The 288,358-nt window shown below is 40.8% G+C and overlaps 3 long non-coding RNA genes across 3 annotated transcripts; 2 read left to right on the top strand and 1 right to left on the bottom strand.

Moving 5' to 3' along the window:
* The first annotated feature begins 45,025 nt into the window (after positions 1–45,025).
* On the top strand, positions 45,026–185,186 carry LOC140704887 (uncharacterized). Its single transcript, XR_012084366.2, has 3 exons — positions 45,026–51,197; positions 52,073–52,128; positions 185,120–185,186. It is a non-coding gene; the product is annotated as an uncharacterized LOC140704887 (long non-coding RNA).
* On the bottom strand, positions 103,098–147,494 carry LOC144586973 (uncharacterized). Its single transcript, XR_013542087.1, has 2 exons — positions 146,573–147,494; positions 103,098–115,271 (listed from the first exon to the last, which is right to left on the bottom strand). It is a non-coding gene; the product is annotated as an uncharacterized LOC144586973 (long non-coding RNA).
* On the top strand, positions 172,558–179,585 carry LOC144586972 (uncharacterized). The gene is made up of 2 exons (XR_013542086.1): positions 172,558–172,658; positions 176,275–179,585. It is a non-coding gene; the product is annotated as an uncharacterized LOC144586972 (long non-coding RNA).
* Positions 185,187–288,358: the final 103,172 nt, after the last annotated feature.

Consider the following 288,358-nt stretch of genomic DNA (forward strand, 5'->3'; position numbering starts at 1 on the left):
ATTACTAGCAGAAAAAAAAAATGCAAAGCTTTACATTGCAAAGGGTAGCCTGAATGCTGATAATACAAATGGCAGAAGTCAAGATGGTCTTCAGCAGTGGTACCCAATCTTTTTAACTCCACGGACCGGTTGGGGAGGGTGGGGCACTCTACTACGCTCGTGTGCATGCGCGAAGGAGTGGGTACACACTCACATGCATGTGTGAAGGTCAGGGGGTGCTCAGGGGACACTTGCACACACTTGTGAAGAGGTGGGGGGGCACTTGCACACACAGTCGTGTGCATGCAGAAAGGGGCTGTGTGGGGGGCAGGAGTGAATGTGGGGGGGTGATCTGTCTCCAAGGTCTGGTCCAGCCAAGGCCACAGACTGGCACTGGGCCATGGACCAGGGGTTGGGGACCCCTGGTCTACAGGATACCGTCCTCTGCTCACTGTTGAAAAACAGTCCTGAAAATTGCTTTGTGTTTGGGTGATGAGTGGTTACTGATGAAAAAAAGAGATCAGCTTCTGGGATTTTCCCTTGTGCTGTGCCACTTTGTGAATGGTAGTGAAGAAAAGAAGGTAATTGGAATGTTTTTGGCACCTTCATGATATATTGGTTTTATATCTCAGTGTGGCACGGAACCTTCTCAAACCTTACATTCTTATACTATTTTTTTCCTGGATTTGTTATATATGCATGATATATTTTTTAAATGTACTTTATATGAGAAGAAAGAAAGAACACCCAATACTGATACCTAGGATTAAGTTAATTAACACCAGGATTAAGTTAATCAACACCCCATGTAGGCTTTCTGGTAGCCACAACTTTCTTTCCTTTTATTTATTTATTTATTTATTTATTTATTTATTTATTTATTTATTTATTTATTTATTTATTTATTTATTTATTTATTTATTTATTTAGCCATACCATTACCAGTGGTTTCTGGGCGGCGTACAACAATATTAAAACTTAAAAACATTGAAAACATTAAAAAGACAATATAAAATATCCTATATTAAAACGATTCTTAAAACATTAATATTAATGTTCCACTTTGTTCCATGTTGTTTTTCTTTTCTTTTTCTCTTTTTCTCTTTCTCTTTGACACCATGGTGCTCTTTTGAAAGAAATGTTTGCTTAGCAGCTTTGTTGTGTAGTGACCTTTGCTCCTGTGGTCGCAGAGCAGAAAGCCAGTAGAAGAGGGGAGGGGAAAGAAAACATCCCGGGAGCCATCTTTCTTCCCTTAGCTCTTCCCCATGAGCTCTTTGGGTGATGTTCCAGAACATGCAGTGAGAAGGGATTAAGACTCATAATAGTAGATAGAACCAAATCACACTTTTATCATTTCCTTTTTCTTCCCTGCATTTCATACAGAGCTTTGTTCCACTCTAGTAGCTGGTGGCAATGAGCTGGAGAGTGTGACCACTGAAGCTTCTCTGAGTCAAAAGGATGGCTGAGAAACTGTAATGGGAAATATATGGCATATTTAATCTAAACTCTCTGACAGAATACTAATAAAAGATCAGGCTGCAGTGGGGTAGTGCAATCTCTGAAGGCAGAAGAAGCATTTCATGGATGAGGGAGATGTCTTAAGAGCAGTGACTTTGTACCATATATATATATTTCTATTTGTAAAGTATCAACTCTACGGAAGTCTGATGGAATTAAGATCTTACATTCAATTAATAAATGAATGACTCAGCAAGCCTCACTGAAGGCAGAATAATATCATCCCAGTAAGGAAGGTTGCCTATGTTTCTCCCAGGCAAACCAGACTGGGAACTTCACCTGTAAGGGCTGCCAGGAGGCTGGAGAAGGAAAACTGGACTCTCCCAAGACCTATGGAGTCCTGGATTGTCTTCCAGAGTGCCGGAGAAGCACAAGATGATCACTCTTTCTGCTCCCTTGCCATGGGGAGCAAAATTGGCTTCACGGTAGCTCTGAGACTCTTGTGACATGTGGCATGCATTTTATTACTAATAGAAATGCCATCAGTCTGGTTAAAAAAACCTCTGACTTTTGAAAATATGTCAGCAAGACCATCAGAAATACAGACCAACCCACTGAATGACCTGGATGAAAATTCCAAATCAACAGCACCCACACATACCTTTGGTGTCCATCTTTTCTCAGTGACACTGGGAGGATCTCCATTCATTTTTAGCCACTTTTCTTATCAGCTTTTTTTACTTTCCTTTTATACGCATTCCTCTGTACTTCTCCATCTTTCCAGGTGGTTTTCTTTAAGCTTTTTCTCTAATATTTCAAGTCTTAATTTGTTGTATCTGCAAGTTGTCAAATGGGATAGATGCCATCATCATATAATCTAGTAAAATTCTTCAACCCCATTCATATATTTTGTGGTTGTGGCAGTGAAACATTTTTTTAAATTTTGAATTTTATGTTCAATTGCTAAATGCATGGGTCAAAATCCTGTTACATAAGTTACCCCTGCAGAAGGGGGAGTACCATCTCCAGGATGAACAGCATTTAAAAGTCTTCCTGTTGTCTCACAGCAACCATGGCTTCCATGAAATGAAATAGGTCACTCATGATTTAAACAAGTCATGACTGATCCATTTCATTGTGTGGAAGCCAAGACAAGAGAAAGTCTTTGATTACTATAAATCTCCCCCTTTTAAAGGCTTCATTTCACTTCTGTAGGCATAAATTATAGCACACTATTTTGGCTGTGAAGTTGGGGAGAAAAGATCAAAGAGAAAATGGAAATATACATAATGTGATTGTGAATAATACATAGAGCACATGTACGGCAATATAAGTTTTGTGTTTGTGTGTCTGAGGAGTTTGTTTGGAATTGCTGCTCTTAGACGTGAGAGTGACTCCCAGCATCAGAGTCTGGCACGATGGACCAGCTTTGATTACCTATTTGGTGGTAATGCCACCTACCAACTTTGTTACATCAGCACTTAATTAACTTAGAAAAACAGCAGGGAAGTTTTGATTCATCCCAAAAAGTGAATGACTAGCTTTTCTCTTCCCACACTGCTTTACTATTAAAACCTTTTATTAAGCACTTAATAACAGCTTCTTTTCTATGCATTTTTATGTAGCATAATGTATGAATACAACAAACATGTTGTCAAGTGTATTCATTATATGTATTTTCGCTCATTAGAAGGAAGTAATTCGATTTTCCCTTGTTTCTGCTACTATTGCCCTGTTCAGGATATTCAACATTAATGTGACTAACAGGAACTCAATCTAAGCCTTCAGTTTGTTCTGGTGCATTCTATTATATTAAACACATAAGCTAAAAGTCATTCCTCTTGCAATGATTTCATGGAATCAAAATGATCTCTAGATGAACCCAATGTGGAGTTGGTTTGGTTCACATCATTTTTGTCTAGTCCTTCCCCAAGCTGAGGATAAAAGTATGGAGGGGAAGGGAGACAGGGATTGTGTTGCTGGCGCTAGACTGAACTCCATAAGTGCCACTGGTCCTGCCCCTTTTGCATCTACAGGCTCAGTACCACATCAGCAAAAGAGCAGCTTATTCCAAATGACTCTAGTCCTGCAGATGGTATACTTCACAAGGTCCCGTCAGGATTCCTCTTGCATGAGTGCCCAAGCTATACATGAATGAATAGCTCTCCTTTTCCAAAAGTTGTGCTGAACGCATATCTATAGAAGCAACAATTTTTTTGTTTGGCAGCATGTACTGAAACACCCCAGAGAAGACAGGCATGTAAAGAGGGCAATGCCAGTGATGTAAGACAACTAATACTGTAAACAAACATCTCTATTCTGTATACAGTATATATTCTATATACAAAGAACATCTAGACTGAATGAATGCCTTTGTTATAGCTAGAGGCTACACAACATCATTTTTAGGGACGTGGTGGCGCTGCGGGTTAAACCGCAGAAGCCTGTGCTGCAGGGTCAGAAGACCAGCAGTCATAAGATCGAATCCACGTGATGGAGTGAGCTCCCGTCGCTTGTCCCAGCTCTCGCCAACCTAGCAGTTCGAAAGCATGCAAATGCAAGTAGATAAATAGGGACCACTTCGGTGGGAAGGTAACAGCGTTCTGTGTCTAAGTCGCACCGGCCATGTGACCACGGAAGATGGTCTTCGGACAAATGCTGGCTCTATGGCTTGGAAACGGGGATGAGCACCACCCCCTAGAGTTGAGCACGACTGGACAAAAAAAAATTGTCAAGGGGAACCTTTACCTTTACCTTTACACAACATCATGGCAGCTTCTCCCATGCTTATTATTCACACTGTATCAGCTGAACATGTGTGGAATGAATTCTAGTTTTCTTTTCCAAGTTGGACCGCATGTAAATCAATTTAGGCTATGAAAGTAACCAGTTCTAGTTGTAATGATGACCCTTTTAGTCTTTTTACACAGGTTAAGTTAAAAATCTTTGACATAGAAAGATATATGTTTTAAGAATGAATGCTTAAATTCGTCTAAAAACAAAATTCAACTAAAAGCTGGCATCAGCATTACTAACTATAAATTATGTAATTGGTTTGCCTTTACTAGCATGATATAACATGGATGAGAGGAAAAGGAGATCTGTACAAAAAGATACACATTTTAGCTTTTAGCTGCCAATTGGTTTTTTTTCCTTATAATTGCTTCATTAAAATAATTCAAAGTCTCTCTGAAAACCTCATCTGTTCCTCCTTAACATTTCTTTAATCAAAAATGACTTCATTTCCCTTCTGATGCCTTGCCTTGAGAATGAATTATATAATTTGGTTGGGTAATATATATATATATGGTGGTTGCCAAGGTGAATACTGGTGACAATATGCACAGAATGCTGTATGTGAATAATAACTGAGGAGTATTAAATAAATGTTATGGGAGAGATACAGAAAGGTATAGGCTAGTTAGGTGATAGCAACCAAGTTTCATTAGTGATAAACCTTTATCAGAAGGGTAACCGCTTTGCAAATGCGTCTCCAGATTTAAGGAAGAAACATTAGGGCTTTGTAATTAAATGTTTATAGTTTAAAAGTGTTTATTCTGTGTTTGTTTTAAAAACTTTAATGTAACATACATTCTTGTTAACTGATTTTTCACACGGAGCAGAACATAATATAGTAATCAATGAAAGCAAATATTTTAAGCTGGGCTTTCAAAATTGAACTGCCAGGTAGAGGGGGTGTCTGATTTTAAGCGTTTAGAGTTGATAATTGTTAGACTGAACCAATTTACAAAAAAGTGCTGCTAGCCTGTATCAGAGGAAAACTTGGAAATTCTAATGCGTCAACTAAATTTTCATTTTGATTGGAAAATCAATATATGTAACAGAACACTGAGATCTTAACAATGTTACCGAGTTGTTATTATTTAAAACAAAGATATTTTGCTAGCATTGCAAATAATAATTCTGCTACGTAAACACAATTTTGTGCCTCGTTGTATCTATTTTTCCAAGTCAGGTACTGCTCAAAAGCATTTCTCTGGAAGCCATCTAGCGTCAAACAAAACAAACACATCTGGTCTAAAATTGTGCCTGGATTCTGCCTAGGGATACTCTGCAGACACACAGGAGAATGCAGTTGCATCCCAGAGAGATGATAAAGAGGAAGATATTAACATGGAACTAGCGAAACCATAACTTTATGAAGGACAGCAATATAAATTAGGACAAGTGGCACAATGGGGATTGTACATTGATTCAACTATCAGCAGTGCCCAGGAAAACTGTACTTGCAGATAGGCTTGTTAGAGCAGCAGCATTCAATTCCTTGACATTTTAGGGCCACCGGGCAGGTCTTTTTGATGTCATAGGTGGGTCTAGTAATTATGCATGGTTGGGTATGGAAGAGTTGGGAAGGGCCTCTGTGAAGCTGCTTTTGTATATGGGTACAAAACAAATCCACATAAATGAGCCCAGAATCAAGATAAAACTCAGCAAACCAAGCAACGTTGCAACTCAGAGCCAGGAAAAGAGCAATACATACCCAGAAACCCCCTGAAGTCATTGTCATGCCTATAAAAGCTTACATCTTATATTGCATTACCTATAGCACATGTTGGAGAATTATTTCAGGCTTTGTGCCATTTTTGCTCCTTCTAGAAAGTTTACTGAAAATCCATGAAGATAGTAATATTATTAATAAAAGGTCATTATTCCTTTGTTTGTGTGAACCACAAAGGGATATGCTATCATTTCACCATTTGATTCCAAAAGCAATGTTGTAAGGTGGGTTTGGCTGAGAAATACTGACTAGTCCAAAGACAGCAAGTAAACTTTTGATTGAGGAAGGGATTTCAACCTGGATTTCTTCTTCCAAGTTCAGCACGGAAACCATTCTAGCCTCCTCATATAAATGATGCCAAGGCTGAAGTATACTTGAGGATAAACAATGGAACGGACAATTAAGGTGCTTAATTTGAAAAGTCTGAAAAATCCCAATCAATTTGCGTGGCATGAAAATCTGCATATAATGCAAACTAACAAAATAATTAGACAGTCTCATTTGTATATTTTCCATAAAGAAATCCACATTTTGCATCTTATCGAATCATCCAGCTTGCCAATCAGAGTGCCCAGGTTTAGAGAACTGTAACATTGCAATTGCTGTTTTTCTCATTTGAAGAAATCAGAGTGAAACAGTTACCAACAGATTACATAAAGTAGTCACTGAGTTGATCTCACCAAGATTCAGCTGAAAGTTGAATGTACATATACAGTGGTGCCTCGCATAGCGAGGTTAATTGGTTCCAAAAAAAACATCGCTATGGGAAAACATCGTTAAGTGAAACGTGTTTTCCCATAGAGATGCATTGAAAACCAGATAATCCATTCCAATAGGAATGGATTATCCGGTTTTCTCCCCCACTATCGGGCGCAGCCCTTTGGGAGAAGCCTCGGGGGAGGGGGGGAAGACGGCATCGGCTCCTGCCTTCTCCCCCACCACCTGGCTTCTCCCAAAGGGCTGCCCCGACTGTGCTTGCAGCAGCGGAAGAGGTGCCCGGTGGAGGAGAAGGCAGGAGCCGATCTATCATTTCTCCTCCACTGGGCACCTCCTCCGCTGCTGCAAGCAACTTCGGGGCAGCCCTTTGGGAGGAGCCGGTCTGTGGAGAAGAAAGGGAGAAGCCCATCCGATCTCCCCTCCCAACCATCGGGAGCAGCGGGAGAAGCTGCCTGGTGTGGAGGGGGGGGGAGATCGGATGGGCTTCTGCCTTTCTTCTCCACAGCCCGGCTTCCCCCAAAGGACTGCCCCGAAGTTGCTTGCAGCAGCGGAAGAAGTGCCCGGTGGAGGAGAAATGACAGATCAGCTCCTGCCTTCTCCTCCACCGGGCACCTCTTCCGCTGCTGCAAGCACAGTCGGCCATGCCTCCCACCCTTCTCAAGCCGCAGGAGGTGGGTGGTGGGTGGGAGGCATAGCCGGACTCCTTGGCAGGCACCGCGGCTCGGATCCGATCCGAGCCGCGGTGCCTGCCGAGGAGTCCGGCCATGCCTCCCACCCCCACCCCCACCTCCTGCGGCTTGAGAAGGGTGGGAGGCATGGCCGGACTCCTCGGCAGGCACCGCGGCTCTGATCCGATCTGAGCCGCGGTGCCTGCCAAGGAGTCCGGCCATGCCTCCCACCCACCCCACCTCCTGCGGCTTGAGAAGGGTGGGAGGCATGGCCGGACTCCTCGGCAGGCACCGCGGCTCAGATCGGATCGGAGCCGCGGTGCCTGCCAAGGAGTCCGGCCATGCCTCCCACCCCCACCCCACCTCCTGCGGCTTGAGAAGGGTGGGAGGCATGGCCGGACTCCTCGGCAGGCACCGTGGCTCCGATCGGATCGGAGCCGCGGTGCCTGCTGAGGAGTCCGGCCATGCCTCCCACCCTTCTCAAGACGCAGGAGGTGGGGGTGGGGGTGGGAGGCATGGCCGGACTCTTCGGCAGCCGCCGCGGCTCAGATCCGAGCCACGGTGGCTGCCAAAGAGTCCGGCCATGCCTCCCACCCTCCTCAGGCCACGGGGGGAGGGTGGTGGGATCCATCCGGATCCCCCCACCCTCTCCCCGCGGCTTGGATCCGACCCGCGGCTGGCTACCCCTTGCATGGTCGGACTCCTGAGAGTCCGACGATGGCCGGGGAAGCCGGCCGCGGGGAAGGGGAATCCCAGCGGTGGCCTTGGAAGGACCCTTCGGAAGGGTCCTTCCGAGGCCACCGCAGGCATTTTCCCCCAGCTGAGCTGCGGGAGCACTCCTTTGGAGGCTCCCGCCGCTCAGCTGGGGGAAAATGGTGCCTATGGGGAAAACATCGCAAAGCGATTTTTCCCCATAGGCAACATCGTTATACGATCGCAAAAGCGATGGCAAAAATGCCATCGCTATGCGAATTCATCATTAAACGGGGCACTTGTTGTACGAGGCACCACTTGTACATACAACTACATATAGCTACTTATATAGTGATCATTGTAAAACTAATGAAGACCTAAACCCATGGTTTCTAGACACTTTTGACAGCTATAGGGGCAGTTATAGATGAGGTCAGTCCCCCCATCACCAAGACCAAGTGAAGGTGGACCAAAAAGAGGAACACATACCAGGTCTTGCAGAATTCATAGACAGATGGCTTTTCATCTGTGCCTCTAGGTATTCTAATTACAATAATCTGAAAGATATGCAGGACTTGTTGACTTAGGTACTTGCCGTCTGCTGTCCAGGAATGAACACTTGGCAGGAAACGTCAAGGCCATGTGTTCCCTTGGACTTAGACTGGGCAGCCTTCAAATAAAGAACACCTTCAGCTAAAGACCAGTTGTTTGTAAAGCTGCTCACTTCTGAAAAATGGTATGAAGTTGTCTGCCATGCTGCATTCCTACAGTGTACTTTCCCAGGAGTACATCAGCACTTGTGAGCCCTGACCGATGTGTACAGTAGACCACATTAGCTGATAAGAGACATTAGTTGGGTGCCCATTGTGTCATCTTTCCATGCAGCATTTTAACTCATCTCCTAACTCTCCTCCTGACTCTTCTTTGGTGCAGTCCTTCATCTGTAAACTTTGGGATTTTCTAAGTGCCCTAGGAAAGGGCTGCCAGTTCAAGGGAGATAGTGGGAGGCAAAAGCAGCAAGAATGGGCATGATTCAGTGCTCTGTTGAGTGCCAATGCTTTTTAAGAACTATACTTTGCTTTCATTGCAAAACAGAAAACTAACTGTAAATGTGCCTGCTGCAGGAAATTCCAAAGCTATATGTCTGAAATTGAAGAGGAATTTTCTACTCTTCAGGCTGTATCATATTGGTCTCCAAACTCTACGAAATTAGGCAACAACGCTTACAGCACATATTATGAGCATAGTTTTGAAATACACGATATTTCATATTTTCTGATATTAATTTCACAAGGAAAAGATTGGAAAATCAGTTTGGAAAGGGGAAAAATAACAAAGGAACATGAATTATACATGAGGATAATTCCTGGTTTACAAGGAGTAACTATCACCTCTCCACAGTAGATGGATGGTGGTTATGTCTTCACCTACATGGGCCGGAATCATCCTCCCTAATTCCAAAGCACTTTTTTCCTCTCTGTAATGCCAATGTTGCTTTTTGCAGTGTTACTAAGTGGTTTTATTGCAAAAGCGGAAAGTTTTAAAAACAGCTTTGTGGACATGGCCTCACTCCCAGTTGATAGTAATATTGATGTCAACAGCTACACCCACTGTCAGCTTCAATTAGCACCTTTCTGAATCGTGTTCTTTACCTCCCACATAGTCTTTTGAAACAGAGAAAGATGGAGGCGTTTGTGAGTAAGTGGAGATAAAAGAAAGGAGTATATCATAGACTGCTCATTTTTTTAAAAAACAGCTTCATATGTGATTATATGCTTGCCCTACTTCTAACATCCTTGGTAGGGTAAGGTGCAGGGATAGGGACTTGCAACTTGAGACTCGCTGTCAAGTCACACTTAAGTCACACAACAATTCAACTTGACTTGGGGTTTCCCCCCATTGTTTGCACTTGACTTGCAACTTGGAACCATTTTTCTGAGTTGCCTGTCAAGTCCCTCTGCTCCTACCTGCGCCTGCTGCATGCTGCTGTCCTCAGAAGCAAGCAGCAGACCTGATTTCCCTTCCAGAAGCCAGGCTCACTACTTCTGGGGATGCTCAGAAGTGGCATGCTTGGCTCCTCCTTCTGGGCATGCCAGACCAGAACTAAAGATTAAAAAGGGGGGGGGGGATATTAAAGTCAAACCAGATATATCTGCATGGCTAATTTGATTATTTGCGATATATTCAAAGTTCTGGAAGTGCTCGGAAAAGTTATGCTTTTGGACTACAACTCACAGCATGCTGGCTGGAGGATCCTATAGTCCAAAATAACTAACTTTATAAAGTTCTGGTTCTGAGCAATACTTATCACACTGTTATGGTTCAACCCATAGCATTCATCTGAAGAGCTCAGCTGACTGTGGAACTCCTTCTTAAAGGAGACCTGCCTGGCACATTTATCATTGCTCTTTTGGTACCAGCCATGTTCTGTCCTGCTTAATCAGGTTCTTGGTGAATAATCTGCTGTTTTTCCTCAATTTGCTTGATTGTATTTACTTGATCTGTGGTTTGATTGTTCTGCTGCTAGTTGTTGTTATCCACTTGCAATGGCACACTTTCCAGTTTTATCAGCTGTTTTATGTTGTTGCTTTACTGATGTTTTTATGTGATCATTTTAATCTGACTTGGATACCGACCATGAGAGAAAAGTACTGTATTTGTTTAGTGTAATTAAACAGATGAATGGTTACAAGAAACAAAATTGTAACGGATCTTGGGAATATGGTGTCTCTGATACAGTATGGTGGATAGCTCAGTAATTTAGGGAGCTGGTTGTGGTGCCAGAGGTTGGGAGTTCAATTCCCCATTGTGCATCCCAGAAGTGACAGCCTGAATAGACTCAGAAAAGCCGGACAGTCCTAGGATGCCCCTAGAAGAAGGGAATGGTAAACCACTTTGGAGTATTCTCTACCTAGAAAACCCATAAATCAGAATAAGAGATGGGCACAAACTGCTGGTTTGGCAGTTTGTGCCGGTTCATCCTTTGGACAAACAGGTGTTTGCTGCTTCTGAGCCCTGCCTCCTCAAGCAGGCACCCATTCAGAGGCAGCAGCCCAGCTTCCCTGCCTTGTCTCTTCCGGGTGTTGCCTCTGAGTGGGGGCCTCCTGGAGGAGGCACGGCTTGGAAGTGCCAAAGACCTGTTTGGCCACTAAACAAACCAGCACGAACTGCCAAACCAGAGATTTGAGCCCATCTCTAGTCAGAATTGGTTTGACAGCACGCAACTGATTTTTAAAGATAAGTAGGACTAGATTCTTAAGTGGAAATATATAAAAAGTGAAACTCCCCCGTACTCTTCAGATACACAAGCAAAACCTAGAGGTTCTTTTAGTCTGAAAACGTAACTTTTCTAAACTCTTTTAAAAAACCTATTGTGACTCTTGTGTATTAACCTTTATAAGCATGTCTTTAAAAATATGCATTTTACAATGCAGTTAGAGATGTATGAATTATGAACAGCAGTGCTGGAGGCAGTATTCCCAGAACTTGGAAATCCAGTGGGTAACTAAGCATCCATCCACAAATTTATCCCTAGACTGTGGATCGAGTAGTTTATATGAAACTGTAAAGCTAAATTTCTCAAGGCTGCATACTTGGGATATTCATTCAAACTTTGATGGGCTATCTTCATTTTTACCTGTGTATTTACTTGCTGCTCTGCAGTTGATTCAGTAGCTATACTCTTAGTTAGGACCAACAATAGGATACTGGCCATGATGAAATTAATTAATACTCCAGTTTTTGATCTATTCTTAGCTTGGATGCTTTTAGTTCAGGTTTTATGTGTCTAAAAACATAAATAGGCAAACACTTCAGCAAGGATCTATATGATACCCTTAATCATCAACAAATGGTGAAAGAAAACTGAGGGGAAAATGGAATTTGGACTGAAGGTCAGTCTAGGGTAAAGCTCTAGATTGGAAAGTGAGGCAATGAGTTAGGCTTGGGAAGGGAAATCTTTCCATCAGTTGTGTCATTTCAAATGAGAAAGGGCAACACCATCAAGAATTCAGTAAAAGGAATAATTCTGTACACCCAGGGCAATGGGAAAGCTGACCCGTTTCAGCCCTAGCTTGGATGAAAAAAGACAGTCACAAGACCTTTGCATTAAAGGAAAGTGAAATATAAGGAAATGTGAAAAATGACATTATCTCTCTGGGAGAATGTATTTGATTTCACAGGGGGGAAAGTGTTGTATTTCTTATTCATGCATTTTCACTAAACCTTCAAAATGGAAAGCGGTAGAAATTGTTCGGCAGGCCCCATATGGAATTAAAATGAAAGCACTTTCATCTAACCACAAAAATGCAGGATTGCCCTTTTCTTTCAGTTTCCACATTTTGATTTGTAATTACATTTTAGTTTGCTCTGACGCAAAGAAATCTGCTAGAGCTCGCACGGTTCAACTAACTATCCCGTATTAACATTACTCTCACAACCATTCTGTGAGGTAAATTGAGTTGACTGGCCCAAAGTAACATAGCGACCTTCATGGGTGAGCAGCCATTTGAGTTTCAGTCTCCTTCAGCTAAATATAAAGCCTTCTTCACATGTTTACTTGTCTAAACATAAATGGGACATGTCTCCACCTCACTCTGTGTATGTTCAATATGTCAAGTCTGAATGGATTCTTTAATCCTTTTCAGCTAATATGGTTATAGTCTTTTGCACAATCAGAAACCCTGTCCTTTTATTTTACTGAACTGCTGCTCCTGGAAGCCTGAAAGAGATAGGTGGGTAGATTGCACCCACCACATTTCACAGTACAAATACAAACATTTAAAAACTAGATGCAAGCATCTAGTCGCTTCTGTGGGTTTTATTTTTAAATTTCACTTTCTTTATGTCTGCACCACCTCTGGAGGATCTCATAGACAGAAATTTGCTTTCCAGACTCTGAAATCCTGGCTCATTTCTAGAATAGATTTGTTAGTGTGAAGACATAGTTAAAATAATTAGAGGTAACACTATTAATGCTGTTTCTGTTTGGGAATAAATGCTACAAAATTATTGTGAAAAGAGCCCTGTTCCCTCTGGGTATTAAACAGTTACTTGTGTTTCTAATGAGTTTATTAGGAGGCTGTTTGGGGCAAGGGCCATGTATCTGCAGATGAGGAAATGGACATTTGCCAGCATGCCCCCTTATCTTAAGTCAGTATTATATCCCCTTGCTGCATGTCCTCCTCAGCAAAACCAATCTACCTGTAAGGAGTTAGCAATCCATTTGTAATGGAGTTAAACAGTGAATCAAGTATTCTGTATCAGAAGGAGAGATCCTTGATTTCAGCCCCCCCGCTCCCAATTTAAGAGACAATCCAAAGCATGTAGCTGAATGTCTGCTCATTTCATGAGGCTTGACCATGTCACAGAATCATAGAATCATAGAAAAGTAGAGTTGGAAGGGGTCTACAAGACCATTAAGTCCAACCCCAGACTCAATGCAGGAATACAATCAAAGCATATCTGCCAGGTGATTATCCAAGTTTTTCTTGAATGCCTCCAGTGTTGGAGCACTCACCAACTCCCGAGGTAACTGGTTCCACTGTTGTACTATAACAGTTAGGAAGTTTTTTTTTCTGATATTCAAATGAAATCTGGCTTCCTTTAACTTGAGCCCATTGTTGTGTGTCCTGCTCTCTGGGATGATCGAGAACCGATTTTGCCCCTCCTCTGTTTGACAGCTTTTCAAATATTTGAAAAGTGCTATCATATCACCCCTCAATCTTATTTTCTCAAGGCTAAAATGCCCAATTTTTTCAGCCTTTACTCATAAGGCTTGGTTTCCTGCCCCCTGATCATCCTTTTCACCCTCCTCTGAACCTGTTCCAATTTGTTAGCATCCCTCTTGGACACAATACTCAACTGGACACAATACTCAAGTTGAGGTCTAACCAGTGCTGAATAGAGAGGGACCAGCACCTTGTGGGATTTGAAAATTATACTTCTCTTAATGCAGCCTAAAATAGCATTTGCCTTTTTTGTAGCCACATCACACTGTTGGCTCATATTTAGCTTGTGATCTATGACAATTCCAAGATCCTTCTCGCTCGTTGTTTTGCTGAGCCAGGTATCCCCATCTTGTAACTGTGCAACTGGTTTCTTTTTCCAAGGTGCAGTACTTTACACTTATCTGTTTTGAATTTCATTTTGTTGCTTTCGTCCCAGTGCTCCAGCCTATCAAGGTCATTTTGAATTTTGTTTCTATGTTCTAGGGTATTAGCTATTCCACCAATTTGGTTTCATCTGCAAATTTGGCAAGCATTCCCTGCACCCTCTCATCCAAGTCATTGTTAAAAATATTGAAGAGCACCAGGCCCAGGACTGAGCCTCGGGGTACCCCACTTGTTACCACCTCCCAGTTAGAGAAGGACCCATTAATCATCACCCTCCGGTACGATTCTGTAGCCAATTGTGTATCCACCTGAAAGTTGATCTATCCAGCCCACACCTAGTTAGCTTGCTAATCAGGATATGATGAGGCACTTGGTCAAAAGCTTTGCTGAAGTCAAGATATACTATGTCTACAGGATTCCCTCTGTCTATCAGGGAGGTTACCTGATCAAAAAATGAGATCAAATTAGTTTGTCAGGATTTGTTCTTGACAAATCCGTGTTGGCTTCTCGTTATTACTGCATTGCTTTCTAGGTGCTTGCACAATGATCGCTTCATGATCTATTCCAGAATTTTGCCTGAGATTGATGTCAGGCTGACTGGCCTGTAGTTCCCAGGTTTCTGTTTTGCCCTTTTTGAAGATAGGGACAACATTGGCCCTCCTCTAATCCTGTGGCACCTCCCCCCATTTCCCATGATTTAAAGAAAATAATGGATAGTGGTTCTAAGAGTTCTTCAGCCAGTTTCTTCAGTACTCTCAGATGCAGTTCATCCGGCCCTGGAGATTTGAACTTGTTCAAGGTGGTAAGGTATTCCTTGACTATTTGTTTATCTATCTCCAGCTGCAATCCTGTCCCGCCCCCCCTGCACTTCCAATTTGTTTGGAAGTCCATAGTCGGTTTTAATGCAAAAAGAAGGAACGTGTATGTATGTATGTATGTATGTATGTATGTATGTATGTATGTATGTATGTATGTATGTATGTATGTATGTATGTATGTATGTATGTATGTATTTATACCACCTGTGTAACTGATAATCAAAATGAAATTAATTATGATTAGGATGTAACTTTGGGGAGAGCAGAACAGTATTAAAAAATACCTACATTTTCTTCCCCATTTCCCAGGGGACAGTTCTGCTCTAAAAGCTGCCTCTTCTAGGAAATAGAATAGGCAGTGTTACACAGCCATTGCCTAGATTTATTATGTCTCTTGCAGAATACCATGATATTCCTTCCTCTACCACAGGGACTGTTATTCTTCTGTTTCACATAGGTTTTTTTTTAAGTCTCATAGGCCATAAATAAACTTTCCCCTCACATTTCCAATATATACCTTAATGAAAAGACATGATGGAGAAACCAGAATGGATTAGGAAGAAAGAAATGTTATAGTCCCTGAAGAAAGAATTTTAAGGACAAATATCTAGTCTGAAATTTGCCAGTAATAGTCCACTAAATGCTCCCAGTAAGACAAATGCACTGGAGGAATTGATATGACTTTTAGACTTGGATCTAGATTAGAGATGGGGATATTCGTATTTGTATACAAATAAGAATATCCCTGACGCAGCTGGACCTAATGAGGGTCTGGCCCCCAGGACTGGACTGTTCACTCACATGCCTTGCCACTCATCCTGCCAATGGCACCTGGAACTCTGCTCTCTTCATGCTTGGCCGGCTGTTCAGCAGCCATGCGGGAGACTCATCATCCTACCCCCTGCCAGCCAAGCAGGAAGAGAGCAGAACTCTAGATTAAAAACAACAACAAATAAAACTAAGGTGAATATATCCAAAAGAAACTTTTGTATCAGTGTCAAGTTGTATGCACTATTTTATCTCCCACCCTTTGAAGGATGGAACATACTAAGATACCTATATTGCCTTATGTAGCTCACCCAGTCAAAGGTGCACCACATTTAGATAACTTTGGCTCTCTCAGAATGACTCTGTGGCTCATGCATACAAGCAGAGCTGAACTAGAGGAGACACTACCGGATGATGGCAAAATGCTTTTCCTCCAAAGACACATTCCTTAAAATCTACTGTGTCTGAAGAATTTACTAGCAAAAGAAGCCTGTGCTGGTCTCCCAACAGTCAGTCATTTGCTGTCAAGTCAATTCTGACTTATGGTGACACGTTTCAGGTTGTTGCAGGTAAAGAATACTTAGAAGTGGTTTACCATTCCCTTCTTTTGGGGGCTCCCTTGGAAAGTGCAGCTTGATCAATGCTACATAGGCTAACTGTTCGCCCAGGAAGCCCAGTGAGGAATCGAACTCCCAACCTTTGGCTCCACAGCCAGATACCTAAACCATTGAGCTATCCAGCCGTCTTGATCTCCTAATATCCAGAAAGAAAAAACAGCAAGCAAATTTCAGCTTGTGAAGTGGAGAAATCATATGCTGGGGTGAACAACCTTTTAAGATATATCACTTTTTAATAGGACAGTGCAATTTCTACTTTGACCCCTCGTGTTTAACAGTTCAAGGCACTGGCTGGAAGGAAGAAGCAGCCCCAAGACAAGACCACTCACACCAGTTGAGGAGAGTTCTGAGCAGGCTGTGAGATCAGGAACCTACAAGAAAGAGATCTTATATACAACTTGTGAATGTGCAAAGAGTAATGCTGTTCCTTAAAACAATTACCCTCATAATTATTGTCAATTTTTGCTGATTCTTCCAGAAATATTAAATATTGACTATGACCAATGCTAGTTTTCTTTCAGAAAATGTATATCTCCTGAGGATTCTCAAGGCTATTTACAAAAGTTTGCATCAACAACAGCAAATCCTTATACATAAATGCACAACCAAGCAGCCCTTGGCCCTCCAAGGGATGGTTGGCTTTAGAGCAGAAGTGAGAAATCTTCAGTTCTGCAAATGTTTTGGACATTAGGTCTCAAGAGGTCCAGCCAGCATGGCAAATTGTAAGAGTCTGTGAGAACTATAACTCAAAAACGGTAGCTTTCTCTATCCCAGGGCAAATGGCAGTGGAAAGAGCAGGCTGCATTTTTTTTTTATGGCTAAGGATCAACATCCTTGCAGCTGATCTGTCTCTTAATGAGATGTGAAGTCATGCAGTCTGATGCCTTGCTGTAATATTGTCCCTTTAGCTTAAGATAGCAACTATAGTGGGACCAAAGGCAATTTTTTCCTGAGGAATTCCCTACCACACCACTGAAATTCCACTGCGAACTATGGAAACTGCTTTATAATGAACATTTCCTGCTTTTAAGGGGAAATTATTGAATTCATCGGCATGGTTCCTTACTGGTGTTTAGTGGTCGAGATGGGTGGAGACAAGAGCCATCTTTTGGTTAGAATGAGCTAGCCAAATTCAGTTCTGAATTTATAATCCTTTCAGTCACAAATGTCCAAGTAGCCACAGAAATTCTGTTTTTTTTTCTTCCCCTTGGCATGTTCATTAGAGCTGCATGCCATGTTAGATGCCCAAAGGCTTCTGCAACTGTGTTCATGTAATTATTTGTGTTTAGGGCAAGCTTTATGGCAGGGGAGTACTGAGCACAATTTGTTGCCATGGTTTTGTTCCAAATTGTCTCCTGAGAAGTGATTATCAGCCAGGCAAATTAAATAGAATTATGTTCAAAGTGTTTGTGTTAAAAAAAATCTTTTGATTACATGAAAAGTGATAATCAAGTGAGTTTAACTAATCTCTTGATCTGAGAGGTAAATTTATTTTGGATCTGTAGCTTAGTGCAAGGGCTGTCTTTACTATGTGGTGTGTGTGTGTGTTTGTTGGTCTTGTGTGTTAGAAGTCTTTCTAGGTCATATATAAAAGCAATACCTAGTGCTATGCTGCCAGCTTTTGCAGTTATCTGATAATAACATTTCAAAAGTCTCACGGGTTCATGAAATATCTCAAGAAGTGCAAGTTAAAAATTTCCACAGGGAAACTCCATGGGCCTTTTGCAAGAAAATAGCAAAGAACTGTGTGACACCTCTAAGATGATCAAGTCTATTATAGTATGAATATTCATGGACTGGCCGTCCGTTTCTTCCGATGAATGGCTTAGAAGTTTTGCATGCTGTGCAGGACTACGGAATATTTGGTCAAATGCCACACATCTCCTCCTAAGCCTTAAAGAGTCCCTATGAAGGGAACAGTGCTTAAATCCTCATGTTTCCAATATCATTTATTTATGTGGCTGCCAGCATTACCAGATCAGCAGTATCCCACCCTCTGAGTGTTCAGGGCCAGACCCTGAGATCAGTGGGAGGACTTGTGATGTCAGAGAGGCTGCACAGGCAGGACTTGTGCAAGAATGAAGGCTCATGAGGCATGATACTACAGCTCCACTACTTGCCCTGTTCCAAATGGCATGCTGGGCCCAAAGTTAGCAAGCCAGAAAGCCAGGGCCAAGGCATATGAAGTAGCAAGAGGCAGCCATGTGGTGCTTGGAGGTGGATGATCATGCTGCTTGGAGCAACAAACTCACAAAGACCTTCACATAGTGCCAGAGTGAGAGCCCTGGCACTAGCTGGGAATGGCTAGAGATGGATTCCCAGGTTTTAACATGACCTTACACACCTGCCTTGATCTCCACACACGGTGCTGTACATCCAGGGCAACTAGAGAACCACAGCTATTTCTAAAACTTCAGCCAGCACTTTGAAAGCCAACAGTCCCAATGACAGTGCACATTATGCACCATATAAGCTTTCTCTAGCCTGGTGCACTCCAAGTACACTGTATCACAACTGCCATGCCCTCAGCCAAGAGAGCCAGTAACTATACTGGTTGAAGGCAATGGCACCAGAGGGCAAGGTTGACCAAAGCTGCACAGTGGATCCAGACTGCATTGTTAGTTTTGTTTGGCTATAATCTGAATTTGCTTGCCTTATCAATGAAGCAGAACAAGAGCTGAGCAAACACACCCTACAGAATCCTCTGCAAAGCTTCTAAGAGGCCCTAGTAGTGGTAACCACAGATGAATACCTTTGGTGATGTTAGGCCTTTGGATGTCATAAAAAGGATGGTAGGGCAGCAAAGTACTTGAAAATGTGTTCATGAATTGTGTCCTGACCAAGGAGGATGACGTTCATCTTCCCCATCTCCTGAGCCTCAGCCCAGTTGGACCTTTGATAGATTAATCCCAAATACAAATACAAACTGGTTCACAGGTGTAGTCCTTGCAGTAAGAATATATCTGTGCTCAAATTTTATGTATGCCTAGATACTGAGACTAAATTCGAACTGTGTGTGTGTGTGTGCACACATGGCTACTGTATTCTTAGTTCCTCCCCCCAAGTGACCAGATGGTAAGTTTAGGGATTCCAGCATTTTTGAAATGCATTTATATATAAAATTAGTGAATAATGTTTTAACCATCAGGGGTCCCAAGTTGATATACATATGTTGCCTTCTAAAGAATAAATCCAATATTAAAATCCCACAGTTATAGTGTATCTGTTCTGCTGATAGCATTTGGTGAAACACCTTCTCCTATGAAGATTTCAGGACTTTGTCACAATGATGTGGGAGGAGATACTCCATACATTTGAGCCCCAGGACTCCACTTGGGAATATAAGCAAGTGAAACCTTCAGGGAATGTGACTGTTACAGAAAATAGAGGGTGTGTGTTGACTAAATAATTAACACAATGTATCACTTGAACGTGAATTAGTTCTACTTAGTTCCCATTGAAATTGGTGGGACTTTAGTTAAGCCATGAGTTAATTAACATAAATTTCCCAATTGATTTCCATGGAACCAAAATTGAACTAATTAGGCTCTGTAATTGAATAGATTGCTCATAAGATGGTGCATTTAGGCTATATGCAACCCAACAACCTAAATCCAGTTGTTAAGTCCCAACTAGGGTAGACTTATTTATTGCCAGGTATGTTCTCAGAGCAGATATTAACTCAAATTAAAATATAGCGGAGATGCAACTATAAAGTATAGAACTAATATTGGGAAATAAAAGAAGCAAACTTGCATGGTTGAGTGGATTCTGAGATGTAGGCTACACTAAACACACACACAAACAAACAGAGAGAGAGAGAGAGCATAGATTGGGGAATCACCAATGATGGGGAAAATACTCCCACTAATAGAAAAGGGGTGACAAAGATAGCCTCTCCTTGGTCTCAGACTGTCTTGGAGCTGAGGAATGTTGAAACTCTAGCTGGATCAATGTAAGGGAATACTTGGGCAAGAATTCCAAGAGAACAGGCCAACAGAAGTCCTAGGCTAGAAGCCAGGAATTCTGGAGAGTGACATAGGCTAAGCTAAATCCTGGATTCTCAGGGATAAATCAGTGATTTCAGCTCAGTCTGCTTGGCAGGGATTAGCAGTATCAAGGTTCAGGCTGAGATAGATTCAAAAAGAAGAATCACCCCAAAATTGCAAATGTGGCAGTTGTCTGTCCTTTTATCCGATTTCAGCCAGGCTGACTAAAGGCATCTGGCTCTTGTTAATCTTGTTAATTCTTGTTAATCTTGTTAATTCTTGCCTGATCTTAGTCTTTCCTCACCTGGCTAATCCCATCTGATGGTCTGGGACAATTCAGAGGAGGAGGAAGAAGATGACAGGCAGACTCTGTTTATAAATACCATTCTAGTCTATTTGCTTTCCCAGACCATCAGACAATCCCTGTAGTACAAAAACAGAAGAAGGTTATCTAATTTATATAGTCTCTCTACAGGAGGGCTATTCTCTGAGATAACACTTTGACTGGGGTATTCATGCCTTCTGTGCGAGTTTTGACATATGGGGGCTTGACTCACTTTGAGATCAGAGGCAGTTTCTTCTCAGCCACTGTTTTTAAGCTATACTTGCCCTTAGCTTTACACGTTTTCAAGTTAAAACAGTCTGTGGCATGCACATACATGTCTTGGCAAAAATGAGACTCTGCAGGGGTGTTATACAAACCTGAGCAATCTGGTGACCTGCTGAATCAGTGAGACCTGCATAAATGTTGATGCAACAAGTTGCATTCATTGAATGATCCATTCTAGTTGTTGACTAAGAAACTGGATTTAACCCAATGTACTTAAGATGTGATAAATTCTTAGTTTTTACTTAGACATTCAAGGGCATCCAAATGTCTTTAGCGTACTTCACCCTCCTGTTTCTGGAGAAACCGTACTTTTCCCAGCGTTTAAGACAGGGCTTTTTGCTGACAGGAAAATATAGTCAAAGCAACAACAACAACAACAACAACAAAATGGCACTCGTTGCCATTATTTAATAGCTATTGACCAGTAAACAGAGTATACCAAGGATTCTGCTGCATCTATGAATTATAAAGCAGTCTGTGGCTTTTAGAGAAATAAATAAAAGTTATTTCTTGTAATAGAGTAGCAGGGATGGTGAAAAATAATTCCAAACATAAGGAAGCCAGATAAAAAGGGAAAATAAGCAGCTCTCCTAATACAAATAAGAGATTGTGTGCCATAAATTATCTAGTTGTGGATGACAGATGATTCTGGCCTCCCCACCCTCATTTTAGAAATACAGAAATTTTGCAAAACAGCTTCAAATAAGGTGATGATCTATCATTCACCATGGTTACAAGACAGAGCTGTCAGGCATGAGCCCCAGATGATACCTCAAAAGTACAAGAAGCAACATAGTTAAAATAGGAAGCACCAACAGCGCTAGTGAGCCGGAGGGATTCATCAGCAGCCTGTTGTACTGCTATCGGCTGGAAGCAAGTCACTCTTCTGAGAGGCCCTTCTTACAACGAGGAGTATAAAGAGCAGCCTGTGTGAGCTGAAAAAAGGAAATTATGTATGCTAGGAAGCAGCATGAATCTGAAACACAAGCTCCTATTTCATTGCAGTGTGAGTGACAAAATAAACCATGCCCCGATTAATCGGGTTAGGCTTCTTAAAAAGATACATCAAGGTTTTCCAAAAGATGAAACATGATTGCAGAGACCAAGTAATAACTGAGTTTCCTGTAGAAATCTGACATTTCCCCATCAATTTTGATGGGTAGAAGAACAAGCCCTTACTGGGAAAATCTTTTTGCAACCTGTATCGTGTTTTGAATTGAATTGTACTTGTCCTCTGCCTATCCTTCACTACGGTTCTTTTTTTTTTTTTCCTTATTAAAAGGAAGAAAAAGGAAAGGAAAGGTGGCCTCCATATGTAAGTGGTTCCTCACTCACAATTTATGCAAAAGTCTTACGTAAGCCCCTAACTTTGATATCATGATGCCAAAAGTTTGCCTTGTGCATATTGTTCCCATGCTGGTCTTTTCTAAAAATACAAACATGTTGCTTTCACAAATGATTACAAAAGAACACAATGTATAAGCCTGCATTAGCTGTGAAATGCATGTTCGAATAGATCACATTGATTAGATCCATCCCAATTACCAGTGGTAACAAGATGTCCCTGTAACTCTTTATTCATATGAGAGCATTGGACAATTCATAATTATGTACATATATGCAATATAGATAAAGTTCAAACAAATTTAAAAGGTTAAAATGATTAGATATTATCTCAGCCATTTCCTAGATCTTCATTAATACATGTGGTGGAACATAACCTGCGTGCACGTAATGCTTGGCTTATCCGGTGCAATATTTTGCACCATTGGGGACTCTTTTGCATGCCTCTCCCCACGGCAAACTGACAGGTGGGAGTGCCTATTGGTGTTACCCCCAAAACTTGACTGGTGGTGGGAGCAGTGAGCCTTTATAAGGCCAGCCTCCCCCAGCCTGCTGCATTCAAGGTTTGGAAGTAGTCTTCCCCCCCCCCCCGGGTGCTCCAGTGTGATGGTAGTTAGCTGCTTTGGGCTGAATAGGAATTTTGGGCCAGTCTCACCTGATTGGCGGGTTATTTTTGCCTATCCCACACTGATTAGTCATGAGGCATGATGGGCAGATCAAGGGTGGTGACTGTGTTTAAATAGGTCACACTGGTGGGTGTGGAATAGGATGTGCATATTGGTGAGTTCCCATGGGATAAATGAGGATGCTATTGTGCCCTGATAGCAGTTAAACAACGGGGATGGGGGGGGGGTGAATGGAGAGCAGGCCCTGGTTGCTACCCAGCTAAGTTCATGATGATTGGATGGCTGGTGGAGGGTATGAAGAGGGTTCCCCAGGTTTAGCTGGCCGGGGACGAGTTCTCTATCAGATAGCACAGATCTGGAGCTTAGGACTCACCTGTTGAGGGACAGGACAGGGCTAAGATGTACCCCTGTTGCCTGCCCCAGGTTCTTGCACTATATCCAGGCCACTCTGAGGAATGAGGGGGTGAACAGTTTAAATTTAATAAAGTGTGGCCCTTGTTGACCCCATAATCTGTGTCCAGTGTCTTTATTCTGGGAGTGGGCAGACAAATGCTGCATTGATTGAACTTCTCCACATTCACAGAACATTTTTCTTGTATCCATGTAGCCCTATTTTATGTGTTTATACTTGATATTCCTACTTTATTTCAAAGTCTATCTCTCAGTTGCCCAGTGGGAATCTTGTTCTGGTAGGAGACATTCTTTAGCATTCATCCGTTTAGCAAGGCATATTATTTTGGCCCCCCCAAAGCCCAGAATAAAGACGCAAGACAGATATTATGGGTCAAAACTTGGGCCACACTTTGTTGATTGTGATTCAAAATTTTGCCAATCATTTGGCAAAGGAGGTCCTGCTGTAGTGTGGAAACAGGTAAATTGTCGGGTAGCTGAATATCCCTTAATCAACAGATGGGCAAGTCCCCGCCCCCATGTTCTCACAGTCTTAAAGACAGCAGGAACCCGGCTGGCTGCAATTTGACCACCCCTGGGCCTGAAGCCATCTTTACTTGATGACTGTTGGTCTGGTAGCAGCCCAGCGCATCTTTCCCCCCAAGCACTGTAATAGCATGATCCACAGCGCTGGGAGGTCCAATGGGCTCTTAGCTTACCTGGTTTTGCAGTGGGACTCACCAGAAAATACCTGTTTTTTCCACACTACCCGCCATAGCATAGGGACTAGCCATGCTATGTCCCATGCCCGCCATTGAGCCACTTGAGCTCAACAAGCAGGCCCCTCCTTGACGTCTTTCAGGAAGACATCCAAACCGAAATCAGACAGATAGACTCCATCGTTCTGAAAAAAAATCAGACATATCCAGTTGGATCCTTTGGTGCCCAATCACCAATCCAAGGCCACTGCAGATTGCTCTGCAGACCTCATGGTTAACACCCCTGCAAGCTGTGTTAACATTGAGGAAAAACCTGGTATCTCACCACACCAATCGCGGGATGATTGTGGACCACACAATCCGCATAGCAGGGTACATGGCCTTCAACCATTTAAGGTCGTGAATTATGTCCAGAATCAATGCCTTACTGGGATGCCTGGCTAAATCGCTTCCGCTAAGGTGTACAACCAATATATCTGGTGGAGACTGGCCAAAGGCCGCCACCTGCACAGTTGGTTCCACTGCATGCCTCACAACCCTTTCCACGTAATTTGTGCTCTGGCCCCAAGGCCCAGGTTGCTCCCCCATGGGGAGGCAGCAGTATAACACTCTGTCCAGTGTACATAACTGTGGCCAATTAATGCAATATGTCTTCAGCTCACCGACCTTAAAAGACCTGTGAAGACATAACAAGACCAGGCCCCTGCCTATACGTTACATAGTGTTCTTACATATCTGTGGTAACTGGAAGATGACCAATGACCTAGCCTCTTGATCTCCTCTGAGCTATAGCCCATAGCAGCCACAGTAGAAGCTGCACCTATTCTGTATGAGTGAATACCAAATCTCATACCTTGTACACCTACTCTGTCTAACACTAAATCTATTAACTTCCAAAACTGATATTTCATCAGAGGTGATTTATCAGTACACTGAAAAAAATATCTGGGGTCCTGCCCCCTAACCTTTAGATATACCTGTGTGGCTCTAATGGGGCAGATGCTGCTTATATTACACTGTTCTAAGGTGATTTGTGTACCCTTGCCTAGCTGATCGGCCTTGGATTGCCAAATGAGGATTTGTACCTTTCCTCTTTAACCTTAACATCCTGCCATTGTAGGGCTAGCCTAGACTTATCCTCTTTTCCTGATGCAACCACTTCACTAATTCTAAGAGCCCCAAAGAACATCATCAATGACGCCGCTTCAAAAAGAACCTTCTCATAGTCATCCCTACATAAGAGCGCCCACTATTTGCAGATGTGTCCTAATAGCTGCAGTGAAATAGGGACCCTGGTGTCCTGAACCAACCTTCTATCATTTTTCTTATGCGGGAGTCCCCTGAATAATCCCTAAATCCATTGATTTTCGCATGATAGGGTAGAGCAAAAAGCCTACCTTGAATGGTTCCAGGTGCCAGTCCCTTTCTGTTTAAATGCACAATAAATTGTTGCAAATGTTCAACTGGAGCTGGCCATTCCCGCTCAAGGTTGACCATTTCCCTAAATTCCTGGACCTCTATACTCACAGCCAAATAAACCTTCCTTGTCCTCGGTGCTAGGGCCAAACCTATCACTCTTGATGTATCTTGATGCCAATTTGCTGGACCTCCGGGGGCAGCACTTCAGGAAACTCCTTGGCTCCAGGGTCTAGATCCCTGAACAGCTCAATCTGTTGGTGTGATAATGCATCACCTATCCTATTTTCCAGACCTGGTACATACTGGGCATGCACTAGTACATTCAACTGCAATGTCTGTAATGTAAATGGCCTGACCAATATCATGACCTGATCTGAATACGATGTAAACAACCACTTGATTATCGCACCAGAACCGGACCACCGAATTTGACCACTCTTTGGCCCATAGTCAAAGCGCACCCACTATCGGGAAAAATTCTAAAAATGTCAGATCCCTGGTGATACTGTTCTGATGCCACTTGTCAGGCCAGGTGCCCACACACCATCTTCCTCTGAAGTGAATCCTGAGGATCCTGCTGCATCTGAATGGACTTGGAAATGAGCTTTTAGCCCAATCTCACCACTCCAAAAGGAGATTCCATTAAATTCTGCTTAAAACTGGCTGCATACTAATAAATCTTCCTTCATTCCATGTATGACTCTAGTCCTATGCAATGGTCAATGAAGACCTTGCATGGCAGTACATAATCGCTGGAGAAAAGCTCATCATGGAGCCACTAATCTACAGGCAAAATATAAGTGCCCTATTAATTGTTGAAGCTCCCTCAGCAACACCTTCCACTTCTGTAAGAGTGTTGCTATCCTGGTCCTGAGATCCTCTAGCTTATTATCAGGAAGCCATTATGCTTGCTGTATTGTGTCCAATTCAATCGGTAGGAAAGTGAGGGACGTGGTTGGTCCCTTGGTTTTCTTCTCGGCTAAGGGTAATCCCAGCTGTCTTCCTAATGAGTGGAAGCTATTTCAGGATGAACCTACACTTTCCTCAGTTCTTTTCACCATAAAAAAGGTAGTCATCAATGTAATGGGCCGTAGATTTACAGTGCACAGTAATTCCATTCAATAAATGAGCTGAATCTCTTGAATGCAGTGCATGACACTGAACAACTCATCGCTAAGGCCCTGTCGATATAAAAAGATCCCTGAAAATAGAATCCTAACAATTCAAAGTCCCTGGGGTGCACTGGCAAAATTAGAAACACTGATTTTATATCGCATTTTGCCATTTCAGCCCCAACACCGCATTTCCTAACCATGCAACAGCATCATCAAATGAGGTTTATCGCACCGTACATAATTCTGGAGGGATAGTGTCATTGACTGGAAAAGACAAGTGATGGATTAGCCATATTTAAAGCCTTCTAAGAGGTAATTAGCATCCTCTGTACATGGGTAATGTTTTAACCAGGCTTCTAAAACTTCGACCTTAATTGGGCTGGGTCCCTTTTCCAGGCTCGCCCCTTCCATTGTTGGGCTTTTTACCACCTTGTTCTGGTGCTGGGCACCTGCTCTAAAACATGCTGAATTGGGGTGCCATGGTCTTTTAGTACAGAAGCTCTTGGAGTTATGCTCCCAACAAAGCAGGTGGAGTTGAACTGCCTACCGCTCTTGCAGGCAGGGATTTTGACCAAGAGCAACCTTCCTCTTCAAATGTCCACTGTCGAATCTGTCCCCTATGTTTAGCCTAGCGGTGGTCATGTGTTGCAGCCATAACCTGAGTAGGGGCTCATCCCAATGCATGTTGGGGTGAATTGCACTCTGCATAGGAAACGATTCATCATAAAGAAGCCATGCCTGCCCTGCAAAATCAACGTAAGCCCTGTAAATTATATCTAAATACTGGAATAAAGATTGGGCCCTCCATGGCTGAGCCTTAACTATCACGCCAGCGTAAATCAAGAATCCAGGGAGCCAATTTGCTTATGTTCTTTCTTTATCCTATGTCTTTCTTTTTCCTTCTTGTTTTCTTTATCTAAATCCTTCTTCTCTGTTTTTGTTTGATAATTCAAATAAGTCCACATATTTTCTCTTCTAAATCTTTTCTTTTGTCGCCGGGGTGAGATGATCACCCTGAGGCATCGAGTAATTCCCATATGGCAGAACGCACGATGGGACAGTATTGTAACCTGTGTTGGATACAGAAGGGTAAGGCCAAGCCCCTACACTAACGGTAGTATTAGTTTGGGCTGGCAAAGCTAAAGTAGGGTATGGCATGCCCCATCCACTGAATTGTGGAGTGGCATATGGCCATGTGGTGCTGGGAAGCCCTGCACTCTGTGCATTGAAAGGTGTATAAGGTGCATGATTGAATTGACCGCCACCAGCCCAAGGCATAGGTGCCCAGTGGAGCAGTCCACTCACCTGATGACATTGAAGCCATGCTTGGACCCTCCCCACTGTATGGTCTTTATAAATATAAACAAAATAAAATAAAGTAAATTATAAATAATAATATTAAAGAATATTGAATATATATAATAAATAGATAAATAAATTATATTAAATTAACTACAATAATAATAGTTAGGTACTAAGTAATATTTAAATAACAACAATTAAATTTAAATATCCAATTAATTGATAATCTATTTATTAAATAAATTAATTCTAATATTAATATATATAGGAAGTTAATTAAATATTCAAATTGATTGTTTAACTATTAATCATAATAGGACATAATCATTTAAGCCCAATACAATCCTGGGCTGTGCTCCAATCCCTGCAAGCCTACCTCCGGTATTGCAATGTATAACTAGCTGTGGTGGGGGGAGGTGTGTGTGCGTGCACAGCTTTGCTCCAACTGCCAAAGCCTTGTTGCCATGCCTTGCACACTTGCACCAAAAGTTATTCAAACCGAGAAGGGAGATGATGGCAGTCCAAGGGCTGGTAACTGCTAAAAAACCCCAAGTGCAGCAGCCCCGATCCTATGCTCTCACCCCCCAATGTCCTTATCTTTCTTTAGAAGGCCTGCTATAATTCATTTCTTCTTTCTTTATTATTTCTTTCTTAATTTATTTTAAAATAGTTGAACCTCTCGTGCCTAAACGCAGCCGTCGCGGGCTTGGCCACCACTGCCACCCAATTCTCCTTTGAGCCCAGTAATAAAACTCTTAATATATAAAAGGGGGTGGCCATCCCACCAATTAAATAATAAAGATAAGAAATGATAACAAGACCCTGGGAGGGAATTGATGCTACCCTCCCTTCCTTCAGCAGCTGGTCTCAGTAACGCAGCAAAGATCACCAGATTGAGCGGAGTCCTCCTTCTCTCACAAAGCCAATAAAAGGAAGAGGACGGTTACGAGGGGAATGCCCCTTAAATAACTTGGCATTCCCCCTCCACTCTTTAGAGATCTTTAGAGTCTTGTGCCCCGTGGTGGGGGCAAAGAGTGAGCCGTGCTGCCCAAAGATTTGCTCATCAACAGCTCCAGCATTTGCTCTCCCTAGGTTTAGCGTAGCCTCTTCAGGTTTTATATTTAGATCTTGAGATGTGTGTGGTAATCCTTTCCTCAATTTTAGCTGTTGTCTAAGGGTTTGGTGTCCATAGTTAAGGGAACATCTTATTATTCACATGATACTATTTCTCATGGTGCTACTCCCCTTCAAACAAATAGTGCTTTTGTATAATATGGGCTAAAGCCAAGCATACTCTTCTTCTTCACATTATTATTTTTGAAGATATTCTTGTTGACAAGCATACTCCTGTTCTTCACATTATTGTTTTTGAAGATATCCTTGTTGCCATTAAGTAACCATAATCTCCTTTTAGAAGGCATAATTCAACCACATCACCCCATTATGGCTGCGTAGTTGTGAAGATAAATGATTGTATTTATATTTAAGAAATTAGCAAGGGGGATTTTAGTGGGCTCAGCCATACATGCAATGCTAATTTCAAACCTGAAGCATACAGAAAAGGGAAGAACTAATTTGTTCCTGTTTTAAGTGGAATTCTCCCCTCCCCCCAAATCACAGTTATGAATCTAACAGGGAATGATGCATTCCTTTCATGGTGGATTTCCATCTAATATTTCCAAATTACGCCAAGAAATTAGAAAAAGCAATCCATTGCTAGTGAGCACAGTCTCACAAAAGCCATCAGTGAGCCTTCTGTGATAGTTTTCTGCCAGCCTCCAAATCTATAGATATTGCTTATATGAGCTGACCTCAAGCCACCAGTTAGTAATCCTGGATCACACCCTTATGATTCTGTATGCTATACATTCTATGTATTTCTCAGGGAAACAGTTGCTTTTACTAGCACAATGACTGACAGGACATACCATATGAGACAAGACATCACCTGTAGGTTCTCCAATGTAATTTTAATGTAATTTATGCCTTTTACAGTATGTAGGCAAAGAACAAACTTCTTGCATAAAAGATTCAGAAAACATAAGTCTGCCACCTTGACTAAAAAAGTCAGAAAACCAAGATCTAGATCAACTCTGAGCATCATGGTCTGTCTGACCACATTAGAACAGATGAAAAACTTCTGGATTTGCAGACTGGTTACCTTAACATCGTAAGGTCGGACCACAGGAGACAACACATGACATCATTCATCCGCTTTGGAATACTCTGTCTTCTAAGTTCTTTAATTGCCATCTTATTTTTACCAGAGCAAATGGGGAAGGCTGAAGCTGAAATGTTTTGTTTACATACTTATGTTTATTAGTTACATCTATAGGTATATGTGTTTATTTATTAACTGCATCCTTCAGGGATCCAGAAAAATCTTGATTAATATGCCGTTCAATTTTTATTATCTGTTTATGAGTCAAATATAACATTTGCATTTCTCCCATAAATTACAATATTATCTGTAATCCCAATGTTTTGTATTATTTTGTCAATTTTTTTCTTGAATGTAGCTTTTAAATGACGTTGCTGTTTTTGAAAGGGAATACTTAGATTTGCTGAGTTTTATGTCTTTTTTGGCACATTTTATTCACTTTGAACATCTAACATTTCTGTTATAATTTCAATAGTTAATTATTTTCATTACTTAATTATGCTGAGCTACTTATTTATTTTAATACTTGAATATATGTTCATCTGTATTCTATGTAATCAATAGTTATCCTTCCAAAAGCAATTCTTGTGACAGGTTTTGGCCAATCTTTCTCTGAATTTTAAGTACCAGAATGTGTGGATTTTAAGAAGGGATCCTTTGGGAGAGGAAGGAGTGAAAAGAAAATCAAAGATGACTAAGACACAGAAGAGATAAAATTGTGCCTCTTTGTAGACAGCTCATTGTTTTAAACATGATGTTCATCATTAAGAGCAGAATGTCAATGGAGGATTTGCACATGTGAGAAGCACAGAATATTGGCATCAAGATCCATCGGCCTGATATGAGAGCAAAATTGAGTTGGAAATGATTGGAATAATTAGCTGCAGCTGGGTTTGTGCCGAGAGTTCACAATCAAAATGGATGTCATGGGGTTTCTAAAGCAGGGGTGTGGCAAGTGACTGAAGGAATGGAATTACTTGTAATAGGCACACACTATACCAGTTGCTACTGTGGAAGAGTGCTGTAGAAGTGTGGAGAGCAACTAAGAGTTTGATTCACATTAAGGAAAAATGGGTAGCATTATAACAGAGACCATCAGGAATTTTTCTGCACCTCATGGTCTGAATCTAGAAGACAACGCATATCATTCATCATTCATTCATTTGGAGTTCTTTAAAGTTTATCTTAGTCTGAGTCTCTTAAAATTTTATTCCATCTCAATTTAAATGCAAGATTCTCTTTGGAGTGAATGAATTTTGGCTTTCGCTTTTCAATTGCTTTTAGGATTCCCTACCTTATTTAGAATACTAAAGTTGTAGAAGCCCCAAAGGAGGTTAGGCATCACGAAAAAGGAGACAGGAGAGAAAATGGAGAAACAAAATGGTTTCCAAGTGCCAAATGTGTCAGCTAGAAATGTATTTGTCTACACAGATTGAAATTTGGAAGGGAAGTTACAAATGAACTAGAAAAGATCCTTAAGAGTAAGAATGTGTCATTGGAGATGTAGACAAAAGTCATCTGCGCTGTGGTACTCCTGATTAGTATGTGAAAGGTGAAAAAAAACAAAAAACAAAATCTGGTGTGGGAAGACAGTAGTAACAGATACTGTGGACTCCCCAAGAAGACAAATCTTTGAATGGTAGAACAAATCAAGCCTGAACCGTAGAGGTAAGATGGATAAACTAAGACTCCCTGGAAAAAAGACAATTATAGGAATAGTGCAAGGCAGTAGGAAAAGAGGAAGAGTAAAGCGATAGGTCAATGCAACAGAGGAAAGGACTGTCTGTAGTTTGCAAGGCCTATGCAGGGATGCCAATGGGAAGTCATTAACTGCTTAAGTTGCCAAAAGCCAGAAGGGATTTGATGGTACACGCCATCAGCAACAGTTTCTATGTTAGTCAGTTGCAGCAAGAACACATTTAGAGGCACATTAAAGACTAGTAAGATTTACTTAGAATAAATAAATTGGCTGAAATGGGCTGCAGTCCATGAAAGCTCTTGCCAAATAAAATTTGTTAGTCATTCAGTTGCCAGAAACCCCTATTCTGCTAATTGTTATATTAACACCATCAGGTTTGATGCTTTCACCCATAGCATACGTTGTGTTTTGCATAACAAAACATTTGGTTTGTTGTGCTCTCTCTGCATTCTCTTAATTTGATCATTTTTTTCCTGTCATTCTGAACAAACCATGGAAATACTGGTTGAAGTCCTCCATTCCATCCATCTGTTCCAGTCTCTACTTCCACTAGAATATGATGAAGCAATTTGAACCTGGAACACTCAGCCATATATCTCATCTATATACTTTGCAATCTTAGTTTGATGCTCCATGACTGCAAGCAGATGGTTGTATGCTTACACGTTCATCAAACAGACTAATTTTATGAATTCTTAGCTGAGCGCAATGGGTGGTATTATTTTTGCTCCAACTTGTATGACACATTTCAAGAATCAAAAAGTAGTTCATGAACCAGCTGGCAGCAGGAAGATTAATTGTCACCAATTCATTCCCTCTCATTGTTTTAATAGCAATTAAGATGCCATCAAATTTGCATCAGAGGTTGTGGCAAAGGTAATATAAACAACAGCAAGTGAAAAGGACCCCTAAGAAGCCTATCAGCATCATTTTTCTTTTCTTTCCTTGTTTGTTTGAGGGTTTTTTTTTTTTTGCAAAGAATGAGCCTGATTGAAGTGCTATATTTTAATTGGTTATGATTAGAAAGACTTCCTTTTCTTCAGAGAGGTGTGTTTCTGTGTGTGAATGTTGTGATCTTTAATTAGAGGCATGGCCTAGAGTCACACTGTTTTATGCTTTTCTCTGGGATTAAAAAAACATAATTTAAAATGGCAACTTTAAAAACAACAGATGTAGTGCTTCAATATGCAGTTACTGTTTACTTGCTGTTACAAGTAAACTATATGTATGTGTGCGTGTGTGTATGAAGGAACAGCTTGCAAGGGCAAAGGGAAGGAGGTAGAGCTGCTCTTGCTGCTGTCGTGGTTCTCCCTTCATTTCTCTGTGACTTCAGACCTGTCCTGTAGCCATGCAAGAGAGACTGCTGCCTCAGAACGTGGCAGAAGCAGAGCAACAGGGTTGGGCAAAGTCACAGCCATATCCGTTTGTCTGAGGCAGAATCCTGAATGTATACAAGCATTCCCAAATTAGGGATGGGGAAAGTGTCAGAAACCTTCAGTTGCATCCCCCATCTCTTAATGTAAGAGTTTTGCCTAGTGGGACAGAAAGCAGTTGGGAAGAAGAGAAAGGGATTTTCCTTGGGAAGGGAAGAGTTTTTTTAAAAAAAGCAGGAAGGAAGAGATTCCTTGCATGTGGATTGATCCCTCATCAGCTCAATTGTTTGTTTGTTTGTGAAGAAGTGGAAGATTTGATGGTAGATTCTCACCATTTCATCCAGAAGCAGTGCATGGACCAACCAGGGGGAGAGCTCCCCTTCTCTAGCTACAAGTTGCCTTATGATTTCATCTGTTTTGGCCCTTGAGATGATTGGGCTGAGGTCTCATCAGAACAACATCTATGTGTTCCTCATCCAAAAGTGAAGTACATTTGGTAGGCTTGATACTGGAATATAACCAAAATCAGTTTCGACATAACTGTAAATGTTGTAGTATAGGCCCCATGGATTTAACAAAGGCATAGGCCTGGGATATTTCTGCATAGTTTAGGTAAAAAGAGAAACATTCACAAATATTATAGAGCTTCCTTTGAAAGGACTGGTTCCTACTCCAGTCCTCTGAAGATGCCGGCCACAGAGACTGGCGAAACGTCAGGAAGAACAACCTTCAGAACACGGCCAAAGAGCCCGAAAAAGCCATAACAACCAACTTCCTTTGAAACCTCGACATTTGCCCTTTCACCTTTGATCTAGCAGATAGCCCAATTCAGGAATGTGGGCAGGAGGAACCAGGTGATGATAGTCGAAACATAGACCCAGCATAGAAGCCGGAGACTGAAGGCCATACATTAGGACCCAGGAAGGATACATAAACATATCAAAAGATAAGGCAAAATGGATACACTTTCTTCCAGACATTGAGGTGCATCCCAGGCATAGGTCAAAGGGAGATAGGGCATCTTATATGCATATCTGTAAGGAACCAATAGATTAGCGAAGTTGGCATCATTGGCCAATAAGGGACTAGATCCAGAATTTGGGAGAAGATAACCAATAGAAAATTAGAACTTTATGGCTCTTTTTTTGTATTATTATAAAACATCTATACACTGTATTTTCGGGATCTTCTCTGCTTTTAGAAATCCCAGGTGGCCTTTTCTTTGCTGTTTATCAATAAAATTGGACTTTGATTCAGCTGGCTGCGTTTCACCTAATCCCTTGAAGGAGAAACTTTAGAATACAGGTTTGACTTGTAACAGGCTCAACAACCAAAGCACCATCCTCAGTACACAACACCCACGATAAAATGCAGAGGTAGATGTGTTGAAGTTCATTGAAATCTATGTGCTTTGGACCTGGATTGTGGCCAAAGTGTGGGTTGGTTGTATTTTGAACTACACATTATTGTAAACACAAGCCCCTACTGAAGATACATCTACAACTTCTGTTAATCTTTTTTTATTTTATTTAACAAGGGGTGACAAAAAGGAATAGGGGAATTGAGGTTAAACGGGAAGAGAAGAAACAATAACATACTAACGTCCATTCTATACATATTGCCATATCAATATTCCAAATTACTCTTTTTACTATTTTGTGCCTTCCAGATTTAAGTTCTCATTTCAATATATGCTCTTCATACGCTGCCTGTTGACTCAGTCCTTTTGTAGAATAAGTCCCATCTTTCTGTTGCCTTTTGTAAAGGACAGTCCTTCATCACTTCTGATAAAATGTCCATTTCCGCTGTTTCCCGTATCTTCTCTATAAGATCTTCTTGTTTCGGTACCATTGGACTTTTCCAATTTTTGGCATAGAGAATTCTGGCTGCAGTAACTATGTATATAACTATATATTCCTTTGTCTTATCTATGTTATCAGGTATCATACTCAATAAAAACAGTTCTGGGGTTAATGGCACTTTACAAAGCAATATTTGTTGCAATACAGCATGTACTCTTTTCCAATACTGTTTCGCTACTCTACATGACCACCACATATGATAATAGCTTCCCACTTGTGCTTCACATTTCCAACACACATTTGATACATCTTCGACAGTTTTTCTGGAGTCATATGCCACCTATAAAACATCTTGTATATATTCTCCTTAAAATTAGCCAATCTTGTAAGCTTTATATTATTTTGCCATATTTTCAACCATTGATCAATATCATGAGATTTGTATGGCAAGGTAAAAAACCAAGAATTAAAATTAAGGCAATGCAAGATGCTAAACAGAGGGCTGGTTTTGGTCTTCCAGATTGGGTTCTGTATTATATATCTTGTATTTTAGATTGGATAAAAGAATGGATAACTTTGGAAAATGATAGATTACTTAACTTGGAAGGACATGATTTACAATTACTGAAAAAGGAAAATCTACTACATAGAGTCTCTTTGAAATTTTTGCAACTTGTTTTTTTAAAGGTTGCATGCCTTTTTCTTTCCCTTGATTGGGTGTTTGTTAGCAGACTCCATCTAGTTCATTTTTTAAAATCCCATTTATTTTAATCCAGATGCTCTTGATGGGACAACCAAGATCACTCCCTTGTATTTTTTGTGCAGGAAGATTTTTTTTTTACATAAAGTGTGACACCATGCTTTCTATTCTTTCTTTTCATTTGGAACAGTTTATATTCTTCAATTGGAAAGGTATATTTGCAGATACTAACAACATATAATATTTTATCATATTAGAATATTATTATCATGATTGTAAATAATATTTCAGAATCAGAACCTAAGAGGTGGAAGCCATAACACTATGTTATAATATCTACAGCACAAATATGGCCATTGTTTGAAAGAAGCACTTTTACGTTTGTCTCAAACGCGTCTCTATCACATTCTCTGTGGCTGCATGAGCCACCTGCCCAACAACCTCATCAGAGGTTGGAACGTGATGGCTGAAACAGCAAAATAATAATAATAATAATAATATAATAATAATAATAATAATAATAATAATAAGAAGAAGAAGAAGAAGAAGAAGAAGAAGAAGAAGAAGAAGAAGAAGAAGAAGAAGAAGAAGAAGAAGAAGAAGAAGAAGAAGAAGAAGAAGAAGAAGAAGAAGAAGAAGAAGAAGAAGAAGAAAGGAGAGTGCAGAAAAGGCAGATTTTACAGGGAAATATGGGAAAAACAGTTGCATGTTAGGGTATTTCAGATCAAAATGAGGAGTGAGGGATTAAAACAAAGACTAGAAATAAATGCTTTAATGGGTTGAAGTGTATTTCTAGTGCACATACTGCTTCTTCTAGGGGAGGCAATATAATGAATTAATTTGTAGTGAAGAGATACTGAGAACAAACATTGGTTCTGTTCAATGTAAAGAGATGAATGAAGACTAGGGCTCAGGAAATATTGAACTACCTAGATATGAAAAATGAGCCAAGCCTATGAAATATAAATTATCTGACAAGTGAAATTGGATGGACATGTCCAACTGGTGGTGGGAGGGGGAGAGAGACTTAAAAATCTCAAAAATATGGAAAATGAAAGTATGAATTGTTGATGAGAATCTGATGAAAAATCGTAACAGCTGCCAGCCTTTCAATGAGCTGTGTATGAGTTAATAGGTTTCCTTACTGTAGAGCTAGAGTCAACATTTGGGATGTTCAGGTTCTATTAGATTTGGAGCACAATCTTCCTGAAAGTTGCCTTCAAAATGATGTTATGGGGAGGTTGAATGCAATCATATTGAACAACATCCGGAAAAACTGCCAAGGTCATTCTCTGTAGGGACAGTTTCACCCATTGTGTAGAAACTCTGGTTAATTCTCACTGAGTAGAAATAGTGGCTAAACTATTTCTCCCCCGTGACTTGAAATCAACAAAAATATCCCCACAAAACTTTCTTCTTGCAATACTGCCTTTCAACTTGTATTCACTGTTTGATTCTCTTGCTTTTTTTTTTGTCACAATGTTCCTGTAATGACATCTCCCTCACTTATTTCCTTCTTCAACTGACCCTAATGTCCTCAGACCTGTTGTTTTTGTAGATATTCTGACAAAGTTATTTTGCTGTAGGATATTTGCCTGACCTCTTTATCTGAACCTTACTTTAGTTGATGTACATGTGACAGACACTTCACTAAGCAGACACCTGCAGGCACCTTGCCTAACTCCCAAAGGGAGCAAAAGGTCATGGAATGGCCTCGGGGTCCTGAGATTTTACACGCTGTTCTGTCAGGGAGTTCTTGCCTCCCATTTTCCCTTTCTGTTTTTCCTCATTCACTTTTTAGGCACCTGAAGCTTAAGCATTTATAAAACTGTTATGGCTGCCCCTCTTTGAGTCAGAAGGGAAAAAATGTAGAATGGTGCTGACTTATCAACATTTCAGACAACCCGTCAAAATTAGGGGTGTGAAAATCTGCCCATCTCATTCTCAAGTAAAGAGATTCTGAAGTTTTCATTAGGGTTCCTATTCTTTTTGTTGTTTTAAGTCATGTCCGACTCTTCGTGACCCCAAGGACCAGAGCATGCCAGGCCCTCCTGTCTTGCACTGCCTCCCAGAGTTTGGTCAAATTCATGTTGGTCAAATTCAATGACACTGTCCAGCCATCCCATCCTCTGTTGTCCCCTTCTCCTCTTGCCTTGTTCTCTTTGCAGTCCAGGGGACTCTCAAGAGTCTCCTCCAGCACCACAATTCAAAAGCATCAATTCTTTGGCAGTCAGCCTTGTTTATGGTCCAGCTCTCACTTCCATACATCGCTCCTGGAAAAACCATAGCTTTGACTATGCAGACCTTTGTCGGCAAGGTGATGTCTCTGCTTTTTAAGATGCTGTCTAGGTTTGTCATTGCTTTCCTCCCAAAAAGCAGGTGTCTTTTAATTTTGTGGCTGCTGTCACCATCTGCAGTGATCATGGAGCCCAAGAAAGTAAAATCTATCACTGCCTCCATATCTTTCCCTTTTATTTGCAAGGAGGTGATGGGACCACTGGCCATGATCTTAGTTTTTTTGATGTTGAGCTTCAGACAATCTTTTGTGCTCTCTTCTTTCACTCTCATTAAGAAGTTCTTTAATTCCTCCTCACTTTCTGCCATCAGAGTGGAATCATCTGCATATCTGAGGCTGTTGATATTTCTTCCATCAGTCTTAATTCCGGCTTGGGAGTCATCCAGTCCAGCCTTTCGCATGATGTATTCTGCATATAAGTTAAACAAGCAGGGAGACAATACACAAACACCTGAGAGAACTTGGGCAAACTGGCTCCCAGGCTTTATGATTTATATGAGGGTTGTAGGGAAACCTCAACCATGGAGGGCTCTGTCCTGGATTCAATACTTGGATCTGATCTACAGGGCATATGTAACTTCCCAGGGAATGTGTGGCTTTTATAGGAAGAATCATTTCATATGATAGCAACAATTCATCCAAATCTATATTGGGATGAGACACAGCCTGGCCTGTGACTTCAATACATGATCGATCCTGACCAGGCCTAATGTAGGGGACAGATTTGACAGTGGGAACCTCACCAGGAAGCCTGTGCCAAATTTCTCTCCCTCTAGTAATATGGGGCAGGAGGTTCAACCCCACCTGCTCTGTTGGGGTTTCAATTCAAGAAATGCGTGCTCACACAAAGCCTGTAAATATACGCATGAGTGTACAGTGTGCGGGGGCCAGCACCCTAGCACAATGTGTTTCAGAGCATGAACACAAAGGCCAGGGAGTAAAGAGATCAGTGGTAGCAAGAAGTCAAGTAGAGGGGGTAGCTCCCCTGCAAAAGGGACCCAGCCCAATTAAGGTTGAAGTGCTGCAGTTCTGGCTGCAGGATTACTCTAGAAAGGCATATGTGGCATACCTGCTAAGAGGTTTTAAGGATGATTTCTGGATCCCAGCAGTGGGAAAATGTAAAGGTTTCTTTGCCCGGAACCTAAAGTCGGTAGTAGGGATGGAAAGCATAGTCAAAGAGAAAATTGATAAGGAAGTTAGGGAAGGAAGGGTGCTGGGTTCTTTCACACACACCTCAACAGACAGTCTATAGGTGTCCCCACTGGGGTTAGTACCCAAGAAAAATCAAGGGGAGTTTAGGCTTATACACCATTTGTCCTATCCGGAAGGGGAGTCAATAAATGATGCCATCCCTGTGGAACTGTGTACACTAAGGTACACTTTCTTTGATGTGACAATGCACATGGTGCATAGGTGCTGCATTGGAGCAGAGCTTGTAAAATGTGACATTAAATCAGCTTTTCACACCATCCCGGTCCATCCCCCTGATTTTGAATTGTTGGGCTTTCATTTCCAAGGTTTTTACTACATGGATAGAGCTTCGCTCATGGGTTCTTCCATCTACTGTGCCACGTTGTGGAGAAAGCAACTCTGGGTGATGCAAATTCATATTAGAATCTTTTTAAGAGATGGCAGATGAACTGGGATTACCGCTAGCAGAGGAAAAAACAGACGGTCCCTCCACTTCGTTGACATTTTGGGCATAGAACTCGATACACAGATGCAAGCTTGCTGGCTACCATACAAGAAAATAAGTGAGCTGAAGTTCGTCTCAGTTGTCTCTTAGATAAAAATGAAATTTCACTTAAGTAGTTGCAAGAAATAGTAGGACATCTGAATTTTGCATGTAGGGTAGTTGTGCCTGGATGCACTTTCTTAAGAAGTTTATGTGATGCCATGTGGAGGCTATCTTGCCCATTCCATAGGGCATGGGAGATAGCCAGCATGAAACAGGATTTGCAAGTGTGGACCCAGTTTCTAGAAGGGTTTAACGAAGTCTCCTTTTGGAGATCCAAGATGAACCTCAGGGCCGATTTCCAGGTCTAGACTGACACAGCTGGCTCTTTGGGCTTTGGAATTTATTTTATGAGTAGGTGGTGTGCAGAAGCATGGCCAGAAGAATGACATGAGGAAGGGCTTACCCAGGATCTAACTTTCCTGGATTATTTCCTATAGTAGGTGCATTGTGTTGTGCATGAGTAGGCCAACTCAGTCATGCGCTTTTGGTGTGACAACTTGGCAGTAGTTTACATCATAAACAACCTCACTTCACATTCTGAATGTGTGATGACCCTAGTACGTGCATTCACATTGCACACTTTGAGATTCAACGTTCTAGTTCAAGCGACACATATCCCTGGCCTTGACAACAGCTTAGCAGATGCACTATCCTGCCAACAGATTGGTTGGTTCAGGGAATTAGATCCGGGAGCCAATGAATATCCAGAGACATTCTCCCCAGGGGTTTGGCAAATTAGCAGGATGATGCAGAAAGAGCAATAGGTTTTGTATTTGCCCTGAGGACACGGAAGGGGTATGTGGCAGTGAGTACAGAATTTCAGTAATTTAGAAATTTAGTAGGTTTGGAGCTCATATGGCCCACTCCAGTCGAGCATCTGAAGCAGTTCATAATTTATCTGCACATGAAAGGGCTGACACCAGGTTCGATCCAGGGTAGGATGTCCGTGTTACCTTTTCATGCCAAAGTTCAGGGATATCAGGACCACACCTCTGACTTCCATATCTGAAAGATGATTGAGGGATGGAATAAAGAAAGGGGCTGGTTTCAAGATACAAGATACACCCATTTCCCCAGCATTGTTGGAAACCAATTGCCAACAATGGCAGTTTATTTGTAAGGATGAGTTTGAGGCAACATTATTTAGGACAGCATCGTTGCTGACATTTTTTGGGGCCCTGAGAGTGAGCAAAGTAGTGGCAATAGGAACGTGTGACGTGTCTAGAGTTGCATTACAAAGGCATGATATCAGATTAGACCATAATAACATTAGGATTCACATCCGTAGATCCAAGGCTGACCGGTGTGGCAAGGGACCTGCATTACACTAGCTCCATGCACATTAAAGAATTTATGCCAAGTAAAAAGCAGTTGAAAGCTATTTGAGCATTAGGGGAGAGGAGCAAGGATACTTTTTGTTCACAAAAATGGCACCCCAGTTATGGAAACTGAAAGACCTGGCATTGCAAAAGGTGGGAATAAGAGGTTTAAGGTTTGGCATGCATTCCTTTAGGGCTGGTGCAGCTTCAACTGCACTAGGCTATGACCCCGAGGACATTGAGGGGTTGGGACAGTGAGCTTCAAACAGTTACCATAGGATATGTACGAACCCTTCCTCACATCTAGGCAGGTGTCTGGTTCTTTTCTGTTGTTACTGGTATGACAGGCAACAAGGTGGTTACACAGCCTGATAATCGGCCATAGTTATATATTTTGGGTGGCGTGCTACATTGCAAATGGCTTGGGGACGCAATCTCGGCCTTGGAGCCAGAGCCCAGATCAAATGGAGAGGGCATAGAGGAATGCTATGGAGCCAATTTTGCAGGGCAGCTGCATTTGGCTCACAGCCTCCAGATGTTTTGCTAACACTTCTTGGAGGGAATGATTTGGCATATCCAGTGATGCAGATGCTACATCAGGTGTGTAACTAGTTGTACAGCCAATTGGATGGGCAGTCTGCTGAAAGGGAACAGCTTGTCCCACTGCCTTTCCATGCATCTTTTCCCCCCAGTAAGACTTTGACCTAAGAGTTGTGTGTCACAAAACAAATTACATGTTCTTTGCCCCAACCAGAGGAAGAAAGATTGGATTGTACTGAATGGTGGCCTTTCTATAGTACAAAGAGCTTCCACTTTCACCAATGTAAAAGGCCCGGATGTAACAGTTGTCACATACCTCCTACATACTGCAACACTGTATGTCCCCAGTACTGTATGCTTCTCCTGAAGGTACAGTGTGAAATATAGCACAATCAGCTACAGTAAGTAGAGGAGATAGGTGAAAACTAGGCCTCTCACTTTGCAGAAGTGTTATCCACAGACACAAAGCCATGGGTTGACTTAATCTCTAGTGTACCATCCAAACCTGTTTCTAAACTAAGCAGCTTCAAGGGCAGTGAAGGAGGCAAGGAAGGAAGATCTAATTCACCACAGCTGCACCTTAGGGTTAGAAAAGGTCAGTAGAAGTGAAGTAAGACATGTAGTTCACCCCATGTAGTTTCCCAGCAGACTGTGAAAGTGAGTCAGGCATCAAAATAAAACCAATTATTTTGATAGACAGGCATGAAAGTTTTTTGCCATCTTGTCAGGACCTGTTCTCTCTCTCTCTTTTAAGCAGATGTTCGATCTTTTGGGTTGATGATTATTTTTAACTGAGACCCTGGTTGACAAGTTTTTATACTTTTAGTTGCTACTTCCAGCTCTTTGCTTCTTTAGAGAACATTTATGTTTATTTTTCTACTGTTATGTTTTAGGAGGCATAGTAAGTGAAAGAGAAGAATGTAGATGCATACATCAAATAAGATCTTAATGAAGATGGATAATTAAGAGGTGCCTCTTGTCACACTTAGTCTTTTGAGTTAGTGCCCTCTTGCTTGTCTTCCATCTGTGACTTTCTATTTTTGTTAAATGTATAAACTACTTTTCTACCCATGCAAGAGATGCAATGTACAGTTTTAAAACTGTGAAAAGAAAGAAATCATATAAGAAAGCAAAGTCTGTCTTGCACATCTTAGGGAAAGTTTTGTGTTAAAGTCCAAAGTGTGCAAAAAACCAAAATCTGACAAATGTGTAAATTCATTTCAAAATCGTCAACACCAACAATATAATCCTTTTGTCTTGCAATGAAGACAAATTTCTTTGTAATGATTTCCATCTCTGTTTCAGTGCCAATCAGCCAGTCAAAGACTCTCAAGTCTTCTCACAGATCTCACCGCCCACCTTTTTATGCTCTGTGGAGTTTGCTCTTAACATCTGCATTGCCCTTCCTATTGTGAAGCTGAACACACACACACACACACACACACACACACACGAAGCAGGAAAATGTCTAACTTGATATATACATAATCAAGCCAATGTTTCTACTTTTTAATAAGGCAAGGCAACAAAACAGCAGTTTATTGTTGTTGTTTATCAATTAAGAAATCTTGTGTGTGTAATCATTTCACCCACTGCTGGAAGATGCCCCTTTGTGTCTCTGATTTCTCACTGATTGCAAGATTGGTTGATCAGTCTTTCAACAGGGCAATGGCTTGCAGGAATGGGAGAACATGTATGCAGAACATTTATCCTGTATAAATAAGATAAATGGGATACTGGCCTTTATATTTATGCACTTATTTATACAATACATATTGTAGCTGAGAGAAAATGAAAGGATAACAGGTATTTTATATATTATTTTAATTAAGAAACAACGAACATTAGTATATAAATGTAACTTACTTTCCCCTGAAAGTCTAAGCTATACAGTGAAAAGAATGTTGCAGTCCTTAAGTGATGCAAGATGTATATGTTTACTACTGGCCAGCCAGAAGATTCATTGATGCACATGGGGAACGAAGGCTAGCCCATCCGGTCCGATCACACAGATGAGCTACTGTAAGTCAAATTGCTGAAAAGCTTAATGATGGCCATAATAGAAAGATGTCAGAACACACAGTGCATTGCAGTTTGCTGCATAGAGGACTGCATAGCCACAGACCTGTCAGAGTCCCTGTGATAACTCCTGTCCACTGACAAAAGTGCCTCCAATGGGAATGTGAGCATCAGAACTGGACCATGGAGCAATGTAAAAAGGTTTCCTAGTCTGATAAATCATGTCTTCTGTATCAGGTGGATGGCGAGATCTGGGCATGTGTGCACCGGTTACCTGAGGGAGAGATGGCAGCAGGATGTACTATGCAAATATGCAGGTTAGCTGAGGCAGTGTAATGCTCTGGGCAATATTCTGCTAGGAAACCTTGGGTCTTGGCTAGAGATGGGGATATTCGTATTTATATACGAATACCCCCAGACAGGTGGAGATAATGAGGGTCTGGCTCCGTGATGATGCGCTAATGCTGTGGGGTCCGCACTGCCATCCTATCGCTTCGGAGATCGCAATCGCTGAGCCACTCCTGGCAGGAGGCAGGACAACAGCCCTCTCTGCCAGGTCGAAGAGTGGCTTGGTGATCGTGATCTCTGAAGCGATAGGACAGCAGTGTGGACCCTGCCACATTAGCACTTCGGTGAATGGACCATCTGGCCCCATGGGGTTGGACCCTCATTATATCCACCTGTGCGGGGGTATTCGTATACAAATACAAAGACCCCCATAGCAAGTCCTGAAGCTACTTTGACACATACCACTTACCTAGAGATTTTTGAAGACCACATACACGCCTTCATGGCAATGGTGTTCCCTGATGGCAGTGGCCTCTTTCAGCAGGGTAATGCACTGTGCCACACTGCAAACATTTTTCAGGAACAGTTTGAGAAACATGACAAAGTGTTCAAGCTGTTGCCAAGGCCTCCAAATTCTCCAGACCTTAATCCGATTGAGCATGTATGGGATGTGGTGGAACACCAGATCTGATCCATGGAGGCCCCACCTTGCAACTTGTAGGATGTAAAGGATCTACTGCTAATGCCTTGGTGCCAGATACCACAGGACATGTTCAGACATCTTGTAGAATCCATGCCTCAGTACATCAGAGCTGTTTTGGCTGCATGAGAGGGACCTACATAATATATAGTAGGTGGTTTTAATGTCACTGCTCAGTCTATGTGGGTTGGAAGAAAGAGAAAGTGGAAGCTATCTACCTACCTTTATGCCACAAAGTTTATGCTGTGCCACTACAGTGGTGGCCCACATAGCAACGATAATCTGTTCTGGAAAAATCGTCGCTATGTGGATTCGTCGCCATGCTGAACAAAAAAGCACATAGGAATGCATTAAAACACATTTATTTATTTTATTTTATTTTATTTTATTTATATGCCGCCCACTCTACCCAAAGGTCTCATTTAACGCATTCCTATGGGCAAAAAACTCACCTCCATACGGCCGCCATTTTCACTGCCCGGTAAGCGAGGAATGGGCGCAAAAACACTGCGGGCGGCCATTTTTTTACCCGGCGACCATTTTGGAACCGCCGATCAGCTGTTCTAAAAACATCGCTATGTGAAAATCGGTAAGCGAAACAGCTTACCGATCATCGCAAAGTGATGTTTTACCATTTAAAACATCGCAATGCGATTGCAAAAACAATCGCAAAAAACATCAGTATGCGGATTTGTCGTTAAATGGGGCGCCCGTTATGCAGGGCACCACTGTACAAACTAATGTATTTAATCTTTCACATGTAACATGAAAGATATTCAGACTGAAAGGAAAATACATTGTTGTTGTTTGCATTTAGCTGACAGAACCTTCACAAATGAGAGATTCCTTGAAGTCCCATCAAGTACCAGCCTTTCTGTTTCTCTTCTATCTTTCTTTTATTCTCTCTTTAGTTTAAATAAGGTCAGGATTATGCACATATTTTAATGCACCATCATGTTATTGATATAAAATAACATTTTCCTTAAGCACACATTTCATTTAGCAGCTATGGTGTATCTGGCATTTACACTGATTGCCAAGTGAAACAGAAATTAACATTACCTTTTGTGCTCCATTCCATGAGGTTTGTGCTTGGCTAAATTAAATGTTAGACAGGATCGACAGCTCATTTAAAACGAACATTTCCTAGCTGACATACATATTTGAGGCTAAGTTTGGAGACAACCTAATTAGTTTAAAAATATATGCAAAGCTAATAACTTGTCTGCCCCCAAAGAACTCCATACCTGGGACTCAGATGACATGGATTTAACTAGGACTTTCCTGTTTGGGGACTTATAATGAAGCAACTGGCTGTAAAATGGATTGTACAAAGTTAACATTCTACTGCTGCTTTGAAGCCTTCATTGAGTCAGAAGGGAAAGAGACTAAAATTTTCAAAAACGCTGAAGTCATGTTTTAAATTATAATGTACAATGATAAGCATATGGCAGGAAGCCTGGCTATGTTACATCTTTAATATTTGCTGCCAAGAATATTTGCTGCTTGGGTACATAACACTGAATTCTAGACAACTGCTATCATCAGCTTTGGTGGGAAAAACAGAAATAATTCCATAATACATAAGCCACCCTCCCTGAAGCCTGCACTTTCCAGATGTTTTGGACTACAATTTCCATCAGCCTCTATTGCCATGGGCAAAGATCAAGGGTGATGGTGATTGTAGTTCAAAATAGCTGGAGAATGCCAGGTTGAAGATAGATAACAAGCAATACCGCCTTAACATATATTCAATGTACAGTGGTGCCTCGCTTGACGATGTTAATTCATTCCAGCAGAATCGCTGTAGAGCGAAAACATCGTCAAGCAAAATAAAAAACCCATTGAAACTCATTGAAAACCATTCAATGCATTCCAGTGGGCTGAATACCTGCTTGTCCAGCGAAGACCCTCCATGTGGCGGCTATTTTTGGTGCCTGTAAAGTGAGGAATTCATTCTAGAAAACAGCAGGGGGCCATTTTCTTCAGCTGGTGGTCATTTTGAAACCCGACGATCAGCTGTAAAGCAAAAATTGGTTCCCGAAGTAGGGAACCGATCATTAAACAAAAAACCCCATTTAAACCATCGTTTTGCAATCACAAAAGCGATAGCAAAAAACTAATCGTACAGCGATTTCCTCGTTAAGCGAGGCAATTGTTAAGCGAGGCACCACTGTAATCCCATATGCATAGATCTGTACACTGATTGTACAAAAGCACAATTGGATAACAGCTCATTGCTACTGATGCACTGGACAGAATGAAAAACAGGAGCAGATTTGAAGGTTTATGACCACACTTTGCAGTACTTCAAATCTATGTTGCAGAAAAGTCTCTGTCTCTTGGTTGTACTAATATTTGTATAGGGAACTATAATAACTAGGAATGTGTGAAAAGCATGTGCTTCAATTTGATTCACATTATTTGTCTAATAAGTTATAACCATTTTGTTTTGAGCCAATTTGTAGCCCATCTGATTCAGTTTGTACCCTGATATTTCAGTTATTTGTACTAATATTTGTCTCAATAGGGAATAAAATAGACATAGAGAAAATAAAAAACTCTGAACTTAGTGCCATCAATTACTGCTCAACCAAGAGATACCCTTGGTTGGTGGCTTCACTGCCTCAGTGGGGTAGAGTATGTGGTTGGTGTCTTGTTTACCAGTTGCCCAGCCAGGAGTGGAAAACTCAGCAGTGGCCAGAGAATTGGAAAAGATCAGTCTACATCCCAATCCCAAAGAAGGGTAATGCCAAAGAATGCTCCAACTACCACACTATTGCACTCATTTCATGCTAGCAAGGTTATGCTCAAAATCCTACAAGGTAAGATTCAGCAGTCTGTGGACTGAGAACTCCCAGAAGTACAAGCTGGATTTCAAAGGGGCAAAGGAATTAGGGACCAAATTGCTAACATGCGCTGGATTATGGAGAGAGTTCCAGAAAAACATCTAATTTTGCTTCATTGACTAGGCAAAAGCCTTTGGCTCTGTGGAGCACAGCAAACTACGCCAAGTTCTTAAAGAAATGGGAGTGCCTCACCATCTTATCTATCTCCTGAGAAATCTATATGTGGGACAGGAAGCAACAGTTAGAACTGGATATGGAACAGCTGATTGGTTCAAAATTGGGAAGGGAGTACAACGAGGCTGTATATTGTCCCCCAGTTCATTTAACTTATATGCAGAATACATCATGCAAAAGACAGGACTGGATGAATCCCAAACCGGAATTAAGATTGCCAGAAGAAATATCCACAACCTCAGATATGCAGATGATACCACTCTGATGGCAGAAAGTGAGGAGGAATTAAAGAACCTCTTAATGCGGTTAAAAGAGGAGAGGGCAAATAATGGTCTGAAGCTCAATATAAACTAAGATCATCGACACTGGTCCCATCACCTCCTTGCAAATAGAAGGGGAAGATATGGAGGCAGGGACAGATTTTACTTTCTTAAGTTCCATGATCACTGCAGATGGTGACAATAGCCATGAAATTAAAAGACACCTGCTTCTTGGGAGGAAAGCGATGACAAACCTAAACAGCATCTTAAGATGCAGAGACATCACCTTGCCAACAAAGGTCCGCATAGTCAAAGCTATGGTTTTTCCAGTAGTGTTGTATGGAAGTGAGAGCTGGACCATAGAGAATACTGACTGCCGAAGAATTGATGCTTTTGAATTGTGGTGCTGGAGGAGACTCTTGAGAGTCCCCTGGACTGCAAAGAGAACAAACCTATCCATTTCGAAGGAAATCAACCCTGAGGGCTCACTGGAAGGACAGATCCTGAAGCTGAGGCTCCAATACTTTGGTCATCTCATGAGAAGAGAAGACTCCCTGGAAAAGCCCCTGATGTTGGGAAAAGGCAAGAAGAGAAGGGGACAACAGAGGATGAGATGGTTGGACAGTGTCACTGAAGCGACCAACATGAATTTGACCCAACTCTGGGAGTGGAAGACAGGAGGGCCTGGCATGCTCTGGTCCATGGGGTCACGAAGAGTTGAACACAACTTAACGACTAAACAACAACAGCCAGGGGTACAGACATGCATGATGGGAAAAGATTACATCAAAATGTGACAAAAATAACAACTAGCAGCAGGCATAAAAAATGAAGTACAAAATTGGGAAGATAACAGCTTAAATCCTATTCCTAATGTTAAAGCAAATGATCCCACTAAGTTCTCACACAAGAGACTTAAGCCATCATGACATATTCACACACACACACGCATTTAATTAATTAAATTCTAAACTGTAATACAAAATGATATCTGTAGCTGCTTAAAAGAAAAGAGGAAAAACAATCCTCAATATACATCCACCCTATTTAAAATGAAAGTGGTACAATAGCAACCTTTAACATACTAACACCCTTCCTTCATCCTGCAAAGAGATGAAATTGCTGCTGATCATGGAATAAGGGAATTATGCTTGTAGATCTGAGCCCTATGCAAAGGTCCAGGGCTAGGATTTTCAGGAGAGCTTGGGCTTTTCATTGGTGATTGAGCTGTCAATCTCTTTTTGCTTTGGATTTCCTGATTCTTTTCAAGTATTGCTTTTACTTTCAAAGTGAGATTTGCTTGTGCCAAGTATCCCCCCTTTCCCTCCAGTCTTTTAAACCTCTGAAGCACTGAAGCAATATTTGGTGCTTCAGAGAGCCCTGATTTGATTTGAGCACCACTTTGGGCTTCCTTCATTTGCTTTGAATCAGTTCAAAAACATATACTCCTGCTTTGCTTCACTTCTTGAATAAATTCCAAATCTAAAGCACATCTTGTGTAATAATTCTGAGGCCCACAGAAAATGTAAGGATTTCCAAAAACATCACCGAGGGATTTAGGATAATGCAAATCCTTTTTTTTCTTACCCTTCCCTCTACCAAAAATTGATTGCAACATAAATCAAAACAATTGTATATTTTATCAAAATGTAACACTGCTAAGATAACCTAGTTTATGAATACAGAGTAAGCCTACGAGGGCTTCACATAGACAAAATCCACTAAAATAAGAACAGGATTTATGAAAGCATGTATGCTTTGGTAAGGAGTAACAATCTCAGTAGGGGTTGCTTTTTCTTTTGAACATTGTGACCTGATTATTATTGGTGCATTTTGTCTGGGTGAGACTTGTAATAAAGAAAGCATAGGATGTATTGCATAATTCACTACAGAATTTTGCTTTCTTTATAAGGCTGCCCACCATATTTGAGATTAGGAACATAATTTTGCCTTATCATTTATTTCATGCAAATTAATCTTGTTTTTGTCATGTATTAAAGGCATTGTTTCAAAATGGGAGGGGGATAACATGTAATTTTTTAAAAAAATACCATTTTAAATGATAAACAAATTAAATAATACAGCTTTCAGTTTATTAATACAAAATATAAATAAAAAAATAAATCATGATGAGATAGTATAGGTTTACTGCCTAAAGCTGTGTTTTTACTTATGCAACAAGCAGATTTTAGGGTTTTAAAGGAACTGCATATGTACTTGTTAATAATGGTTTTAAAGTTCTCAATTCTTGATGTGACTCTCCAGAGCCAGTTGTTCCCATCTGAATATCCCAGACGATGGGTAGAAGATTCACACAGAGATAAAAGTTCTTTATGGAATGCTGGACCCAGCCTATGCTAGTTGTGTCATGTTCTTCAATATTTTTCTCCGCTCATTTGCTTGAAGTATCCTGAGTTACATACATTGGGATATCTGTGAAAACTATGGTTTGGATTATGAAATATCAGAGTCAGTTGATGAAGAAAGTGAAACAGAGGTTGTACCCATGTCCTGCTAATAGAATGCTCATAGGCAATTGATTGGCCACTGTGTGGAACGATTGTTGGACTAGACAGGTCTTTGGTCTAGTTTAGCATTTCTAATCTTTTTTATGTGTGCTTATGGTTGGCCAGAGAACAAATTTGACATACAAATGATTATGGCTGCAGGTACTAGAAAGCTTATTCAGATCCCCTTTAATGCTATTAATTCAATGATCTTAATTCTTTGAAAAGCTGAGATCCAGTCTAATAGTTAAAATATATTGTGCATAAATTTATATTAATTGTTTATTGAAATATTGTAAAGGTTCTATTTTCTATGTATAGTTCCTGTGTGGGACCTGTCTTCCACTATAAGAATGTCATTGAATGTTTGTCCTCTGACTTGACTTTGTCTTCATTTTGCTCAATAATTAAGTGAATTGCAGGAGTCAGCAATGATGTCTGAACAATTTAATTAAATTGTGGGAAGCACCTGTAACAATAATGCTTCTATAGACTGATTAACTGTTTATTGACTTTGTAATGCATTCATTGGCATAAAATTGTTCATTTGACAAGCATTATTTATGATTTTTGAAAAATTCTCTTTCAGCACTATCAGTAAATATAAAGAACCTGTCAGATCTTACTTATTATAGTGAGTCACACTGGAGTTGTCCCATTGAATCATCAGGGATTTGGTGACTCAATAGCAATAATCATGAGCTGTTGAGTTAATTCTGACATTGTGGTCTTTTTCAGGGTTGTCTACATTGGGAAAATTCAGAAGTGGTTTACCATTCCCTTCTTCTGGGGATACCTTGGGACTATGCAGCTTAGCCAAGGCTACACAGGCTGGAGGTACAGTGGGAAATAAAGCTTCTTCCAACCTCTGGCTCTGCAACCAGATATCTAAACCACTGAACTATCCAGTAAGTCAACTCCTCCATACTTGCTGTTGATTAAATGGGGATACTCTAGCTGCAACTAACTATGCTAAGCAACAGGGTTTCAACCACTTTTTAAAAAAAGAATGACACTTTTATTTATTTATTTATTTATTTATTTATTTATTTATTTATTTATTTATTCATTCATTCATTCATTCATTCATTCATTCATTCATTCATTCATTCATTCATTCATTCATTTGCAAAAATGAATGTTTAACATGAAGGGGAATAAATGTTCCCCCAAATACTTCCATGGTCCTTTGTGTGTGTGTGCATGTGTGTGTGCGTGTGCGTGTGCATGTGCGTGTGCGTGTGCCAATCTGCTGGCTTGATTGGCTACTGCTTTGGCCTCTATCTCTATTTCCATCTCTATCTCTTAGAGATGTACACTTACTGCAGTTCAGCAGTTTGGTGGTGATTGGCAGTTTAAGCCCACAGCCATTGTGTAGATGTTCTGGATTTCTCACCCTACTTCCTCCCACAGGTGCCCTGTTAAAAGCAACATTGCGGGCTTCCTTGCCCTGCTTCCTCCTCTGAGTGGATCATGGGAGGAGATGGGGTGCAAAATCCATGGCACCCGTGCAACATTTGAGGGCTCGATCTGCCAAACTGCCAAACCACTGAACCGTGCTTAGTATCAATCTCTAATATCCTATATATACATTTAGCTTCAAATCATTGTTCTTTTTAGCAATTGTTAGTAATATCAGTTGGCTGATCTATGTCTGTATTTATTAAGTTCACCTCCTGCTTACAGCCAGCTCCTCGCCAAATGTGTTAAACACATTTCAGATTACAATGTTAATGTCTTGCTAATCCACTACAATATTCAATCATGTTTCTCTTTTTGGCAGCACAACATGGATGGCAAACTGCTAATCCAAAGTAAAGCGTAATGCAGCTATTCAAGGTAGGGGCAAAAAAGACATTATAATATCTATGACTTCTGTTTGTACTGTTGGCTTTCAGCCAAAACACTGTTGGCCAAAATCCTGTCCTTAGCATAAGCAACATTTGGTCCATTCATCCCAGGCAAACAAAGCATCTTCACTGTAGTTCTTGGGGAAGCACATGAATGCTGGCTTGATGTGTGTGCACCCTCTGAGAAATACTGTGTGGATACCTTGATTGCCAGGGAGGAAAGAACTGAAAGTTAAGACTTGTCTTATGCTATGATCAAGATTTTGGCCATTATGATTTTGTATTTGCGAAGGCTTTCATGGCCGGGATCTAATGGTTGTTGTGGGTTTTTCGGGCTCTTTGGCCATGTTCTGAAAGTTGTTCTTCTTAACGTTTTGCAGCCTCTATGGCTGGCATCTTCAGAGGACAGCACTCTGTGCTCTGGTGTAGTTTGCTTGGGAGTGGAGTATTTATAGCTGTGAGATAGGCTTTTGTCCTTTTCTGGAGATGGGTGATTAGTGCGTCTTGTTGTGGGTGTATTGTTGTGATAAAGAGCAGAGATTATCTGTCACTGTGATTGATGGGTGTCATGCTGGTCTTTTGTGTGTAGTGATCCCTGGTCCGTGTGGCTGGATAGAGTTCGTTGACCTTTTGCACGCTGTATTTCTGAAAGCTGGGAGCCAAGTTTTGTTGAGTTTCAAACTTTCCTCTTTTTTGTTGAAGTTCTGCTGGTGCTTGTGGATTTCAGTTGCTTCCTGTGCAGTCTAACATAGTGATTGCTGGTGCATAATCAAAACACTGGTAGACCGTGCAAATCAGAACTGTGAAGCTCAGTTTCTCAGCACTGAACTCAACCATTTGAATTGGGCCCTACAGGCAAATGGCTACTCCAAAAATGAAATCACAAGAGCCATCAAACCAAGAAAACCACACCAAACTGAAGAAGAAAAACAGCCACACACAAATAAAGTATTTCTGCCATACATCAAAGGGGTCACGGACCGCATGGGGAAACTTTGGAAAAAACACAACCTACAAACAGTATTCAAGCCCACCACAAAAAAACACAAATGTTATGGTCAGCAAAGGACAGAAGGACCCCCTCACCACTGCAGGAGTATCCTGGATACCTTGCAGTTGTGGCCAGGTATATATTGGAATCACAAAACAAAGTATTATGATTTTATTTCACTGTAGCACAGTTGGTGTTAATCTTGGTTGTGCAATGCCACACATTAACAAGTCAGCATAGGCAGCAAATGTTGATGCTAACTTCTTAACTAGTGGCAATTCACTATCATGATTTAAGCTGATTGTGTTATATCAGTAGGCATATCTACCAGGATTTTGGCTACTATGTTATACATTAAGAAATATATAAAAAAGAAGGTAGAGAGATAAGCCCTCAAATGAGCAGGTAATATCTTGAACAAACTCATTCAAACTCTTTAGGACATTAATGATCATAAGAAGAACTTTAAACAGGACTTAGAAAAATTAGAGAGCCAATATAACTGAGACAGTATTGGTCTAATAGGTTTGGAGTTCTTGACCTCCAAAAGAATTCTTGTGGGTGCTTTCTGTATCAGCTGAACTTTTTAAACTGCCTTTAAAGGCAGCCTGTTGTACAGCAGGTTGTTGTAGTCTGGCGTGGATGTGTCCAGAGCACATCACCAGAGACAAAACTGAGTATACCATACACATCATGAATCTGAGGGCTTTTTTGTTAATTAATTATTATGCTGTGAAACTCTTTATGAAACCACAAGACCTTTTTTCCTAAGAATATATTCACCAGAAAGTTATTCTGATTCACAGAAAAATGGAGTGCAGGAATCCTAGTTAAAGTACATCTGATAGATTATTGTCTAAGGGTTTCTTGAATGTCTGTGGTGTTGGAGCACTCATCATCTCCTGATTCAATTGATAAATTGTTTTTTGGGGGTGTATAATTTCATACCTGTTTCCATGTCTCCACGGCTCATATTAGTCTAGTTAGTTATTTATGTCCAAATACATGTCTATTAACATGCCACTGCTCAGTCTTAACTGCTCACTTCTTCATTTCCATCTACCCACCCCCTTAAATGATGAATCTGAATCTGATGAAGACAGTCCTCTTCGGAAACTGAGGATGAACTATTACACAATTCCATACTATGAGGTGAATACATCAATCCACTCAGTAAGACTGTCTGCAGTTTACAATTCATGAGAAGATTTATCAGCTTGTACTCTGTAATTTCCATCATGCTAAACATCAAGAAATTGTATCTTTAATATACATATTATTCTCAAAGAAAAAGAAAAACAGCCTAAATGAAAGTACCTATGTAAGAATGTGTTGAAATAGAAGAGACTAGCATGATTTGTGCTCAGAGGAATTAGAGATGAGCAACATGATCCTAAGCCATAGATACATAAACTGTAGGGGCCAGGATTGTGCCTAATCCTGGCCCCTATGGTTTATGTGCCTGAAGAAATTCCTTTCTTTCCACAGAATTGTCCTCTTATGATCTTAATGCCCTGCCAAGAGAAAAGGCGAAATTAGGGCAGAAAAGGGTGAACAAAGGAGGAGCCAAGTTATGCCTGATGTAAACCTTCTCTAGTTGTAAGACCCAACCAAACGATGGCATGTCAAGAATAACCATAGATAATTAGTAGCATTACTTGGCTGGGGAGGGGAATTGGACTCACAGCTTCTGATTCTCGCATGGTCCTTGGCCATCTTGGCCAGTTAGGACTGCATTGCCAATGTGCCTTCGTAGTTTATTCTGCATGTGCTAGAAGAAAAATGATAGTCAGACACATTGACTCAGTTCAGAATGGATTGATTTTCTATGCATAGAAAGGTTGAAAATCCAGTAACTACTATTTTTGTTTTGATTTTTCTGGACTGCACATTTACAAGCAGTACATCTGCGCTACATGAGCGCTCCAATTTCATCTATATTAAAAAATACTCTAATAGTGAATTAGACCTGAATTTGCAAATACAGTCGTGCCCCGCTTAATGATTACCCCGTATAACGACGAATACACTTCACGACGATGTTTTTGCAATCGCAATTGTGATCGCAAAACGATGTTTTAATGGGGTTTTTTCGCTTTGCGATGATCGGTTCCCTGCTTCAGGAACTGATCCTTTGCATGACGACGATCAAAACAGCTGATTGTCAGGTTTTCAAAATGGCCACCAGCTGCTCAAAATGGCTCCCCACTGTTTTTAGGAGGCATTTTTTTGCACTACAGGCACTGAAAATGGCCGACCTTATGGAGGATCTTCGCTAGACAAGCAGGTACTCAGCTCATTGGAACGCTTGAATGGTTTTCAATGCATTTAAATGGGCTTTTAAAAATTTTGCTTGATGATGTTTTCGCTCTACAGCGATTTCGCTGGAACGAATTAACGTCATCAAGTGAGGCACCACTGTATGCTATTCCACATTACCACTGATTTGTCTCTAATATATTTGAAAAAATGCCTTACATTTTAAGGTATGGTGTAACTTAGGATCAGTGTACTAGTGTGTATGTAGAGGACCTATGGCCCTATAAGAGAATGAAAACCAATGCCTGATTGTAGAACTAGAGTTTTATGATCTATTAAAGAATTTTCAGTGGGAATATAAGGGAAAATGTATTTTAATGTAAATTAACTGAAAAATCATAAGGGAATTGAATATGCAATTGCTTTCTTGTTCATATCTTATATAATGTGAGAAACGTTTCTTATTCAAATATCATTTAACATAGTAACAGTTTAATTAGCTATCATTTAACATTAATAAGGTCAGAATTTTTAACAGCAAATGTCTAATTAACTATCAAGGCTTCCATAGAAATATATTTTCAACTCATGCATCTGCTTAAACCTTACATAGTTATTACTCCCAATGAGTGATCTCAGGTATTTCACAACTATATATGTATATGGAACTTATGTAATGAAAAAAACCACTTTCAAGTGGAGAGCATCCATTTTTTAAAAAAAATAAGAATTTATATAAACCCACAAATTTCTTCATATGTGGTATGGAAAAAATCTGAGTTTAAATACATTAGAAAATCAGATTTGCAGATCCAGGCCAAAGGTTTTGAGTACTTCACTGTTTTAAAAATGCAGATTTTAACTCTCTCTCCCCCCCCCCCCAATATAGTCCAAGTTGAGCCCTTCTCCTGGTGGGTGTTCTGGCCAGAGCTATGCCCCCCCTCTTGCTTTGCTCACAGTTTCTAGTCTGAAGTCCGAAGAGAAAAAATAGCTATTCAGGTATGGAGGCTGCATAGCAGGGACAAACCTTGTTTCTGTGTAGACAGCCTACATATGTGTAGCAACTCTTCAGACTCCTTGTGTGTTTATGTGTGTTTTGTCACACATGTGATGTGTAAAAAGGACTTCTTTTTCTCATGGTAGGAACATCGTACTCTGAGATTCATATTGAAGTTTCGAAAGTTACTTTGAACATTTATAAGCTACAGTTGTACTTATAAGCCTCCCAAATAGATTTTTACCATTAAAAATTATACAATTTTAATAATATAAAGGTTGGAATCCAGTTGGTATTTATTATACCATGTAATTCTAGTGATGTCATCAGTAATGGCCATGTTGCAACTGATTCCCGTCCTCCCTCTCACCAGATTAAGGGATGCCTAGGCATCCCTGTTATCCTGGGAAGGTTACAGGAGCCACAGAACACAGCAGGGAAGGATTTAAAGCCAGAAAATTGCTTTCCCTCTCCTTTTTTTGAAAGGTTTTGTAGAGCTTTCGAAATGCCAGAAAACGTAAATAAATGGGGAAGCATGAAACAAATGACTCAAAACATGTTTTTACCTTTACATGCAAAACAAAAATATTGGTACATGAAAAATATTAAAATGAATCCACAGTGGAAAAAGTACCACTCCTCAAAAGAACCCAGAATAGAAGAAATGATAATTTTTTGGCCATACACCTCCCTATTTAAAAGCCTTAAATGGACCACCTCTCTTGTTCTTCACCTGCTTGGAGCTGCTAAAATCTTAAGAAGGAAAACCACCTGTGGATACAAGTATCTGAGGAAGCCAGCTTGATGGATATGTGAAAAAAAGATTTTCTCCCATGCTGCCTTCAGACAGTGGGGCAGACAATCAGGTACCACTTTCACTGACCTTTAAAACTTCCCTGTTTTATGCAAGAATTTCCAGTGGTTCTGTTGTTTTAAATTATTTTTATGCCATTTGTTACTTCCTATGAGCATTGTTTTTAATGAAAATGCTGAATGAAAGAAATAACAAACAAACAAACAACCCACTAACAATTCTGCAAAAATTGGAATCCACTTATTACACCATGAACTCTGAATACTTTTGTTCTGTTTGCCACAATTATCACCAACATGAATTGCTGTCACTATTGGTGACCCACTGATAAAGCAACAAAGGCCAACTATAAAGCGGTAAAGCTGAAATCTTACACTCTGTTATCTGAGAGTCATTTTCCCTAAACTCAGCAAATGGACATGTATGGGATTGCACTGCAAAATACTGGAGTATTTCAATATCTATTTTGAACATTGGGACAGCATGCCGCTAATTAAGTTGAGCCTAATCATTTGGTACTGCTGTTTGCTGGAGTAGCTTCTGATACTCTCAGAATATCTCACAGTAGCTCCAGAGCTGCTGTAGTAACCGCAACATTTGTATAGAGGTTGAGTCAAATAATTGCAAACAAGCGTGAATGCTCTTTTTAACATATTCAACACATGGGACAGTAGAGGCAGAGTCATGGAGTAGCTGCCCAGAAGCTTGTATTTAATGTTTAAATGACTGAATGTCCTTACATTATTTCCGATGTTACCGACTAAAAACAAATGCAAATATCAGCCCAAATTGCATTGCCTGAAATGCGTCTAGTTTTTATGAGTTTCTTGCATGAAAGTCAGATAAAATATTAATATTAAAAAGGACTGGAAGAAAGGCAAAAAAAAAAAAGAAAATGGAAAATAGCATATTTTCAAACTAAACTTCTGTCTCTAAAAGAATATGTAAAGTTGTCTGGAGAACCTTGTAACATTCACACTAGCAATTATGACTGTTTTCTGACTATCCACAAACTTAGTAAACTATAACTAACGTAGGCCCATTGAATCAGTGGTGATTTGGTGACTCAATTGCTGGACAAGTTCCACTGCTTCAGTGGGCCTACTCTAGTTGTGATTCACTACTGGATTTCATCAAGTATTTCTGAAATGAAAGATAGGAATTGCTCACTGACATTTTTGAAAAATGTAAGAATACATGTACATTTTAGGGTTATCATTAAACCTTGACAAAGAAATAATAGAATCATAGACTTGTACAGCTATAGGAGGCTCCAAGGATAACTGAGTCTAACCCTCTACCAAAGTAGGGCTTCCACAATGAAAATATCTTTAGCAGATGGCCCTCCAATTATTTTTGGAAATCTCAAGTGAAGGCGATGCCACCACTTTCCAAAATAATCTGTTCCATTGACAATTGGCTTTACTGTCAGGAAGTTCTTCATTAGTTGAAATCTCTTTTGTTGAAATTTGAACACATTAGTTTGCATTGTACCCTACAGAACACTAGAAAAGAAGCTTGTTCCAGCTTTCATGTGACAACCCTTCAAATATTTGAAGGTGTCTATTATATCACTTCACAGTTGTCTCTGCTTCAGACTTAATATACCCCATTGGTTTCCAGGCCATTTACTATCCTGATTGTGGTCTTCTAGAAAAGTTCCTTCTTAATCTGGGGTACCCAGAACTCGGCACAGTATTCCAGGTGAGGACTCACTAAAGGAAAATAGAGTGATACTATTATTTCTCTTGATCTAGGCATTATAATTATATTGATGCAGAGATGCATTGCATCAGCTGTTTTCACAGCCATATCATGCTGTTGACTCCTGTTTAGCTTGTGATCTGCTAAGAAGCCTAACACTTTTCACATGTTTTACTGCCAAGTCAAGTGTAACCCATCCTGTATTTGCATACCTGATCTTTTTTCCTGCCTAATGTAGAATTTTCCAATTTTCACTGTTGAAACTTTTTTTGGCCCAGTTGTTCAATCTGTTAATCTTGGATCTTCATTCAGTTTTCTGAAATGTTAGCCAGTGCTCCCAACTGGGTTCTCTTTGCTAATTTGATGAGCATCTCCTCTGCCCCTTCATCTGCATCATTTAAAAATAGGTTGAACAACACTGGATCCAGAAAAGAAATCTGTGCCACCCCATTTGTCACTTCTCTTTGGATGAGAAATCATTAATGTGCATTCTGACCCATCAGCCACCTACAAATGCACCTTACAGTAGATTTATCTAGCCTGCATTTTACAGTCTTGGCCACAAAAATATCAGGGAGGTATCTGTCAAAAATTTTGCTGAAATCAAGATATACTGCATAGAGCATTCCTGGGATCTATCAACCTTCTAACAGTATATTTTAAAAGAAGATATAAGATTAGTTTGGCATAAGGGCATCTTATTAATCACCACATTCTTTTCTGAGTGTTCCAGGCTAACTCTTGAATGCTAGTAACTTTCTTGGCATCAGTGTTAAGGTGAGTAGTTGATAGTTGCCAGGATCCTCCTTTTTCACTGTTTTGAAGGGCAAAAGTTGACCATATCCATTTTTCAGAGGCCTAATTCTCCAAGATTATAGATGGAGGCTCTGAGGTTGCAACTGCAAGTTCCTTTAGTATCATCACATGCAGTTTGTCCTGCCCTGAAGACCTTTTTTCATCTGAAGTATCTATGCATTCCTATATTCTTTATTTCTCTTGAGCAGCAACTGTCTCACTACCTCCTTCATTTACACTTGGATTTTTTTTTTAATCCTGTTTTCCTTTTGGGTAGAAGTTGAACAGTTCTGCTTACTCTCTGCCACCCCCTAGCATTTCTCCATCCTCTCGACACAGCAAATGTAATGTTTCCTTGTCCTTCTTCATGCTCTTAACATAGCTGGGGGAAACAAACCTACTTTTTCAATTATTTTAACATGTTTTGCAAGTTTGAACTTATTCTGAGCTTTAACTCTCCTGACCTTCTCCCAGCAGATATTGGCTGCATGTTAGTTCTCTCCTTTAGTGCTTTTTCTCACCTTCCATATTCTATATATATGCTCCTTTTAAAACTTAGATCATCTGAAACTTTATTGTGCAGCCACCAAGGTTTATTTAGACAAGTCCCACTGTTCCTTCTGATAAGAGTTGTTTGTGATTTGTACACCTTCATTATTTCATTGTTAAGAAACTTTCATTTATCATGACCTCAGCTAAAACTGTGCTCACGACCTGGGATTCAAATCCCAGGTAGCCGGCTCAAGGTTGACTCAGCCTTCCATCCTCCCGAGGTCGGTAAAATGAGTACCCAGCTTGCTGGGGGGGCAATGTGTACCCTGTATAAAATTGTAAACCGCCCGGAGAGTGCTTGTAGCACTATGGGGCGGTATATAAGTCCAATAAATAAATAAATAAATAAATAAATAAATAAATTCTGTTCTCTCTGAGTATTTCTGACCATAGAAACTCACCGAACACATCCTGAAGCTTACTGAGACCAGTTTCCTTGAAGTCTAAAATGCATGTTGGACTTCACTCATCTTTCTATTTCTTCACTATAAGTTAGCATGATGTCACTTTATTTATATAAAAATGGGGGATTATTGTGGCCAATGGGATCATGGCATCAAAAAATATATAATAAAGCAGGGAAGATGATGGGGATGGCAGGTGTCAATAAACAAAAGGGGGGAATGGAACAATTCTAAGACCTGACAGGATCCTTCTAAAAGAAAAAAATGTGCCCTGTGTGAATGGAAAGATCACTAAAGTATAAAATAAAATAGATCATACTAAAGACAACAACCATTTAAGTGTGAATCAGATCACTCCAATTTCCTCTGTCTGGTCGTGCATTTAGTTGTTGCTGCTAGTGGCAATCAAATTGCTTCTGATTCATCATCACCCTAATAGGGTTTTCACATAATGTGTTATGTATGAGGAGTGTTCCAGCAAGCATTGCCACATCCCCATGAATTTCTATGTTTAGTTTTAGGCATCCTTCAGTCTCGAGAGACTATGGTAATGTGCTCTGAATAGAGGACTTAACAGCATCTAGTGTGGCTGAGAAGGCCAATTCGAGAGTGACAATCCCTTCCACACTGAAGGCAAATACAATCTGTCTCCCTGTCCATCTCCCTGATTTTGTTGGTTTCGGGACTGCCTCTTTGCTTCGGCCTGCTGGACAAGGGTCTCTTCGGCTTTTACCCTAAACCCCATGCACCCCAGACCGTGGCAAGGCAGCACCTTACTGACTGGGGACTTCCCAGCTTAAGGCAGGCGGTAGATGCCTAGTGAGGAACAATGACGTCTCTCACCATTGGAAGTAGCCCCTGGTGTCATGCTCTATGCCAATCGAGAAAAGACTTATAACTGGTAACTGCTACTTCCCATGTTATTTCAATGCAGTATGCAAAGCTGGAGTGTCCTCTCCAGAGCATGAAGCCTGAGTAAAAAAATATGGAGGACAGGCTGTTACCCAAGCAGCAAATCCCCCCCTCCATGTTGCTGAAATAGTCCAATGGAAAGGCAAGAGCTGATACAACTGGTTCCAGCAACGTCACAGGAGTTGCCAGAATGACACAAACTCCCTCCGGGACTCCGGCTCCGGATTTTGCCTCGAAGCTAATTCCTGAAGCCCTTTCCATCAGTGGATATAGCCACAAGGCAGTGGAGGTTTGAAATTGGAGTTTTTCTTCTCCTAGATGGGCTGCCTTCCAAGGTTGACGAGCCCCACCTACTCAGGAATTTCTTTGGCTGAGCAGGGAAACAGGTCTTGAGTTCTAATCCATCACTCCATCCATTCTACCACATTGGCTCACACATTCATTTGGTTAGCTATCCTGTAAAACTTATATCTACTCTTCATTGCATAGAATCAGTCATAGAATCATAGAACAATTTAATTGGAAGCGACCTATAAGGCCACTGAGTCCAACCCCCTGCTCAGTGCAAGAATTCACAGGAGAATGTTCACAGAGAAGTATAGAATAAAACCAATAGGAATGCTCATTGATCATACATGAACACATCTATCTAGTCAATGGCTTGCTGAAAAACAATTATTTCACTGGTCATTAAAAAATGGTACTAGCCAAACCTCCAGTGGGAGAATATTCTATGGGACAGGGAAATGGTTTCATGTTCCTAACGTCTTAAATTTCCCTGACTATTGATAGTGCATTCCTGTGCATATCCAAATGTAAACCCCCCACAAAGTTCAGTGAAGCATGCTCCATGCATTCTTGTTTTTACTTTCCCATGAGTAAGCCCATAGAAGTTGGGTGTGAGTGGGTTTACAGATATGTATAGGATTGTATTGTAAAGCAATCAACAACTTTAAATCTGATTTGTAGCTGTTCCACCTGATGGAAATTAAAGGAATTCTTGTAAGGCACATTTTATGGAGAAAATAGGCTTGGCTTAGTGAATATTTCAGGAGTAGCACATCTGGACAATACTGAGAATTCAAATCAGTTGCCTGTTGTGATGTACTATATATACAAAGTCTAAAAGAGCCCACTGAGAAGGCAACAAACTCCCTGTTAATCATAAATGAGCAAATAAAAGAAAATATTAAATGATGCCTTTCAAGACGAATAAGGGTGCATTGCTTGGCTAGAATTTTCATGCAGATATGTAATTGGATTTCTATTCCAAACAAATGAGATATGCTAAAATGAATCATGAGGTCATAATGATAGCAATATTCTTGTAAAGAAAATACGGTCAGAAGGAAACAGAATTGATATTGCAGAGAGGTGATAGGTATGGAGACAGAATTTTTTAGACATTCATCTTAGACATATCTCTTTTTAAGATATGCTCAGGTTAGAGTCCAGTGTATTTCTTAGCATGCAATTAGGTTTTATGCTGAGTAATAACTCCAACGACTTTCATACTCTTGTTAGTTGCTCCTAATAAATATATTGCCCACCTCTGAAAGTAGAATTCTGGAATTTAAATGGGGGGGCTGCTGAAATGGAACCACTGAACAAAAGTTGGAGATGATTCAAAGTATGGGTCGGCACAATTTCACTTTCCAGAGGTTGCTGGTTTGCAACTCCCAGCATTTTTACGATTGGATATGCTAACTAGCATGGTAAATGTTACAGTCAACATCTGAAGGGCACAGAAGTTGCATTCTGAAATGCTTCTTGGAACCTGAGGCAAGAAGAAACACTGCCATTGCATGCTGATTAATATTGGTGAAGTCCAGATTTGATTATACATAAAACATTTAATATAAACATGCCCAGAAAAATATATGCACACAACAGAGTGTAGATTTTCATTCTCATGCATAGGCTAGTTCACATCTTTCCATGATACAGGGTTGTGTCCACTAGCTGTACCTCAGTGTGTCCATCTCAGTATGTGTACAAAGTCTGTAAGCAAACAGAATTTAGTTGAGATTTGTAGCTTGTAGAATAATGGAGGCTACATGTATGCCACATTCTTAGCTATTTTGGTACAGTCTCCCCAAATATCATCTACTTCATAATAGTCAGATCTCAATGAACTGATGTTCAAATTGATAGTGTGACAATATCACAATATCACATGGCCAACTGGATAGTGATGTCACAAAGCCATTTCAGTTTTCATGTCCTTCAAACTTCCAAATGAAACACATTTCACAAAGATTGGGATTTTCCTTGTGAAACCACTCTGTTTTAACATAGCTGCAACTGTATCTTGGCCAGGCTATGTGCCATCTCTGAATGCAGGGGGTTTGCATATCTTTCAGTGATTAAAATACTGTCATGATCCAGAAGATTCATATTATGCCCTGGGGCACAACAGTGAGGAAAGATACAGTGGGGTCTCGACTTACGAACATTCTACATACGAACTTTTCGACTTATGAACCCACCTGATAGGAAATTACATACTCAACATATGAACTTCCCTCGAGTTACAAACAGGAAAAAGTGCCCCCTCCTGTTACATACAGCACTGATGTTACCTGTCTGTCATGGGTTTGGAGGGAAAGTTCCATCCTATGGGGAGTGGAAGGCGGGACATCAGGAGGAGGGGCTGTACTGTATATATATGTGATGCCTGTGTGGTGAGAGACACACACTGAGAGACACTGAGAGACACTGGGATGTGACGAAGCAGCAGCTGGGAAGAAGAAGCTGTTGTGGGAGTCTGTGTGTCAGACAGGGTACTACTGTGTGTCAGAGTACCAACCTGATAGGTTCAGGTGTCTGTTGGTTAGCCAGAACTGATAGGTTCAGGGTCTGTGCTTCAAGTTAAGGGTTCTGGGTGAACCAAACTGTATGCTTGTATGAGTGAGAATAAGCCACGTTACTTTATCTTGTTCACCTGATTGTTTTATTTTGCCTGTGTGTATTTAAAATAAACCTTATTTTTTTTATTGTTTAAAAATCCATCCCTGGTCTGTGTGACTTCTTACAGGGAATGGTTGGTGGCAGCTTAGTGTAACTGTGTGACATATCCCAGTAGGTCTGGGTTTGTCACATTGATTGGTGTCCAGCGTGTGGGATACGACTGGTCCAGTTGTCCAGCGGTCCAGCAAAGCCTTGGCAGGTGTGCCCAGAGCAAGGGGGGTCTAGTCAGGGACAGTCTGAGGCGCGTAGGTAATCTTCTAGGTGTACCTCACGGGGAGGTGCGCTAGTAGAAGAACGTGCCAACTGGGGAGACTTAGATTAAGGTGCTCTGAGGCAGCCTAGTTTTGGCGGGAAAAAGCTGAGGCAAAACTGCGTAGCAACAGCGAGCTAGCTTGCCAGCTGAGAGGCCCAGCAGAGGGGGGTAGGCTCTGACTCGATACTGTTGCAAGTTAGTGCTGAAGAACAGCAGCAATCTCTAGGGAGAGCTGGTTCTGAGGCAAAAAGGAAAAAAGTGGTCGTTTTATTTTGAGGCTTGACTTTTTAAAGCAGCCTGTTCTGAGGGGGGATTATGCCCTTGACTCGAAGCCAGATGGCCGAAATGAGTGAAGTGAAAGACCCCCAGATTGACCAAGGTTCTGAGGATGAATTTGGCTCAGTGCAGGGTGACAGCACAGGAGAGCAGAACCCAGAACTTAGAAAATTGCTCATAGCCCAACAGCATGAACTGAGGATGAGGCAATTTGAAATGGAGGAAAGGGAAAGAGAAGAAAGGGAAAGGGAGAAACAGCGGCAATTTGAAATACAGAGAATTGAATTGGAATTGCAGAGAGAGAAAATGGCGTTTGAATTAAAAAAATTGGAACTGATGAATCAGAACAATAATAATAATAGGGATTCTGAGGGAGGCCAACTGTCTAAAGCTGACCTGAAGAAATTCCCTGTGTACCACAAGGGAGATTGTCCTGAGGTGTTCTTTTCCTTAGTGGAAAGAGCGTTTGTGGACTTCTCAGTGAGGGAAACTGAGAAGATGACCATCATGCGATCTTTAATCAGTGGTAGCCTGGCTGAGGTTTATGCCGAGATGCCTGAGGAACTAATGAAAGATTTTGCAGAGTTTAAAAAACTGGTGTTTGCCAGACATGGGATAAATGCGGAGCAGCTGAGACAAAGATTCAGGTCCCTCACCAAGAAACCAGAGCAAACTTTTACCCAAGTGGGGGCCCAATTGGTGAGGCTGCTTGAGAAATGGCTATCGCAGGAGGGGACAGAGACCTATGAGCAGCTTAAAGACTTGATAGCACTGGAACAGTTCTATTCAGTCCTGCATGGGGAATTGAAATTCCAGGTGAGGGAAAGGAAACCGAAATCTGTGGCAGCAGCCGCAGAGATCGCAGATTTTATTTCCCAAATAAGAAAGCCCTTGGGTGAGGGGAAATCTGTAGGTAAACCCAAAGAAACCTACAGCAAGTACTCTCAGGGACCAGGGAAGAGCCAGCAAGGGGGAGGGGCCCATGGTGAAGGGAAGCCCTCAGACATGAAACTAAGACCTCAGATTTTGGAGGGAAAACCAAAACAAGATGAGAGAGAATCAAAATACACCAGAAAATGCTATTTCTGTCAGGGAAAGGGTCATCTAATCTCAGAGTGTGAGAAATTAAAGCAGCTAAAAGGAATGGTGCCTCAGGAGTCTAGTGGGACCAAGCCAAAAGCTGTGTTCTGTGTCCAGAAGGAGCAAAGCTCAGTGTCACTGAGGGAGCCGGTTGCCATGGCTACTCAGTCTAGAACAGCTACCTCTGCTGATCAGGCTGAGGAAAATGGTCCTCTTGTGGAGGTAAAGCGCTGCTTGCTGGTGAAAACAGATTCTCAGTTGTTTGAGACAGCCGGGGTGGACGTAGGAATACTTGACCGTCAGTATAGGGGGCTGCGGGACACTTGTTCCCAGGTAACCCTGTGCCATCCAGATATTATTCCTAGGGAGTATATAATCCCAAATGAGAGCATGAAGGTGGCAGGGATTGAGGGGCAGGTAATCTCTCTGCCAGTAGCAGAGGTACCTGTCAACTTTCAAGGCTGGAGGGGAGCTTGGCGGCTAGCGATTTCATCGACTCTGCCAGCAGCCGTGCTCGTGGGAAATGACCTGGCTGAACATGTGAAACGGGTGCTAGTGATTACACGCTCACAAGCCACCACAGGGACAGTTCAGGGGGGTAATGATGAGCCAGAGACGGAAGCCGAGGGGGGTTCAGAAGCTGTGGTGGAAACCTTAACCACAGACAGCAGATTTGGACAGGAGCAAAAGGCAGACGCCACTCTCCAAAAGTGTTTTGAACAGGTGACTGACACCCAGCTAACACCTGAAACCCCAGTGAGATTTCTGGAGAAAAAGGGGATTTTATATAGAGAGACCCTGAGGAATATCTCAAAAGGGGGAGATGGGATCAGAAGTCAGCTGGTGGTACCTGAAAAGTATCGCCCCATGATCTTACAAAGGGGTCACTCTGACATGTCTGCTGCACACTTAAGGGTGAAAGGGCCCCTTGATTTGATCAAACAAAATTGGGAGCAGATCACCCAGGATGACCCACAAGACGTTGTGACTTACATAGACACCTTGATGAATGACCTAAGGAGAAATCTAGAGCTGGCAGCAGAAAACCTGCAAGCTCAGAAGGTCAGACAGAAAACATGGTATGACCACAAAGCTAGAGAGAGGCACTTTGACCCAGGGGAGGAAGTGCTTTGGCTTAGGCCCTGCAGAGAGAATAAACTGCAGCTCAAATGGGCAGGACCATATAGGGTCATTTCTAAGATGTCAGACCTGAACTACCTAATAGAGCAGGAGGAGAACCAAGCAAGGAGGGTGGTTCATGTGAATGCCCTAAAACCCTACTACAGAGGGGAACAGAGGGTTTTATTCGCGATAAAAGCAGCTGAGAGTGAGGAAGCGGAATTACCCTTCTGGGAGGGTAGAGGGGAAGTAAAATACAACCCAGAGGAGGTAAAGATCAGTCCTGCACTCACCCAAGACCAGCAGCAAGAACTAAAAATGCTGCTTAGTAAATATCAACAGGTGTTTTCCAACAAGCCGGGGATAGTGAAGGGAGTGATGCATCGGATCCACACAGGGGATGCACCCCCGCAGGCAGTATCCCCATACCGAGTAACGGGACCCTATAGGGACAAGGTGCGGAAGGAGCTGGACGAAATGCTGAGGGAGAACATAATCGTCCCCTCTTCTAGTCCTTGGTCCTCTCCGATAGTCCTTGTGGACAAGCCTGATGGGAGCATTAGGTTTTGTGTCGATTACAGGAAATTAAACCGTGTAACCACTCCTGATGCCTACCCAATGCCCAGGCTAGACAACCTGATTGAAACCATAGGGGGTTGTCGGTTCATCTCATCATTGGACCTGGTAAAGGGATATTGGCAATTAAGAATTGATCCCAGGGATCAAGAAAAGACTGCCTTTTGCAGCCCTTTTGGTCTCTATGAGTTTCGAGTCCTGAGCTTTGGTCTCAGAAATGCACCAGCCACATTCCAAAGGCTGATGGACCAGACCTTGGCAGGGCTCAGTGACTTTACAGTGGCCTACATTGACGACATAGGGATCTTCAGTAATACCTGGGAAGATCACCTGATACACCTGGGGTTAGTGCTGCAGAGGTTAAGTGCAGCAGGGCTAACAGTAAAGGCCAGCAAGTGTCAGCTGGGTAGCCCAGAAATAAAATACTTGGGTCACATGGTAGGGGGAGGAGTGATAAAACCCCTGGAGGCCAAAATAGAAGCTGTTCGTGATTGGCCTAGACCCAACACCAAGAAAAAAGTCAAATCATTTCTTGGGTTGGTGGGCTACTACAGAAAGTTCATCCCGAGGTTTAGCGAGATTGCGGCTCCGCTGACCGATCTGACGAGGAAGAAGGCTGATGACCGCATCCCGTGGACCAGCGACTGTGAGGAGGCGTTCCAGAGGTTGAAGGAGGCGTTAATCAACTATCCTGTCCTGCGTGCTCCAGACTTCGACCGGGAGTTCATCATCTACACCGATGCGTCTAACAGCGGGGTAGGAGCAGTTCTGTGCCAGGAGGATGAGAATGGTGACCAGCATCCAGTGTCCTACCTGAGTAGGAAACTTCAAAAAGGTGAGAGACATTTGGCAACCGTGGAGAAGGAGTGTTTGGCAATAGTCTACGCGATCCAGAAGGCCAAGCCTTACATCTGGGGAAGATATTTTATTCTGTGTACTGACCATTCACCATTGCAATGGTTAAAGACAATGAAAACCCACAATAGCAAACTTATGAGGTGGGCTTTAAACCTACAGGACTATGACTTTGAAGTGAAGGTGGTCAGAGGGTCAGTGAACTGTGTTGCTGACGCCTTATCAAGAAGACCTGAAGAATGAAGACGGCGAAAGAACATGGACTATGTGTATATAATGATGACAAAAAGTAAAATGTACCTGTTTTTGAATTGGTTTGTATGAATAAAGGTAAATTGATGTAATGTAGATGGTAAATGTTTAAATGCCTATTTGCTATGGTTTAACTTAGAATGTAAGTATAAGTATAGTATGGTATGTATAACTGTTGTTGTGTATTTTACCCAGGTTGTTTTTTGGTGAAAAGCACGTTAGCTTTCCCCCTACAAAACAACTTATAAAGAGGGGAGGTGTTACATACAGCACTGATGTTACCTGTCTGTCATGGGTTTGGAGGGAAAGTTCCATCCTATGGGGAGTGGAAGGCGGGACATCAGGAGGAGGGGCTGTACTGTATATATATGTGATGCCTGTGTGGTGAGAGACACACACTGAGAGACACTGAGAGACACTGGGATGTGACGAAGCAGCAGCTGGGAAGAAGAAGCTGTTGTGGGAGTCTGTGTGTCAGACAGGGTACTACTGTGTGTCAGAGTACCAACCTGATAGGTTCAGGTGTCTGTTGGTTAGCCAGAACTGATAGGTTCAGGGTCTGTGCTTCAAGTTAAGGGTTCTGGGTGAACCAAACTGTATGCTTGTATGAGTGAGAATAAGCCACGTTACTTTATCTTGTTCACCTGATTGTTTTATTTTGCCTGTGTGTATTTAAAATAAACCTTATTCTTTTTATTGTTTAAAAATCCATCCCTGGTCTGTGTGACTTCTTACAGGGAATGGTTGGTGGCAGCTTAGTGTAACTGTGTGACATATCCCAGTAGGTCTGGGTTTGTCACACCTCCCTCCCCTTAGAAGCTTCTGGAGGGGAAAAAAAGGTCAGAAACTTAAAAATAAATAAAAGAAAGTCACTTACCAGGCCTTGGTAGCCCCCAAACTGCAGGAAAAAGAGCAGCAAACAGATAAAAGCTGACACCCAGAAGGGAGCCTGGCAGCCATTTTGTGCTTTTCTCTGCTCCTGTCCCCTCCTCTCCCTGCCTAACAGCTGATTGGCTGGCTCTGAAGAGGCTTGGGGAGGCTTGATCAGCATCTAAAAAGCCTGCCTGTGTGTCTTTGTGCTGAAAAAATCAGCACAACATGCTTTAAAACATGCTTTAAAATTGGCTTCGTTTAAAAAAACAAGATTTCAAAAGTGCTTTTAAAACTGTTCTCTGCCTCCCCCCTCCTTTCCTGAACTTTTCTTGACCTAAGAAAAAAAGGAAAAATATCCCCCTTTAGTGGCAGAAGGCGGAATAGCAGCTTCCCATTAGTTTCCCATTAGTTTCTATGGACGGAAAAGAGCATATACAGATTAAATGGTTTTCAATGCATTCCTATGGGAAATGCAGATTCGACATACGAACTTTTCGACCTTCCAATATGGATTAAGTTCGTAAGTCGAGAACCTCCTGTAATAAAAAGACACTCTGGGAGGAACCTACCATGTGCTTCCGAACATTCATTGCAGCATGGTTTGGATTTAATGGTCTTCTGACACTGTATTTTTGAGATACTAAGCAATACAGCAAAATACTCAAGAATGACTCAGAGTTAATAACTGTGGTGCTGGTGAAGTAAGATTTTCATAAATAAGCCAATATTTTGTTTGTCACAGTAGAATGGGGTTCTGCAGGTTAGACACATTTCAAAGGTGGATTTTCATGCTGTAACACAAGCAATAGAACTTTTACAGGGTAAAAAACTTATTTAAAGGCACAGATTATATTAAAGATGCATGGAATGCATCTATGATACTGTGCAGCAAAGCAAATCAACATTCTACAGGGCAGTTCAAAAATGGGGACGACCCAAACAAATATTATAACCTAAACTGAGCTTCAGACCAGCACCAAATTTGACACATGTGTAGCAAACAGTATTGTCTTAGTCTTCACCAAATTTGGGGAAATTAGGATAAATAGTTTTTGAGCTACAATTTTTAAAATGTGGAGCTGTTTCCCCTCCCCCATTCAAATTTGGGTGACCCCAAAATAAATCACATAAATTGAAAAGACCGATATTGATTATCTTGAGAGAGAATGATTGGCCCACCTGCTTTTTTATTTGAAAGGAATCCAGGTTGCAGGGGCTGAAATATTTATCCTTAAAAAAGGCTTTGAAATGAGAAAAAAAGGGACTTTGTCATAACACCTAGCATATACAGTACAGAAGAGCAAGAACTTGATGTAATGATACATTGTATCAATTCATTATTTTTGTTTCCATTTTTAAGTATTTATTTAAGAACAGGGATGGAGAATACAGAAAATGAGGGGGGAATAGGGGAAAGGGAAAAATGGTTTGGGGGATAGGAGAACATAAAATATACCATCATACGTTTAATTCATATTACAAATACAAATCAACTTTTTGCTTTTTCATCGTTTGATTACCCTCCTGCTTTTATCTTATCATTTAATTCTAGTTTTATTCTATGTTACTCCAACACTGTCTGGTAACTGCTGCCATTTATACCATACATCCCATCGTTCAGTTTTCTTTTGAATTAAACGGTCTTTCAGCCCATCTGACAGAATTTCCATTTTTTTCACTTCCCATATTTTCACCATAAGATTCTCTGGTTTCAGTATCTCTGCTTCCTTGAGATTTTTGACATAATGCTTTTTAATTTTGGAAGCTGCATAGGTCACTGGGTAACTCTCTATCCCATTTATGTTACCTGGAGTCATGCCTCATACAGACAGTTCTAAAGTTTGTACATCTTCATTTAAGTTTTGTTTGACATCTACTGTCCCCTCTTCCATCCCTTTCATAAAATCTTCTATTTTGCTAAGATTTTCATTCACTTGCTGAAACCCTATTATTATTATCCTTCGCATATTAATCTGCCATTCCTTTTCTATTTCTTGTACCACTGTTCCAAAACTTTGGGATTGCACAGAGCCAGTCTCCATTTGTTCTCCTGAATTTCTGGAGTCCATCTCAGGCTTTGGGGTTTGTATAGACAGTACTATACCCTTATCTGCAATAATCACCCCTTAAATATCCTTCTACTGTTTCCACAATTTTATCAACAATCCAAACCCCTCATCATAAACCTCCCCTTAGATCTCCCTCCAATCTTTATCCAAATATTATAATGTAAGATTAACTTTTAACCCAGCAAATACAGAGTCAAATAGAACCGTGGCACAATTTTTTTCCTTCTTCTCCTGAGTTCAGCAAGCTCTATTATCAGACTCACACGCAGTCCGCAATCCGACAGACAAAACAACAATCACCAAGTCTCAAACTGTCCAGTAGTTGTCTTTGAAGCCCGTCTTGCAATCTTCATTAACCCCTTGATACTGCTTAGTCCAGTCGACCACGTCAGCTCCCTTCTTCTCCCGAGAACCACCAAATTCTATTATTTACAGTTCACAAAATCCAGGGAAAGGCGAAGAGAAACGTGTCCCAGCCAAACTGCATTCACCACACTCAAGTCTCTTAAATCCAGTCAGATGGTGTTACTATCTGGGATTCTTTTCCAGAAACATAAGATTTATTTTTCCGACTCACTCTCTCGGCTTTGGAATCAGCCTGGTGTTTTAAGAGTTCATTTGGAGAAGCTTTAGTTTTGCTTTGAGTCAGACTGATAAGATAAACTCACTGCTGCTTTCCTTCTTTCAGCCAAAGATTTTCTTTCTTATTTTCAGCTTAATGAGGCTGTTTCAAAAATCAGAGGCTTTGGCTTTCTTACTTGTTATATATTATTAGTTTATGTTGATTGCTCTCCTCTCCCCCGGTAAAGGGTTCCTCACGGCTCAGTGCCAAAGATGGTGCCTGCTCCAGTCCGTGCATGGTGATTTCTTCAGAGTTAAGAAGTCTGGGTCTGCCTCCCATTCTTCTCCTTCTGCCGCTCGCCATGTGCTTCAGAGAGACTTCTCCTAGACTCTCCTTCGATCCCTATTTCAAATGGGGGATCCCGGACCGGACAGTTCCAGTTTTTCCAGAGAAAAAAGTTACTGGCAGTGCTGCAACAAAGTTACTGGCAGTGCCGCAACAAAGCCCCGCCTCCTCACATTGTATCAATTCATTATTGGGGTAGGGAGATACTTGGAGATCTACAGAGCAACTAAATATCACAGCTTTTCTTTAAAAAGAAAACAAACGAGTTTGCTTTAGAGTAATGGAGTGACAATCCTCCAGAAAGGGGGATGTTTTGCCATGGATCTTAGAGGAATAAGCATACAATTCTGTAAAGTATACTCAAAGTATTTCATCTTAACTTAGAAAAACAGATAGCTAGTGTTTTGTACATTCAGTAAACATTCTCAGAATTTCTGAGATCCAATATTCTCCTCACTTAAGTTTCCAAAAGAGAAATCAACTCCAATCTGAACTTCCGACCTTGTCAATCAGAACCTAATTGAGAATGGAGGAAAAATATCTGAGTCATGGAAAGAAGCCCACATATCTCTAATACATAAATCAGGAACGGAAAGGAACAAAATTAAGAACTACAGACCAATTTCCCTACTAAATGTGGATTATAATATCTTTGCATTGATTTTAGCTAAAAGACTGGAAAAGGTCCTGACCTTGATGATAAATAAGGACAAGATGGAAACTGGCCTCAAATATAAGAACAGTATTAGATGTTTTGGAATATTATGAAGCTCATCTAGAAAAGTAAATGATGCCAGTCTTTTTAGATGCAGAGAAAGCCTTTGATAATGTGAATTGGGACTTTATGCTGAACCAATTAAAGCCGATGGGCCTTCAAGGAAACTTATTTCAGGCTGTAGAGTCAATCTATTTGCAAGAAAAAGCAAGAGTCAAGGTGAATGGCAAAATCTCGGAGGAGATCCAAGTCGAACAAGGCACAAGACATGAATGTCCCTTATCACCTTTCCTTTTTATTTTAACACTAGAAATACTAAATAGACAAATAAGGCAAAATCCCAAAATTAGGGGTTTGAAAATAAAGGGAGAAGAATATAAACTACAAGCTTATGCTGATGATCTGGTACTAATGCTAGAAAACCTGGAGGAATCGATTAGAGAATTAATCTCTAAAATTGAAGATTTTGGTGCAGTGTCAGGCCTTAAAGTGAATTACAAAAAAACTAAATTTCTGATAAAAAAATATAACACAAGAATAAACAAGAAAACTAGAATTAGAAACTGGCTTTGAACATTCAACAAAAATTAAATATTTGGGAGTGTATATCTAAAAAAAACCCCAAGTAATTTGATGAAAGACAATAATCTCCTAATGCTCAAAGAAATACAAGAAAATTTGGAAAATCTGGGCAAACTGCAATTTCCAATATTGAGTAGAATTGCAACTAAATAAAAATAAATAAATAAATAAATAAACTATGAAGATGAACATATTGCCAAGCCTTTTGTTCCTGTTCCAAAAGTTGCCAATATTGTTAAACTACGAGTATTTTAAGCACATAGACACTGTGTTCACTAGGTTTATATGGCAAGCAAGAAAATTGAGAATAAAACTCAAAGCACTACAGGACTTAAAAGAAAGAGGTGGAATGGGTCTACCAAATTGTCTATTATACTACAAGGCCTGCTCACTGAACTGGATAAAGGAGTGGATTACTTTGGAGGATCTAAGACTCTTAAAAGTGGAAGGGCATGAATTAAGATTAGGCTGGTATGCATATATACTGTATGATACAGCAAAGTTAAAGAGCAAACTCACTTCTCTGATCACATTGTAAGGAGAGCTTATACCAGCTTTGGCAAAAATTCCAAGGACAAATATACAAAAAATCCCAATATGGGTAGCACCTCTGGAAGTTATTACTCAACCTTCTTTGATCTCAAAAGAAATGAGATATATGTATAAAGAACTTCTAACAAAAGATCAACAAGTAAAAAATACAGGAGCTGAAGGAAATGGGTCTACCAATGGATTGGTGCTCAATGCTGCAAGGTTTAAGAAAGATAAAAAATGGGTTTTTATGAGGGGAAGGTTCAGGTGGATGACTTATGGATTTATATCAGTGATAAAATTATACAAAACATTGATACTTTTTTGTTAGAGTATAATATAGAATACAAAAGGATGAAAGCAGTGATTATTAAATGGGCACAAAATGTTGGTTATAATATAGATATAGATGATTGGACACAAATGTGGAATGATAACTATAAGTGGATTAAGCCAGTAAATTTGGGAGAAAATGCCTTAAAGATGTTTAATAGATGGCATCTTACACCTGTAAAATTGGCAAAAATGGCACCAGGGGCTAGCAACTCCTGTTGGAAGTGTGTTAAGCAACCTGGAACTTTTTTTTCATATGCGGTGGACATGTGATAAAATAAAAAGATTTGGTACATGGATATTACACAAGAAATTATACAACAGAAAATACCCTTTAAACCAGAAATGTTTTCTACTGAACATAATGCCAGAAATTGTTGGGGGGGGGAATTAAGTACATGGTGATACACATATTTACAGTGGCAAGGCTGATTTGGGCTCAAAAATGGAAAAATCGGGAGAACCTGAAGGTTGAGGAGCTGATTAAAAATTTATTGTATATCTCGGAAATTGATAGCCTTTCAGAAGCGCTACGTGAGAATCTGAGAGCAGATGTTAAAGAAAGCTGGAAAATGTTCTATGATTGGGCCCAGAAACAAGTATGAGCAGAAAGTATAGCATCTGTTATGGATATTAGTATTGTGACAGAGGCATAGAGTCAAGATTATACTGTATTATTGTAACCAAGAGGTTATATATGTTTGTTTTATCGTGGACAAGTCCACTTTTTTTTTAATATGAGCTTTTATGCACAAAAAAGGGAGAACCTAATTAGCTGACTTTTTAACTCCTTCCTAACCAAACAGGTTTATGGGTAACATGCTTGCAAGGAGATTCTTTGTCTGGTTTTAAAAATGCAGATACAAAAATATATTAAAACATTTTTTAAAAAATACAGATACAGTGGACCCCTTACTTATGGAATTAATCTGTATTGGAATGGTGGTTGCAGGTTGAAAAGTCTGTAGGTTGAGTCTCCATTGACTTACAATGCATTGAAAACCAATTCATCCGTAACCGGCCATTTTTGTTCCGTTTTTGTTCCATTTTGGTTTTTTTCTGGTCTGTAAGTTGATTCTCCGGCTGCAAGGTGAACCAAAATTTTGCAGCCAGAGAAGTCTGTAACTCAAAAAGTCTGTAAGTCGAGCCGTCCGTAAGTCGAGGGTCCACTGTACTGAAAATGTGTTAAAATATATTTTAATAAGAATACAGAATACAGTGGGGTCTCGACTTATGAACGGCTCGACATACGAACGTTTCGACTTATGAACCGCTCTCATAGGAATATATGGAGTTGACTTACGAACTTAGATTCGAGTTACGAACTCTTTCCCCCCCCCCGCTTTTTTTAAAGCGAAGTCATCTTAGGTTAAAAGGAAAAAAGAAAAATATCCCCCTCTAGTGGCAGAAGGCGGAATAGCAGCTTCCCATTAGTTTCTATGGACGAAAAGAGCAGATACGGATTAAATGGTTTTCAATGCATTCCTATGGGAAATGCAGATTCGACATACGAACTTTTCGACCTGAGAACTGCCTTCCAATACGGATTAAGTTCGTAAGTCGAGACCCCACTGTATTCAGAAACTTGTTTGCTTAAGCTGTGAAATTCCTTCTTCTTCTTCTTCTTCTTCTTCTTCTTCTTCTTCTTCTTCTTCTTCTTCTTCTTCTTCTTCTTCTTCTTCTTCTTCTTCTTCTTCTTCTTCTTCTTCTTCTTCTTGTCACTATACAAGTATTTGGTAATTTGGAAAAAAAGTTCCAAAGATGTTATATGCTATTAAGTCACTTTTAATGTGTGGAGGCTATATGAGGTAATGACCTCCAAAATGTCCCATCAATAACAGCTTTGGTCAGATCTTGTAAACCAATAGCATCTCATGTTAGGCATTGTCTCTTCCCATTGGTCCCCATTGGAGTGCTCATCATCACCTCCTGAGGTAATTGGTTCCATTATTCTACTGCTCTAGGAGTTCAGAGGTTTTTGCTGATATTCAGCTTAAATCTGGCTTACTGTAGTTTGAGCTCATTATTATGTGTCCTGCTTTCTGGGATTATAGAGAACAGATCCTGCCCCTCTTCTGTATGAGTACCTTTCAAGTAGTTGAAAGGTGCTATAATATCTCCCCCGCCCCGTCTTCTTTTCTCAAGGCCAAGTTTGTTGGGAACTACAGAAGAACATAACCCACAGACTACCAGAATTGGTTCCAAACCACCTCAAATCTTCATGTTTTTTTTTCTCACCCTTTCTTTTGAATCAAACAAAAGACAAAACAACTTTTATATTGTGGTATTTTAAAAGAAAAAAAACTGGATGCTGATATATTATTTCATCATTTTCCCCCCATTTTTGCTCCTGCCTCTGGCCTTCCAACCTCCCCTCTCTTTTGGGTACTCGCAACACTACAGCGCTTCTCTGCCAACAGATGTTGAAAATTTGCATCTAAACAAAAATGTTTAAACTGCTAAAAGAAAGGGGAAAAAAACAGCATTGCAAAGCAGGCTTTTAAAAGTTCTAATGCTTCTCTATAGGGAAAGTGACATTATAGGGAGTGGGTTTCTTTTCAAAAACAAGACATTGAACAAAATACTGTTGTGTGTACACTTCCATTCATTTTACTACTGCCTCTCATCGACCACTAAGGCTCCTGACTCCCAGCAGGGATGCTTGGATGGCCAGCAGTGTGGGCTCTTTTGTGTCAGAATCTGACGGAGAACAGCTGGAGAGGGAGATTAGTTTAGTACTGAACATTCCCAACACCAAACAGATAGCTTTTGAAAACATCTGCCAATGTATCATGCTTGGGTATTTCCAGGGATTTGAGCTTCTCAGGATGAGGTGCCCTCCTCTCTTTTTCGGCAGCCTTTAGAAAGAAGGGACTCAGGAGAGGGAATTTTACAACTGTGCAGTGGTTTTGTTCAGAATATTAGCATACTATTACATTGCCCTAAAATATCGAATAAAATACAGAATTTATCAAGCAACATCTTCTTCTACAGAGAGACGGTCTGTTCTTAAACACTGCAAAGCAAAGCAGGAATGGGTTTGACAATTGTCTGGAGGTGGGATAATTTGCGTCTTATCAGACTTTGACCTTGTCTTGATGTGCAGAAAGTGGCAGAAGAATGTTTTCTTGTCAAGAAAGCCAACATTATCTTATCCTGGTACCTTCACAATGAGCTGCTTTTAAAGATGCAGCTATAGGAGGTGGTTATAATGTTGGCAGACCTGGCAGATAGAGGTTTGCCCATCTGCAGCCCATCCATGATGAGGGAAGTTGTCTCTTTGTTTTTAACACTGTCTGCTGTTAAGTTGTCGGCGGCACAGAGATTCAGTGGAAAGAAGATCCACCAACAGCCTTACTGTGAGGACAGTAGTGGGAAGGGACAAAGTATGGCATCGTCCAATTCCTGCCTTGGCTGCCAAGAGCATCCCATACCTCCCCTCCTCTGCCCTGAAGTGTTAATTAAATAGGATCAGTCCAGGAAGTGAGGTGGGGCTATTGCCATCTTGCTTGGAGCAGCAGCTGTGCTCTGCCTCGTAAAGGGCCTGCAAATATGCTCAGCCTGGCTATTCAAAGGCAAAGAAGTGGGGTTGGAACAGTTCAAAGTAATAAGGGCAGGAAAGCACTGAATAAAGGTCATTCCATCTTTTACAAGCTGAGTCACACAGGAGATGGAAATTGTTGCCTACAGTCTAGAAACATATAGTCCCTATATTTCTCTGTGTTTCTAGGCTGCAGGCAAGCAGTTTAGCTATGTAAATAGGATATCTGCATTTCAGGCAGTTCCTCAGCTCAACATAGAGCTGCTAATCAGTGCCAGAAGTCTGCCTTAGAGTTAGTAAAAATAATGAGATGAAATGCTTTTTAGTATATATGCAATATTTTCAAGAGTTTGGACCACTGACTGTGGGAAGTAAAAACTAATGAAGCTGCAAGTAGAGATCAGCAGCAATACTCATAATGGAATATGTATGACAGTATGGGCCCTCCCTCTTTATCCACTGTCCCAGCTACTTGGGGAGAATCTCCCAAAAAGCTTCTCTGAACAGCTCAGTTTTAAGGGCTCTTAAAATATACCAGTGGAGGGCACGTGCTGTAACTCCTGTGGGAGAGTGTTCCACAAAAAAAAGGCACCACTGTAGAGAAAAAACACTTTCTGGTTCCTGATTTCCAAGCTTCTATGGGTATCAATAGCCACAGGTGTGAGGACTGACTCATATGAGCAGCTGAACTTGGCAGAAGACGTTCAGACAAGTACCCAAAGTGTTTAGGGCTTCCTATGTTAGAATCAAAACTTTAAATCTGCCACACAAGAAGCCAGAAAGCAATGTAGGCGGACCAGAGTTGGGATGATATGGTTGAATTTCCTCAACCTACCAACCCAATCCGGACATCACATTCTGGACCTCCTGAAGCTTCTGTACCAAGTTCAAGGGAAGTCCCATGTAGAGTGCATTACAGTAGTCACTTTTTGAGACTGCCAGTGCAATTCTAACGGGCAAAATCCTTTGCACCAGCATAAGCTTTTTATCTAAAGTAATTACAAGCTTCCTAACCCCCTCCATTTAGATTCTTAGGTTCTGTGGGTCTCCATTTTGCACTGAGCGTGCCTTTGAGGACCCTAGGAATGGAAAGGGAGCCTTTGATAATAAAATATCACTGTTGGATTGCCACCACTGGGATTCAGACCATAGGTCACAATATTTTACCATTAAAGTTTCCCTTCCCCTACCCAAGGACTCTGAAGGGCAAACGGAAGCCCCAGGGAGACTCAGAGCCTAATAGGAGCTGGATGGGAACCTTTTAATTACTTTAAATGTAATACTTCTAGCACCTGATTTGTATTATACCATGCAAATTCACTCCAACATAATTTTGTCCATTTGTCACATAGCCACCATATACTCATGGCTATTCAAATGTTTTCAAGCCATCTCTCACAAAAACGAGTTGTGAAGATTATTTTTTTAGCAACACTTTTATAAAGGAGATTATTTATTGATCCCATAGTTTTATCTTTCTGTCATCTTCTGAAAGCTTGAAATTAGAGATGGGGATTTTCTTATTCATATACGAATACTGCACCACGGACAGAGATAATGCGGGTCCGCCCCCCTGGGTCCAGACTGTCCACTCACCATTCCACTGCTGCTGTGGGCTTCACGCTCCCTTCCTATCACTCCAGAGCTCACTGTGAATTAGCCACTCTTCAACCTGGCAGAGAGGCTCATCATCCCACCTCCTGCCAGGAGTGGCTAATCCACCGTGAGCTCCAGAGCCATAGGAAGGGAGCGCGGCTCCCGTAGCAGCAGCAGAATGGTGAGTGGACTGTCTGGCCCCAGGGGGCCAGACCCTTGTTATCTCCACCTATTAGGGGGGTATTTATATTCAAATACGAATACTTCCATCTTTACTTGAAATCTCTGCTTGTGCCTTTTACCACAGTGAGTAAATTAGAGTAGCAACCATGGGAAGAAAACAGTGGCTTTCTAGCACCTCTTCCTCATGTGGGCCTAGTTTAGTGGCCTACAGTTGATCCTGGATTGTTTCCCCTGCTGGAAACTCTAAGCAGCACACAAACACTATATAGAAGGTGGTGCAGATTTGTAACTAATTGTTTGAAGTATCCTGATGTTCACTTCTTGAACCTAACTTCTTCCCCAGGTAATCAGCATAATTCCACTAGTCATGCCAAACTCTATCTAACTCTAATACATCATGTGTGGTTTGGAAGAGCTGAAATGAAACATAGGTTGTACAGTGGTGCCTCGCATTGCAACGTTAATTCGTTCCTGTGAAATCGCTGCTAAACGAAAACGTCGCAATGTGAAAATAAAAAGCCCATAGAAATGCATGAAAACGCAAGTAATGCATTCCTATGGGCTTCAAACTCACAGTTCAGCAAAGATCCTCCATAGCGCGGCCATTTTTGCTGCCTGTTAAGCAAGGAATCTGTCCCAGAAAACAGCAGGAAGCCATTTTGAAACCACCGACCAGCTGATAAAAAAGCATTGCTTTACGATTATCGGTTCCCCAAGCAGGGAACCGATCATGGCAAAGCACCTCCAGCCAGCCAGCCAGCCCCGGACGACACCCGGCCTCCTTGGCGGGGCTGTCCCGGGGTGCAGACAGGTAGGCTGGAGGGTCTTTCTCCAGCAAGCGAGGGCTCGGAGACAGCCACCCGGGGCAGGAAGGGGCGTGCCACCCACCCACCGACCACCAGACAGACAGCCCGGGATGACGCCCGGCCTCATTGGACAGTGAGCGCCGGGAGGAGGGCTCGGAGGCAGGAAGCCGCCCGGGTGGCAAGGGGCACGCCACCCATCCACCGAGTGCCAGCCAACCCTGGATGCCTGGTCTCCTTGGTGGGGCACAGACGGGGCGAGGAGGGGGTCTCTGGCCGCTGCCGGGTGGGTGCCTCCTCCTTTGCAGCGCCTCCCACCACAACGACTCTCTGGCTCGGTGCCCCAGGGGTGCGCACAGGGATCGGGGCCAGGTCCTTCGCCCCTCCTTCCCTCCCTCCTCCCGAGACACCAATCCGGAGCACCCCCGCTTCCCCTCTCCTGCCGTCCCATATTTATGCAGGAGCTCTGGGGGAGTAGCGTGCGGTGCCAATCAGCTGTTTAAAAAGCATTGCTTTGCCATGTTCGGTTCCCCAAGCAGGGAACCGATCATCGCAAAGCGAAATTCCCCCATAGGCAAAGCGATCACAAAATCTTCATTGCAAAGCGATTTCATCGTTATACGAAGCAATCACTATGCGAGGCACCACTGTATAATGTTAGCCTCTACTAACAGCAGATTTGCAGCATAATTTTATCCACAGTTACATAAACCTAACTGGTGCAACTGATTCGTATCTGGAAGAAGGAACTCTTTTTGAATATAAGGGGCTTATTCCTAGGCAACTGGAAGATCTTTTTTTAAAAATTTAACTGATGGAAGAATTGAGTTCCCCTCTTAAGTTTGTTCACTTAGTGTGCTTGTGTTTTGAGTCAAGAGACAGAATGAGCAATGATCTGAAATTCCTTATTTGTATATTTATGTGGTGTATAGTGGTACTTTTTAAATTATTCTTTATTTATCTATTTTTTGCAATAGACCAGAGCTTTTCTTTTCATTGGGAGAAGCATTATCTAACAAGGCAGCAACCTCAAAGTTTTTCATAAAAAAGATTAATCTTTATTTTCACAACATAAATATTTTAAACTGAGCACTACAACTATATATGGCAAATGCATCTGTAATCGGCTGATAAAGCTTTATAGGGCAAAATGGCCATATATTTGCATCTGTTAAAATGAATTATTGAAAATAGTTTCTATCAGTCTTGAGTACCCTGGATACAAGAGGCAGTGACTAAACAGTTACTTGGTGAAATTATTTTCTTCATTTCTCTGATATTAGTGCTGAACACGGTGAACAGCATAAGTAAATTTATATTGCTATTGTCTGGACATGTACTCTACTGTGAATAAAAGGGAACATTGCATTTTCGGGCTCGTATTATCTTGAAAATCTTCATAGACATTGAATTCCCTCAAAGTAGTTACAAAGAAGGACAAAGTAGAACAGATGTCATATATTTGAGGAAATAACCCTTTAGAACAACTGCAAAACCATCCAAGTTTACTCTTAGTGGAAATATGGTGATGAAAGACCAACAAGGATTTAGTATTTCAATGCCTTTTTTTAACATGGGGTTTTTATGTTGAAACAAAGTTGGAAATGCAGACAACAAGGAAGAACAAGAGACTCACTAATGAAGGATAATGTGTTTTTTTCTTCAGAAATGCATTATGGTTTTTAGAATTGTATTAGAAAATATTATATATAAGGGCATCATATATTTGGTGGAGGTTCCAAGATTTCCCTCAGAATTCATTTCCAAGTATTTCTCAGCTTGAAAATGATGGAACACTTAGTTTTCCTTTTGATTTCTAAGTTTTCTAGAATCTCCACTTTTAGCTTGAGGCCAAGGGTAGTTTTAATTGCCCCAGCTTCCTTTCTGAACTGTCATTTTCTCCAGGCGGTGTTCCACTTTCTAGATTTCCAGTCTCTCCTCATGTCAGAAATCTCTCACATATTCTTCAAGAGGAGCCAAAGATTACTTTATACACAGAGCACCAGGTCCTCCCACAAAAAGGAAAATGGCTAGCATTAATGATGTGTAACCATTGACCTACACATAGAATGCCAACAGAGCCATAACTACATTTTCAGTGCTCATGTGCCAGAGGTAAGAATGTAAAATAGTGCTGTCTTATATTTTTATAGTTGTTATTTTAGTTATAAGCTTTATGCAGTTGTTTCTACCTGGATAAGCTTACCAAACTTAGGAATGGCTAGCCCCTTCCATTTCTGTCACTGCTTTCTACACATGGAAAACATGGGTTCTTGCTTAGATGTATTGCCTACATGTGAGCAAGAACATCTTCCCTGCAGACATGAAGCAGAGAAAGTGTGATGAATTTACCCAGATAGGAAACAAATGAACAGAACACACCTGAGGCAAATGCCTCACTTGCCAACTTACCAGTATTTTGACTTACCCATGGTGTGACTCTGAATCATTGCTAAGTAAAAATAAAAGAAATGCTCCATGATGAGTGTTCCTGATAATGGTTCAGACTTTGGAGGCAAAGGCAGATAACATGGCTCTCCAGATGTTGTTTGACTACAATTCCTATCAGTCCCAGCCAGTAAAGCCAATGGTGAGAGATTATGGAATTTGTAGTCCAACAACATCTAGAGAGCCACAAGTTCTTAATCCCTGGCTATCAGGGATCAAGTATTAATACAGCAGATTTGGAGAGCAAAAATTTATTGATTGATTGATTTGATTTGTATCCCGCCCATCTGACCTATGAGACCACTCTGAATGCATACAGTGAATGTACATATACTCTTAACTAATGGTTGTTATTTATTTATTCACTCATTTATTTAAAATTTTATGCCACCCATATAATGGCTAGGCCAGTACTCTTGACAATGCAAATGGCAGCAGTCAAGATAGTCTACAGAATATCCTCTTCTGTTCACTACAATTGACACTTGTTGAAAAACAGCCTTTACAGTTGCTTTGGATTTGGGTGAGAAGTGCTTAACTGCTGAAAAAAGGAGTCAGCTTCTGGGATTTTCCCTTGCATGGTGTCACTTTGTAAATGGTAGTGAGCGAAAGAGGATGTCATGTAGACAACTGGTTCTTAACCTTTGTTACTCACATGTTTTTGGACTGCAACTCCCAGAAGCCTTCACCATCAACTCTGCTGGCTAGGGTTTCTGGGAATTGCAGTTCAAAAACATCTAAGTAACAAAGGTTAAGAACCACTGTTGTAGACCATCTTGAATGCTGTCAGAATTCAAGCTGCCCTTTGCTATACAAAGCTGCACATCCTTTTTTCCTGCTGGCAATGGAGGCACAATATTGTGCAGCAGTCTATTCCCTGTTGTTTTTTTATTTGTGGCTACAGAAGCACAATATTCCAAATTCATAAGCCAAAGGTTCGTGGTTTTTTTTTTAAGAATTGCATAATCCCTGGTCTTTGGCCACAGCTCTCAAAACACATGTTGAGAAGTAATGCCTGACTGCTAAAGCGATTATTGTCAGGTAACTGGTCTGAAGATGAGTTAAAATGTAAGAGTCGATCCATATTCATTTGGTGACTGTTTTTGCAAATTGTTGTTGTATAGTAGTTAAGTCATGTCTGACTCTTCGTGACCCCATGGACCAGAGCACGTCAGGTCCTCCTGTCTTCCACTGCTTCCCGAAGTTCAGTCAAATTCATGTTGATAGCTTTGATGACACTGTCCAACCATCTCGTCCTCTGTCGTCCCCTTCTCCTCCTGCCTTCACTCTTTCCCAACATGAGGGATTTTTCCAGGGAGTCTTCTCTTCTCATGAATGGCCAAAGTACTGGAGCCTCAGCTTCAGGATCTGTCCTTCCAGTGAGCACTCAGAGTTGATTTCCTTTAGAATGGATAGGCTTGTTCTCCCTGCAGTCCAGGGGACTCTCAAGAGTCTCCTCCAGCACCACAATTCAAAAGCATCAATTCTTCTTTATGGTCCAGTTCTCACTTCCATACATCACTAAAAAACCATATCTTTGACTATGCAGACCTTTGTTGGCAAGGTCATGTCTCTGCTTTTTATGATGCTTTTTAGGTTTGTTATCGCTTTCCTTCCAAAAAGCAGGTGTCTTTTAATTTCATGGCTGCTGTCACCATCTGCAGTGATCATGGAGCCCAAACCAATCTTCCAGACTGTAGTATTTTCTTTCCTTGCTGGTCTTGTGCCCCAGAGCTCTGTACTGTCTCATCTGTGCAAGAAATCCTACCCTAACTGATCATTGTCTACTGAGCTACATATTTGTTCATTGAACTGCTGTCATTACCATGGATTTCTTCATGCTAATGAGAGCAAACCATAGCCTCTGACTGTATTATAAAGCTCAGTGGTTTAAGTCTCTGGCTGCAGAACCAAAAATTGGGAGTTCAGTCCCCCACTGTGCCTCCTTGCCAGAGGCTGGACTCGATGATACATAACTTCCTTTCCAGCTCTCCGGTTCTAAGATTCTTATTCAGTGGAACCATGTATAATGACTTCCATCAGGAAACAAATAAGTGGAGAAAGAGAAAGAAAATAAATTATACATAAGGCATCCTCCACCCCTATTCTGTACTATGTTCCTATTCCACATGCATATGCTTGGAGTTTAGATAAGGGCAACAATAGAACTGTTTGTGCACATCCACAAAGATGTTGATGGATGACGCCTGGTTCTTGTCTTGTCTTTTTTTAAAAGAAGTTTTACATTTTTTGACCTGAAAGGTAGAGATCAGGCCTGACTCACCCTGTATCCTTTAGGGGACATTCCAGCTGCTCCATCACTGAGTCCATAACATTATTTGTGTTTGAGGGGAGAGAGGTCCAGTACAAAAAAAACACAAAAAAACACACAACCAGATGAATGGGGGAAACAAAAACATTGTGATGGTGTTTGTGTTTGTGTTACTCAGTACCCTAATTGTGTGACCTATGCATTCGAAGTATACACAACAATCATCGTTCCACAATCATATAAGTATGCACTCAATCCTAATTGTGTGAAAACATTTTGGCAAAGTTTCATAAATTAAGCTTAATGTAGGAAATAGAAGAATGCAAGAAGGCTACCTAAACAGTGATATGAGCTGTTGTGGATTTTTCGGGCTCTTTGGCTGTGTTCTGAAGGCTGTTCTTTCTAACATTTTGCCAGTCTCTGTGGCCGGCATCTTCAGAGGACAGGAGTAGCACTCTGTGCACGAAAACCTTCATAAATACAGTGATATGAGCCTTTCTCATTACCCTACAACTCTATGAAATGGCTGGTAGAGCAGCTGCAAGGGGATAGAGGTAACTGCAGTCTATGTCCTCCCTAGTGCTTCACTGCTGCTATATTACTTTATCCCTCCTTCCCATCTTATTAACTGTGTCAAATGATGGTGCTGCTCCACCCCCTGAGTGAACAGCAGCTCTCTAATTCACACTACACTGTAGTCACTCTCCAGTCACACAAATACCCCTGATGTGGCCCATTTTTGCACATTTGCCTAAGACAGCGTGTGCTGCTAGGTTTTTTTTTTTCTTATGCAGGACTGAGAGATGAGTTCTGGAAAAAGTAAAAAATGTTGGTAGCTCACTGAATGTGATTGCATTATTTCCCTTCCTCGCCTTTTCATTTTTCAGCTCTGTGTGGTGTATTTTCCTCCTAAAAGAGATTTGTTAAAATATAGCATTTGATCATCATCGGTAGCATGACTTATATGCAAAGTCAGGCTATATCATAGCAGGGAATGTAATTACATTTGTGGCACACTGTAATAACACAGCTATCGTATGACAGATCACAGTCAATTTCACAATGCTTCTTGATAACACAATTTTCCCTCTATCATAAAATGGAGTTGAGGAGCATCAGATTCCCTCTTGCCAACCAACTGAGGTCACCAGACAGGTATTCCAGTTCAGACTTCATAATAATTCATACTCTGCTTATTGTAACATATAACCAATTACCTTGTTATCAAAGGGGGAAAGTATATGCCCACCGCTATAATCAAAGAGGAAATGAGTTTTGTGTTGGATGACAGCATTGGAAGCACACATGGCAGTTGTGATGCTTTGTGTCAGGCGAATTTGATACCTTGCCATTGAAAGGGAAAGTTGCCTTTAGTTATTCTAAAAATATTCACAGGTGTAAGCAGAGTATCATCTAAGCTAATAAAAGAAAAACCAGTCAAGTCTACTGTGTTTCATAGGACAGCTATAAAGCCTGATGTTAAGGATCCTATGAAAAGCAAAACCCCGAAAAAGCAACATAATAAGAAAGGAGAGAAATCCTATCAAGTCCCTAAACTCAGATCTGGACATCAGCATTCTGCCAGCAGACAAAGCAACGCCACAGTAATCATGCAAACAGAAGAATACAAGGACAAAATCAGGGAACTTCCAGATCCCACCACCTACAGAACACTGAAACGGGAACCAACCAACAAAATAAAAAAACAAACATGCTGATCAGGAGTTCCTCCCCGCACCCCAACATCCTTCAATAAATCTGCAAGACAGAAGCTCTCCCATCAAGACTGTATGGACTCCCCAAAATCCACAAAGATTCAATCCCACTCAGACCCATTGCAAGTGCCATTGGCTTCCTGACATATGAATTAGAAAAATACCTAGCCACCGTCCTACAGACCCACACTGGACCAACCTCATCCTACATCAAAGACTCAGGTGATTTCATATACAAGATCAGCACCCTAAAACTCAACCCCAGGGACAGACTGATGTAGTATCCCTTTTTACCAAGGTACCAATAAAGGACACTCTGACATTCATCCAGCAGTTCTTTCCAGAAGACATCGAGGCCCCTTTCCAACACTGCCTAACAACCATCTATTTTCAGTGGGATAATGAGTTCTATGAACAGACGGATGGAGTGGCCATGGGGAACCCCCTCAGCCCATTTATAGCAAACTTCTACAAGGAACATTTTGAAAAACAGGCCCTGGCTTTGGCACTCTTCGCACCCACAGTCTGTTTCCAATATGTGGATGACACTTTTGCAATTTGGAACCACGGTGAAGAAAAACTGAAGAATTTCTAAACCATCTCAACAGCATCCACCCAAATATACAATTCACCGTGGAAAAAGAAATAGATGGCCAACTCCCTTTCTTAGATGTCATCATCGTCGTTTAGTCATGTCCAACTCTTCGTGAACCCATGGACCAGAGCACGCCAGGCCCTCCAATCTTCCACTGCCTCCCGGAGTTGTGTCAGATTCATGTTGGTTGCTTCGGTGACACTGTCCAACCATCTCATCCTCTGTCATCCCCTTCTCCTATTGCCTTCCCACTTTCCTAACATCAAGGTCTTTTCCAAGGAAAAGATGTCATGTCATGGTCATAACCAAAACTGACCTCTTATTGGGACACAAGGTCTACAGAAAACCCACCCACACAGACTGGTATCTACACAAAAACTCCAACCACCATGCACACCAAAAAATAGTCATAATTAAAACACTGGTAGACCATGCAAATCGGAACTGTGAAGCTCAATTTCTCAGCATTGAACTCAACCATCTGAATTGGGCCCTACAGGCAAATGGCTACTCCAAAAATGAAATCACAAGACCATCAAACCAAGAAAACAACACCAAACTGAAGAAGAAAAACAGCCACACACAAATAAAGTATTTCTGCCATACATCCAAGGGGTCATGGACCGCATGGGGTAACTGTTGAAAAAACAAAACCTACAAACAGTATTCAATCCCACCACAAAAATACAACAAATGTTACGGTCAGCAAAGGACAAAAGGGACTCCCTCATCACTGCAGGAGTATACCGGATACCTTGAAGTTGTGGCCAGGTATATATTGGAACCAGAAAACACAGCATCCACACCAGAATCAAAGAACATGAGAGACACTGCAGACTAAAACAACCAGAAAAATCAGCAGTAGCTGAACATGCCCTAAAACAAGCTGGACATGAAATTCTATATCAAAATACTGAAGTACTGGACAACACCAACAATCATTATGTTAGACTGAACAGAGAAGCCATTGAAACCCACAAACACCAGCAGAGCTTCAACAAAAAAGAAGAAAGTTTAGTAGTCAACAAAGCTTGGCTCCCAGCACTGAAAAATACAGCCTGTAAAAGGTCAACAAACTCTACCCAGCCACAAGGACCAGTGATCACTGCACACAAAGGACCGGCTAACGACACCCATCAATCACAGTGACAGATAATCTTTCCCTCTTATCACAACAATACACCCACAATAAAAAACATGCTGATCAGCACAAACATCCATCTGCTGAAAAGGACAAAAGCTGATGCCACAGTTATAAATACTCAATTATCCAAACAAACTGCACCAGAGCACAGATAGAGTTCTGACTCCTGTCCTCTGAAGATGCCAGTCACAGAGACTGGAGAAACGTTAGGAAGAACAACCTTCAGAACATGGCCAAGGAGCCCCAACAACCATGAACTTAATTAGTTTGCATCTAATGTTTCAAAAAGAAAAAGACCAATTTAGACAGTAGTCCCCAGACATTGCTCTGCAGAAGTCATGCCTAAAGCTGATCTAGTATGAGAAAAGACATTAAAGAAATTGTCATTCCACTCCTTCCTTTTCCTTTTCCTTTCCTTTTTTCCTTATTCTTATTCTTTCTTTTTCATTTTTGGTCAGCTTCAGGCTTCACCTCTATCTTGAAATGTACCATTAGTATCCATTATTTTTATTGTATTTTATTGTGTATTGTGTTTATACCCAGTTTTTCTCCACCATGGAATTCAGGGTGACATGTAGAGGGTTCCCAAGCAATTTTCTTTACAGGTCAAGGATAAACAATATGTGAACCCTGGGCTGTATACACCCCTGGCAGTTTTTGCATCCCCCAGAACCCCCATCTGCTGCTGCAATCAAATAAACTCACACTATTGAAATAGGCTTCTCGAAAGAAGATGCCCTGGGTAATTTGTGCCTTCCTTACCCTTCTGCCTTCCAGGCAGAAAAGGAAGGAGAAATTCTTCACCATCCACCATGGGGGATCCATAGTAGAGGAGAGTGATATAGTATTATCCTGAACCACAGAGAGGTGCCACAGCTGCCCTCAACAGCTCCTGCAGTGGCTGGAACCCCTGTGGCTGCCACAAAATGTTGGCAATTGCAGTCCAAACCAGCAATGGGTGGAAGAATGAGGGCATTCCCCAGTGCCATATTTCTTATCTGAGCATTGACATGTTACAGAGCTTTATAGCTTTAGCAAGGCTGTTGCATCATGTTGCCTGCTCATGGACATCCATCACTTCATTGAACTCCAAGCACTTCATTTTGTGTATCATTCTTTGTGCCCTGAAAAACTTATCTGGGTCAATGGGTGGTGCCTTCTCCATTCCCTGTACCATGACTCTGACACCAAATAATTCCAATAAAGGAGTGTGCATTGTTTCCAGAACATAGATTTCAAACAGATAGTCAACAGACAATTCCAACTGAGATTTCTCCATTATAATCCATTTCACTTGCCCCACTTCCTGGGTTAATAGCACTGGGATGTGTGTCACTGGAATCCTTCTCACAGGTGTGCTCCACAAGACCTTCAAGCTGGAGGCCCAAAGTAGTGATGGCCAGTATACATGCAATGAAGCAGGGTCCTTGGTTCCTATGTGTTCCCTTCTTTACCCCTGGGTGGGTTGGAGGGGCTGGCTGTTTCTGCTGAAGCCTCCTCGGGCCCTCTTTTTGTCACATTCTCCAAGAGCATTGGAGCTGTGTAGGCTCTGCCACTCTGGCCCCTGTTTCAAATCACTGCCCTCATCTCTCCCTGCCCCAATAGCTAGGATGGTATGTCAGTTCAGGATATTTCTCCCCCTTATCCTTGAGCACCCTCAACTTGATCAAGGCCCCAGTCTACTGATCTTCCATGAGCACATAATCCCATTTCCCCTCTCATTCTGGGGCATCTTCCATGTGGTAGTCTTCCTCTATGTTCTATTGAGCATCATTCCAAGCTCCTTCTCCCTCCCAGTTGGAGGGCTCTCTCTTCTCTTCCTCTCCAACTAGTTTCTCCTCCTCCTCTACTAGGGCTCCTTTTATATCCTCGATATTCAACCCTTCCCCACTGTTGCCCCCATTCTTTAGGGTGATCTCTTTTCCCTGTTCCCTTGCTATCTGGACTAGCCCACATCCTTGCCGTATCTCTATCTCAGTTTGGGTGTGTGCAACATGAGCTGTACCCTCCTCCTGCTCAGTAGTGCTCAGAGTCGCCACAGTTTCTCGGACCCTGGGTACAGCATGAGTCTTGATGGCTCATGTGACCCCTCACATTATGATCAGTATGGGAAACCGTTTTGTTTACTTATCTTGAGACTCATTCAAAAACAAGCCAAAAATTGTTAGCCATGTCAACATTTCATTCTTTGAATCATGTATTTTTATAGATTAATCGTGAAGTGTAGTTAATTTTTGTGCTTTTTCTGTATCTAAATGACAGCACTCATACAGTAAGTTAGTCACATACTTTTCTCTTCTCCCTTGTTGCTAATCACAGTTTCCTATCACTGGAACTTCAAAAGAGAGAGCTAATTAGCTTTCCTTCCCACTAATCCAGTTCTCCTGTGAGAAAACCCCAAAAGTGTTTCTGCCTGCTGGAGCAAGTCTAGACATATCTCTCCGTATTAGACCAAACAGCCAGGTTCATATATTTATGTGTCCGTGTTCGAAAGGTCTGTTGATTTTCTTATGTTTAAAAATGTGTGTAGAATTCAAACTTATAGCTGTTGGTTGTGCATGTTTATATATATTTTTTGAAAAACATATTTTTGCCATGAAAGTGAGAACTGCTGATAAATACTGTGTAAGTTTAGGTCATGTTTTAAATCATGCAATGACATACAGTATGGGAACTACCAAGTATGAAAGTTTGGCATTGTATCTTCTGCCAGCCTACTCACTCTATTGGGTGAGTTGGCTGGCAGAAGGCACAGGTTTTTTTCTCTCTCTTTTTATATATTCTTGGTTGTTATTCTGATAATCTTATACATTACCCTATATCATGGACCTATGTCGTAGTCTATTCATTCTTCACTTAAAAACAATGACACAAATTCCTATTAACATTGTAACCAATGTTATGTCACAGTGTCTATTCTGATAATTATAATAATATTTCTGGCTTGTATACATTTTCCTGTAGCAATACACCATTATATATTTGTCAGTTTTTAAGGGGCCACAAGAGTCTTTATTATTTTTTTCTGGAATGAAGTACAATAGCTACTCTTCTAGAAATGACACACCCTGGAATCCATCACACCACTCTGATCATGATGGCGGTGGTCATTTTTTAGATATTAAAAAATTATCCTCCTATACCAAGATCCTTAAAGTCTTTGCCAAGTCAAAAGGAATCTTTAGAGAGCGTCAGAACATAACTAGGAGGCAATGGATAGAAAACTTGTAATTAAAGAGTTAAAATCCATGGCTGATGATACCATTAACCTTTACATGTGGAATTGTGCAACAGGATTTTGACCATTGCTCTCCATTTCTACACTATTAGGGCATATTCTTCTACTCTTTGGTCTTTTCTAGGAGTGTTTCACCCCCCCCCCCATGGCACTGCCTGGTTTGCTGATGGTATGTTGATAGTAGGTTTGAAAGATATTGATCATTGTGTCAATCTGATGATGTCATTTGACTCAGATGTTAGATGAGGTTCACACTCTAGATATCTAGAGCTCTCATCAGTCTCACCTAGCATAGCTAATAGAAAAGTATTAAAGGTAAAGTTTCCCCATGACAATTAAGTCCAGTCTTGTCTGACTCTAGGGACCGGTGCTCACCCATGTAAACCAAAGAGCTGATGTTTGTCCATAGACACTTCCTGTGGTCATGTAGCCGGCATGACTAGACACAGAACCTCATTACCTTCCCACTGAGATAGTACCTATTCATCTCCTAGCATTTGCATACTTTTGAACCGATAGATTGGCAGGAACTGGGACAAGCAATAGGAGCTCACCCTGTTGTGCAGATTCGAACTACCAGCCTTTCAATCAACAAGCCCAGTGGCTCAGTGGTTTAACCTGCAGCGCCACCCTCTTCCCTTGGTAAAGTATTACAGGGAACATAATCCAAACATCTCCGTAGACAAAGACTTCCCATCCCTCTTCTAGACTCAGTTCCCTCAAGTTAATACAGATTCCATTTTTAAAAAATCAGTCAGTGTTCCCTAGTGAGTCCAAGATTAGGTTTAGGGAAACTCACCCATCTTCTTGTAATCTCATAGAAATGAAGCGGGTATTCTGAAAGATATTTCCTTAAGTTACCTCGTTTCTTCAAACTGAAGAAGTCTCTGGTGACAATTCCTGCTCTGAACTGGGAATGGATTTCTCTGCCAGTTCTGCTTTCTTTCACATGTTTAGTTTTGAACTCTCAGATTTGTTACCTTCTGCTGTCTTTGAATTTGAATGACAAATGTGGGGCTTAGATGACCCTTTATAAATAGATTTTAAAAGTTCTTATTCGAAAAGAATTTATGATGTTCTTATTTTAAAAGAACTTACCATATTTTTCCATGTATAAGATACTACTTTTTCCTAAAATCATTGCATTAAAAATTGAGGGGTGTCTTTTACATGGAAGTAAGCTGAGATAACTGAGGAGAGAACAAAACGGCACATACCTTGCCTCTGTAAACAGGCTTCCTTCAATCACAAGGCTCAGCTTCATACAGTCAGGAGAGTTTCGGTAGCTTCCTCCAATCATGAGCCTTATTGGACTGATGTCAGCTGATGCTGAACAAACCAATTAGAACACACCTCCTTGGAGGAGGAGCCTGTAGGCTCAAATTCAACAGAGACTCAAAATGTCCACCGTTCTGAGCCCAGAGGCTGCATCCTCAAAGCTAAGTTTTCTTAATTTTGGGGTTAGAAAAGTGGGGGGGGGAGGAGAGGGTGTCTTATAAATGGGAGCTTATTATAAATGGAAAAATACACTCCATTCTTATTAAAACAACAACAGCCCAAACAAATGGCATTGCCAAAGAAAATTAAACTTTAAGAATGAATGGTCAAGGATGGAAATGCAGCATCTCTCTCCTACAAGAAGCATTTATCAATCAATGCATACAATGATGATGTTCATATTCTGGAGAGGGGAGAAACCTCACTATGCCACAATTTTGCCATGGTAAAGGTCACATGATGGGCAGCTCATCCTGTATCATTATCTAGGTCTCAGTGAACAAGAAAGGCTGCAACTTCAAGAGGATTGGAAAGCACCACAGTGACAAGATATCTCATTGCCACCCATCTTAGAATCAGCTTGACTGAAATTGAGCCTAGCCTTCCAGGTATTCTAATCACCCTTTTGGCTCAGCAGGCCCTTAGAAATAAGGCACTCCATCCTAGCAAATGAATTTGCAGAAAGCACAAATGTGGGCTGTTCATACAGACCTGTCCAGAATGTGCAGATATGTGATTTGTGTGTGTGTTTTAAAGTTTTCACAACTAGATGGCCCAGTTATCCCAGCCTATCAGTCTAGATTGTGCTAAATACTTTGAGGGGATGTATGTCCCTTGGAATGGTCCTTGCATCCACATGCAAGGATCGACCATATTGCATCTCAAGCAGCCTTGTTCATCATGACATGGACCAATCTTCTTTCCCTTTAAAACCCTTTCAAAACATCACTGATAGACTGTGTCAATTAGCAACAATTAAAAAGAAATTCCACTCTCTTTTCCTTCACAGGAAAGAGAGAAGGAAGCTTCAGCAAAGGGACAGCCATCCAGCTGCTTTGGTTTGTTTGCAGTGATGATGCACGTTGGGAGTGAACAAATATGGAGTGATCCTCCCAGATCAGTAGCCCCTGACGGGGACCTAAAAGGCTGCAAGGAGGCCTCTGTCAGGGGTGGGCTGATTTGCGATGGCATGTACTGTACACTGTGTGGTTGCTGTGAAAAGCAGTGAACCAGCCCATCCTCAACACGGACCAAACCATGGGACAAATACCCATCTAATCACACCCACGTTTAGGCCTTAATTTAAACCACTTTCTCTACCCACACTCTAACAGCTCCCTTGGTTCAACTCTATTTTCACTAACAATGCTAGTTCTTACTCTGCCTTCACAATGTAACATCACCTTATAATGAATAAGGAGGTGAGAGAAATAAGTGTTGCCTTCACATGAAGAGCAGAGGAAACAGGGACCCAGGTCTCTCCATTGCACTTGCCAGACGTTCTTCATACTCAAAAGACCTTTAGCATTTGTCTCTTTTAAAACATGCCTTTTTTGTGTTCTAACCTTTTCCTCTTTTCCCCATTTTGTTCCCTATCCACCACTAGATGGAGGACCAGACAGTGTTTTCCTTGGCACTTTTCTTTTTAATGACATCTCCGATTATGTCTGCAGAACTCATAAAAATGCCTCAAAGATTTTGTGTAGCCCGCCTTTGCACTATATATTCTTAAATGTTTTATATTTTTCCAGAATATGAGCTGCATTCACTCATTTCATTCAAGTTGTTGTGCCTTCTGTGAGGAAAGGAAGCAGGCTAATCTCATGCCTTCAGTGACAGTCTATATGTGGAAGATGGCAATTTAAAAAGAATCTTTTACGAAGACCCTACACAATTTGGAACATGGATTTTTAAAGTAAATGGGGATTTTTTTTGAGAATCATAGCAGTTGCCTTGATACCCTCATTTTCTGTGGAGAGTGACAGGAGTGAGAATAATGGGGCAGGGCAGTGTACTGCATTTCCTTGTCTGTTGAGTAAACTCTGCCAGAAGATAAAGTGAACTCTACCTGAAAGTCAAATTGTAGGGTATATGAAAACCTGTTTATAAATCTTCAAAGCTGCTTGGGATTGCTGTTGAATCATTCAGGCCCATTTGTAGTCCAGAGCATCAAGTACATGAATGAGTGTACTGTATACCTATCTACAAAACGTAGGGTGGGCAAAGCATGTGTGTATGTGGTAAGGCATGATTTGGAGCAGAACAGCAATAGTTTAAGCACTCTTCCTGGTGGTTTTCTTTCCTCCCTGTCATTTGAATTTGTCAGCTCAGAACTATTTTTCCATACACAAAGAAGTTAGTAGTATCTAAAAACAGACACATTACTTATTTATTTATTTATTTATTTATTTATTTATTTATTTATTTATTTATTTATTTATTTATTTATTTATTTACTTACTTACTTACTTACTTACTTACTTACTTACTTACTTACTTACTTACTTACTTATTATACTACCTCATTAGTGTGATGCACTATTCTGGGTGATTTACTACCATACATAAAACATGTGGTAATAAACAGCCAATAAACAACAACAAATTAAAATAATGTTTTCTAATTGAGCTTTCTGCTTGAAATACTTGGAATTCAGACCTAGTTGTTTTAGAGGGTTATTACAGCTAAACAATATCTTCTGAACACTGTCTTTTCCTAGTTTGTTGAACAAACAAAGCTGGACCATTCCAAAATACACAAATATTTAAGTGGTCCAAATCCTTTTGCTTAGTGTAGTAAATCAAACTAGAATGGGTCCATTGAATCAATTGTCATTTAGTGAGTCTCCTCCTCTGTAAGTTCCATTGGTTCAAATTGGTCCACTCTGTGACTTACTATGCTAAAGTAAGTCACAATTAGAGTAGACCTATTTGAGCCAATTGAACCTGTGGAGGAGCTGAGTCACTAAATTGCCCATTGTTTCAATAGGCCCACTCTAGTGCAATTTGCTATTGCAATCAACAAAATTTTGGCCAATGCTCTCCAATCAGATTTACATGTACTAGCTTATTTGGTTGCCTACAGCAAGTCAGAATCTCTTCTAGAGGAGCAGGCATGGAAACGTTATCTAAACTTTGGCTTTTCATTCAGATGAGTAATGGGGCTAACTAGTAATGTTGTTTTTGTAGATTATGGATTATATACTGATAACCCAGTTCCCTGTATGTTTTAAAGCCACATCAAGCTATTGAGCATTGCTATTAAAAGTTTTAGATGGCTCCGAACAAAGATATCTGAAGGAGTATTTATTGAATTTGCCCAGGCAGTGTGATAATGAATGTCTTGCTCCAAGTCTTACCAACTTCTGAGGTGATAAGTGGTAATAGATGCAGAGCCTTCTTAGTTGTGGTGCCTCACAACTTTGGAATGCCATTCCAAGAGCAGCAGTTTCTTCTAACTTCCACCTTTGGCTTCTTTCAGTTCTCAGCTTACAATTTCCCCCCCTTCAATGTTTTCCTAATTATTCTTTTTATCTGATTTTATTGGATGTATGGCAGTTTAGAAAGTCGTTTCTTGACCCAAAATCCCTCAGCCAGTGTGGCCACTGGACAATGAACCCCCCCCCCAATTAACTTCTTCCAAGTTTTAATGTTTCAACTCTGCAATTAATTTTGTTTTCTGATATTTTTACCATAGGAAGTTGGGGAGAGCCAAATAAATAACAAGCAAAGCACAGCTTGGAGCATATCTAGATATGGTTCTAAAATAGTTTTGTCACTAACTCAGTGGATCTTGCCATCACTACTAGTATTGCTGAACTTCAGAGAGGTGAAATGAAGCATATGTGGGTGTCTGTAAAATATACATTTTCAGGGATGGTTCAAGTTGGCACCACATGAATGAACATGATATTGAGCCATCTGTGAGAGGATTCAACATTTTTTTTCCTTTGCCCTCAGGCAGATTGGTTGGTTAAGAACCAAAGCATTGCATATTCACTGAGGATTTTTTATTTTTATTTCTTTAAAATAACATGCAGCAAGAAGAGGCATTTTATAATCAGAGTAGACAAGGGAGAACAAAGAATCTGGAAAGCACAGGTAGATGCTTTGAATGAATCTTTGGTAAGAAAATGTAATTCCTTTCCATTTTTGTTATTTACTGCCTCCACAGAGGGTGAATTTGGATGCTGTTCCAGTGTTGATAAGCAAGCTAACACTGGGTTTTAATTAGGACTATTGCACAGAATCCACTTGCTGTCTTCAGTCCAACGTTTAACTAGGGTAAATAACACCTCCCTACCGTGTTAGCCTATTAACTTTTCTTTTCTTTTCTGTATGTTTATTAGGAACCGATTACACAGTTCATATAAAGCATGTTGTCATGAGCCCAGCAGGTTCATTCAAATGATGTAAGATTGCTTTTTAATTCAATATGCTTAGCACACAGCAGAAATAATGTTAAGCAATAAAAAAAGGATAGAACTAGAAGCAGATGTGCTACTATAAGAGAGTGTGGATGGCACCTTCTCCCTCACTTCAGGTCCTCTTACTAGGCCCCAATGGATGATAGGTACTGTCCTCAAAATATGTTTGTTATTCACATGTGCTATCTTTCCACCCATGTCTGGTTGTGGTTCATAGTGGGAGAGAAAACAATAAGGGAATAGGAAAATATTTTAAAAGACACTTCAAGACCAAGGTTCAAATTGCTATAAATCAGTTGTTTGTTTGTTTGTTTGTTTGTTTATTACCCCACCATTCTCCTTAAAAAGGACCCAAGCTGACAACATTTAAAGCTAAAACCAGTAAGTATACAAGTACTAAAAAGTGTCAAGCAAACACCACACTGAAATGTGGTTAACAAAAACAACACCAAAAACATGTTCAAAACAATAAGGGCCAACAATCCATTTAAACAACCCACTTGGGCAGCCAGTCACTAAAAGAAAGCTTGCCTGAAAAGAAAGGTCTTCACCTACTTGCTGAAGGACAGCAAAAATGAGTGCAACCTGGCCTCTTGTGGAAGAGGGTTCCAAAGTCTGGGAGCAGCCATAGACAAGGCCCTCTCTTGTGTCCTCATTAATGCATTTGGTTACTTTAGTATCAGGCATCTGACTGTCTTTACACAAGTATACAAACATGGACAAATCAGTGGCATTTGTGCAATTAAAGGGTATATACATGGCAGAACAAAGAGCCACTGTTCTCTCCCAGGGTGGAGGAATACCACAAGGATCTAGCATATCCTATTAAGTAATAACCCTTTTCCCTAAAGCCAAAGATCTAATTTGTCACTCCAACCACTGAGGGGTGAGGTTCAGACTGGGATCACCATATGATATTGCATATTCCCTTGTGTCTATCATGACAGCCATTTCTAAGAGATGTAGATCAAAGAGGAAGACTTGTGTGGCTACTTAGACCAGTGGTTCTTAACCTTGGGTTACTCAGGTGTTTTTGGACTGCAACTCCCAGATGCCTTCACCAAAAGCTGTGCTGGCTAGGGTTTCTGGGGGTTGCAGTTCAAAACCACCTGAGTAACCGAAGGTTAAGAACCACTGACTTAGACGACCTTTTTGCATTCTGGAATATTCTTCCGTTTTCTTTATACTTTCATTCAGCTTAATTTACTAACCTTCACTGAAATATTGTAATACCTGGATTATATATTACTAGGATGAGTGTGGTTGGGCTCTGAGTCAACAGGTCACATAGTTAGGATGCTGGGTAACCCCCACCTCAGTCATAGCTATTTCTATTTCTTCTCTCATGGGATGTTTTAAAATTAACCAGAGATCTTGAAATGTGTAGATGATGTCACAGTGAGTCAAAATGTCTCATAGTGGTTATGGGGTAGAGAAATCATCCCTGATTTACATGGTTCACATATTCAGATACAGAGTCTGTTGAGTGTTTTCTACACACTTCTTTTTGTTAGAGAGAACCTAAACATCTGGTAACTCATTCCACACAAATATATCTGGGTGGACTTATTCATGCTTTACATTTTTGTAAACTTCTGCTAGATATTATTTTCCGGCTTTTCATGCAGAGTACAGCCAGGGTAAAATGATCCGGTTGCTGCATTATTGAATGTTTGAGAGAGGGTGAACTTTCTGAGGTCTTTCAAGGTTGACGCGTATCTCCTTCTATGGGAAAGAAATATGGTCGTACTATACCAGTAGACATTTTAGTGCCCTGAGAGTTTCTCAGTTCCTCTGCTTACTCCTTGCTGCTGACAACACTGTTTTGACATATATTTTATGCAGTTCAGGGGCAAGAAATCATTGGCTGTCTAGATGCTTTGGACTTTTAACTCCCAGAAGTCCTAGCCAGTATGGCCAATAGAAAGGGTTTATGGGAGTTTTAATGCCAACATCTGCTGGGCTCAAGGTTATGCAGCCTAGTGTAATTCATCATGGGTGGAGAGGGGGTTTGTAACTTCAGTGTTTTTGATCTATCCTGTCCAAACATCTTCACTCTAAGACACAATCAACAGCTTCTCCTCAGAAGTAAATATTGCAGGCACAATATATATGCATACCTGCCTTTGTACTGACTATTTTCCCATGTTCCCAGTTGTAGCCTATCAGTGCATGAATACACAGTTCTACTCAAATGGAAACTTCAGAAGGACATGACTGAGAGAATTGTTTCACTTTGCTGATGATCTGGGATGGTAGCAAATGAATGGAGAGAAATTACTGTGGGTTGCCTTTAAAAAGAATCAACCTAATGTGCACCTTTTGAACTAGTACACAATCAAGGACACAATTATCTTTCGTTATTCAGCCCTGTGGATTTAGCATTGCAGCTCTCCAAAACATCCATGTAACGTGTCATCGAAGCTACCAACATGAATTTGACCAAACTCCAGGAGGCAGTGGAAGACAGGAGGGCTTGGCGTGCTTTGGTCCATGGGGTCATGAAGAGTCGGACATGACTTAATGACTAAATAACAACATAGAAGGTAGCACACCACAATGTATAAGTTGGAGAAACAGTGTAGAAAAGGACATGAATGTATGGAAATTGATGAGAGAAAGCATTCAATTGCAAACAATATCTAATATTTATGAAAATGTGCACACAAATATACACAGTTTCATGTATAACTTCTTTTTTAAAAATAGCTGCCAATTGAGGAACAAGTCTACTTCCTCAAATCAAGAAAACTCACATTAAAATATAGTCCTTACAATGCCACAATGTTTTGTCTTATTTATTTTCTAATTTTTCTTTTGTTTGGGGCAGATATGCTAGCAGAGATTAATATAGCTAGCTCTTGATCATCCAAGAATGCAAAACACATAGTAATAGGCTCAAGCTACATAAAGTCAGATCTAGGCTGAATATCAGGAAAAACATCTTAACTGTGAGAGCAGTACAACAATGGAAACAATTACCTTGGGAGGTAGTGAGTGCTCCATTTCTAGGCATTCAAGAGAAAATTGGACAACCAAGTGTCAAATTTATTTATTTATTTATTTATTTATTTATTTTATATCCCGCCTATCTAGTCAACTCAGGACTACTCTAGGCGGCTAACAATCAACAAATAATAAACATAAACATATATAAAACAAAATAGATAATAAAAACCTTACAAAGATAGAAAACCAGAGGAGAGGGGCAAAGGAGGAACATCACGGATTGTCTGGTGGGAAGGCCTGCAGGAACATCCATGTCTTCAATTGGTTCTTAAAGATACCCAGCGAGGGAGCTCCGCGAATCCCAGGAGGCAGCTTGTTCCAGAGGCGAGGAGCCACCACCGAGAAGGTCCAATTTCTTGTCTTCTCCTTCCGGGCCTCCCTCGGTGTTAGGCTCCTCAGCCTCACCTCCTGGCTCGCACGAGTGACACGGGTAAATCTTGGTGGGAGTAGGCGTTCTGCCAGATATCGAGGCCCTAAACCGTTTAGGGCTTTATACGTAAGCATCAACACTTTGAAGTCGATGCGGAATCGGATGGGCAGCCAATGCAATGCGGCTAGAGTGGGTGAAATATGTTGGAATTTTTTCACTCCACTGAGTAATCTGGCCACTGCATTCTGCACCACCTGTAGTTTCCACAGCAACCTCAAAGGAAGCCCCCCGTAGAGCGCATTACAGTGCATGTACCAAGGTAGTGAGTGCCCCCACATCAAGGTAGGGCCGCAGCTGGGCAATCCGCCTGAGATGAAAAAAGGCGGTGCGGGCCACCGACGCCACCTGTGATTCCATGGTGAGCGCCGGGTCCAGATGGATCCCCAAGCTGCGGACCCCATCCCTGGCGGGCAGAGTCCCCCCTCAAAAGAGAGGGAGTTTCCCAAATCCCCAACTGTGGGAGGACCCACCCTCAGTACCTCCGTCTTGTCCGGGTTCAGCCTCAGCCCGTTCTCCTGCATCCATTTCAGTACGGCCTCCAGGCAGCACTGAAGGCACAGAATGGTATCTCCTGCGGTTGTCAAAAAGGAGATGTAGAGCTGAGTGTCATCCGTGTACTGATGACACAAGGCTCCACACCCCCTGATGACCCCACCCAGCGGCCTCATATAGATGTTAAATAGCATTGGGGAGATAATCAACCCCTGTGGAACCCCACAATTGAGGCTCCACGGGGCCGAGACACTCTCCCCAAGCTGCACTCTCTGGGGACGGTCCTCCAAGAAGGAACGGAGCCAGGCCAATGCCAGGCCACCTATTCCCAACTCGGAGAGCCTCCCCAGGAGGATACCGTGGTCAATGGTATCGAAGGCTGCTGAGATGTCAAGGAGGACCAGCAGGGACACTTTGCCCCTGTCAGCCTCCCTCAGTAGGTCATCACACAGGCCGACCAATGCCGTTTCTGTGCCATGGCGCGGCCTGAAGCCCAACTGAAATGGATCCAGGGCATCTGTTTCATCAAGGAGCGACTGAAGCTGATCGGCCACCACCCTCTCAACCACCTTGCTTAAGAAAGAAACGTTGGCAACGGGTCTATAGTTGCCAATTTCATCCGCCGCCAAGCTAGGTTTCTTCCTAATGGGCCTAATGAGTGTGTCCTTCAGGGCGGATGGAAACCTGCCCTCAAGGAGAGACCCATTAATTATTACCGTGGCCCATTCCGTTGTTAAAGGCCTGGCTGCTTTGATTAGCCAGGCCGGGCAAGGGTCCAAAGAGGAGGTGGTGGCACGGCAGCGATCAATCGCCCTGGCGACAGAGTCGGGCGTGACAAATATTCTTTGATTTAGATTCCTGCATTGAGCGGGGGGTTGGACTTGATGCCTTATAAGCCCCTTCCAGCTCAATTATTCTATGATTCTAAAATGTGAAATGGGAGCTAAACAAATCTGTGCTTGCCGAAATAAAAACACAAATGCAAAAGGCAACATGAAACATCAGCTCCATCAACTTCTACAAGCATACAAGAAAATTTTGAATAATTTTTCAGTAACTCAGTACAGTACTAAAAAAAATTTAAACCTCTCCAGCACTAAACCAGAATCTCACAGGAAGGAAAACCTAAGTTATAGAAAACTTGATGCCCATATGTTGTGTGGCATATTAAGAATATAAGTTATACCTACCTTACATAGATTGATTTTATTTCAAATTGGTTTGACTGCAGTCCTTTGTGATTTACCTGGCAAAACACATGCTGCAAATCTGTCATGCCTTTTTTAAAAAAATTCTGGGAATTGTAACTTTGTAATTTAGGGTGCTGAAAAATATCTGGTAGCGTTTTCTAGTCCCACTTTCCTATCCCATATCACTGGGAATGAGGAATGTGATGAACAGATGCCCTGCACATAGCACAAACCTTTCTACAACCTGAGATAGGATTAGTACATAAGATCAAAGATGAAGAGTGCATCCTCTTGTAAAAGATTTGATAACCATTATTATAGGCTTGCAGTTTTCTCCTGAAATGAAAAAGAGGTTTTTGTAGCCTGGAGTCTGCCAAGAGGTAAAACCTAGGCAACCTAGCGTATCATATCCAGCGGATGCGTAAGCTTCAAATGGTGCAGAATGCCACAGCCAGACTACTTACTGGAACGAGAAAATACCAGCATATCTCTCCCATTCTGGCTGCCTTGCACTGGCTGCCCATTAGTTTCTGCATTGATTTCAAAGTGTTAATGATGGCATACAAAGCCCTAAATGGGTTAGGACCTCAATACCTAGCAGAACGCCTTCGCCCACCTAGATCTACTCGAGTCACTCGCTATAGCCAGGAAAGACAGCTGAGGGGCCTAACGCCGAGAGAGGCCCGGAAAGAAAGAACAAGAAACCAGACCTTCTCGGCAGTGGCCCCTTGACTTTGGAATAGCTTGCCATCAGAGATCTGCCTGGCACCCTCGCTGGGTGTCTATAAGAGCCAATTAAAGACTTGGCACTTTAGGCAGGCCTTCCCTCCTGTCAATACCTGACTCTTACTTTTACTTAGTTTTTTGTTCTATTTTTCATCTTGATTAACATTAATATTGTTGATTTAAATTATTGTTTTAACTGTTTTTATGTATGATTTTCATGTGAGCCGCCCTGAGTAGATGCAGTCTAGAAGGGCGAGGTAAAAATCTAATAATAAATAAAATAAATAATATAAATATCTTCATCTATTTTTTCAAACTCTTTGGAAGCATCTTAAAATGATATATGAATCCAATGATATGAATACTTTATATATACTTTATATCCGAGACAATGTAGCTAGAAACATGGTCAATGATGTTTTCCATAGATACAGCAGTATATTATTCACTCCCAAATCAACATACAGTGGTGCCTCAACTTACGAACTTAATTGGTTCCAGAACTCCAGTCATAACTTGAAATGGTTGTAAGTCGAAGCACCATTTCCCATAGGAATGCATTGAAATGCAATTAATCCATTCCAGCCGAAGGAAAAAAATCACAAAAAAACCACTGTAAGACCATTGGGAATGTAATTAATCCGTTCCAGCCAAAGGGTGGGGGGGCCAAACCATGCAAGACCCTTTGGAAATGAAAAAAAAAGAAAAAAGAAAGAGAAAAAGAAAAAAGAAAAAGAAAGAACAGAAAAAAGAAAAAAGAAAAAAAAAGAAAAGAAAAGCAGAAAGCAAAGAAAATGGGCAAGACCCGTTGGAAATGGGGAAAAAGCAAAGCAGAAAGCAAACAAATCGTGCAAGACCCATTGAAAATGGGGGAAAAGCAAAGCAGAAAGGAAACAAACCCCACAGGACCCATCGGAAATGGGGAAAAAAACCCAAAAGCAAACAAACCCTGCAAAACCCATCAGAAATGGAAAAAAACCCAAAAAGCAAACAAACCCCGCAAGACCCATCACAGCATAGAAACATAATCCCACCACCCAGCCCAAAACCACGCTGCAAAACACACCCAGAACAGTTTTTAAAAAGTAGAAAGCAACACCTTATCTTACCAGGCAGTCCGAAGTCTCCTCCGATCATACACTCTCTAACCACTGGGGCGAAATAGCTACAAAGAAGCCTCTTTGCTACCAACAGTTAGCTATTTGAACTCCCCACCTTTTTTTGGTTATAGCTTGAGGCTCCAGCTGCAAGTCGAAGCAAAATTTCACAGCCAGAGCTGGTCGTAACTCAAAATGGTCATGTGTCGGGACGTTTGTATGTCGAGGCGCCACTGTACCTCCTGAACTTTTGAATATTATGTTTCAGTTTCTGTTTTGTATGGATTTATGGCTGGGTGCAAGTATGATGTAACCAGCTAGTTCAAAATGAATTAATTCTGAATGTTCTAGAAGAATGTTGAGACAAGGAATAGATTTAGATGTGATGTGACACATAATAATGGGCTCATGTCTCAGGAAGCCAGATTTAGACTGAATATCAGGAAAAAGTCTTAACCGTTATCGCTGTATCACAATGGAACCAATTGCCTCAGAAAGGGGTGAGCACTCCAAAGCTGGAGGCATTCACGAGAAAACTGGACATCCGTCAGATCTAATTTGATTTGGATTCCTGCATTGAGCAGGGGTTTAGACTAAATGGTCTTATAGGCCCCTTCCAACTCAATTATTCTATGATGGGGAAATATGATTGAACTTAATTTGCCATCCCATCCATTCCTTGTCTGAACAGAAGAGATGGGTACCCTGAAAACAGCTGGTCTTTTCTGATTTCCAAAGCTTAGTGCCCCATTTTCTAACCAAAAGTCTTTGAGATTTTAGTGAAAAGGGAATCCATAACCAGGCCAAATAAAAATGCATGGTAGACAGTATCAGAGTCAGGAAACAAACATTCTAAGGTGAGGCCGCAGTCAGTCCATAAATCACTTATTGGGTCAAAGATCCAAACATGGAGCAGACAAGGGCATTGAAAGGACAAAATCAACGAATAAAATGTATGGATTGTTGATCACACTGTATTTTTTACTTGTGTGAGTTTTTTTCTTCTTCTTAAGCATCAAGCTAAGGATTTCACGGCATGGAGCAAGTGCTAAGGTGCTTCCAAAATGTTACCTTTAAGAATATAAAACAAAACAAAAACAGAAACCAGAAAAACAAACAGTGAGCTTTCAATGATAAATCATCATCAGCCATGTGAATCGGGACATGGATAGCAGCATATAAATGAGAAATACAAGAACTTGATGCACGCCTTGAAGATGAAGATTAATCATCAAAAGCTCGCTGTTTTTTTCTATTTCTTTTCTTTTTTCCTTTTTAAAATATATTCTTAATAGTTGATTAAAGATATTACTTGGCCCTGTATTTCTATTGTTTCCAGGACCATGAGGCCTTTTCCTGATTTTTCTAAAATGTTAGATGCCTCCTGGAACAGACAAAACTGACAGAAACATACTTGGTCATGTCTGTGGGGAATTTATTGAGCAAGGAACACTGAGAGCTAGTTACAAGGCAGGTGAAGGACAAAAGATGTTCTCAGCACTGAACTGGACTTTGAGCCATGTGCTTATCTGGCTGTGATGTGGGCTATGCCCTTTCACAGCTGGAGCTTCTCAGCTCTCTGAATCACGGCCAGCCTTAAAGCTGAACATTTCATTTGAGAGTGTTCAGCAATACAGGGAATACCACATTTGTCTTGGACTGGAAGGCCATTGCTCTCTGGAGTCTCCCCACATTTGAAGGGATTGGGCCCTCTCTGCAAAGGCCAGTTTTTTTTTCTGTAATCTCATGTGTCTTTGGGGAGGTTATGCCAGCTGGGGCCTGAGCCTTTCTTCTGTTTTGATTCCTCCAGTCAAGGTATGCCATACTGGCTTACATCATCCCTGGGAAACTCTGCCAGCTACTAAAGCATGACACTAAACCAAGTCTGTCCTGTTGATTATCTGAAAGGGAGAACACCAAGGACTACCAGGGATCTCCAGACAGGGCAGGAAAAATTGTGCCTGAAAACCTCGGACTGCAGCAGAGTTGACAATACTGGGCTAAGTGTGCCAACATTGACTCAATGTCAGGGAGCTTCTTATTTTTCTATCCTCAAGATATATTGGGAGCCTGATATGCTGTAAAAGTTTACATGTTGCTCTTGATATTTCATCTGTAACATCTGAAACAGGGGCAACTTATGGAGAAAGGCATCATCTCCCAATGCTGGTTTTATATGCACATCTCTAAGTACAGTATACAAAGCCATGAGAATTTTCCCTGTGAATATTAAGCGAAGTATGAGAGTAGCTTTGTGATTTATATGTCTTCTCCCCCCTACTTCACTGTAGTATCTGAAGCCAAATTCAAATTCACACTCACATTCAGCTGGTTAATGTTATTTGAAACCACGGGATCTGATGTTTTACACGGTTTGACATGAAGTCATCTGCTGGATTGGAGACCATTAATATTTTGAACATTTATCCTGCTGTGGCTTTTAACCAGGGAACATGAGCTGATTGCAAGTACGGATTGAAGTACAGGGATAAAAATGATTACTGTCATACAAAACTATCCTGAAAATGTATCACAGGTATTTATTCATTAGGGACTCAATGTTTCAGGCAAAATGTCACATTTAATGACAATCAATGAAATACACTATTCTTTTCTCAACAAAAAGAAACTAATTTGATTTTTTTTCTTTGTCGTTACTATTTACAAGGGCAAGGATATGATTTGATGCACATATTGATCTTCGGGGGATCTAAAAGAGGACAGCTGCTACAGACCCCCCCCCCAGTAACTTTTTCTTCAGAGTAGAAGAATACCAGTTTTGTATGAGAGCAGCATTGTGTGCCTATGTAGTGGGTATGGATGGATGGCATGCCAGTGGAATAGGAAGTTGAATGATTGAAAATTTGTTGGTTAGTTTGGTTAGACAGTTTTTGGGAAGAATCTGGCCTGTATGATGGTTGAGATCAGAATCAATTAGAAAGTTAGTTTTAAAAGAAGGAATCTGTCTAAGAATCACTCAAAAATATGTACTAGAAATTATTAAGAGAAATCTATTTAGAGAGCTAAGCATGTGTGTCAGAATGTTTGAGAGTTTGTAAAGAATTTATTTTGACCTTTAAATAAAGAGAACATATTTTTATATCTTACTGTTGTTTTGACTGCCATCCTTCATATCCTAGAGCCTACCTTACCTGTGGTTCCTTTTAATGAGGGACCACAGGTAACAGATATAAAACTTCCATTTGTTTATTTAAATCTGTTTATTTAAATTGAAGTCTCCTAGTTATTTATTTTACCTGTGACTAAGGAGGAGCAAAGCTGACCATAAACAGGTAATAGTATCCCAACATCACACAAAGCTATATCCTTCCAGCAGGAACAAAGTGCTTAATTTAAAATAGAAAAATAGGAACAAAGTGCTTTATATAAAATGGAAAAATAATTTCACAAACTACTGAAGAATCTGAGGTACTAGCTTAGGTCTAGGAGGCTTTCGCTGGGACAGAATAAAAGGGACAACATTAAAATAGTTGGCTCTGTTTTGGGAGAGTGGTTATTATTTCAGTTTAATAATTTCCCTAGTGGCACAAAGGAATGGTGGCTAAGTTTAAGATGTTAAAAGGTAAAATGTACCAAGGAAGTTCCTTGTTGTGACCCACCTCAGATTTGTGGCCTGTTAGTGTAAAAATTAGTGAATAAGGTTATCATCCCCTCACCAGGGTGGAAAAACTGTGACAGGACCGAGTGAGATCCTGGATTTGGTAATAGGAGCATTTAGCCAGCAGATCACATAATTACTCTTTGGATATCTTTAAAATCCATAGTTGCTCTTGATGAGAATGCTCCTAACATGTTCCTGTCCTTCCTCATCACCTCACTCAGCCCCTAAAAGGACATCAGAACCTCTCTTGTTCTCAGAATATAAATCCAGCCTTTGAACTATCAGTCTTAGTAATGTTTGGTTAAAAGAACCCAGTTTCCTAAATAATACTTTAAAATTAACTTCTTACAAACTGTACAGCATTATTAACCACAATTTGGCTGTTTCTAAATCCCCTTCACAGATTTCTGCCTTGTCATGGTGAAGGGGCTTGAGTAAAGCAGAGAAGCTATGGGCTATGCCGTGCAGGCACACCCAAGACGGACAGTTCATAGTGGAGAGTTTGGACTAAACGCGATCCACCTGAAGCAGGAACTGGCAAGCCACTCCAGTATCTTTGCCAATAAAAAAACCCATGTACAGAAACAAAAGGCTAAAAGATACGATGCTGTAAGATGAGCACCTCAGGTCAGAAGGCGTCCAACATGCTATGGAGGAAGAGCGGAGGACAAGTACAAGTAGCTCCAGAGCTAATGAAGTGGCTGGGCCAAAGCTGAAAGGACGCTCAGCTGTGGACGTGCCTGGAAGTGAAAGGAAAGTCCAATGCTGCAAAGGAACCTGGAATGTAAAATCTATGAACCTTGGTAAGCTGGCTGTGGTCACACAGAAGATGGCAAGAATAAACATTGACATCCTGAACGTCAGTGAATTAAAATGGACGGGAATGGGTGAATTCAATTCAGACGATTATCATATTATACTACTGTGGGCAAGAATCCAGTAGAAGAAATAGAGTGGCCCTCATAGTCAACAAAAGAGTGAGAAAAGCTGTACTGGGATACAATCACAAAAACAACAGAATGATGTCAATACGAATCCAAGGCAGACCTTTCAACATCACAGTAATCCAAGTTTATGCACCAACCACCCATGCTGAAGAGGCTGAAATTGACCAATTCTATGAAGACTTACAACACCTTCTAGAACTGATACCAAATAAAGATGTTCTTCTCATTATAGGGGACTGGAAAGCTAAAGTAGGGAGTCAAGAGATAAACGGAACAAGAGGAAAGTTTGGCCTTTGAGTTCAAAATGAAGCAGGGCAAAGGCTAATAAAGTTTTGTCAAGAGAACAAGCTGGTCATCACAAACACTCTTTTCCAACAACACAAGAGGTGACTCTACACATGGAAATCACCAGATGGGCAATATCTAAATCAGATTAATTATGTTCCCTGCAGCCAAAGATGGAGAAGTTCCATACAGTTAGCAAAAACAAGACCTGGAGCTGATTGTGGCTCTGATCATCAGCTTCTCATAGCAAAATTCAAGCTTAAACTGAAGAAAGTAGGAAAAACCACTGGGCTAGTCAGGTATAATCTAAATCAAAACCCTTATGAATACACAGTGGAAGTGAAGAACAGATTTAAGGAACTTGATTTGGTGTACAGAGTGCCTGAAGAACTTTGGATGGAGGCTCGTAACATTATACAGGAGCCAGCAACAAAAACCATCCCAAAGAAAAGCAAGAAAACAAAGTGGCTGTCCAACAAGTCCTTACAAATAGCAGAGAAGAGAAGGGAAACAAAATGCAAGGGAGATAGGGAAAGTAAGAGAAAATTGAATGCAGACTTCCAAAGAATAGTGAGGAGAGACAAGAGGGCCTTCTTAAATGAACAGTGCAAAAATATGACAAGACTGTATATTCTCTCCCTGCTTATTTAACTTATATGCAGGATGCATCATGCGAAAGGCTGGACTGGATGAATCCCAAGGCGGAATTAAGATTGCCGGAAGAAATATCAACAACCTCAGATATGTAGATGATACCACTCTGATAGCAGAAAGTGAGGAGGAATTAAATAACCTCTTAATGAGGGTGAAAGAGGAGAGTGCCAAAAATGGTCTGAAGCTCAACATCAAAAAAAAAAAAAACTAAGATCATGGCCACTGCTCCCATCACCTCCTGGCAAATAGAAGGGGAATAAATGGAGGCAGTGACAGAGTTTACTTTCTTGGGCTCCATGATCACTGCAGATGGTAACAGCATCTACGAAATTAAAAGACTCCTGCTTCTTGGGAGGAAAGCGATGACAAACCTTGGCAGCATCTTAAAAAGCAGAGACATCACCTTGCCAACAAAAGTCCATATAATCAAAGTTATGGTTTTCCCTGTAGTGATGTACAGAAGTGAGAGCTGGACCATAAAGAAAGCTGACCGCCAAAGAATTGATGCTTTTGAATTGTGGTGCTGGAAGAGGCTCTTGAGAGTCCCCTGGACTGCAAGGAGAACAAACCTATCAATTCTAAAGGAAATCAAGCCTGAGTGCTCACTGGAAGGACAGATCCTGAAGCTGAGGCTCCAATACTTTGGTCATCTGATGAGAAGAGAAGACTCCCTGGAAAAGACACTGATGTTAAGAAAGTATAAAGGCAGGAGGAGAAGGGGACGACAGAGGACCAGATGGTTGGACAGTGTCATCAAAGCTACCAACATGAATTTAACCCAACTCCGGGGGGGGCAGTGGAAGACAGGAGGGCCTGGCGTGCTCTGGTCCATGGGGTCACAAAGAATTGGACATGACTAAACGACTAAACAACAACAACAATATGAGTAAATAGTATAGGATTTGCTGTGGAAGTAAAACAGATGCATTTGAAATTTAAAAAAACTGATCACATGCTACCAGGCTCTTTTTGCTTTGGAAGCAAAGTTTTTTCTCTGGTTACTGGGGACTTCTACTTTTTCACATCAGAGCAATATGGACCGTGCTTACCCTGAGTGATTAGTTGTTTTGTTCTTCAAAACGACCAGTGGGACGGGGACTGTAGGTGATATTCTGGTGATATATTAAGCTAGACGTGATATTTTGGGCACTGTAACACTTACCCAATGATTTTTCTACCTAGTCACCCTGAAAAACTGTTACGAAATAGAAACAACTCTATTGAACTACAGCAGACTACTGTGTTTCTATGGAATGAGTCTATGTGTTTGTACATTATGAAGAACTTTGGAAAAATGTCTCTTTTTTTTCAAACACCATGCAAACCTTTAAACAGCCCAGTGGCTTTATAACGAAGTAGAAATGGGCATGAACCATGCTATGGCAGTTTGGCTGGATGGTCATGGCTCCTGCACAGGTGTTCTATGGGCACCATGCACTTCCTTTCTCTACCTTCTCAGGTGATCACCCAGGCACTGGCAGAAACTTGGGCCTCCCTTCCCCTCTTTATTCTCTGAGTGGCCAATTGCCTGAGGAGGTGGGGCACAGAAGCCTGCACTGCTGGTGGTGACTGGGTGATCACCCAGGACGCAGGGGAGGGAAGCACATGACACCTATGGAAAAAGAAGGTTGAGAGGGGACATGATAGCCATGTTTAAATATTTGAAATGATGTCATGTTGAGAAGGGGACAGGTTTGTTTTCCAGGCCTCCAGAGACTAGGACACGGAGCAATGGTTTCAAACTACAGGAAAAGAGATTCCGTCTGAACATTCCTGATGGTCAGAGCTGTCCGGCAGTGGAATAGGCTGCCTCGAAGGGTAGTGGAGTGTCCTTCTTTGGAGGTTTTTAAGCAGAGGCTGGATGGCCATATGTTGGGAGTACTTTGATGGATGTTCCTGCACAGCAGGGGGTTGGCCTCAGTGGTCTCTTCCAGCCCTATGACTCTATGGCCTGTATGGGTGTTTCTGCCAAACTTGGCGGAACTGCCAAAGTACGGTTCATACCCATCAATACAATGAACTATAAAAGGAGAGCCAGGGATTGGCAGAGGACAAGATCAAAGGAAGGCTGGCTATAGTGTGACTCTGATTGAGGGACCAGTGTGTACACTGGGACTGAAACAGTCCACAGCCTCTGTGTGATCACCTAATCTGAACAGAAGTGTGAAATCAGCTGCAAATCAAGCTCCAGCAATTCACCACCCCTGTCTGGCTAGATGAAACAGCAAGCCATAATTACTTGAAAATGAAACCAAACATTTCCACATTCCTTGTGGCGATGCTGAAGGAAGAGATGAGAGGACAAACTTGGGGGAGGAGTTTTTTTTTTTTTTTTTTTTTTAAGATTACAGCTCCACTGCTGTGTGATTCTGAAAACTATAGTAAGCAAAAATAAAATTTTGCTGTCCAAAAGTAAAATTTTGCTGTCACCAGAGTGCTGTCTTCTGAAGATGCCGGCCATAGGGACTGGTGAAACATTAGGAATAACAACCTTCAGAACACGGCCAAAGAGCCCGAAAAACCCACAACAACCATTAGATCCCAGCCATGAAAGCCTTCGCGAATACATCAAAAGTAAAATTCCAAGCTCTGGGAAGGAATGGGGTTTATCATCTTTATCACCTGTGTTTTATTATGCTAGTAAAGCATTAACAGGGTTGTTGAAATATGATGACCTTGTAGACAGAGTTATATAAACTGTATTCAAATTGTGTAACAAAAGATAAATTTTGTATATGCATGCTATTATATTTATAGTACACCTTCTGTGATGCTAGAGTACAACATGACCCCAAAACAGAAGTGAATGCTTTTGCCTTATATTGCCAGATTTAACAGTCGAGGTGAGAAGATACTAATTACTATGGATCATTTTCAAAACTGCAACATGTTGAAAAACAGAGATGATGATACATTATTGCATTTTCTCATTTACTTCATGAGGACAAAACAAGCCAGGATTTACATCTCTAGATTACATCTTGTGTTATTTTTATTAGTTGTCTACGTTATTTGGAAGCTGCCTAGAGTGGTTGTATAGACCAGATGGGCAGGATACAAACAAACAAACAAACAAACAAACAAACAAACAAACAAACAAACAAACAAACAAACAAACAAACAAACAAACAAACAAACAAACAAACAAACAAACAAACAAACAAACAAACAAACAAACAATTATATTGAAGGATTAGCTTTCAAGGTAAAATATGGAATTTTACCCTCAGGACTGATAAAAACTTTGAAACTCCATTGGTCTATATATTGTATTGTATTGTCCAAAAACTGTGGGAATATCCCACATCCAACAGGAAGAAAACAAAAAATTAAGAATGACCTAATGTGTAATATTGATAGATATGTAAAATTTATAGCCCACCTTTCTACAAAAATGGCTATCAAGGTGGCTAGCAGCAATAAAATACAGTTAGAAGAAGAAACAAAATAAAAGCAAATTATTTAAATCAGGCAATAAAGCAGTAAAACGAAATAAAGAACTATAGTATGCCCAATGGCACAATCAAAATGTGCCCTCCAACTCATTACTTAGTGCAACTAATCATGGCAAATTACACAGACTTTATGCCAACACTACTTGGATTCAGACCAATATTTATGATAACCATTTATAGCCACTTTTTGCATTTCAGAACAATAGCCAGTTATTTTGCGCACAAGACATCTGTAAGATAGATCAGGCTGAAAGAAGGAGGTTGAGCCAAGGTTACCCGGTGAGTTTCACAGCTCAGTAGTAATTTGAACTTTGATCTGCCAAAGCCTACTCAAACACTCTCTAACCACTTAAAAAAGCTTGAAATAAAAACACTAAAACATTTAAACAGATTTTAATGTGCTCCCCATCAAATGAATCAATAAGAAAACCCAACTGCAATTAACTCTAAAATACTTGGGCTTTAGGATGGGTGTGAACATCATCCAAGAAAATGGGTACAGTGGTGCCTCGCTAGACGATGATAATCCGTTCCACTGAAATCGCTGTTTAGCAAAATCATTGTCTAGGGAAAAGCATTTCCCCATTGGAATGCACTGAAACCTGTTTAATGCATTCCAATGGGGAAGAATCGTCATTGTCTAGAGAAGACTGGCCATAGGAAAACCGCTTTGCAAACCGCCAATCAGCTGTTTAAATCACTGTCTTGTGAAGTTTAGGTCCCGAAAAGACCTTTTTTTGCAAGCGTGGAGGGAGCAGTCAAAATCGTCGTCTAGCAAAAATTGGTTTGCGAAGCAGGGACCAAACATTGTTCAGCGAAATTCCCCCATAGGAATCACTGTTTTGCGAATCACTATAGCAATCGCAAAAAGTCAATGTCTAGCGAAAAAACTGTCATGCGGGGTTACTGTCTAGCGAGGCACCACTGTACTTGCTTTATGGTACAAAATTGTGGTGCTTTCTCTTTCTTGTGCTGAAACAAATGAATAAATGGCTGTGACTTTTACCTCCTTCCTTTATTGAGCCATTCCATCTCATGTTAGATCTTTCTTGTTTCTCACTACCTCCAATGTTTCCTAGCATTCTTGGATTTTTCAGGGAGTCTGCTCTTCTTATGCCTTTTCAATGTAGTCATTTTAGATTCTAGAGCAAATTCAGCTTGATTGCCTAGAACACAATTTTTTTTTTTATTTCTGGCATTCTATCATATCGATAAAGCTATATTCTGATGCCACATTTTGAATGGGTCTTTTCCCTCCACCCCGCCCCAGTCATTTTCTTCATTGTAGAGCTTTCACATCACCACCTCATAATCAGGGCTACCACAGAATGGAAGGTCTTGGCCTCAGCCATGAAATATTTTTCTGTTGTCATAGTTTTTATCTTTTTAATGTTGCATAGAAATCCTGATTTTGCACTTTCTTCTTTAACTTTCTTTTGTAGTTGCTTTAAGCCCTCATTATTTTCTACCAGTAGAACACGGTCATTTGCATATCTTAAATTACTGATGTTTTCTCCATCAATTTTTACTCTTCAACTTGAATTTATTCTTGAACAATATTTTGTTCTATACAAAATACCTTGTTCCTGCTTACTGCCAAACATGGTTTGTTGCCGAGTCAAGTCACCTTTAATATGGCCAAAGACCAATAACCAAAGGCATAAATAAAACAAACTTCAAAATGCTACATTCTCCTGTATAAAAAGCATATGTGTAAGAGTTACAAATATTCTAACAGAAGTGATAAATACTGCTGCTCAGGTTTGCCTCAATCAACATGTGACAAATTAGCTAGCTTTTTTGTTTTGTAATTGGTCATCTGGAATGTAGCACAAATCTGTTCCCATGTGTGGTGTCTCAGGCAGGTAGCAATTAAAGATCTGTCAAAACAAGTAAAAAAAGAGAGGAAATACACATGTTCTGACATGTCATCTGATTCGCAGTTCAGGGGTCCAAATGCACTGTCATTCAAGAGGAAGAAAAGATCATTTCTGGTTTCTGTTTGAAAAGAATTTTTTGTTGCTTAGTTTCCTTGAAAAAAGAAAGGAGTAGTAGATGGTGAGTGGGTATCGAGTCCTATGGTGGGAGTACAACAAGGAAGGTCATGACCCTTCCATACACCTTAGCTGATTGGTTGAAAGTCACTGAGCAGCATCTGGATTGGGTGTTTGTGTGTGCAGGGTTCACATGTGAAGGGTCATATATTTTGGATGGGTACTGGCCTCACTCAACACTAGCATGTAGATTCTCTCCTGTCACATTCTCCTGAGGAAATCTAGGCTTTCCTCATCCTTACCGTACAGAGCCACAGGCTTCTTATTCTATTCAGACTGTGCAGATTTAATTTAATTTTTTAAATTTTAATTCTTGATTTACAGTCCTTAGACCTATCATACAGAGAAGTGGACAGCCCAGTTCCACACAGTCTCTGTAATATGTAAAAACATCAAACATAGACATAAAACAAACAAGTCTAGCCGCCTAGAGTGGTCCTATGTGATTCAGATAGGCGGGACATAAAATAAATAAATAAATAAAAAATAAAAACAAACAAGTGTACAAGCAATTCGAAACCCTCCATACCAGGAGCCAAGTATGAGGAGATTTCTGAAACTTGAGAATCTCCCAACAGAGACTGTGCAGATTGACAAAAGCCACTTGTCCCCATGCCATTAAGGCAATATAAGAAAAGATCATGGCTAACCTCTAGCCAGGCAGCTAGAGGTTGTAAAACTGGAGACGCTTATGTATGTGTAATGATATAGGATTGCTTTTATAAGCAGATACATCAGCTGTCACCCTTCTTAGTAAAACACAGTTGTATGTGTACCAGAATAAAATGTTCTTTCTCATTTGTCATGCATATTTCAGTATAGCTAACTGAAACACTATAAGTAAATATGTTATGATTCACTATTGAGTTTTGCAGAGGGAAGGGAAGAACTGACTCTGGCTGTTTGTTAAAGGGTATAGGATTCACAGAGACATTTATTAATAAAACAAGTTAGTATTAGTGTTACATTATACAATCTCAATTTCCCTCGCAATAAATTTGAACTCATACATATTTTTAATTGTCAGTAGGGGGCATCATGCAGCAATGCACTATCCAACCATGAAAACCATTTCAATTTGAGGTTTTCTTCTATTTCCATTTAGTTCCCGCCCCCCCTTAAAAATGCTTTTTCTTTTCTTTCTTTTTTAACTCAAAGGATTCTGGGTCAAGTCTATGGTACACTGAATATATCAGCTAAAAGCTAATTTATTTTAAAGCTGAGGGTCTTTGGAGAATATAGATTGCAACTTTGTGTTAACAGCCTTATAAAATAAATGCATGAAAAATTATTTTTAAAAATTAATTACTTGTCATTCTAGTCCTAAAGCCAAAATGTAGTTAGATACTGGTATAGTTACATGTTTTAAAAGTAACTGTGCCATTTCTCATAAAGGTAATAAAATACCTACTTCCTAGATACAAAATCACACAGTGATCTGAATGTTCTGGCCTGCAGTCAAAACATGCTTTCTTTCTATTTTCATTGTCTCAGCATAGACAGCAGAGCGCAAGATAGAACCATGAGGTGCAGCATGAGGCAGTATATGAAACATGTAATATTCATTCTCTACTACGTAGTAAGGCCTCTGTAACTATAAATGTAATTTAATATGGAGGATCATCCCATAGAGATGTAAATCTTTGCTTGTCTCATCCTTGCAGGAAAGGACGAGGAACAGCATTTTTGTTCTGTGGCAAAGGAAAACAGTGTCTGCTGCCATGGTCTTGCTGACTTGAGAGTTTTGTGCAAATTACAGAACTTGTGCAAAACAGTATCAGTTTGTTCTTTGTCTCATAGTCTTTCAAACATCTGAAGCACCAGATGAGGAGTTTTTTTTTGCCATTGAGCAACCACCTTTTACTTCTGTGCTTGCTGCAGCTCTCCCCCCCCCTTTTGTATGTGTGCATGATTTGTCTAGTATAGGGCACTAATTTTAGCATAGGATAACTGAAATCTTGTACATGCCTGACTACACGGGCATTTGTCATGCTGTCTGGTCTGCTTTGGGGCCAGGGTGGTTCTCACCTTTGGCTGTCAAACAGATGATATAAGTGCCAATACAAATCAACCCAGAACCAGAGTGTTCCTCCAATTCACACCTTTTGGCTCCCTGTCAGATTCCCTGTTATCAGTTGGTAATCATTAAAAAGAAAAGACTCCCTTCCTGTCCAAAGGTGAGAGACAAGGAAAATTTAAATGAATTCTTCCCATTTCTCAAGATGGCTCAGCAGCAGCTTTAAGAATCTTAAGAAATGGGAAGGTTTCCCTTCAGATCTTTCTTGCCACTCACCTTTGGAGGGGAAAAGATTTAGTGAGTCATCTTTGTACTCTGGAGATCATGCCATCCCTGGAGAAAACGTTCATGGGATATGTGGGGAGTAGAAAGAAAACTCAGGTCAACCTATGGAAGAGGGAGATGACCTGGGCGGTTGACACGATTGCGCCTAAGCGCCCTCTCCCTGCTTGCGGAGCCCAGACAGCTCCTTGGTATACTTCTGAACTGCGGGCGATGAAGCGAGAGGGGAGACGGCTGGAGTGCAGGTAGAGGAAATCCCACTGGGAGTCCGATCGAACACGACTTAGAGCCCATTATTGGGCCTATTTCGTGGCAATATTTTGTGGCAAAATGGCAATATTTCTCCAGCTGTATTGCTTCCTCAGAATGTTCTCCAGCAGAGCTGTTTCGGGTGGTCCAGGATCTTCTTCAACCAGGAAATCTGGGGGAGGTTCTGGACTGCTCGTCAGCTCACTATGATGAGTTAGCTATTCATTTTGAGGGGGAAATCGCTCAGATTCGCAGTGGGTTGGACTCCACCATTACTGCAAAATCGGAAGTTGTGTCCAGTGTGCCGTGCTTAGGTCAAATATTAATGGATGAGTTTCAATTGTTGAGACCTGAAGATGTGGACAGGGTGCTTGGATCTGTCCGTTCTACCACCATCTGCTCGACCCTTGCCCATCTTGGCTAATTGGAAGATCTGCCAGGGGGGTTCGCACTTGGGTCCATGAGGCCGTGAACTCCTCTTTGAGAGAGGGAGTGGTCCCTACCACCTTCAAAGAGGCGGTAATTCGACCACTCCTTAAAAAACCTAACCTGGACCCAAGGCTGGTGGTTAACTACCGACCAGTGGTGAACCTCCCATATTTGGGCAAAGTGTTGGAGCGGGTTGTGGCTGGGCAACTCCAGGCACTGCTGGATGAAACAGATTTTCTTGATCCATTTCAATTGGGTTTCAGGCCAGGTTTTGGTACGGAGACTGCCTTGGTCACCCTGTATAATGACCTTTGCCAGGAGAGAGACGGGGGAGTGTGACCCTGTTGATACTCCTGGACCTCTCAGTGGCTTTCGACACCATCGACCATGGTGTCCTTCTGGATAGGCTGGCTGGGTTGGGAGTTGGGGGCACTGTTTTATGGTGGCTCTGCTCCTTCCTGGATAACCGTGTCCAGAGGGTGGTGCTGGGGTACAGTTGCTCTGTCCCTTGGTATTTATGTCATGGGATTCCTCAGGGCTCAATACTGTCCCCCATGCTGTTTAACGTCTACATGAAACCACCAGGAGAGGTCATCAGGAGGTTTGGGCTGAGGAGTCAGCAATATGCTGACAACACTCAGCTCTACCTCTCGTTTTCCACCAATCTAGGTGAGGCGGTTTCTGTGCTGAACTCGTGTCTGGACCTGATGGACTGGATGAGGGTTAATAAATTGAAACTCAATCCAGACAAGAAGGAAGTGCTGTTAGTGGGTGCATCGCCGGACAGGTTGGAGGGCCATTTTCCTGCCCTGAATGGGGTTACACTACCCCTAAGGGACAGGGTCCACAGTCTGGGGATGCTCCTGGACCCCAGTCTAACCCTGGAAGCCCAGGTGGACTCGATGGCCAGGGGCGCCTTCTGCAGAATTTGTACCAGATACAGCCCTACCTGGAAGAGCGGAATCTCATGACAGTTACACACACACTGGTAACATCTTGTATAGATTATTGCAATGCGCTCTATGTGGGGATGCCTTTGAAGATGGTCTGGCGACTGCAACTGGTCCAGAATCGAGCTGTGCGGCTGGCGAGTGGTGGGGCCGCTAGAGAACACATCAAGCCGATTTTGTTCAAGTTACATTCATTACCAGTTGCTGCCCGGGCCCAATTCAAAGTGCTTGTTTTGAGGAATAAAGCCCTAAACGGCTTGGGCCCTGGATACTTGAAGGGCCGCCTCCTTCCATATGAGCCTACCCAGCAGTTAAGATCTAGCCAGGGGGCCCTTTTGAAAGAGCTGTCCCTTAAGGAGATAAGAGGGATGGCTTGTAGACAAAGGGCCTTTTCAGCAGCTGCCCCCAGACTATGGAATGCCCTCCCGACTGAGATTTGTCCGGCACCGACTTTGATGACATTTTGGCGCCAGGTCAAAACCTTCCTGTTCCAGAAGGCTTTTAATTGAAATGACATCAACTGTGGGTCCTGGTGGCAGTTTTAATTGTATTTTAATTTATTCTAATCATATTATTTTCAATTGAATTTTAATTGTTGTGAGTCGCCCAGAGACCTTTGGGTAGTGTGGGCGGCATATAAGTTAAATAAATAAATAAATAAATAAATAAATAAATAAATAAATAAATAAATAAATAAATAAATAAATAAATGAGAAAGCTGCCCCATTCAGCAGCAGAAGTCTTCAGTACCCTATTCGACCCTTTTCACCATAGGTGAAAAGCAAAAAACCCTTAATCAAAGGGTGGAAAGCAGTGTTGTCCTCTGGCCTTCACCAAGCTGAATACCACTGACCTGTCATGCAGGAAAAAATAAAAACACAGAAGGTCTAGAAATCATGGCCAGATGTGTAGACTAGGCTCCTCTGTTAAAAGTACATTTCAAAATGGGGGCTGCAACTTCAGGTCAGTTTGGTTTGCATATTTGGCCATGATTTCTGGAACTTTTATGTTTCTTTTGTACCATCCACAGCTCAGTGGTGTCCAGTCTGATAAAGACCTGTATGAGGTCAAAAGCTACCTTATATCTATCTTTTTATAGTGGTGGGTAATACGTTTATCTGACCACTCATAAAGACTGTATCTAAGCAAAACCAACTGAGAAGAAATCAAGAAATGTTCACCTCCCAATTCATTTTGGTAAAACAGAGCAGATTCTGAGAATACACTGCATACAATGGAGTGGTTATTCATATCTGCAGGTATCAAGCTCTGGAACTTCGATGTGACTACAAAACACATCACATAATTGCTGCCTTTGATCAATATGATGATTTCCCACATGGTGCACACTGCAGTTGTGCAGTTGTTGTAGGCTGCTGAGAAAGATTCTGGCACTGTTGTTCACAATTCTCCTGTGCATGTTGAAATTTTATCAATTGGCTGTAGCAATATAATGGAAAGCTTGGTGTCATCATATCTCAAAGGAAACATCCAAAGATTGAAGGTATGTGTGTGATGCTCTTAGCATTAGAAAAGTGAAACAAAATTAGCATGTTTTCTATGTATAATTCAACAGGCATTGTAAGTGTTTCTCCAACCTTGCAGCTTTTTGTTGTTTATCATACTCAGGATTGTTAGGAAACAAAACAGGAGAAAAAGGGAAGGAATTCTGAGGAGATTCTCATTTGCATGCAGTCCTTCCACTTCCTATTCATTTCTGCTCCTAGCTCTTTTCTTGTTCTCCTGCTGTATATTTTCACTGAGCCCAGACAGTCATATTGATTTTTGAAAAGTGATATATGCTGAGATAGGGATATAAAGGAGAAAGAGTGTGCATACATGGATTAAGCACAGCAGCCGATGGCCATTATTAGATGACCAGGAAGAAAAGTTCATATTCTGAATATTTTAACCTTTCAAATATCCATTCCAGAAACTATGTTCTTCTGATTTCTAAACTCAGCATTAATTATGGGTTTGCCTAAAGGTGACCTGAAGGTATAGCTGTAGTCTTATCCTAAACTTATGAAGGTTTATTTCTAGAAATTCTTGATGGCCAAATAATTCTTCGAAGTAAGCAAGAGAAGTCTATGCAACCTAATCTTCCAAAGAATTTATTAATCCAATAGAGTGAATTTAAAGGAAGATATGAGATCCCATCAGAAGTTTTCAATCACTGGCAGAGGAAGATCATGATCACATATTCAGACATCAAATTCCCTCTTGTCTACACCACTAAATTTCCCCATAATTTGGAGGGAAGTACTGAAGAATGGGAATGTTCCCTGATATTGGGAATGTTCCCTGATGTTGGGAAAGTGTGAAGGCAAGAGGAGAAGGGGACGACAGAGGATGAGATGGTTGGACAGTGTCATTGAAGTATCCAACCTGAATTTAACCCAACTCCAGGTGGCAGTGGAAGACAGGAGGGCCTGGCGTGCTCTGGTCCATGGGGTCATGAAGAGTCAGACATGACTTAACGACTAAACAACAACAACTGAAGAGTGTTTGCCAGAACATACCAAGAACCTTTGTGGCTGAATGACAGGGGCTGCTTCAGGGGGGTGTAGTGAGAAGGGGGAGGAAGAGAGATGGACTTTGCCCATTGGTAGTTCTAGCATCCAATTTCTTTTTAGCCTTCCAAATTCCTAATACCATCAACACAGAATTTTGAAAGAGGTTATCCCAAATTGCCATGTTGTCTTAGTGAAACAGCCTCTTTTTGAAAACAATTCCATGGTTCTATTGAGATGGAACATTTCTAAATCCATTTTCTATTCCCTTCTATAGGTATTATTTTAAAGATGAAATTTATATGATTGGTACTCAGATTGAAAGATGTGTCCCCTCAGACAAGCACATGGCTGTGAAATTTTCGTGAAGAATTTTTTTGGGGATCCTTTGTAATTGTGATGCCAGGTAGCTAATCCTAACTCGTGACATAGTGGCTAAATTGCCATACTGCAACCAAGACTCTGAATGACCTGAATTTGATCCAAATAGGCTCAGATAGAAAGCTCAAGGTTGACTCAGCCTTTCATCCTTCTTATGACGGTAAAATAAGTACCAGCTGGACATATGAACAGAATCCATTCTATAACTTTGAAAGCCAAATGTGATAATTTTAATATAAAATAGTCAAATAACTCTAGTTGGGATTATATAGGCAGCTAACAGACACAAAAGTCTTTTATGTAACGATATGTTTAAGTACAGATAATATATGATAATGTATAGCATGATATATTCCCTGTTATCCCGAGTTTTATATATATATATATATATATACCGAGTTTTTTATATATATTTAGTTTACAATTTAATTATGCAGGCTACACATTGGCCCCCACAGTGAGCTGGTAATTTTATTTTATTTTTTAATTATATATAAGCAGCACACTTTGCTTTTGTGTTACTAGGTTCTAATTGGAAAACATATAGTATTTTTCATCTAATTTTAAATTTGTAAATGTATTCACATACCAAGCAGTTCAGACTTTATATCATTGTGTTATATGTCATCCAATTGATTGAAATGGTGACCTCTAAAACATCCTGTCATTAATCTGTTGCTGAATCTATCTATCTATCTATCTATCTATCTATCTATCTATCTATCTATCTATCTATCTATCTATCTATCTATCTATCTATCTATCTATCTATCTATCTATCTATCTATCTATCTATCTATCTATCTATCTATCTATCTATCTGTAGCAGGCCACTCTCAAGCCTCTACCCATCCAGGCCTATAAGAGTGCCCACTACTTCTCACTAAAAAATCTTGCTGCCACCAACCTATCCTTATAATCAAAAGGACAAGGGTTTCTTTCAAACAAATACAAGGTTTATTGATTACAAGAAATAAAAAGGGTAAATCACAGGTGTAAAATCAATTAGTCAGTCACTGTTTTAAGACACTAGCTCCCACAGACTTTTCCCTCACTGACAGGCTCTTTCTCACTCTCAATCACTCTCTTTAATCACTCATCTCTCAAACTCTGATCTCTCCAAACTCCTCACACACACCTTATATAACCCAGCTCTATCTATCTATCTATCTATCTATCTATCTATCTATCTATCTATCTATCTATCTATCTATCTATCTATCTATCTATCTATCTATCTATCTATCTATCTATCTATCTATCTATCTATCTATCTATCTATCTATCTATCTAGTAATTGTATGTTGCCATTGCAACAAAGGCCCAATCCTGTTGCATTCTCTGATAAAAAAAGATATGCACCTAAATGCTTGCTAATTATCAACTTAGTGGCACTTAATGATTATTGCATTATGCAATACTTTAATCCAGTATACCATGCAGAAGAGCAGTGAATGACTTTTAAAGGTCCATGGGAGACTTTTGGCTTTTTTCTTTAATCTCACCCTTATGCTAGAAAAGAAAATGAGCCAACAATGGCAAATAATGCCCTTCAAAAGCTAGAGGAGGCTGATTTGTCATTTAAAGGCTCCCGGGGCCTCTTTCAGGCCTGAAATAGCTTTTCTTAGAAAGAGAGCAAAAATAAAACCATGCTTAGAAAATCTGTGACTTTAGAGTCCCTTTGTTTATGACAGATTGTGAATTCTCTTCCTATATGGCTCTGTTTAATTGCTCATTGTTCAAATGTCAAGCACATTCAAATATACAATGTGTGAAGGCTTGAACTGGGTAAGGGAATGGGGCCAGCTGTGTTTCCCTGTGGGTGTTAGTACAAACTCCTTTCCTGTGCCTGACCTTGCAGCATTGAGTGACAAAATCTGAAGGGCTTCCACTCGAGTTCATTTGAATGCAATTAAAACACTCCACACTGTCAAGGATCCTGCTCGATCAGTCCCCCAGTTCTGCAGAAGACTATATTTGCATCAAACAGAACCAACTGCAGACTTTCACGCTCAATGATCATTCAATCAATTGCCTAGGAAACACTAGAGGGGGGGGGGGACCTAGCAAAAATTTTGTATAGGATTGTATAGGCAGCCACAGAGCTCCATGTTTGTGCTTTGGGAGTAGCTGCTTATAGGAGCCACACCCTGAGCAGCTCAGCTGGTGGTTTTAGTTTTTCAGCATTTCCCCCCGTTTATGCTAATTCTCCAGTCCACCTCAAGATAAGGAACAAGCTGTCTCAAGTTCCTTCTCATGAACCACTCATTTAATTCCTCCCCCCCCAAAAAAGTGGACTTATCTGGGGGACTTTTGTGGGGGCTATAACTTGGGCATCCCAAATACTATCTTTGCCAAACATGGAGGGGTGGGAAGGAGAGTCAGATGAAGACTTCTTGTGGGTTTGGCATCTCTAACTCATGCAGGGGGTCTTCTACCACTCCCAGAAGTCCTGAATTGCACAAACCACAAAACTGTTCATTTAGTTGGAAAGTTTGAGAAAGCTTGTGGTTCATGGTTTGTGAATAGTGATAAACCATGAACCATCATGAACCACTATTTTTCCACTTCTAGCCAATCATTAGTTATCTGAAGGTGGCATTTTCACTAACAATTTACTCTGCTTATTGCCTTAGATACAGTTCCTTTAGATCAGTGGTCCCCAACCTTGGTCCTCCAGATGTTCCTGGACTACAACTCCCAGAAGCCTTCACCACCACATCTGCTGGCCAGGATTTCTGGGAGTTGAAGTCCAAGAACAGCTGGAGGCCCAAGGTTGGAGACCACTGCTTTAGATTGTAAAAATGCTATAGGACTACATGGTACGCCATTCTTTGATATGTGATTGGAGTTCAGTGACTTCTTATTTTCACAGGATGGGATCCTCTTACTCCACCCACATGCCACCATCATAATCCTACCCCATAGTTCTGTATGATTTCTGGCTTGCCACCACACAGACAGAGATAGAACTGTATACAAAACTGTACTTGATCCTTCCTCACACAAGCTCTGAAAATATTGATGGAATGAACCATTGTTTAAGCAGATCAAAAGAATAGGATTCTGGTTGCTGAGCTTTATTTTCCTGTAGTCTTCTTTTCCTTGTTTTCTTAATGGTTTTTCAACTTTATAATTTTTATCATTTCTTTCTTCTTTAATATGTAACTTTTTGTATATGTATAGAGATTTCTGGTATATGTTTTTAGTGAAATTCAGACATGAGCATAATAACTGAATGTGAGAATTTTAAAAAGAGTCAATAGTCGTCAGCTTGTTTATTAGATTAAAGCTATAGCTCATTACGAAGAGCAAAACCATATATTTTTTTAAAGGCTTGTGAAAGTTCAAGAAATTAAAGAAGTGCTAACTAGGGAAGTGATATGTTAAAAAAAGAGAAGAATATGAGTTTGGAAAAAAAATCAGATTTCTGCTTAGGAGGCAGAAATCTCAGGTTGATTTTCAGCTCTTGTATCAGCTTATAATATTGCCAAGGTACAACAATTGTTTAAAGAGATTTTCACCCCATTTTATGGACATTTTTGCAGATAAAGCAGTCCCACATTTGGCAAGTCCTTACTCAAATGTTACATTCTTTATATCATATACTGTACGTACGGATTTGCACTATAATGAAATGACATGAAACTTCTTCTAGATTTAAAGAGTATTCTAGAATATACTAGGCAATATTCCCATGACATCATGTTCACAGATATTGGAGATGGATATGTTTGTTAGAGTTTTAGCATGTAGCCTGTCAAGCCAGGTCAAAATACTACTATGAATTCAAAAGCAGATAGTGTCAAGAAACGTTAACATCTGTCCTTGCAAAGGAGAATGAGGAGCTACAACATTTTTGTCTTCACTGGAGGGTTGATGAGGAGTTCTCACATTGACAAGGACAATATTTTGTGGAAATTCTGTCGATTTCTGCGAAAAATGACATGTTGCATAGTACTTACAATTCTGTGAATTATAGGAAATGAAAATCTGATGTTTTGCTTAAGAATCTGAAGCACAGAGTGGTTTGTTCATCTCTACTTTAACAAATCATCCAGTCTTTTTGTGCCTGGTACATGCACAAAGGAGAGATTTGTGTTTCAAAAAGAATAGACATGAGAAATTTTGCAGGAAATTTTTTTCCTGAGGGAGAAAAAGAGAATCCTTTGTCTCACTATTGGCTGGAGATGATAAATCATTCAGAGCTTCAGTATTCTTCTCTGTGGTGCCTCACATCGAGACAATCTAAACCAATCAGAATGAGAAATTTAGTAAAATTTATTTTCGTTCCTCCCTGGGTAGATTATTTAACTGGATTTACTCAAGAACAGTTCACCCCTTTCATTGCCCCCCCAACCCCGGAATAAAACGCGAGACAATAATATGGGTTTAAAATATGGGCCACACTTTATTAATCGTACAATCATATACCAAGACTTTATTCTGAAGGAGGGGCCTGCTGTAGTGCGGAAACATTTAAAGGGATTAACATAAGGGCGAGTCCCCGGCCCCCAGGCTCCCGTGACCATAAAGGATAGCAGGGACCTGGCCGGCCGCTAACCCAACACCCCCAGACCTTTATCCCCCTTTGTTTGAGGGTTGTTAGTCTGGAGTGGCCCAGCGCAACTTTCCGCCACAGGCACTGTAATCGCACGATCCGCAGTGCCGGGCGGTAGGATGTACTGTTGGCTTACTTGAACTTACTGCGGGACCCACCGTAGATGCCTATTTTTTCCGCACTACCCGCCACAGCATAGGGACTAGCCTGGCTATGTCCCATGCCCGCCACAGAGCCCTGTGAGCTCAGCAAGCAGCCCCCCCCCCCGTATATCCTCTAAAAATACCTCCAGGCCCTCATCCGATAGATGCACGCCGTCACTCCGGAACAGTTGTGACCTCTCGGCTTGAATCCTGCGGTGCCCTATCACAGATCCAATACCGTTGCAGACGCCTCTGCATACCTCCCTGTTGACGCCCCGCCGGGCCCTGTTCACTGCGGCACTCCTCACAGAGCCTCACCAGGCTATCCAAGGTATAATTGTAGACCATATGATACGCATCATCGGGTATGTTGCCTTCAATCTCTTAAGGTCACGCAGAATGTCCAGTATTAATGCCTTGCCAGGCAGCCGGGGCAAGTCGTTGCCTCCCAAATGTATTAGCAAAAGGTCAGGAGGGCAGTGACCAAACGCCGTGACTCTGCACAGTTGACCCCACTGCATGCCACGCAGCCCCTTCCATGTAATGGTAGCCCTTGCTCCTAGCCCCAGGTTGGTTCCCCAAGGAGATGCTGCTGCATAGCGCTCTGCCCAGTATATATAGCTATGCCCGATGATCAAGATCTGCTTCCGTGTACTTGCGCTTGAGCCACCTGTAAAAACATCAGTCAGGCCCCCCGCCTACACCGTAGGCAAGGTCCTAATATATCTTTTATAACAGGAAGAGGACCACCGCCCTAATCGCTTGATGTCCTGCGTGCTGTAGCCCATGGCTGCTGCAGTGGATGCCGCTCCAGTTCTGAATGAATGCGTGCCAAACCTAGCACCCATAATACCAACCGCCTGTAGGGCTAAACCTGTCAGCTTCCAGAACTGGTATTTTGTTAATGGAGATTTATCGGCATGCTGGAAAAAATAACCCGGCTCGCTTCCTCTATATTCCAAGTAGGCTTTAATGGCTCTGACTGGGCATATGCTCTTGGTTGAGCATTGCCCTAAAACTAACTGCCTGCCTTTCCCCCTTTGATCGGCTTTAGATCTTCTAACCAACAGCTCCACCCTTGCTCCCTGCACTTTCACATCCTCCCACTGTAGGGCTACCCTAGCCCTGTCCGCCTTACCCTGAGCCACCAATTCACTGATCCACAGGGCACCGAAAAAGGCTATGAGAGATGCAGCATGGAATAACCTTATTTCATACTCATCCCTGCACAATGCCCTCCAGTGCGTGCACATACGCTCCAGGATGCTAGGTGATATGGGTGCCCTAGTGTCCTGTGTCCTGCCCCTCTCCTTGGACCACCCCTCCAACATCTTCCTAATTCGAAAATCGCCAGTGGTATCCCTATAGCCATTGCTTTTCACCTGAAACGCTACGGCTGACAGCTTACCCTGTATAGTGGACGGTGCTAGCCCCTTCTTATACAGGTATACCATGAACTGCTGCAGGTGTTCCACCGGGACCGGCCAAGCCTGATCCAGATGCGCCATCCTTCTAAATTGCATGAACTCCGTACTCACTGCGGAGTAGCCCTTCCTTGTCCTTTCTGCAAGGGCCAGCCCTATTGCTGTGGATGCGACGTCACGCCAATCTGCCAGACCTCCGGGGGAAGAACGTCTGGCGTCTCCCTGGCTTCTGGAGCCAGTTCCCTGAACCGATCGATCTGTTGACGTGACAAGGCATCAGCTATGCTGTTGTCTACCCCGGGGACGTGTCTAGCGTGCACCACTATATTGAACTGCAATGCCCTGAGTGTGAAGGCCCTCACCAATTTCATAACCCGCTCCGACTGTGCTGTCTGGTTGTTTATGATGTGCACAACCGCCAGGTTGTCGCACCAAAAGCGTACTACAGAATTTGTCCATTCTTCCGCCCATAGCCATAGCGCTCCTACAATTGGGAAGAATTCTAGGAAGGTTAGGTCCCTTGTAATGCCGCTCCGCTGCCATGCTTGTGGCCATGGGCCTGAGCACCATTTGCCTTGGCAAAAGATGCCAAATCCCAATGACCCTGCGGCATCCGAGTGCACCTGGAAATTTGCCTTCAGATTTATCTCGGACCTCCAGAAGGAGACCCCATTGAACGATTTGAGAAATTGGCTCCATACCTGGAGGTCCTCCCTCATGCCCTGCATTACCCTGGTCCTGTGACTCGGTCGCTTGAGTCCCCTCATAGCTGTGCATAGGCGCTTGAGGAATGCTCGGCCCGGTGCTACAACCTTGCAAGCAAAGTTCAAATGTCCAACCATTTCCTGCAGGTCTCTAAGGGAAGCTTTCCTTTTGTGCAATAGAGCTTCAACTCGGGCCCTCAGGTCAGTCAACTTGTCCCGGGGTAACCTCGATGTTTGCTGCACCATATCAAGCTCTATACCCAGGAAGGTTAAAGATGTCGCCGGACCCTCTGTCTTATCCTCCGCTAGGGGCAACCCTAATTCTTTGGCTAATGCTTGGAATGTATGGAGTATGACACCGCATCTGCCTGTGCCTCCCTTTCCACAGAAAAGGAAGTCATCGAGGTAATGCATTGTTGAATTGCTTCTCACCATGCGCCTAAGTCTCCACTCAATAAAAGTGCTGAACTTCTCAAATGCGGCACATGACACTGAGCATCCCATGGGTAGGGCCCTGTCCACAAAAAATGCGCCACCAAAATGGAAGCCTAGCAAGTTGAAGTCCTGAGGGTGAACTGGCAGCAGCCTGAAGGCCGATTTAATGTCACATTTTGCCAGTTCAGCCCCTACACCACATTTCCTGATCATTCTCACTGCATCGTCGAAGGAGGTGTACCTGACCGTGCATAATTCCTGGGGAATAGCATCGTTCACCGATGCCCCCTCCGGGAAGGACAGGTGATGAATTAACCGGAATTCCCCTGGGACCTTCTTGGGCACTATACCTAGTGGTGAAACCCTAAGGTTCTCCATAGGCAGTTTTGAGAAGGGGCCGAGGACCCTGCCCTCCTTTACTTCCTTGTCATTTTTTGTTGTACTATGTCTTCCATGCCTAGCACTGATCGGAGGTTCCGGGCCATGAAAGCCTTGCGTTCCCCTTTTGCCGGTATTCTAAACCCATATTTAAAACCCTCCAATAAATATTTAGCATCTTCATGGCGAGGGTAAAGCCTCAGCCATTCCTCCAAGACCTGGACTTTAATTGGGCTGGGCCCCTTTTCCATTGCTCCCACTGCCGTTGTTAGGCTTCCTGGGGCCCCCTGTGTTCCTGTTCTGTCTCTGGGCCCCCGCCCTAAAGCAGGAGGAGTTTGCATGTTGCCCTCCACAGGTGAGACACTCGTGCCTGAACTTACAGGGCTTCTTGTTACAGAAGCCCCTGGCGTTAAATTGAAAGCAAGGCAGGCGGGGTTGAACCACCTGCCCCGCGCCTGTGCGGGTAGCTTGTGGGCCTAACGCTCTCCTATTGAGATGCCCACTATCAAAACGGTCCCCAGTGTTGGGCCTAGAAGGGGCCATATGCTGCAGCCAGAGCCCTGGTTGTGGTTCGTCCCACCGCAGGTTTGGTTGGATGGCACTCCTCATGCGGAATGCCTGATCATATTGTAACCAAGCCTGCCCTGCGAAGTCTGTGTAAGCCCTATATATGATGTCTAAATACTGGAAGAGGGCCTGCGCCCTCCACGGCTGAGCATTTACAATAACCCCAGCGTAAATTAAAAACCCAGGGAGCCAATTAGCCCAAGTTCTCTCCGGCTTTTTCCTCCTCCTCTCCTTATCCTTCTCATCCTCCCCATCTAGGTCCTTCTTTTCCACTTCCCTATTAAGCAATTCAAAGACATCTATGTACTTTCTTTTCAAATTTTTTCTTTAGTTGCCGGGCTCAAATGGTCGCCCAAAGGCGTCGAATAGTCCCCGTAAGGCAGCGCAGCAATAGGCACGGTGTTATAGCCCGTGTTGGGTACCGATGGGTAAGACCAGGCCCCTGAGCCAGTTACAACCGCAGGCTGAGCCTGCGCGGGAGGAGCCCCGGAAGGACCGCCCCACCCCGTGAGATGCGGAGCGGCATAAGGCCAGGGAGTATTGGGTAAACCCGCGCCCATCGAGATGTAGGGGGCGGTCGCTGCATATGTTCCTGGTGCACCCGCGGGCCAGGGCCATGCTGTGGGAGGCGTTTGGGCGACTGACCCGGTTGCATACTCACTGTATGATGTCGACGGTCCGCCCGGTTCCTCATAATGCTGTGGGGCTTCGTAGCTAACCTCCTCGATCTCCTCCTGTTCCTCCTGGCTTACAGATACCTGTTCCGAGTCCTCCCTGGGTACCGGCCTCTGTTCAACAATCCGGCGCCTCTTTGCGGCCACCACTGCACCATCCTCATCCTGGCTCGCAGCAGCATCCATGCCCTGTGTGGACTCAATAGCAGCACATCTCTGTGTTAGCTCGCGAGCCATGACCCTTAGCCTAGTTCTCCTGTGGCTTTTGGATTCCCTAGCCGACCTACGCACCCCACGTGGTTGAGTGGGCTGCTTGCCCAGTGTTTGAGCCTCCAAGGCCTCAATTTTATTCTGCAGTTTTTGCCAGACCGGCCATGATTCCTCATCCGAAGAGGAATGTGGCGGTGACGCGTGGGTTACCTGCCTCCTCTGAGCCGGCTGCTTCCCTTTCTTGTTTCCAACCCCTTTTCGTGGTGCCATTTTGCAAGGTAACTGTGCTACAACCGGGGCCGCTACCCTGATTCTTTCTCTCTTCCCCCTTTTATTTTTATTTTATTTATTATATATATATATATATATATATATTAAACAAGACTGCATAAAAATCCTGGCACAATAGAGCACTCTACAACAAGCAGCAAGGTGCTAATTCACAGGAATTGATTTTAGCCAAGCACCCTTGCCCTAGACCTTAAGAATGAAAGGGAGTAACCCTTAGGTCCACCAACCACCTCAGTGTGATTTTTTTTAATTAAGTTTTTGCTAATAGGGGAAAATTGATTGTGATAAAAATTTATTCAATTAAAATTTTCAACTTAGGGTTTCCTCTTTAACCAGCCAATTAAATCATCTCATATATATTTATATACGACTAATCAAATGCATATGAATTAAATGAAGATAAAGTTGATTGTAGCGAAAATTTATTGAATTAATATTCTCAATTTAGGCTTTACTATTTAACCAGCCAATAAATTCATCTATTTATATATTTATGTACGACTAAATTTAATGTATATGAAATCGAATGTAAGTAAAGTTGATTGCAGTTAAAGTTTATTCAAATAATATTTGCAGTTCAGGCTTTACTAATTAACCAGCCAATTAATTCATTTATTCATATAATTATATATGGCTAATTAAATGTAGATAAAGATAAATGTAGATAAAGTTAAGTGCAATAAAATTTATTCAAATACACACTTTTCAATTCAGACTTTAATACTTAACAGGCCAATTAATTCGTCTATGTATATATTTATATCCTACTAGTTAATTGCAAAATTAATTCAGCAATTCTTGGCATTCAATCAATGCAATGTAATTTACTTGATATGGAGCTACTCTGGGGTATTCCCCCTCCCAGCTAGCTGACCCGGTCTTACGCGGGTCCCTCAGCACCTCACTAGTAGCCAAAAACAACAACCGCTGCGATGGGTAGGCAAGTGGGCGGGGCCCAAAAAATGGCGGGAAATTCAAAATCAGAACGCTCCGAGCTTACAGGCAAGCTGAGGGATCCCCTAAAAAACAGCAGCTCATGCAAGAAGGACGCTTGGAAAAGTAAAGTACTGCCCTGCCTCTGTGCCCCTGCTCGCGAGCAAGCCGGAGCTGCCACGTGGCCAAAAACAATGGGCAAAAGGGGGCGAATCCGCCGCTGCAGCAAGGGAGAGCAAGCGAGGGGGAAGCTGAAGAACCGCCCTACCCGCCGGGTGTAATGAAGGAGAAGCCGCTGGTGCTGCCCGCTACCCAAACAGGGCTACTCGCGCAATGGGGGCGGGAAAAGAGCTCTGCCGCTTGGCTAGGGGTGAACTCGGGACGGAAGTGTACCGAGCAGCGCGGAAGCAGCAGGAGCAGGCACCTAAACCTGGTCCCTAGGAAGCAAAGTCCCCTTGAAAACCCCCAGCACAGCCCGGCTCCAACAAAACAGGAGATGCCGCCTCAGCAGAGGGGAAGGGAAAGGGGGAAGGTTGCAAGGCAAGGCAGGGAAAGGAAAGGGTGCTCTATTAAGGTATCCCGGAAGAGTGGGGGGAATCCAAGATGGCGCGGCACCGCGAGGCAGCTGGAGGCAGCCGGCTAGCGCCGCGGACAGAAAGCAATGCAAGAAAACACAACAGGTAAGAGGGACAGCCCCGCCGCGATAAGACCACCTCCCGTGCCCTTGAGGTGAACCCAAATCAAAAAGGAACTCAGCCAAAGTAGGAGGCTGTTGCCTCTACCGCTCGTCGTCGCAATGTGCGATGTTCTTGCCTTCCCCTGATCCCCTATTCTCAAGCTGGACCCGGTAATGAAGCAACTCTCTTTCCTGCACTGGTGCCCGAAAAGAAGAGGGCGTTCCGGAAGGGGAAGGCCCCTTAAATACCAGGGCTTTTCCCTCCCACCTGGAAGTCACGTTGGCCCATCCCACGATATCCCGGGTGGGGGGCAAGGCCAGCCTCGCTGTTCGAGGTCATGGACCCACCAGCGGCTGGATCATACAGTGCAACAGCATAGGTTTTTCTCCCTGGAAATAATATATGGCTCTGGTTTTATTTACTCATCTAAGATGTTTACTGGCTGTTCCGTGGAAGGAAGGAAGGTAAGAGCCTTCCTCTCTCACTGAATCCTTGCTCAAGAAACAAAACTTCCACTTGAGGATGCTTACATATTTTAGTTACCTTTTGGTCTCAGTGTTTTCACTTGTTCTGTGGTTCCATCCCTTAGTTTATTTGCTTATTCTTACAGATGGACAACCTGGATATGTTGTTTCTAGGACCCTCCAGACTGCCCCTGCCAATACAGTTCTGGCATAAAGGCTTTCCTCTATTAATATTCCTCCAGATGTTTAGTGAAACATCTCCCTTTATGGTTCCTGTAAAACACTTAAATGTTCATTGTACTTCTCCTGTTTCTGTTTGACAGTTCTAAATGGTCATGCACTGCTTCCATCATTCTCCAGTGATGTAGTGGGTGATCTTGAAATGTGGGCAGTCAGCATAATAACCCCATAGCAATATGGTCCCAAAGTGCAAGATGTATTGACCCATATCAGCAAGCCATTTCTACCATTTTTCATCTCTACCACCAGCATAAGCTGCATAAATCTGGTCTGAGATTCCCATTAAGGGTCCAGTCACCCCCAAATACTTCTCATTGCTTTTCACTACAACAGAGATTGCTCAGAGTAATATACTATTGCTGAGACAATTTATGCTCCTCCTCTCCCCCCCCCCCAGCTACTGCGAAGACTGCAGCTCTCAGGGAGAACTGGGAAATCTGAAGTGTGCAACAGATGATGTTACCATCCCAGCTAAGCAAAAAGACACAGAGCTTTCACCCTGTGATCCCTGATGCCACTACATCAATGTCAGTCCCAAGTGGTGATAAAAATCCCTTCCAGATAGACTGGATGCTTTATTTGCTTTCTGGTCATTATATCTGGACTTATATTTTGTCTCTTGCTTTTTGTTTGTCTGTTTAAGATCCCTTTGGTCTTATTAAACAATCCTACTTTCCCCTTCCAAAGTTTCATAAACATGAGTTTTCTGAAAGTATCAATTCACTTAAATTAACATTCATAGTCTGTATCTTTTCCCCAAACATTTCATCCTGTTTATCTATCTCATGAAGCCTTGTTTTTCCCTTGTCAGGATTCTTATTTATGCAGCAGCCCAGTCTGTCCTTTTTAGGACAAACTCCCTTTATATGCAGCGTCTCAAAGATTCTCATTGAGAAGTTGGTTGAGCACTGATACCATTAAGCATTACCCTTGTCCAATGTGAATGGATACTTTATATGGGTGTGCCTGTGAAGAGGCAGATTAACTAGTGCTCGGAGCAGGAATCTAAAGGACATATGGCATGATTTTATATGAGCTTGCCTGTGAAAGGGACGATTTATTGGCAGATTGACCAGAAGACTGAGGAGGGTTAGGTAATGAATGGGTTGCTGCTTCCTAAATGGGGGCCTATGGAAGAGTAGCTGCAATTGATGATGATGATGATGGGTAAGGGTGACAGTGCTGATGACTGATGAGTAGGAATGGAAGCCAAGCTCTTTGAGGAATGGTTGAGGGAGATGGATGTGTTTAGAAAAGGACAGAGGATTAAGAGCTGATATGATAGCTACTTCAAATATTTGAAGGACTGTCATGTGGAAGATGGAGCAAGTTTATTTTCTGTTGCCCTGTAGAGTAGTACCTTGATCGTAACATTATAAGAAAGGAGATTTTAGGTACCGATACAGAAGAATTTCCTGGTGTCAAGAAGTTCTTTCAGAGTTTAATGGACTACCCTGGAAGATGGGAGACCTCCTTCATTGAAGGAGGTTGGAATAATCTTTTCTTAGGAGTGCTTTAGCTATGAATACTCTACATTGGCAAAGATCTAGGCTACGTAACCTCGGGTTCCTTCCAAGCCTGTAATTCTATTTAAATGATGGATAGAAACCTTGTATGAGTCAATTTTTGTAAAGAATTGTGTAAGTTTCATGTTTTCAATATGTTTGCAATGGAAAGAACTTGAGATTTTGAAAAGCTGAAGGTGGGAGAAAACTAAAATAATAGATTTATCCCTTTGACTTCAGGCTTAAGTATTTAACTCTTAAATGTCTGGGTCAGAATCCCTAAGTAAGATAGTCCACTCAGTGCAGAAGGTAGATAGAACACAATCTTCTATTTGCACGCAATAGCCGAACCTACTGATTCCATGCAGGTACGTGGTTCAATTTATTTTGAATAATAATTTACATGAATTCGCACGTTCCTTCATTAAATGGGATGGGGGAAAATGAGGCTTGCAAAATATAAATGTGGAAAATGGAATCACTGGAAGGTTTCCTCTTGAGTCAATCCCTTTTCACTGATGAGTGAAGGGAAGATGACAGTTCCTCCTTTCTCCTCCACACAATTCCTAAGGGCTCAAGCTGACTCAGCTGGTATACTCTGTTAAAAGGACTTCCATGTGTTAGCTCACATGCAAGTCCAGAAGTTATTGGTGATTACTAGCTCCACAAAAGAAAGTGTGCGGCTGCTGAGGCAGCTTCCAGCAGTAAACAGAAATAGTGATGGCAACTGTTACAAAGGTTTGGGGTAGGGATATGAAGAATATTCCTTAAATTCCTTGCTAATTATGGTTGACATCTCTAAGAGATACGTGGTACCTTCCCCCACCCCCAGTTTCCTTGCAAGGGGCCTTCCCCCCCCCATTACAAGGCAGGTTGATTCTTAATAAAGATGTAAACAACCTGTACAAGGCTTTGAACTGGCACACACCCATGACACACAGCAGCATTCATGTCTGATTGCTTGACTGCACTGTTGTTCCATTGTTTTAACGCTCTATTTTGTGCAACAGCCATCCTTGCAGAAGCAATGACTGGTGCAAGAATGTCATGGAATCTCAGGCATTTCTTGGAGGCAAGGAGAAGAATGATGCAGTTCCCCATCTTTTGCCTGTGAGGAGGAGAAACATGAGGATTTAGTGCAGAGTAAGCTTCTTCCTCCTTTAGAAGTCCTCTGGAAATTCCTCCAGGCATTTGCTCCAGGGCAATCCACTGCTGTAGATTGCCCTCTTAGGACATGCCATATAGTGTGGCATGTGGGCTTTAAGAACAGACTGAACATGTCTTTTTTCCGACCTTTGTGATCAATCTGGGAATAAAGGCTTTCTTAACATGAACCAAGGCAGCCCTAGAAATCATGGTACTGGGACAGAATAAATAAGCAGTTTATCACTAAATCATATAACCATCCAGTTGGCTTCCATTAGAAGTCATTCTATAAGGTTTTAAGAATAAACAATTCCCCTCCACCTGCAATTTGTTATTCCCCTTCTTCGCATAGACCAGATGGGTGGGATAAAAATCAAATAAATAAATAAATAAATAAAAATTCTGTTTTTCATGTATTTTGTACCTTTGTTACTCTGCCTCATTGATTAGCATCATCACTGAAATAAAATTTATCTACCTGATCGTAGAGGTAACAGGAATGTGTAATATTACATTAATCTAGATTATAAAATAAGATTTTTTTTCCAAATCAAATACAAATCATGGGAAATATTGAAAACCAAAATATTAAAAGCTATCTTCAATATCAAGTGTTTAAAATAACTTTCCTTGGCTGAGCCTATTAATCCCATGGAAAATGGGATTTATGAGAGGTTTTGTGGAGGAAGAATTATAGCTCGGTAGTGAATACTAATAATGATTTATTTATTTCATATTCTTCATTCCTCCCAAATGATTAAACATCAAAAAGAGTTGATAGCACAAAGAGACAGTCATTTTAGAACTACAGAGTTGGAAGGGAACCTATGAGTCCAGCCCCTGTCAAGGAGGCACAGTGGGGAATCGAACTCTCAACCTTAGGCTCCAAAGCCAAAGACCTAAGTCACTGACCTATCCAGCAATAATATCAATACCAAAATATAATTGTGTCATCATATAAAAACCATCACTAAATTACAATGGTGCCCTGCTTGACGATTACCTCGTTATACAACAAAATCGCTTCATGATGATATTTTTGCGATCGCTATTGTGATCGCAAAACAATGTTTCAAAGGGCTTTTTTCACTTGGCAATGATTAGTTCCCTGCTTCGGGAACCAATTTTTTGCTTAACGACGATCAGAAAACAGCTGATTGTTGGGTTTCAAATGGCCACCCACTGTGCAAAATGGCTCCCTGCTGTGTTTAGGAGGGCTTTTTCACTTTACAGGCACCCGAAAATGGCCACCCTATGGAGGATTTTCACTGGACGATGAGGTATTTCACCCATTAGAACGCATTAACTGGTTTTTAATGCTTTCTAATGGGTTTTTTACTTTCACTTGATGACGATTTCGTTGTACAGCGATTTTGCTGAATGGATTATCGTCATCAAGCGAGGCACCACTGTACAATGATTCATAAGAATTTCAAAGCTGTTAAAAATCAATCTATTGCCATAAGTCCATCTGAACAGAAAAGTTTTTGCCTTCTGGTGGAAGAGCAACAGAGAGGCAGCCAACCTCACTTCCTTTGGAAAGTTGTTCCACGGCTTCCACCATAAGGATTCAATTCTCACAATATCTGGGATATTACATTCTTACTAAAAATCATCTGAGCTGGTAAAACTGGGAAGTCCTTCTGCTTGAGATATTTTAAAGCTCATGCAAGTTTGAACATACAGTATTGAGCTGGATAGTCCTTTGATTTGACTTTGCCTAAAGCTGTTTCACGTCTTCACATGGTTATAGCATAATATATGTTGTGAGGAAAGCCTAGGAGACCAAATAACCTCACTTTGGTCTCCCTGAAAAGAAATCCCAAGGTTGTAGATGTGTTGCATATAGAAAGGATAATCAGAATCAAGGTTTGGAGGACCAACTTTGTTTTTCATTACAGCCCCAAGATCCACCAGCTGGGATCAGATATAAAACAGAAGTTCAGGAAAGCAGACAGAGGAAGGATGAACCGAGTCTCTTTCAACAAACACTGTCCCCAGGACTTTGTTTTCAAGATCAGAAATGGATCTTGCACAAAAATCCTTTCCCTCTCAAATTTACAACTCCTCTCCTGTTGTATGTTGATTTTAGCAGCTAAATATAAGATGGTAATTCTGGACAGAACAGATGGATGGAGAGACTTCTGGAACTGCAGGTTGTTGAGGTGGATCGTTGGCAGATGAACAAGGGGGAAAGGAGTGGTGTTGCAATGTTTTCTAACACATCTGAAACACGGACACTATTGTGCAGCTGTTGTTCAACAGGGCAAAATGCACATTGCCATTTCTGCAGTAATTTAGGGTAAGGTTTGTTCATGGGGTGGCAATGCCATAGTGTGGATTCCCAGCACCTGGATCAAGTATTGTGCTCCCTAACCCATGGACCTGTCACTTCTGTTTTCCACAAAACTCCTTCCTCCCCCCCTCTGTTTCCAATAGAGTGTCCTGAAGGCACCTTCCTCCTCCTCTTTCCCCCATCTTCTCCTGGCTCCTCCCCACCTACTTCTTGCTGGGCTTGGCCAGGGCACGGAGGGAGGTCCACAAAAGGGGGGCTGTTGAGCTGACACTGATGCCTCCTGAAGCGACCACATGGCCACTCTGAGCTCCCATCACCGGCCCAGCAGAAAGATGCTGCCAGCCAGGCCGAACACTGCCAGCAGTCTGATAGCAGCCAGAAAGGGACACAGCAGTGCCCAGGGCCCTGGTGCCCTCAGCCCAGTCCGCACGGCTCTAGAAGCCCAGTAGCAGCTGCACCTCCTCCACTGGTCCTGGGAGGACAATCAGATGGAAGCTACCAGCTTGCTGTCCTCAGTGGGGCGGTCTACCTTCGTTGCTCAGTGCCACACTGAGCTAGGCTGGGGGTGGCTGACTTGCCATGTCTGCCAGACAGCCTTGGCAAGCAGGGAGGTGGAGGGCAGTGGCAGGAGGGAGAAAGGGCAAATGGATGAGGCCACTCAGGCCAGCCCAGTGGCAAGACAGACCACAGGGTGCACAAAAGGGCAGCAGTTGTACCTCCTAAAATCTTGCAGCCCAGGACTATCACCCCTTTGCCCCCCGCACTATACCACTGGGGGTTGATCTACACTGATGATTAGACATGTGTGGAGAAATGACTAGACATGAACACTGGCTAAATCTATACAACACAGGAGTTGTTTATTAGCTCTGTGTTCTTTTGGTTCCCTATTTAGATCAACAGTCAGCGGACAGAATAGGGGTGATTTACTTCATTCTCTGTCTGGTGCTACTCTGTCTTTCATAGTAGAAAAACAATTTAACCAAAGATACATCAACTGCCTTTGTTGTCATCATGGGGCTTTGCCTTCAGTTCATAGCACATGATGACACTGAATATATAGAGGCAGATTGGACTCATTTGATGTTGTTTCAAAATAGCGCTCAGCGGCTGAGGGAAAAACAGGCTGCGGCTCATGTTTTCCTTTGATATGCAACAGAAATATTATTATGGATGGCTTTTTATAAACAGAATAGTTTGAGCAGAAATGGCCAGTTTTGAAAAGAATATTTTAGAAGGATATATTATCTGTAGATTACCATGTGAAAGAAATAAAAAAAATGCATCCACTCCCTGGCACATACACAGGGACACACTATCACAGTGTTATTAAACTCCCAAGACACTTCTTTAAATGTAAAGAATGAAGTCAATGGCTGAAAGCCAGTTGTGGAACTTAGTGGCCTTGACTATGGTGGGTTTTTTATTTCAAAAATTCCAGTCCTTTTCTCTGGTTCTGAGGCTTCCTTGGGATCTTGATTGTAAAGGGACCCATTCTGCTGGCAATTTTCAGAAATTGAAGGCTTCCACTCATTCCATGGCCCCAAGGCTTCCCCACAACCAAAGAAATCCAAAAGGCGCCTTGAGAAATTTGCGATGGTGGTGGCTGGGGAAGGGTGAATCAATTTATTTTTTAATTTAACAAAAAGATTGCTGGGGCTGAGGATGCCAACTCACATGGTGTGAGTTCTGCCATTGGATTTCAGACAGCATTAAACTACCTGTGCTATAGTTCGAATGGTATTTGGGTTAATGACAGGGCGGGTTGCAGAGAGAGCTAGAAGTGTATGTAGTGAGAGTCCAACATTTCAGAGGCATTGCTTTAAGTCGTCATTCTCAGCAGTTCATCCTTTTATCGTTTCCAGTTAAGATCATGAGGATTTAACCTGACTTTTAATGCTTGAGTTAAGATTGAAAGGCAGAAACTATTTGTAGTTCCCCATGTGCTCTTTCCAGAATGGATGTATGCAGAATACAGGAAGAACTGTTTGGCAGATATTATCCATGCTAGCTGTGTGGGAAGCTTCAGTGGTCATAGACCTTCCATGTATTCTCTCCTGATCTACAGAACTCATATAAGGAAATTACTTCAGATGACAGTTAAAAGAGGATCTCAGAGCATGAAAATAACTACTTACAAAGTACGTATTATATGTACTTAGCTTTTTTTCAGAATAATGTTTTTACTCCATTACATTAAGAAGGATAATATCCTTAATGAAGGATAATTGGTAACTGAAATATAGTTGGTGACTGATAATTGGTAACTGAAATTTACCAATTTCAGTAACTGAGTAACTGAAATTTAGGTGCTTTTGTAGTTACAGGTCTGTGATCTCACAAAATGCTTAAGGAGGGATATAGTTCAAGTGCTGGCAGGCTGATGTTATGCCTTGTGCTACTGCATTCAAATCTGTGCTTTAATAGTAAATAAATAAAGCTGTTAAAAGTAATTGAATATTTGGTAGTGAAAGTAGGTAAAGTAATAGCAGAACAGCAAAGCATGCAGCTTATATACTGCCGCATAGCACGTGAAGCATTCTCTGGGCGATTTACAATTTAATTATGCAGGCTACACATTACCCATCACCACTGAGCTGGGTACTCAGTTTACCAACTTTGGAAGGATGGAGGGCTGAGTCAACCCTGAGCTAGCTGCCTGAATCCACTGGGAATGAACTTAGACCATGAGCAGTGTTTTGACTGAACTGCTGCAGTTTAGCCACAAGGTTCTTAAAAGAGTTAAACAATTTAGCTGGGGTGCTGGATGCCCATCCCTCAAGATGTATTTTCTATGGGCAGCTTGTTGTAGGTGTTCAGCCATTTTACACATGCAATTTTTCATCAGTTGGATTTCGACTATTATCTAATGTTATTACCAATCAGATAGTGGCTTTTTTTCTACTGCTGGCTCCACTTTGAGTATTTGATTATGCAACCAGCTGTGCAACTAATTTCACAATCACTGAGACACTGGGCATGTGACATAAAAGCTACCATAGGAGGGAAAAAACTTGCACAACTGTCTATATATAGAGACATATAGACATATAGACATATAGACACACACACACACACACACACACACACACACACACACACACATATTGTTTTGGCCTGATATACTTTACAAAATTCTACCCAACAAGGCAGAACCTATCATAGCTTTGCGCCATTGCACAATCACACAATTTATACAGAAACCCCTGTCACAAATGCAAAATCTCTTGCTAAGAATATCCGCTATGCCACAGTGCTCTCCTGCCGTGGTGGGGACGCTTTGCCCTCCCGCTTGGAAAGTGGGGTCACACAGGTGACACTGCTTTCAGAGGAGAGAGAGGACGGAGCTTTCAAAAAGGCTCCATTTCCCTGGTTCAGCCTCTTTTGCTGGTTGAGCCAGCAAAGGTGTATGCTGTGTGGCCTTGCAAGATCGCAGTTTCGCTTTCTCAAAAGCAGCTGCTATTCCCTGGAGGTGACCTTTTATTGTGATCTGAAGGATTAAGTCACTTTCATCTTTATTTCTTTTACTTTAATTCTTTTACTTTGCTTGTGCTTACTGTATTTGAATTCTTTAGAGCTTGCTTTGTGGGCTCAAGGCGGTGTGTGGTTGGTTTTTCCCCTCCACGGGCTTTGCAGCCGGGGGGTGGGGGAGGATTGGCTTGCTTCATTGGTGGTTCTGTTCTGTGTTTTCCTGGGGCTTGTTGCTGTTTTATAAATTACAGTGGTGCCCCGCTTGACAACGATAATCCGTTCCAGCAAAATCACTGTAGAATGAAATCTTCGTCAAGCGAAAGTAAAAAGCCCATTGAAATGCATTGAAAACCACTCAGTCCGTTCCAATGGGCGAAATACCTCATTGTAAAGCGAAGTTCCTCCATAGGACGGCCATTTTCCAGTGCCTGTAAAGCGAGGAAACAGCGGGGAGCCATTTTGAAACAGCGGGTGGCCATTTTGAAACCCGACAATCAGCTGTTTTGATCGTCGTAAAGTGAAAAATCAGCTCCCAAAGCAGGGAACTGATCATCGTCAAGTGGATTTTCTCCATCTAAACACTGTTTTGCAATGGCAATAGCGATCGCAAAATACTCATGGTGAAGCGATTTTGTCGTCTACGGGGGTAAGTGTCTAGCGGGGCACCACTGTACGTTATATGTAGTTTTTTAAAGGGTGATTTAAAAATCACCTAGAGTAGACGAGTCACCCAGATAGGCGGGGTATAAATCAAATTAATAATAATAATAATAATAATAATAATAATAATAATAATAATAATAATAATAATAATAATAATAATAATAATAATAATAATAATAATAATAATAATAATAATAATAATAATGATGATGATGATGATGATGATGATGATGATGATGATGATGATGATGATGATGATGATGATGATGATGATTTAAGTGTGGTGATTAGGAGTGATTTCCATTTTGGGAATTGTTTAATTGTGATTTCACAGGCTGTGGTTGGTGGTTTAACTCTGCATCCCCCCACGCTGAATCCCAGCCCCTATATCCCCCAGGTTTCTAGCTCAGTTGAGTCAAGTTGGTCATCTTGTAGGTTTAAGACATATATTCATTCCCTCCCCCAATAGAAGTGATGTTGTTTTTTCTTTTTCAGAACCCAGGGTTCCTTCTTCACGGCTGCGAGTGGCTGTTTATGGTCACAGCTATATTCACTGGGCAGTGAAGCATGCCATGCAGTTTGGATGGGGGAGTAATTTAGGTCTGGGGGCTTCAGCTGCCCTTGAATGGAAGGGTGAAAGGGGCATGCTGTGGCACAAGCTCATGGAGCTTGCAGTACTGAGTTTCAGGCTCACACCCCCAATAATTTTTTTTTTGTTCATTTGGGTGGTAACGATCTGACGAAATGAATTGGCAAGTCTTTGATCTTGCAGGTCATCCAGGACCTCCAGGTATTGAAGGATACGTTTCCTTCAATGAAGCTGATTTGGTCCACTATGATCCCACGGAGGGCTTGACGAGCTGACTGCAAGCCTGGCAGGATAGACAGGGCACGGCGTGGTGTGAATCAAGAAGTTAGCCATGCAGTGAGAACGGGGTTGGGGTCTGTGATCTCACATCCTGAGGTTATGAGTCGCCAGCCCAAATTATATCGGGGTGATGGTGTTCATTTATCGGATTTGGGCATGGGCCTCTTTCTTAAGGACCTACAAGGGGTCCTTAGAGCCAATATTTTTGGTTTGGGTGATGGGTTTGGGGCATATAAATAGCCCCTAGCCATGGCGGGTAGTGCAATGGAAAAAGTAGGGGTGAGTTCATGTTGGCACAGGGTTGCCAAAATTAGGACATCTCGCTGGCAGGTCGAGCCTATGGACTAGCAAGTGAGAGTTGGCTTATATGGAAGGACCTCCCCACCAGCTGCCCATTTAGGGTCACACGGCTAGATGGGAAGAGTTGGTTGGGGGTACCATTTCATAGAGCAACTCAAGGTGTGCTGTTCCGTGGACAGCACAATTCAGTAATAGGAGCTCGCTCTGCTCTAGGAAGTGTCCGGAGAGCTAGGATTATCTGGACATAAAAGGAACTCAGACTACGGTAGGCCCCCTTGTATTTTGGGGGATACAATTTAAAAAGTTAATAAAGTTGTGGCCCAAGTTTTAATCCAACAATCTGTGTCTCACCTCGTTATTTCCGGGCTGGGAGGGCAATGACAGAGAAAATCTTGCTGTCTCATAGGCAAAAAGAATAAGTTTGACAAGAGAGGATTTACATCCTAATGTGCAAATAATTTGAAAAGTTGCACAACTAATTTGAAATGTTCAGTATGCAATGGAGTGGAATCTAGAGAATCAAGATACACAAATGAGATTCTTTATATATGATACTTTCTTAAATGCTATGATTTGTTTAGAATTATCTTTTTGGCTAATCTAATTGTTATGCCATCGTCCATTTTCCTGCCTCCATATTGTTGCCTTCAGCTAGTGAGAATGAAGTAGATACATCAGTTAGATCACATGGCAATTCTTTGCTTTGACTTGCTGCTTGCTATATCATTCTTTTTCTTCACATGATAACAGTTATAAAATTTAAGAGTATCCATCAGGGCTGAAAACTGATCCTTTTGGGTTCAAGTATCACTTTGGTAAGCACTCTTATCTGCACAACTGCAGGGTATTTTAGCATTGGAGGAAAAGTCATATTTTCAGTGTGATGGATGTGTGGCTCATTAAAGCAGAGAGAGAGAGAGAGAGAGAGAGAGAGAGAGAGTTATTTGTACAGCTCTGTCATTAATTTCTAGCAGCCATAGTTCTGTGTTATCCAATATTCTGCAACTGCATGTAGAGTGGGGGCTTTTAACACTTTATATACATGATTGATGTTACACAAACATGCTTGTGTAGGTGAATCAACAGCTGTTAGGCAACAAAATGAGATAACCATTTATTCTATATACCCAGCAGTTGTCAAGCAATATTAATATCCCTAAGTCAGTAAAAGAGAGCAAAACAACTTTAACAAGGTCCATGATAAACAGATGGCAAAAGTAATGGAGTCAATCTTGTATTGACTTAACCACTTTCATCCTATTCCTCTTGTCTTCTCCCTTGGGATAGACTTTTATTGGAAAGCATGTTGATAACACAACCTCCTTCTTAATAGCTACAGCAGTCAAACTGTCGACACTAAATGACCATGTGGTTTTCTACAAATTCACCTTATGTGAATATGTCTGAACATGATGACAATGGAATATTGCCGGAAATTGAGATATTTCCAGTAACTGCTGTGGTGTCTTAATGTGGCTAAAATAATAATAATAAAGAGATGTATTCCTGGTATAGCAGGGGAAAGGGATGATACAAAAAACAATCGTATTTCCTAAGTTACAAAATATGTGAAGTAAGATTCTGCAAAGATATAAACTACACTGTATAGGCTTATAGAATGCTTAATATTGAAAATGATTACCTGGAGGTCTCAATGTGTCTCCTTTATGCCCATTTTTATCCAACATTCATATCGCCAAGTTAAAGATTTTTTTCTTCGTGTTTCTTATTCTGCAGCTAATCATTACTCTACGTAGTTTCTATGGACGGAAAAGAGCAGATACGGATTAAATGGTTTTCAATGCATTCCTATGGGAAATGCAGATTCAACATAAGAACGTTTCAACTTGAGAACCACCTTCCAATAAAGATTAAGTTCTTAAGTAGAGACCCCACTGTATATCCCAAAATAAGTGCTATAGTATTTCTGTAAAGCTACAGTATATACCACTTGTTTCCATTTTCTCTGTTTTGTGTCTCTATTAGTGAATGGCACAAAACACTTCCAAGCTGACTGTCCAATTATGTTTTGTGACTATTATGAGGATGTGAATCATTTGTTACATAACAGACACAAGAAAGATTCCTGATTTGTGTAATGCAAAAGCAAAGCGTGCTGCTTATATACCGCCCCATAGTGCTTCAAGCACTCTCTGGGCGGTTTACAATTTAATTATGCAGGCTACACATTGCCCCCCCCCCCAGCGAGCTGGGTACTCATTTTACCGACCTTGGAAGGATAGAAGGCTGAGTCAACCTTGAGCCGGCTACCTGGGATTTGAACCCCAGGTCGTGAGCACAGTTTTAGCTGCAGTACAGTGGTTTAACCACTGCGCCACGAGGCTCAATGCACAAGTCACCCTTCCTGATTTTATAAAAAAATAGAATGGTGTATAATATGGTCTTCCTTGTTCGATACAAAAGTCATTGAAGAACACATTTGTCTTGACTTATGTACTATGGAATGGGAAAAATCCAACATGTTGAAACAAATCATCTTTATTGTTTACACATTGGCACAGATATTTAATAGCAGAACAATTTAATGATCACACCATTTCATCTCACCCTCATTACATATATATTATATAAAGATCTTTATTGATCCCTAATAGGGCCATTATTGTGCAAATTGACAGCAGATAACAATAACAAATGATGCAGTAGACCTTTGTTTAGAAGAGGATTTGCAGATTCCTCCTAATTGGCTCAAAACATCTAGGCAATATGAAGTCAAAAGAATTGTTATTTCCAGCTAATTGTTGCATTTTTTTTAAAAAAAGGATTTCTTTGTGCTGCAGCGAAGCATTTCATGTTCATACCACAGGGCAGCGTGATATTATACAATTTTTTCCCCTCTGTCTATTGGAAATGACAAAACTGTAACCGTACCCTGAATTGAAAAAAGAGAACAGCTATTTCAAAATCATAGGATCCAATTTTGTCAGGCTGGTTCCGGAAAATCAGCCTGTGGAGACCCAGACAAAGAAAGATCTTCTTGCGTGATGATAGCACTGCTGATGATACTGAATAGTTGATGGATTTTGCTGCTGGTTTCACATGTAACTGATTGCATCCTACTTTGGGACAAAAAAACAAGGTGCCTCCCCCATAAAAAATATATAGTGAAAAAGCAAAACAGTGAGGAATGAGCCGTGTGGTCAGTATCTACATACCTGCTTAGGAATTAAACAATTTTACGCACGCCAAAACTGTTCCAAAATAGCTGAAAACCATGTATAACAGAATACCATATGCAAATTGCACAGAATATAGAAATTCAGCCAGTGTGAAACAATTACAGCATAGTTAGTTCGGGCCGATTGTTTTAATAAAAACGGGACAGTGTTTCTCAGGCTATACGTTCTTTCCATTTTAACTTTGTTTTGTTATTTGTTGGCACGTTGGCTCTCCAATTTTCCTTACCAGTTGGCAACCATAAGTGGGGCTGACTGTGAGATGAGCACCGTCATCTCAGCAGAGACTGGCGAAGTGGTCTCTGCAAAAAGACAAAAGACAAATCTTGCATTCTAAAGAGACAAAGTTGCTTATTTTAGTATGAAGAAAGAAACCAGGGATTCTATATGACTTTATAGTACAGTGGTGCCTCGCATAACGAGCACACCATTTAACGATGAATCCGCATAGCGATCTATTTTTTGGGATTGCTAATGCGCTCGCATTGTGATGTTTTAATAGCCTAAACATCGCATTGCGATGATCGGTAAGCGTTTCGCTTACCGATCTTCGCATTGTGATGTTTGCGGAACAGCTGATCGGCAGTTCCAAAATGGCCGCCGGGTGCCCAAAATGGCTGCCACAACCATTTTTGCGCGATTTCCTCACTCACTGAGGCGGCGAAAATGGTGGCGCTATGGAGGATCTTCGCATAACGGTGAGTTTTCACCCCATAGGAACACATTAAATGAAGTTTAATGCATTTCTATGGGGTTCCCCCCCCCACATTGCGATGTTTCCGGATAGCGATGATTAATCCGGAACGGATTAACGTTGCTATGTGGGGCACCACTGTATATTGCAATGTTGGAAGGAAGGAAGGAAGGAAGGAAGGAAGGAAGGAAGGAAGGAAGGAAGGAAGGAAGGAAGGAAGGAAGGAAGGATTCTTTACTTCCTGTAATCTGTTGGACAAACAATAGGTTACATATTCTTTAAATAAAATATAGGAACAAGAACTCCTGTGTGGCAAATAATAAGAGCATATAACTTATATTTATATTTTCCAACAGATGATAAATCAACATATATGACAATTTTGACTTCAAACTGGGTGGCAATTTTATTCCTTTTTCCTCCCTATTTCCTCCTGAGGTGCATCATAGACTTGTACATTGCTAGTGTCAATGCTGGATTTATGGAAGCACTGTGTCTTGCCATAATTCCATGAAATTCATGCTTTTTATCTGCTTTTGGAGCACAGAGATCTCTAGAAAGTGTTTATTTTCTGTAAAAAAAAAACTGTGATAGATGGATGGGCATACCAGCTGTGACTTATGACACTCTAAGAAAGGGGAGGGGGACTTAGTGGCTGAAATCCAGTAGTACGTTGCAACTAGACCCACTGAAGCAGTGGAACTTACAGAGGACTTAACTCAAAAAATCTCCATAGTTTCAATGGGCCTACTCTAGCTGCAACTTTCTACTGAATTTCAACAGCTGCTTCTAGTCAGTAGGTCCGTGTGTGTGTGTTTGTGTATATGTGTGTTTGTGTGTATGATTGGTTATTTACAAGTCATTTTATAGTATGAAATTCTTTTTAGAGGAGTTAGAAATGGTGATGAACTACCAAAATGGTGGTTTATCTTAGTTTGTCATTCATTAAGGTGGACAAACCACAAATTTACTAATATTTTACAAACAAACAATGAATTGGTTTGTCACTGCTTGTTTTTCTTTTTAAAACAGTCCATGGATATCTTAAAAAGAAACTGAGCTCCCTTGCCCCCCCAGCTTTCCCCTTCCCACTGTCCTATCACCTCCCTACCTCATCCTGCAGTTGCCTCTTCTGCTGTCGCTGCCACCTCTGCCACCACCTCTAACCTGCCGCCTCCTCTGCTGTTGCCATCTTTGCAAACAGCAGTGGTGGCTTCTGTTCTGGCAGGCCAGTCTTCTCTCTATGCCTGTGGGGATGAATAAAAAACAGGTAAATATTTGTCTCTTCGTATTCATCAGGGTCTCCAGAACGGATGAACACAAAGGGACGAATATGCAATGAACCAGCAATTTTCTGCAAAACCATGATTCATTTTTTATGTCTAGTAAACATCTCTTTTTTAAAAAACTACTGTATCGTATCTATAATTATCAGTGATTGATTATTCTCATTCCCATTCTGAGACATTGTATTGTGTTAAGGTATCAGTAAATATTACTTTTCACTGTGCCACTAATTTTAAGAGGTGTGAACCTTCAGTTTGGTAAAGTGTTCTTGTTAAGTGTGTGGGGGAATCATACACCTATTGCTCAATAGCTGAAATCCTGTTGCTTATAGTAGGTCCACTGAATTAATGGCAATTTGGTGCACCAACATCTCTGTAAGTTCCATGGATTCAAATGGACTAGCTCTAGTTATGACTAGGGATGGGCACATATTACCAGCTTGGCAGTTTGGCATGGTTCGTTTGGCAGCTGAATCGTTGAGGAGGTGGTGCAGGGCACTGCCGTTCATTAGAAATGAACCATCTCTAATGCCCATCTCTTGTTATGACTTACTAATGCTATAAAGTAAGCCACAACTAGAGTAGGACTGTTTGAATCAATGCAATTTATAGGATAGCTGATTCACTATATCCTCATAGATTCCATGGGCCTATTGTAGTGAGACCTTATGCTAAGGAACAGGATTTCAGCCTATGAATGAATTTCTGCCTTTTAATTGGACAAAGCATCAGCTTTATTAATGTGCTTTTAATAACTCATGTTCATCTCTCAAGTAACTTTATAAAACTTCCACTTCCCAAATCATATATTTCTTTTCTTAGATAAAAAATGCAAGACCTTGACGCTTCACTCACGAATATTTTGCAAGTACATTAGTTCATTACAGCCTGTTTTCTGAATTAGGTATCATCACTTTAGAATTCTCCAGATTGTTATCTTGTTGAGAGAGACAAGAGAAGAATTTTAAAACCTGGATGGATTTATTTTACCAGATACAATCATCAGCACTGGGGTTGCTAAGATAACTCTCTCTCTCTCTGTGTGTATATATACAGTTTCGTGTTACATCTTTTATTTACATGTATGCTGATGGCATTGTCTTGCAGCTATCTGATAAGAATGCTAAAAAGATTAACACTATTCTTCATCGTCTGCTTGTGAAAGCGACAAACTGACTTCATGAAAATCAACCAACATTCAATTTAGATAAGACTGTTGGATTATTGTTGACTTCGCAGGCTCTATCGAGGATGAAGGTTTCCAAATTAATGAAGACAGGACGAACAATCATGCAGTAGGTTCTATGGAACATGTTTAAAAGATTATACGTGGCAATTTTTCATGTAAACATATCACTGCTATATTACAAAAATGAATGGATGATGTAGCCATTTTGATCACATTTCATAGCAATGTGTATTCTATTTCACACTATGGAAGTAGAATCTTCACTTTCTGAAAACTGGTAGTCAATCTTGATTGTGCACCAAATGCCAATTTAAACAAAACTTTTGCACCCACAAATTCTTCACTTAGGTGACGTGTGTAATGCATGAGCACTTGACTTAAGCAATATCATGATAAGAGGTCTCACAGAATTCACTACCCCCATAGATGATGTTAAAATCATCCAGCATTATCAAATGCTATTTACCGCCTTTGTCTGAGAGCAATATAGCATCTACATTCTCCTCTTATGGGCGTGCTCTCTCTAGATTAATCTAGATTATATGCTAAAATGATGAGAAAGAAAAAAAACATTTGTTTGAGCGTATATCTTGCACAATTTAGCAATCTAATGGCATAAAAATAGTCGTTCCAAATGGGTATAATCATTTTCATGGAATAAATTTAGCACCTAAAGCCACTGATCTGTCTGTAAGGATGAACAGCCTAGATTGAGAGGAAAATTGGTTTCACAGATCCTAAATCAGTCAAAATTAAGGAGAGTCTTAAAACAGATACAAAATGAAAAAGTGAAGGAAGGAGGAAAAGTGAGGAAAAGAGATTAATATAAATTTGGTGGTGGATGTTTTGACACATTTGAATTATATTTTATGAGGACTACCATTTGCAATTTCAATTCATTATTTCTATCAGGTTTACCCGCTACTAAGCTCCTTTTTTGTGGGGTGATAAAACTCTGGAAAATCACTTTCAGAAATGCTGCTATGTACACATCAGGGTGGATTTAATTCTGCAACTCTAGCTATCCATCATTCTGCTTTTCTAATCTTCCAAGCAGTTAGATGAAGGCACTCAAAATAAACTTAGGCAAGACAAATCAAATTAGAGCTCTCATATTTATGCCCACTTATAAGAAGCACGGCTTAAATTCTGCTGAGCCCCCAAATTAAAAAAGAATGCCTCCTTTGACCATTGTAGCGACAAAGAACGAATGAAGGGCATATACTATTAGGTAAACTTTGATCCACATGCATAATATGTATCAGCAACCTAGGTTAATGAATATGAGACCTTATTTGCTTTGATAGCAAGCATGGATTAACAAAGGCCTTCTCACATGCTTGCACTTTTTAAATTTGTATGAGCTGTTAAGATGATTTGAGTTACAAGAAAATGTATGTCAACTAATATCCAATGGTTGTCCTACAATCAGTTTCAGCTCTAGCCATGCAAAAACATCCTTATGATCAGATCAGATCAAGTTTAATACGGTCATAGACCAATATCCAGATGTACAAATAAATGTACAAAAACAGTAAAACTCATATATAAAAACATATACAAAGTTAAAAAAACAGTCCTTTTAACTCATCTTTATCAGTTTTTCCACTCTGGGAGAAAAGAAATTGTGTGTATGTTTGTGGAGGGATTTCACCAACTTTCTTTTTTTTTAAAAGGAACATTTCCAAAAGTTTCTTGGTTAGTGGGACTCGCCATTAGCAGTGGCTGCGGCACAGCTTTGCTCTTTTTCCCAAAACAAAAATTAATTATGTTTTTATTTGTTTATTACACAGCCACTGCAGGCAGCAATAATAGAAGCTGTTCTGGTAACTTGATGACACTTTTACTTCCCACCCAGTGCCCTCTATCTTGTATCCTTCTGGGGCATTGTGGTGGTGGCACTGGTGGTGGTGGTACTGAAAACAGCAGGGAGATGGTTTCCCCTCCAAAACAGCTGAGATATTTGGGTACTTAAACTGCAAAGAAGTCTGGACATGAAATCTTATTTCAAAATACAGATGTACTAGACAACACCAGCAATCATTATGTTAGACTACACAGGGAAGCCAAATCCACAAACATCAGCACAGCTTCAACAAAAAAGAAGAAAGTCTAAAACTCAATAAAGCCTGGTTCCCAACACTGAAAAATACAGCCTTCAAAAAGGTCAACAAACTCTACCCAGCCGCAAGGACCAGTGACCACTGCACACAATAGACTAGCTAATGACACCCATCAATCACAGTGACAGATCATATCCCTTTATCACAACAATGCACCCATAAAAAAAACCACCCTGATCATCATAATCACCCAATCTTCTGAAAAGGACAAAAAGCTGATCGCACAGCTACAGATACTCAACTATCCCACACACTACACCAGAACACAGACAGAGTTCTAACTCCTGTCCTCTGAAGATGCCAGCCACAGAAACTGGTGAAACATTAGGAAGAAAAACCTTTTGAACACAGCCAAACAGCCTGAAAAACCTACAACAACCATCAGATCCCGGCCATGAAAGCCTTTGAGAATACAAGCCTGCTATTTCTAGGGAAATAAGAAATGGAAACCTCCTGAGATACATCTCAGGAAAAATGTCTTCTAAAAAATCATGACTCATCACTCACATTCTTCAGGATTCCTCAAGTTTTCCCAAGGCCTCCCAAATGTTCCATTGTGAGGGATCTTTGTGAATCCATTTGTCTCTACTGTTAGAACTCCTTCCCTGTAAGCTCTGTAACAGGTACAAAAGGAGAGTAGGCTGTGTTCAGCACCAGGAAAAAGGTCAAGCTAGTGTTGTGCCAGGGTTATCCTCAGTTTCCCAAAAGTTTTATTTCCCCCCCCAAAAATTTTCATGTAGATACTATTCTAACTCATTCTCAGGAACATTTGTGATTTATCCATTTGTTTTTCTTTCTTTCTGTCAACATACATCTTTATTATTCTGCAGCTTTCCTGCTACTCATTCTTTCTGATCTGAAAAATCACTGCAAGAAGTGACCTTGTAATATCTCCCCCTGGCCTTGAATTGAGGGATGAGAGGCTGGGGTAGGGGATTCCCTTTGGAAACCACAGAGCTGATTGTACAAGGACAGAAGGGACAAGCAAGCATATTTAGTGGCCACCTCACAAGTAAGTTAAGCACAAGAACCCTGAAAACCATCCCTGAGAATCTCTATGACATTTCTCCTCCTTTGAAATGCTTTTGAAATGGGACAACTATTCTGTCATACGGAATGAGAATGAAAATTATCATGGGAGCAATTCTCGACATAGTAATAATATTTGTGTGCTGTCAAGTCAGCTGTCTTATAACAACCCTTTTCAGGGCTTTCTAGGAAGAGAATACTCAGAAGTGGCTTAGCATTCCCTTCTTGTGGGGTCGTCCTGGGACTGCACAGCTTGCCCAAGGCCACACAGGCTGGTTCTTCTTGCAGTGAGGAATTGAACTCCAAACCTCTGGCTCCATAGCCAGATACCCAACTTACTGAGTATCCCTAACTTGATTATCTCTCGGTGTATTTGGTTGGACCAGATGCACCCGCCATCTCCGTGCTTAATGCATGGGCTTTTTCTTGTACAAAATATGCCTTTCCACTCCCAAACCTCCACAACAATTTAGCTGTATCATAATTTAATGCAGAAATGGGCACCAGTTCTGGATTCTGCACATTTAACATGGATTGCAGAACTGGAAAAGAGTCTGACTCCACCTTAAAGCACTGCAAATTTATCCAGCCACGAACTGAATCTGGCAGGAGCATATTTGTTCATTGAGCCTATCTTTCTGTCCCAACAAATCCAGAAATAAGATAACAATTCTGAAGCAATCTGGAGGTGTGAGGATCTTGTAGTCCAGAAAGGATAGTTGCCCATCTGCCTTGTTCACTGACTGGAGACCTTCTTTTGCAATCTACAATTCAATGTTTCCACAATGAACCAAACAATGCACTAGCATTCAATTACAAAATACCACATTCAGTGAAATAACATAAACACCCCCCTAATGCTACAAGTAGACTTATGCTCTAGATAGTCAGAACATGGTACTAGATTTTTACATAGAGCTTTTCTGTTATGGAGCCCCAGCTGGGTGAATCAGCAAACAATAACACCTGTCATGCAACTTCAGCTAGAAAGAATGTGATGCTACCCAATCTCAGAAACAATGACATCATAATTACAAGAGGAGATGATATGATAATGAACAATGTAGACAACACCCAGGAGGCTGAATGATGACTCTCTGAAATAAAATTTTACAGACCCTGTTAAGAAAACCACAACCAAAGCAAATAATTCAGTCAAATATTGTATCAACACATCATTGTAACAGCTATTGAGGGTTGGAAATAAAAATTAAATACTAAACAAAACAATTTTAAAAAGTAAAACTGAAAGGCTAAATGTCTACCAAAACAGAGTGTTTTTGTTTTGTTTTGTTTTGTTTTTGCTCTCTATATATATCAAAAGAGGATACCAGGCAGATCTCTCTTGGGATATCATTCCAGAGACATGGGCCCACTGTTGAGAAGGTTTTTTTCTTAAGGAGCCATCCATGGTGCATACCATCCTGGGCAACAACTTCCAGAGACAATCTTATGAAGATCACCTTAATAATTGGACAGAAATATATAGGAGACCCTTGCCCGGCCTGGCTAATCAAAGCAGCCAGGCCGAAAACAACTGAATGGGCCACAGCTATAATAAATGGGTCTTTCCTTGAGGGCAGATTTCCATCTGCCCTCAAGGAGACACTCATTAGGCCCATACGAAAGAAATCTAATTTGGCGGCGGACGAAATTGGCAATTATAGGCCCGTCGCCAATATTTCTTTCATGAGCAAAGTGGTGGAGAGGGTGGTGGCAGACCAGCTTCAGGCGCTCTTGGATGAAACAGATGCACTGGACCCATTCCAGTCGGGCTTCAGGCCGCGCCACGGGACAGAGACGGCATTGGTCGCCCTGTATGATGACCTCCTGAGGGAGGCCGACAGGGGCAAACTGTCTCTGTTGGTCCTCCTCGATATTTCGGCGGCCTTTGATACCGTCGACCACGGTATCCTCCTGGGGAGGCTCTCCGAGTTGGGAATCGGTGGCCAGGCGTTAGCCTGGCTCCGTTCCTTCCTGGAGGACCGTCCCCAGAGAGTTCAGCTTGGGGAGAGGGTCTCGGCCCCGTGGAGCTCCAATTGTGGGGTTCCACAGGGTTCGATTATCTCCCCAATGTTATTTAACATCTATATGAGGCCACTAGCGGGGGTCATCAGGAGGTGTGGAGCGAGGTGTCACCAGTACGCTGATGACACTCAGCTCTATATCTCCTTTTTGCCAACTGCAGGTGATGCCGTCCTGACCCTTCAGCGCTGCCTGGAGACTATACTGGAATGGATGCAGGAAAATGGTCTACGGCTGAACCCGGACAAGACGGAAGTCCTGAGGGTGGGGCCCCCCGTGGTTGGTGGCCTGGTTGGCCCTCTCTCTTTTGGGGGGGCGGCCTTGGCCCCGGCGAGTGGGGTCCGCAGCTTGGGCATACACTTGGACCCGACGCTCACCATGGAAACACAGGTGACGTCGGTTGTCCGCTCCGCCTATTTCCATCTTTGGCGGATTGCCCGGCTGCGGCCCTACCTCGACACGGGGGCCCTCACTACCTTAGTACACGCACTCGTAATCTCAAGATTAGATCACTGCAACGCGCTCTACGTGGGGCTACCTTTGAGGCTGATACGGAAACTTCAGATGGTGCAGAATGCAGCAGCCAGACTTCTCACCGGTGGGAGAAAATACCATCATATTTCTCCCATTCTGGCTAGACTGCATTGGCTGCCCATTTGTTTCCGTATCGACTTCAAAGTCTTAATGCTCACTTATAAGGCCCTAAACGGTTTGGGACCTCGATACTTGGCGGAACGCCTTCACCCACCAAGTTCTACCCGAACCACCCGCGCGAGCCTGGAGGTGAGGCTGAGGGGCCTGACGCCGAGGGAGGCCCGGAGAGAGAAGACAAGAAACCGGGCCTTCTCGGCGGTGGCTCCTCGCCTTTGGAACAATCTCCCTCCTGAGATTCGCGCGGCCCCTTCGCTGGGCACATTTAAAACTCAATTAAAAACTTGGCTTTATATCAAGGCCTTCCCTCCTGCCAGCGTTTAATTTAATTTAATTTACTTTTCTCTTCTTTTTTAGTTATTATTTATGATTCATTATGTTTTGCTAATTGACATTTGATACTTTTGGTTTATGCTGTTATAATTTGTATATTTTATGTTAGCCGCTCAGAGTGGTACTGACCTACCAGATGGGCGGGATACAAATCAAATAAATAAATAAATAAATAAATAAATAAAATGGTCCTTGAGATAGATTGGTACATGGAGTAACATTGAGGGCCCAGCTGGCACAACACTGGGCTATAACTATACTTGAATAAACAAGCACAATGACTTCCCATTTAAAAATACTGTCAGTGGTTCCCTCTGTATGCTCCTTCTTTAGCATTCAGAAAGGGTTTAACATTCTGAGCTTCTTGATGCTAAGGCTGCAGTAGCTGAAAAATGTTTATTTTAGAAATTCTTTAAATACCTGCTTTTCCAATATGTTATGCAGTTTATAGCGTTATGACAGGCCATGAATAAAGGCATTAACCACATTTTGGGAAAGGTTTTTTCCCCTCCCTTCCTGTTCCCATTAAAGCACTTTTCATAATGATGAGAAATTATATAATAAACATAAGAGCACCAAGTTGTTTCACTCCAAATCAGTGCTTTATGGTGGGAAGGATAACTTCAGAGAAATATTGCTGCTAGAGAAAATGCCAGTGAAGTAAAATTAATACCAGGTTTCAGAAAGTAAAAGGAGAAGTGGAAGAAATACTTAAATTTTCAAAATGGTGTATATACATGGATTTTGACTACGCAGAAGATGGAAGGGGGTACATGTTTAGCAGGGCTCTAACTATCAGTTCTGGCAAGCGGCTTGGTCTCCCACCCACCCCTGCCCCTCTGACACAGGCATCACCCCTCTTCCCCCATGAAAAAGGAGGAGGAGAATATTGGGTTCCTCCAAGCAAGAAATAGCAAATTGATCATTTTTTAAAAAAGTGAACAGGGCGAAGAGTTGTTTCAGTTTATTTTCCAAAAACATGCCAGTAGATATATGTAACAGGCAACCCTGACCTCACGTGTCCGTCACAGCTGGGCAGTGAATCATCAGCCAATGGGGTGACGGAGGGTGGGGCTGAAGAGGGAGGAGTTGGAAGAAAAAGGGGTGTGAAGAGGGCGTGAGAGATCAGATCAGGAGTGTGTGAGAGAGAAAGAGCTTGTTTAGAGGCCTGTGTGCCTAAGTGGTCAGTGAGGGAAGTCTGTGATTGATTAAATAAGATACAGTGATTGACATCTTGATTAGCTAATTGTGATTTACATATTTTATTTTGTGATTTCAACAAACCTGTTTTGTTTTGAAGGAAACCTTTGTCCTTCTTAAATAGTCATTACAATTGGTGGCAGCGAGTGTGAAGTGGTGTGGTGGGCATTCTGAGAGGCCTGAGTTGGGGGTGACATCAGAGTGGCCTGCTACGCCACAATATACCTCTAGATTTTTGTTGCCTTCTAAATGCTGGTGCCTTGAGAGAAAGATCCAGTTGCTCTGTCCTAGTTACAGCCTTGTGGTTTAGTTAACTTTTTAACAGTTCTTCTAAATGATCTCACCTGTGAATAGTACAACTGTGCCCTGAGGATTTTAGATGTTCCTTTTGACCTAATCCTGCTTTGGAAGACTTGAATTGGAACGGTCAGGAGCAGATCTCCGTTATAATGCAGGGCAGCCTTCCTAGGCATGATTCTCTTCAGGCGTCTTGGTCTTCCAAACATTTCCAGTCAGCCTAACTAATGGCTGTGCTGACTGAGAATGGTGAGAATTGATGGAGTCCAACAGGACAGCAGACAGGGGAAGAGAAATAAAGGTTTTACAAATGTTAGCTTAAACCAGTGGTTCTTAACCTTGGGTTACTCAGGTGTTTTTGAACTGCAACACCCAGAAACCCCAGCCAGCACAGCTGGTGGTGAAGACTTCTGGGAGTTGCAGTCCAAAAACACCTGAGTAATCCAAGGTTAAGAACCACCGGCTTAAACCATAGTTCTGCTTCAGGGACAGTGTGGGATTGGAATTTGGACTACTAGCTATACAGCAACCTACTGAGCTATACAGCAAGCTGGACTAAAAGTCAAGTGTGTTATAAAAATATGCAGTGTGTTCATCTGTGTATTATTGTGTACTGTGCATATTGAATTGTGTTTTTTGTGGTTTGTGGATTATGTTGTGTGCTTTGTCATTTTTGTATGCTTCTTAGAAATATTTGGCTCTAATTGTTTTATAAATTTGTTTATGCATACAAGTAAACAAAAAAAAACAAGTAAAGCAAAGGAAGCACAAAAATAACTGCTGGCTCCTCATACTGGTCAGAATCCTGACCCAGTGGTCTCATAGTTAACAAAGATGTGGATAGTGTGTCATGGTGTGCCATGAAAGGCAAGCCAGATGTGTACATAAAACATGGACAACTCCTGTCAAAATGCAATAAAATGCCCTTTAGAAGTAACTTTTGGAAGTAGCAGTAGAAAATGGCGCCAACAAAGTAACTTCAGTTGTACTGATTACATTGTTTTTCAAATGTAACTTTCCTCCAAAATAACTAATGAGAAATAACTACATTATTTGTAACTTCTTATTTCTAAATTCTGGATTAGTCATCTTGCTGGGGTGATACATTAAAAAGCTTCCTATTTAGGAATTGATATAGAACCTGCTGTGCATCTGAGAAAGCAGATTGCCATCCAGGAAATATCTTGCTAAAACAAATCTGTAAGTTTAAAGGTGGCACAAGACTTTTCTTCTTCTTTGGTTATGCAGTTCTAAAAATATATATATTTGAGGTTTGATGTCACTGCTAATATCCAATGGCACCCTTGGAGAGATATTTTGTAGCCACAGTGAAAAGCCACTGAACATCACATTGTCTGTTACTCCTGATAGCCCCTTTCATTTCCTGTGAGAATATTACTCTTTAAAATAAATTCAGAAACTAACATTAATAAAGATCATCCAGCCACATTTTGGCTTTCTTCCCATGACTTTAATGGAAACTCTGGAAACACTACCGAATCTATTCTCCAAATTCCTCTTTTAAGATCTCTAAATGCATGTCTCCTTCCTTCTTTGCTTGTAAAAATAACATTTACAGTTGAGAAGCTAATGAAGTGAGTAAATAAATTCAGCATCCAATCTTCATCTAAAAAAAAAAAAACTGCAGAGCAAGGAAGAAAGAGAAGCTAAAAGTGAATTATTTGCTGTATACAGTCCTTGCTCCGACACTGAAAAGTTTCTTTGCTGAAGGGGTGGGTGGGATGAATGAGGCAGGAGTGCTGTTTATGACTTTTGAAATAGTCATGTTAATTATTGATCAGGCTCTTCAGAGTCACATTTCTAAATGCAGTATATTACTTCCTTAAAGGTTATTAGCCCCAAAATGTGAAAATATAAAGAGTGACCTCCAGTTGTCCCCTCATTGTCTCCTGATATGAGCATGGACTCCTTCTCACCCATGGAAACCTACCAGAATTCACTCTGTAAGGTTGGAGAGCCCATGGATGTAATTTTGAGGGCAACCCAAGAAGAGATGGAAGAAGAGGATCAGGCCCAAATTGTGTGAGTAAAATTTATTCATGTGACATTTGATACAACTATCAAATGTTAATATTTCCTTCCCTCCCCATCCTCCAGCAGTGCAAAACATTCAAAAGGATATTTTTTCTTTCCTCTCCTAGTGAAAACTATAAAAGTCTCTTGGAATGATCTTTGGAATATCTTAGGCAAAGAACGAATTCTTTGGGGATGGATCTGCCAGCAGCAACAACAAAAAATTGCAGCAATGTGTGTAATTTAAGCACATACCTGAGCAGTTGCACACCCAGTTGTACACTTGGTACGGTGCCAAGGTAACAAAAAAACAAGGACACTACCATCTGCAAAACAGAAAACTCAGCATGAATAGTTTTCCTCTACCAATGCTACACTAGATTTCGGCATTTATTCTGTTTTTTGTGCACTTTAATAATGCATGGTATCACGCATAAAGCACACAGTTTACTCTCTGTTCAGATTAACTTTTGTTTATGAATATTAAAATATTCATTCATTTTTCTGCTGTGACCTGAGAGACCCCTTCAATTTACCAGTTGCAGCACATGCCAGAAAGCTGTCCTTTGAGATAAAATAATCAAATGCTTTGGAATTTGTGTAGCAATTCAGCAACCAGGCAGACAACTAGACCTTATGACACCCCCTCTTTTTAACTGCAATATGACTTTGAATAAGACTTAGGTCTTTTTTCAGTATGAAATACAGTTGGCCTCTATAGCAAGAGGACTAAAGTCAACTTTTCTGTTTATCCTCATGAGGCCTTCTTCTTATGAGTGTCATACTAGTCCACTTCCCTGCATAGGCAGCCTGCTGTGCAGAAACCAATGCTGCTGCATTAGTAATCATATAATTCTGTATTTTTCCAACAAAGAGGTAAGTTCAAGATATTAGCGAATGAACTAGCACTAGGGAAATCTTGAGAAAATATTTGATAGCTTCCAGATAAGGAGTGTTCTCTGTATGTTTAATCAAAGCAAAGCTAATTTCAGTGGTGGATTCTGTTTGCCTAACTTGCTTCAAAAATTAATGCTAATGTAGTTCCCCTGTGGTATCACTATGGTAAATTGTGAATCTAGACCTCTATGTTCAGATATAGATAAGCAGCACAGTTCAAGGTATCAGGAATTCTTGACCCCTTCCAAGAGCCATCTATATACAGTGGTGCCTCGCATAATGAGCACACCGTTTAACGACGAATCCACATAGCGATCTATTTTTTGCAATCGCTAATGCGATCGCATTGCGATGTTTTGAATGGGAACATTTCGCTTACCGATCTTCACATTGCAATGTTTTTAGAACAGCTGATCAGCGGTTCCAAAATGGCCACCGGCTGCCCAAAATGGCCACCACAAGCATTTTCGTGCGGTTTCCTCACTTACCAAAGTGGCGAAAATGGTGGCGCTATGGAGGATCTTTGCTGAACTGTGAGTTTTCACCCCATAGGAACACATTAAACGAAGTTTAATGCGTTCCTATGGGGTTTTTAGTTCCATTTAGCGACGATTCCGGATAGCAATGATTAATCCGGAACGGATTAACATCGCTATGAGGGGCACCATTGTATAAATATCTGATTGGCTACACTGACCCACTGATATCAGTCGTGGAATTAGTTCTGTCCTTACTTCAAGCCACAACTCTGGTCATGCATTCCCCTTAAATATATGGAATGATACAAATCAGTGACTTAACATCCTCTGCAGGAGACTAGTGTCATTTCACTTCAACTTATCTGAAAGGAACTCCATACATGCTCAGAAGCCAAGAAGTCTATGAAAGCAAGTAAAATACAATAGCAAAATTTCACCTTTTTAGTTTGGTGAAGTCTACAAGTGGTTTTCTTGTCTCTCTCTCTTTTCTTCCCCTCTTTTTTTTTAAAAAAATGCAGTGTAAATCACACATGCTCAGGCTAAAGTAAATCTGTTCGTCTTGAAGTGTGCACTAGACTTTGGTTGTTTATTTGGTTATAAATGCTGAAACAGATTAACGTGGTCACTACTTTGAAACTTGGAACAATTAAAGGCTGTGTTCTTACTTCATCTAAGTCTTTTGGAACTGTTCAACATTACTTCAGTAAAATATAGAACATCTTTCTTTTCAAGAATAAATGAAATCACTCAGAACAACTGGTTTCAGTGGAAGACTACATTTCTATGCCTGTGGAAAAGCCCAGTGAGCATCAGTATTCAAGGGTAGCTGACAAGGCCCCTCAACTGATGCCTGACTTCACTTAATTCATAGTTGGTAGCTGCTGTTTAAATTCCACAGAATACTTTGGAGTGACACTGTACTGTTACCTATAGTTGCAAGTATCAGCATCTTCCTATTTCTGTGGCACTTCTCTTTTCTTTGTCATAGCCAGGTTTGCATAAGTAAGTCCACCAATGTCAGAGGGATCTCCTTAGAGGAACTGTGCTGAGAGGCTCTGTCAAACTCATTGTTTGGAGAAATTCCACCAGAACTTCCATAACTGTCATCCCAAGATTAACCTTCGCCTGGACCAATCTACACATCAGATGCACTTTCTAGATGTCACTGCGAAGCTAGAAAATGGACATCTTAGCACCACTGACCAATATACGTAGTTGCATGCCCCCAGACATTTTGAAAACTACAAATACCCACCCAGTGTGCTTAAGGAACAAATTAACCTGGTAAGATGAATACCTAGTTGCACCCTACTGCAAGACAGATCCAGAAGAGAAAATGACCAAACACTCTTAATTGTCACTGTCAACCACAGCTGAGACCAGTCAGAAACATCATAGAAGAATCATGTTGCCAGCCTTGTTTCTGATGTTGTGTGTGATGATGTCTTTTAAACTTTGTCCTCCAGGTTAATCAAGGATTCTGATCATCCATCCCAGACTTTGGAATAAAATTTCCAGAATCCCTCAGTCCTCCTGACTAGTCGCCATAGTGGCTGAAGAATTCTGGAATCACAGTCCTACAAAGTACCATGAGATGAACATGAACCAGAAAAATGACAAATCAGGGTGGTTCATGGCTCTCTATGAACTATGAACCACCCCCAAACACTGGAAAAAAATGAGCCAATTTGTGGTTCGTTTTTCCAGTTCATGACTGGGAAGCAGGGGAAGCTAATGCCTCCCCCCTCTCGATTGATACGTGTGCACATGCACAGAGTCATCAGGCCTGGCTCCTGGAAGGGAAGGCGGGCCATTGTCTTTGAAGATGGTGGTGGCAGAGGAGGAAGAGGAGGAGGCAGGACCAGGGAGGCGATGGTGGCACAGGAAAGGGGGAGGGGATATCCGTTTGGGGAAGCAAAATGAAGTGCTGAGTGGAAAAAAAAGTTTGGTGCTTGTTTTGTTTCAACAAAATGGCTTACACGAACCAAACCATGAACCAGCCCAGTTCATATTTTCCTTAGTTCGTAGTTTGGTTTGTGCCCATCTCTAATCAACACTTGACAGGGGCTGCAGTCATTATAGTTCATTTCCACATCAAAGCCTAAGTCTTGTAATGGTAAAACATATCTGACATGGCAGAACCATGATATCATTTCCTACAGTTTTTATTCTGTTGCAGGACAGGGGCACCAAGATCTGGGTTTACAGGAAGCAGAAATAGAGGTGATTTTTTTTTTTAAAAAAAATGCTTCCTCTCCCCAGAACCTCCACCCCTTGCTTCTGCCAGCTACTAATTCTCAGGAGGAAAAATAGATGTTGCACCATTATTGTTCTAAAAATATTTCAGTGAGAGATCACTTAGTATAGGAAAAAGGTACCATCTTCTCCACTTCTCTGGTCTAAGCAAAGCCCTTCTGCTCCTCTCATGTTTAGTGAGAATTTCATTATGGATGTGGAGGAATGCCCATGTCACTCCTGACTATCATAGCTGAAGCTCACATGCAAGAGCCTATGAGAAGACAGGAGGGGCGGAGTCAAGGAGACAGTTAGACAGAGGGAGGTAGTTAGAGAGGAGAATTGGAGGGAGTTAAAAAGAGAATTTGAAAGTTGGAGAGTTACAGAGAATGAGAGGAGATAAATGGAATAAGAAAGCTAAATAGATAGCCAGACAATATTAGAGTTGGTGAATGTGAATAAGTAATTACAACACCTGAATAAGCAAATATAAGAAATCTAATGAGTGATCCTAAACAATAATAAAAAAAATCTGTGATTTAAAAACCAAAAGATAAATAAACAAGTTATATTGGTGGCACGTGTCTGATGCATATATGGTGCAGTGTGGATGAGAGATCCACTGGTGGTAGCAGAAGGAAGAGTAAATGTATCCAGAGAGTGAACCTGTGTTTGGGGGAAACAAACAGGGAACACTGGGTGGAACATCACAATGGATTTCCTGTATTGTGATTGCTTGCATAGCAACCCACCAATCCTGTAGGCATCCTTTGGTCTTGAGAGACTATGGTAACATGCTCTGTGCAGAGGTCTTGGAACAGCGTCTAGTGTGGCTGAGAAGGCCAATTCGAGAGTGACAATCCCTTCCACACTGAAGACAAATACAATCTGTCCCCTGTCCAGCTCCCTGATTTTGCTGGTTTCAGGACTGCCTATTTGCCTCGGCCTGCTGGACAAGGGTCTCTTCAAATTGGGAAAGGCCGTGCTGCACTGCCTGCCTCCAGGTTGAACGCTCAGATGTTAAGGTTTCCTATCTTTTGAGGCCCATTCCTAAAGTTTTCAGATCCCGCTTACAGATATCCTTGTATCGCAGGTGTGGTCTCCCATTGGGGTGCTTTCCCTGCACTAATTCTCCATACATGAGATCTTTTGGAATCCCAAAACCCACCAAAGATAGACAGATGCATTATCTGAATCCAGATCCATTGCTTCGTAACATTTTATTAATTGCTTCTATAGTCATAATTCATCACAGTAGAAATAATCTGAGCCAGGTAGCCAGACTGAGAATGATAATTAATGTTAGAGGGGATTGTTCCCAAAAACCCAGCTGCTTCTCAGTCAGTCTTCATCTGTTCTTAAATGCTATAGCATGGCCTCTGGCATACAGCCCAAAGGCTAGCTAGAGGAGGCAAGATACGGCGAAGGGCAAACAGAACATAATTGTGCAACTACAGATAACAATGAAGTTGTTTATAATTCGTTCTGTATATTTTCTCTAGAATTTTAGAAATGGAATAATTATTGTACAGTACTTGGTCAGCCAGGGCTATTTTGGCTACTTTCAGAAGAACAAGTAATTCTACTATTCTAATGTCTGCATCTCATCATTCCTAGTGTTTGAAATGTACTTGTAATATGCAATTAGCTTTACTTACAGTTAAGAAAAAAGTGTTTAGCTACCTTTATTTTTTCTATTTTAAAAAGTAACTCTTTACATTTTCTGTAAGTCTGTATGTAAGGTATATCCTGTACCTTAGATTACTTTCTCTGAAGAAACCATAATAGATACTTTAACTATAGTGACTACTTATTGTTATTTAAGAAAAAATTCATATTTGATGCTACAAGCCAAGACTCTGGTACAAAACACATGAGATAACTTGCCGAAAAGAAGATTGCTCCTGCTTAAAGAGCTCCTGCTTTAATCTAGTGGCTTTCACAACTCATATGCAATAAGACTGATCATGCACAAGTTGTGCAAGCCCCAGGTTCAAAGCAGAAAAACTTTATTTACCAGCAATTTCCACCTTCTATCTTCACCTCCTTCATGCCAATATAATTTACACAAGAGAATTTTGGCCAAGTTTTCTTTGTAGCCTTAGGCAAAGTGCACAGTCCCAGGACACATTTAGAAGGAGTTGTTGTTGTTGTTGTTGTTGTTGTTGTTGTTGTTGTTGTTGTTGTTGTTGTTGTTGTTGTTGTTGTTGTTGTTATATTTGTTGTTGTTGTTGTTGTTGTTGTTGTTGTTGATTCATGAAAACTCCCATCCATTTGTTAATGCTAACACCATGCAAAAAAGTTGTCATTATCTTGAAGAAACTGCAATGTCTCAATAAGAAAATGTGCAAGTATTCATGACATCTCTATTCTGCTGTTGCAGAATTTGGGCATGAGAAGGGAAAATTCTAGACACTCAATTCATCCAAACAGACTTTAGAATTTATTCGCGAAGGCTTTCACAGCCAGGATCTAATGGTTGTTGTGGGTTTTTCAGGCTCTTTGGCTGTGTTCTGAAGGTTTAGAATTAATGGACCCATCATCCATTGCTGAATAAAAAAGTTAAATTAGTACAGATCAATAAATGTTCAGAGCACTAGGAACCTGTAATCCATTTCATATTTCTTTACAGGCTGCCTCAAAAATTTTCCTGTCTTCCCTCTCCCCACCATTTTTTTACCTTTTGCCATGACCTCAATTACAATTAAGAGGACAGTCATTGTAAATACTTGATGGAACAACTGCCTTTGGTGTAAACATCAAATGTTTTCGTCTTCTTTCCCAAGCACATATGGAAACCCAATAGGTATATATTGGCTGATAAGAATTAGCTAAAGTTAGCCTCCAAAGCACTAACTTTAAGGTGGCAGATGATATTCAGTGTTTTGTGAAAAGTGAAGATTGGAGAGTTTAATAGAAAGAGGCATTCATGCAATAAATGAAGATGTTAGGAAAACCTAGCTTCCGCTGAAGTTATTATTCACCTGAGTGGTTTCCTCATCTCAGATCAATGGATACACCCTCAGACTGAGCACCATTTAAGTATTATAGATAAAATGCATGTTTAAGGTTTTACGAAATGTCCATGACCGTCCTATTCACTTCCTATCATTCCCTAGAGGTCTCCCTCAGTTGCCTAACAAAGTATAAGAAACTGGTAGGCATTTGAAAAGGTCATTGGATTCATTGCATTGGAAGTGCCATCTGAGGCCTTGAGAGTATATTCCTCAAAGATGGGCAGATAGTTACTGCCTATCAGTCACTGCTTGGATGCCTATGTTTTTTAAATGGGAAGAGTTTATCTTCTGAAATGCATTTAAGGGTCTTAACCGCAGAGTAGATACTAATTCACAGGATTGATCTGGACAACCTGACTGACCATTTCCTCTGTTTGCTGGCTCTCACCATCTTGTAGAAAGCCATGGCTACTGAAATCCTGTGGCATGGCTGCCATTCTGACGTTGCTGGCATGGATTCTGCTTTCTGTACAATGTCTGTGACCTGTAAGTTTTGAATGTCTGTGTTTTCCAGCATGAAGCAAAGAGAAGTCAGTGTGAGAGAACTACACAATGAATATTGCCTTCGTACTAGGTTGTATGGGAATAACTCTAGCCAGTTGGCTCAACTGAATTCCAAAAGCAAAATTTAACATGTGTGCACTCTGAGTTCCACTGCTTTACTAAAATAAGTCTCTCTTTTTCATACCTTGAGCAGTTATCTAGTAGAATTACATAAACTACTTGCATTCAAGATGGAAGCTTGTAACATCACTACTGAACAAATGTAAACTATTTAGTAGCCTGTCATGAAAGCCTGATAGATTTCTTAAACTGAGTATTTTCCTAGTTTAGCAGGCAGCCATTACTGTCCATAATAAAAACAATATCTTTAAAACACTTTTGAATTGTACAGCAAAATGTATTCATCTAAGTCTCAAAGGAATTCTGTGTGGTCAAATGGATGGCTAGGAAACATTTTAATTGAGCATATAAATACATACAAAGAAACAGACATTAATGGGCCGGGAGAAGCCATAAAGCAGTCCAAAAGTTAATTATCTGAAGTGTATGGTTACAAGAGAGCTTTAAAATGCTTTTTAAAACAACAACTCTATTTCTGATATATTATGGGCCATCCACCCATATCCTATAAAAACTATTTCCTGCCACTGCTATCATGGGCGTTGAATAAGTCTACATTTTCAATTAGCATCCCTGTTTCTGAAAGATATATATAATGTTAATGAGATTGATCTGATGTTACCTACTGGATTTTTTCATAGTGGGATGATGTAAGATGAGGGCCATACAGCTTTGGGTGCTGCAGCGAACTATATCAATGTTTTGAATATGTATATGTGTCTTACTTGATCACAGGAAGGCTAATTTAAAAATATGGAAGATAGCAAGCAATGAAAGTTGAGACCTTGCAAGTGGTCTGTGGAAACTGAAATAAAATGGAGTCTCATGGATATTTGCATGTGTTGGAGATGCTGAGTTGTGGTGTTTGATTGGCTTTCACTGCTTCTATTGCCTCTTTCATAAATATTCATCTTAACATTATTTTGCCTGATCTCATCAGCTTCCAAAAACAATCCCTCTCTGCAGTGCAGGCTTTCCCTGCAGCTAAAACCGATCTGGAATGATTGTTTCAAACTGGGCACTGCTGTTACTTCCCTCTATGAACTGCTCTCTCCCACCATGTCATCCCATCATGGGAGGCAGACCTATTTAAGAGAGGTGAAAAGGCACTTTTTCATACTTTTCTTTCTCCCTTTTCCTTAAGATTAAAGAGAACAAAGCAAACAAAATCAAACACAAAAACAAAGTGTGCTGCTTCAATGGGAGCCATAAATCAGATTTTTTTCCCTTCAGAAACCAAATGCTCTTCCATCTAATGTTTCCTACTAATTTCTGAACTGTGCCACAATGTGATTATTTCCAGGATATGGGGCTGGGGAGTGGAAAGGTATGGAATATGTCTCCTAGTTCATTCTTTTTTTCCCCCCTTGTTTGGTAGCTATAATCTCTAGAATTGAAGATATAGCAGTATAATGCAGGCTTCTGAGAGCTTTTCAAGGAAATAAAGTTTATTTATGCTAGTGCAATCTTTTTATGGATATCGGTGTTCCCAGCACTCTTTGAAAGTGACATAAGAAGTCAAGAGACTCCAAAAAGTAAAGTGTTGGTGGTGATGGGGAAAGCAAACAGAAGATAGAGATTAAGAAATCTAAACAGGTATAAAGATTGGCCAGTTGCACCAACATCCGGAGAAAATTAATCTTCCTGCAGTCCTGTATGATTCCCAGTGTAGTGTAGTGAATAGAATGCCTTGCTCTTGGCGGGGGGGGGTGCCTAATGGCTGTGCAGGTGGGGCAGATTTGCTTACCTTCCCTGGATGGGGAGACAAGCAGCCTGGAAGAACCATATAAGGTGACCCTGCCCTTGCTCAGGCCTCTGCTGAAGGTGTGGCAACCCACCTGCCTGCCCTCAGGTGTCAGTGCGAGCCTAGCTGGTCACTTTGAGGTTGGATAGGAATTTTGGCTCCATATCACCTGATTGGCATATTGAAAAAAGGGGTGCTAGTAATTTTGACCTACCTCATACTGAGGGCCCTATGGGGCAAAGATGGGCTGATCAGGGGTGGTGTTCCAGTTAAATACGTCACACTGGTGGGTAGTGCCGATGGTGAATGGAGTAGTGATAAGTTCCAGAGGTTACTTCTGATGTATATTGCTACCAACATCTTGGTGTTGAAGATTTTGAGATTCTGTTGTTGGACTGACATGATGCACGAGTGGCCACCGTGGCCACTGGCAGTCTAAAGTTGTGAGACTTGGATGGCTGCTGGTGGTGAGTGTTAGCTGTCCAGAAACTGGCTGTCAACATGACAGCACAAACCTGGGGTTTGTAACTCACCAAATGTGACAGGATTGGGGTAAACTACTATCCCTGGTGCGTACCTAAGGATCTGTGCTACAGCTGGCCCCTCTGCAGAACTGGGTGAAATTAAAACCCTAATGAGTTAATGAAGTGTGGCCCTAGTTAAACCCATCATTTTTTTTTTTGTCTCTTTAGTTTGGGGGATAGGCAGGCAATGACAGACTAGGACTCTGGAGAACAGGTATTGAATCTCCCTTTGACCATGGAAACTCACTGGAGGACTGGAACTGGCAAAATCACTGCTTAAACATCTCACTTACCTTGAAAGCCCTATTAGGATCGTTATAAGTTGCTTCTGTCTTGATGGCACAAAACACACACATCTGTTGACCTGCTCATACTTAAGACTACTGGAATGTGTTAACGGGGGAATGCCTTTAAAACTGTTTAGAGGCTCCACTTGATGCAGAATGGAACCACTTGTTTTTTAATGGGGCTAGGAGGTTAAAACAGATAACACTGACCCTGTACCATCAGTACTGGCTTGCAGTACATTTCCAGGCCCTGTTAAAAGAGCTGGTTGTCACATTTAAAACTCGAAATGTGAATCTGACTCCAGGTTGGAATCTGGTTATTTCAAAAAATGACCTATACCCATACAAATCAGCTTCAACCATTACATTTAGCCTCATTCATATTCCTTCTAAGAAATGGGTGTTTTGTGACTCTCACCCCCTACGGTAGGTTTTTTGTTTTTTTTTTTTTTGCATGAACATCTCTCCCTCATGAAAACCATGTTTGAAAACACTGACAACACTCTCAAAATTTTGAATGTGCTCGCTAAGACAAATACTGAGGATTTTTATTTTATTCTTGGTTCATGTGAGGTAAAAAGTTAATGAAAAACCTGCTGTGAATTTACACCAGCATAAGTATAATAGTAGTGGCAGATTCCCACTAATTAATGAGTTGCCTCTTGCATTCCTAGTTGCAAGTTAGTCTCCTGACTTGGTGTGCATCTAGGAATGCAAGCAGCAACTTATTAATTGGGGGCAATTCACCACAGCAATTTATGCTGATGTAAATCCACAATAAGATTCCAATGAATATAAAAATAATACATCTTGGTTTATTAATGCTGTGATCCCCCACCTATGCTTAGCCTTTCTATATGCTTAGCCTTTCTATATATGTGTAAAAGACATCATATATTGCAAACTTTCAATGACGTTCTTTCAAATAAATAAAACCTTTGGTAATGCTCACATCCCTGCAGCTTTCATCCTTCAGAGAACACAGTGTGTGGGGGGGGGAAACAATGTTTAGTTTTCTGAATTATGAAGATATATCTAAAATAAAACCTGTGTACAGGCATGAAGAAAACAGATTATGAGTAGAGGCACACTTTTATTCTTACACTCTCATATAATCTGCACTTGTTTCCCTTGGTTGTGAAATGTAGTGTTAAAAAGGGGGTGGGTAGGGGCATGACTATTAAAATATCAAGGGCATATGCTATGGCAGAGATTGTACACATTGTATACATTACAAAAGTTATGTTTTTGCCATCATCGCAGTCAATGGATTAGCTCTAGCACTGGGGTTGGGCCATGTGTTGTTCACTTCTCTGCTGTGGCAACAAGTGCATATTGCTATCAACCTAGAGATGAACCATTCTTCAGTTTGCCTCTGTGGCGGCAGAAATCTTTTGCCCCTGTTTGTTGCTAGTATGCTAAACAAAGGCAGTGAGTTTTCATCCAGAATGTAATTAGAGGTCCTCACCTGCTAATGTGAAAGCTTTTCTATTTGTATTTCTTAGAACTATAGTCACTATTAATTTATCATTGCCTGGAGCAAGAATTCTCAACTGCTGATTACTATTATGAAAGGAAATAGAAGGAATGCTTATTTTAGTTGTTATTGATCCATACAAACAGAAAATAATTACTAGAGGCAAAGGTTGATTAAGCGAGAAAATAATACCACATGCCAGAAGATGCAGAGAAACCCAGAGGAGCAAAAACTGAGATTTACAATACTGCTGCTCAAGCTGTATCCTGAAGATGAAAAGTGGGAGGAGCCTTCTAAATATTCTCTGTTTGTGAATGAAAACATCTGAATAATTTGAGAAGCCTTGGCTGCTGCTGCTGCAAAAAAATATGATGTTAGCTGGCATGGTAAGATACAGCAGAGGAAACTTTTGTGGGCTGTGCTAATCTATATACCCTTTCAGACATTACAAGAAACTAAGAGAAGCAGTTATTAGTCACATTACTGGGTGATCATTTTTCAGATATGGGTGTGAAAAACACCTAATTTTTAATGTGTTGCATTCCCTCCTGTATTCCCGCCCTGCCCTTTGCTCATATCAAGTTGAAATAAATAATCTCCACTCCCCCCCCTTCAGTTTGGAAATTCATAGGTATTTTCCATAGCCATTTTCTCTCACGTACAGTTATTTAAACATTTATTTCCAAATGTGTATACTTTTGTCCCTATTTTCCCTGTTAGTTGATGAATACCATCTTGCCTCCAATTATATGCTTTTTAAGCAGTTAATATTCTTTAAAGGTATGAATGATTTTATGAGCTTGAAATGTATGATAAGCCTCATAAATGTGTAGATTTCTGAAGAAGGGTTCACTTGGTGTCTCAATGATTCTCAGGAGGTGCAAAATAAGTAATGTTGGCAAGAATCTCAGAAACACTGAAATATTTTTATTTATTTATTTAAAATATTTTACCTCACATTTCTTCTTACAAAAACCAAGGTGACCCACATAATTACAAACACAATAATAAAGGCTGAAAACAGCAAATTATTCAAATATTAAAGAATAATTAATGACATTATATTTAAAATGTTAGGTAAAAGCATTAACCCCTTCCCCCAAAAACAGATTTAGAAACAACAAAATATAAACCATCCTGTTCATTGTCTCCTAGACAGTCAGCCACTAAGGAAAAACCTGCCTGAAGAGAAAGGGTTTCTTGTGGAAGGACTGCAAAGATGGGGCTAACCTAGCCTCCTGTGGGAGGGGGTTCCAGAGTTTGGGAGCAGAAACAGAGGAAGCCCTCTTCCATGTCTCCACCAAGTGCATCTTTTCTACCTGTAGTTTCAAGATGGCAGCTTGGTGTCAGGAAGGCAATTTCTTCAAGAACAACATTCACATTTAATTCCCATGCTAATTCTTGCTTGCCTAATTAGCAGGAAAAAAATCACATTAAATACCATCTCCCTTCTGCATAAACTTTTTCCTCAACGTTAGACTATAGCACTAGGCAAATAATTTATAGGGAAATACGTCAACTAGACAAGTCCTAAATAGCTTGGATCTAGTGTGGCATATAACCACCACCACCACCACCACTACCACCTTGTTTATAACTGGAAAATCTTATAATACAGGTTGGTAAAACATTCTGTTTGCTCTGCCATTGGAACACAACTTCACTTAATGTTTCCCTCTTGCCTTAATGTTACAGAAAATTCCGTAGTTGTAACACTTTTGCCTCCTCAGACTTCAGTCACACCCTTGAAAGTGAACAGAAACACCTTTTAATAATTTGATGGCAGTAAAATAACTCCAGAAGATTAACCAAATGGCTTTATTACACAACTGCTGTTGGGTGAAAATGTGTTCAATGATCTGCTAATCCTCCACTGCTTTTAGAAAATGTTCATGTCGTGAAGTTCTTAGTATGAAGACAGTGTATCTGCACATCCTTAAACATTTCAAATATTTCCCCAGACATAAAAGAAAAAGAGTATAGCTGCAGTACGTTTAAGCCTGTGGTTTAAGTTAGTTTCCCATTAAAAAGAATTAACCTCCAGTCACAATAAATGTACATCTTTCAAACTATTTGATATGTGCCTCTGTTTAAAACTATGTGGCATGCTGTTTTACCAAGGTAATTATTTTTAAAAGCACTATCTTTTTACATAACTAGAATATTCGGATCCTACGCATGCTATGAAAAAGTCAGTTACATTCCTTTTAATTGTTGTGTATTAGGACCATGATCATATTCATATGTATGTTCACCAGGGGGTGAAGCCCATGGAACACAATGGCTGAAAGCCATTAGTAAATTGCAACTAGATTAGAGCCGTTGAATCACCAGAGATTTGGTGAGTTAGTACATAAGTTCCTTTGATTCCATGGACTTCCTTTAATTGCAACTTACTACTGGACTTTTGGGGTACCCAGTATGTTGTAGTGGATAGACTAGGACTCAGGACACAATTCCCCAGCTCTGTCATGGAAATTCACTGGGAGAGGTGAAACTGGTAAAACATCTATTTAAATACACTTACCTTGAAAACACTATTAGGATTGTTATAAGTCAATTTTGACTTGACAGCATATGAAAACAACAACTGGATATTAGCTTCTAGGCCATACTTTTGATTAAGTATTACATTCAATGCAAATAAAATGATGTTAATTTACACTTTGCCATTCTTCCAACAAATAGCACCAAAGTGCTAACAGTGCTAAATACAAATAATTACAGATAAAACAGTTAAACAACTTTAAAATTTTGAAAACACAGAAACCATGGACCTGACACATTGAAATGTTTGCCACAATGATCAAGAGGATGGCATCTCAGTTCAATTGGCCAGGATAACAGAGTGTTTCCATTCCAGTCTTTCTTATCAGGTCATGTTCAGGAGGTTATCTATATATATAAACATACCTTTATATTGGTGCTCTCTCTCTCTCCAGAGAGAGAGAGAGAGAGAGAGAGAGAGCATATCATCTGCATGTTTATGGCATCACACTCCAAAGATCCAGATGAGTCAAAGAAAGCAATCAGCACCCTTGACTGTTGCCTGAGCTAGATCATGGGATAGATGATGATGAACAGGCTGAGATTCCCTAGGTGTGGCTTTCCACTCATTAGTGGAAAGCTACATCTAGGGAATAGAATTAGAATTGTTTGGGGTGGAATTTCCCTTCCCAAAGAAGATCAGAGTTATTACTTGGGATGATCTTGGATTTTGTTCTATTCCTGGATCCTCAGAATGTGGCATTGACAGGAATTATATTTCAACAATGATCATCATAAAATGCCAGCTGTAGCTATTGTTGAGTCAATGGAAGAAGCAAATGGAAAGAAACAAAGATGGGGAAGGCTTAATACAGTAGAAATATGTGGAAGAAATGTACTTACAGTGTGGGTGAAGCTTCATTTTCAACATGTAGAATGGGGTGGGCAATTTCAACAAGATCATGGCCAATTTTCCCCCTTTATTTATTTATTTATTTATTTATTTATTTATTTATTTATTTATTTATTTATTTATTTATTTATTTATTTATTTATATCCCGCCTATCTGCATTCATCAATGGGGTACACACATATCTCCCCCATACTGTTTCGGAATTCGTGACATGTCAGTCATTTACTACTGGCAATATAAAGTCTTTCATTCCAACAACACACGATCATCTAGAATGTTGCTATCCTCCAGGCCTTCATTATTTTTGCTATGTGCCATCATGTCACCCTTGATTTATGGCAACCCCATGAGTGAACATTTTTTTAATTTTTAATTTTATTAGATTTATACCCCACCCATCTAGACAAATAGTCTACTCTGGGCAGCATTACAAAATTTAAAAACAATAGAATACATTTCCAAAATGTCGTATTATCAACATCCCTGCTCAGTTCCTATAAATCTAAGTGTACGATTCCTTTAGGGAGCCAATCCATCTCATATTTGGTCTTCCTTTTTTCCTGCTGCCTTCAACCTTTCTCAATATTATTGTCTTTTCCAGAGAACCCTGCTGTGACGGACAGGTCAGGGACCACTCCTGTCCATCGCAATGGAACCCTGATTCAAGAGCCAATAGCTGGACAGAAAAGGCGGAACTGGGGATATATAAGAGAATGGATGACAGTTAAAGATCAGTTAGAGTCTGAGTTGAGAGTTAGAGAAATGAGTTAGGAGTTAGAGAGGACTTCAGTCAGGGATCAGTTAGAGTTTCAGTCAGGACCAGTCTTGTGTTAGTGAAGAGTGATAGAGAGACAGAGAAAGAAATGATTAAGAAAAGAAATGAATAAATACTTGTATTAACATGATTCTGCATAAGCAAATATAAATGTTACTAAAGCACAGTTGATTGATTAAATGAAATAAGTCCATCCATGATTTACTTTATATAATTTACTTATGAACACTTTAATAAACTTAGTTTGATTGAATAACACTGATTTAAGAATCATATTTGATAGAGGGAGGAGAAATCCTCTGGTGGCGGCGGAAAGGGTTGAAAACAAGTGTCATTCCCTAAAGTGAACCTGGGTTGTGTAGAGAAATAAACCGGGGAACTTAGGGTGTGTCACACCTGCCTTCTCATGTTGTGCCCAAAGTAGGACAACCTCAGTTTCAACATTTTTGTCTCCAGAGATAGTTCAGGCTCGAGTTGATCCAGGCCTTCATCTGTGGCATAATTCAATTCTTTGAAGAAATCATTGGTAATTCCTGGTGGTCTGGAGAGGGTTGTAACACTGGATGAGTATGTAAGGAGGAAGAGAAGAGTCTCACATAATTGGATGCTGTCAGAGGCTTTGCTCTACATATGAAGATCCACATAGCAAGTGAAAGATTATTCTTTCTCTTTTATGATTACACTCACCTGTGAAAAGATCTAAAAGTTATACCCAATTTTACAACACTAAGGTCAAAAGTACAAAAAGTTCAATTTTTATACACAAACTACAGGGAACCGTGAGTGATGATCACTGCAAACTATCAGGAGAAAACTGAGAAGGCAGCTGTGCTGAAACGTTTCATCTGTACTTTGGTAAATAGGAAGCATTCCACAAACCTTTAAGACATATTCATTGCTAAAATAGCAACTTGTAACTCATTCCTCTCAGTGGCCAGTGTCACAAACCACTTTACTCTTTTTTTAAAAAAAAAAGCTCACCGAATTTGATAGAAGAGCTCTGATTTAAATAATTTGTGAACAGCAACCGTGGAAATGTGTATCATCCTGATCTGGGTATTAGGGCATCCTCCACATAGTTGTAGAATTTTTCATTATCTTTATGGTATCCCCCAAAAGCATATTTTCAGGATCCAATTACCTTTTTTTTTCTAAAAAAAACAAAAAACACCAACTAAAAGTTACCTTTGCAGAATATGAGATTAAGAACCAAGAGTGGTTTCTGAAGTCTAATAGAGTGCAAGCTTCAGTATGAAGGGAAACAGTAGCTGAAGGCCACTGCTTACTGTTCACCATGCAAATCCCCTTTGGGAGTAGCTTAGTAACTTCATAACATTTTAAGAGTCTATAGCGGTTGGTTTCTTTAAATCATAATAATGCCTTTCAAGCTAAATACATTTAGTAAGTTCAACACAGTGTCACATACGTCTGTCATTCACTTTAATGCTTCTCTTACATTCTCTGTTGCTAGCAACTTTGTTTAGCCTTTAAGGGGAAATGTGGAAAATCTTGCAGATTATTTTTTTCAAATTAGGTTTTGAGGTGAATTCACACAGGCTGTTTTTCTCCCTTCAATGTAATGACCACAAGACAACCCTTATTTTTTTAACAGCTGTTGCACACAGGATAAATCGTCCAAACAAATAATGTTCTATGTGAAGACAGTCAGAGAACTCAAAGGTGAAAGCCAGTGACAGGTTAAACTGAGGGCTGGGCTGTTTCTTCCCCAAATGTTGCAGATGTGTGCCACTCCCAGACTATGATCCATCTGTGGTGGAAGGGAAACAAGCTAGGCATCCAGGTATCTTCTGACTTGGTATATGGACACAATATCCTAGCAATCATCAAATTGTACCCATATGACAGAGGAAGAATAGGGTCAGAATTATTCAATATTAGCAGAGCTAACTATGGTAGTTCTGGGTTCACACACCTTTACTACAACATATATAACCAACTATAACCAGAAATGAAGGCTAGGTGAATAAATGCCAACCATTTTGTAACACTGTGTGATGGTCTCTGATCATTATTTGTGGTGGAGAAAAGGCAAGCATTGCCACCAAACCCTAAGGCACTCTATCAGACTTACGTTGGTACTTGTTCTCAGGGAAGCTGTATAGCTTGGCTCCAGGTTATCTGCAGGATCATGCCTCCCTATTGTGGCACTGCCTGGTCTTAACTTCTGTGGGGGAGGTCTTTCCTTCCTTCCCACCACCCTTACAGTCACATAGCTCAGTGGTTTAGGCATCTAGCTGTGGAGCCAGAGGCTGGGAGTTCAGTTCCCCACTATGCCTCTTTGATAGGAGCTGGACTTGATGATCCATAGGGTCCCTTCCACCTCTGCAATTCTAGGATAATGATGATTTGGTAAAGGCACTGTAGGACTCTCTACCAAGGGAAACTGGGTTGACACCCTTTCTACTGTGAAGGCAGGTATTTGACCATTGACTGGATATTGAGAAAGCATCTTTTAATGAGGAGTGCTGTCCTTTTTCTCCTGATGTGCCTTGATGTTGTTTTAATACAGTACATTTTAAATGTGAACATTTAGTTTGGTATAGACAACCTGTGGCCCTGACCTTAATTTCTGGACTTCTCTGTAAGCAAATAGTTTCTTCTGGTTCATTGGAGCATGGGGGGGGGGGAGCGAGAGAAGGTGCTTCTCATTCCTGTCCCACCCCATGCTGGCTTTGGTTCTACCTGCTGCTGGCCCCAAAATATTAACCCAAAGGTTAACTGTTTTGGAGAAAAAGTAATTTGCTGTTGCATTCAATGAATGGACAGCTTTTAGATTGAATTGTTCTATTTACTTTTTATTGAAATACAATGGTACTTTGGTGTGTAGAACTTACCAGCTGCTAATAACCTCTATTTTGTTACCTGGCAAACTTCATGGCTTTATTCCAAGTCTCAGTATAAGAACTGGCTGCATTTCTGTCCTGTTCAAAGTGGTGCACATGACTCTCCTCTGCACTGTATCCTCACAACAACTCTATGAAAAGGGTCAGGCTAAGAAAACAAAAAAAAAGAATGGACCAAAGTCTTGTAGTGAATTTAAAGAGTGAGTTAGGATTTGAATGCAAATCTCCAGAATCTGAGTCCAACATTCTAACCACTGCCCCACCCACTTCCCAGATGGCTTGGCCAATGTGTCCTGTCACCACAGACCAAAAATGTGTTTCCTTATTCCATGAGTAATCCAAGATGGTGCTTGTGCCTGCATCTCATTGACAGGTTTGACTTCCTCAGGGAATTGTGTAATGCACGTATAACATTGATCCTGTTAACTGACCTATTGGCATGATTTTGTCTTATATTTGAAATGTTTTAGTGAAGTGCAACTGAGTTAATGTAATGATGTGTTGTAAATGTGTCTATGGTTACTATATACAATGCACAGAGGAAACTAAAATATACAAATAAGTTGTCTACAACTATGACCACACCCCACTGATTGAATTCTCCATCTGCTCAAGCTATGGAATTCATTCACATAATCAATGAATGAGAATAGCCCTATTTAGGCATTAGAGAATCAACAACGGAGCAATTAGCACAGTTTCCCTCCATTGCAGTTTCCCACAAGTATTCGCTAATAAGTCTGAAGAGGAGAAGTTCCTGCTCTTTCCAACCATCCATATGGGCAAGAACCTGGGATTCTGTGGTTTTTGTTGCATGGATGGTCTCTACATGAGTAAAGACTCTCGCCTCCTCAGACTCTTCAAAGGATGTGTGTGATAGCAACAACAGGCTAGCTTGAGCGGCTCCCCTTCAAACTATAATTTTCTAATGCCTGAACAGGGCTAATGGTTTTATCTGGTGATGGAGTTCTGAATCTCAAATCCAACTGTAGTTAGGTAGAATTCCAAAACACCGTGGCTTTTGATTTCTCTAATCAGAAAATCATATTTTAATTACAATTGCTGTTTATTTAACTCTGAAAAGTTATTAGTACACACCCTGCGCTGAAGTTCAGGAGGCTATTAATCATCTTTCCAGCAAATCTGATGGAAGAATAACCTTCGTATGAAAGCCCTTCACCACCAGCTATTAATTGATTATGGAGAGCTGTTTAAAATGTATGAGGCATTTGGGGATTCTGGATGTGTGTCAAAATAACACCACGTCGGGAAAAGGTCATCCTAAATAACTCATGATTTGAACAATCAAAATATTGTAGCCACAAGCATAAGACATTCATTTTTGATCTTTCATACAATATAATACACCCAAAAGCCAGTTCATTGTTTCTGTCAGACTCTAGTCCTTCCATCATTTTTGAGGTGGAATTTTAACATAAGCCGAGAACTGACAGAATGTTGGTGTTTCATCACTTTCTCAAATACTTCTTTTCCTGATATTATTACTTACCTTATTGGGCTAGGTTCAGTATGTCAGGGGAAGCGGGGGAGGGAGAGAGAGAGAGAGAGAGAGAGAGAGAGAGAGAGAGAGAGAGAGAGAGAGAGAAATCCTGGATATGAGTCTATTTGATTATATTTACATAGCTGCCTTTAGAAGCATCAGGCATGACTACTTGCATTGTGTACATAATCCCAGACAATAAAATAACAATGGCAGATTGGAAAGGAAAAACATATCATTTGGAACTGCAAGCAGCTATTATGTGCATTTGTGAGGGTCACTTATGGTATAAAGCTAGTTAACTGCCCTGAATGCCAGCATGGGTACAAATAGGAGCCACTTGGCTGAGGAGTGTGACTTACACATTATAGTCTCAGTTAGTTGGGCGCTCATGCCAACAGCTTATCAACTAATGACATCAATCCCCACATATCTCATCTATGCACATTAAGATGAACTGCAAGATTATTTTCTTACTCTGCCAGAATTTGAGGTACTTTGTGGCTATGTTACCAAGAGGAATGAATGAGAGTGAGAACAGTTTTTTCTACAGCATTGCTGCTCAGAGACTATTGGCAATGGCGCAGCTAAAAAAAAAAATCTTGTAAATAAATTTCACCAACTGCACAAACAATGTTTAAATGCTAATAATACAGCATGATGGTGGCTGCTGCTTTGTTACCTGGACTTTTAAGGATTAGAAGCATTAGAGGGTTTGTTTGCTTCTTTTTAAACAGCCGGTGTTTAGAAATTTTGATAAGGGGAAAAAACAAAACACAACATAAAGTTCCTTGTCATGCTCTCACCTGGAGACTTGAAAATCCCTCAGTGAGTAAAGACAGCCTAAACGAAAAAATGAAGAATGTAATACCGCTGGTTGCCTTCTGCTGGCTATTTCAGATATTTCTGAAAGAGGATTTACATAGAAAAATGCACTGTACACATTTTTCATCTGCTTCTTCTCCACCATACCAGCTGGCACAGCTGGCCTAGAGCAGTCAAAGCTTCTCAAACCTTCCTCTATTAACAGAGGGTCTTTTAAGTCGCTTTGCCCCACCTGTCCTGCTTAGGATGCAGGTTGGGTAGCAGAAGTGCACATCTTCCCTAGAAAATAGTCATGCCTCTCTATTTATCTCAGTAGGAGCTTGCTTCCGTGTTCATCTCCAAATAACTACACAAGCTCATGAAGACTTCCATACATGAAATAGTTGTTTGTCATTATCATCATCAAGGCTTGAGGCATTTTAAAGTCTAAATAGGCTTATTAGCACTAGCTTTCATCTACTTCAGCCCATTTCAGAATACAAGAGAGGTCCATAAAAATTTCCTTGGGGAGGGTATTGTTATCCTCCTCTTCTTCATTTGCTGCATTGCTAGTCTACCACTTGTGTTGCTTACAAGGTGGATTCAAATACATCAGTACAATGCAACCTAAACATTGACATGTAAAATAGCAGTAAAATCAAATAGTGACATAATAACACTGACAAGATGTTCTTAAGTATAATGAAATCACCTGCATGCTGTCCAGAGTTTTAATTTTTAAAAATTTCTGCTCCCCTGCCCAAAAAAGGTTCCATGCGAAATATAACAGAGCAGGACCTAATTGGTGGTGCCCAACCAGCTGCAGGGATTCTTGGAGGATACAGATAGTCTATATCCATTTCAATTGGGTCAGGCTGCATCATGGAACTAAAAAGGCCCTGGCCACCCTGCAAGAGGATCTTCTGAGGGAGGCAGACAGGAGGAATATAACCTGCTGGTCCTCCTGGATCTTTCTGCAGCCTTTGATACCATTGACCACAATATCATTCTGAGATGGCTATTGAGTTTAGAACATTGGGTTTTTTTTTACTCCCCCCCCCCCATTTTTGGTGGTTACATTCCTTCCTTGAGGGCCAGTCTCAGATGGTATGGCTGTCCTCCCCTTGGGACCTTCGTCATGGGACCTCTGAGGGATTGTCTGTCTCCCCAATGCTTTTTAATATGAATATGACATCTCTGGGAGAGATCATGCAGAGATCTGGAATTCGTTGCCATCAATATGTGGATGACACACAGATCTATCTCTTCTTCTTTTTCTTTTCATCTGCAGGTGATGCTGTGCAAGTTCTTGAGTGCTGCATGACCTCAGTAATGGGCTAGATGAAAATGAATCCAGATAAGACAGAGATCCTAATGTTGGGCAGATTGCTGGACCAATGAGAAGGAAATTTACCCAGTCTGAATGGGGTTATACTCCCTCTAGGATGCTTTTGTGTCAGATCCTTAAGTGGATGCCCTACTTCCCCAGGAGTCCCACAGAGATCTACAGACTTCCTGCACAAAGACAGCGTATGTTCATCATAGCTGGCATTGAAAGGGTTAATCCCAATATGAAACCAGACAACCATAGACAAGAAACTCACCTGGGTATAAAAGTATAGGTTTCTTCTTTGCTGCAACAACTCCAGGCAATTTCAGCTTGTCTTTAAACAATATATTGGAATAATACTTATTTTTTCTTCTCCAACTTCAAAACATTACGCATTATTTATACTTTCTGGCAAAAACTGCTACACTATGAATGAGATACTTCTGCCATGCTATCTTATCACTACATTTATTCTTAGACAAGATGGTTGTTGTGGAAAGCAATAGGTTGCTTTAAAATACAATAAAATCACATCATACTTCTAGAAGCACTTTCATTTTTAAGGCAAACCTTCTATAATTTCATAATCATTTTTTAAAACATCTTGAACTGATAGGGTTCCAAACCTTAACATTTGGACCCAACTCCCTCTATGGAGGCACATATATGTGCTATGGCCAAGAGTGCCTTTTATCAACTTCAGTTGATTGTCCAGCTGCACCCCTGCCTGGATAAGAAACACCTCACAATGGTGGTTCACACATTGGTAAATCTGTAAAATAGACTAACTATAATGCTCTCTATGTAGGATCGCCCTTGAATTTGGAACAGAAACTCATCAGGTCCAAAAAGTGGCTGCCAGACTGATTACAGGTACCAGCAGATATGAACACATGTCCCCAGTCTTGACATGTCTTAATTAGCTCTCTGTTAGTTTCTGTGCTCAGTTCAACGTGCTGGTTAGGATCTATAGAGCCCTTAACAGTTTAGGACTTCAATGCTTGTCAGAATGTCTCTCCCACAAAATAGCTAACTCTCCCACCTGCTCCTCACAATCCTTGATGCTAAAAAACTATGACACCAAGTAGGCCAAAAGAATTAGTACCAGGATCCATGCTTTCTTGACCATGGTCCCTTCCCTCTGGAATAAGCCTTCTACAGAAGTTCATTAGCCACCATCCCTCTGTTTTCAGGAAGTTAAATTAAAACTGAAATTTATAAAGCTGCCTTTTACTAGTATTTTAATATTGACCTGTGATGTTCATATTTGTATTAAAGGTGCTTAATTCATTTAAATGAATGTTTTATCAATTCAGCTAGAGACAGGGTTTATTTATTTATTTATTTATTTATTTATTTATTTATTTATTTATTTATTTATTTATTTATTTATTTATTTATTTATTTATTTATTCTGTGAGTTTCTTTGTATGACTGTAAATTATGTTTTAATGGGTCATGAATCACTCAGAGAGTACTCACATTGATGGGACAGTATAGAGGCCTAAAAAATAATAAATAAGTAGATTGGTCCCTACTAATTACCAGTCTAACCATTTTCACTAGTGGACAAGAAAACATAAATACCAACAAAAGCTGTCAACTCACAGACCTACCGCACTCATTGTAACGGTGGGCACAAGTCTAGTACTATATTTCTTTAATGTACGAGTGGTTAACCTTCAGCCCATGGGCCACATGGAGCCCCAGGGGCCAAAAGGCGACCCCCAGTACATTTGGCCTACTCTAGCACATCCTAAAGTTTTGTACAGGGATGCATTCCCTTCTAGTGAATGAGTCTCACTTACAGTACGTAGTTGCTCTTTGTGCATACTGAGGCAGGAGTGGCTCATGGACCAAGCAAAGCTCTCCATCAGAATGAAAATGTACAATCCAGATTATGTTAGCTGCAATTAAATCAGTGGGAACAGAGAAAATGCTTACAAAACTACATGCTTTTGATTTCCATCAGACTGAAATGCACCCGCTAGGGCTGGTTTTTGCCTGTACCCGAAGTGTACCTTGTCTGAATAAAATCAGATAGCATCACTCTTACAAAACTCAAATTACAAGTTCACAATGCAAATGAACAAAGCCATACCCCTTCAGCAGGTGAAGCAAAGCTCCTATTATTTCTTTGAAGAAACATTGAGAATGTCTCTTCCATTACAGAGGCCGTATCCCTAAATGTCCTAGGAAAAGCAAGCAGAAGCGATCAGCAAGTATCAAGTTACCCAGGTAATAACCAATAAGCCTTATTTTTTTGACATTGATAAAGAAACAACCCTGCTCTTATTTGTTTTCTTACTTTCCCCCTCCTGAATTTTTCAGCAATCTTCTGGATTTTAGGGTCCCTCTAGGACTGTCTGACATCAGAGTACCACACCTGAAATTAGATTTGTATGAGTCTTAATGTAATACTCATGGCAAAACATTAGCCTTAATCTAATTGCACTGTCTGGAGTGTACATGAGCAGTGTTTCTCTTTAATGATATGTCCTGGGTACCACAGACGTTTCTCAAACTTTCCATGTGTCTGGATGAGTAAAGGAATAAAACCTTGTCTTTCTTTAGAGTCTTTGTCTAAAGTTGCATGCTCCATATTCTACATTCCCTTGAGTGAATCATGTTTTATTTTTAATTAACTTTCTAAAATAGTAACTGCTGAACTAATTGAAAGCATATGTTGTGAATATGTTCACTATTCTCTCACAGAAATTTACTGCCTAGAAATAAGATGGAAACATCTATGGTCTAATTGGAATGGTAAATGTCCTGATTTAACCCTCCCGGCCTTTTTGGGCTGACTTTACATCCCGGATTAACAATATTAACTGATGCTAGTTCCCCACTTCGTGGAACAAACTGCCCATTGAGGTGTATCAGGCTCTGTCCCTCCCAATATTCAAGTCATTACTGAAGACAAAGTTATGCTGTGTAAGGCAGCCTTTAAGAACATCATATCCTAAAATGATGCAAATTTTAACATTTAAACTTTAGGTTTTCTGTAGATTACTGCACTTGAGTTGATTTTAGCACCATATGTTATTATGTGAATGAAATGGGTGGTTGTTTTTAGGGTTTTGCTTGGTAGAACACTACCCAGAGTAGTGTGGATTCACTAACTGGGTGGTATATTTAACAAACAAACGAGTAAATAAATAAATATTATTTTGACCTCAAAGAACCAGTTTCAAAGTCTCATCCAACCATGAAGTTTTCTGGGTGTCTGGGACCAGTCAGTAACCATCTTTTCAGGTTTATTTATTTATTTAAAATATTTTTACCCTACCTTTCTCCTTAAAAAGGATCCAAGGTGGATTACAACATTAAAAGAAAGCATTTAGCTTAGCAATGGTGAGTATACAACAGTGGCTTACATCATTAAACAACAATCTTTAAAGCTAAGGACAATGAGTATAAAAAGGCAGCTTACATAATATTAAAGCCAAAACAATAAATATACAAATACTAAAATTTATTTATTTATTTATTTATTTATTTATTTATTTATTTATTTATTTATATCCCACCTATCTGGTCGGTTAAGACCACGGTTAAGACCACTAAAACATAACAATCCATTAAAAGTCACGCATGTAGTCAGCCATGTAGACAGTCACTCATGCAGGCAATCATTGAAAGAAAGCTTGCCTGAAGAGAAAGGTCTACCAAAGACAGGGCTAGTCTGGCCTCCTGTGGGAGGGAGTTCCAAAGTCTGGGAGCAACAACAGAGAAGGCTCTCTCCTGTGTCCCCATCAAATACACCTGATTATCTGCTATCTGGAAGAGCATCCAACCAGACCATTATTTTGCTCCTAGATATCTTGATGTTCTTTTGGATCATATGTTGACCTATAGGAAACATTGCCTAAATACAAAGCAATAGATCTCTGCAATGAATAATATTCTTTGAATACTATTGGGAATAAGTAGCCACAAACACTAAGAACGACAGGCTTGGCCTATGCTAATCTGCAGAAAAATTCACCAGCCCAGTTCAATCCATGCAAAGCAGATAGATGTAGCACTCACTGAAAGCTGTAAAAGTGTAACTTGATGCATGAAGCCAACTCCTATTGAAAAAAAATCCATTACCTTGCAGGCATTGCTCCTAGGGACATAAAGAGGAAGGTATCAGGTAATAGTAATAGTAAGCGCCACTGAAGAAAATATGAAACTTCTAGCAGACTACCCATGCATGGTTTTGCAACTGTTGTGTGTGTTTTTGGCCTGCCCAAAAGAGATCTTTTAAATGTGGTAACCGATGTACACAGATTTGCCTTGAACTAAAGGCCAACAGGTGTTTCATATATTTTTCTCACAGCTGTCACACAGCTAACAAATATATTACAGCCTTCTTGGACAACACACATCTATAACTTCATTTCCTAGGGATTTCTAGATGGTTCTGCATCAAAGGACTTTTTCTCCTGTGGTATAATCAGATTGTTTTATCTGCACATGTGAACATTCTTTTCTTGTCTCCCCATTCAATAATATTACTTGAATCTCCTCAGCAAATTATACTGCCCACATAGGCAGCAAGTCTTGGAAAATAAATTATGCACACAGCCTTTTCCATTTCACACGATGTTTTTTTTTTCTGTCCTCAAATGTGAGTTGAGCTGTACAGCTCTTTGTTCACCTGACAAATTCTATTTTTAAGATAAATCTGTATTCTGATTGCACCGAACCAATTACGACAGCATTGTTTTAAAATAATGCAATGAAAAAAGTATTCAGAATGAATGATCAAGAGAAAAGATGCTGCTGAAAACAACAATCCTCAAGTTAAATGAACAAAGACCATCTGGAAGGGCTTGTGTTGTCTGTGGCTTAAGCTAGGAGGTGGAAAAATAACTAATCCAGCCACCTGACACTTCTGAGGAAACTGGCTATCATGCAGCTGCCACCTTCTGTATTGTCAGTGTTGCACGTCAGAATGGCAGGCTTGTTTTCAAACCAGAAGCCACACATTTCAGATATCTTTCAGGATAAGAGGGAATCATGTCCCTAGATAATGTGACATGCAAAGAAACACACACACCAGTTGGAAGACTTTGCTTTCAAATTGATGCAGCCGGGCTGGATGGAAAGGGGAGGAAGTGAGCAAGTCCTCTATCTTGGACTATGTATTTCTGCTTGTTCATTCAGTTTTTCTAAATAACAGATCTAGAATAAAGATGCAAAAAACAGAAAAATGTAAAGAAAAAATGGGGGGAGGTGAATCTGGGGTATTGTGTGATTGCAGGGTGACCACAGAGTGGAGCAGAGAGTTGCTGGTACCTCACAGGTCGTAACAATATTCACTTCAAACATATATTGAGAGAGGAGCAGCTCTCTGGCTTCCATGGGCTGCAAACAAGATTTTAATTTTAGGTACCATCACTTTTCTAAAATTTTCATAATAATTCCCAATCCATCCATTCTTGGTGTCTATCTTACTTTTAATTTATTATTTCCTCTATCTCTTCTTTTGTTTACCATTTTATCATGCCTCTATCAAATTATTGAAGTCTCGTCACCACAATTTCCTCTATGTATTCTTTAATTTTTCTGAATATACTCCCTGCACTATTTAACTTTTTAACAAACATCCTGGAAGGTCTTTAATTTATCTCTCACCTGATTACACAATATCATTTTATCATTTTAAACTGCTCCAATAAGGTATTTAGCTTTTTAACTTGCATGGCTCTGGCCCATTTCTCGAATTTTTATTACTAAACTTGAAATAATCTCTTTCAACGTTATTACATTTCTCTGAATTGTTTCCATTTCAACATTCTCTAATTCTTTTCTTTGTGCCACTATATCAACAAAATGTTATTCTTATCTATCACATATTTTCCTACCAACAACCTTATTGCCCTCCCAGGCCCCGAAATGAAAACGCAAGACAGTAATATGGATTAAAATACGGGCCACACTTTATTAATTCAATTCTGATTATAGATATCATTATTATCATAAAATGAGGGGGCCTGCAGTAGTGCGGAGAAAGAAACGCAGGGCATCCACGATACCCTAATCAGCCATTGGGCGAGTCCCAGGCCCCAGGTTCCATCTGTCTTGACAACATCAAGAACCCTGGTAGGCTATGTTAAACACCCCAGACCTCGAGTCATCTTATTTGATGACTGTCGGTCCGAAAGTGGCCCAGCGCATCTCCCACTGCCGGCCCTGTAATCGCACGATCCGCAGAGCCGGGAGGTCTGATGCGCTGTTGGCTTAGCATAATTATCAAAGGGACACACTGAGACAACAAGTTTTTCCCTGCACTACCCGCCAGTGTGACCGAGAATACCACCCATCAAATGCCAACAACCCTTCTCCAGTGTGGGATAGGTGAAAAATCCCTCCATCCATTAGCCAATCAGGATAGAGGTCAAACATTCCTATCCAGCCCCATAAGGCGACCCCCAAAGCACACTAGAAAGAGGGTGGGCGGGTGGGTGCCCGAAAGAGAAGGAGGGCAATCAATTGGCTAGCGTCCACTTTAAGTAAACGCCCTTGACACGTGGCCCGTGCTGTCCCACAACTTCACGGCGCCAAGGAGGGCAACAGCTGGATCCGCAGATCAAGGGCTTTCCTCTCACCCTTCCTGTGTCCAGAAGGGCCTTTTTATTATGTTTTTCTCATTTAAGATTAGATCATCACTGTCATCATCTTAGAACTGCAGAACTGGAAGGGACCCTATGGATCATCAAGTCCAGCCCCTGTCAAGGAGGCACAGTGAGGACTCAAACCCCAAATCTCTGGCTCTGCAGCCAGGTGCCTGCACCACTGAGCTATCTAGCAGTTCCCTTACACTAATTTGTTTAATCACTGCTATCATAGAGTCCAGTACATTACTCTGGTTGCAGCCTTCCCTGTCATTTGTTTTTCATATTCCATGTTTCCTTTTTCTATTTTATCTTTTTTTACCCTGTAAAACACTAGTATATAATCTCCTTCTTTTAACTTCTCTGAAATCATGTTTAATTTTAATATCCATACTTACTAAAGGATGATTGTTGCTTGTATTAATGCAACCCCAGTTTTAACTACTCTTAAAAATCAAACTGTTAGATACAAATATATAATCTATTCTGAAGCAACACTTATGAATAGAAGAGAAGAACATGTAAGCCTTTTCTTGTCCTTTCATGATTTTCCAAATATCTTTCAAATCAATCTTTCTTATCATTCTCTTTAAAATTGTAACTTTATTAATTTTCTCATTTTAATAGGGGTACACATCCCTTTCCCCAATCCTTTCCCGTGGAAGTCCTAATAATAGGTCCTGATGGTGGGTGGGTGGCCTTGATGTCAGTGGTTGGGGAACTCCCTTTCTTTTGGGGGGTGACTCTCACCACAAAGAATTTGGTTTGCAATCTGGGGGTCAATCTTGACCCGGCGCTTACCATGGAGACCCAGGTAGTATCCATCTTCGGTGGATTGCTGAGCTGTGTTCCTATTTTGATATGGGGGCTCTCACCACTCTGGTTCATGTGCTTGTATTCTCGAGATTTGACTACTGTAATGTGTTCTATGTGGGGCTACCTTTGAAATTGATGCAGAAGCTTCAAATGGTGCAGAATGCAGTGGTTAGACTTTTTACTGGGGTGAGAAACATCAACATATCTCCCGTACTGTGGCTGCCCTGCATTGGCTGCCTGTTTCCGCATTGATTTCAAAGTACTAATTATGACATATAAAGCCCTAAAGGGTTTAGGACCTTGATATCTGGTAGAACTCCTCCTCCCACCTAGATCTACCTGAATCACTCGCTTTAGTCAAGATGGGTGGCTGAGGGGCCTAACGCCGAGGGAGACCCGAAGAGAAAGAACAAGAAAATGGGTCTTCTTGGCAGTGGTCCCTCACCTCTGGAACAGTTTCCCCCCTGAAATTTGTCTGGCTCCCTCGCTGGGGATTTTTAAGAGCCAACTCAAGACCTGGCTCTTTAGCAGGCCTTCCCTCCTGTCCATATCTAATTTATTTGCTATCTTCAATTGTACTGATGTTGTTGTTTTATTTTTTATTATTCTTGAGTGTTGTTAGCTGCCCAGAGTAGACTTTGATCTAGATGGATGGGATATTAATTAATTAATTAATACTACCTACTTGTTAATAAATAGTTCTTTATATTTATATTCTCCATGACATTTACCTAATGTCAAACCAATCTCAGTAGTGTCCATATTATATTTTCTTTAAATCTTCTTCACAATGTCTAAATTAACTCTTCTTTCCAACACTTTAAACCTCTTTTTATAGCATATGTTATTCCTGTCAAGTAGTCCAAGGAAAAACCAATGTCAGACTTAACATATATCATCTTTACATCCTCTAATATCAATAAGACTTGACCATGCATTTTAGGCTCACTAATATAATAAAGCTGAGCTGCGTCTCCACTGAAAAACACATCACACTCCTCCTAACACTGCACTTGTAGGTAGGATGAGCTCCATGTTTGAGACTGGGAAATACATGTATGATACAATGAATCATGTGTATGATTCATTGTACGTATGTGAGCAGACTACTGCTTATGACAGAGCTATTAAGGTAGAAGCCTTAGATTACTCTTTCCATCCTTTATAAAAACATGGGCGAATTTGGCAGTCTTAATGGTTCTATTAAAATGAAATTATTTCATACCAAAATTATAATTGCTAATATATGCAACCAAAGTCTGTTCAAATTTACTGTGCATAATTTTCCCCTCGCAAGATAGTTAAGCTCACAATTTGCCAGACTTGTGACTAGCTCAGTTGGGGAGCAACCAATTTGGAATGGCCAGTTTTATAACTATAGGGGTGCAAATTGATTTGAGTAGTGGTCCCCGGAAGAAGCACAGGTGATTTGTATGTGTGTGTGTGTGTGTGTGTGTTTAGGAATGGATTGTAGATTTAGTGTGCACTACCCATCAATTACAACTATGTGACATATTTATTGTTCATTAATTGTTTTGTTGCTTATTGTAGGAGAATGGTTTACTCAAACTGTATTACAGTATTAATTACTACAATTGATCTTCTGTGGCTTTACATTCCAGGAAGCAGTAGCATACTGTTAGCACAAATTATGTTTCAGAAATACTGTTCCTCCCTCTTTGTCCATGACTTATTTACATGAAGTATTGCAAATACATTGCCTTGTAGTTATGTCTCTGTGGTGTAATGGATTTTTAGTTGGAAGACAAACAGTGAGTAGGTATCTAATACTCACCAAGCTGGCAGGCACATCAATGCAAGATATAATGAAGAACAATATTGCTTGGTATTAAATGGCTACCTTTGTTCCGGTTCTGTTCTGCTTTTCTTGCAGTCAAGGCATATATGCCAGCCAGCTGAAAGTGGAACGCTTGCCAAGGAAGCAAGGCAAATGTCTTTGAAAAGGACTTGCATTTTGAGTCAAAAGAATAACCCATTAGTATGGATTATAAAAAGTAGGAAGCTTATCTATTTTAAAGCATCAAGGCAACATTTGGGAAGCACTGGAAATAACTGCAGAAAGGACAGATAAACTCTCTCTGAACTAGTCGTCAAAAATACCCAGCTGCTTCTACAAATGAGAGCCCCCCCCCCCAAAAAAAAGACTCAGACAAATATTTCTTATGAAAAGCTCCAAATTGTAGGCTTCACAAACCTGTTGCTCTCAGTAATCATGCTCTATCACCTGCTGGACAGCTCAGTAGTTTAGACATATGGCTGAGGAGTCAGAGGTTGGGGGTTTGATTCCCCACGGTGCCTCCTTACCAGGGGCTGGACTTATTGATCCAGGGTCCCTTCCAGCTCTGCAGTTTTTGTGTGAAGGAGAGTGAAGAACGTCTCCAGGGAAGAGTTCTAGTACTGGCGAGGGCATTGCTCCAAAGCTGCACAACCAAGACTTTCAAGTATTCCACAAAATCACAAATTCAGGGATTTTTAGGAGGGAACCAGAGCAGATTACCATAAATTATATCAAATTGCTGTAATTAGGTATACTCAGTATGGATCAAAGCAAGTGAAACGTTGCATGGAATTGGCTTCACATAGTTCCTTAGACATACATTGAGGTATACTGAAATAAACTGGAGTTTTAAAATGTTTTTTCAGTTAGCAGCACACATTCCTTTCTTGAGCATCTTTTTGCTATATGTATGAAGATACGTGTACTTTTTTCAGCAATGATAATCTTGCTGACATCAATGGAATTATCTATAATGCATGAGACTATGTGCATGGTTAACCTGTTGAGAAAAGGCTGCAGTATATGTGGAGCTTTGCATGTGTGGAACTTCTGATCATGCCAACTGAATTGATCTGTACCTGCTAAAAAACAGAATGAAACTTGTTTGTAATAAGTGGGCTTGAAAAGGACACTGTCTGATTCATAAAAAGATCCTGTATTAATTTTTTTCCATACCTTATATGTTGTATTTTTTTTGCAATTGACATCTTCCATGACTTTTAGAGCTTGAGAAGTATTTTTACTGCAGTTGTAAACAGTTTTTGTGAGCTTCCATTATAGTATACAAAATACCTTTATGATGTAGAGGGGAGTGATTTTACAGCACACATATTGGTTATTGTGCTGTAAATATCAGTACAACTTGTAGTTGGCTTGTGTTTTTCACTAGTTATAATTTTTTTAGGTGGTCTTTACAATAGATTGTGAAATTGAAAAAAAGCAAGTTTCCCCCCCTCTGCAGAGCACTGTAAAAAACAAAACTCAAGTCATCATTTCTCCTATTTTTATTTCAGAAGTTTTGAACCAAACTTTCTGCCTTTTTAAACTCAGTATTGGCCAACCCTTCATAGGTAGAGATGAGGGTATTTATATACAAATACAAATATCCCTGCACAGCTGGACTTAATGAGGGCCAGCCCCTATGGCCAGCCTGTCCATTCATGCATCTGTCAGCAGTGGCAGCCTCACTTATCCTTCTAATAACTCCTGTAGCTCTGTTCTCCTTCTGATCACCTGGCCACTCCAGGCAGTGGGAGGGAGGACGAATCTCCCTGCATGGCTGCTGAGTCGCTAGCTGAGCAGGAAGAGAGTGGCGCTCCTGGAACAATTGGAAGGATGAGCAAGGCTGTCACCACCAGCAGACATGTGAGTAGATGGGCTGGCCGCAGGGGTCAATCCCTCGTTAATTCTAGCTGCATGAGAATATTCATATTTGTATACGAATACCCCCTCTATCTTCGTAGGATATGAAGTTATGCAACTTTGGTCTTATTTAAACCAGTAGGGTTTAGAGCTTATAAAGGCTACTGATTCCAATCAGGATTATATCCTGAGTGTTTTATCTTTCTAAATGCTATAAATTATACCTATGATTTTACTTTTAGCTGTGCTATGAACCAAAATGGTGGTGGAGAGAGATGGTCTCCAGTCTGGATCATGAACTACAGAAGCTCCAAGTTGCTCCCCCCCCTCTTGTGGTTGATGAGAGGCCATCCCAGGAGCCAAAGCAGTTTTACTTTTCTCCTGTCCCCCCCCCCCCATCAGTGTTCCCTGTTACACAAAGCATTCTACCTGTGTTCAAGGGAACACAAATAGAAGCACCTCACAGACTTCCTTATTTATACAAAATGGTCAGGGATGTCAGAGCTGGTGTGCATAAACCTGTCCTGCTTATATGAATTTCTGTGGTCCTTCAAACAGTCTGTCACTAAGTCATTTATGGCTTTAATGGTAAAAACAAGCACTTTGAATTGTGCTAGTAATTGACCCGTAGCCACAGTGAAGCTATTATAACAAGAAATTACTAGAGTCTCTGTAACCATCTCTGGTGAGAAATGTATCTACACTATCTTGAACCTACTGACATTTCTGAATGCTTTACAAAGAGAGCACCACGTAGACTGATCTGAATGGGATATAACTAAAGCATGTGTCATTTTGGCTAGATCAGATATTTCAAGGTGTTTTCAAGGTGTTTTCATAGCTGGCACACTAGTTTTAACTGTGCAAATGTACTCACAGCTACCGCCAAGATCTGGGTATGCAGGCTTAAGGATGAATCCAGGAGCACACCCCAGCTGTGAATATAGGTTTTAAGAAGGAGTGGAACTATATTTAACACAGGCTGGATCTCTACTCCCTAATCTGCTTTTTGGACTGGCCAGGACCACCCCATCTTATTTGAATTAAACTTCAGTATATATTAAATTCAGAAAAAAACATCTGCTTCATTGACTACACAAAAGCCTTTGACTGTGTGGACCACAGTAAACTATGGCAAGTCCTTAAAGAAATGGGAGTGCCTGATCACCTTATCTACCACCTGAGAAACCTATACGTGGAATAGGAAGCAACAGTTAGAACTGGATATGGAACAACTGATTGGTTCAAATTTGGGAAATCAGTACGACAAGACTATATATTGTCTCCCTGCTTATTTACCTTAATTGCAGAATACATTGTGCGAAAGGCAGGACTGGATGAATCCCAAGCCGGAATTAAGATTGCCAGAAGAAATATCAACAACCTCAGATACGCAGATAATACCACTCTGATGGCAGAAAGTGAAGAGGAATTAAGGAACCTCTTAATGAGGGTAAAAGAGGAGAGTACAAAAAATGGTCTGAAGCTCAACATTAAAGAAACTAAGATTATGGCCACTGGTCCCATCACCTCCTGGGAAATAGAAGGGGAAGATATGGAGGCAGGGACAGATTCTACTTTCTTGGGCTCCATGATCACTGCAGATGGTGACAACAGCCATGAAATTAAAAGATGCCTGCTTCTTGGAAGGAAAGCAATAAGAAACATAGACAGCATCTTAAAAAGCAGAGACATTACCTTGCCAACAAAGGTCCGCATAGTCAAAGCTATGGTTTTTTCCAGTAGTGTTGTATGGAAGTGAGAGCTGGACCATAAAGAAGGCTGACTGACAAAGAATTGATGCTTTTCAATTGTGGTGCTGGAAGAGACTCTTGAGAGTCCCCTGTACTGCAAAGAGATCAAACCTATCCATTCTGAAGGAAATCAACCCTCAGTGCTCACTGGAAGGACAGATCCTGAAGCTGTGGCTCCAGTCCTTTGGCCATCTCATGAGAAGACAACTCTCCCTGGAAAAGACACTGATGTTGGGAAAGAATGAAGGCAAGAGGAGAAGGTGACAACAGAGGACAAGATGGTTTTTCAGTGTCATCGAAGCTACCAAGATGAAGCTGAATTTCTCATCACTGAACTCAACCATCTGAATTGGGCCCTACAGGCAAATGGCTACTCCAAAAATGAAATCACAAGAGCCATCAAACCAAGAAAACAACACCAAACTGAAAAGAAAAAACAGCCACCCACTAATGAAGCATATCTGCCATACATCAAAGAGGTCACAGACTGCATGAAGAAACATTTGAAAAAACACAACCTACAAACAGTATTCAAGGCCACCACAAAAATACAACAAATGTTACGGTCAGCAAAGGACAAAACGGACCCCCTCACCACTGCAGGATTATACCAGATACCTTGCTGTTGTGGCCGGGTATATATTGGAGCCACAAAACACAGCATCCACACCAGAATCAAAGAACATGAGAGACACTGCAGACTAAAACAACAAGAAAAATCGGCAGTAGATGAACATGCCCTGAAACAAGCTGGACATGAAATTCTATATCAAAATACTGAAGTACTGGACAACAGCAGCAAACATTATGTTAGACTGAACAGGGAAGCCATTGAAATCCACAAACACCAGGAGAGCTTCAACAAAAAAGAAGAAAGTTTAAAACTCAATAAAGCCTGGCTCCCAGTACTGAAAAATACAGCTTGCAAAAGGTCAGTGATTTCTACCCAGCTACAAGGACCGATGATCACTGCACACAAAAGACCAGCTAATGACACCCATCAATCACAGTGACAGATAATCTCTCCCTATTATCACAACAATACACCCTCAACAAAAAACATGCTGATCACCACAATCACCCATCTAAAAAGGACAAAAGATGATCCCGTAGCTATAAATACTCAACTATCCAAACAAACAGCACGAGAGCACAGACAGAGTTCTGACTCCTGTCCTCTGAAGATGCCGGCCACAGAGACTTTGAAATGTTAGGAAGAACAACCTTCAGAACACAGTCAAAGAGCCAGGAAAAAAACCACAACAACTACCAACATGAATTTGACCAATCTCCAGGAGGCAGTGGAAGACAAGAGGGCCTGGTGTGCTCTGATCCATGGGGTCACGAAGAGTCCGACATGACTTAATGACTAAACAACAACAACAAATGGCTATTAATGGTAACTTCTATGGGCATTCAGCATTGATAATTGGATTTGTGATTTACAATAAAGTTTTTGTGTAATAATATGAGAACTTGGCCCCATCCTGAAGAGTTGTAATGCTTATCTCATTAAAATGCTTCCCCACAGAACAAAATATTGCAGCAGTGCAGTAATTGCAGCCTCAATTATCTTCATTACATTGAAAGGTATTTTGCATAAATTGTTTTATTCTCGGTATTACATATTATCGCACATCACTAACAAAAGCTGGGTTGTTTAATTTCCCGTTTCCCACTCACCTGTGACTGATTACTAGAAGCACGTTGCATGATCATACATTATGCATTTTGCAAATTTTTCCATCGTTTTGTCTCCCAATCCCAGATGCAAATTATATTTTAAGCACATGACTGTTAACTAATACTGCGCAGTTTCCTTATAGATAAACCAAATCAGAACAGAAGTGACAGTTTTCTTCATAAAATTGTCTAGTTGTAAACAAGAAGCAGTAGGGAAAAGAAGCCATGGACAGAATCATATGACAGCTTCACTCAAGGTGGCAACGGATAACAAGAGCCTGTTTTTAAAGTGAATTAATTACTGACCGAGTTTCAGAAAAGTTTTGTTAAAAGCTGGAAAGGTAACAGAATATATTCTCTATCAACAGAACATCTCAAATTGCAAGGATACTTAGCAGATAGCAATAGCCATACCACTATTGATTTCTGAAACAAACAAAGTAGAAAGAAGTTCAATAATGGGACAGAACATGGTTTTACTGAAGTTGTTATTCAATACAATAAAGAGTGATGTCCTTAAAGTCTTTAATCTCACATAAATCTGCTGACAGTTGGAAAGCATTGTTTGATTTCTGTCAGAGGAATAGTTCTTCTATACCAGCCCAATAGTAAGGTATGCCAGTTGCCGTGGTGGTTTTGATGCTTTATATTAGCATTATTGAAGTCTTTGTTTGCCTCATATATAGCTCTCATGCTTTTCCTTGACTTGCTCTCAAACGTCAGGGATTTCTGCTTGTTAAGGCCCTGTGGATGTTATCAGTCATGCCAGTAGTTATTCTTAAGGAACCATGACCCCTCTTTTCATTTTCCTTTATTTGTTCTCTTTGATTCTCTAGTTTCCCTTTGTTTTTGTTTGGCTGAATGTTTCCACCATACTTAACAAGCTCATATATATCCTTTTTTTCCCATTGTACAACTGACTAATGTCTTTGCTACCTTCCTTTTTCTTTGATCTCATGCCTTTTAATGCGCCATTGCTGTCCATTTCGGTGGCCTCTAGGTTATGCTTCTTTTGTAGATAATGCAAAAAATAATATCATGGCTGATATTGTCTCTTATACAACCACAGCATCATTTGCCCGTGAAAAATAAATAAATAAATGAAGGGACATATGCTGCTATTATAGTTTTTGCCATTTTTTCATTTTGTACAGAAAAAAAACATTTGAGGTACAGGGTGTATCCAACAATATTTTAGAGTCCTCATTAAAAAGAAAGGCTAAAAGCAATTGCTGTTCTCAACTAGAATAGCCCCATTGAATTAATGGCATTTACAGAAATCTTAAAAAAAAATCCATCCCTATTTTGCCCATTTTACTTACAGGAAGTGGGTTCAGTTAATATTTTTTGTCCCCTTACCAATGGTTGCTCTGAGATCACCATTAAAGAATATTATTTTGATGGTGAACACATATACTGTCTCTATATAATGGTACTCTGGGGAATTGTAGAAAATGTAAATGTTAATCCATCTCTTTAGTGGCAATCAGAGAAATGTAACTACTAGAAATTCCACAAATAAGCCCACTGGGACAGAGGCAACGATGCAGGAGGGAACATACTACAGGGCCATATGCCAGTGTGTTGTATTGCTCCCCAAGCCCCGAAAATGAAGACGCGAAACAACCATTATTGGATTTAAATATGGGCCACACTTTATTAACCAAATTAGCTTGTTTGATTAAACCAATACCAAACTTGAGGGGGCCTGCGGTAGTGCGGGGAAATAACGCCAAATCCTTCCTTATAAGTCAATGGGCGAGTCCCAGACCCCAGGTTCCCGCTGTCCCACGACAGGAGGAACCTATAAGGCCTTCACTAACCCCCCGGACCTCCAGCCATCGCATTTGATAACCTTTTGGTCCGTAAGGGGTCAAGCGTCTCAGTCACCTTCGGCCCTGTGACCGCACGATCCTCAGTGCCGTCAGGACTGGAGCGCTGTTTATTTTATGTAAATTACTAAAGGGAGACACCGTGACAATCAGTTATTCCCGCACTACCCGCCAACACATGAGGACTAGCCTTGTCTATGTCCCATGTACCCACTAGGAACACCGAGTTCCACCAGCAGGCCCCCTCTGATATCCTCCAAAAAGATGTCCAGACCTGCATCAGACAGGTGTACACCATCCTTACGAAAATGTTCCAAATTGGATACTTGGATTCTGTGATGATTAATCACAGACCCGAGGCTGCATTTGCTGACGCCTCTACAAATTTCCTTATTGACCCGGCGACTAGCCTTATAAACCTTAAACATATCACGCGCCCCACGCCAAATTAATCGCGGTATGATTGATGACCAAACTATCCGCATGGCTGGGTATAGTGTGTGCAGTCTGCACAGGTCCCTTAAAATATCCAATATCAAAGCCTTTCCTGGCAATCGGGGCAGATCATTGCCCCCCAGATGCACCACCAAGATGTCTGGAGGTGTATTACCAAAAGCGGCCACTCTTCCAAATTGTACCCATTGCATGCCACGCATGCCCTTCCAACGAATGGATGCACGGGCGCCAAGCCCTAAGTCGCTTCCCCAACTGGAAGATGCAGCATAACGTGCTGCCCAAAATACATAACTATGGCCAACAATCAAGACGTTCTTCCGGACCTCCAGCATCTCTCCATCTGAAAAACAAAAATGACATCTGCCTACACGTTAGGTAGTTGCCTGATGTATTTCTTAAAGCATTTAGAAGACCAACGACCTAATCTCTTAATTTTTCCAGCATCGTAACCCAATGCGGCTGCCGTTGAGGCAGCCCCTATTCTAAATGAATGTGTACAAAACCTCATATTCCTGATCCCTATGGTTTCCAGTGCCATGTCAGTTAACGACCAAAATTGGTACTTAGTAAGAGGAGTGCCATCCTTGTGCTGAAAGAAATAGCCCCTATCCGTCCCCCGCAGAATCCCAAAGTCCCTTATAGCCTTTACTGGACATATTTTAACTAAGCTACACTGGCCCAAAATAACCATACTCCCGCACCCATACTGATCGGTTTTGGAGCTTCCCAACCTAACCCTCACCGGGCCATCCCATACCGTCACGTCTTCCAGCTGCAACGCTCTCCGGGAACCATCCTTCTTGCCCAAAGCTACCAGCTCGCTGATTCGCATGGCACCAAAAAAGGCCAATAACGCAGCCGCCCGAAACAGCGATTCCTCATACCCGTCCTTACAGATCACTCCCCAACACTCACACAGGCGAATAAGAATTGCCGGAGATATGGGAGTCCTGTCATCCTTCCTCTTTCCCTTTTCCCTTGACCATCCTTCGATCATCTTTTTAATTCTAAAATCACTTGATGAATCCCTGATACCATTCGCCTTAGCATAAAAGCTCAAGGCCGCCAGCTTACCTCTTATGGTGCCTGGCGTCAAACCCCTCCAGTGCAATTCTACTATAAACTGCTGTATGTGTTCTACCGGAGCAGGCCATGACTGTTCTAATTGCCTCAACCTCCGAAATTCTGAGAACTCAATACTTGTCGCTCTATATTTCCTATTTGTTCTCGGGGCCAATGCCATACCTATCGCTCTTGTCGCTTCATCCCGCCAATCCGCCATACCTCTAACGGAAGAGCCTCTGACAGATCCTTGGCTTCCGGTGCCAATTCCCGGAAACGCTGGATCTGTTGACGCGAAAGAGCATCAGCTATCCTGTTATCAACGCCCGGAACATGTCGGGCGTGCACCACAATATTGAATCGCAATGCCCTTAACGTGAATGCCCTAACCAAATTCATGACCCTATCTGATCTCGATGTCAAATTGTTGACAATATATACCACCGCCTGATTATCACACCAGAAATGAACCACCGTGTTAGCCCATTCCTCAGCCCAGAGCCACAGGGCTCCCACAATCGGGAAAAATTCCAAAAATGTCAAATCCCTAGTGACACCCCACCTATGCCATTCTTCCGGCCAAGTTCCTGCACACCATCTGCCTCGGTAATAAATACCGAACCCCAGAGCGCCAGCCGCATCCGAATTTACTTGGACTTCCGCCTTTAGTCTGATTTCCGACCTCCAGAAAGAAACCCCATTAAACTGATCAAAAAACTGCTCCCAAACCTTAAGATCCTCTCGCATCCCTTTTGTAACCCTCGCCTTGTGAAACGGCCTCCGCAATCCTGACATGGCACTGCAAAGCCGCCGTACAAAGGCTCTCCCAGGGGCTACCACTTTACAAGCAAAATTCAAATGGCCAACTACCTCCTGCAACTCCTTCAGGGTTATCTTCTTTTTCTGCCGTAAACTAGCAATCCCCTTCCTAATATTTAACAGTTTATCCTGGGGCAGCCTAGAAGTCTGCTGAACTGTGTCCACCTCTATCCCCAAAAACGTCAATCTAGTAGCTGGCCCTTCCGTCTTTTCTTCTGCTAACGGTAAACCTAACTCGCCCGACAATTCCCTAAACGTGTCCAACAACCTTTGACATCCCCCGGAGTTCGCCCTACCACAAAACAGGAAATCGTCCAGATAATGAGCTGTGTCATTACATCCAGCCCTCTGCCTAATCCACCATTCAATAAACGTGCTGAACTTTTCAAAGGTTGAACATGAAACAGAACACCCCATAGGAAGGGCTCTATCTATATAATATTGGCCCTGAAAATGAAATCCCAACAAACTAAAATCCTCCGGATGCACTGGAAGAATCCGAAAAGCAGATTTCACGTCCGCCTTAGCGAGTTCAGTACCCACTCCACAGTCTCTAACCATTCTTACCGCCTCGTCAAATGACGTATAGCGGACTGAGCATAACTCCTCTGGGATAGCATCATTTACCGACTCCCCCTCCGGGAAGGATAAATGGTGTATCAACCTAAATTCTCCCGGAGCCTTCTTAGGCATGATCCCCAATGGCGACACCCTCAAATTAACTAAGGGTGGCTCCTTAAACGGCCCCAGCACCCTACCTTCCTTGACCTCCTTACTAATTTTCTCCTTCGCTACTGCCTCCAAACCTTGCAAAGACTTCAGGTTTCGTGCCATAAATGCCTTCCTAACACCCGCTGCGGGAATCCTAAAACCAAACTTAAAACCCAAATACAAGTACATTGCATCCTCCTTATTGGGATATGCCGCCAAACCCGCCTGTAACACTTCAATTCTGATTGGCGTGGGACCCCTTTCCCGGAGTTCCACCCCCTCCATCGGGTTTCCTCTGCGCTCCCCCTGTCTTGTTCTGACGTTGACCCCCTGCTTTAAAACAGTTGCTTCGTGGGTGTCTTCCCCCACATCCGATACACTCATGGCGAAACCTACACTGGGCTTTATTACAGGATCCCTTATTATTAAATTCAAAGCAAGGCAGGCAGGGTTGAACCGCCTGTCCCGCCCCCTGGCGGGCACCGGCACTACTCGAATACTTTATATTCAAATGCCCACAATCAAATCTATCACCCAGGTTAGTTTTAGCCGGCGACATATGCTGCAACCAGAGTCCTGGGTGTGTCTCATCCCAACGTAACTCAGGTCTAATCGCACTTCGCATTCTGAAAGCCTCATCGTAACGCAACCATGCCTGGCCCTCAAACTCAGCCTTCGCTCTACGCATAATATCAAAATATTGAAACAAGGCCGATGCCTTCCAAGGCTGCATTTTTACCAACACACCTGCGTATATGGTGAAACCCGTAACCCAATTGGTCCAATTCCTGTCTGGCCTCTTACGCCTATGCTTCTCCTTTAACTTCTCATCATCCTTATCGATTTCCTTGACTTCAAATTCCCGGTTAAGCAATTCATAAAAATCAATGAAATCGCCTCTCCAAATCTTCTCCTTAACAGCTGACGTCAAATGATCTCCCAGTGGCGTACTGTAATCCGTGTACGGAATAGATGTTATTGGGACCGTGTTGTACCCTGTATTCGGCACCGATGGGTGCTGCTGTAGAACCGCCATCTTACCTTCATCCGCCGGTGTATTATGTAAAGGGGACTGCACAGGCATACCCCATCCAAACCATTGCGGCCCCATAGGGGGCCAGAAACTGCCCGGCCATGTCATGCCCGGTGTTGTATACGTGTTAGGTGTTGCGCCTGCCTGTAGTGAGCCTCCCATCCATGGCCATTGTGTAGCCTGACTAATTGTCTTGTGTGAGGCCTCATACTCACCCGCCACTCTCGTTGACTCACCTGAAGCAGCGACGGCCCCTCTCCCGCTGTAGGGAAGCTCCTCATAAGGGTCCTGTTCGTAAGACGTTCCTTCTCCTGGATCCAGACCGCCTGGAGCCTCGGTCCTTCGTTCTCGCCTGCCAGCCCTGACAGGCGCTGTTTCAAAATCCTGCTCCATTTCCAGCCCGTCAGGATTCCGCCCCTGCTCAGGATCAAGTGCATCGAAACGCCTCATTAGATCCATAGTCATAGCTCTTATTTCAGCCCTACGGCGTCCCCTTGACTCCCTAACAGAACGGCGTGGTGTAACCTCATTGCCCCCAGAAACCTGCCCCTCAGAATTCCTGGCCTCCAAACTCGCCATTTTTGCTTGCAATTCTTTCAGCATCGCCCATGATTCCTCATCAGACGACGACTGAGGCGGGGACAATTGAGGAACAGCTCGTTTCTTAGCCCTACTCTTTCCTTTTTTAGTGCCACCCCCCTTTTTTGGCGGCATTATGAACGTTCTCCCAAGCCAGACCCTAATCGGCCTTTCCCACTCTCTTTGTTTATTAGCTACTTACCTACTGTATAACTACTGACAAGCCAACTTTACCAATTACCTCAATCCAACCGACCTCTATCCCCTTCGCTCACTCCTCTATTCCCCTCTCTCTTTCCTGTTTTTTTTTGAATACCCTCTTCAGATACTTATTTATTCCTTTAATAACTCCTTCCTTCTTATTTATTTTTCACCCTCCTCCTATTACCTACTCTAAGAATTCGCTCTTTTTTATTTATAATGATTTTTATTTCTATATAATCTTCTTTTTTCTTTTTTTTTTTTGAAAGTGAAACCTTCACCCAAAATGGCCACCGTGATCCCACCATGCGGCTCTCCCAAGGGCAACAAAATGGCCACCAAGAGAAAACCCTCTGCCCTTCCCAAAAGCGAAACCTGGACACACTACCCGTCCTCCAGAAAAAACAGAACCAATTGAACTTATGTAACTGGGCACCTCGCGACGTGACCAGGCCACCTCCTAAAGCACGCCTATAATTGTATTTGGCCGCCCTTCACAACCCAATTCGTGCACTCGCGCGGGGGTGGGTGGGTGGGTAAGGGACGGGGCGACAAGGCTCCCCCTTAACCTTCCAGCCCGAACTGGGCCAAGCCGTGTCCACACAGTCACCCCCCAAACACTACCCCTCCACCGTGCGGGAGTGGTCCCCGGCTCTCAGCCTCCAGGCCTCGATCCCTGTTTCCCTGCGGCCGCAGCACCGCCGCCAAACCAGCGGGGACAAAAAACCGCCGATCAGCTGATAGGCGGGAGGTCGGAGCCGTGCCGTCCCCCTAAGGGGAGAATCGGCTGCCACACGGCCTCCGAGGGACTGCCCGACTCCAGTCCAAACGCCCCCTATCCGCCCTCTACGATCGGCTTCCCTCCGCAACCCTACCGGTAACGGAGGGGAGGCCAGCCGATCAACCTCCGACGGACACACCAAATGGTGGGCGGGGGCAACACCCGACACCCGCTCCCCGTCGCCTACCGCCGCTCTTCTACCCCCTCACAGACGCACCCCACACTCACACACCCACACATTCACATACCCACACACACACAGCGCTCCCAAACGCCCCTTCACCCTCAGGGAGGGAGCTCAAAAGCCACCACTCCCCCAAACCCAAGCTCCAGCGACGCTCTCTCTCGTCCACTGCCAAAAGCGAAAGGGCCCAGACTGAGCTACGCAGCTCCCTTAAATTGCCTGAGATCTCGCTCCAAACCTCGCGAGACCCAGGCTGCCCGCGTCATCGTCGGGGCTGAGGGAGCAAACAACGCGCGGGGCTCCATGGCGCGCACGCGCCACTCGCGCGCGCTGGCTATTCCTGGTGGATATCACTCTTCTTATTCTTATTCATTTGCTTGAAGTGGTTACTCCCTATCAATGTTTTATTGCTAAATCTGGAAGTACAGGTGCTCATTGTGACAGTCCACTCAACCTCCTTGCCCCATAAAAGAATAATCAAAACATAGCTTCTTGGTTGCCAACTTATCATCATGACAAGCCTCTGACATGGTTTGGGTTGAGATGGGGTGACTCATCCAAGGGCACTGATGTGAACATCCCAGTTCAATACCTCTCACCTCCACACTAACCACACCACTGCCATGGATCTTAATTCTATTTTCTGCTCCTATGGTTCAACTTGCAAATTCATAGCCTGTGTTATGCTGTTTCTCTGCCGAATTTCCTACCTCCTGTATCCTGAAAATTGGTTAAATCCTAATCATTAGGTATAATACTCTTAGCAACAAACAGAAATCAGCGTTGAAACTAATTCCATGAGTTTACAAAAATAAAAAAGTTGAGGTCTGCAGTACTACTAGATTCTGTTAGGAACATTTGAACATGTAAGAAGAATGATTCAAAAGTCCATGATTACCGGTAGTTAGGGATTTTTTTTCTAAAGCAACAAATAATAGTTACTTTGTGCCCCATAAAAGTCTAAAATAAATTGCCTCAGACAGGATCTTTTTCATCTCTTCCACTTGTGCAATGACTGTATTGCGTTTGCCCAAGGAGCTGTCCAGTGCTTCCTTGTGTGAGCATAAGTCACATTGCAACATCAAGGCAAAGATCATGGTAGGGTCTGCAGATACAGCATCACATTCCATCTGACATCAGGGGGATATTGATGTTGTCATGGTCCATCCAATGACTTAGGACACAATGGAATTTCCCCCTCCTTTTCCATCCCTTGTATTCTCCTCCATCCTCCTGAATTTGTTCTGGGGAGTTCCGAAACTCTCCAAAGCACTTCTTTGGATGGGTTGCATGGGGTTACATGCAGAAGGGGAAACCCATTCTGTTCTCGGTGTCTGCTCCTTTGGCGGATATAGCACAGTGTTTTAACAATCAAGGCCAAAGATAGAGAACACTTTCTGAAGGAATAGTATTAACCTTTTGATACCACTTTTCCTTAGCTTGATGAAATCTTAATGATTGTCAAATATTTATATTAAAAGAAGTCTACCAAGCTCTTCTCAAACACAGTATTCAGTTTGTTGAGAAAGTTATCATCCCTGTTTTAAAATAGGAACTGCCAAAGGTTGATACTTGGGGGCTAATATGATCACAGGAGACTATGGGAACCATTCTTCTAACTAGACTGCCTAATCTGCCCTATGAAAATTACTGAGAATAAAAAATTCTGAATGTCAGGGATTTACGGCTGAATTAAATATAACCATTTAAGTTAAAGAAAAAGTGTTGGCTTGTATCCAAAGTAATCTTGCTCTATTAAAAAAAGGCACTCAGCTTTTGCAAAGATCTACCACACCTTCCATTTTCCTCTCATTACCTCATCCCATTACATCCCATTCACTCCACTGCAGAGTCCTTCTGCACTCAGGAACAGCTTTCAGGGAGAAGTGTAAGGCTTGCAGGGGGCAGATTGATACTGACTGAATTAAATCTTAGTTTCCACTAGAGCGGGCCAACCGAAATCAATGGAATATCTGTTAATTCTAACTAAGTTCAATGGGATTATGCTATTATGGATGAATGTTGGATTTAGTATAATAAAAGATAACAGGGATGGTATGGGAATGTAGTTAAATGGCATCTGTTCATATAGGAACAGAGAAGGAGCAGAAGACAAATGGCTCAGGCAGATGGGGACTCTATCCAAGAGAAACTGACAGAACACATTTCTGTGGCAATTGCAGATACATTCATACATAGTTATTCAAGGCAGCAGTTGAGAGTGTTGTGCTAAAACCTGCAGCCAAGACTAATTATGCAAATGGACCTCAGGCCACAGTGTCAATTATGTAGCACTCTGAGAATCACTTTGCATATGTATGTATGTATGTATGTATGTATGTATGTATGTATGTATGTATGTATGTATGTTTGTTTATTTATTTATTTATTTATTTATTTATTTATTTATTTATTTATTTATTTATTTATTTATTTATTTATTTATTTATTTATTTGAAATATTTTATCCTACCTTTCTCCAAATAGTAAGGCACAACAATCCATTTAGAAACATAAGCAACACCAAAACACATTCAAAGCAGCAAGGTACAGAGATCCACTTAAAACTGCACTCAAGTGGTCAGTCAATCCAGGGAAAGTGTGCCTGAAGAGAAAGGTCTTCGCTCGCTTGCAGAAGAACAGCAAAGATGTGGCCAGTCTGGTCTCCTGTGGGAGGGAGTTCCAAAGCCTGGAATCAACAACAGAGAAGGCACTCTCCTGTGTCTTATGTGCTGTCGAGTCAGAAGCAACCTATAGTGACCCTAATAGGGCTTTCAAGGCCATATTTAAGGAGTGGCTTTACCAGTTCCACACTTCCATGGCTGAGAGGAGATTTTAACCATAGCCAGATGATTCCTAGTTAGAGATGGGGGTATTCATATAAGAATATGAATATCCTCACACAAGTGGTGATAATGAGGGTCCAGCCCAATGGGGCCAGACGGTCCACTCACTGATTCACCACTGCTGCGGGTGCCACAATTCTTCCAAGGGCTCTGCAGATCACAATCGGCTAGTCACTCCTGGCAGGAGGCAGGAGGACAAGCCTCACTGCAAGGTTGAAGAGTGGCTTGCAGATCGTGATCTGCAGAGCCCTTGGAAGATTCACAGCATTCGTGGCAGCAGTGGATCAGTGAGTGGCTCATATGGCCCCATGGGGCTGGACCCTCATTATCACCTTCTGTGTGGGGATATTCATATACGAATACCCCCATCTCTATTCCTAGTCCAAAATTCTATCCCCTACACCACACTGGGTATTTGCATCTATTATAAGCACAGTAAAATCAGGTTTCTGCTTTTGCTAATCTGCAGGATAGTAATTAATTCCTTCCTGATAATCCAATATTTTTCTTCCCATTCAACCTTATTTCATTTTTAGTGCTGTCAGAGATGGTAGGCAAATGTGCAGCAAAGAGTGACAAAGTGCTGAGAAGAGCATTTTTGAAAGATGTTACCCAATAATTTAAAGGTATATTAAATTCTTCTAACATTAATAGAAATTACACATGTTCACTGCTGAGAAGCAGATGCAGCAGTGATGGGCCAGAGGAATACATTAAGGAGGACATGTTGGGAACAAAATATTAGTAACTTCAAAAATGAGCTGTTGCAGTCATTTAACCTGTGGCACACAGAACATTTCTAGCTTTATTTCCAGTGCCTCAGGAATGAAAGACTGAAACCACAATATTAAAAAAAAATCAAAGAGAAGACCTGGTTTGTTTTATTCTATTTAAAGATACCTGTATATGATATTATATATTTTACCATATGGGCTGTGTGACTGCATGTTTGATAACCACATATTAACACACAATAAATAAGCTGGTAATGGAAAAACCTCATGTGCAAAGCAATCAGACAATGGCTTTTCCCCACTTTGAACATTTGGGCAGGCAACCAGTGGTGCAACCAACTTTACAATCATGGAGACATTGGGCATGTGACATAAAAGCTGTTATAGGAGAGGAAAATCTTGTGCAACTGTCCATATATGATCACAGAAGTAAACAGGATTTTGGCCAATGACCTTGGCCCTACTGCTCTTATTTCTGAAGTCAAAGTCTCCTAGGAACTGGATGCTCCTTATGCTGAATTCGACTGCAGAGCGCCCTCACTCATCTTGTCTGTTCTGAACAGCAGGTGCCCAAAGCCTACAGAAGTTTGTTTTTCAACCAGAGTTTTCAGAGATTGATTCTTCTACCTCCTGCATGACAAAGCTACAAGCAAGTGGAATGTCAACATTCTCCTCACCTCCCCATTCCAACTGAGAATTGATGGAAGCCAACAATTGGAATATTGGGGTATAGTGAATGATGGCTGCTGCAGAAGCATGATGCAATTTTTTTAAAGAGAAAATACTGCATCTCCCACTCTTTATTACTGGTAGGGGGAAAGAAGAACCTCAAGAAAATGTTTCCAGAGAATACAAACCTTGCCCCCCCCTTCTTTTTCAGAGTTATACTGTCCCACCACTAGCCTTTGAAGGCCTTTGCCTTCAACATCCTTTAGGTGACCCTAGATGATATATGTTTGGATCATCTGAGATTTAAAAAAAGAAAATCCCACTATGTTTTCAGGCGAGTCATCCTAAGCTTTTATCCTGAAACACTAATTAGAAAGATAAAGATAGATGGACAGCTTCAGATTGAGATCCACTGAGAAATGTACCACGTTATCTGAGGGACCAGCTTCTTCTGTATTGCTTGGCCTGTTTTCTATCTTTGGTGGTGAGAACTGCTTACTGTACTGCTGACTGCTGAAGTTTCATCATGGCGTAGTACAAAGATTGCCTTCTCTTCTGGGATGCACACCATATGAAATTAACTCCAATGAGATCAAGACAAGCGGCCAGGCTTCCAAGGCAGGGTGTCGGATCAGAGCAGGCAGGTGGACTTCTAAGCTGGTATTTGTGCAGAACCTGGACATGTCCATGAAAGCTCACATTAAAACAAAGCAGTTAGTCTTTAAGATGTCACAACATTAGTGTCTTCTTTGTTCTTCTTCTTCTTTTATTTTCAGCCTGATATTCTAACACAGGCTAAAACATCTACAGTACCTCTTCTAACATTACAGCATAGTCCATTAACCCTAGTGTTTGTTAGTAATGATAACGATACAGTTTGCTCTCTTGCTGTCTCCTCACTATTTTATTGTTTTACTGCGTTGTGTGAGTTTTTATATTAACACACTATTGGCGACTTTGGGATCTTTGGAATGAAAAGCCATATAAAATTGTCTCATAAATAAATACAACTCTGAAAAATATGCTTCCATTCCTCAGGAAAAACGTTGTGTCTTTCCAACACCCTTAGGCCTAAAATATATTTCTCTCCATGGATGAAATATATTCTTTGGTCGGTGTGGGGGCTCTGTGAGATCAAGAACTCAACGAGTAGACGTTGTTTAGAGGGGCGGGGTAAAAATCGAATGAATAAATAAGTAAGTAAGTAAGTAAGTAAGTAAGTAAGGAAGTAAGGAAGTAAGTAAGTAAGTAAGTAAATAAATAAATAAATAAATAAATAAATAAATAAATAAATAAATAAAATATATACTCTGTAACTCTTTTTCCTTTCTCTTGCTTATTTTCAAATACTATTTCCTTAATTTTGCTAAATACTCATGTCTCTCCACACATCCCCTCATGCACTCTCATGAATTTTGCTAGCAGTAATAACAGGAACATCGTCCAAAGTCACAGGCAGCTTTATGTTTTTGGGCAGTGACAGAGTATTATCGTTCTCCACAGACTTCTGAGAAGGGTTGGCAGGAACATGTAACACAATGGCTTCTGCCTGCAGGAGGAGAAGACAGATACCGCAACTGCTTTCTTTCATGGTGGGGTGGCAAATGTGGTGGCTTGGAAACACATGGAATGCTTTCAAAATGGTCATGAAGGGCCACACGTCTGAGAATATTGCCTGCTCCTGATCTGATAGAACATGGAGTGTCCTGCCAGTGAAACAATCTATAGAAGCCATCTGAAGGTGAGTTTGTCTAAGGTACCTTTATGAGGTACTCGTATATTGCACACCCCAGTTACCTGGCAGAAAAAAAAAGGGGTATGCTTTTTAACAGAGAAAACATATAAAAATATGGCTTTGAGGCTAGTAGTAGTAATTGATGCAGTACTATGAAGAGTCAGAAATGTCTTGCCACCAAGATTTATATATTGTGGCTTCACAAGGTATCTACTTGAACTTTAACACTTTCTTTCTCCATGGCTTATTATGGTAATGGTACCTTAATGGCTGACAAGACAATTGAACTCTCAATTGTTTCCCATCTTGTGATGTACATTTGAGGGTATTGCATTGCCAGCTTTTAATGATGCCGGCTAATGATGTCTGCTAACATCTCTTTCTTTTTCCAGTTGTAGAATCCTTGGGATGGCAACATTTTTAATGTCTAATTATGCTAGTTAAGCCGGCTCTGCCTCTCTTTTGTCACAATAATGGAATTTTTCCATGGCTAATGATGCCAGATAAATCTAAACTGAATCTAACTTCCTTATTTTTTTTTTTAAAAAGTATTTTGTAACACTTAAAAGGCTTTTTTCTTTCCTCTTTCCTCTCACTTCGAGAAGAGATTTTTTATTAACTTGGTTGCAGACATTTGAGGGACACAAAGAGCGCAGGCCAGGCAAAATGTTGTGCTGTTATGTATGCAAATGCACAAATCTAAGAAGATTAATGCATGTTTAGCTAGCTATTTAAAGCTTCTCTGATACTCTGGGAGATTCTTGAACCTGAGCCTCTCCTAAATCCATGAAAGTACTGCTATTATTTAAGATAACTGGAGGCTCCTGAAATGTATTGCTTAACTTCAGATCAAAGAGGTTGGGACAGGCACTTCCGTTAATTCTCCTGAAATTTGCTCAACACTTTTAGTTATGTCTTGAAATAGATGTGAGTATTAGGCTTTAGGGATCTATTTTTGTTCAGTGCACTGGGAAAGTGGGATAGATTTTAAAAAATGACTCAGTGTGTGTTTGCTTTTACTTCTTTACCTTAAATTTTATAGAAGCGATTTCAGAAGCAGCCATTACAGCAAACAGAAACCTGTCAGAGGTTCTTATGTAATGATCTGTTTGCCTATCTTCTTTGTTATATTTATTCAGCTCAGTTTCTAAGGTTTCCAGTCCCCATCTAGCTGCAAAGCTCAAAAGAGTGGGTAATTCCTACTACTTCCTAGCCTGTCAATTGCACCTTTCGAGAGTAAGCTGCAGAATTCTTTGAAAGAAGGCTTGCTTAGAAATCTGAAACCCAGGCAGAGCTCTAACTACTGATTTTGTTGCTTCATTGTCCTATTGGTTAAGATTGGGTCCTGTGAGTCTGGCTTATTTAGGGAAAAGTTGGAAGAAACAGGGAGGAACCTGTGGATTGAAACAGCTGTACTGATTGCACACTGAGACAGACTGCTTGGTCTTTCTTTCAGCTGGAAGAAGACCAGTTGGAGGCAGTAGGGGCACTTAGTACAAATACCTTCATGGCCCTCCAGCAGCAATTGTTTGCAGCCCCAGTCACCCTGCCCTAGCCAGAGCTCTGAACTTATATGTAAAACATAGCAGAGAGCTTGGTATAGGGATGTCTAAGGCCTATACCCGGACTTTCACCCCATGTAAACGGCATGGTTTATTCCATTTGTGGAGTGAGACAGCATCCAGTGGAATTTTCTTGCAGAAGGAAAGCGATGGAATGTCAATATTCTCCATTTCCTATTTCTTCAGTTAACCCAGAACCCTATCTTAAATGCAGTTCTGGAGGGTGTCCTGACTTCCTGGAACAGTTTGACAAATGCCTTTAGGTTTGCAGAGGGAAGGGAGAAGTAGGGAAAGTTGCCACTTGGCCCCAACTATTAGTGCCTGTAGAACTCCTGTGAAAACTGGTCAGAATCCTATCATGGTTTGCATTTTTTGTTTCCTCTGTTAAGAGTAGGGATGAAACCAAGTCAAACCACAATGTGAGCTTTTCCATATCTCTGCTTGTGGGAAAACAGAACATTACAAGTTTTATGATGGATGGAATCCTGTTCTATAATGTACACTGTGTAAGGCTGATGATGTCATTAGCTATGGCGGTTTTTCAGAATTTTTTTAAAAAATCTGATTCCCCCATCAAAAGTTCCTGTAGGATCCCTTTGATTATGGGGAAGCTGTTGGGGGTTTCAGGATGGGATACAAATCTTTAATTTCAGAAAATCACCACTTGTAGTAAAATCAGCCTGGCAAAACAGAAGTGCAGTCTTTAGCTCCTTTCAATGTTTGTAATCCTGCTCTCACTTAAATAACCATAAAAAAAAGAAAACCTAAAATCCCATAAGCAGGCAAGAAGACTTTTGTTAAGATCAGCCATCAATCCACAAAGATATACAAAATGTGTTCTCCAGAATTGCTGATTACTGTAGGTGAGATGATACGAAATTGGGGAGTGTATGGAAAAAAACATGGAAGCCTAAACTATTTTGATGAGCTGTAAGCCATTGAGGTCTATAACTAAGTTCCTTCTCAAGCTGAAGACGCTACCTTCTCAGCAGTAATAGCAGCCACTCAGGCACCTGCAGTCTATGGGGTTTACTACTGAGCAATAAAGAACAGGATTTTCATGTCACACTCAAATCAACTGGCTCTAAGATTACAGTCTAAGCATACAACATACAACATTTAAAGGCATATAACAAACCAATGCTGCTGCTGCTTCTTCTTCTTCTTCTTCTTCTTCTTCTTCTTCTTAATCTTCTTCTTCTTCTTCTTCTTCTTCTTCTTCTTCTTCTTCTTATTCTTATTCTTATTCTTATTATTATTTTATTTTATTTTATTTTATTTTATTTTATTTTTTTATTTTATTATTTTATTATTATTATTCCAGGGACTGGAGGTTGAATAGAGAGGTAGAACTGAAGAATTAAACCTTCTCTCCAACACTCTGATCCAGGATTCTATGTGCCTACTCCAGAGCAAACTAGGATCATTAGGGCAACACATGCATTCTGAACCCCCTTTCCCGAAAAGTTTCAAGTTGACTCACTGCTTTACCATTGAGTCTTTTTGCCACAGTGCTGGCACCTCAGGATACTCCCCTTACCTTCTTTCCAGCCTCCCACTGATTAACTTCTCTATCTGCATATAATTTACCGTGGTGTACAAATTGGGCAACATTCGGTTAGCACAGAGGTGAATCAAATCTAGAAACTCCCAATGAGACACAAATGATTTCAATCAATATATAATTTACTAGAGAATTACAGATTGGCATCCACCACTGTGACTGTGTTCATAAAAGTGGCTTCCACAGACATAATTGTGAAGGAAGCAATCCTACCTCCTTCCTGCATTCCTCCACTAAAGCAATAAACACCTGCTGAGAAGCTCCTGAAGCAGTGCTTTGACACCCAAGAGAGCTTCAGAGGGATCCAAATGAAAATCCTGATGCTCCTCTGATCATCCTGTTAGATTTAGGTCTTGGGGTCTTGAGAAACAATTTAGTTCTGTGATTGTTAAGAGGGTCCCATCATGTCCCATGTTGTTATATTAAAGAAAGTATCATTTGTTTCAATAAACAAGCACTGAACAAGATGCTGCCCATCTGGATCATAAGCTGGGCTCATACAAATTCATATCCTTTGTTTTTTATTTACATTCTGTTAAAAAGAAAAGCAACCAATGTATTTGTGAAGGCTTTCATGGCTGGGATCTAATGGTTGTTGTGGGTTTTTCAGGGCCTTTAGCCATGTTCTGAAGTTTGTTCTTCCTAACGTTTCGCCAGTCTCTGTGGCCGGCATCTTCAGATGTGCACAGAGTGCTGTCCTCTGAAGATGCCGGCCACAGAGACTGGCAAAATGTTAGGAAGAACAAACTTCAGAACATGGCCAAAGAGCCCAAAAAAACCCACAACAACCAAAAGCAACCAACTTTCCTCTTTTGTATAAGTAATAAAAAAGATTGCTAGAATGGTACCAACTCATCCTGCTTTTCCCTCTATAACGTAGGGATTCCAACAAAATACTAAAAAAGAGGAGTAAAGTTCAAGATAAGAGTAGCATCCTGCTAAGACAAACTTATTTTAATTCCTGCTGAAGTGTATAAAAGAACTGACTTGTTTTTGTAACTAACTTCTGAAGCAGCTCTAAGAAACTCTATTCTATGCATATTATAATTCAAAGTCTAGATATTTTAAAGCTTAACTAGTATATTGCTTACATTTCAATCAATATTTTTTTTCCCGTCAAAGCCTTTCATAAAAGGTGAAATTCATTAAAGATTTATATTGAAGGAGATTTGGCACATGTTTGATATGTAATTATATGTATAATTAATCAGCAATTGTGTCTAGGTTTGAAATGCTATGAAGTTTTCTGCTGCAATAAAAACAAGTCTTGAATTAAGACAATTATGTTCTCACTCATGTTCCAGTCTATGTTTTTAAATTAATGCAAATTGATATGTAGTATTTAAGATGGTTTGATCTTTGATTCTTATGTTTTGCTGGCAAAAGATGAAGTATCTAGAAAATGGGATGAATAGTTTATTCATATTTTGTTGCAAAAATAGCTAAATACCATTTGATATAGCTCTTTGCTTTATTTTATCTTACATTTATTTATTTTTTTGAAAAAAAAACCCTGCCTATTTCAGGTAGAGTTAAGGCTATCTTCCATTAACTTAAACTCCAGAAATCCAAATTTAATGCCTTAACAGATGTGGACCCATGATTGGTATGAATGTTGTGTGATGTTAAGTTGTACCCTCAAACTTTCCTTTATACAGTGCTATATCAGAGTAGCCAAGCAGATTATTAATATGCCTTTTGTTAGGATATCAAGGTTTTGTTGTTTTATTAAATATAAAATATTCATATACATCTCTTAACAACAAATTCATGTACTGTAATTGTCTCAGTAGAAGTGGGATCAGCACTTTCTCAAATGTAACCCCAGATTCTGTAAGTAAAGTTCTAATGCATCTTCCTTACATCCTTATGCTAATTAAATAATTACGTGCCACTGACTGCTATACAGTTACTTTGTATTTTTGTGCAAGAGTTGTGCATACCCCAGATAGGGAAAATGAACTTTTTGAATAGTTATTTTCTACTGCTGGTGGTACTACTACAGGATGTAGTTGCTGTTATGTGCTATTACATTGCTTCCAACCTATGGGGACCTCAACAGCCCTTCTCAGTGTCTGTAAAATCAAGCTTGTGGCTTGCTTTAGGGAGTTAATCTGAATTGGTCTTCCTCTTTTTGTGCTACCTTCCACCTTTCCCAGCATAATTGTTTTCTCTAGAAAATCCTTCTCATGATGTGTTCAAAGTCTTCTCATGATGTGCTCAAAGTAGGACATCCTCAATTTCATATTTTTTGCCTCCAGAGATAATTCAGACTTGATTTGCTCTAAGACTCACTTGTTTGTCTTTCTGGCATTCCAGGGTATCTGCAAAGCATTCCTCTAGCACCATATTTCAAAAGAATAATTTATTTTCCTGTCACTTTTCTTTACCATCCAGCATACATAGTAACTGGAACTACAAGAATATAGATGGTCCTCATCTTGATCTCCATTGGCACATCCTTGCACTTGATTATCTTTTCTAATTCCTTCATTGCTGCTCTTCCTAGTGTTCTTCTGATTTCTTGGCTTCAGTCTCTATTGGATTGATGATTAAACAAATGTATACAAAATCTTTCCCTATTTCATTGTCAACATTAATGTTTTGCAGTTCTTCTGTAGTCATTACTTTGGTGTTCTTAATATTCAACTGTTGTCTTGCTTTGGCACTTTCTTCTTTTACTTTCACTAAAAATAATTTCAAATCATTGCTACTTTCTGCCAGTACAATACAGTGGACCCTCGACTGACGGAATTAATCCGTATTGGAACGGTGGCTGCAGGTCGAAAAGTCTGTAGGTCGAGGCTCCATTGACCTGCAATGCATTGAAAACCGATTAATCCGTAACTGGCCATTTTTGTTCCATTTTTTTTTCCCAGTCTGTAGGTCGATTCTCCGGCTGCAAGTCGAACCTAAATTTTGCAGCCAGAGAAGTCTGTAACTCGAAAAGTCTGTAAGTGGAGCCGTAAGTCGAGGGTCCACTGTAGTGTCATCTGCATATCTTAAATTATTGATGTTTCTTCCACCAGTTTTCACTTCTCTTTCATCTGAATCTAATCTAGCTTTCCATATTATATGCTCTACATACAGATTGAATGAGTAAGGGGATAAAATGCACCCTTGTCTGACACCTTTGCCTATAGGAAGCCATTCTGTTTCTCCATATTCTGTCCTAACAGCACAATACAAGACACTGGCCATCAAATTGTTTTTGACTTATACTAACTCTTCAGAGAGTTGCATAGATCTAAAACACTTAGAAGTGGGTTTCTGGTCTCTCCTCTAGATTACCCTTTGGGACTATGCAACTTGTCCAAAGCCACACAGGCTGGTTCTCTTACCCAGAAGTGCAGTAGAGCACTGAACTCCTGACCCTTAGTGCTGCAGCCAGCTATTGATCCTTTAAAAAAATATTCTAGAGTACTTTTTGGTGAAGCTATAGCAAGTTTTTGACAGCCTTCCCCGTTAATTGGTGTCTCAGTTTTTGTCCATTTCTTGCATGTTTGTCTGCTTATTCATAGTACTGGAATAATTAACTGCCTTTTTTTACAAAACCGCTTTTATGAAACTGCCATAAAGACCTGTGATTGCCCATTAACCTTTGTAGCTCCTTCTTAAAGCAATGATTAAAATGAGCATAATTGTTTATGGTACTGTAAAGTGAAATTTTTAAACATTTAGGATGAGATGAAAGAAGTGAACTCTTAGGACATGAAAGGGTACAGTGTGGAGAAAGCCAATTAGGTATCATATAACTCTAGAAGAATAATGATGAATGAGAAAAGACAATGCAGGTGAGAATGTGAATGGGACTCATGGGGAGACCTTTCCTTCACTCTTTGTTTATCATAATTACAGTGCATTTGTTATGATTTCCCCAGAAAGAGTCAAGCAATAGTAGTTTGTACTGAGAATTCTCTATTGGAGCTTTTTACATAGCTCCTCTCAAAGATCTATAGCTTCCAGAGTTCCTTAGTACATAAGAAATCTACATGGCTCCCCCTCCCCTAAGCATCTGAAAGCAGTATGAAAGAGGGATCGCCAGCCTCTAAGAATTGGCAATGTGAAGCCCTCCAAGGCTACTTGCCCATCTCTACCCAGGACCCATCTTTAGGATCCTCTTTAAACTCCTAAAAGTTTGGCTTAGATTCTTTGTGCTTTCAGCCCTGTTACACCTCACTTTTTTCTGAGACACTCATCATTTAACATCTACATGGCAAGAATGTACATTTAGTCCTATCTATACTAAGAATAGTGGTAGTTTCAGAATATGATTAGTGCTGATGGGAGAGAATTGGAATGATTTCAGTTTGATTCTGAAAAAAAAACATATCTCAAATTCTAAATCCTTTCACATTTCTGGTGGAAGCAACTTGAGGTTTTAAACATTTAAATATGGGAGAAAGTGAAAATGATAGATTTTCATTCCCATAACCAAGAAAGGTACAGGTTGCTCTGCCCATGTGTGTGTGTGTGTGTCGGGGGGGGGGGAGAGAACAAATGCCTGAAATGACAGGAGCTGAAAGCCTCAGGAAAATTGTCCCAATTCTCCTTATGGAGCAGGCGTAGGTGGTGTAACGTGGTGGTGTAACATTGTTGAAAAAGACATACCAAGATTTTCTAGAAACCATTTCAGTGATTGTTCAAAACGTTTTACACTGGGGATTTTGTGCTTCCCATGCTCTGTTAAAACACCTCTTTAACCTCAACACTTTAAACAGAATATTTATCATTAAGGGCTACTATAATGCCACAGCAAACCTCTCTAGTGTGCTTTAAACAGGCTGTATTTCTATCTTCTAATTCTGACAATAAAGAAAATACCACCTGAGCTTCAATACCTTGGTGTGTCATCAGTGCCTGGAGACATTTGATGGAATTACAGCCCTGTTATGTACAGTTGGAGGCACATTATTCTTTCTATCAAGACAGGAACATATTTTGTGAATATATATTTTTCAGCTTTCATGTATTTTGTGAAAACAAATATGATCTTTTCAGTCTTGCTTTATACACAAGTGACATAAGAAATCTCTCAGCCATCAAGACTAGGAATAAGAAAATCTCTAAACCCATACTGATGTAATATTTTAAAGTGATTTTTCCATTAACCCACTCCTTGCTAGTGACCCTCTTTATTTTGTCCTTGCTTGTATGCCTTCCAAGAAAAGGCTATTACCTATCTCCATAAAGTCATGCTCTGAGGGGCAATACATAACAATAGCAAACTAAAGAGTCTTAAAGAGTGTTATCATCACAGATGAGATCTAAATGAGAGGTCAACTTAGAGAATGTATGGTAATTGCAGGACTATAAAGAAGTGCTCTTATATTTTCTGTCCAGTCTCTAAGCCATATATAATCAATATGAGTGTGTTCTATCTAGCCAAAGGGCCTTCTCTGAAGCAGAATTAAGCCAGTGGGCTGCAATCAATTTCATAACCTACATGTTATGCAGTACAGTGCTGCATATTGTCCAAATGCCACATATCGTGACACTCCCAGAAGGATAAGGAATGAAAAAAGTGTGGCCAAACCTTCCATGTGTATATGTGACTGGTTTAAATAGAAACACCTAGAAACATCATCATGGTGATAGCATCAGAATTCTTAAAAATAGCTAATCTGAATTCTAGTATGATCATGATGATGGTGGTGTCATATCTGTCCTGCTATTCTACCCACAGAGTATTCAATTCTTTAACAAAAACCAAAAATGGTGAATGCCGGAATATAATTACTACCTCGTTCCTTTATATTTTATCATGATCCTATTCTCTGTCACTGCTCCCAGACTATGGAATCCAGACGCAGGCTGGCCCCATCCTAGCTGCCCTTCCACAAGCAGGTGAAGACCTTTCTTTTTAGGCAGGCCTTTCCTTAGTGACTGGCTGAGAGGGTTTTCTTTCTAACTGATTGTTGTGCTCTGCTGTTTTTAAATATGTTTTAACTATTTATTTTATTTACCATTTTAAATATAATGCTTGTTTTTAGCTTTTAAATATTGTCTTTTTAATTATGTATGCCACCTAGGGTCCTTTGAAGGAGGAAAATGGAGTATGTATAAACAAACAAACAAACAAGTAAGTAAAATGGATCAAGGCGGATTCCATGGCATATCCATGGGGGGTTTATTTCTAAACTGTCCACATTCCAGATTAAAAGTGCACAGCTTGAATGGTCAAAGCCAGGAACCTCACCATGTTTATGAATATATATTGCTATGTACAAAATATCAGTGATTCTGTTCTGATTGCTCTTGAAAAAGAAATAGAGGAGATATTACATTTTTTCCCCAAAGGAATAAGGAAGATTGGAAGTCCTTTCTAGAAAGTCTTATTTGGTGGAGAAACAGCACGTATCCTGAGCCCATCTTCTGATATAAAGATAAATTGACCTCCCTATTCCAGAGCCATAGACTATTACAACTGACTCCTGGAAGAGCAAAAATCCATCTGTTTATGTTACTGTGACTCACTTGAGAAATTAGCGTTTGGTGCACTGCATCTGCCAAGCAACATTTGGACAGAAGGTCTGGGATTGTTCTTAGCAAATCTGAATTTAACAGATTTACACTGGCAATTTTTTTTCTTTTTTACGTGGCATAATATAAATATTAATTATTCCATAAATAAATTGCACAGTAATAGTAGGAGTAGCAATAAAAATAATACAGAGGAAAGAAATGTAAAAATGATGGTTGTATAACTGAAGGAATATTAATACAATGTATGTTCCAACCCAGTAGATAATTCTTGGTATCTGAAGAATCGAAAATGTTTGGCAGAGATTCAAAGTATAGATTACCATTTCATTTCTACAGACGATTTTTACTGGTGACTGATATCTTGCTAGTAACATGTAGTACAAAGAAGTGAGATACGATGCTCTCATGTTTGTGCTTTTCCACAATCTCAAGAGGCCAGCAAATAAGCACAGTGTGTGAATGGTAGCATGGTACATTGGTAAATCGCAGCTTGAATTCTTTTTCAAAAAATAACAAAAGTAGTGTTCAAAGAATTAAATATATGAGAAGAGGGGAGTGGGTTCATGCCACCTAACCATGCCTCTTCTATGATAAGATACGCTGCCACATGTGTGATAGTAGTCACACTTTCAGCTACTTATGAAGCAGTTTATGTAGGTCCCAAGGAGCGCAGTGATACTCCATAAGAAAGAGAATTCTGGGTAACTGGAATGTGTGATCTTCTTGGCTTCCTGAATGTATCCTCACAATAAACCTGTCAGATGAGGAAGAATGATTGCACAAGTTCACCCAGTGAGTTTCATATTCAGACAGGAATTGAACCTGGATTTCCTAAGTTCAATTCCAACATTAGCTCTATTAAGGCTGTAATAATGGCAGAAGATGGGGGTGCACACACCTGTTCCATTTCTCATACTTGTCTGACTTGGAATTAAGGCAAACCTTCATGTGTTCAATGCTGAGGTGATTGTGTGTTCAGCTGAACCTCCCCTTGATCTTTTTGTTTGTTCTATTATTGTTGTTGTTATTATTATTAGTAGTAGTTTTATTTATATGCTGCATTTCTCTCAACAAAGGACCCACAGTAGCTCATGACATTAAAATTCACACAATTAAAAACACAATAAGTTAAATATTAAAATACAAATTAAACAATTTAATTTAAAATAAAATTAAAAGATTAAAACATGAAAAGATGAAAAAGATTAAAATGATCTGCTAAAATGGGGTTCAGAGATTCAGTTATAATTGTTAAAAGCTTGCCTGAAGAGATGAGTCTTTTTTTGAAAGGATAAAAGGGAAGGGGCCATCCTGATCACCTGAGAGAAAGCGTTACAAGTTCAATGTACTTAGAAGCATCTCTGGAGACCTTCACAGAGAATAGACAAAACTCAGCCTTACTTTTGGATGGGGTGAAGAGCAGAATATATGTGTATCTTCATGTTATCAGCACACATTTAGCTGACCACACCCCCAAGCTTAACACCTAGGCCTACCATAACCACACTGAGTCTTCACATTGACTCTGAATGTTTAGGTAGCTACAAGAACAAGGCTCCATATGAACCTAACCAGCAATTAAGATCTAGCCAGGGGGCCCTCCTGAAAGAGCCATCCCTCAAGGAGGTAAGAGGGACAGCTTGTAGACAAAGGGCCTTTTCGACTTTGATGACATTTTGGCGCCAGGTCAAAACCTTCCTGTTCCAGAAGGCTTTTAATTGAAATAACATCAACTGTGGGTCCTGATGGCAATTTTTAGAGTATCTATCTTAATTGTATTTTAATCATTTTATCTTTTATTGTATTTTAATTGAATTTTATTTGTTATAAGCTGCCCAGAGACCTTTGGGTAGAGTGGGTGGCATATAAGTTAAATAAATAAAATATAAAACTACTGGCTATGTGGGCATGATGTTTTGCAGGAATATGAGGCCATTTCCTGGCATTTTGAATTGTGGTTACAGAAAACCCTACATTCATAAACTGGAGGTTTTCTGAAGAAATGAACAAACTTAATTATTCTGTCAACTGTAGAACTTGCTGCACATCATGAGTATAGAATGTTGTGAAAATCTAGTACTATACCTTGGCAGAAAGAATTTCTCACAGGTTGTCAATCTACTACCTTTCACAAACACTCAGTTGAATTGTGGGAAAGAATTCAATTGTTAAACAGAATCCCTCTTTTCTGACAGCTGTGAACTTTTATTTCTTACTTTTGCATTAACCGAGAGTCAAGACAGATCTGTTGTAGGCAGCCAACAGACATTAGTCTTTCCATTATTTTCATAACTCACAGTCTTTTATATGAAATACAAAGTTCAATGACATCTATTCACTTTATGTGTGTAGAACAAAAAAACTGAGAATATTGCTCTGGTACACGCTTAATGTGTCACAGTTGTGACTAATACGTATGACTCATTGAGTTATATGGTCTCGCTTCAAAAGTTGATACGCAATGAATACTAATAACATCTTTAAACAAAATTCTTTTAATGGTTTTATCTTGGGGGAAAAAATACAAACTTGCATGCATCTCCTTTAATGCTGGGTGTAGGTGAAGAGCATGCCCTGTTTCTTTCTATTCTCCAGGTGCTACCTGCTACTATCTTAACTATATAATTTTTTTTCATTCCTCAGAGTTCTTGAGATCACTCCATATGTTCCTTTGCATATGATGCTCGTATCAATTCTGAAAATCCTGTATTCTTAAAATACGCCACCCACCTAGTTTTAACGGACTGCTGTGCAGTCTTTACTGTCTTTGACTGAAATCTGTAGCGCAGTAAACTGTCAGTACTGCGACATTGATGTAAGCACTGAAGAGGGAGACAGGGAAGGATAGGCATATGATTCATGTTAACAGCCTCCTTTTGTAGAAATGTCCTATAATGCTTCATCTGTAAGGAAAACTGCTTGTCCGCAACATCACTAGAATAATTTTAGATGGTTTAATAGGGTCTAATAACAGTAGGTGTCATCCTGCTCTGTATTTACCCACCAATGGAGCTCCACCTGTGGAAGTTAGAATGGGCAGAGTAATTCTATATCTCCGCAGTACTTAATGCACATGACCAAGCATGCAACTTGCACCTCATTCTGTAACTGCAGCAACTTTTGTAGTTTCAGCTGGGGGCACATAACTATTCAGTAGGATATTAGTGATTATTTCTTCTAATAAACAAAGTCCTATAAATTAGTAAATTAAATAAAAGCAAACAGCACAGTTTCAATACTGAAAATCCAGTGATTTTTTTTCTTTATAGATTGTGGGGCCCAACAACGGTACTACTTACTTAAAATATTTTTATCCTACCTTTTTCCTTCAGAGAAACCTAAGACAGCTTACATCTTTGAAATACAGTATTTAAAGCAAACAGTGAGTATATAATACTAAAAGGATCAAATGATGGTGGTGCCTTGCTTAACAATGATAATCCGTTCCAGGAAAATCGCAGTTAAGCAAAAACATCGTAAAGCAAAAATAAAAACCCCATTGAAACGCATTGAAACCCGTTCAGTGCATTCCAATGGGGTAAAAACTCACCGTCCAGCGAAGATCCTCCATACGTGGCCAATTGCAATAGCAAAAAGATTGTCGTTAAGTGGTTTCATCGTAATGCGGGGCAATCGTAAAGCGAGGCACCACTGTACTAGAAAACATAAGCAATACCAAAGCACATTCAATGCTGTAAGGTATAACAATCCATTTAAAATCCCACTCAGCCAGTCACTCAGGGAATGCATCTCTGAAGAGAAAAGTCATCTGCTTGTGGAAGGACAGCAAAGACGGGGCCAGACTACAAACTGCTATCAGGGCTTGCATAAGGCATTTTTGCATGTTTTTCTTCCGGTGGCCCTTTTAATAGAGGATTTCTTTTCACCACAACAACCTACAGGATTTTCAAAAATCTCTACATCTAAGTTTACAGCAATAACAAGGATTAGTGTCAAGTCGCTGAAAAGTACATCAGCCATATTACTGCAGTTGGATGAGAGTATGATGATTTCTAGAGTGATTTTAATTTGCAGTATACTTTTCATTAAGGAGGGCATAAACATAAACCTCCTTGAAATGCATTGGATAGTTCTGGACCATAAAGAAAGCTGACCGCCGAAGAATTGATGCCTTTGAATTGTGGTGCTGGAGGAGACTCTTGAGAGTTCCCTGGACTGCAAAGAGAACAAACCTATCAATTCTAAAGGAAATCAACCCCAAGTGCTCATTGGAAGGACAGATCCTGAAGCTGAGGCTCCAGTACTTTGGCCATCTCATGAGAAGAAAAGAGTCCTTGGAAAAAACCCTGATGTTGGGAAAGTGTGAAGGCAAGAGGAGAAGGGGACGACCGAGGATGAGATGGTTGGACAGTGTCATCGAAGCAACCAACATGAATTTGACACAACTCCGGGAGGCGGTGGAAGATAGGAGGGCCTGGCGTGCTCTGGTCCATGGGGTCACGAAGAGTCGGACACGGCTAAACGACTGAACAAACAAACAAATCCATCTTCACACATTAGTCTAAGTCATAGAATCTAAGAGATGTGGAATCAAATAATCTCATATACAGATACACAAAGGTCCAATTTCCCAAGGATCCCTAATCCAGGATAAACATTTTGTCTGTTGCACCACAACATTTTAAAAACAGCAACACTATCATCTTTACTAAACCTTCTTGTAATGTAAATACTTTTTTCTGACTGAAGAAACCCATTTCATTTCCATGCCTAAAATAATTTTGCATTTGTCTGTCTGTTCTGTGCTGTCAAGTCAGAACTGTCTTACACCAACCCTAATAGGGCTTTTAAGGTAAATAAGATACAGTATTTAAGGCCTTAGTCTGTCACTCTATCCACTACATAGCACACCGGGAAATGAGCTTTACATTTACATCCTGAAAAAAATAAGCCATTCAGCCCTACTTTGTTCCTTTCACTTCTTGAGGCGATCCCAGAACAAGAACTTCTTCAGAGAGGCAACAGCCCAATACCTGTGAATTGGTCTTTCAAGCTAAAAGGAATCTGCAATTGTTATTTTTCATCTTCTCTGCACACAGTGACTTCTATCATGGCAAACTAGAACAGCCAACTACATTCACTTTGGGAATCCCAGCATTAGGAGCTTCAAGTAATCGGCCCAGAGAAATGCATGTGCATCTATGAGAATCATGTACAAGACTTTTGAAGCATAAACGATGGAATGGAAGCCACTGAATGGCTTTGAACCTGCAAATACTTTAATGTGTGTGGACTGTAGATCGATGTATACGTAGAACTGAGTTTTGTCTGCTTTTCCCTAACAAGCAGCCCCACACTGCCCCCATTCCTCACCTCCACTTTGCTGCTTCATAAAAATGCTTTTGAGTGGTTCCAAAAGTTGATGAAATGGTAGCAGTGGAGAAGGCATAGGCTACTGAGCCATGGTGGCTGTGAAGAAGGATCAAACCTCTATGACGCATACAGATCTAATCAAGCACTTCTCAGGAATTTGTTCAAAATGTTATATATGAGCTCAGTTAGCTCCTGCCAAATTAATATCTGATTGCCGTCTGCAAGTTAAAAATAACGAAGATACATCTCTCTGTTTTATGATTCCTGACAAGTGGTAGCCTTAGGGAGGTTGGTTCAGGTTATTTTGGCTTTTCCAATTATTATGATTGACTACAAGATTCATTTTGTATGAATAATATACTACTGTTTAAAAAAAGTAAGACTTGCGGGAAACTATAGATGTAGCATTGTTCTCTCAATGCAGAAAGGTAATGGGCTAATTTTATTTTAGGTGATAATGGCTTTCATAATTTATATACAGTTTCCTGATCATGTTTTCTTTAGATAAAAGGAACTGGAGGATAACAGGAATTCTTGAATTTTAGGTCTCCGTCCTTTTCATTATGAAAAAGAAATAGTTTGCATAGGACTGTCTTGTGACTAAATTCACCTTTCCTTGAGACCACCAGGCTGTGATTGCATGGAGGAAGTGACCATGCAAATTGTGCTACCCATGTGGATCTTGTATGTTGTTGTCAAGTGTCCTTGTGCACAAGTACCTACGAAAGCATATGCCTGAATGCAGTGGTTCCCAAACTTGAGTTCCCAGATGTTCTCCCAGAAGCCCTCCCAGAAGCCTTCACCATTAATTATGCTGGCAAGAATTTACGGGAGTTATAGTCTAAGAACATCTGGGAACCCAAGGTTGGTTTAATGAGTACTCACAGTGTTCTTTGTCCTTGAGGTACCAATACACCATTGTGTGGAAAAGGGGGCAACAACTGAGAGATGGTTTGCTCCTACCTATGACCAAATCCCTCCCCCAGCATCTTCAAAATCTGCCACAACATTTGCAAAAGCACTGTGGAGTCTTTTTAAAAAAGCTGTCTTAACTTTGTATTTTCTGCAAAATTCAGTTTTCTGTGAAAAATACAGTGTTTATGGAACAAAAATAAGAAAAAAGGGCACAAGAATTGTCAGGATCTCACCCAATAGAAAGGCTGTTTCTTCAGTCTCTGCCCAACTAAGAGCACAGAGGTTGGTGCTCAACGCACTTGTACCCTTCTAAGGACACTCTGACCCAAATCCTTTTCTGAATCCATGGCAATATTTTTGTGTCTCCAGACCTCTGGGGGGGGGGGAAAGGAAAGCATTTCTGCAATGAGGAAAAATGAAAAGCTGTGGCTTTAGGAGAGTTTGCACAGTAGAATCAAAATTATTTCTGACAGAATTATTTGCCCACCTCCAGCCTAGACAACAGCAGAAAAAGAGAAGCAGGAGGTAGTTCTTGCAAACTTTGGTAGTGACATCACTGCACCAAGAAGAAAAGAGAAACTAAAGTGGAGGGAAGAAAAACCACTAAAAATCTATACAGAAGGGCACATATTCATCTCTGCACATGAGCATGTGCATGCACACACATACGGTCTTAATAATTGTGGTTTTTTTTAAGTTGGTAAGTGAGAAACTTCAAGAAAGCAAAACCCAGGGAATATGCTAGAACAACAAAAGGCCTTCACTTTCGCATATACAAACAAACAAGCCAGCAAATTAGGAGAGTGGCTAGTATAGTCCAGAGGCGTCACTCAGACATTCTGCAACTGGACTATGCAGAAGAGGTCTTGGGCTGCACTGTCAGTCTTCCCTTCCCCTCCTGCCATTTGCTTCACTCTCCACACTCCTACATTTTGTTCTGGAAAGTCCCTCAACTTTACAGTACAGATCATTGGGAGATCATTGGGAGATCACAGGGAGCTATATGCAGAAGGGGCAATCCATTCCATTCTCAGTGTTTGCTCCTTTGAGGATATAGTGCAGGACTTAACAATCAAGATAAAAAATGTAGGAGTCCTTCTGAAGGAATGGTATTAACCTTTTAATACCACTTTTCTTTAGCATGATGAAATCTTAATGGTTGTGAAATATTTATATTCAACAAAATCTACGAAGCTATTACCAGTTCTTCCCCCAAAAAATACATCTTCAGTTTTCTGAGAAACTGATAAAATGGAAATTGTCAGAGATTGATCCTTAGGGGCTAAAATGATCACAGCAAAATATTGAACTTTTTTTGGGGAAAAAAGTTTCAGTCCATGAACACCAGATTCTACACGAGAGGTCTCCTCTTTGCTTGTTTCACCATTCACCTTGGAAGCACATTATCTCAATTTTGATTGGGAAAATATCAAAAGTTTATTGGAGCAAAAATAGTGCTTGCATATCAAATACAAATTACCAAGCTGCTGGATGGAATGGACAAGCTGGCTGACTTTGAGTTTCAGCAGCATCAAAAAGTCATAGTTCTAATAATACTTCTAATAATCCTAATAGGTAAGCCACTGCTACGTTCACCCGTGCCCCTGTTTCTTTCTCTCACAAACCAAGGGTTCACACTGGTGACGTTCCCTCCAGCATTGAACTACTCTTGCTAAAGGAGGCTCTTGATCTTGGCTCTCTGCTCTCTCTTTTACTGAGATTGCTATGGCAACCATTTCAACTGCCTCTGTGGCAGCTCCCTTCTGCTGTATACAGTATATCTTCTTTGGATGAATAGAATTTCCCCCTCCTTTTTGCTGACCAACATCTCTATTCTTGGTGGTCTGGCACTGAGACAAAAAATGTCCTTTCTCCCCACACACATAGCAGGTTCTAGGGACTCTGGGTTCAGAATATGGGGACTTGTCACTCTTTCCTTTAAAGCTCTTATATTTCTGTTGACTCAGATCTGAGGGCTTGCCTTTAAAATGGCTTCCAGTACCTTGATTATTTCTGAGGTAATTTCTAGGTCCTTTTCTCCTGTCACCCCACACTTTCCTGCCAATTTTTACTTCAGAGAATCTGAGGTTCCTTATCTCATTTATAGAATTAGCAGTTTCACTTGCCTCCTGTACATTTTTAGGCTTTTGGTCTCTCACTAAATATCTTAGTTCACCTGGTAGAACAGAATAAAATTGCTCCAGCCCTATTACATTTTTCATTTGTTCTAGAGATGTGACATTGTCTTACTCCATCCATTTCTCCGAGCATTGAACTAATTTTGCCCCTAATTGGGAGTACAATTCATCAGGCTTTTCGGTCAGGGCGTGAAATTTTTGCCACAGGTGCTCTGCATTAATGCCATATCACGAATAAATCATTTTTCTGTAAGCCTCAAAGTCTCTGGCTTCATCTAGGGGCATTTGTGAATATAAATCAGCTAAATCCCCACTTATTAGCGATCTTAGTAGAATCATTTGTTCCTCCCCTTTTACGTTAAAGTCCCAGCAAGCTCACTCAAAGGAAATAAAAAAGGCTTCTGGGCAGTCACTTTTTCTATACTGGGGACATTTCTTGAGATCTATTTTTACATTCCCCTCATTAGCATTAGCACTATTTTGAGCCATCAATTCTAATTTTTTCATTTCTATTTGAAATTCCATCTCCCATTGTCTTTCCTCAGCTCTAGCTTTTTCTCTCTCCATTTCAAATATAATTCTTTTTGTCTGGCCTCTTGCTCAGCTTTGGCTTTTTCTCTAATTTCTAATTACTTGAGCTCTAGCTCTTTAGCTTTTTCTTCAGCCCTAGATTTCATCTCTCTGTAGTTCTTTCTTTGATCTCTAATTCTTCAAATTCTTGTTGTAACCTCCATCTTTCAAATTCTTGAGAGATTAGATCTCTTTCTCTCCCTGAGGCAACCTCATGAGTCTCCTCCTGTTCTACAGGTATTTCACAGGGACACCATTTTCCTCCACTTCATGAGGTAAATCTCCAGGATCAGTTACCTCCATTACTATCTTTTTTTACTTCTTTTAGGAGGCATATTTGTGTGTATTCATTTGGATAAGCTGGTTTATTTTGCAGAGATAGTCAAGCCTCTGTTTAAAATACTTAAATTCCTTTCTAAGTTACTCTGTAGCTCTCCCTTGGGAGCTAAGGATTGATACACTGTTTCTTCTGGCACCCCGCCAGCCATGCTGTTCTTTGGTCTGAGACAATCTATTTTCTTGCCTCCAGATACAAAACTATTTCAGAATTTATATTTTCCAAGCCTCTGTTTGTTCCTGTCACCTCAGACCTGTTTCTGGCCCTGGCTTCCGCTTTTGTCCACCAGCGCTCCCTTCTTAGAGCCTTGGATCTAAAGCTAGCCCACTGGTCTATTCAAATCTTGAGGTAAACTTCAAACAGAAATTTTCCCTCACAGTCTTTCTCTATCTTTAGTCCCCCAAGATCTGCATTCCAGAGCCCTGTTACTAAGCTTTTCCACAAAAGCTCTAGCGAGTCACCCACACCTTCACGACAAACCTCTCTCTTCTTTACTCAGAAAAATTAGCATTTTACTTTGGTTTTACTGGACTCTGTTAGAATCCCACCACTCGTCACCACTTGTTATGTTCACCCATGCCCCTGTTTCTTTCTCTCATAAACCAAGGGTTCACACTGGTGATGTACCCTCTTGCTTTTGCTGCCACCAGTGGATTTCTTTATCCACGCTGTAAAGACTTTAGTCTGTCACTGGCTGCCAACAACAGAACTTGTTTATGAAAGGGTATTTTAGGGTAATTCAGAATCGCAGATGTTCTTTATTCATTTCATAGAATCACAATCATTGAATTAATCATATATTCTGCCACACATTCGATCACCTCCTGTTTTATTTATTCACTTTAACCAGTTTATCTTTATTAGTTACATTTCTCAGGCTTTCTCTGACTATATCTCTCTGCAAACCTCTCTCCTTCTCTTCTCACTCTCTCTCTCTAACTGCCTCAGCTGACTCTCTGCCTCCGCCCCTCCTGTCCTCTCATAGGCTATGCAAATGAGCTTCAGCTATGAGTGACAGGGGTGATGTGGGGCATCCAGCACAGCCACCTTATGTCAAGGAGTCATATAGCAACTGTACTGGACCCAAGAAAAGACCAAGTTCTTTGAAAAAACCCAAACAAACCTAACAACTCTGCACCTGGGCACGTCAGCTTGGACAATCAGCCTCAGGATCTAGGCTTGTGAATTGCCTTCAAAATAGTTCTTGGCAAATGGCTTATAAGCACTTTATAATTACTTTGTTTGCTGTGCAAATTGACACATCTCATACTGGGTGTCTCAAATGGTATACCATGCTCAGAATCAAGTGTGTGTGTTTGTGTGTCTGTCTGTCTCTCTATGTGTTTTAAAACTGTTTTGCAAAACACAAACCACTGTAACACTAAGGCATGATTTAATCCTGCCTACTAACAGACGGGTAGAGGACAGTTTTAGCTTCTTATCTTGGTGTATTACATCCAGCTCCAGATGGGATTAGGAAGCTAAAATACCATCCAGGTGGTTTCTGTATTTTCCTTCTGACAGTGAAGGTTTATGGCTAAGGATAGTCTCTTGCCTTTGCTTTCTTTTCTTTTCCTTTAGAAAAATATATATATATGGATTGTCTTCCTTAATGCTGTGATAACTTCAAGCTTTCATAACAGGCAGCTTCCACAGTGTCTTTGAATTTCCTATTTATTTTGGACACTTCATAAATTGTGTATGCTGTACTGTAAAGATTCATAGAAAACCTATTTCATCTCTGGATGTCACACATCTCAGCATTACTGAGCTATTATTAAATATATTTAATTTAGCGTTTTATATATTGATTTTCACTTTCTCTTCTTTCTCCGAGTTTGACGTTGATATAGTGCTAGACAATATTAACCTATTGGTTCCCCAACCCACCCTTTTAAATCTTCACTCCCAAGATACTGCTGAAATCACAATCAGGTACATGATGAAATAGGTTTTATATCTGAGACTAAGAAGATAAATTGAGAGTAGATATGCAACTTAAGTAAATAAAGTGATTGTATGAGCAGTCATTTTCTCATTCATATAAGCTATTTATTATGAGACTGATCTCAGGCATAGAAGTATTCAAGGGAGTGCCTTCCCTTAACAGAAAGAAAAGAAACGATAGCTTGCTGAAAAATGAATGGATGGCAGTCGAAGGAAAACAAACTTTCTCTGAACTTAATGGAACTCAGTGATATTGGGAAATATAAATACATTTATCCACTCAGAATTTCTTTTGCTTTCTAAATTAGTTTTAAAGATTGATTCTTCATGAATGCATTTTTCATTGTCACGCACCTCTTGCATGTTAAGGCAGGTTCCCTGAGGAGATGAAAATATTCTCTAGGGCACAATAGGCAAAGTCACCTGTATAGGTTTTAAGAAAAGCAACTCATCTAATCACAGCTGGTGGGATAAAGGACCTGTGAAAATCCCAGTAGGAAACTGTTTTTGGTGTTGTTGTTGTTTTAACTTTTTCTCTGTAGTGTTATCCTTCCAGCTAGTATGCTTGTAATGTAATTCGAGATACTAATGAAATTATATCCCCTTTTAAAATAAAGTGGAATGGTTTAGAGAATAGGACAATTATATACTTCCTAAATGTAGGAGTCACAGTGTTTAACTGCTTTAGAACACAGGCTTTGGCTCTCTCTGAAGAAGTGGATAGCAACCAATATATAGATTGTGCCCAATTGTGTGGACACCAGTAATTATGTTCTGCTGAATAGTAGAATAATAAATAATTTTAAATAATGAAGAGCTTATACGAATAAGAAAGTGACTACCCTTGTCATTATGTTATTTACTTAAATAATGTATATGTCTGAAAAAGTGCATTGTAATCCATGAAATCTTACACTGACATAAATATTTTATTCTTAAAAGTATTTTTTTGTTTGTTTGGGGGTGTTGCTAATGATTCTGCAACCATCACTTGATGCTTTTTGATGCAGCAGGAGGTTTGACACATGACATCCAGCCCATATACAGCCCAGCCCTGTTTGGATGTTAGAGCTTGTAAATGTGTTGAGCTAGGGAAGATGCACTCCAGTCCTGTCTATCCATCTTGCAATGTTGTTGAAAACTGTCTGAAAAGCAGCTCTCACCACATTCAAATTAACATGATTACAGAGGTCCATAAGACTTGACACACTGATAAGGCAAGACTTCTGTTCACACAGATTTCTGCAACTACATTCTCTTGAGTGCAGTTGTAGTTCCTTTTCAGACTGGTTTTCAAAACATGGGGAAGTTTGGAATAAAAGGGGGCATGGATGGAGTGTACACACCTGGCACCCTCTTTGTGCTTAGCTTATATCGTGCCTGAGTTTGTGTGCCGATTGTTAATCTGGAAATCTTGTTCAGCTGTTCTCTTGCTTGCATGTAAGGCTAAATGTGTGGTGAGAACATACATAAGGCCACCCCAAAATACTCCCATCAGCATCTACTAGATGTTCACATCTCAAGCCTGAAGGTTATCAGAGGGATTTGTTATCATATTCAGCCATGATTTACACAGCTCCTGAGAAATCCCAATAAGTCCCTGATCATAAGACAAATATAATTATTTTTAAAAGAAAATGTGGTGAAAATATTGTGGAAACATCAGTGGAATACCAGAAGAGTATGAAACAACTTTTGCAACTTGCACGGCACACTATAGATTTTGTTAGGTCTGCAGAAGTATTACTTGTTGCAATATTTATTTCCCGAGACTTCCACCCCACCCCTAATGATCTTCGGATTTGGGGTGGTAGTTTTACGCTTCTCTCATCTCTGGAAGGTTACTGAATCCAAAGTACTTTCTCAGGCAGGCAAGCAGGGAAGGAATTATTTCATTGGTCTGTTTCCTAGATAGATCAATTTGTAGTAAATTCTTTCCCATCTTTTTTCTTTTTTCTTTTTTGCTCGCTTCATCATAAGCTGGCTGTGAGAGAGATGACGTTGATATGCAGCACAACCACCTTTAAGATCTTTTTGATTCGGCGGTGTGCTCAGAGCTACTTTCGGTATTATGAATTAACACATAAATTATTAATGGAGGGAGAGCAGTTAGCAGGATAAGGCCTACCAGCCTTTTTTAAAATACTAAAAACTAGTACCTGCGCTTCCCTTTTTCTTTCCCACTTCCAGTCTTCTTTCCTTTGCTTTTGTGCTTCTCTCCCCCCCTCCCCATGTTCTGAGTAAATAATGAGCTACTGTTGATATTTATAAGGTGCTTTGAAGTCTTTTTGGCCAATTTTTTTTTTTAAAAAAATAAAGCTGATTTTGAAATCAAGAAGGTCAAATACAAGATGGGTAAGCTCCCTAAAGGAACCCACAGGCTTACAAAAATTTAAAAGAGCTGAGCAGGCCTGTTGAGGACAGAACCTTTTAGAGATTCATAGAACCTTTTAGAGATTCACATTCATAGGGTTGCCATCAGCCGGAGGTAATTTGGTGCCATGAAACAACGACATTAGTGTTTACTTCTGAGTAGATATGCATAGAATTTTAAAAAATCCAACATTTGCAGTAAATGTTCCTAATTTATATATGAAAAAGTAGATTTGATTGCACAGTGTTTTTAAAACCTTTTTTGTCCTAATGCTTACCATCATATTTCCTAGTACTTTTATTCCCATCTTCTTGAAGTTCTTTTTTGTACTGAACACTGAGAATGATCTGTAAAATGAAAGGTTGCTGGGAGAGAAATATTATCTGCAGGAATAGAATTCTTAGCTATAATTAGTCAAATACCTAGTTTATTTATTTTTAAAAATCAGGTAACTGCCAAGACGTAAGAGATGCAGCCTTTGGCCCCTGTGTTTAGGGGCCTCTTGGCCAATTTGGCTCAGGGGTGGCTCTTTCTATGCTTCATGTTCCCTTCCTAGTAGAGATCCTTCTGCCTGGCCGCTCTAAGCACATCTGCTCTCCCTTCTTGTTATTATTAAGCTTCTCCTCTTTGCCCACAATCTTCCACCTAGAACCAAGCCTTTTTCTGTTCTGTTTCCTTGTTTCCTATCTATGAACCACCCAATGCACACTCTTCTTCTCTCCCTCCCTCTGTTCCAGACCTAAATTACCCATCCATGTCTTTCTTCTGCTACTCTTCAGTCTTGTGTCAGGTAGGTACAATGTTGTTTCTTCCCTGACAAGAGTGTTAGCCTCAGGATATTATGCTTGATCCCTATTTGTTAAGGAGTGACTTTTTCCAGTTTAATATATTCCTCCTAAGGTCTGGGAGTTTTAGAATGAGTGAAGTAGCATTGCACTTAATGTAAGCAGCGAAGGTAAAAGACAGGTAGCCGGGTAAGACTGAGTAATTTGGTTTCCCTCAGTTTTCTGTAAGTGACTACTTATAGACTGCTACTCTTAGGTCACTTCATCTCGGATCCCCTTTCTTAAAGGAAATAGTTTTAATTTCTTTTTTTCTCCTTTAGCTCCAGTAGAAGGCTGCCCTTAGGGGTATCTCAGTGTTGGTCTTCAATGCATTTAAACATATGGAAGTCAACTAAGGGGATTGTGTACTTAGGACTGGACAATACTGCAAGATATCACTGGTTAAATTAAGTTGTTAAATTGGGGGGAGGGTGCAAGCTGCAATACTTATCTCTTAAGAGCCAGAGAGCAAACATATTTCTGATCTCTCATGTACTTTGCAGTGACCTCTCTCTCTCCATTTGTGTGTTTGCTCTGAGAACATTCTATTTACTTGCCACTGCCAAACTTAGACAAATGGTGCTCTATTAGGAGGGAAAATGGCTGCAGCTCTTCCTTCATTATCCAGACTGCACTAGGGTTGTGATGAGAAGGAGCAGCCTTTCCTCCCCTAAAATTCTCACTCACACAGAGATTCAAGCAAATATATAATAGACTTCCAAGCAACATATCACATTATAGGAATTCCCCCATCCTCATAAAACACTGCTCACTTCATATTATCTCTGCCTTACCTCCTTCAAGGGAACTGAAGTAAGAAAAGTCCATTTCGTGCATGCACCAATCTGCTTCCCCCCTAATAAGCCACCCACACCCAGGAAAGCCCCCTCTTGCAGTTCCTTTGATGCTATGTAATTTTCACCCCCCACCCCATCTGCACCCTCCCACTACCAAGGGACACCAAGCAGGGAAAATCACAGAACCTGACTCTTTTTTTCTTCACTTAACCTCTTCTCTCCCAAACACAAAGTAATGGCCAAAGCTGTTTTTCAACAAATTCTCTTGGTATCTATTGGTTGCAGCCACAACGAAATCCAAATGCTTAGAGGACATGGTAGTGAACACAAGAAGATATTTAAACCATCTTGACTGTTGATGTGGGTGTTGTCAACATTCAGGCTGCTCTTTGCTATGTAAAACTTGACATCCTTTTTCCTGCTGGCCCACAGGCATGACATTTTGCAGCAACACTGGACCATTTCCTTGCATGGTGAATCATGGATACAGAAGCTCTTCACCCTAATCTAGAAATATCCCACATTCATCAACCAGATTTCTTTGGAAAAATGAATTAAAATAAATATATATACTGTATTAGGTGCAGCAACAATAGCTGAAATCCAATAGTACGTCACAACTAGAGTAGGCCTGTTGAATCAGTGGGGATTTAGTGTGTCTGTAAGTTCCATTGATTTCATAGGCCTACTCTAAGTGGTGAATTAGCACTGGATTTCAGCCATGATAATAGTAAAGACCAGCAAGACAATATATACAGATAGTGGCATTATAATGTGAAACCATGAAATTAAACCACCTTCGGAAGACATAATGGTGAAATTTATAATCAGCTACCCAGACAGAAATGCCATCCAGAATAAAAAAACTGGGTTTTGGCAAGGAATGAGGCTGAGATAAGCTTTCTTGAACAAATAGCCTGCAGAGAGGATGCCTCTACCAGGAAGAGTCTACATTGCTGTGTGCCTCCAAGCAAGGGGGGGGGGGGAACTTAGGGACAACAGATCAGAAAATGTCCTCAAGGGCAAAGATCATGATAAATTGTGGTCAAGAAAAAACATATTGATTTTAATTTGGTGAAATCCATCGATAATGTATGCTACATAGGATCAATGGAATTCATCCAGCTGAAGGCGACATAATATAATATCCATAATATTACACAAAAGTTGTTGATTTGTTTTGTTTATTGCATGATCATTGTGCTAACCATCATTGCTCAGAACAATTATTGACATCGAGAGACAGACAAACTTTGCACCAGGCAGCAATTGAGCTTCACACTGGTTAAAAGCCACCTGATGTGGATATTCAAGATCCAGAACACAATCGCAAGCATAATGTGTTCTTGTTTTCTTCATTTCTCATCTGCACCGGGGAAAATTTTCATTCTGTTCCTCATCTCCAAACAAGCGTGGAGATGGGAGGGGTGAATGCCCTGTCAGAAAAAGAAGAAATTCCATTGCACCTTGGGGTTTTAAAACATGTTTTATTTTCATGAGTTACGATGACTTTTGCATTCCTCATTAGTATCTGAATGAAACAGAGCCACAGGTCAGGAAATGGGTCAGCCTAATGAGGGAATAAAACTTGTAGTTCACCACAAGATCTAATGCATTTTCTTTGTGCAGTGGGTGTTGTAACTTATGCCTTATTTATGCTGAGTGTTTTTCCCTTGCGAAATAGAGGTTGAAATGGAAAGCACAGGGGTTTCTTTTCAATTCTGTTTCCCATTTGCTCAACTTGCTTACTGCTAATCTAATTTTAAAGGAAGGAGCTAATGTGAACCAGAACATTTCTGAGCCAGCGATCTGTCCCATCCAGATTCTTATTCCATCCATTCCGATTTTAAAGAAAAAATGACTATAAAAGTAACACTAAATATGACCCTGTTTCATGGCAGCTGACTGAGTACCAATCAGCATGCTCACCCCTGTACAAAATGATGAATGCAATCCTGGTTTTCAAGAGGTTAGAGCAAAATACAGCTTTGAGCTGAACCACATAATTGAGAGCATTCCTTTGTCAGAAGCTTGTTCTGCTAGAAAGAAGTCTTCCAAGATGGGACTTTAAGAGCCTTGTTAAGTGTATCCTTTCATCAAACTGCTCTATATTTCACTCTTAGTGTCTTATAGATGTTTTCAGTTCCATACATTGATATCAGTTAATGCCCATCAAGAAAACCCATAGCCAGGATATTTGAAATTGGCACTTTCAGTTTGAATGGCCTATACTTGTGAAGGTAGCTTTTACAATAATAGAGGAGATATCGTTTTCCATAGCAACAATCATATTATATAGAAATCTTTAGTGAAATTGTGAGGCACTCCCTCTTCCATCCCTTGCTCAATAAATGAGGACATGGGTGCCTGAAATGAGGTTTATTAAAATGGGGACAGGGGAATCAACTATATCTTCTTGGAAGTGATCCAGGCTAGTTTCAGGCACTGCCCACTTATCTGGTCTCAAGTCTCTAGGTTTTGAGTCAGGTCCACTCCAGTTAACCCAACTGGGAGGAGTTTCTGTGCAGTCCTCTTTAAGGTCACCCTTATCGTGCTGCTGCTATTTCACAACAGGGAGGGTTTATATGACCACAGTGAGAGCAGCAGTAGTGGTCTCTGGCTCCTGCTTTCCCTTTAATCTCTGCTTGCTGACCCTAGTAGGCTTCCTGCTGCTTTACCAGCGTCATGCCTGGGTTGCCGTAGGCTCTCTAGGAGTTCCCTGCTGGGCTCTGTGGTGATGATATCTCCTCTTGCATTTGTTCCAATAGGAAGGAGGGAAAATAAGATGTAGATTGAGGTCCCTGCCCTTCTGGTTCATCGGCATTTGGAGCTCAATCAACACCTTGGTCCAGGGATCTTCCCATTCAGTGGGTAGCTCTGGGTGCTGAGGAAGCTCTATATCTAAATGGTAGTCATCCTCCTCCAGGTTCTCTATGGCATCTGCCCAAGATTCTTCCCCTTTCTCTTCCTCCACAACTATAATGAGGAGCAAGTCTTCAGTCTGCACCTCTTGGTTGATCTTTCCCTGGGCTTCTACCTTCCTTGCATTCCTCTATCTCCAGTCAATCATTTATACTTCACATGTCCCAGGAGTTTTACCTTCCCCCAAGGTCCTGACCCACCCCTTCCAGGGTCCTTGTCTGGATTCTCTTTTCCTGGTGGCCAGGTCTTCTTTCCATCAGCCAACAACATGTTTCCCAGGTCTCCTGGGGAGCTCACAGTATGGAGTTTGTTGGGTCCCAGAAGAAGCTGACACAGCCTGCTGAAAGCCGCAGCTGTGCCACTGTCTCCATTCTCATCAAGAGGTTTTAAGGTCAACTACCTTCAATTTTATTACAATTGGTTGGTGAGACATGGTGAAAGAAACCATCAGGCACTATAATTACTTCCTATTTCATAGAAGGAAATGAAATAATTCTTAAATAAAATAGACTAGCCACCCATTCTATCCTCCATGCCCACAACAGGTAAATTGAGTCTCATTACTTCTTTACAGAAGACCTGCAGACTCTAATCACAATAAAGAGGTAAAATTCAAAGTAATCTAAATTTCTTCCTCTTCCCATCATTCACTGAATTCAAATAGCCCCGCCAGTCAGCTGATCAGGGATTCCAGAATTGGTGAAGGTCATGCCCAAGTGACAGCAGTGGTGAGGGGAAACCAAGGCAGCAGAGATGGTGGCAGAAGAGAAGCCATGGTGATGATGGTGGTAGTAGAGATGGTGGCTATGGTGGCACTGAATGGGAGGCCAAGGCAGTGGCAGTAGTGGTGGTGGCAGTGGTGGTGGGGAGGCCAGGAACACTTTCCTTGGGGAGCTGATTTTGGGAGGCTATAACTCAGATGCCTCAATCTTTGCTAACCTTGGAGGGTTGGGGAGGAGAGTCAACTGAAGACTTGCTGCCACTATTGCATCTCTAGCTTACATGAGGACCATTCTACTGTTGGAAGTCACAAACTGCATGAACCACAAAGTGTACGAATCATCAAAACCAATAATAGTTTGGTGTTTCTTTCTAAGCAGTCATGTTTCCCCAATGCACCCAGAAGCAAACCGTGAAATGGTTCAATTCATAAGGTTTTTTGCTTTGTAGTTCCTTTTGTACCCATCTCTAGTCATGAGTCACTAAGGCTTCACATTTTCAAATATGTACATTTCTTTTCTAAGACCATGCAAATAAACCTGCACACACATACAAATGCCTCATTCCAGAACACACTGCATTTTAGTTGTGGAAAACAGTTAACCATTACCAAAATACTGAAAACAGGTTTCATACGAATTTAGTCCTATGGCCTCAAAAATTATGGTGCAGTTTGTGAGAGTTTACAAGTGAGATCCTAAACAGCTCTTTAAAAAAGAAAACTTGGTCTTGATTGTTTCCTTTATTTATTTCAGCAAATGGCTGTGTTATTTCCAGTTCCGCTGAACTTCAGATCCTGAGGGTGCTTTGTTGCCATGGAAATATGATTACTATAAGAAGATGCTAGATAAGGGACAACTGTGCAGGAATCTGTCTCAATGGTGCATCCTATTTGTCTACCCAGATCTCCCTACTAGTTCTGGAACGCCAACTGTTTTTGATAACTCCAAAAGGCTACAACTGTGAAGGTGTCCAATTGCTAGGCCTGCAATTATAAGATTATATAGGTTGTTTGACAGCTGGAGAATAAGCAAAGTTTATTCCAAAACAATATGCAATGGCAAATCACCCAACACACTTTTTTACAGTAGTCACAAAGGAATAAACATTTAACTTGATATTACAGTTAACTTGATATTTTAAAGAGGCACAATTGCAGAAATATTCTCATCAAAGAGTTAGAATTCTCAAGATTTTCAAAGTGTTAGCCATATTTGGGTTCTGTAGCTTCTCACTGACTCCTGATTCTTTGTACTTTCAGAACAAGCTTTTTGAAAACATTCAGAACATTATATTGGCGAAGGCTTTCACGGCCGGGATCTAATGGTTGTTTTGGGTTTTTCAGGCTCTTTGGCCATGTTCTGAAGGTTGTTCTGAAGGTTGTTCTTCCTAACGTTTCACCAGTCTCTGTGGCCGGCATCTTACTTACTTACTTACTTACTTACTTACTTACTTACTTACTTACTTACTTACTTACTTACTTACTTACTTACTTACTTACTTACTTACTTACTTACTTACTTACTTACTTACTTACTTACTTTGCCCATCTAGTGGCCACTACACTGGGCAGCTTCCAAGAAAGTAACATAAATATGTAGGCATAATTGAAATAACAACATATATAAGCAAACCCCATCCTGAAACTCCTTGGTCTAAAAGCTCAAGATGGTGAACCATGGGATTGTCACAAAATTGCCTCAAAATTAGGATTAAAGGGGGATGAGGTTTTCAAAGGCCTGGGTAGAGAGTCAGGTTTTAATTTGCTTCCAGAAGCTTAAAAGGTTGGGGGCCAGTTGCACCTTTGCAGAAAGGGAGTTCCAAAGCTAGCTGGCCACTACTGAGAAGACCAAGTTTCTAATTGATGACTTTCATGCCTCCTTTGGAGGGCCACACACAACATCAAAGATTGTGAGGAGTGGGTAGGACAGGAAGATGACCTGAGAGAGAGGCACTGTGATAGATAATGAGATCCTAAACCATAAAGAGCTTTATAAGTGAACATCAACACCTTGAATTTGGCCTGGAATCATAATGGCAGCCAATGCAGGTGGGTCAAGATAGGTGAAATATGGTAAAATTTATATGTATCCATAACCAACTTGGCCACTGTGTTTTGCCCTTGCTGCAGCTTCCAAACTGTCTTCAAGGGCAGCCCAACATAGAGAGCATTGCAATTGTCAATCCTCAACTTTACCAATGCATGAACCAGTGTTATTAGGGACCTCCTGTTGAGAAAGAGGAAAGCATGCAATGTGCCTCAGATGGAAAAGGCAGATTTGACAAAGACCAAGATCTGATTCTCCATCAAGGGCTGGGTCCAAAAGCACACTCAAATTGCAGACCTGATCCTTCATGGGTAGTGTGACCCCATCAAGATCACTTAATAAAACCCATAAAGGTAAAGGTAAAGGTTCTCCTTGACAATTTTTGTCCAGTCATGTTCGACTCTAGGGGGCGGTGCTCATCCCCATTTCCAAGCCATAGAACCAGCGTTTTGTCCGAAGACAATCTTCCATGGTCACATGGCCAGTGCGACTTAGACACGGAACGCTGTTACCTTCCCACCGAAGTGGTCCCTATTTATCTACTGCATTTGCATGCTTTCGAACTGCTAGGTTGGCGGGAGCTGGGACAAAGTGACGGGAGATCACTCCATCACGTGGATTTGATCTTACGACTGCTGGTCTTCTGACCCTGCAGCACACAAAGGCTTCTGTGGTTTAGCCCGCAGCGCCACCACGTCCCTAATAAAACCCATAACTAATCACAATTCCCTCTTAACAATAGAATCTCTCTCTTGTCAGGATTCAACTTCAAACTATTAGCCCTTGTCCAGACCATAACCAAAGCCAGGATGTGTCACTGGACACCAAGACCAAGATCATCCACATCCTTTTATTGATGATTACCATGTATGAGTATGAAAGCTGGATAGTTAAGAAACCTGACAGGAAAAAATGATTTGTTTGAAATGTGGTGTGGATGAGAGGTTTGAAGAAGTGGGTCCTAGATGAAATCAACCATGAAATACTGTATATCTGGAGACAAAAATGTTGAAATTCAGTCTGTCCTATTTTGGGCACATCATAAAAAGGCAGGATTCCCTGGAGAAGACAATAATGCTGGGAAAGGTTGAAGGCAGTAGGAAAACAGGAAGATCAAATACAAGAGGGGCTGACTCCCTAAAGATAGTGACAAACTTGAGTTTGCAAGAGCTGAGCAGGGCAGTTGAAGACTGGACATTTTGGAGATTGCTCATTCATAGGGTCACCATAAGTTGAGATGACTTGATGCCATATAATGAGAACAACAGGATAAATCTCAAGGATCATTGAGTCTACCCCCTGATAAAGCAAGATGTCTTCAACAACATCCCAGATAGATGACAATTTCAATTCTCGTTGAAAAACCTCCAAAGAAAGAGAACCCACAATGGTTCACAGCATCCCATTTTATAATCCATCACCTCTTATTGTCAGAAAGCTTCCTGTAAGTAATGACCTCTTTATTAACAATGAGCTAGAAAACACCGTTTTTACAAAATGCTTGCTTATTAAGATGACATTAGCAAAGTACACTGATTTATACTGAACCCATTAGTTGTGCTCCTTAGCAGCAAAACAGTACTTTTATGCTGTGGCAGTTTCACGGGGCCCATCATTGAATCCTGCTGAGGTATCAGCCTGTAGAATACCAGTGTGGGATAATGTTTATAGTTTGTTCTCAGCTCCTCTGCAATGTTTTGCTTTAAAATTCAAAGCAGAGTATTGACTCAGAATGGCATTTAAAAAAATCCTTGCAGTGTAAACAACACAAAAAGCTATGACTTCTAGGTATGTACATAGCCAATTATGAACTATTGCTTATCTGGATTAGGCACTGGTATCACTTTTGAAAAACGAAGACACTCTGCTATTTTTTGTCTGAGCTGTTATAATAGAAACATCATTTCTGCAGTTCTGACTTAAAACTTTTCGATTTGTACAGCTTAGATTACTCTGAACAACACTGTAAGCATTTATTTCTGTCTAGAAAATCTTTGCACTTTCCCCTAAAATGTGCTTATTTGCTGGAATAATATTTCAGGAAACAAACATGCTGCTCCTGACAGCTTTCATGTATCTGCAAAACACATTAACTGCCTTCCTCAGTTGCCGAATTCCAGCTTTCACTGTCAAGTATGCTGAGAGCAGCATCGCTGCATTGTTTTTGTAAAGATGATCCATCACATGCAGATGGAGATTTAATTTGGCATCTCTTTAAAAAGTGAAAGCTCGTGGGGGAAAATAAAGTAAGTGGGCAAAATTAGACCCAATAAATAAACCTAATTTTGACTTTCACTGAAATAATTTTGCAGAGCCATCCATCCCAAATTTAACTTCATAAATATATACAGAATATCACAGAAGTGAGTACACCCCCTTACATTTCATAAATATTTTAGTATATCTTTTCATGTGACAACACTGGAAAAAATGACACTTGGCTACAATGTAAAGCAGCGAGTATACCGCTTGTGTAACAGTATAAATGTGCTGTCCCCTCAAAATAACACACACAGAGCCATTAATGTCTAAACCGCCAGCAGCAAAAGTGAGTACACCCCTAAGTGACAATGTCCAAATTGGACCCAAGTAGCCATTTTCCCTCCCTGATGTCATGAGACCAATTAGTGTCACAAGTCTCAGGTGTCCAAATTGGGCACAAAGTGTCAATATTAGGTCTGACCACCATTATTTTCCAGCACTGCCTTAACCCTCTTGGACATAGAGTTCACCAGAGCTTCACAGGTTGCCACTGGAGTCCTCTTCTACTCCTCCATGATGACATCACAGAGTTGATGGATGTTAAAGACCTTGCACACCTCCACCTTCCATTTCAGGATGCCCCACAGGTGCTCAATAGGGTTTAGGTCTGGAGACATGCTTGGACAGTTCATCACCTTTACCCTCAACTTCTTTAGCAAGGCAGTGGTTGTTTTGGAGGTGTGTTTGGGGTCATTCTCATGTTGGAATACTGCCCTGCGGCCCAGTCTCCAAAGGGAGGGGATCATGCTCTGCTTCAGTATGTCACAGTATATGCTGGCATTCATGGTTCCCTCAATGGACTGTTGCTCCCTAGTGCCAGCAGCACTCATGCAGGCCCAGACCATGACACTACCATCACCGTGCTTGACTGTAGGCACAACACACTTGTCTTTGTACTCCTCACCTGGTTGCCGCCACACACGCTTGATACCATCTGAACCAAATGTTTATCTTGGTCTCATCAGACCACAGGATATGGTTCCAGAAATTCATGTCCTTAGTCTGCTTGTCTGCAGCAAAATATGTGCAGGCTTTCTTGTGCATCATCTTCAGAAGAGGTTGCCTTCTGGGATGACAGCCCTGGAGACCAATTTGATGCAGTGTGCGGTGTATGGTCTGAGCATTGACAGGCTGACCCCCCCACCCCACCCCTTCAACCTCTGCAGCAATGCTGGTAGCACTCATACATCTATTTCCCAAAGCCAAGGTATGGATATGACACTGAGCACAGGCACTCAACTTCTTTGGTCGACCATGGTGAGGCCTGTTCTGAGTGGAACCTGTCCTGTTTAACCACTGTATGGTTTTGGCCACTGTGCTGCAGCTCAGTTTCAGGGTTTTAGCAATCTTCTTATAGCCTAGCCCATCTTTATGTAGAGCAACAATCCATTTTTTCAGGTCCTCAGAGAGTTCATTACCATGAGGTGCCAGTGACCAGTCTGACAGATTGAGAGTAATAACACCTGCTCCCCCTTCACACCTTAAATTTGTGACACTAACGGGTCTCATGACACCAGGGAGGGAAAACGGCTACTTAGACATTGTCACTTAGGAGTGTGCTCACTTTTGCTGCCAGCGGTTTAGACATTAATGGTTGTGTGTTGTGTTATTTCGAGGGGACAGCACATTTACACTGTTGTACAAACTGTATTCTCTCTGCTTTACATTGTAGCCAAGTGTCATTTCTTCCAGTGTTGTCACATGAAAAGATATACTGAAATATTTATGAAATGTGAGAGGGTGTACTCACTTCTGTGATATACTGTAAGTGGTACCAATGAAAATATAATTATTGTTCTATTCATGTCAAATCTTGCTAAAGAAAAATTGACAATTGATACCTATGAAAATGCAGTTACTGCTGTATTCAAATTTTGCTTTCAAATGAAAGGGTTCTTGCCATTTTTTCATATCTGCATGATGATATTGACATCACACTGCTCAGCATTACACATATTAAATACTCATTTTTTACTTGCTCAGTCCTACCCTCACTTTAGTGCAAAAGACGTAACTTCCCCACAGTGTGAATCCTTACTCTTGAGATTCTGTGTGGTAAAAAGCCAGTTGGTGACCTACTACCATGAAAATATTTAGGACAATACTTCTCAGCTATATATCATTATGTTATACTTAGCCAGTCGATTGGAAAGAGGGCACGGAAGGATTTCATTGGGTGGCATCTCAGGGAATTGCTGTGCTTCTGCAGATCTCCAGACACTGAGGCTCACCTCGGGGCAAGTAGACTGAGAGAGGAAATAGTTTGATGAGGCAGGGTGGCTTGAAATCCAAGGAACCTATCCATCATTCATTCCCATATTGTTTAAAAGCCCATTATGAACATATACACATGTTTGCTTCGAATGGGACAGCAGGCTAAATTGCAAGCACTTGCTACCCTTCTCCTCAACCCCTTCTTTCTGTTCCTTGATTTCTGGTGGAAAGATATTTGTCACCAGGCAGGGAGTGAAGCACAACACCGCAGCTCAAGAAATCACTGACAGTGGCAACAGCAATCTCACAGATTTTGAAATAAGGGTCTGTACTCCACTGCTTTGGAGCAGTATGGTTAAAGAGTTAATTTTCTTCAGTCTAAATCTCCACTTCCCAAGGCACATTTTCTTTTTTTCCCTTTTCTTATAAAGCATATTAGTAGTTAACAGGAAATAGATTGATACATTACATAGAAAAATAAGTATTGCATTCAAATATAGAGAGGGGAACTATGCAACCTGGAAGAAGGCACTCCATTACATTTCCTGTTCTTCAAAATGGCATTGAACACATCTGTATTTCCTATCTGTAGTCTGTCTTCCTAGCTCCCCTTTAAGTACCCATCTTCATTTTCTTAATATAAGAATTATATTCATAATGGATGGAATGCATTTCACCACACTAAGTAAAAGAAGTTGTCATTTTGAGTCATTACTTCTAAAATTTCTCCAGTAATTTTGTTGTGGCTGTGTTCCTGCCACCACCACCACCACCACCACCACCACAATACCATAGAGTGACAGTAGAGGGCACTGTGAAAGAAGGAAAATGGTGGCCAAGCTGCGAACACAGTGACTGCTGTTGCCTCCTGCAATTGCAGTGCAAAACCACATAAATTCTTAGCAGAAATAGAACAAAACTTTGTGACAACAGCTGGTAATAGTGAAATACTGTGGAGAATTTTCCTTCCCTTCCAGAAATTTAATGGAATCATCATCGTCTTAGAACTGCAGAGCTGGAAGGGGCCCTATGGATCATTAAGTTCAGCCCATATCAAGGAGGCACAGTGGGGAATTGAACTCTCAGCTTCTGGCTCCATAGCCAGATAACTAAACCACTGAGCCATCCAGCATTGTCTCCCCAGTTTCTCTGCCCACAAATAGGATGGAAAATTTTCAAAAGCCATTTGTGCACAGCTATAGTTGAAGTCCACTAAGTAATTTTTCCAGTCACTGTGAATAAATAGGCATTACGACTATCATCTCCATTGCTTTCAACGGGTCTTAGATAGCCAAATTACTTCTTCTGCTCTCAGTTATGTTGAACTTGATTTGTAACTTCATTCTGCTACCAGGACAGCACTACTGATTTGTTCTAAAATCTGGAATCTTCAATGTGCTTACAAGGGAGAGGTCAGCACTGCCCTCATCTTTTGTTGCTTTGCTGACCAAGCAGTGACAGGTTTGATGAGAAGATGTCCTTCTAGGCTCTACATGGAAGCAAGAACCCCAAAGTCTGTCTTGCTCATGCCAGCAGGGCCCTTCTCTTCATACAAGCCGATAGTTGTATGAGCAGACCAATGAGGGAAAGGGGTGGTACCATCCTCTCTGCTGTAATCATGTTGATGATTCCAGATCTCTTAATACCTGGATAGGATCTATTTGTCTGGTGTCTCCAGGGGACAAAGTGCAGAGAAAATATTCCAGAGTTGGCCCATCAGGAAGACTGTGTTGATTTTGTATGGAAAGGAGCACAGTTGGGACTAGATTAAACATTTCTCAATGAATGGCACCTTCCAGTGCTAACAGTTAACCAGCTACAGCTGAACTCAAATGCTGAAGCAATGAGAATTTCATATACATTTATGTAGCAACTGAACAACCATATACTTATTGAAAACTCTGAGGGATATTTCACTTTCATGTAAACATTTTTCTACATTCATGCACACATTTCACAAAATGTTGTGTGATATCATCTGAGCTTCAGACAAGGAGATATATTTTACCTAATAGGTCTTCTTAGGCGTGCTTCAGTCTTGAAAGACCATGGTAACACGCTCTGTATGAGTGTCCTCTCCAGAGCACGAAGCCTGGGTAGAATAATATGGAGGATAGGCTTTTACCCAAGCAGCAAATCCCCCCTCTCCACATCACTGAAATAGTCCAATGGAAAGGCAAGAGCGAATACAACTGGTTCTAGTGACGTTGCAGGAGTTGGCAGAACAACACGAACTGCCTCCAGGACTCAGGCTCCAGATTTTGCCTTGAGGTTTACTCCTGAAGCCTTTTCCATTAGTAGATATAGCCACAAGGCAGTGGAGGTTAGAAATCAGAGTTTTCCTTCTCCTAGATGAGCTGCCTTCCAAGGCTGACGAGCCCCACCTACCCGGTCCAGGTGGATCGCATTTAGTCAGAACTCTCCACTATGACCTGTCCATCTCGGGTGTCCCTGCATGGCATAGGCATGAATTGCTCAAGCCCCTTCGCCACAACAAGGCAGCAATCCATGAAGGGGACCTAATAGGTATGGAAAGGAATTTTTGAGGACTGTCCTTCCCTGCAGAAATATCCATTTTGCTCTTTTTGAGAACTGGCAACAGAACAGAGTGCTTCCTATCCTGGAAAACTATTCATTTTCAATGTGTTCAATGCATTTTGGAGAGGAAAAGGATACAGAAGAAAAAAGACCAAGCATGTTTTAGAAAGGTGCAGAACTAAAAATGCATATATTTTTTAAAAAATATGCAGAAGTACGCTTGCCAATGAAAAAGTCACAAAAATTATATACCATTGAAAATTATATACAACCTGGACACATTTTGAAAGAAAAATCACCGACAGATCTGCACGTATTTTCATGAACAGAAGGGGGAAAGCCAGTTACAAAAAAAGGCCTGTGCAATTCAGAGTAAGGCAGCAAAACTAAGGCTGATGGGTTTTCAGACTACTTTTATGCATTACAAATTTTCAAATTAGTACAGTATTACTTTTTTACCTCATATTGTGTATGTGTGTGTGTGTGTGTGTGTGTGTGTGTGTGTGTGTGTGTGTGTGTGTGTGTGTGTGTGTGTGCACTATGCACTGTATACAATACTCAGTGTGGGGAAATGGATGCAGCAATGGACTAGGAGACCTACTTTCAAACCACATTCAGCCACGGAAACCACGGAGGCGGGCTGGTAAGATGTTCTCTAAATATTTCACCTACCTTGCAAACCCTATTAGGATCACTTTGAATTGATTCCAACTCGACATCGCATAACACGCAATGTATGGCGTTTGTTTCAAAAAGTACAGCTTCAACATACCCACAGCTGAGAATCTTAATGTTGCTCTTAATGCACTGCAGATGTGAACAGAAATAAAGAGGTGAGGCACTAGACTTGGTTAAACTAGGGCCACTTCCCTGAATTTGTTTGACTTGTCAGCTGATAACAAGACTTTCAATGTGGGACATTTCCCTAATTAAAAGGTCTAAACTTGCCAATGTAGGGCAAATGCCCCCACCCCCGAAGCAGAGGCCAGACATGGTTGCTGGCTCCATTTAAGCCACACTCTTGAGATGTGGAGGATAGTCACTCTCAGCATCTTCCTCGTTAAGACCTCACAACAACTCAAGGCTGATGACTAACCACAAAAGCCAATCATATTCCATACTTGGCTACCACAGTCCTGGAGGACAGGCCTCAGGGAATGCCAGTCACCTCCAAAAGGTACCTTTGAGAGCACCCCACCATGCCCTTACCTGGCAATGTGACACTTTCTATTTCTTCTGGGCCCAGTGAGGGTCACCCAAGCCTCTACAAATCTGTCGAGGTGACATTTCAAACCAAGGAATCTGCACTCCCAGCCCAAAGTCACAGATCAAATGAAAATTGCCCCAAACATAGATAATATGGAACTTTCTTTGAACAGCTCCCAATCATTGCCCTCCAACTGCAAAAGGAGAATGTGTGTTGGGAGGGAGGGGGGCTACTGAAACAAGTTGGAAAATAGTGGGCAAGAGACAACTCCAAGCCATGCCCCACCAGCCAAGGCAATGAAAGGCCATCCAGCAACTCAGCCTCAGCAGGTTGCTAAAGACAGACACGGCAGCAAGGGCTGTGGCCCAGAAGATCATGTTATGGTCACAAAAATAAGCACCAGGCTCCAATCCCAACCTGTCTTGGCACTCATCAAGGAAACAAAAGAATTACAAGGATCTGTAACAAGAAACCTGTAGAATCAGTTACTGATTATACCCAAGCAGGGGCCAGGTATTATTGCCCCTCTCCCAGAAACCTAGGGATCCAATGCCAGTCATTGAAACTACAAAGATATGAAGGAATGGCTACCAAAGGAAAATAAGCCCAGGGCTAAGTTTCCCAAGGCCTCCATGAAGACAAGATTAATACTTAGGCAGGGCATACCAAAACAGATACACAAAAGGGTAAATGGAGAGGTAGTTTGCCAATAGATGGGACCTTTAAGCAGGACCCCTTGCCTCACTGGTCGGTCTGGGAGTGCAAATGTCAGCAGACTGATTTTAGCGGCAAGTGAATGAATTCCACAAGCCTCTCAGTTGTCCCTTGACTCATGATTCACAAATTTAGTATCACAACAAATGCACCTATTTAGAAAGGCACTATTTATCATCAGCTAGTTTTTTATTTGGCTTGGATGTCCACCTTGGCTCCTTAACATCATCAGGTCCTTTCATGAGGAAATAAGGGGCTCTGTAGTTTTTGATGGCTCAACATCAGATCCCTTTGACATCCGAAGTGGAGTGAAACAGGGCTGTGTCCTCGCACCGACCCTCTTTGGGATCTTTTTTGCTGTCATGCTGAAGCACACTTTTGGAACCACAACAGAAGATGTCTATCTTGAGACTAGATCAGACTGAAAGCTCTTTAATCTCTCTAGATTGAGAGCAAAGACCATAGTCCAGCTGAAATGCATGCGGGAATTCCTCTTCACTGGTGATGCAGCTGTTGTTGCCCATTCTGCTGAAGAGCTCCAACAACTTATGAATCATTTTAGCAAGGTCTGCCAAGATTTTGGATTAACAATCAACCTGAAAAGAAAACACAAGTCATGAACCAGGGCATAGACTCACCTCCGTTTATTACCATCTCTACACAAGAACTGGAGGTTGTTCATGACTTTGTATACCTTGGCTCAATGATCTCTGACATTCTCTCCCTAGATGTCGAGATGGATAAATGCTACCATGCTCTCTAGACTCACAAAGAGAGTATGGCTTAATAAAAAGCTGACGGCATATACCAAGATCCAGGTCTATACAGCCTGTGTCCTGAGTACACTCATGTACTGCAGTGAGTTCTGGAATCTTTGTGCACAGCAGGAGAGAAAGCTGAACATGTTCCATATGCGTACTCTCTGACACATTTTTGGTATCACCTGGCAGGACAAAGTTCCAAATAGAGTACTCCTAGAATGAGCTGGAATTTTTAGCATGTATACATTACTGGAACAGGCAGTGCAGTACAGCCTCTCCCAATTTAAAGAGACATTTGTTCAGCAGGCCAAGGCAAAGAGGCAGTCCCGAAACCAGAAAAATCAGGGAGCTGGACAGGGGACAGATCATATTTGTCTTCAATCTGGAAGTGATTGTCACTCTCAAATTGGCCTTCTCAGCCACACTAGACGCTATTCCAAGACCTCTATTCAGAGCACGTTACCATTGTTTCTTGAGACTGAAGGATGCCTACATAGTTTTTTATTCTCAACTGTCATTTTGTAGATTGGTAAAATGACAGCTTCCATTATAAAGGAGTGTTAACACCTAAAGATCCACTTCAGGGTCCTGCCAATCTATAAATAACTAAGTACATGCATGTGAGCAATATAGTTGACTCCATGAAGTTTCCTATGACAACAGGTTTTTAAAGACAGAGACAGTGAATGGTAACAGTGTTGCACAAACTACTAAGGGTTGTCACAGAGATGAATAGAAACCTAAATTTGCCAAGATCTTCTGTCTTCATGACAAGACTTTTAGTCAACGATTACTCCTTCAGTGGCTATTTTAATAATTAAATCAAATTCCCAGATGCTGACAATCATGGAGATATTCTCAAACCTGTTGTCATATTTTCTTAATTGTTCTATGAAGGCATTCACTTTTTCATTGTTAATGAAGGTGACAACATTTCACAATATTGGATTATCCTTTGACATGTTCTTGGGGTGACTAGCTTTGGGGCTCAATTAAGAGAGTAATTTACCTCATAGCTGGTAAAAGCCATAATTGGCTTTCCATCAAAAAGGAAGCAGGGGAGGGGAAACCCATATAAAGTCCATAGTTAAGAGAATAGCTGAGAACCAGTTTGCCTATATGTTTGGATTAGTAAGATTATTGAGAGAGAGAAAAACTCAAGCTAAGTCCCTATTAAACTTGAATTATTTATTCTTTCATCATAAACTGCCTGTTATAACTGCTAGCAATACCTGCCTAGGCAATCAGATACTCTCAGGATTTGGATGGGCTCTGGCTGTTCCTTGGTTTGGACTCTTTACTGAGAATATGTTTCCTGGACCACATGCACTTTTGTGTGTTCCACAGCTTATCAGTCCTGATTTTTGGCTTGTCCTTCTTCTCTAATACTTGCTTGTTCCTTAATTTCCACACCAGCTTCCTCCTGGTTGTTCCTTGGCTCTGACCCTAATACCATTTATGTATGTATGTATGTATGTATGTATGTATGTATGTATGTATGTATGTATGTATGTATGTATGTATGTATGTATCTATCTATCTATCTATCTATCTATCTATCTATCTATCTATCTATCTATCTATCTATCTATCTATCTATCTATCTATCTATCTATCTATCTATCTATCTATCTATCTATCTATCTATCTATCTATCTATACCCCACCCCTCTAGACAGAGTCTACTCGTGGCGGCTTAAAAGAAGAATAAAACATTATAAAATACAATCAAATAAAAACCATCAAAGTATATGTAAATCAATGACATAATTATATCAACAAATTAGAAGATAAAGATGGAAAAAAACTAAAGAAAAAAGAAAATCAGTTGTTGACTGGAGGGAAGGCCTGCCTGAAAAGCCAGGTCTTTAAATCACCCTTTCAAAACACCCAGTGAGGGTGACAGGGTGATTCCCGTCGGCAAGGTGTTCCATAGTCGAGGGGCCACTGCCGAGAAGGCCCGGTTTCTTATTCTTTCTTTCCGGGCCTCTCTCGGCGTTAGGCCCCTCAGTCGTCTTTCCTGGCTAAAACGATTTGGCTGTGATTATCATTTTTTGACCGTTGCCTGTGGCTCAAAACTACCACCCACAAAATTGTCTTATCCTTAGTGAAATAGTCAGTCTACATTGTACTGCAGTGTGGGATTTGATGGCTGGCATTGAAGCCAAGCACAAAAGTTAATGACAGACATTGTCTAAAGTGTATGAGAATAAGGCAACCATGAAAGATGGTAGAAGCAGGACTGGCTTCCTCACTTGGGCATCTATTGCCCCTGTCTCCCCTGCAATTGTTGCTGGTGCTCAGCACCACTTATCTCCTCTCAGGAGATGCCAGTCACTCAGCCCTTTCCTCCAGATGCCCTTCTTTGGAGGTGCTAGTATTGTCCAGAAGGGAGCTGAATGAGTGAGTGATGACGAAGAGTGGAATTTGTTTTTTTTCCACTGAAATACCTAGTCATTTTTTGCTTTGACTGTATTTTTGTGTTTTCAATCTAGAATATGAGAAGGAACATGTAAGGTTATCATTGACCAATTATAGAACACTTCCCAACTATATAAATAAATCGGTACAGATTTCCCTTGGCTGGAATTTCTTTACCTGTTTTCCTAAGTGCAGAAAATATGTCTTTCACACTGTTTTTTTTCTTTAGCACGAAAGGCCAGCTAAGCTGATGTATTGGTATTAGAAGTCAGTTATTATTATTCGTGTTTCCCTCCATTACTGTTCAGACAGTTTCTGATTATAGACGGAGTGCATTTCATGAAGTGAAATAAAATACATGTTTTAGAAATACAAAAGGCTAAGAGAAATAAAGCCATGGTTGCAGCTTTTAAAGTCTACTTAGCATATTGAGGCTTTCCTTTAAACTAGCATCAACAACTCCTGATTTTTCTCCTGTATGCTCTGTCAGGGTTATGTTAAAACCCTTGACAAGCATGAACAATGAAAGGCCAAATCCAAGTGGAAATGTGTTTGATGAACAAGCCTTTCCACCTTATATAGATAGCACAGGAATATATTGCAGCTTTTCTGGGAAGAATGGGCATAAGGCCCAACTCTATTACTCATGAGGAGTCCAGAATGAGAAGGGGGGGGAGATTGGTTTGCTACCAAGGATAAGATGGATCTCTCTCTTGTTCTCATACATACATAACACATCAACTCTTCAAAATATGTTATCCTGATAATAGAAATACTGCATACTGTGGGAGAGCAATTTCACATCTCTGAAAGAGAGAGGTTCCCAAAAGAAACTAAACAGACAGGGAGATATAATAATTGTATATAATTTTATCTGGTAATGGCCCCAAACCCTTTTAGTCATGCCTTAGAGTCCAATGTCAATAATGCAACTTTTGGAGGTGAACTGCCACAAGTTAAGAAGTCAGACTCCATATTCCTTGTTAACAGATTGAATTACATGACTTAACACACACACACGAGATTATCTCCATACTGACTTTGTGGCAATTTACTGCTGAAAGCTTAATGGCATTTGTGTCATATTGGCACAAAATGACAAAAGTATCTTGGCCACTGTTGCTGCTTTTACTTGTATTTAGAGAGGTGAACCATGAACTAGAAAGAAAGAAAACCGAACTGGGATGGTTCTGTTACCAGCCAATTTTGGGTTTCGGTTTTCCGGCAAGGAATCAGGCGAGAGAGCAACGGTTGAACAAAAGGTCCAAATTTTATTTTGAATAGCAAAGAGCATAAAGGTCAGATGGGACTTCCCTTAAGGCAGGGAAAACCCTGATCATATAAAGTACATACATTTTATGATACAAAGAGTAATAAAATGCTACAATTCTATTGGTCATTTGTACCCCAATTTTGGATCCAGTCCCTCATTGGGTAAATGATGCCAACTAAGCTAATCTATTGGTTATACGTAAATATGCATATTGTGCCCCCAGCTTTCCTTAACCTGTACCCAAGATGCACCTGGAAGTCTGGAGACAAGAGTATCTATTTCCTCTTACCTATTGGTATGTTTATGTGTTTTCTTCCTGGGCACTTGTGAATGTTACAACAATTCTTGCTAGCTTCTTCCTACAGGCATTCCAATGGCAGGCCATCTCGTACATCAAAAGGTAGCTGAGTGAAGGAAAAGAGTTACATTGTTATTCTATATCAGCCGTAAATACTTTTGGGCTAGGTGTGAATGTTTCAGGGTTAGATCTTCCTGAGGTCTGTGTCTTTTCTTCACCATGTCAGTTCTAAAATGTAGTTTCATTTTTACCCGGTATCAGTTCTGCTCGTGGTTCAGTTTGGGGATCCTATTTTGCCAAAATGAAATGAAGTGCTGAACTTTTTCCCCTTGGCACTTCATTTTGCTTCAGCAAAACAGGATGCCCACTCCTCTCCCTTCCCTTGCTCCATTGCCTCTCTGCCTTGTATTGAAATCACCATTGCCTTCTCTGCTACCATCACGACCATCATGAGAGGCAGCAGTCCCGTCTCCTTGCAGGGAAGCTGGGCTTTCTGCCTGTGTACATGCACCTGCCGCACACTTTTTTTGCCGCTCAGCAGACAGGTGAGTCCATGCACACAGGTAACATCCCCCCCCGCATGAACCCAAAAACGAACTACAAACCGATTCATTGGGGGGGGGGATTTGTGATAATTCATGGTTTGTGGGTAGCCATAAACCACAAACGATCACAAACCACCGGTTTTCTGGTTCATGCCCAACTCTGCTTTGTAATTGTTCTTAGTACCGTTTTCATTTTGGATGGGTTGTTTCTTATATAATTTAATCTGGTAATGGCTCAAACCCATTATTTCGTACAACATCCCAAGAGGGCTCCAGCCTGAAAGGAAGCCTAAAATGATTGCTAAAGGAAACTAACAAGTTTATGCATTCCTAAATAACATACCCAGTGCTGAATTTGGCTGAGTGGGAAATCATTGTAATCCCTGTTTAGCCATAAGACTCACTAGCTGAACTTTGGCAAGTCAGCATAAACTATTTCAGAAGGTCTGAGAAGAGAAGTATTTTGTGCACCATAGAGTTTTATGGCAAATAAGAAATCATAACAAACTAATGCTAATGGTGGTTAGGATTATAAGGGCGCAGGCCTTATCTGGACCAGCACCAAGCTCTCCTAGAGATATACCATTGCCTGCCCAACCTGAATAAGAAGACAAGGCACAGGTGATTTGCCTGTGTCTGTCCTGTGAGTAATCAGTGTGGGATAGGAAAAAAAATAGCCACACACCTTTTGTTCAATATGCCAATCAGGTGATACAAGCCAAAAATTCCTATCTAGTCCTGAAGGAACCATTTACACTCACACTGGACTCACAGGACAGATGGGTGGGTCACTTCTCATCAAAAAGGCCCTGTTGGAGGCTGGGCTCACCTTTTATAGGCCCTTGAGCCTGCATTCATCAGGGAAGATTCTGGCAGCCAATAGGTGCCTGAGTAGCCTGTCTCTCCACCTGTGTGGGTGGGCACAAAATCCCCTGCCCACACAGCTGTTAGGCACATGCATAAAAAAGCACCATATCACCACCACCATGCTGGTGTTGCTGCCCCGCAAAAAAACAGCAGTATGAGGAGAGGGAGGGAGGGAGGGAGGAGGCAGTGGTGGCAGCACCAGCAATTATTTGCCCTTAATCATTAGGATTCCCTTAGAGTCAGATATTATTCAAATAACAATTGAATCAGCAGCTATGCTATGGAGGCAGCAATTTAGTGAAGCACATATCCAGCTTCATTTTTGGTGAGAGGATGAATGTGGTGCCTCCACTGAGCCTCGGCTCATGACTGCCCAACTCTGGATCTCATCCTTACTTATCTTTTTGTATTAATAGCCACAGTGATATGTGGTATGACTCATTTTAACTGTTTTCGTACAACATTCATTTTATGGCAAGATGGACAAGAGTATAACAAATTCTAGCCTCAAGATGACAATGCTTGGTTTCATTGACCTGCCTGTCAGGCCAAGTAAGAACTACATGTGGCTTGTTATGCTGCTGGTAAACAAAATTTCTCCCCTTCCTATTACTTGCTGTCTGTAAGTTTAGATTATTGCAACACTACAGTACTTCCAAAATCCAATTTGATGTCATTATTACCATTAGTAAAGTGGCTGTCCTTCATGGTGATGTGTTTGTCACCAAAACTGGGGAACAAACACCAAGTCCTCTGGGACTGAAAGCCCAGCCTTCAAGTGAACATGGATTTTACCTCTCCCTCAGGATTCCTGCAGATGGAGACAGCAGCCACAAAATTAAAAGATGCCTGCTTCTTGGGGGGAAAGCAATGACAAACCTTGACAGCATCTTAAAAAGCAGAGACATCACCTTGCCAACAAAAGTCTGCATAGTCAAAGCTATGGTTTTCCCTGTAGTGATGTATGGAAGTGAGAACTGGACCATAAAGAAAGCTGACCACCGAAGAATTGATGCTTTTGAATTGTGGTGCTGGAGGAGGCTCTTGAGAATCCCCTGGACTGCAAAGAGAACAAACCTATCAATTCTAAAGGAAATCAATCCTGAGTGCTCACTGGAAGGACAGATCCTGAAGCTGAGGCTCCAATACTTTGGGCATCTCATGAGAAGAGAAGACTCCTTGGAAAAGACCTTGATGTTAGGAAAGTGTGAGAGCAAGAGGAGAAGGGGATGACAGAGGATGAGATGGTTGGACAGTGTCATCGAAGCAACCAACATGAATTTGACACAAATCTGGGAGGCAGTGGAAGATAGGAGAGCCTGGCATGCTCTGGTCCATGGGGTCATGAAGAGTCGGACACGACTAAATGACTAAACACACACAGGATTCCTATATGCTGTACACAGCAAACTGAGGGCACGAGAACTGAGATATTTCGAGCAAGGCTAGTGTCTCCCTCCTTTGTAACACATGCATATTCAGGGCAAAAACCCTGCATAAGACTAATGTGTCTGCTACCAAACCAGCACTATTTATTAGTGTCAGAGACAGACCATATTTACAATTTTAGGAAAAAATACTGTGGAAAGCTCTCTGGGCTAGATTTTGGGAACAGTGTTGTTGTTGTTTATTTTATTTTATTATTCTGCTCACTTGATGTCTCAAGACTTGCTCTGTGATTTTCCTGCAAGCCCAATAAAAATATAAGCAAATGGCTTAGTGCATTCCTCAGAGCCAGAACTCTGTAGCTGCACTGGACTGTTTTTTTTTTTTCTGGTATCCTTGGCAGTACATATGTGGTGTTTGCTACTCATCAAATGTGCCTGGTACTGATGTGTTGGAGTCACAAAATGAGCAGGTTGATAGTTTATGTAGTCACAAGTAATTAGAATAGCAAATAGTCTTAGGGAATAGAAGTTAAAGAAGTCAGCCACACACAAGGATGTCTGCCAGCAGTGCTCCTGATGGGCGACTAGAAGAAGAGGAAGATGACTTCCCTGTCCCCAGGAGGACTGTGTTTATTAACCTTACAAGCTCACAGATAGTTGACAATATACAGAGTTCAGATAAGACAATGGTTACATAATGCCATTATGATTGGCCCAATGAAAGGCAAGTAAGCAAGCTCTCTATCACCTATGAGAAAGAAGAAGAATGGGTAGCAGCTCCTCCCAGAAGCAGCTGTGGCGTCATCCAGGAGAGTTTGCTCTACTACTATAGAATAAGTCAACAGCTTAGCAACTTTGGGGAGGGGCATTCCCCCACAATGGTGGGCACAAACCATGGTTCAGAGTCAGCAGTGTGGCTTCCCAGCCCTGCCTCCTCTGGTGGGCTCTCACTCAGAGGCAGCAATGTGGTTTCTCAGCCCTTCCTCCTCCGATGGGCATCCTCTCAGAGGCAATGGGCTGGCTTCTCAGAAGAACTGCTGCCTCCAAGTGGGCATCCACCAGAGAAGGCAGGGCTGCCCACAAAACAGCTGTGAGGCTAGAGGGCCAAACCAGCACCAACCACTGAACCAGAAGATTGTGCCCATTTCTAGTGCCAAGTGAAGCTCATGTTTTGCCAGTGGAAAGAGATCGTACCCCAGTCTTGAAAAAATAAATGGTCTGTATACCAAAGAGTATAGATTTAATCCTTGGCACATCCAAACAAACTGGTTCCTCTCACAACACAATCCTTTGTACAAACTGGTTCCACATCACATCATGGGAAAATAAAATAGGTCAATAGCATATGAATCCTCCTACCAAAAATTTGGACAAAGAGCACAAATTTTTATTTGCTTGTTTTTATAACTTGCCTTTCTCTTTTGCCAGAGTCTGTGCATGCATGGTGTGGTGTCAAAGTGTCTCTGTGCTTGTGCACACATCTCTGCCTGTCTGTTGTTTACACAAACATGTGCCTATTAGTGAAAGTAAGAGAAAACTCCATCAAGAAAATTGTGTCATTGATGAAATGCATACAAAATGAGACAGCAAAATTTACAAAAATCCAAATAATATTTTATGAAATCCTTGAAAGAATCTTAAGGCTTGCAAACAGAACTTAAGACTGGAATAGTGAGAAACAAAAGCCTTATTCCACTGTTATAAACTACTGAGGTAGAAAGGGGAGCATTCTAGCATCTCTCCCTTGGCTGTCACTTCCTTCACCCTCCAGCCTTTGATGTGTAGCAGGTCTGAAGGAGAACAGCATCCACCATGCATGGGAGCGCTCCACAAGAGTTAGGATAAGGAGAAATCCAAGTTCTGACTCACATGGATAGTGAGACAGATAGTAGAGCCCTGTACCTTCAGATCTCCATGCTTTTCCTGAAGCAGTATGATGCCTGTACAACTGACAGAGATCCTTTCTTGCTCATTGTGTTTTATTTGACACACTGTTTTGTTCACGTACCAGAGAATGATCTGTGCTGAGAGAGGAAAATGTTGGAATGACCAGGTTTTTTTTCCACTAGAGTGGTCAAGTAGACCAGATAGGCGGGGTATAAATAAATAAATAAATAAATAAATAAATAAATAAATAAATAAATAAATAAACAAAGAAACAAAGAAACAAAGAAACAAAGAAACAAAGAAACAAACAAATAATGATGGGGAAAGTGAGGAGATGCTATTTTTTCCTTCTTTGCTGTGATTTTTAACAAATCTTCAGTTGAATAACAGTTACTGTAGCGAACGTCTCATTTAGCTGACATAGGAATAAAATGATTTACCTGTTTAATTTGTTTAAATTACTAGAATAATAATGCTTTTGGAGTAATGTTCTTTACTGTTCCGTATTGCTAAATCAGTCAGGAACAACCCACTTCACAGTTCAGAGTTTTCTTTTTAATTTAAGGTTCCTCTCACAACACAATCCTTTGTATATGCACCATTCACATCACCAGAAATTCCACAGCAACATGAATGGGCATGGGCAAACATAGCCATATATTCTGTTCCTCCTTACATGCAAAATGGCAGTGGTCAATGGTAATAGAAAGACATTGCAATCATGTGAAAAAATGTGATTTGTGTGATTAATCAATATCCCCAAGAAGCTTATAAGATGCAACGGAAAGCAGTGTGGTTTCAATGCCTATTCCATCAATATAGGGTCAAAGGCATCCAAAGTAGATCCAAACTTGCAGTGTTGGAAGAAGGTTCCAGGAATCATTGGTCAGAAGTCGAAATGTCATACACAAAGGGCAGTAGAAAACAGACTTATTCAAGCAGAGGCAACCGCAAACACCACCACCACAACAACCACCACCACAACCATCACTACTACCATAACAACATTTCAGTGCCCCCATAGTTCTTGAGGCATTGGGAACAATGGCATGTAATTTTACAAAATATTGTAACTGGTTGCTGGTCTCTGGAATAACACCATCAGAGAGGCAAAAATGGCAAAATTAAGAACAGCATACCTATTATACCGATACATAACTGATATTTAGGTTTGGGGTTAAAGCTTGTATCTGTTATATAATACTGACTGATATTACTATCATCATCATCATCATCATCATCATCATCATTATTATTATTATTATTATTATTATTGTTGTTGTTGTTGTTGTTGTTGTTGTTGTTGTTGTTGTTGTTGTTGTTACTACTACTACTACTACTACTACTATTATTACTGTTGTTGTTGTTGTTATTGAAAAACACCAGGCACAGTCAACATTATAAAAATATTGACTGGTATTATATAACAGATACAAGTTTTAACCAAAAACCTAAGTATGTGTTAAATATCGGTGCAATATGCATGCTGTTCCAAATATTGCCTTATTTTTACAGCTCTGATGGTGTGATATCTGAGATCTACAACTGTTTATAGTACTGTGTGAAATTTCTTGATCTTGTTCCCAAAGCCCCAATGACTACGGGGACCACCGAAGTCTGTTTCTTCCAGAGGCAAGATGTTTCGATTGCCAGGTCTCTGTACTTCGTTAGTTTTTCAAGTTCTTTATTTTTTTATTCTTTATTCTGTTAGTTATAAATTTTGGTGGATTTGTGGGGGATGGGACTATTTTGTTTCGTAGTGGTTGCGAGTTGTACTGCTGCCTGCTTTGAGAGCAGACTTATTCTCTGTTATCTTGCCTTTGCATTTTTTGAAAAGGTTTTCTGAGTTCTTTAGGGTTTGGGGACTAACTAGTGCCAGAAAATACAAAAAAAGAAAACACAAAATGAAGTGACACAAATGAGGCAGTGCCTTTCATGTAAAATTGACAAGTGCACAAAAAGTCATGAAAACAAAAGAGGCACCTCAAAAGAACTCAAAATGAAAGAAATCCAAAAATGTTCGGCATGTTTTCGCCATGCACATTCCTAGAAGTGCCATTGTACAGCCAAGAGAAAGAAATAATAACTTTTGCCTCAGCTATCCAGTGTTGGGTAACTTATGAAACAAAGAATGGAAAATAGGCCCCCTGTACCTTTAATGCATGGATGGGTAAAATGGCCTTGGGCAACATGTAAACATTGAAACCTCTTTTTCTGGCTCCCAGCTTTCTTGATTTGCCTCATTTTTATGGACAGAAAAAGGGGGGGAAAGCATAATCATTTTTCTATTCCAAGTGGAAATTAACCTTGAGTGGCAAATTAACTCTTAAAGAGGACATACCCTCTCTCCCCATACCATTTAGCACTGCAAAAGACAAACTTTTCAAAGCTGGAAATGGATTTTTAATTGTTTCCAGTTTCATGCTTTGCTCTTTTTGGGGGTTTTCTCTGAGACACCAAGATGGTTTTAAAGGCAAAAAATTGTCCCCTGGGCCCACTGAAGTTGTCTGCCTCTGCTTTAATAGTTATGTAGAAGGAAAGCTTCATCAAGTGTAACTTATCATGCAATGCATCTGCTGAAACTTCATCTTCCATACGAGAACCACAAGAACCCTGTATTCCATTTCTGACAGTGACCCTGTTACCATAAGGAGTACAAACAGACAAAGCAGATGCCATAGCTTTAATTATTGTTAAGTCCTTTATGTATTACAAACCTAGACTCTTCTCCTAGTCACTGTTGAACAAAACTTAATTCAACCTTAAGTTGACTTTGGTTGGGGTGGTACAGTGAAAAAAACCGTAGGGGAGTTCTGTCTTTAATCGTCGTTGTTTAGTCTTTTAGTTGTGTCCGACTCTTCGTGACCCCATGGACCAGAGCATGCCAGGCCCTCCTATCTTCCACTGCCTCCCGGAGTTGTGTCAATATCATGTTGGTTGCTTCGCAGACACTGTCCAGCCATCTCATCTTCTGTCGTCCCCTTCTCCTCTTGCCATCACACTTTCCTAACATCAAGGTCTTTTCCAAGGAGTCTTCTCTTCTCATGAGATGGCCAAAGTATTGAAGCCTTAGCTTCACAATCTGTCCTTCCAATGAGCACTAAGGGTTGATTTCCTTTAGAATTGATAGGTTTGTTATCCTTGCATTCTAGGGGACTCTCAAGAGCCTCCTCCAGCACCACAATTCAAAGGCATCAATTCTTCGGCGGTCTGCTTTCTTTATGGTCCAGCTCTCACTTCCATACATCACGACAGGAAAAACCATAGCTTTGACTATTTGGACTTTTGTTAGCAAGGTGATGTCTCTGCTTTTAAAGATGCTGTCAAGGTTTGTCACTGCTTTCCTCCCAAGAAGCAGGTGTCTTTTAATTTCATGGCTGCTGTCTCCATCTGCAGTGATCATGGAGCCCAAGAAAGTAAAATCTGTCACTGCCTCCATATCTTCCCCTTTTATTTGCCAGGACGTGATGGGACCAGTGGCCATTATCTTAGGTTTTTTTGATGTTGAGTTTCAGGCCGTTTTTTGCACTCTCCTCTTTCACCCTCATTACAAGGTTCTTTAATTCCTCCTCACTTTCTGCCATCAGAGTCATATCATCTGCATGTTGGAGGTTGTTGATATTTTTTCCTGCAATCTTAATTCCAGCTTGGGATTCCTCCAGTCCAGCCTTCCGCATGATGTATTCTGCATATAAGTTAAATAAGCTGGGGGACAATGTATAGCCTTGTCGTACTGCTTTCCCAACTATTCTTTAATAGTTCTGCTAAAGAGGCAATGGCTTCATCTCAGAAATTCTGTTTGGAAATCTCCACATACTAGCACATTACTATTTGGTTTCAGCCAAACCACAGAAATAGATCAGGATCTAGAAAGCTTCATATATAGTGAAAGGGTCTGCTCTAGCCTACTCTTCTCTACAAAGAAGACTTTGTTACGAAGGGAAATGTAAACTCCATGTAGTACAATTATCATGACATCTGCTACAGTTCATTCTCAACATCTGAATGCACTCTGAAGTGCCTAAAGTGCTGTTAACTTATTTCCCTCAATGTATTATTCAAAAAATCTGATACTGTGCACCACATGTCTGTGACAATTTGTCCTCAAATGTTTTGTAACAATTTTTTCTCAATGACTCAAACATTTGTTCTACAGTGTCTGTTGCTCTTTCAGTAAGTTGGGGTATTTTCAGACAGAGGTTTTTTTTCATGCTAGCAGTTAGAAAGCACCATGCTATATGTTTGCCTTTTCCTTATCAATACATATTCTGCAATAAAGAAGATGTCAGAATAAACAGCTGGAAAACAAAGGAAGGATGACAAATGGACAATGACCATATGTTAAGACCCCATAAAATATGGGGAATTGGGCAAGGAGTGGTGTGATGAAAGCTTTACCTAAAATCATTCTTGGTCTCCCCCCACCTCCTTCAGAAAATGAAACTCCACCAACTACAAAGGGAGAACAATAAAGATAATGAGTTGCATCTAATGGAGAAAAATGAAATTAAACTAGTCTATTGTCATTGAAAGATTAATGTGAGCTGTCACTTTCCTGGCTTCATTTCTAGCCAGGTGATGTTTTCAATAATTAGTCTGCCCCATCACATTCTGAATATGGGGTTAAAGTACAGTCTCGGAGCAAACGACTGTTGGCCTCAAGCCTAGGAATAACGGAAAAGATGACAGGTAACTAGGCAATGCTCTTCCATTGCTTTGTAGACATGAATGTTTTCAAGTCACATTTTAGTGCCCTTGTCAGTTCTTGAAAAAAAAACTGTGGTATGTTCACCATCTAGAGGAATTCTAATATGGCCTCATTAAAAGGTGGATATGTATTACCTAAAGAAAAGTTATATTTTGACATAATCAGAGTGCTTTTCATTCTCCAGAATTTCTGTTTAAAATAGCAAAGGCATTTGCTGCATTTGCATTTTGATTCAGTTCAGCCCCTGCTTCCCTTAAGACCTACTAAATAGCCATGGGAAATTATTAGGCAATAGCAGTAGGTCATCCAATGCTGCAGCTGAAGCTTGGTTATCTGCATCATGTGTCCAATAGGGCAGCTTGTAACAAATTTTCCAGTCTCTTTGAGAAGCACAACTGATCATCAAGTCCAGCCCGTCAAGGAGGCACAGTGGGGAACTGGAATCTCAAGTTCCAAAACCACAGAGCTATCCAGCAGTCTACACTTTTGTCATGAATAAATGCTTAATTTATTTAAAACCATTTTTAGTAGATAATATGCATCACACATACATATCTAAATGCTAAGTCTTGGTGGCGCTGGCTGGATAGCTTACTGGTTTTGATATTACAACTCCCCACTGTGCTGGCTGGGAAAACACCCAACTTCTGTAGACTTGGGCAAGCTGCACAGTCCCAGGACACCCCAGAAGAAGAGAATGGAAAGCCACTTCTGAGTACTCAATACCTAGAAAATGCTAGAAAGAAATGCCATAAATCAGAATCAACTTGGTGGCACACAATTATTAAAGTCTTGGTAGACATTTTAGAACTGTCATGGATTTTTACATCTCGGTGTCTGAAAGGGACCCTGAATGTAGTTTTCCAAATGCCAGTTTAAATATTTAACAGCAATCATAATTATGAATGGCAGTAAACCATGATAAAAAAAAATTAAACACACCCAGGATTTCAGAACTATGTGTTGCAACAAAATGTTAACTACTTTTTTTTTGCCTCTAAAGGTTCTTCACCTACAGAAGGAAACAGGAAATTGTGAACTCTGTATTGTCTCCTTTGTTCATGTCCACTTTATAAGATCATTTCCACTCAATTATTTTCTTGTGCTATTGTTCAGCTATTTGCTATTTCTCGCCTTCTACTAATTCAGTGTTAGCCACTGACCATGTATACCTCTGTGTTTTTCTACAAACTAAGCTGTTTTAATACAACGGACATAAATAATTCTTATAGTTTAAGTGATTCAGCAATACTATAGGTTATTGGAAAAAGCATTAAAATATTTTACCTCTTGTGCTTTGGTGCAAACTTATAAATCATTACTCATCCAGTGCTTTCATTATTCATCTTTCAGAGTATGAAACTGCATCCAAGATACTCCTTTTATTAGAACATGTAAATCACACACACATAAAACAGTAATATTTCACTGTGTTCTTTGACTATTTGTGTTCATTTATCTCAGTGATGATTTGATTTTAACCTGTTTCTCCAAATATTGCCTAATCCTATCCATGTTTACCCAGAAGTAAATCCCATTTTAATCAGTGGAATTACTGATTACAGTGAGGACTCTGTTCAGAAACATAGGGTTGCAACTTTTATTGATTATCTAGTATTATTCATTACAGCAACCCACTGATCCATGGATCAGATCAAGCCTGCAGGATATTTCTCTATGTGTTGCAGGTTTCCTCTTTCGAGCCCTGCTTGATGTACTCAGGCCTGCTCACTTCTTAGCCCTTCTGTTCATACTTCTGAATGTGCAGACCTGCATTCTCTTCTATTCCTCCGCAACAACCCAGGTGTTACCATAAGAGCTAGAATGAAAGAGAATAATAGAGAGGGTGTTGGAATACAGCTGGCACAGTGAGTTGAAAGGCTTTGTTATATGAACACAGAGCACAGTGGCTCTAGGGACTATATTCCACAGAGGTTGTACACTGAAAAAAAATGGTTGTATGGAGCCAAAGAAAGGGAAGGGACAACCAGAGGTTCTGCTTCACTACCTAGAATGATGGAAAAGAGAAGCAGGGGAAAGCTGTCCTCTTCTACTCTGGTGGAGAGGGAGGCTGGGAAAGAGAGAATTATAGATAGAATGTATGAATGGATGTGTGTGTGTTTATGTATGCACATGAAAGAGAAAGAGAGAAAGATTGAGAAAGGGAGAGAGAGAGAGGATATGAGAGGCATGAAAGAGAACGAGAAAATTGTGGCACGACTGTATTTTTAATTTAAAATTATTGCCACCCACACACTGTGTAAGACAACGAAGAGAGATTGGCCCAAGCTCTGACCCTACCCACAGTGTTGTTTCTTGTGTATCCATATTATTATTATTATTATTATTATTATTATTATTATTATTATTATTATTATTATTATTATTATTATTATTATTATTATTATTGTTATTGTTGTTGTTGTTGTTGTTGTTGTTGTTGTTGTTGTTGTTGTTGTTGTTGTTGTTGTTGTTGTTGTTGTTATTATTATAAAAGCCCTTGTCTCATCTGACTCTTCTGCAATTGTTATAGTATTCTCTGAAAGTGTACATAAGAAATTAGTTAACAAGCACTGCCTTTTGTCTGGCGGCCAACAATTGTGAAAACAAGGAGATTCTTCACTTCTTAAATATCCAAAGGACCTCAAGGCATAGCTTGAATTTAAATATGTTTTTTTAAAAAATCAGAAGAGAACGTCTATCAGTTGAAGTTGATGATAAATAATGCCTGAGTGATTTTAGCTGGATGTGATAAAACATCTAAAAGCTTTCTCCCATTTGAGAAAATAGGCACAGTGGCACACTGAATCCAATGTAGTAGGTTCCTCATACAATCTAGACATGTCAGCTAGAGTACTCACATTAACAGATACATTTACAGTAACCAAGACAGATTAATCCTACAACATCATCAAACTTTATGGGAAGCCCATGGCCTTTACTAATTAGGTTGTGTAGGTCAATTCAACAGCATGTTTTCTTGCCCAAATCTAATGTGGACCACCAGCAGTATATTGGACTTTCCAAATGCTTAATAATCAATCCCCCTGTTACTTAGATTCTCAGAAGGCAGTTAGGCTTATTAAGGTTTTTTAGCTATGGATAATTCACCACATGTTTATATGCATTGATATTGACCTGGTAGCTCAGAAGTTGTGCAGTCTAATTTAACCTTCCACTGTTGGCACAAATTTCCATGTCAAATCATGATTATTGATTTTCAACCTTGCAAAAATGAAAATATCAAGCAAATGTCTAAGACGCACTGGCCAAAATCCTGTTGCTTTGTTATGTATGCAGAAAGCTAAAGGAGATTCTATCGGGTAATTAACAAGTCACCACTGGGATTCTTGGGAGGGGGGGTGCATGCCCACTGGCTTAGTATGCCTTCAATAACTGCCTCCTAGTATCAACCAAATGCCTTTTGCTTTCCACCATGTGTAACAAACCAATAAGATTTCAGCCACTGTCCAAATTTAAATTTTATATTTTCAATTGACAATGTCTGCATCATATGCAAATGGGTCCAATGGCATTATAAAATATAAAACATAGCTCATGCAAGCTACAAAAGTACCTCTGATGCCATGAGTTATTAAAGAACTGTGCAACTTGCATCTTTCTTCACTTATAATTCATTACCTCAGTCACTCTGGGCCACATAGCCTGTAGATTTGCAATGAAGGCTTCATTCAAGAACTCTTTACAGCCAGTGGATTTTCAGCTAGTGGATTCTTTTAAAATAATATAAATTACAGCACATGCGTATATTAGAAAGATGGCAGTCCATAGCCTTAGTGCAGACCTATTCTCTGGACCAAGGAACTTCAAGCACAATTTGGTATGCCAAATTGAATTATGTATCATGGCAGGAGAGTTATTTTTAAAAAAAAAAAAAATCACATATTGCCAATGCAAAGAATAAATTAAGAACCAGGCAATGAGACTGCCTGTATATGAAAGGGTATGGAAAATGTAGAATTTCCAAGATAATTTTAAAATGATAAATGGCAATTGCAGGATGCTCTTATAGTATGCACAATAAATAAGTAAAAAAAACTGTGTGCCATCACAACTGTACATATTTGTAGCTCAGTTCAACCATTCAGAAGGTGGGTATATTTGTTTAAATCCCAGATGCAGAAGAAGGAGTCAGATTAAACCTACTATGCTCTGTTCCATAACCAAAGATTAGAATCAGGGTAGGTGATGGTAGATATCTGAAAGTGATGGTAGATATCTGAAACTCAGGTGCACCTTCATTATGATAAGGCAGCCAAATTATTTTGCTTTTATCTATCTTTCACCTTAATTTTCAGTAACAAGACTTAAACAGAAAATGGGCTATAGTAGTATTTGTGGATGCTGGAAACTGCAGTTTTGGACAGCCATGTCCATGAGCAGACAACCTACCTATGGTGACTGGGATATCCTTGGAGATTCCATCTTCTGAATAACAACCACAGAACAGCCTCCTCTCCTCTTATGTTAACTTCAAAACAGCAGCAAGTGTAGATGAAATCACTGAGGAGGAGAAGGAACAGCATGTTCAAAGCCAAAAGCCTGCCTCTCTCGAAGGGAGCAGAGTTTCAGAGAGCTGATTTGACCTTGGGTAGATAGAACTATTGTTGAAATGCCATATATTCTGGGAGTACCTTGCCTACTTGTTGCTTTTCAAAGCCCTATCCTCTGGCTGATCAGGAAAAGACAAAGCATGGGAAGGATTTCCATAGCTTATGGTACTGTAGTAGGTAAAACGAATTCCATTCCATGTCATCACTCACTGTGACTCAATTGCTGGGATTAGCCAAAGAAGATATTTCAGCAAGATTAAGTCATGGAGATTTTTGGGTACTCTGGCCCCAGACCTGCTTGTGTTTCTCTCCTTAAGACCTCAATCCCCCTGGCAGTTTCCAAATAATATATACTACGCACATAATCATAATCTCTATATTTGTAGAAGAGAAATTCTGACATAAATGTTGTGTCTAGTCCACAGAAAAAGATCCAGGCTAGCTTTAAATACTGTCCTGTTTTAACCATATTTGGCAGTACTTTCTGCCACATTGTGTCAGTGTGGTAATCATCATTTGAAGATTAATACCTTTCCGTAATGAAGTCCAACCAGGAGGACATTAAATTTGTATATTTGTATGAGGAGGCAAGATGGCTAGCAAATAGATATGTTTTCTATTGCTCTTTTGCTGCACTTTTTTCCAATTACATTAGAGCTTGATTGGTGGACAGCTTTCACACCTGTGACTATAAAGACTCTAGAAAAATCCTCTGCACATAATGACTAACCATCTCTTAAGACAACAAATAGTGTTTAAACATTTAAACAAATTCAGGGAGGAAAGATTTGCTTACTCCATATTGTTTTTCAGTTTCCTCAAAAAGATATTGAATATCCCTTTTCACTTTATGTAGTTAATAAACCTTTTTGCCTGTGTTCGATTCCTTCATTTTACACAACCTTAATAACTTTTATTGTGAAAAACTTTTGCTATCCATTTGTAACCGATCCATTTCTAATCAAAGGTATTTTGCAGAAAAGACATGAGAAACGTGTTCCAATTATTGAAATGTTGTTGCTAATGGTTTTTGGTTTTGCTCAGAATAAATTGATTTTCCAAAGGTAGATGTGTTTTGGTGCAAGGGAAAACAGCTTTTGTAGGATCAGGGTATGAAATATAACCTAATTTTAATAACATGCTTCAGCTGTTCTGCTTTGCAAGCTTTTACAGTGAAATTGCTCTTATAAACTTTGTTTTTCTCAAATTATAATGGTTTATATGAAGCAGTGCAAAGAGGCCTATCATTTCCAATATATGACATAAGGTGCAGACCTAATCTAGGCAGTCCTGAGGTTTTCAGTGCAGACAGTAGGATTTGAAACAACAGATTCTCATGAGATATGGTGAATTGCCTTTGAAATGTTTCTAAGCCTATGGATTTATGGAGTTTTCCTTCTCTCTCATTGCTATAGAATTCAAGGTCAGTCAATGAAACAGATTGAGGGGGTCAAATGAATTTATTTAAACAATGCACGGTTATAGATCCATTGTCACAATATGGTGGCTTGTAGATTGCTTAAAAACCTGATCTAAGAAATTCATGGATAATAGACATTTTTAAGGTGTGGAAATTTAGATTCTGAAATATATGTTTGTGTAAAAAGTTGGAAATACGATTGGGATAATCCACTAGAATATTAGTGAAGGAATATCATATTATCATAAGGTTAGTAGGTAAGGGAAGAGTAGTACAGCTGTACATGGGAGCAGTACAGCAATTGGAAACACACTAAACTGGAACCCAGGGTAAGCTTTAAATGAAAGCCAGTTTACTGAACAATTGAGCTACATTTATTTATGAGTGGAACCAGATGGTGAGTTAAATTCATTATAATGACTGGGTACGAAATACAGCTCTGAGTTATTGTTTTAGTATTAAACAAATTGAGATGATTCTATGTGATTTAGGTTGCAAGCTGTGATGGTATATTTTGGATCAATTCAGAATAGGCATAACATTTGTCAGCTACTTTAAACATGTGGAGAAAGATTGCCTGAGAGTGCCCTCTGAATTCATAATGTTGTTGCAAGTACCTTGACAGAGAAGGACATATTGTATTATAGTACTGACCCCTAGGGAGGATTGTAATTTGGTTTTCCCGTTGTATGCCAACTCCCCACCTTGTCAGAGACCTGCTTGGTAACTGAATGCCAGCATCAACCCTAACAACAGCCTGGAGCATGAGAAGGTTTTTTGACGTGGGTGTGGAACAATATGTGAAAAAAAAAATCAAGAAAACTGACCCAAACAGAAAACAAACAAAACAAAAAGTGTCTTGATGGTTTTATAAAGCGTAGGGAGTTTCATCAATATTATGGCATAAAGAATTAAGCCAGGAATAGGCGTAGCTCAAGGCTATGAATACTCACATGGGCGCCAGGTGGGGGAGGTAGGTGGTTAGGGGAGGCACTCTCAAATCCAAATTTTATTACTTGAATGCACATAGACTTATTTTATTTTAGTGGTGCTCTCTATCCTCATGAATCATGCTGACATCTACATTACAGGTTTACTCCCCACCCCAATTCCTGATCACTTTCTTCACTATTCATTTGGAAATCTAAATGAATTGAATTGATTTTACTCCCAGGTAAGAATGCATAGTATGAGTTACCTTAGTTGCAAGTCATCTTTCCTAGTCCTCATGAAGGATTTTATTTACCCACAGGTTGCACAAAGGGGCTCCTCTCACCACTCAGCCACACTGCCTTTCTTTTCTGTCTGGACGGGTTAGGTCCAAGAGGTTAATGCACAATGGTTGGGAAAAGCCTACTGAGGCCTGTGCCTTTCCCTAGCATATTCCGAGTCCCTTATTCCTGGGTACTCAGGGAAAATATAGACACTAGCGGGGTGTTGCTCCTGTTTACAAACCAACCATGGACAGAAGTTAACGTAACCCAAAATGCTTCAAAATCTCTGAGCGCCCTCAGATTCTGGAAAAGTATCTTCAATCCAGCTGTCTGGATTTAGCAGCTGTCTGAATAAACCACAGCTTGTGTGAAATTTTATTGTTTTATTAAAAACAAAAATGTACCATAGCATGGCAAAAAGTTCCAACAATTTCAGGTGTAATTAGAAAAACCATCAGCAGTTAAGCTAAAACATGATTAAGTTATTCCCACAGAAGACTAGTTCTCTAACTTATGCTTACAGATGTGTACAGATGTCTTCATACGAGATAACACAATAGCATGAATATGCTAGGCCATGATGATGATGCAAGGGTGTCTTTGTTCTTTCTAACTCTTGCTTAAATCCCATCATCCCACTGACCACAGGCCCACATACCAACCAATCATTTAACTTCATATAATTGGCCCTAGCTGTACCATCCAAGTTCATTAATTAGCTTTGACTTCAGGTGCAAGGAATGTTCAAGGTCAAGACAGTCTGAGTCCTCCCTCATCTGGAGAAATTGGTGCTATGAATGCCACATGCTCCAAACAAGCAAGCCCAGCTGATGCACTTCAAGACTCAATGTTAATCCTCTATTTGCTTTTTAGATGTTACAGACTTGATGTTAACTCCATAAACTATAATTCCCTCACAATCCTTTCCTGCAGTTCTCTGGTAGGTAGCACTGCAATGCAAGTAGGTCACATTGCTTCAGTTGGCACTTCTAACCATTAATACTGCCCATGCTTCAGCAGGAAGTTGAAAACATGGGATGAGAGGGGAGAAGGCACTGGAATCTGAATGGCACAGAAAGACTCTTCTGGTGTTGGGCTGGGCCTCTCTGCATCAGTTCATTTCATTTAACTTTGCAGTTTTAAATGGCATTAGGTTTGAAAAAATATTTTTGAGAAGTAATAACATGAAGTCAAGAGTTTATACCATTTATCGTGTGAAGAATATTTTGGTTTTTTGCAAAGGTGCTCCCCCAAATGTTGACCACATGTGATTTTCTCACCCACATATCCTGTATTTAGCATGCTTTGTTTTGTGATTAGTCATTCGAGTGTAAACAGGTGCTTAATTTGCAAATCTGAGAACTGAGGCATGTATCTCTGAGGAAACTCTGTTGTGGGAGAAAAAGTTATTTATCATTTGGCCCACTTCTTGTCTTGTTTGATCTTCAATGACATGCTAAAGACATCTGTACCTCAACAGTAGTAGGCAGTTGACTAGGATCCAGAATACCTTTCTATTGCTCAGGTTTGGAAGGCTTCAGCATATCATTATATTCATTCTTCTCTAAAGTATTATTCAAGCTTTTTCAACTTGAGAAAACGTAACTCTCATTTAGATTGTAATACATGCTTATAAATATGATCTTCCTGTTTTGAACTCTAGAAACAGGAGAGAAAACAACATCCTACAGAACAGTTGAACGTGGATCAAGGGTGAAGAGCATTCCACAACTACCTCTAACTCTGTGAACTAGTCAGGGGAAGGAGAGAGGATTTCATTCATTCATTAATGTTTTTGTAATTTTTGCAATACCAAAACATTTCCTGGCATAGATTACCTATTTTAGGGGAACAGGGCAATGCCAGCCCCTCTATGTGCTCTTCTCTCTGTCACATGCTGTTCCTGGACCCTCTATAACAGTGGTCCTCAACCTTGGGCCTCCAGATATTCGTGGACTTCAACTCCCAGAAATCCTGGCCAGCAGAGATGGTGGTGAAGGCTTCTGGGAGTTGTAGTCCAAGAACATCTGGAGGCCCAAGGTTGGGGATCACTGCTCTATAACATGTCTCCCACTGAAGCAAGACTAGAACATTCTGCAACAGTAGAATCCTCTAGTAATGCTCCAATATGCTGATGGTGGCCATTACAGAGAGGCCCACAAGATAGTGGCTTAGGTAACTGGGAGTTTGGGAGTTCAAGTCCCCAGTGTGCCTCCTTCACAGGGGCTGGACTTAATGATCCATAGGGTCCCTTATGGCTCTCAGTTTGATGATGGTGACAGAGATGGTGAGGAGGATGAAACCACCTCCCAGCAATGTCTACTTCATTTTTAGCCTTTCGTGCCTCACAACAGTTTTCTGTAAAGGAGGATTTTAGTTTTAATTATGGGCTGTGAGCCTTTCCAAAAAGTAGCTATAAACAAAGCAGGCATTAAAACAATCATTAGTGTGTAATTATAGATTTTGTTTGTAAAAGTTGACTCTATATGAACATTTCTTTAATCAAGCATTCTGTTTACACTCTCTGCCTTGAGTTCATGAATAATTTTTTTAAAAAAACCATTCTCTGATTTGCCAACAACACTGTAAAACCAATAGATTTGAACCACTGTTCCAAATCCATTGAAGTTAATGGAAAGAAAAGTTTCGAAGTCATTGGGCTAAGAATATGACATAACATGTCCTGCAGTCTTTTTGACTTTAGCTTATTTGACATAATTAGGAGAGGAAGCCAGTGCATTAATTGATTGTACGTAACCATACAGAACGGTTTAAAATAGGATGTGGTTAACATTCTAATTTAAGGATATGCAAAAGATACACTGACCCTAAAGCTCACTAGTGAACTTTGCCAGCAAAATGTCTGTCTGTCTCTCTGTCTCTCTCTCTGTCTGTCTGTCCCACATGATTAGTGCAAAGCACTATTCTGGGTGGAATAAATAAAGTAAATAAAATTATATAGCAATAAAAATGAATAATAAAAAGATAAAAACAAACAAGTCAATAAAACAGCATAAAAACAACACACCAAGAACAGCAGGCAGGACAGTTTGGGCAAATACTGTACAGTGGTGCCTCGCATAGCAATGTTAATTGGTTCCAAAAAACACATCGCTATGTGAAACCATCGCTATGCGAAACACCATTTCCCATAGGAATGCATTGGAAACCGGTTAATCCGTTCCAATTGGAACGGATTGCCATCGTTAAGCGAAAAAACCCATAGGAAACATCGCTAAGCGAAACAATGTATCCTCCATTGGAATGTATTGAAGCTGACTCAATACATTTTAATGGCTTTGCGAAGTCAATTTTTGCAATTTTAAATGTGTCATACAAGGGTCAAAAATGGTTTTAAATGCTTGGATTAGCTTCTGCACCCTTTAAAATGGATGCAAAAGTTAATTTGGCTTTGATCTGACTTTTCATTAATTTATGGTGAATTTTTTCCCCCCAACTTTTGACAGCTGTCAAAATCTGACAGCTCCATTATTTCCTATGGGGGAAGAAAAAATTCACAAAAAATTAATGAAGACTCAGCAACTGTTCTAAATTCTTGGGTTCGTTAGAGGACCCCCTAAGTTGTGTGCAAACCTGATTTGGCTTTGATCTGAACTTTCGTTAATTTTTTGTAAATTGTTTTCTCCCCCATAGGAAAGCACGGAGCTGTCAGATTTTGACAGGTCCATTGGTTCCTATGGGCCAAAAAAAAAAATTCACAAAAAATTAACGAAAAGTCAGATCAAAGCCAAATCAGGTTTGCACATGACTTAAGGGGTCCTCTAACGAATCCAAGCATTTAGAACCGTTTTTGACCCTTCTAAGACACTTTTTTAATTGAAAAAAAAAACATCGTTAAGTGAAGCAGGGGACCTAAAATCGCATTCGTTATGCGAAGCATGGTCCCAAATTCGCTAAGTGAAAATCGCCCATAGGAAACATCATTATGCGATGCATATTATTTTCTTAAAAAACACATCGTTATGCGACTTCATCGCTAAACGAGGCAATCGTTAAGCGAGGCACCACTGTATATTAAACAACACTACTAAACACTTCTTTTTAAAGCACAGTTTTAAGGAACCTCTTGAAGGTTGAGAGGAAGGGGGCCATTCCAAAGGGCTGGTGTCACCACTGAGAGGACCTCCGATATGCAGATGATACCACTCTGATGGCAGAAAATGAGGAGGAATTAAAGAACCTCGTAATGAGGGTGAAAGAGGAGAGTGCAAAAAACGGTCTGAAACGCAACATCAAAAAAACTAAGTTCATGGCCACTGGTTCCATCACCTCCTGGGAAATAGAAGGGGAAGATATGGAGGCAGTGACAGATTTTACTTTCCTGGGCTCCATGATCACTGCAGATGGAGACAGCAGCCATGAAATTAAAAGACGCCTGCTTCTTGGGAGGAAAGCGATGGCTAACCTAAAAAGCAGAGACATCACCTTGCTAACAAAAGTCAGAATAGTCAAAGCTATGGTTTTTCCTGTCGTGATGTATGGAAGTGAGAGCTGGACCATAAAGAAAGCTGACCGCCGAAGAATTGATGCCTTTGAGTTGTGGTGCTGGAGGAGGCTCTTGAGAGTCCCTTGGACTGCAAGGAGAACAAACCTATCAATTCTCAAGGAAATCAACCCTTAGTGCTCACTGGAAGGACAGATCGTGAAGCTGAGGCTCCAGTACTTTGGCCATCTCATGAGAAGAGAAGACTCCTTGGAAAAGACCTTGATGTTAGGAAAGTGTGATGGCAAGAGGAGAAGGGGACGACAGAGGACGAGATGGTTAGACAGTGTCATTGAAGCTACCAACATGAATTTGACCCAACTCCCAGAGGCAGTGGAAGATAGGAGTGCCTGGTGTGCTCTGTTCCATGGGGTCAGGAAGAGTCAGACACGACTAAACGACGACGAAGGGTGATAACACAACAACAAAAAAGAGCAAGAGGAGGAGGAGATCCCTCCATGAAGGTCCTCCCCATTCTGCACTGCACTATCTGGATATATCTCAATAATGATGACTTTTATAAGTGGACAGAATTTGAAGCAAAGCAGTGATGGGCAGTTCCTCAGTTGCCAGAGGATGGGTAATGGAAGCCACAGATGAAAGCAGCAAATGTGGTGGCACATGCCCTGTTGAGAATTTTAATTATAACGTGTATTCTCATAACATCAGCAGAGTAAGGAGATATTTGTTAGCAGAGATACTTATGGCACTATGACACTGGGACAGTAATACCAACAACTTAGTCTATTTACATATATACATAGAGAATAGACATTCCTCTGGCAGCATGACATGACACGAAGCAACCCACAACATAGGAAAAAGAGATCTGACTTACAGCAGATAAAGACGTTCATTTTACACATGACTTATGTACAGTTCTGTGACCGATCAGAAAGTATATTACTTCATTTTCTGTTACACAAAGTTTCATCATGTACACAGCTGTACAACATTAAGTCATAATCCTTGATACTCACACCTGAATACAATCAGTGCAGTGACTCAGGTAAAATCAACCATTTTCCATTTAAGTATACAACATTAATATTTAATACATTTTCATACCAAATCTCAACATGCCCTTCATATTGCTAGGAGATGAAATTAACATGATGAGACGGAGGATGAATCAATGCTTCCAGGATGGCACTCAGTGCTCTGCCCCCTCACCCTTTGGCTGCTTCTGAAAGCCAACATTATTGTCAGCCAGTTTTTAGAGGCCACATGGCATGTCTTAGAGCAGCAGGGGCAGCCCCTCCAGGTGCTGGTAGTAATGATACATGGAGAGGAAGGCAGACTCCTAGCCAAATGCCACCTTAAGTGACCACTTCACTAAGGTTAATAGCAGAGTACACCCAAGTTCCACCAAACATTTATTTTATATTTACGAAGGCTTTCACGGCCGGGATCTAATGGTTGTTGTGGGTTATTCGGGCTCTTTGGCCATGTTCTGAAGGTTGTTCTTCCTCTGAAGATAGCCACAGAGACTGGCGAAACGTTAGGAAGAACAACCTTCAGAACACAGCCAAAGAGCCCAAAAAACCCACAACAAACATTTATTTCCTTTATGAGGTCCTACAGGACCTGTCCCAAATTCTCTGGAATTCATACTCTGACCTGGTTTGTTTTGAATCTGTTTTCTGCTACTGAATAAATGCTGCAAAGAGGAAAACCAATAAATGAATTCTATTCTCATTCTGCCACAAACCACAATATATGACTGATTTTTCTCATTGAATGCCCTCCCTGATGCTCACTGATCCTAACAGATTAATAGGTCCATGCAGTTCTCATATTTAGTTCTGACTATTTCATCCTCTTCCATAGCATTTACAAGCTAGCTTTTGTAATTTACTCCCAAAATGTATCAATTACCAGAATGGGGGTGGAGAGGGTGGATCTATGACATGTACTTCAACGATTGCAGACATCTGAAACACCCATGTGATCTGCCAGTAACCTGTGTGTCTGGGCTGAGTAACAAATGCCTGCCGGCAAGCAATCAAATGCCAAATTGCACTTTTGAGAGTGGGGGGAGTTTCGCTGCGTTGCAGCTGTTTCAAAGCAGATAAACTGAGCAGTGTAATACAGCAGCTATTATGCTTTTCCTACAGTCAGATCACACATTAAGGAAAATCTGCATTTCTTGCTATTATAAGATTTTCCCTACAAATACACAGTACATTTGAAGTGTGGTAAGAACTGCAAATGAAGCCCCAGTGACCTCTTGAACACCAGTCACAAAACAAGAGCAACTCAGTTTTCAAAGCACAGAATGAACCAAGGCCTTGTGAGGACCATCAGACATTTTTAGTCACTTTAACCAGCTTTGCTTCCAGTGACGTGCCAACTGTATCATCTCATTTGGGCCTCAGTCTAAAAGTGATCTACATTCTGTACCAAAGATAGTAGCGAGATAGGTAAGTAGCCATGCAATAAGAAGCTGATATAAGGTGAGACTATAGGAATGGAGGGAACAATGGTGATTGTATATTGGAGGCATCTGGAGAAGTAAGGTCTTTCTAGTCAACTGTCTGAGAGTCTGGAGAGCTACTCCAGTGGAAGCTAATTCATGCAAGAAAAACTGGGTGAGATGGATGCACAGTCTGAAGCTGTGTACAGCAGACCCCAGTACAATAAAAATGGGATTTAGTTCCTCTAGAATATATGTAAAATGCGGTAAATTGAACATTACTACTAATTCTAGAGAATTTACTAATACTGCAGTCTGAAACACTCTTCCATTCTAAAGATATCCTTCTGTTTTCTAAATATTTAATAAATATTTAATAAATTTCTAAATTTAATAAGACACGACACACATTAAGGATTAGAAGATAATGAGGGAAAATGTCCATTTTATGGCATTGCCATTGGGTAATGGTATGAGAGTAACTTGTCCAGTCACTATAAATGAGTGGTCAGGGATTTGACAAGAGAATGTTGTCAAACATACCTCTGAATTTCTTTTTCCTTTCCTGAGTGGACAAGGCACTTGCAAGGTTGGACTTTGAGTCAATTGCTCTGCAGAGACAGTGTGAGTGAAAAAAGGCAGTCTGGCAATCTGAAGTTTGAAGAGAGAGAAGGAGAATGAGCTGCAGGCTGGCTGAAGGCAAAGCACCTTGTAGGGTCTCTCTGTGGACTTGCAGCTTCACAACTTGTCTATTTACAATAGACTCTCCTTGCAAGAGTTGGAATGGGGAAGATATTACAAAGATAAGTTTACAATGCTCTCACATCCAGACGTACATGGTACGTTTGCCCTGGAACTTCTCAACTCTGGAAGTTGGGGGAAAGAACTATTATAAAATTAACGGCACAGAAAGTGATCTGTCTATATTGTCATGCCTTCATTGAAAAGGATTGAACAGACAAAGATCCAGAAGGCCCAACAGGCAGGATAGTATTCCAGAAAGAGTCTGGACCCTCTGAGGGTCCATCCCTTCCAGATGAGGGGCTCTGGGGCAGACTCGGAGCCATAACTGCCCTGAAGTCTTTAAACTAGAAGAGCAGACGTGCTAGGCCTATGAGAAGTGTTTATATAAAAGCCAGTTAACCTCCCTCAGGAGTGTAGGACTCCTCATGTGGTGACTTGGAGATGTGTATGGTGAAACTTTCCTGTTTGTTTTATTTTCAGTTCTCTTGAGGGATGTGTCTTTCATTCTTTTATTATTTATTATTTTCGTGCACCAGCCTTTTTTTGTATTTCACTAAAACATAAATTGGAAAACTGAAATGAATGGCACAAAAAGAGCTTTCTTTGTGCCATTCCTTTCAGTTTTTCCAATTTGTGTTTTCTGGCACACCAAAAGTCCTAAAGAACTCTATGGGACTACTCAAGGGGGGCGGGGTGGAGAGAAAGGCAAAACAATCAATCCCACTCCGAAAGCAGGCAACAATGCAGGCCACAGCAAGAGCCATCCACAGAGCCAGGTGGCACGCTGGCACAGGCACAGAGTGTACTCTCAGCCCACATATTCCCACACAAGCAAACTAACAGTTCTCAACCCCCTACCCCCCCCCCAAAAAAAATACAGCTTTAGCAGAATAAATACACTATGGTGGGTAAGCTGCATGGTCCCACGATGGCCCCATGGAAGAGCAGGATAGTAAACCTCTTCTGAGTACTCTATACCTGGAAAACACTGGAAGAGATTGCCATAAATCAGATTTGACTCAATGGCACACAATTATTATTAAATTAACCAAACAACATTTTTTTAAAAAAAAAAAATCAATCAAATAGGGAAAGCACCTCCACATGTGCACAGGAAAAAAATAGCAAAACAACTCTCTCTCTCTCTCACTCACAGACACACACACACGCACACACACACGCACACACACACACACACCTCCTCTCTCCCAAATCAAGAAAAGCGAGCATGTAAATAAAGGGGGGGGGAAATGATCAAAGCTCCCCAGTCACAATTGTCAGAACATGTAGAAATATCTCTCATTTTTAGCACAATGCTTTCTCTTCTTTTCTTTGAGTCCAGCAGGCAGCTTCAGGCAGGTGAGGCAGCCAGCAGCAAAAATAATCTACGAAAGGAAGGGAGGGGAAAAAAGACAACAGAGGGGGAAATTCCGAGGTAAATAAAAATTCAGAAAATAGTTCCAAGAAGGGGCATGCTGGCACAGGCAGGGTGCCTAATGATGGCAGCAAAAAATAATCCAAAGACATTGTGTGTGTGTGTGTGTGGGGGAGATCCCAAAATTATCAAGAAAAAAGAACAAAAGGAAAGGATCCACTTCTAAAAGATAGAGGCAGACAAACAGTAGACACCATAATCCAAGGTGGAGGGCACCAGGTGCTGAGCAGCACACAGTAATTTGACCCACAAGTTACAACCAAAGCAAAGAGTATCAGTTCCTACCAGTCCAGGCTCCCTTACATCTTGAACCCACCCACCCCCCAGATGTCCTGATAGGCTGCTAACAGCATACTTTACAAACTACTGATGAAGGGTTTTGCAGGTAATTTCATAGACAAAGGATGAAAGGAAGGTTACACAAAAGAGTGAACATGAAAGAAATACAAAACTTTTGTGTACTCCTCTGTGACCGGCCCCTACCCAGGCTTTTCGCTTTTTAATATAGCCTTCCTTTAAAGGGCTTGACTCTAGCCAAGTAGTTAAAGAATGAAAAAAAAATATCTTTATTACAAAGTGACAACTTGTGGGAACAGATTTCAACATCAACTTTTCTTCAGTTACAGCCCAGCTCCCAAACTTAACCTCCTTCTTCAGTTACACTTTCAACTTCTTCTTTTATTTCAGCTCTCCTGGCCCATCCTTCAGGCTCTCCTGGATAAGCTGGCCTCCTGCACCCTGTTAATCAGGTCCTACATTTATGGTATGAGGGTAACTAGACAAAAGGCATGTGGACATAAGGACTGAACTGGCCTACGGATATATGGCCTATGGAATGGACTACTGACATATGGAATGGCTTGCCTCTAATTCTCATTTTACACCCCTCAGCCAATCACCTTGTTATCATGTCGCTTGGCCAAGTTTCTGTCACACCCTTTCATAAATAATGAATAATTTGTATTTCACAATCTCTCTTTTCACAGTCAACACTAGAACATGAAAATGAAAAGAGCCTCTTTTGTGTTTGAGGTCTTTTGTTAAGGTACCTGAGGAACATTCCCATCACATTCCTTCTGGAGACCTCTAATATACTGCAGCTGAACCCTGAGTTGGGATCTGACTATTCCTGTGTAAAAAGTAGGAAACTTTTCTTTCCCTAGTGGGGCCTTATCAGCTATTTTACATTCCTGTACAGGAATTCCTGCTCTGATATACTGTGTCGCGTCTGACCCTGAACTGTTATTGGATTTTCATTTTTGGACTCCCTCACTTGGCTTGTCTGACTTTCTGGCAGGATCCCCCTTATTTTGATGCTGGCTCTCTTTCCGAGACACTGACTTTGGATTCTCCTTCCCTGATCTGTCTGCTGGCTGTGTGAGCCTCCATCACCGCTGACTTTCTACTACTTGACCAAACTAAGTGAATTTGTCCACCTGAAATGTGGGCATGCGCTACGTGCTTATTTTCTATTACCATTCAGAGTTTGAATCTCATTGTTATTGTGTAAGCTTTTCATTATTGCCTGTAATGTTCAGAGATATAGCAAGTGGCAGCAGGGCAATTGGATAGACTAATGTCATGGCAGTAGAAGATTTGAATTTCTTGAGTCTTCTGGGGCCACTTCAGTTTGAAATGGTGATGGGAAGCACACCTCCTCACATGATGATTTTGTTCAAGGACAATAGGATATCTAATCATACTTCCCCTTCATGCACACACAGCTTAATATGTTAAGCGGGTTTTAGTGTGTCACTGAAGCCAAGAACAATGTCATCATGAGGCCAGACTCCATTACAAGCCTGGACCCCTAGCAAGGCTATCCAAGGTGGAATGCTCACAGCTGAGACATCAGACTAAGATGCTTCTACAGTCTCTGAGGCAGTTACTGGGCAGCAGCAGTAGATGAAAGTGACATTGATGGAGGAGGCAATGTCACTGACACTCAAGCTAACTTTTGTTAGTACCGCATAAAAGATGGCATTGGAAAGCCCTCCTGAACTTTCCTTACCATGAAAGCCCTATGATGAGACAGTTTAAAATGAAACAAGAGGTAGTGCTGGAAGATGAGACTCCAAGTCAGAAAGCACTCAGCTACTGGGGAAGAGCAAAGGACAAGTTTGAATTGGAAAGGACATCTAGTGGCTGATGTGCACAGAGGTGAAAGGTAAGTCCAATGCTTCATAAAACATACAATCAAAACATAAAATGTGAGAAGAGTGAATTGAGGCAAAATGGAAACCATAAAGTAAGAATTGAAATGTATGAACATTGCAGTACTTGGTGTCAGTGAACTAAGATGGACTGGAACAGGATGTTTTCACAATGTGTTCTGAACTGGAAATGACAGATCGAAAAGAAACTAAGTAGTTCTAATACTGAGGCAAGATGTAGCACAGGCAGGTATGGGCTAAAATGCAACTGAATAATATGGAGCAGACTGCATGGAAAACCTAGGAACATAACCATTGTTCAAGTCTATGCTCCAACTACATATGCTGAAGAAGATAAAATTGAAAGCTTTTATGCAGACATCCAAGAAGAAATCAACCACACACTAAGACAAGATATGCTTCGAATCATAGCTGACTGGAACACAAAAATAGGAAACAAAACATAACCAAATGTTGTTTGAAAATTTGGCCTAGGGGACAGAAACAAAGTTGGGGAATGAATCATAGAGTTCTGTGAAGCCAAAAAACTGTTTATTGCAAATGCATGCATCAAGCAAATGAACAGATGGCGGTGATACATATGGACATCACTAGATGATCAATATAGAAATCAAGGGACTACTTAATTGGCAGAATGAGATGGAGAACCTTTATTTTTCTCTACCAAAAGAAGACCAGGAGTGGATTGTAGTAGTGATCATGACTTGTTAATATCCAACATTAAAATAAAGCTGAAGAAGAACACTAAAAGAATCATAATGTCAAAATATAACTAAAATAACATTTCTGATTAATTTAAAGTCCAGATAAGGAAAAGATTTGCACTGTTAAATTCAATTGACCATGAACTTGCAGTTCTAGAAAGTGTAGCAAAAGCTGCTCTGAAAGCACTGGGATGAAATAAATCACCAGGGGTAGATGGAATACTAACAGGACTGAATCTGTCAAAATCCTAACAAGAATAGGAGAACAAATATGGAAAACAAAATAGTGGCCCACAAGCTGGAAACATTCAATATACATTCCAGTCCCCAAGAAAGAAGATGCCAAGAAGTGCAATAACTATAGGATAATTGCTTTAATTTCCCATGCAAGCAAAGTGATGCTCAAGGTGTTGCAACAAAGACTTTTCTCTTACATGGAATGAGAAATGCCTGATATTCAAGCTGGACTCTGAAAAGGAAGAGGCACTCGAGATCATATTGTAAATATCTGCTGGCTAGTTGAGAGTTTCAGGAGATTGATCTATGCTTTATAGATTACAACTTAGCTTTATAGACTACATCAGAGCCTTTAACTATTGTGTGGATCATGAGAAACTATGGGTTGTTCTGAGAGAAATCCTAGTGCCTCAGCACTTTATTGTCCTGATATATAACCTATATTGTAGACACAAAGCTACCATTGGAACAGAGTATGGAAAATCAGAATCAAGTCCTATATGCAAAGGTGCATTTCATCCCCTTACCTCTTCAACATCTATACAGAGCATATCATATGGCAAACTGGACTAGATTCAGGTGAAGGAGGAGTGAAAATTTGTGGCAGAAGCATCAGTAATTTAAGATATGCAGATGACACCATCAGAAAGGAGCAATTACTTGAAAACACTTTCAGTGGAAATGAAAGAAGAAAGTGCCAAAGCAGGACTGTAGTTGAACATTAAAACAAAAATCATGACTATAGAACAACTACACAACTTTAATGTCGATAATTAAGAAATAAAAATAAGGTAAAGATTTTTTATATCTTGGTTCAATCAGTAATCCCAATGGAGACTGCAGCCAAGAGATGAGGATACTTGGGGGGGGGGGGGCAAGGAAGCAACAAAGGAATTAGAAAAGATCAGCAAGTGTAATGATGTGTCACTGGAGACCAAGATCAGGATTGTCCACACTCTTGTAGTCCCAATTGCTATGTATGGGTGTGAAAGCTGGACAGCTAAGAAAACTTCATGGGGAAAAATTGATTCATTGAAAATATGGTGCTAGAGGAGAGTTCAGTGGATACCCTGGACTCCCAGAAATTCAAACAAGTGGGTCCTAGAGCAAATCAAGGCTGAACTAATTCTGGGTCCAAAAATTATGAAATTAAGGCTGTTCAAAGACAATACTGGGAAAGGTTGAAGACAGCAGGAAAAGAAGAGGACTGAATACAGACAGATCGACTCCCTAAAGCAAGCCACAATCTTGAGTTTACAAGAGTTGAGCAAGACTGTTGAGGATAGGACAGTTTGGTAACCTCTCATTCATAGGATGACACAGAATAACAATCATACTTATCAATTATAGCAGTGTGAGAATACAAAGTGAAGTTTCAATACACTGAAGTTTTGGAATATTTATCACTTACAGGAACTTCATAAACATTTATTGAAATGGATTTATTACTAGTGATCTATAGATTACAAGTGGTCTATAGTTAGTGATACATAGCACTGATATTACTGGGGCATTATATGCGTGTTTCATCTTTTGTGTTAGTATAGTTATCTCTGCTTTTGTGTTAGTATAGTTATCTCTGCTTTGTTATGTTGCTTAAATGCACAAATGCTTTGGAAAATAACTGTGTTTGAAGGAGATTTATTTCTATGTGGCAGAGAAATCTGAAGTTTTAATAGAAAACTGACCAAAGTGCTATTGCTACAGAATAATTTTGTAATGGCTATGGCAGCCTAATATGCAATTTCAATCTTGCAAAAATGCATATTGTTTGTTCATTCATTAGTATAAAAAGACTCTTCAGCTTCCAAGAACTATTATGTAAGTAAGCAATTATACTCCTTTTTAATCAAATATTTAACAACCTGATTTGGGGGGGGGGGGAATAGCTTCAAAGGAACTAATACACTGTAGCTCTCCAAACAAAACAGTATTCCATAATGCAATGAATCCAAATGCCAAATGCTGCATCAAATATTCACTGAGCTGAACAGATCACACCTGTTCAGTAACTTGCTGCTGATTTCAATTAAGGCTCAGATGGAGGCATCTTAAATTAGGGCATTAAATTCCTTGTAAATGATTCCATTTGAAATGCAGGAAATGTAAGACGATATATAGTGGCTCTATACACACATCACTGGTGATGATTTAAGCAAAAACAGACTCTAATGTTTGGCTACAAAGATTTTCAGTTTTTTAACTCCAACTTGCAAAGCCTGAAAACTATAAAGAGATTGGCTGAAATCATGTTGCTTAGCCTATGAATATTTGTAACTTTCAAGTCAATGCCTAACTGGCAGATAAAAGGTCCCCACCATAATTCTTGGGGGCATGGGGGCATACATCAAGCCAATGTATGTGCACATCCATGAGAATCAAGGTGGGACCCTTTATTTACTGGCCAGGAATTGAGTGGAAGCTTCAGATTTTCTTACACAGAGCAGCAGGATTGCAGCCATTAAGTGTGCAAATCTTTAAATTGTTCTTCTTCTTTTAAAAAGTAGCTCATTGCATTGTTCATTATTTTTGAGTCAATAGAATGATAGTTATTGTCAATATTCTGTTCACTGAAGCAATTCATTATCCTTTCATTTCTAGTAGGCCAGAAAAATACAGTGAAATACACTGTAGTTCCCTCTTGCAGTCAGTTCTTGTACAGTACTGCTCCTCAAAACTAGCTACAAATATACAAAATATTAAATAAAACAACACTTCCTTTGCCATTCAAATGTCATCAATCTTGAAAAGTTACAATTAAAATGCCTCTAAAATGTGTTAAAATGACAAGTAACTTGAGAGTAAAAATAAATTGCACTCTATTACAATAAAAATAACTTTAATTACTAGTTTGGGTACTTTTCAGATGTAACTAGCTTACATCCACTGTACCCCCAAAGCAACTAGTTGAAAGTCATACTTTTACTTGTGACTCATTACTGACATGTTTTTTGGGGGATCATATGAGGCAAAAAAAGAGAGAACACATTAGAGATAGTCCTGTTTATATTCCAGTTTATAGACACAACTTACCCAGCTGGAGGTATGACCCAGATCTTTTGTTGGTCATTAAGTATGGCAATGTCACAACATTGCCATCTAGAGCTATACTTAATCACACAAGCCACAATTAAATTATGGACTATTCTGCCATATGATGTCCACCAATTGAGAGGGCTGGAAAAAGCACTTGGATAGATTCATGGATGTTTGGACCATCAATGGCTACCAGTTAGGAGGGCTATGTATCACGTCTAGATATGATTCTTTTCTATAGAGATGGGCATGAACCAAAAAATGAACCAGGAGGTTTGTGGAAAATTGTTGGTTCATTGATTCAGGTCAGTTTGAATTAATCCAAACTGAAAAACCTGAACCAATTTGAACCACAAACATTTTTAGCATTTCCCAGAACCTCCTGGTTCATTCCCCCTGACCCCACCCCCTTCCCACTGCACCTGTTGCCTCCCTGTCTTTTGCTGCTGCTGCCTCTTCCACTGCCATCTTGAGAGGCAAGGTTACCTCACCAAAAATAATTTTTTTAAAAAAACTATATGGCTGATGAACCAATGAACCTATTCGTGATTCGTTTCAGAAAAATTTGGAAGTTTGACAAACCATGAACCTAGATAAACCAAAATTTTACTAGCTCATGCCCATCTCTAGTTTTATGCTGTAATGAAAGACCAAAACCGTAGGACTTATTTCATGTTCTTTCAGTGATTTCCAAAAGGGAGTCTCTTAAATTTAAACAAATGATTGATGTTAAAAAAGAGAGGTACACAAAAGTTTTGTATTCTTTCAGTCATGGCACAGTTTTGTCCTCTGTCATCCCTTCTCCTCTTGCCTTCACCCTTTCCCAACATCAGGGTCTTTTCCAGGGAGTCTTCTCTTCTCATGAGATGACCAAAGTATTGGAGCCTCAGCTTCAGGATCTGTCCTTCCAGTGAGCACTCAGGGTTGATTTCCTTCAGAATGGATAAGTTTGTTCTCTTTGCAGTCCAGGGGACTCTCAAGAGTCTCCTCCAGCACCACAATTCAAAAGCATCAATTCTTCGGCGGTCAGCCTTCTTTATGGTCCAGTTCTCACTTCCATACATCGCTATTGGAAAAAACATAGCTTGAACTATCCGGACCTTTGTCGGCAAGGTGATGTCTCTGCATCTTTTTCACCATGCACACCCTTAAACCATTAATACTAGAA

Source organism: Pogona vitticeps, chromosome 2, assembly GCF_051106095.1.
Source record: "Pogona vitticeps strain Pit_001003342236 chromosome 2, PviZW2.1, whole genome shotgun sequence".
In the NCBI taxonomy this organism is placed as follows: domain Eukaryota; kingdom Metazoa; phylum Chordata; class Lepidosauria; order Squamata; family Agamidae; genus Pogona; species Pogona vitticeps.